Here is a 288,358-nt window from a genome sequence, read left to right as displayed (position 1 = left end):
TCTCTCCCCTGACAGTCACCCATCTATCTGCCTCCTGGACCCTAGAAGTACCTGCTCTTAAGGGGGTTAACAATTGGTGTACTGATAACTTTCAAGGTCCATTCATAATGCTCAAGAAAGCTTGCCTGAGTACTTTACAATAGCTGCAATTACATCCTGTACCTAGTTAAAGCTACTTTAACAAGTGACAATCCCATTTTATCCAATAAACTGCCTTTTGGGCAACTCTTTCAGTAGCCCAATTCTGGTAATCCCACTGATTTACAGTTTACTTGATTACTTTTACATCTCCACCAGTTATGTAGACTGTGCAGTGATGGTCTCTGAGGCTGGTAGAGCAATGCCTTTGATACGTTAGTAGCTATAAACTCTGTTTACAGGTCTGCTTAATCTTAATCCTATCACAAGAACACCAGTGAGCACCGACCTACCATGTTTGATTCCAGCATCATCTCAAGTGTGTTCATCAATTGATCAATGTACAGGTTTTTCTGGAAGGAACAAGAAATGTTGATGTTTAGAAAGGTTTGATGAAGACAACCAGAACTTAGCACGTGATTGTTCATTCTATTTGCAAGACCCACTGACAACGTGTGATGCAGCGTTCTTTACCTTGGCTGTCTGATGCCATGTTGGTTGATGCTCTTTTCACTCTTTAAATATTATGGGTTTAGACATTAGAAAAAAGGCTGTTCTCAGAGGTGGGTAAATTTTGTCTTTTTAGTGCATCAGTTAACACAGGCAGTTAGCAATCCAAGTAAATTAATGGAAACTGGGTTAAACTTTACTGGAATTTCATAGTATGAATGTTTTGCTAAAAGCTGATGTAAGACAGTAACATGAACTGTACAGTTTTCCAAGTGTCAAAGATATGAGTTTAGAATTTCCACTCCACTTTTTTAACCCCAACTTAATAACATAGAACAGTACAACACAGGAACAGGCACTTCAGCCCATGATGTTGTGCTAAACCAACTAAGCTAATAATGCCTAATTACACTAACCCCTTCACACAGTCCATCTCTCTCCATTCTCTGCACATTTATGTATTGGTATTGGTTTATTATTGTCACTTTGTCTGAGGTACAGTGAAAAACTTGTCTTGCAAACCGATCCTACAGGTCAATTCATTACATAGTGCAGTTACATTGAGTTAGTACAGAGTGCATAGATGTAGTAGAGGTAAAAACAATAACAGTACAGAGTAAAGTGTCACAGCTACAGAGAAAGTGCAGTGCAATAAGGTGCAAGGTCACAACAAGGTAGATCGTGAGGTCATAGTCCATTCATTGTATAAGGGAACCATTCAATAGTCTTATCACAGTGGGGTAGAAGCTGTCCTTAAGCCTGGTGGTACGTGCCCTCAGGCACCTGTATCTTCTACCCGATGGAAGAGGAGAGAAGAGAGAATGTCCTGGGTGGGAGGGGTATCCTATCTGCCTCCACTGCCACCCCTGGCAGCACATTCCAGGCACCCACCACTCTGTGTTTTTAAAAAGAAACTTGCCCCACACATCTCCTTTGAACCTACCCCCTCTCACCCTAAATACATGCCCTCTGGTGTTAGACATTTTGACTCTGGTAAAAGATACTGGTTGTCTATCTATGCTTCTCACAATCTGAGTTTGAAAATACCTCTCCTTATTGCACATGCCCTCAAATCCAGGCAACATCCTGGTAAACCTCTTCTGCACCCTCTCCAGAACCTCCACATCCTTCCTATAATGGGGCAACCAGAATTGAATCAGTACTCCAGATGCAGCCTAGCCAGTTTTGACTACCATTCAGACTGACAAATGTAATTTGTTGGCAAATAAAATGAAACATTGTACTGAGAAATATAGTGGTCACTTCTGTGAGTAAAACTAGGTGTGCCAAAATAGCCTCAAGGACCAATCTACTGTCAAGAAAGACTTTTATCTGTGAATTCTTGCATCACGTGAAATCACTTTGTGATTTGCAAGTACAGCCACACAGATCACACCGGTGGCTATGTTGTGTGTTGACAGTAGAATTAATGCAAGGCCTATACTGTGAAGTGAGAATTATCAATGATGTACCTTTACACCTGCTTTTTGGACCCCCCCCCCCCCCACCCCCCGCTGCAGCTGCGTCCTTATTCTGGCTGACTATATAGCAGAATCTTTGGAATGCACAAATCCCATATGTTTTCTGCATGGTCAGAGCCCTATGCAGCTGTGCTGAAATCAGCATTGATTCAACATCCAGTAATGCTGTGCCTCTCAAGGGCAGTAACTTTTGGAATTCTGCCATGGCATTTGTTTTTTTTTTGAAGGCTGTGCAGGTGGCAACACAAAATGTTCGTGACTGACACTGCAAGTCTCACCGCCATACAACATCCTGCAGGCATCTATGTCCACCTTTTGTCTCTGCTGGTATGTCAGGACAGACACATCAGGTGAGATGCCGTACTTGTAAAGAAGGAAGACCATCTTTAGCCTGACTGGTTTTCCTTCCACAGATGCTGCTGGACCTGCTGTGAATCTCCAGCATTTTCCTTTTTTTTTTAAATTCAGCTTTTCAACCAAGTAGAGGAGCCACAGAGTTTACAACACAGAAATGGGCCCTTTGGCCAACCTGTTGCTCATCTGCACTAATCCCATTTGCTCACATGGTTCAACCTTAAGCTGTCTAACAAAGGTAAATGTACATCCTGTACCAGCCTCTACGATAGAAGTTGCAGCAGTGAGAGACGTGACACTCGGGAGAAAATTTTCTTCTACCCTTTATGCAGGGGCTCTGTGCGCTCCTGCCATATGGAGTTGAGATTCGTAATACCATCCTAAATTCTCCTTTCCCACTTTGAGAGGTTATGGGTTAGAGATTCCCGGGAGTCATTAAGGATGTTACGTTTTTTTTAAAAAGGCTTTGAACACATCAAATTACATAGATATTAATAACATGGCTTAAGCAAATGGAAAAAAACTCTGGCAAATGAATTTTAGTGCAAAAAAATGTGGTGCACTTTGGATCTAAAAATGGAAAAATAATACTGTCCAAATGGTGAAAAGCGAGGAACAGAGGAGACTCAGACACACAACTCCATATGTGAACTATAAAAATGTCACAGACAGATAAACTAAATAGTCAAAAAGGTTAATGGAATGCTTATCTTTATATCTAGAGGACTACAGTGAAATGGGACCGAAGTTATGTTACAGCTATAAAAATCCCTGATTAAGGCACAGATGGAGTACTGAGTGCTGTTCTGGGCACTGCACCTTAGGAGGAGTATATTGATCAAAGGGAATGGAACAGATTTATCAGAATAATACCCAGCCTCCAATAGTCAAATTGCTAAGTGAGATCACAATAGCAATGATTGTGCTCCAAGGAACTGATGGTCAAAGATAGGGATTTAGTCAAAGTTTCCAAAATATTATGGTGAACTTGCAAGGCAAATAGAAACAGTATCCAGGCTAGGGCAAGGCTGCATTGTTTATAAATTAGAGCCAGGCCTTTCAGCAGCACAGTTCTGCCATCCTTTGCCAATAAGGATCCTATTTCAGCAAATACAGCTGCTACTAAGTCATTTGTCAATTAACAATTGTGATAGCTTTTTTGTTAAGCAAAGGTACTGAGAAATCTGGGGGAAAAGGTGGAAGTGGGTAGCATATCAGCCATGAATTCACTGAGTAGTTGAACAGGTTTAATGAATGCATCAGATGGAGCCTTGCCCTGCAGTCACTGTTTTGACATCACCTGAAGGAACTGCGCAGAGGGTGTTCTAACCAATGTTTAACCTGGGATTTACGTCCTCTGTCAAATCTACATGCTGCGTCAGGCTCTTCTCCTGTCATCAGCTACATGACTCTATCTGTCCAATCTATCGTGTTCAGGTGGCAATGGGCAAGACCTTTTTTGGGGCTTGGTGCCACTGTATTTATCAGCTCCAGTTCCAGGTACAAACAGATTACATCCTGGAGTGGGTGAAAATCTCTGCTATCCTGAACCTGGCAGAGGCAGACCAGACTGGCCTAAAATAGCCCTTTCCCCCTCAAATGTTTCACTTTCGCTTGCTCAGTTCAATCAACTTCAGTCCACAATCTATTCTCCCAACTCCACAACCCAATGACAGTCAGGATCAGCAAGTATTCTTGATGATGCTGGACTTGGTCTTACAGAACAGTACATCAACGGAAAGATTGAACTCATTTTACCACAGTTATGATGTGATCTCTGTCTTCAGATAACATTCTAGCTTGATCCAGCATATCCTATAAAATACGTTACCATCAGACTTCAGGTGAATTTTTTCAGAAACATTTCTGTCATCACATTGAACATCACCACTTGAGACTCTTTCAGGCACAGTGAAATGCTACTTACATGAAGAAACTTTGCCTTACTGAGCATGTCCTCAACAACATGCTCCTGCTGACATCTCTGCTCCTCCAGTTTCTCAATCTTAATTAAAACAAAAAATAAACATCGAGCATCTTTTAAGCATCACAATCCAAGTCAGTTTTAGTTGGCTAGGTTCTTAAAATCTAAAGAAAATTACAAACATGACACCAATTTCAGTTTTAATTGGGTGGGGGGGGGGGGGGGAGTGAAATCAACCTTTTCCCAGAGGTGCATTGCTCATTAAGGCATGTCAATGAGGGTGCATACCTCAGATTTTCTCAGCTCTATACCTGACTATCTGGCCAGGTAGGTGCCTTTCAGGAAGCCCTTAAGTGTTCCTGCCACTTACCACCACCCAACTCTTTCCCAATCTTGCATGTTACCCTCACCTCCTACTAAAACTATTTGAAAGGCTGTCACTGGGGTTGTATTACGTGTTGTCGATGAAGAGGTGGTGTTATAGAGAATGCAATGAAATTCACATGACAAAGAAACATCCCACCCCATTGTCAGAGACATTGAATTTTTTCACACCACACATTTCAGTTTCTTTTTAAACACAGTTGTGTGACACAAGGGGGGACACACTAGAGAGTGTGTGCATGCACAGGATGTACTGCTTGGGGAAGAGCATAGGTGCATAGACATCCTGCAGGGTACAATGAGATAATAAAAAGGCAATGTAAGGCCAACAGAGGGTAGAACATGGTTAAAACTGACTTACCTCTTGCTCATAGAAACCGAACTGGCCAAGGAGGCTCTCCTGTTGCTGTTGCTGTGATGAAATTGGAACACATTATGTACACACACTGAATCACACCAACAGCTCCCAGTGTACAAGCTGACTGGAAAATACATCACTGTTCCATTGCTGAGTCAGAATCCTGGAACACTATGCTTCTCAGCAAAGTGGGACTAACTTTACTACCTAGTCTGCAGTGTTTTAAGAAGGTGGCTCTGCAGCTTCTTGCCTGGAGCAAATAGAGTGGGCATTAAATGAGAGCGTTACCCGTGATACTTATGTTGTCCCATGATTGAACACACACAATTCGCATCATTATCATGCCACTCAGTCTATGATCAATAATACATATTTAGAAATTACAGATAAATGAACAATCTTTAATACAAACAAGATATTTATGGTTTGATGCATTTGGTTCATCTTGGAAGATGGTTTTCCTACATTCAACCTGTCCTTGCCATCACAGAGACCTAACTGACTGTCCTTGCTTAATGTGTCTATACTCACTGTGGGTTTTGTGCTTTACCACCCAAGGTTAGAAGGGTTATAGTCTACTTTCATTGCCTAGATGTAGTCTTTCCCTCACTCCCTCCACTGAATTGCCATTTGGAGAATGGGACCCTTTTGATTACTAATTCTGGAGCAGCAGGGGAATTTCTTGCACAGCCAATGTTATGATCAATGGGATATTCCACTATCAGACCTCACCTGCAGAGATACAATTACAATGAGGCATTCAGAGGATCACATATACTTCTGGTTTGATCGACCAAATGGCCTCCATCCACACTGCAAGATTATATAGGAATCAGACAATGAGGCTTTCAGTCAGGTCCCTCTTGTGATTCATGCTCAACTGTTCCAGTTCTATTGGAAGACAATGTCCCAGTACCAAATGTCCTTGCAGTGTGAACCTGATCCCATTTGCTCCAAATCTGTTGGCTGTTATACAATCCGTTTCCTCGGTGTAATATTTAATTCCTCCTCACAGTTTGTCTCATTGTCCAGAGCAACTTGGTTTCTGATCTAATTGCCCACATTGGGTTCTTACATTATTCCTTTTTTTTAGTACTGACCAGCTGGATGTTTCGTTTCTTCAGTTGCCAATATACGTCCTCCATGTTGCCCATTTCTTTCATCATCTCCTGGAGGACACAGACTTCACTGCATGCTTCGTGAAATCTGTAAAAATACGTCAGCTATTCTTTTTTCCCCAAAATTTAAGAGCATGAATTGAGGAACATAATCTGATAAAGACTGAATGGTTCTCCAGCTTTAGATGGTCATCAGTGCTGTCATTACGCATAATCTGGGCTGGTTTCCATTGTTACACTTTATTTACATCTGGGTTTGTTAAAGTAACAGAATATACAGCACAAGGGACATTCATCCCGAATGCCCCTTCACCCAAGTTTTTCAGTTTCAAAGGTGAAGGTGATATTTCTACTCTTCTCTATCAAAGTACATCATCTCACATTTTTCTATTAAAGCTCATTTGTCACTCAATGGCCCTGGCTGCAAATTTCCTAACTCCTCTTGTATTTCATTGCGTTCTTCTGTGGTGTTAACAAGAACTCCCAGGTCAGTGTCACCTGCAGATCCTGATTCTTTGTTCTTGAAACTAACTCATTAAATGTAACTTATTAATAACAGTGAGCTTCACATTTATTCTTATGACACCGTTTTCTATCTTACTCCAATCTGAATGATGACCCTTCAGATTGCTTTATGTTGTTTGGCCAATTTACTATCCATTCCAAATTCCAAATGCATTAACTTTGTTAGGAAGACTGTTGTGTGGTAATCTTATCAAATTACTTTTGAAAATCCAAGTATCTGCTAATGCTCATGTTAACCTTGTCACCTCATTAAAAAGATCAATTAAATTTGTTAAGCATGACTTAAACCTCTTGGATCCATCCTGCCAATTTATTATCTTTATGCATAACATAATGAGCTGCATTTGGCCCAAGAGATGTTTTGCCCAGTCAGTCACTGAGTGGTGATCTGCCATTACTGCGCCACTATTTGCTCTTTACTGGGACTGGCAACACAGTCTTCGATGCTCCCAGTCTGCAAGACCCAATGCAGCACAAGGCCTTGCTGTTGAAATCAGTAAGCCCTGTTACCAAAATGCTTTAACAGCTGGCTAAACGGTTTCCCCAGGCTTACCAGCTATCAAAGCTATAATAAGACATTTAATGTCTGTAAGTGACATTCACAAGCATTAAAAACTATTAAAAATTAATCATACTATTAAAATATTTAGGTGCAGTAATTGAATAGCACAGCATGTTTTTCAGCACTGTGTGATCTAATTTTGATTTTACTTGGAGTAGATTGTGCAAATGGTAATTTCTGGATCAAACTCTATCAGTTGTGAGATTGGACTGGGCAATTCAATGGTAGTTCCATTTAGTGTGCCTGAGCCTTACCTGGCATAAGGCACACATCTAATGACACAACTAGATGTGTGAACCCATTTCCACCCATAGCAACATGAATTGGCATTGAAAGCTCCACATTGCCACCACTGTGGAATGGACTTGGTCAAACTTAGAGCACAGCAGGCTAGTTTGCTGCTTTTTCTTACTACTTCCCATGAATGCAATCAGCTTTTGACTGCACTTGTACCTGAAAGTGTTTCTGTAATAACCTGCACATTTTTCACAAATGTCCTCTTTGTCTAATGTGCAGATTACTGCAGATCACAGGAAGAATTTCCTCATGGTGAATGCCATGTTTCCAGGCATGACTTTTTCCATCCTGATGGAGTTATCACTACCGGATATTTTGAGCACCCGATGCTTCCCAGTGGGATGGATCCTACAGGACAAGGGTTACCTTCTACTTCCCTTGCTAGTCTCATCAGTACAATCTGCAATGACGACAATGAGATCAGACACAATGCAGGCCACAGAAGTACCAGAATCATGATGGAAAACAACACTGGTCTTCTGAGCATGAAATCCCTTTGTTTGCATGGGTTCATGGGATGTCCTACAGCAAAACCAGGGATGTGGAAACTTCTTTACTTTCAACTACAAGCTGCATAATCTTGCTAATTGACACCAGAGACAAAGGAAGGAGGACCCAGTGCCTGAGAACATAGGGACACAAGAAAATTGGAGCAGCTGTAGGTCACCAGGCCCGTCAAGCCTGTCCCACCATTGGCACAGAAGAGGAGATGAAGCCAGTAAAGAATAGCCATGATCATATTGAATGGCTGATCTATTGCTGGCCTCTTCTGCGCCAATTTCCCATAACCCTCAATTCCTCAATCTTTCACTTACCTATCTCCATCTTAAATAAATCTAATGATCTGGCCTCCACTGCCCTTGTGGGGGGGGGGGGGGCAAAGAATTCCAAAGACTCACTACTCTCTGACAGAAGAAATTTCTATGTACATCGGTTTTATATGACCAGCCCCTTCGCAGTTCCCCACATTAAATTCCATTCAGGTCTAAACTGGCACAGGTTCGGTGAGTAGATGTCTCTGAAAAACTGCAATAAGTTGGATTCAGCCACTGAATTCTATAAGAAATCCACTGCTTAAGTACAGTCAGAATGACAGTGTCAAGGACACCTCAGGAAGTTTGGGACTTTCTGCATTCACATTACAGACCCTCAGAGCAGTTTTGCATTATCAACGGGGCCCATTCTAAATACTGATTTGTTATATTTTCATTTTCCAGATGATTTCTATCACTTAGTATAGATTCCAGTGCCTTTCCGATTATTGATGGCTGGTCAATTGTTCTTAGGTTTTGCTCTATCAATCCGTCATATATTTTCTTCTTTTTTACCCCAATGGTTTATTTTTCCTTTTACTTTAACCTCTAGTGAAATGTCTAATTCATGATTTTCATTAGTTAAAGTAGACTTGAAATAGAAATAGAAACATAGAAAACCTGCAGCACAATTCAGGCCCTTCGGCCCACAAAGCTGTGCCGAACATGTCCCTACCTTAGAAATTACTAGGCTTACCCACAGCCCTCTATTTTTCTCAGCTCCATGTAGCTATCTAACCGTCTCTTAAAAGACCCTATCTTATCCGCCTCCACCACCGTTGCCGGCAGCCCATTCCACGCACTCACCACTCGCTGAGTAAAAGACTTACCCCTGACATCTCCTCTATACCTACTCCCCAGCACCTTAGACCTATGTCCTCTTGTGGCAACCATTTCAGTCCTGGGAAAGTCTCTGACTATCCACACGATCAATGCCTCTCATCATCTTATACACCTTTATCAGGTCCCCCCCAGTCCTCCGTTGCTCCAAGGAGAAAAGGCTGAGTTCCCTCAACCTGAAATAATTATTCAATTCTCATGCCATTTTTCTACTGTTCCCTATGAGATTGCCTTGTTCGTCCAGTAGTGACACTATCCCTATTGTAATTTTCTTTTCATTATTTGTGTCCAAAGAACATATTATCACCATAGTTACTGACTTTGTTAATTTACCTGATAGGTTGTTTAAAATTCAGAGTTCTTCACAATCCTTTCTTCCTTCTCCTATATTAGCTAAGTATTACTTTGTTGTCTTTTCTTAGGTAGGTTTTATTTTTGTACCTTTAAATTCAGTGCTCCATGATCAGGTTGCTCGTTTCCCCTCACCCCCTCCCAAATTCTATTGACTACCCTTTTAAAATGTTACTACTGCTTTACTCCTTTTTTCCTCCCAGTTTATTTTCTTTAGCATGACCCTCATTTCCTCATAACTTGATCTTCCAAATTATTACCTTGGTCCTTAGAGACTAGTACCAGACATCATGAAGACACAAATGAAGTGGCAAAATTGACACATGGCAAATACAGATGAAGTCAGATATTTTGGTAGGAGGAATGAGACCATAAATATTAATTAAATGGTGGAATTTAACTGAGGTCCTGGAATACAGCTACATTACCCAAGTCAGCAGGTAAAGCTGAGAAGTCTGTTAATAAGGCATACAGGATCCTTTGCTTTCCAAATAGGTATTTAGAATATTAATGAAAGGAAATTATACAAAATCCTCATAAAACGCTGGTTCGACCAGCTGGGGCATGTGGACAATCTGGGCACCCACTTTAGAAAGGATGTCAGAAAGCAGATCTAAACCTTGGAGAGGGTGCAGAGAAGATTCACTGAAATCATACCAGCAATGAAAGATTTCCTCTATATGGAGGACTGAGAGAAAATGGGGACAGTTTCCTTCAAAATCATTAAGTGATAGAAATAATTGTTTCCTGGGGCAGAAGAATCAGTTCACGGGAAAACACAAAATTTAAGGTAACTGGAAAAGAACCAGGAGAAAATATTCAATTATGCAAAACATACCATTCATTTGGATTACACTACTTGAAAGGATGATGGAAGCAGGTTCAATAATAACTTCCCATGAATAAATTTTTAAGTCATTGGGAGGGGAGCATCCTCCTTCTAAGAGCCTGAGAAGCACAATGGGCTGAATGAATGCCCTCTTCTTGTGCTCTTATTGTGAATAATTCAGTCAGGCTGATGGATATCCATCAGAGAATAGAGAAATTAAAGAGTGAGGCAGAGGATTTTAAAATGCTATTGCATTCTAAGTGCATCCAGTAGCCAATAAATGGATGGTAATTCATCACAGCTCTTAGTTTTGGAATTTTTCTTGTGAGCTTTTCATATACACATTTCCTGAGTTATAAATAAATGGAACCCCAGACATCATCTTAGACACCCTGCTACAATAGGACAGTCACACATCTTACACCCTTTAAGCAAAAGTTACGGACAAAAAGCTCCAATCCAGCCGTCTGTTTGTATCCAGAAATCGAAAGGTGGATAGGGATACCACAGAGTATTAATAATGAAGTAAGTGATCTTGTTGCATCAGTCTGTTTTAACAATAAATTCAAGTACAGGAATCTAGTTACTTTTTGAAAAAGCAAAGCCACAAAAGAAGGAAATAAACCTGCATTTATATTGTGCCTTTCATAACCTCAACATATCCCAAAATATTTCAGAACCAATTATCTTACTTTGGTAGTGTAGTCACTGCTGTGATTTGGGAAAACGCAGTAGCCAAGTTACACACAATATCAAATAAATAAACAAATGGCAGGACTATCTGCTTTTGTGATGTTACTTGAGCATTAAGTAACAGTCAGAACGTCATGAGAACTCCCTGTCATTACTCAAAGTAGTGCCATCCACCCAAGCTGCAGAAAGAAGAGGAATTGAATATCTTTTCCAACAATTTACCTCTGTCAGTGTAGCATTTCCTCAGCACTGGAGTGAGTGAACAAACAAAATGGGTACTGCTTTTTTTTCTGGTCTGCACAGGATACACACGCTCTTTAAATATCTGTCATATGTGATAGAATGTTCCCTCCTGTATCATTACATCTGCTCCAGCTATTCTCCCAAGTCTGAATCAGACAACCGACTTACTCCAATGTCAGGCTCAATCCAGCTTTGATCCTCGCCTTTTCTGAAGATCACTCGTTTGCTACATGCATTTCCAAAGACACTTGATTATGCTTTGTTTTGCACATTTCTCCCCTTACCCTTTTTAGCATGGTTTGTGCCTCTTACTAGTTACAGTGTATTGTGTAGACGTGGAGTCAGCTTTTAACCAGGAATGGTTAGGAAGAGCTCTCCCTCCTTTACTGTTTCATGCTTGATTTTATTAATTGATGGTTTCTCCAGTGGGAGAATTTCACATCACCAACATTTTTCTTACTTACTTAAAGTCTGCACCAGAGTTCCTTCCAGATGCTTCAAACTTCCCAAGGTCATTATCTACTAGAAATGAAAAAAACGAGGATTATCTTCTAATTAAATTCAAGACAACTCTTCTTTAAGTTATTTGACTTCATGCAGGGATTTCTTCACACTTGGTTGGATAGACACTCCCTTCAGGTTCAACCCACAGTTAGCCCTCAATTCCACCCACCCCCCCCCCCACCCCACTCTAAGAGTTTTCAATAAATCTTAAAACAAATCCAAAACAACACCAATCAAAAAAACCTCATTTATTCTTGGGTATCTTTGATATTTAGAGATTGTTTCTGTAGGTTACCAAGTATTGAAAGACCCACTCATTTCTCAAGGTTCCTGGGAACTAATAATAAAAGTTAGAAAAGTATATCGATGCAAATTCTAACCAACAATTAATAGAACAAAAGAGAAACTGTTGAACAAAATACACCAGAAACTCACTGACATGAGCAAATCTATTTAAGGTCTCGATTATCGTTTCCAACCAGAAAACAGCTCCTTGATTCATGTAAGGATTTTGCAATGAACTCCTCCAGGCCATTCCCTTATGTTTGAGAATGGTTTCACTCCCCCCACTTCGTCACAGTGTCTCACTTAATCCATACTGTTCCTTATATTGCCAGCAGTACCTTTTACTGAATATCTGAACGAAGAGACAATCTTTAGCCAATTAAATATGAAAGGACTGAATGATTTAGTTGCACTGCCATTGTTCTTTCAGCTCTGGAATCTGAGTTCCTTTGCAGCCCAGACTAATGAAAGACTCCATTTTGGGGGCTGTAATAGTCTTGAGTGAAATCTATGTGAAACCTACAGGTGATCTCAGGCCAATTGGCAGTGGGAACAGATACAGCACAAGACCATGCATAATTTGGCACTAACAACAGTTTTTCCCCAGATTATAGCTGATATAACATTTTCTTGGATTTGTTTACAGGGCCGGTGATGAAATACAACATGGTAAATGGAAGAGGCACACAGCCCTCGGTTCCCGAGGTCGGAATTAAAAATTGATGGTTGAAGATAAAAATTTCAAACAACAGATTTAACGAAAAGGGAACAAAGATGTGGGAGGTTAGTTTCCACAGTTAGATGTTGCCCAGGAAGGTGATGCTGAAAACAATTCAGTCTCCCTACCAAAAGGGTCAACAATTTACTTTTTCTCTTGTTTTTGAGAACTTTCAGACTAAGCTAATTGGAATTTACTTTAACTGTTGCTTTCTTTGTTCATATACTTCCAACGAACTAAAGCAACTTTCTAATTCATATCATTAAGAACTTTTCTGGTTACCTTTGAAAAGATTGGAGAAGCACGTGTGAAAGAGACGCACATATCCAATCCCAATCTCAAGGGGGCACTATTGTTAAACTACTGGGCGACACTGTAATTATGCTTAGATAATGGAAAGTATAAGCACACTCAAATAAAAAAAATCCAATCATTCGTAAAAATTACCAGCACTGTTCTAAATGAATGTTTCTGAGGCAGACCTGAAACTTGCAAAACCAAGTGTAAAAGGAACGTGATTGCCTTTGCGACCTGCAATCCACTCTGCTGTATCTGATCAGGAATGCTGGACAAAATGGAAATGTTCCAACCCAGAAATAAAATTCATCTGATAAGGACAATAAATCCCCAAACATAATGTAAGATTCTCTTTAACTAGTAGCTGAGAAAGAATAAAATTTGAAATGCTTTAGATATTTATTTTTTCTGATAGACAAATGATCCATTTACCATCCAGGATTTGGAAAATAATTACACTCTAGGCAATAGCAGTCCTAACATAATCAAACTGCATGTGATTTTGATTAAACAGGTACAGTAAAATAGGACTTAGGCATGCAGCTTCAGAAAAGCCAATTTTAATTATAATGAAGCAAGAGTGATGTAAAAATGCTTGTGGGCTCAAGTACAAGAAAATATCAGTTGTGGACAAATGGAATTGTTTTAAGGACATGCAGAAGAATGAGTGCAAGTAGTCAGTGAGAAATAAATAAGGAGGAGGAAAGTTAATGTGACCCACCAGAGTAATTTCTGTAATAGAATACAGTGACTTTAATATCACAGCACAGACATCATCAGCACAAAGACTTTAAAACCAGTCAACCTGCAGCATTAACTATATCCTCTTTCCACAATTCCCTGAAAAATGTCACCAATTTTCTTTGCCCCAATTACTTATTTTGAAACCTATTCGTCAGTCTGTCTTGCTAAAATGGAATTGTCCACTGAAAATTGCATTCTGTTCACGTCAGTGAAGTGCAAGAAAAGCATTCCCAAAGAAAGTGATAATATAAAATGCATCTTTCAGTCTTGATAGGAGATGAAAAGGATGCTTACAGTGTAATAGAGCAGAGCAAGTAGAATGTAGACACCGAAGCAGTTGCAATGAGACAAACTTAGCACAATACTATTTGTTCAGAGTCTCTTCTCTTATGCAGTACTTTTGTTCCTTCTTCATTCAATAAAATACAGTATGTTAACGGCTAAGTAGAATGTATCGTTAGATTTAAAACAGTCATTTTACATTAACAGTAGCTTGTAGCGTTACCTTATCCAGCCCAGTCATCCAATCAGTGTCAAATTCAGTGGTGCCTACTGACATACTGTGATGATTCCTCAATGATGATCATTTCAATAATTAATTGGTGAAAGGGCAGACTCTGTCACCTTGGATATTTAGGAGAACTATTTCAACCATAATTGTAACAAAGTAGATGAGAAAAGCTCCTGTTACTTCCCTCCCTTCCTGATTTTTTTTACAATCAGGTCTGCTTCAGGGTGTATCCAGGAATTTAGATTCAAGTGTGTTTGAAAGGCCTTATTAAACATAAGAGCATATAGACATGCTTCTTTGAAATGGTTAGTGATTATCTGGGGGGGAGTGAAAAGGGATGTCTGTACCTGTGTTGTCCCCAGTATGCTCTCAGCTTCAAAGAATCTTTATGATCAATCTTTCCAGCCACCATACCAAAATTTAAATGAGTATTAGTTCTAGAAGCACTGCATTTAGCAGTGGGAAACCATACCATAGGAAGATAGTCAATTGTCAAAATCACCAACAGCACTGTAATGCAAGACCATTTCTGCTACACACACCACTACAATGCATGAAAGGCAATTACTGTGACCAAATATGTCTGCACTTATTAAAATACGAGATACTTCAACTTGTAAGGAACGAGTATTGCTGTTACTACACTCCAAGACTCTGATTGATCAAAGAAACAAAATGGAAGGTTACCTATAACCTTGATTTAAGAAAATACACAATGGAATATTTTATGAATAAGTGAGGGAATCACTATTCTATGTTGCAGTAATAGGAACTATGGAATGAGGTCACCATTTGCACCAGGGGACAAGTATAAAATTCTTATTTTCCATCTATCCCCTTATGCCTCGAGGGTTAAGGTTTTGCAAGAAGCAGACCCAGAACTAGATTGGTCTGAAGCATTAGTCTTGGAGATGAAGTATGTATAAAGATTCCTATGTTTGATAATATCCCTGTGACCCCTCCAGCTGTGGATATTTTGTACTCTTACCCTGTGTTTGTCTCTCATTGCTGATGGTACTGTCAGGCTGCAGTCTGATCGACATTTTCAACAAATATCTTCACACATTATCACAAGAAAGTTCTGGATTATAGATTTAAAAAGGGAGAATTAGTGAATGGGCAAATTGCATCTGCATTATTTACAATTATTACAGATACTTAAAATGCTTAAGATCATTTTCTCACATAACTAGTTCTCAGAATAATTTTACAAACATGCCACAATAGTTTGCAGTAAGTTCTAACAATAATAGCCTGCATTTGTATAGTACTTGTAATGTACAAGATGGGACTTTGCAGAGAAATAATCAATGGATATGGAGCCCATGGAAAAAGGTTAAGGAAGGTTTCTCAGGCTAGCACAAGCTGAGTTGGGAGAATTAAAACAGATCTAGAAATGCCCAGAGGCTAAGGGAGGCCGTTCCTAAGAACAGGATCTAAGGCAACTGGAAGCTGTTGATAGTGGTGGACTTGGAGGTGGAGGACTGAAGAGATGAGAAAAGAGGCATGGCTGGAAAAAGCTGCACAAATAACAGGATCACAAAATGAAAACAAGAACATTAAATTGGCTTCATTGGGACATTGGGGGCCAGTATAGCCTGGATTGTGGAACAAGCAGTTAACTGAATTGTGGACACACTTAAGTTACTGGCAGGTAAACCACAATGGGACAAGATAATCACTGAGTCTTTGAATGAAAAGTATGCAAAATTCTTTCAACAGTGGAGGGAAGTGCAAAGTATAAAAGGAAGATGGAAAATGTTGCAGAGGTAAAATTAAGCATTTGGCACAAGGAATGATTTTTAATATCAGGCTCAACTTTAGGTCAGATGTGGCATCAAGGTTTTATGAGCATAAGTGAATGGCTAGGGAGGGTGAAGAAAGTTGGTAGCAAAATTACACAATTTGTGGCCACAGGAAATGTTTTGGTCCTCCTGATGTTTAACTAAAGGGTGTGATGAAGACTCAGGGTACTGGACTAATGACCCAGAGATGCAAATTCAGATCCTGCTACAACAGCTGCGGAATTTAAATTCAGTTAATAACCTGGAATTAAAAAAATGTACGTTCTCAGTAATAAGGACGACAAGACTATCAGATTGTTGCAAGAACCCATCTGGTGACAAAAATCTGTTGTCCTTACCTGGTCTATCCGATATATGATATCAGACATGCAACAATGTGATTTACTCTTAAATCTTCCCTGAAAAGGCTGACCAAGTATTCAGTTCTATCAAACTGCGATGTTAAAGCAGGGAAAGAACAGAACAGGACAGATCACGCAGCATCAACCTGGGTACTAAATTTGGATGAGGCAAAGTCACACCAGCCTCAACCTCACAAACTGACGAAGGGTCTGCGACCTAAAATGTTAACTCTGTTTCTCTTTCACCAGATACCACCTGACTTGTTGAGTGTTTCCACTGTTTTCTGTTTTTATTCCTCCTCTCAAACGTAAGTGGAGAGGTGTGTAAATTGGGAGAGCAGTCCTACATACTGGTCAAGCAACAGCCTGACTCAGTCATCTTCACAGGATCGTAGAACATAGAACAGTACAGCACAGGAATGGGCCCTTCGACCCACCATAGCTGAGCTGACTGTGATGCCAGTCTAAACTAAGCCTATGGTCCGTATCCCTCCATCCCCTGCCTGTTCATATGTCTGTCTGAATGCCTCTTAAATGTCAGTATCGTATCTGCTTCTACCAATGGTGGCATGCTGGTGGCAATGGAGCAAGTGAGAAGGGATGTGTTTAAAAGAATGGCACTCACCTCTTCCCACAGCACTCCTGCCTATGTTTAAGACATGTTTTGGCAAGCAGATGAATGCGTCAAAAACAAAGGCTCAGAAGTTGCAATAGAATGAATCTACTCAGATCATGACGGTTTTAATCCTGGGTTGTGTGGTTTGGTTTATGCTCGATGCAAATATAATCTAGTAGGATGTTCCACCAGGAATCGATGGACGGAAGAGGACCAAGTGAGCAAACTTTGAAACTGCTTTTACAAGGGGCTGCAAACTTGGCAGGCAGCTTCAAGCAATGGTGTTTCCCCCATGGCCCAGTTAAAACTGAGGTTTGGTTTATTCCAATGGGTGAATGCAGTGTAGTAGACTACTACAGAAGGTGGTTGGGAGTTCCTCTGTGGTGAAGATCCCAGCAGAAACTGGACTTTCTACTCATCTAAAAAGATTCAAACAGTTAATAATACCCTGGCAAGTGCCCATACCTCCATTTCCCTTCTCCAACCTTCCCTGTGCAGCAAGATGTCATTTGATCGTACTGTTCAGTTGTTACATTGTGTGTCAGATGCAACTTAAATCTAGATATTTGAGATCAGATGTGGGTTTACAAACAGCACATTGAATACCTTGAGAAGAAAAATTACAGTCTGTCAAATGTAACTACAGAAATGACCAAAGTGCTGCTGGCAACTGCAGGTGCCTGTAATGAACCTGACAGACACAGGATGCCATTCACAGTAAAGCAGGGATATTCCAAGGTACCAAGACCCAGGCAAAACCTGGCTGCAGCAGACACCCTGTCAGCACATCCGGAAACTCTCCAGATTTGCTTCAGGGTCTTTGGTAATTTAAGGAAGTTATCAGGGCTCCCACGATCAGGGGATGAACTGAGTAAATGCAGGGGGAAAGGAACCCCCTCCTCAAAGGAGCCATCTGCCCATCAGGGATCCCTCATGACCTGACCATGTTGCACAAGCTCAAGTTCCATAAGCAGGTGGATTTTATCTTTAGAAAAGTGAACCTGGGTCAAGCGAAGATGTACAGATTGACAGAGGGCCATATGAAATGAGTGCCCCTTCAAGTAACTCGACCTGACGGTGCTGTTTCCTCGGGTAGTCAAGTAAATGTTCTGCCATGGGATGAAATTGTCTCAGTTCATCTTCTGCCACAGAAGGTCCGAGAAGGTGTCGCCTCTCTGAGCATTCAGCCATTTTAAAAGTAGCGGACCAGGTTTTTATTAACGATCGAGGCTAATGGCGCTCGATGTTACTTATGTGCACACAGTGGCGCTTGTTGAGATGCGGAGGTATGATTTAGTATTGCATGTGGCTATCATCACTGGATAATATGCTTTCTACATTATACATTTTATGCACACACATTTACAAAGGTGAATTTATTTAAAAGGTCTATAATTTATTCCATGTTATTGGCTGCAGTTAAAGCAGCATACCACAGAATGGAGACGTATAAAGCATCTTTCCAAATCCAGCATTTAATTTTTATCAGTACTATTAGCAGAACCATTTGTGATCTCAAAATTGCTAAATATAGATAAGGGAAAATTACTCACTTTAGCAAGTTGCAACAAAGAAATAACACCCAAATTCCCGAAAGTGCCTTATCACATCAAAGTGTCTCTACGGACAAAACTGCAATTATTGTTAAAGTGTTTTGACTGTGGTTATGTAAACAAATACAGGCGCTATGCACCAATCACATCCGACAACCAGGAGATCAGATGAGTAATTAGCTATTATTCATAGGCACGCTAGTGTAGCAGTTAGTATAATGCTATTACAGCGCCAGCGACCTGGGTTCAATTCCGCCGCTGTCTGTAAGGAGTTTGTACATCCTCCCCATGTCTGCATGGGTTTCTTCCAGGTGCTCCGGTTTCCTCCCACATTCCAAAGACGTACGGGTTAGGAGCTGTGGGCATGCTATGTTGGCGCCAGAAGAGTGGTGACTCTTGCGGGCTGCCCCCAGCACGTTCTCAGTAACGCAAAAAGATGCATTTCACTGTGTGTTTCGATGTACATATGACTAATAAATAAATATCTTATCTTATTAGTTAAGTTCAGGTCACCAGAAGAACATTCACCGAACATTCGTAGAGAAATGAACTCTAGTTTGGCAATCTACGTAAAGAATGGAACTGCCTCACTATCACACTGGAGTGTTAGACCAATTTGCCTGGTCAAATTCTGATGTAGTATTCAAATCTCAAAAAATGATGGCAAGACTCTACTTTGGAAGAAAGCTCACGCAATAATCTACAATAATTTAAATGTACAGCCATGCTAAAATAATAATCATCCAACATTCATTAGGATCTGCTACTTTGGAAAGAATGTGGCTTGGAGATGCTGTACTTAGGCCTCCCTGATCTGGGTTGTAACTTTGAAGTGAAGCATTGACTAAGTCCCTTTCCTCTGCCACTTTACAAGGTCTTGCATAGAACAAATTCATCAGACATTCAGAGGTCCTACAGATACAGTCCACCTGAGAGTTGGGGCATAGGACTTAATATCTTGAATGACCCTCTCATTTAAAATTATGAATTCACACAATCAATATATCAGCATCTCTGCATGTGCAGAATATAAAGGAAAGCATCCAATAGAATGTTCACACTGAACAAAAGTATTAGAAAAGAAATCAGAATCATACCATGGTAGGGATGTGCAGTATTGTGTATTCCTGCAATCAGTCATCCAGTCTTCCTAGATACTTGTACGTAGTTATGAAGTCGTGATGTGGGAAATTCTGATGTCACAATGTCACATTCTATTCCAGGATTACATCAAGACATTTTTAGGTACCAAGCACTGAAATATAAGTGGTTAGTGGACACATGGAGCACAACCAATTGCTCAGTCATGAACTTGGTATTCAAACCCTTGTATAATTTCATCCTTTGTGGATAATGATTCGTCTCTCTTTGCAGCACCACCTGCTTCTCCCATGGGTCACTGATTTTGGCCTCGAGCCCCTATGAAGTTAGTGACCCAGAGGAGAAACAGGTAGTGCTGTTTCTCCCCTGAAGTTGATTCTAATTGATCCTGCCAGGAGACCTATCTCTACCTGTGCACTTCACAAGATGGTCTGTTAACTGTACACAATTCCTGGATCAAAGATCTGTATAGGTGAAGACCACTTACAATAGACAACAAAACTATAGGCCAATCAATGCACACTGTACTTATTTATCAGCAGAAACTCTTTCTTTTGCCCTTCCGTGTTTACCAACTCTCTCCCCTCCACCCCACACGCACATACACATGTTCATCAATACCATTCCTTTCCACTGATTCCTGCAGTAACAGATTCTATATTCTCGCCACTCTCGGGATAAAGACGTTTTTGTTGAATTCACTTTTTAATTTTGTGGTAATTATACTTACAGCCTCTGGCTTTCCTTTGCCACACAAATGTAAACAGTCTCCCTGTATCTACTCTGTGAAATTTTCATACTTTTAAAGACCTGTCAGAAGTTTGATATCTTACCAATAAGATTTCTTTATCAGTCACATGTACATCGAAACACACAGTGACATGCATCTTTGCACAGAGTGTTCTAGGGGCAGCCCGCAAGTGTCGCCACGCTGCCAGCGCCAACATAGCATGCCCACAACTTCCTAACCCATACGTCTTTGGAATGTGGGAGGAAACCTACGCAGTCACAGGGAGAACGTACAAACTCCTTACAGATGGAGGCTGGAATTGAACCCGGGTCACTGGCGCTGTAATAGCATTACGCTAATCACTACACTACTGTGCCTGCCCCAAATTATGTTCTGGACCAGGATTGAACTGGGGACCATCGGCATATCAAGCGAACATGATAACTACTGTACTGCTGCACTACTGTATAACTGTAACATGTTTTTCTTAACTGCTATAACATTGATTCTACTGCAATGATCTTGATTCTAATAGGTACAGCAACTCTACCTTCCCTTTATTCCCCTGTATTTTTCCTGTGCAACATTTAATACCCAGTCCTGTTTGTTCTGTATGTCTCAGCAACCCCTGCTATAATTGGTTCCTCAAATATATAATGGCTTTCAGTTTTGCTATTTTGTTGCACCTTAGAGGCTTCATGTTTTGCACTTTCTAAGCCACCCTGGGAAATGCTCACACCAGGCAGTCAACAATACACCCATGTACTTATTTTGTTCTTTTTACTTACTCTCAGGTTATGGGTATTGCAAGTCATACTCCATCTTAACTATTTAAGAATATAGGGGCAGGAGAGGGCCGTTGGCACTTTGAACCTGCTCCACCATTAATCGATCATTTCCCTGCACATTCCCCCCATCCCTTGAATCGCTTAATATCCAGAAACCTACTGATATAGTTTTGAACAAACTCAGTGACTGACCCTGCAGAGGGTAAAGAATTTCAAAGTTTCATCAACCTGTTTTTACCTGTACTACCTCAATGCACTCTGTACTAACTCAATGTAACTGCACTGTGTAATGAATTGACCTGCACAAACGATATGCAAGATAAATTTTTCACTGTACCTCGGTACAAGTGACAATAATAAACCAATACCAATACCTCCAAGTCAAGAAGTTTCTCCTCACCTCAGTTCTGAATAGCCTACCCTTCATTCTGAGATTGGCCTCCTCCGTCGGGGTAACGTCCTTCCCGCATCTGGCCCGTCAAACTCTAAGAATTTTGTACGTTTCAACAAAATTGCCTCTTATTCTTCTGAACTCTAAAGGATACGGTCTTAGTTTACTCTTCTCTCCTAATGCAGCAAACCTGCCACTCCTGGAACCAGTCTAGTGAATCTTCACTGCACAGTGTGTCAAGTAAACCTTCTTAGTTAAGAAGACAACATAATACTGCAGCTGCGGTTTCACCGAAGCCCCATATAAATGCAGCAAGATATTAGTCCTGTACTCAATTCCTCTTGTAATAAGGACAAACATTCCACTAACTTGGCGCACCTGCATGTTGGCTTTCAGCGACGTGTGTACAAGGACATCTAAATCTCTTTGAACACCAACATAACCCAACATTTTTACATTTAAAAGAAATTCTGCTTTTCCGTTTTGTGCACCAATGTGGAGAACTTCACATTTTTCTACATTATATTCCACCAGCCATATTCATGCTCACTCACTGATGTGAAAATTTAATGACTCAAATCTGGTTGTTTAGACCTTTTCATACTGTTGGGGTTGTGCTTTTACCACACAGGTACAAATGAGGATCATGGATTTCTCACCTGTTTATTTTATTCAATGCAATATTCCATCCAGTGCCAGTAGGTAGTGTGGATAACCACCGCTAACTCCGAGTTGCACCCCACCTTGGCTTGGAAATACATTGCTGCTGCTTCATCAGTGGGTCTAAATCCTGGAAGTTCTCCCTCAGAGCATTGTGGGAGCACCTTCAGCAAAAGGAGTGCAACAGTTAAAGAAGCTGGCTCTCTGCCATCTTCTCAAAAACAATTAAACATGGCCCACAATGGAAAAACTAACTTAAAAAAAAGCTATATTAAATTCCATTTAATTACTTTTAGGAATAATTTGGATCACAGCTATCTAAACAGCCATCTCATTTTATGGCCCATCACGTACCTGCTGGCTCTCAGAGTAATCCCATTACCCCACTTATTTGCCAGTAACCTATTCTCTCCCATGCCCATTAACTCCTCTGGACTCTCCTACTACCGACACTAAGAGTAATTTACAATAGCCCATTAAGCTACCAATCAGCACATTTTTGGATGCGGGGGAAACCAGATCATGCAGGAGAAATCCACGTGCTCACAGGGACAATGTGCAAACTCCACACAGCAACGTAGGTCAGGATCAAGCCCAGGTTACTGGAGAATGAGGCAGCCACACTCCATCACTGTGCCACCCTTTTCAACCACTTTCATTTAGTGAAATTAATTAGACAAGCTGCTGAGCTCCAGTCAGTGACCGTATCCAAGCAAGAGGTTGGTACATTTTTGGATATTTATGTCAAGGGACCTGAGGTTAGTGTAGGGAAGTGAAAAAGCATTAATAAGGAAGGGGGAATTGATCATGAGAGTAAACTGATAAGTAACATGAAAACAAACAGCAAGAGCATCTGTGGATAAATAGAGCAAAGCTAAGGGAAGTGTTGGACCCTTAGGTAGTGAGAGTGTGGGATTAATAGGGGAAATTAGTGGGGAAGCAGGGAAACAGATAGACAAGTCTTCATGATGGAGGACAAACATCCAAAATTAACAGATGGGATCAAGGAACTTCTAACAATCCTCATCACGAGGGCGAAAGCATTAGAAAAACTAATGAGACGGAAGGCGGACAAGCCACCAGGATCTGATGGCCTACACCCAAGGGATTTAAAGAATAGTAGAGCCATTAGTTGGAGCTGAGTTCTGGGAGGGAGCCCATGCTTTGGAAAACTGCAAATGTATCTTCAAGAGAGGGAGACAAAGGGCAGGAAACTAATCATCCAACTTGCTTAACATCTGTTGCTGGCAAGGTGCTGGAATCTATAATCAAGGAAAAAAAATAGCTAGTCATTTAGATAAGCTTAATGCAATCAAACCAAGTTAACATGGTTCAATGAAGGGAAGTTACATTTGACAAACTTGTTAGAGTTCTTTGAGGATAAAACAAACAGAGTCAATAGATGGGAACCCGTAGATGTGGTGCATTTGGATTTCCAGAAGACATTCAATAAGATGCTACATGCAGGGCTAGTGCACAAGAGCTCACAGCATTGGGGAAATGTGTTAACATGGATTGAAGACTGGTTATCGTTCAGAAGACAGAGGGTAAGAATACATAGGTTCCAAGGTTCAGTTATTTGACCCCAATTATTTTAATCTATATTAATGACTAAGAGAGGGGTCAAAGTGCAGGGTATCCAAGTTTGTTGATGAGTTAAGAATAGGTGGGAGGCATGCTGTGATGAGGATATTTGGACTCTCCAACTGGATATCGACAGGTTGAATGAGTGGGCAAAAATTTGGCAAGTGGAGTTTAATGTGGGAAACTGTGAGGTTATGTACTTTGGGGGGAAAGAACCAAAAGGCAGACTTACAGATCCTCCCCAGGTTATGAACACCGACTTATGGACAGCCTGTATATGTGAATGAGCTTTTGGGAAATTGGCGGGATGGATTTGCCAGCAGCTGTGGGGCTGCAGGCATCTTCTGCTCGATGGGAACAGGACTCTTCCGTGTGTCTTCTCTCCTGAGGTTTAAAAATAAAGAAATATTGCTATAATTGTACAGGGTGTTGGCGAGACCACACATGGAGGACAGGGTACTATTTTGGTCCCTTTATTTAAAAGATATACCAACATTGGAGGCTGTCCAGAAGAGGTTCACTAGCCTCAATTCTGGGACAAACAGGTTGACTACCACAAACAGTTAAAAAAGTTAGACCTGTACTCTCTGGAGTTTAGAAGAATGAGAGGTGATCTAACTGAAACATATAAATATTTTAAGGGAGCATGACAAATAATGTTAAGATTTTATCATCACTGGGAGAGTCTTGAAGGAGAAGTCATAACTACAGTGGTCATTTAAAACTGAGGGACATAGGGATTTCTTCTCACGGAGGGTGGGAGTGAATCTTTACCCCAGGTGGTGTGGAAGCTAGATCACTGGAGGTATTTAACGAGGAGATAGATAATTTTAAAAGAACAGGGAATGGAGGGCTATGTTGAACTGGCACAAAAGAGGAGCCGAGGCCTGGGGCAGATCAGCCATGATCACATTGAACGGCAGAACAGTCTTGAGGTGCCAGATAACCCAATCTGCTCCAAGTTTCTTGTATGTATTCTTCTGTGAGGAAGATCAGGCATGATCTTATTGAATGGTAGAGCAGGCATGAGAGGCCAAATTGTCTTCTTCTGCTGTCATTTCTTATGTTCTAGACTGCAGGCCATCCTTGGATAATGAAAGGGTTCTGTTTTTACAGACGTTTCTAAGTTGATTTTGTCCACAAGTCAGAAAACACACGAAGATCACTTAATATGGTAACCATACCTCCAGTTTTGTAATAAATGGCATGAAAATCACAAAAGACTGATAAGAAAGAACAATTACCAGAAATTGGGGAGGGGGAGGGGGGTAGAGGGGGAGAGAGAGGGAGGGAGGGAGGGAGGGAGAGAGAGAGAAAACTATTTCTGTCATTTGTAGGAACAAATGTATGCATATACATACATAGGACTGTTGAATTTAATAATATATGGGAGCTCGTTCATATGTAGGGAGCTTATTGCTATGCGATCTGACAATGTTAAGAGATGGCAAATCAAGGTTTTCAAACTTTAGGTGTATGGGGTTCTTGAAGGCAACAATTGTACATGGATAATAGATAATGACAAATTTCAACAGCAGACTAACATGGAGTATTTCAATACACTGGTTCTATATAGTTCACGCACTGAATTGCGATCTTTTATTGCATTAATGTGATGAAACAGACAATCCCATGATTTGGAGTACTACACTTAACTAATGTAACAAGAGATCATGTATTATTGGAATATTATTTTGTATTGGTGTGCAGTATAAACTGTGCCCTAACATGAAGCATTCAAAAAGCATTGCAAGTTGTGCCCTAATTCAGAGTATTATATCTCTTCGTGTAGGTCTAGCAGATTGTATGCTAATTGAGGTTTTTGTAAATGAAACTGTATTAATTGATAAAAAAAAGAAATCTAGTTAAGCTGATTAATATTAATCCCGTCAGTCAACACCAATATGAATAGCTAGATCCCTGCTGTGCCAAGGCTGTCTGCTAACGTAAGACTCATTTTTTTAAGTGTAGCAGACATTGATCACAAGGTCCCATTTGCCCATCTGCTCTCAACATTGTACGTTGGCTTCAGCATTAACAAATTTCTTTTTCTATCTTTTTATTAGTTTTCAAATTAATACAGATTAATATATAACATCAATGTTTGCACATGTAATACAAAGAGATCAGGAGAACAATCATGGCATAGATCATAAAGAATAAAATATAAAAAAAATCTGTAGATCCCACAATCTTAGTAAATGAATATAATATAAAAGAAAGGAAAGAAAAAGATTTATTATGTATATAAGAGAAAAGAAAGAAAAAAAATCCCCAAATCAATAAGAAAAATTATAAACAATATAACAGACCAAACTAAACAGAAAAATTAAAAAATAAATAAAAACTGGACTGAAATTTCTCAGTAGAAACAGAGCAATATTATGTCGTCAACTCAGTTCCTCTAAATTGGAAAGTTATTGAAAGGGGATCTATATCATGTGAAAATATTGAATAAATGGACTCCAGATATCTTCAAATTTAAGCGAAGGATCAACAGTACCACTCCTAATTTTTTCCAAGTTTAAACACGATATAGTTTGAGAGAACCATTGAAAAGTAGTAGGGGGTATTGGATCCTTCAACAAATTTCAAACAAGCATCAAAACTATCATGTTCTCCACTATCACCGTGGGCACTGGACAGGCCCATGATCGTCAAGGTTAGCACTCATCATTTGGCTGCTTCTCATACTCTGCAGAAAGCTCAGGAGTGTAAAGCAAACCTTAAGGAACCTCAGAAATGTTGTGAGAAATGAGTGTCATGATTCCTTGAGGCCTATTGTACCAGGCTTCTCAGCAGAAAATGATGTGGGAGCCAAGGAATACTCTTCTTGTCAAATTCCAATGAAAAGTTTGACTCAATACATTAACTGATGTATAACCGATACATTATATTTCCACAGATACTGCCTGACCTGCTGAGAGTTTCCAGCATTATTTGTTTTTATTCCAGATTTCCAGCATCTGCAGTTTTATTGACTTTTGGACCAGAAGCAGCCTGGAAATCCTAGGCAGCATAAAAGGGGCTTCTTCCCGGAAATTACGAAGAGCAAAGAGCCCTAAATGGCTTACCACATTCCCATCAAAACTACCAAGTCACTTGCTCCTCTTTTTAAAAAAAAAGCAGTAACTGTAATCCATTTGATTAATATCAGTTTCCATGTTGCTGTATAGTGCCTTAAGTACTCCATTTATTTTGGGCAGAAATAAGTTTGCTTACTCAGTTTGTCATGTTAAATTTAACAGAAAAGACCAATTTCAACTTCTCAACAGTAATTCTATTTATTAGATTTTTTTGTGCTGAGTTATGATGTGTGTAGTACAGAGATCTGGTTGTAGGCTTGTCAGGCTGCATTGAGCTTGTTCACAGACCTGAATTTTCCTCAGCTGTTGTCTATTTTCTGCAGGTCGTTTGATTATTCATTATATAAGTGAATGTACAACAAGGCAGTGTGTATCTTCTAGGTTAGTTCTCTATCACAGATATTCAGTTCATGATTCAATAGTTTACTGTAACTGAACCTATATTACGACTGGGAATTTGCCAAAATAGGTATGGCATTGCAGCTGATATGATTTTTAATTTTATTAACATTGCGTTTTATGTGGATTTACACACGCACCAGGTCAATTGTTTTTGCATGAATGCACCTGCTATTAAGTGAAAGGGATCAAACTGAACAGAAATGGGCAGTGGAAAACCCTGCATAGACTGAAGAGTTTCTTTCTGTGCTTGATTCAATTAGTCTCATATCAGACTCAATTACATTTCAAGCTTCAGACACCTCTGTAACACTAAAATGGAATTAAACCTTTCTAAGAGGGAACCTCTACAACACAGGAAACGAAGCTTTACAAAGAATTGACTCTCTTATTGAGAAATTCATTTCAACCAAGATGCTTCACATGGAAATTGGAGAACAGAAATGGCTTGTTACCCAACCAGTTTCTGGTGTTTATCCTTCACAATAGCAGGGATCCCATTCTTAGGTGCCCACCATCAAAGGACTGAAACAGGGTAGCTACTTCCATTTCCTTTTTTCATAAAATTTGCCATTTTTGAGGGGTTGAGGCTTCAATTCCTGTACGAGAGACAAGGCGTGGTACACTTGGTCATAGTGAAGAATTTGGATTTTAAAAGATTTAAGAATGACTGGGGTAGATAAGTAATTCTGCATTTCCAGTAAAATAATGAATTGTAATAGAAAACTGTCTCAAGAGCATATTGGGCTGGATCTTTCTGGACTCGGAATTACGTGTGGTCCAGGTCTGGACGTTCCCAAGTGCACTATGTGTGAAGGGCCAATGTTGCTGAAAGTTTTCACCCAGGAATCGGGCAATAAGGTCTAAATGATAATCCTCAGGTGGTGTAGTCCTGAAGCCACACACCCTCTCCAATACTAGCCGTAAAGTTAACCTGCATAGGATTACATAGAAATGGGACAATTGGCCCAACCAATCTATGGCAGCATTTATGCTCCACTTGAGTTTTCTCTTGCTGTTCTTCATCTACGTCTTAAATGCATCTATACCATTTGCTACCCTGTGGTGGCAACACGTTAACAAAGTGCTTTATTAAACAAAATGTGAGGGACAAAAACCCAAAAAGAGCAAGACAGAGGGAGAGTCCCAGGATAGAGGGAGATAATAAGAGACAGGCAACCTAGATCTATCCTGTTCTATGCTAACATGATAACAACATATGCAATAGATGATAGTGCATTACAAGGTACAATTCTTAAAGGGGAATACATACAGTATTATATAAGCCACATATGTTTTGATGCCTGAATACCTCTAACAGAAGGCAATGCTGAGGATGCAGATTTGTCTTATGTAGAAACCACAGGGATTTGTTTCCTAAAATATCACAATAGTGAACATCACTTTATTTTATTTATATTTTTCTATTTTATACAGATAAGCAATACTTGATAGGTAAGACATTTCCTGTATCACAGCAGAGTTCAGAATGTATATGCACAATGGAGAAGATTTTGCAGATGGGTCTTCAAATATCTGTTGTCTAGCAGTGATTTTTAACTGTTCTGGTCTGTCATTCACATGTTGACTTCATTCTGATTTGTGTGGAGTAAGCTTCATTTACATGGTGTGGCCAAGTAAGTGAAATTATGCCATGACAAGCCTCAGTTTGTTTCAGTGGGTGGTTACACCATATTACATCTGCTGATTGATACCACTATGGCCTGAATGAAAACCCACACACTCTCGCAGAGGCGTGGATTACAATGAAACAACCATTCAGTTCAAAGCAGTGAATGTTGGACATGATGCAAGAGAAACTGTGTAGCTTAATTCTTAGTTTATTGTTTATTTTCTTTACAATTCCTGTATTATTTTAAATGCAGCTTCTTTTAAAAGATTTTCCAGTTTCAAAACTTAAGTGGAATGTAACTTCTGCTCATGGCAGGTCAATATTATCAATTGTTTACACCAAGAAATTAATTAACATATCCATGTACTGAAAAAAATGAAAATCTATCTGAATAAGACAATCCTGATTGAACTTTTCAAAAGGTACATTGATGGTCACTACAGTATTTGTATGTTATATAAAATACCATATGTTCTGAAATGTTTACAACACGCAAATTCGTTTCTCAAGGTCAAAACTCTACCTCATGGAGCTAATGGCTAAAGTATGCACCACTTCTAATACGAGTTAGTTTTGTTTATAACTTAGCTGCATTACAGGTAGATGCAAGACTGGTATGTATACCTATTTTTAAATAAAGAATTGCTGTGGATTAGATGAACTTCTTTGATGCATCCTTTGCTATTCAAAATTGTTTATTCCTTTCACAATCTGGGACAAATTGTTGTTATTGTTTGGACTGATTTCAATAACTTGATCTCGTGATTTGCTGTTCAAATAATTATCATTGAACAACTTGCTTAGTTTGTCATGGATAGATCTGTTATAGATATTAATCAGCTTCTGAAGCAATGCAAAACACAGTTATAATCTGGCCAATAATGAATTAATTCTTTCTCAAGGACACACTATCCTGCATTACTTTTTGGCAATGGTAGCAGATTGATTACATTATTTGACTATTAATCCAAAACTATGTCTTCATGGTAGCTGGCAAATTTAAATTAGCTAATTAATTGGACTTCTAAAGTAGAAAGACAATGTTTATAATAATGTCCATAAAACTACTGGATTATTGTAAAATTCTTTGTCATTGTTTTTTTTTGGGGAAGGAAATGAGTTGTCCTTACCTTGTCTGGCCTAAAATTTGCCTCTGTGGTTTTTGCTCTATTTCTCATGTCACATAAGTCCATCATTTTCTTTCCCAAGAGAGACTTATATAGCTAGAGTCAACAGTGGGTGCTTATTCTGCAGGCTAGTTTCTTTAGATTCTTTAACAGTGATACAGAATTCTGTTAGTAAAATTTAGTATTGGATAGATACAGGGCAACAGCTGGAAAATTCCACCCAAACCACAACACACGTCGTATTTAGTTACAGGTGAATGCTTTGTATTGGACTTCAGTTTGAGACCACTCCCTGGCCTGCAAGTGCTTAAGAGGATCGACATTTTTCAAGACCAAACCCCACCCTGCCCTCCCCACTTCCCAATCTTGTATAATGCACAAAGAACCTTCTTTGAAAGCCCTGACACAGATGGTATGAGGCTTCAAGTCGTGATGGTTTGGCTTAAAAATAGGACTGCCAAGTGGATCTAGTGCTTAAAAATAGATATGACATGTTGAGGAATCTGATCATCAAAATAATGCTTTGGATCAGATCACGCTCTGCAAGGGCATATCAAATGCATTGTTTGAAGCAAAACTCACCTTTAATCAAGCTTTCCTTAAGCTAATTGGTGACAGGTAGCAAGTGATATATGTCACTCTAGGTGCTGAGATGGAGAAGGGAAGATGCACCAAAGGGCATAGGTTAAGATAAGGGGCAGGAGACTTGGAGGGGATACTAGGAACATTTTTTTCCACCAAGAGCTTGGTTGAAATTTGGAACACATTGCCGGAGGAGATGGTGGAGGCAGTTACTCTCACATTTTGGGTCGAAACCCTGCATCAGAACTCTTGTGGGAGTTGGTGGGTTTACAGTAAATATCAGTGGATAGTTTGTCTCCTGAGATGGAGACAGAGAGAGCTAGAAAAGGGAGAGAAGTGTCAGATGCAGAGTCCTGATGCAGGGTTTCAACCCGAAACATCAACAATTCCTTTCCTCCCACAGATGCTGTTTGACCCACTGAGTTCTTCCAGCAGATTGTTTCTTGCTCAAGCCTAATTTAGTGGAAATGGGCCCCTGGTACAAAACTGCCTTTAATTTGACACATGACAATCAGAAAGAAAAATACATAAATGACACATATAGTAGATTGGATCTGTGGCTCCTTGTTGAACAGAAGCAGGAGAGATTTACTCTGCATCCAGGAGTGACTGTTGGTGTTAGTAATTTATATTTCTCAGCACCAACGTTCCTCACTTAAATTTCACACACCAAGGTCACAATTAACTGAAAAATTGGATTGGGACACTGATCCTGTGGTTGTGATCACAAGCTCTCTCATTTTCATTTATACTTCACCGTCAGTTTATCTTGTGATCATAACCACAGTCTCAGTAACACACAAATAGAAACAGAGAGCACTTCAGAAACAAAAACAAGCCCCCTCCCCCCAAGAAGTGCCAGTAGAGTCACTGGGGAGAAGGGTATAGTTCTTGGTCATAGATCCGATCAATAACATTTGATAGAAAAAGAAACCATTGTACCATGAGATATGGAACAGAAGTAGGACATTCAGCACCCTGCACATATAAAACCAGTCACTTAGATCATGGCTGGATGCAGCACCGGTGACTACCAATATTGGAAGCCAAGACAAGCTTCCTTACTTTAAAAGCAGGTTTTGCAGTGTCCAAATCACAGATCTTTATCAAGAGTACGCTAATTGAACAGCCATTTCCTCTTCCTCCTGCAACTTATTGCCTTCATTATGCACAATCTTAACAGCAAACACTAACCTTTGTCTCCACTATTGCTGGAGTCTGTATGCATAGGTCACACCTCCACTGCAGTGCATGGTGCTTCTCTATGTGTTGTTCAGGCAGCCTTCAATCATCTTCTGACTATGCCCAGACGAATGTACCTACAAGAATAATAAGACAGAAATTAAGTTCAGACAAAAAATTTTTCAAGACTACAAAACTGTTTCCACCACTGGCTAAATTCATTGTATGGTGTGATATTATGCCATGCAAAACAAGAATGCCTTTAGTCCACATTCAGCGCCAAGTTGAGACAAACTACATTATTTGATTGCTATAACATACACATAGAATTGATTGCTGTCAAACAAAGCAAAATAGTGCAGATGCTCAAAATCTGAAATAATGTAACAGGAAATGCTGAAATTACTCAGCAGGTCAGGCAGCATATTTAGAACATAGAACAGTACAGCACAATACAGGCCCTTTGGCCCACAACATTGTGCCAACCTTTAAGCCTCGCCTAAGACTATCTAACACCTTCCTCCCACATATCCCTCTATTTTAAATTCCTCCATATGCTTATCCAGCAACCTCTTGAATTTGACCAATGTACCTGCCTCCACCACCACCCCAGGCAGCGCATTCCATGCCCCAACCACTCTCTGGGTAAAAAACCTTCCTCTGATATCTCCCTTGAACTTCCCACCCATTACTTTAAAGCCATGCCCTCTTGTATTGAGCACTGGTGCCCTGGAAAAGAGGCGCTGGCTGTCCACTCTATCTATTCCTCTTAATATTTTGTACACCTCTGTCATGTCTCCTCTCATCCTCCTTCTCTCCAAAGAGTAAAGCCCTAGCTCCCTTAGTCTCTCCTCCTAATGTATACTCTCTAAACCAGGCAGTATCCTGGTAAATCTCCTCTGCACCCTTTCCAAAGCTTCCACATCCTTCCTGTAACGAGGCAACCAGAACTGGACACTGTACTCTAAATGTGGTCTAACCAGAGTTATATAGAGCTGCATCATTACCTCACGGCTCTTAAACTCGATCCCTCGACTTACGAAAGCTAATATCTCATAAGCTTTCTTAACTACCCTATCTACCTGTGAGGCAACTTTCAGGGATCTGTGGATATGGACCCCCAGATCCCTCTGCTCCTCCACACTACCCAGAATCCTGCCATTAACTTTGTACTCCGCCTTGGAGTTTGTCCTTCCAGAGTGTACCACCTCACATTTCTCCAGATTGAACTCCATCTGCCACTTCTCTGCCCAGCTCTGCATCCTATCAATGTCCCTCTGCAATCTTCGACAATCCTCTACACTATCCACAACACCACCAACCTTTGTGTCGTCTGCAAACTTGCCAACCCACCCTTTTAACCCCTCATCCAAGTCATTAATAAAAATCATGAAAAGCAGAGGTCCCAGAACCAATTCTTGTGGGACACCACTAGTCACAGCCCTCCAATCCGAATGCACTCCCTCCACCACAACCCTCTGCTTTCTGCAGGCAAGCCAATTCTGAATCCACACAGCCAAGCCTCCCTGGATCCCATGCCCTCTGACCTTCTGAAGAAGCCGACCATGTGGAACCTTGTCAAATGCCTTACTAAAATCCATGTAGACCACATCTTCTGCACTACCCTCATCAATCTGTCTGGTCACCTCCTCAAAGAACACTATCAGGCTTGTGAGACTTGATCTGCCCTTCACAAAGCCATGTTGGCTGTCCCTGATCAGACCATGATTCTCCAAATGCCCATAGATCCTATCTCTAAGAATCTTTTCCAACAGCTTTCCCACCACAGACATAAGGCTCACTGGTCTATAATTCCCTGGACTACCCCTACGAGCTTTTTTGAATAAGGGGACAACATTTGCCACCCTCCAATCCTCTGTTACCATTCCCGTGGACAACGAGGACTCAAAGATCCTAGCCAAAGGCTCAGCAATCTCCTCCCTCGCCTCGCGGAGCAGCCTGGGGAATATTCCGTCAGGCCCCAGGGACTTATCCGTCCTAATATTTTCTAACAGCTCCAACACATCCTCTCTCTTGATATCAACATGCTCTAGAACATTAACCTTACCAACACTCCTCAGCATCATCAAGGCCCCTCTCCTTGGTGAATACTGAAGAGGAGTATTCATTGAGGACCTCACCCACTTCCACAGCTTCCAGGCACATCTTCCCACCTTTATCCCTAATCGGTCCTACCTTTACTCCCGTCATCCTTCTGCTCTTCACATAAGTGAAAAACGCCTTGGGGTTTTCCTTAACCCTACTCGCCAAGGCCTTTTCATGTCCCCTTCTTGCTCTCCTCAGCCCCTTCTTAAGTTCCTTCCTTGCTATCCTATATTCCTCAAGAGACCTATATGATCCTTGTTGCCTGAACCTTATGTACTGTATGCTGCCTTCTTCCTCCTAACTAGATGTTCCACCTCTCTTGCCAACCATGGTTCCTTCACCCTGCCATTCTTTCTCTCCTCACCGGGACAAATTTATCCCTAACATCCTGCAAGAGATCCCTGAACAACGACCACATCTCCATAGTACATTTCCCTTCAAAAATGTCATCCCAATTCACACTCGCTAGTTCTCACCTTATAGCCTCATAATTTGCCCTTCCCCATTTAAATATCTTCCTGTCCTCTTTGCTCCTATCCTTGTCCATGACAATGCTAAAGGTAAGGGAGTGGTGGTCACTGTCCCCCAAATGCTCACCCACTGAGAGATCTGTCACCTGACCCGGTTCATTACCTAATACGAGATCTGATATGGCATTCCCTCTAGTCGGCCTGTCAACATACTGTGACAGGAATCCATCCTGGACACACTTAACAAACTCTGCCCCATCTAAACCTTTGGTACCAAGCAGGTGCCAATCAACATTTGGGAAGTTGAAGTCTCCCATGATAACAACCCTGTTATTTTTGCACCTTTCCAAAATCTGCCTCCCGATCTACTCCTCAGTATCCTTGCTGCTACCAGGGGGCCTATAGAATACTCCCAATTAGAGTAACTGCTCTTTTCTTGTTCCTAACTTCCACCCATACTGACTCTAGAGAGGATCCTGCTACATTATCCACTCTTTCTGCAGCTGTAATAGTATCCCTGACCAGTAACACTACCCCTCCTCCTCTACTCCCCCCCCTCCCTATCCCTTTTAAAACACTGAAATCCGGGAATATTCAGTATCCATTCCTGCCCTGGTGACAGCCAAGTCTCTGCAAGAGTCACAATTTGAAGAGAGGAACTAAAGTTTCAGATCAATAACCTTTTATACATATATAGTAGTAGATTAATTAGGGTTGGTTGGTATAAACAAGAATGCCCTTAGATTTGGAAGGTGAAAATTAGCAAAAGATTTTTTTCCCTGATCATTACGCAGTGATTTTTAGTGGAAAATAAATGCATGTGTATTAAATTTCCTGCTGATAGTTGGACATTTCAGTGAGATAATGCAAGATAACCCACAAATAGGCCAAAATGCCAGCAACAGTCAGCTAATAGAAAGTTGCAGAATGAGACTCAAACTTAAGCACAATGTCAATACAAACTGGATGTTTTTCAACTCGATTTTTCCTCAATTGCTCTGGAGAATTTTGTACCATCTGCTTGTTCTATCAGCCATGTTCTTTGGCATGTGCTTTCAGAGACTGGCAGTAAATGAAATTGTATTTATGTCGCTTGCCCAGCTGTGTTTCTGGCCAATGGTGACCTCAAGATGTAAATGCTAGGGGCTGTATAGAACCATTGTTCTTGAGAAAATAAATAACTCTGGATAGTTCTTCAACTTCATTTATCCCCAACAGAACCAAAAGATCTTAGAGCTACCCAAAGTTTATAGAACAAAATAGTCTTTCTGAATATTAATTTTACTAAGACTATTGAATCTACAATCTTGAATATTCCTATGGCAAAGGGCACAACAAAGCAACAAATAAATGATTAATGGAAAAATAACAGAAGGAAACTATTTTTTCTAGACATTACAACAATATATTTTTCTATCATTCTGTCTTGATGAAGCACTACTGCATAACCACTGAACTATCTTGTCATGAATCTTATATCTGAGGTGTTTTATATGGCTTAAGTACAACCTTGCTTTCACATTCAATGTCTTCACCAATAAAGTCAAGTGTATCATGTATCTTCTTAACCCCTTTACCTGCTTATTCTGCTATCATCAGGGATCTCTGAACTGCAGTCCAACATCTCTGTTTGTCTACATTTATTGCTACCTTTTGCTTTATGTTCCCTTGCCTTGTTTGCCTTCCCCAACAGAACTGTATAAGAGGAATTGCTTCAAACAGAAAGAACAGGAACAAATTTGTCAATAATGTTGTTAAATTAGACTGAAATGTAGGGGATACGATAAGGAGGTTTGCAAATGACACAAAAGTTGGCCAAGTGATGGCAGTGAGAAGGAGAAGGTTTAAATTTCAGAAAGAGACAGATGATCTGGTCAGATGGACAGCAAAGTGGCAAATGGAATACAAGTGACCATTGGGAAGGTGAACCAAGGCAAGGGTACGCGCAATAAATATATTGGGTCTATCGAATAGTGTGGAAGGACAAAGGGCCCTTGGAGTTTATGTCCACGGATCTTTAACAGACAGCATTCAGGTAGATCAAGGTGTTAAAAAGGCAGAAAGGCTGATCTCCTTTATTAGCTGAGGCACAGAATATAAGAGCAGGTATAGAATACTTATTTATCTACAGCTTGAGAATTGGGCACGTTTCTCAATTTGTCCGATTGAGAAAGTTGTGATTGCACTGGAAAGGATGCAGAGGAGATTTGAAGACATTGCCAGGATTGGAAAATTGCAGCTATGAGGAAGCAATGGATTAACTAGGGTTGTTTTCTTTGGAACAGAGAGAAGAGACTTAATTGAGGTGTATAAACAGAATATGATGTGTAGACAGAGTAAATAAGAAAGACCCATTTTGTTTAGCAGATAGGTCAAAACCAGAGACCTCAGTTTTAAATATTTGTCAGTAGGGGAGATGGGAAATAGAATTTCACTCATAGAGTGGCCTGAGAGGATGGGGTATGGACTAAAAATGGAAGGTGGGATTAAGCAATGCAACTTCTTTTCCTCCTAACATGGAGAATTTTCTATTATTCCATAAAAATGAAAAGGTATTTATTATTGCTTTCATAACAGGCAGTTTTTATAAATCAACAAGTTGAAAGTGCTAGTTATTTATTTCTACCTCTTTCCCCTCGATGTTCCCAGAATTAGTCAGACTGCCTACTTTAAAAATGACCTGTGGGTTCTAAGCATACACCCAAAACTTACGGCTAATGTTAAATAAAATGCACAAGGTTAGAGTCCAATATTCTGATAGGTTTTTACTTTTAAACACATGGCCTGGTAACTCAACACGCCACAGCACAGATCCAGGTGGTCAGCACCTTGCTGACCAACTGACCAGACCATTGTCTCTTTCTGAAATCTAAAGCACTTACGTACACCTTTTGAGTCTCCCAAAATCCCTGAAGCAACAATGCCAACAAATCCTCCAGACATCCCTAACCCCAATGATCTCTCCACCACTGAGGATATTTTCAAGAGGCAGTGCCCCAAGGCAGCAGCATCCTTCATTAAGGATCCTCATCACCTGGGACATGCCCTCTTCATGTTACTACCATTGGGGAGGAGGTACAAGTGCATGAAGACCCACACTCAACGTTTCAGGAACAGCTTCTCCTCCACCATCAGATTTCTGAATGGTCCATGAACACTACCTCATTATTCCTCTTTTGCACTATTTATTTATTTTTGTAACTTATAGTAATGAGTTGCACTGCACTGCTGCTGCAAAACACATTTCACGACATATATTAGTGATAATAAACCTGATTCTGATTTGCAGCCACCTCAACTGTGATCACCCAGTCTCCCTATTTGTTACCAGTTCTAACCAGTCCCAACAATCTGCTGACCTCCTGTAGCACCCCACACACCACCAATCTCCCAGATAATCTGGTAGTCCCACAGTGATGGAGACCGATGCACCTCCTCTCTAATCCACTTGGGTCTGCAGCCCAGTTGAGCTCAGTCTCACGAAAGAAGGACCAAGCAGCAGATTTATATCTCTGGTGGAGACCATTGCAGCAGAGGCCTTATGGCACAGGAATTTCTAGAGCCACATTTCTTTTGACCCAATATCTCAAGAACAGATTTTCTGTGAATTTTCAATGGCAAGTACAATAATGTAGAATTATAACAGGAGCAGTAAAAAAAATCGACCCTGGTGTTCTTTGATTGATCCAGACATATTTTAAACTCATTTTGTTAAACATTTTCATTCAGAGATGGTGTTGGAACTTGACTACTTTTTCCCCAGTGCTTCTTTACTGTTGACTTGCGAATACACTCTACAGGCCCTGAGACAACACAGGCCTATCCACTTGTTCATGAAGGATATGATGAAGCAAGCATCCTTTAGATAGCCAGGTCCAGATGACAGCACAGTAAACACAGTTCCTATCACTTCCTACCACTCTCACCCAAAAAGTCACATCGAAAATAATATAAATTCTGACAGAAGGTCAGACTCCCATTCAATTTGTTGTTACACGAGAAGAGTGCATGAGTAAATCTATTTTGAGCAACACAAGGCAGTTTGGGAATGAGATCAACTTAGATACCACATATTGCTGTTTGTGTCATGTTGCTCACACAAACCCATGCAATAAAGTTAATAAGTTATGTGTTCAGCAATTTACAAATGAACGACAATAACCCCAGTTTAATTTATGCAGGAACAAAAAGTGGTGAAAATTATTTGTATGCTGAGGTAATCTTTTTGTGAGCCCAAACTGAAACATTCTACTGAAGACTTGATGAAAGCTGTTAATTTACTTGCTGAAGAAATTGCAAAACTCGAAAGTGACATGTCGGGAAAATGGTGCTAGGCACTGATGTCTCCTTACATCAAGAAAACCATCACAATTTCCGGTAGGAAAGAAGCCATTTGTAGACAAAGTACTTGTGGCAGTGACTGAAGACAAAGGTTTTGGTCTTCCAATATTTAAATGGAAGAAACTTTGCTCAGTACTAGATATTGGACAGCTGATCTGACAGGGTAAATATGGAGGAATCAAGGGAGGTGGTGGTGGTGGTGAGGTAAAGCCAGGTGCCATGGTTACACATGTATGGATACTTTAGCTGATGTTGCTAAGAGACTGCACATAGATGAGAGGGCAGTTAAAAGCTGGGAAGGAAAAGATCCTGGGTGAATATCAAAGGCAACAGAAGAGAAGCTATTATTGATGATTCCACGTCTCAGACCGGATAAATAGATAAAATGGAACCAGGCAAGCTTGGCCACATTGGTTGGATGACCACCTAGCGGAACTGAGGAAGAAGATACCGCATTTGTGTCCATTGTAGTGTTTGACTGTTATGATTTGTCAACACTCCATTTCATTGTCACAAGCAATAACCAGATAACAGAAGGAGATAGATTTGGACCTTGGACTTTCCTTTGAACCAGCAGTGACATTGTATTCTGTATTGACACAGCAGTGTACAATGGCACCTTGTGGATTTTGTTTTTGGTCAGCAGATGGTGATGTTGCACTTGGTGAAAAAGTTCATCCCGCAAGCTTTAAATTATTTCCCATTAAAAAGGAGACTAAGTATTTAGAATTTATTGCTGTATGATTTAACAGACAGGAGCATGTGAACAATTCTGTAGCTCCAAGTTAATGTTCCTATTCATCCTGAACAGGTTCAAGTAGATCAACTTGCCAACAGTGATCAAAACTTTCTGCCAGTTCCCTAATTGTACTTTAATGGATCTGGATTAGGCTGTGGCAGTGAAGTACTCCTGATTCCTGCCTCTCAAGGACTGCCCTTCCCCAATTACTCGACAACCAACACCGCAGTGCAAAATGTATGAGGGAAATAGGCCTTCTGATTTATTTACCAGCATTTATAGCACATGCACAGAGGAAAACCTGCATTTCCATGGTGCTTTATTTATAAAGGAAACAACCTATGGGACTTCACAGAAGCCTCATCAGACAAAAAGTAGCAGTGAGCCAAAGGAGGAACAATTAGTCTGTTGGCTGTAGTTCAATGATAGAATTCACATCCAAGTTAGAACTCGTGTTCAAGTCCCACTAGAAAGAGATGCACACAAATATCTAGGCTGATACTCTGTGCAGGATTGCTAGACTGTAGGAGGTGGTGTCTTTCAAATGAGATATTAAACTGAGACACCATTTGCTCACTCAGGTGGAAGCAGAGGATCCCACGATGCAATTTTAAACAAGTGCAGGGAACTACCCCCACTGGTTATAATTTATCCCTCAATCAATATTTCAAAACAGGTTATCTGGCCTTCAGCTCATTGGTATTTGTGTGACCTATCCATGCAAATTGGCCATCAAATTTCCTCTATTTCAATGGTGACTACACCCTAAAATAGCTTTGGGATATTCTGAGAAGACGTTATATAAATTCAAGTCTTTCTTTATTAATAATGGTGGTCTTCAAAGGAGAGAAGCAGTAGAGACAGGGCCTTGATGGTGGTTATTAGAGCTTACTGCCCAGCTGGCTGAAGGCAAAGCAGGCAGCAGAGCTGGAGGAATTTATCGAGATAGAAAAGGTTGAAGGGATTGAACTCAAAGATGAGAATTTTAAAACTGATGCAGTGTCCAACCATTAGTCTCTTCAAATTAGCAAGCCAAGGATATTGTGTAAACTAGGCTTGGTATAGGTTAGGAAATGGTCAGAGTTATGGATGAACTGAACTGTGTTCTCAAAAATGTTAACTCTGTTTCTCTTTCCACAGATGCCATTTGACCTACTGAGTGTTTCCAGCATTTTCTGCTATGTAGCTTTGGATGATCTTCACAGTGAAGAGCCACATTTAAAAATGGTAAATTTTAGCCATCATATACTGTATCTTTTATCAAAGACTCCAATGCCAATTGCTGAAGTTTAGAGGAAGATGGGAAAGAAAAACTCAAATCTTGGAAACTGAGGGTCTGCCTAATCTACGAGCAGAACCTCATTATCATTCCTTAAATTCCAATTCCTGCCCAGGACTCAGAACCCAGCAGACAGACAACCAGGCTATTAAGTAGGAAAGCTAGTGGTCCTCAGTATAATTGAGGACCACTTCCAGTCAGCAGTGGGTGATGGTGGTGGGGTTTGCAGTCCAGCAATCTAAAAAGAGAATGCCAGTTAATCTTCATTGCAAGACAAAGCCATTATTGGCAGAAGACTTGTTTGTTAGTCAATGCACAGTTTGAATCAATTCCAAACCACTGTGGATTATATGACATATGCAGCCTGGTTAGAGTGGAACACAGACACATCACAAAACCCACCAACATAAAAATGGCAACAGATCAATATACAGCAATTAGGGTAGTGTTTAACTATTTTAAATTTTATCCACCCTCACCTGCCTAACATTGGGGTATTAATATTGAAGCAATTATTCAATTTACTAGTTTTCTATCCTTGTGTGATGCTGTCTGCAGTGATTACAAGCAAGCAGTAATGTCAACTTGTTTCACCAATCTCATGATGACCTGGAAGGAGGCCATTTGGCCCATCAGTTCATTAGCATTCAAAACATTTCCCTCTCCACAGGTACTGCCCAATGTATTTTCGTAAAATTGGGAAATGCTGGACATACTCAGAAGGTGAGGCTGCATCTGTGAAGGCAAAAACATAGTTAACATTTCAGGTTGAAGACCTTTCTTCAAAAGTGGAAAACTGAAAAGACGAGCATGTTTTCAGGTGCAAAGTGGGAGGGGTGGAGAGAACATAAGAAATGTCTGTGACAAGGTGGAGATCATGAAGATCTAGATGACATGGTTAGTGGATGGTGAAGGTTTATTAATCACAACGGATCAGTCTGAAGGAGGTGTTAATAGAGGGAGATGAATAAGGAGAGGGGGGGGGGAGGGGGAGAGGGGGGGAGGGGGGGGAGGGGGGGAGGGGGGGGAAGAGGGGGGGGAGAGAGATGAATGAGAGAGGGGGAAGGGGAGGGGGAGGGGGAGAGAATGAATGGAGTGCTGGAATTCCAGGATACAGAACACATTGTTTGCTGGGAATCTGAAACAAGACGGAATGTTGTAAGTACTCAGCAGATCAGGTAGCATCTGTGGAGAGAGAAGAGAGTTAATGTTACAGGTTGATGACCTTGCACCAGAACTGACTAGTTCTGACACGAGCAGGAAAGGCTGGATATTTGAAATTGCTGACGTCGACACCAAGTCCTGAGGGCTGCAGTTTGGCTAGGTGGAAGACGGGGTGCTCTGCTTTGAGCATGCATTGGTCTTCATTGGAACTGTGCAGGTCAGAGTGAGAGTGGAATGGAAAACTAGAATCAGGTTTATTATCACTGACTTACGTGTCATGAAATTGGTTGTTTTATGGCAGCAGTACAGTGCAAGACATAAAAATTACTATAAGTTACAAAACTAAATAAATAGTATGAAAGAGGGATAATGAGGTGGTGTTCATGGGTTCATGGACCATTCAGAAATCTGATGGCGGAGGGGAAGAAGCTGTTCCTAAAACGTTGAGTGTGGGTCTTTAGGCTCCTGTACCTCCTCCCTGATGGTAGTAACGTGAAGAGGGTATGTCCCAGATGGTAAGGGTCCTTAACGATGGATGCCACCTTCTTGAGGCACCGCCTCTTGAAGATGTCCTCGATGGTGGGGAGGCTTGTTCCCGTGATGGAGCTGGCTGAGTCTACAACCCTCTGCAGCCTCCTTCAATCCTGCGCATTGCATTGGAGCCTCCATACCAGGCAGTGATGCAACCAGTCAGAATGCTCTCCACTATATATCTGTAGAAATTTGCTAGAGCCTTTGGTGACATACTAAATCTCCTCAAACTCCTAATGAAGTAGAGCTGATGGCATGCCTTCTTCATGATTGCATCAGTGTATGGACTACAAGTTACAGTTAGAAATAGAAAAAGCATGTCAGAGGGACAACGTTAAGATAATTATGGGGGATTTTAACATGGTGGATTGGGAAAGCCAGCAAGGCAGTGGATCTCAGGAGAGTGAGTTTGTGGAATGTCTACGAGATGGCTTTTTGGAGCAACTTGTTGATGAGCCCACCAGGGGATCGGCTGTTTTGGATTGGGTACTATGTAAAGAACCGGAAGTGATTAGGGAACAAAAGGTAAAGGAACCATTAGGAATTAGCGATCATAATGTGATTGAGTTCAGTTTCAAATTTGAAAAGGAGAAGTTGATAGCAGGTGTATCAATATTTTAGTGAAACAAAGAAAATTACAGTGGCATGAGAGGGGAACTGGCCCAAATTGATTGGAAGATTAAGCTAGTTGGAGGGACGGCAGAGCAGAAATGGATAGAATTTTTACAAGAAATAAGGAAAATGCAGGATAGATATATTCCAAGAAAAAAGGTTTTGAAAAAAGGCACAAATGTGGATAACGAGAGAGGTTAAGGCTAAAATAAGAGCAAAAGGGAGGACAAACAAGGAAGCAAAAATTAGTGGGACATCAGAAGACTGGGAAACTTTGAAAAACCTACTGAAAGAAACTAAAAAGGTCATTAGGAAAGAAAAGATGAATTATGAAAGGAAGTTGGCAGATAACATTCAAAAGGATACTAAGAATTTTTTTAAATATATGAAGAGTAAAAGAGAGACACAGGTTGATATAGGACCAATCGAAAACAGTGTGGGAGAGATTATAATGGATGATAAAGAGATGGCAGAGGAACTGAGTATTTTGCATTGGTCTTCAGCAATATACCTGATAGTCAGGGGATAGAACTGAGTTCAGTCAAGATTACTAGAGAGAAGGTGCTAAGGAAGCTAAATGGACTAAGGACAGATAAGTCTCCTGGACCAGATGAGGTGCACCCCCAGGTTCTGAAGGAGGTAGTTTTAGAGATTGCGGAGGCATTGGTGATAATTTTCCAGGAATCAACAGACCCCAGCATGGTTCTGGAGGACTGGAGGATCGCAAATGTAATTCCGCTGTATAAGAAAGGTGGGAGGCAGCATAAAGGAAATTACAGACCTATTAGGTGGTGCGAAAGATATTAGAATCGATCCTCAAGGATGAGGTTATGGAATACCGAGAGGTGCAAGGCAAGATAGGTCCAAGCCAGCATGGTTTCGTGAAGGGAAGATCCTGCCTGACCAACCCATTGGAGTTTATTTGAGGAAATCTCAGGTAGGGTGGTTAAGGGAGAGGCTGTGGATGTTGTGTATTTAGACTTTCAAAAGGCCTTCAACAAGGTGCCGCACAAGAGACTGATTAATAAGATGAAAGCTCATGAAATTACAGGTGGGATATTAGAATGGGTGGAGCATTGGCTGGTAGGCAGAAAGCAAAGGGTGGGAATAAAAGGATCCTGTTATGGTTGGCTACTGGTTACTAGTGATGTTCCGTAGGGGTCGGTGTCGGGGCTGCTTCTTTTTACCCTGTACATTAACAATTTGGATGATGGAATAAATGGTGTTGTGGCTAAGTTTGCAGACGACACCAAGATAGGTGGAGGAGTAGGGAGTATTGAAGAAACAGGAAGGTTGCAGAGAGACTTAGATAGTTTAGGAGAATGGGCAAAGAAATGGCAGATGAGATTCAATGTTGAGAAACATGCCGTTGCACACTTTGGAAAAAGAAATAAACGGGCAATTATCTAGATGGGGAGAAAATTCAAAGCACAGAAGTACAAAGGAACTTGGGGGTACTCGTGCAGGATTGGCAGTAAAGAAAGCGAATGCTATGTTGGCATTCATTTCGAGAGGTATAGTGTATAAAAGCAGGGAAGTGTTGATGAGGCTCTGTGGAACACTGGTGAGGCCTCATTTGGAATACTGTGTGCAGTTTTGGGCCCCATATCTTAGGAAGGATGTACTGATGTTGGAGAGGGTTCAGAGGAGATTTACGAGGATGATTCCCGGAATGAAAGGGCTTACATGTGATGAGCGTTTGTTGGGTCTTGGACTGTACTCACTGAAGTACAGAAGAATGAGAGGGGACCTCATGGAAACATTTAAAATGTTGAAAGGACTGGACAGAGTAGATGTGGCTAAGCTGTTTCCCTTGGTGGGTGAGTCCAGGACTAGAGGGCACAATCTTAGAATTAGAGGGTACCGGTTTAAAACAGAAATGAGGAGAAATTTCTTTAGCCAGAGGGTAGTGAAATTATGGAATTCTTTGCCACATCCAGCTGTGGAGGCCCAATCATTGGGTGCATTTAAGGAGGAGATTGATAGATATCTAATTAGTCAAGGTATCAAGGGATATAGGGACAAGGCCGGAAATTGGGGCTAGATAGGAATAGTTTTAGTGTAGCTCATGGAGCAGACTCGATGGGCCGAATAGCCTAATTCTGCTCCTTTGTCTTGTGAAAATAGATCCTCTGAGACGTTGACGCCCAGGGACTTGAAGCTGCTCACCCTTTCCACCACTGACCCCTCAATGAGGGCTGGTATGTGTTCTCCCGACTTCCCCTTCCTGAAGTTCACAATCAATTCCTTGGTCTTGCTGGTATTGAGTGCGAGGTTGATGTTGCAACACCACTCATCTAAAGATGGCGCTGGAGAGGGGGTGACTTTTTGTATGCAGCTCCCAAGGGAATCATCAAAAATTAAGGCAGTGGGCAACTTGAAATTCAGGGTCACCCTTGTGACCTGAATGCAAGTGTCTGCAAAGGTGTCACCCAGCCTGCATTTGATTTCTCCAATGTACAGAAGACCACGTTGTGGCCATCGAATGCAGTACATCCAGTGCTCACATCGTTCTCACTTTTCCTGTCCTAATTAAAGGTGATTAGTCCTTTGGAAGATTGTGGCATTAGGCCCTCGTAAAATTAGAAATGGGAATTAAGGGGAAATCCATCCACTAGTTGAAGTTAAACCAAGCATAGAAGAAGTTAACTGTGGTTATTGAAGGTCAATCCACTCAGCCCCTGACATCATTGCAGGAGTTCAGGCACAATGGTCTTTAGTTTCTTCATCAATGATGTAGTCAATATGATAAGAACAAAAAGGGGAATGTTCACTAATGATTGCTGAGCATTCAGTTCCATTTGTGATTCCTCAGATAACGAAGCAGCTGATGCCTGCATACAGCAAGACATAGGGAACATTCATTCAAGGGAATGACCTGCTCCAAGGAGAGATTAATCACTTTTCCTTTACATTTATTCAACAGCAGTACCAGACCTTCAACATTCACATGGTCACCTTAACTGGGCTAGGCATATGAATACAGTGGCTTCAGAGCAGATCAGATGCTAGGCAGCCTGCAGCAAGTGGTTTATCTCTCGATACCTCAAAGCCCTTTCAGCAAGGTATAAGTCAAGAGTTTGATGCAATATTCCCCATTTGCCTGAATAAGTAAAGCTCCAACAGCACAGAAGGTCAACACCAAGCAAGACAAAGGAATCCATTTGATTGGAAGCCCATCTGCATTATGGTTATGGCTCATTTACTGCATGTGTCACCTCCACACCTACCTTCTTGGAGGACAATGCTGAGTCTAAATCCTGGGAGTATCTTCACTAGACAAACTGCAGTGATTCAAGAAGGTGACACACCAGCATCTTCTTGAAGGCGTTTAGGAATGCATCTAGTAAATGAATAATAAGAAAAAAATCAAAATAGTGATTTGACTTCCAAATAATACTTCATTGATTGTAAAATGGCTTGTGATATTCTGATGCAACAGAAGTTGATGCATAAAACCAAAACCTATTTAATAAATCTCCCTTTTATTGATGATGTGTGCCCTTCAAATTTTGTGACACACATTTATCTGCCCAGATCTTGAATATCACCTTTCACCAAGGAGCCTTCATATCTGTGGGGAAAGCCATAAGACTGAGAAATTATTGTGTTAATTCTTTACTCATACACTTGCATTTCCCACACCCCACAGAGTGTCATTCTTTAGCAATTCCAATTATACCAGGTTTGCCTTCCTCAGAATAAGCTGCAGAATCTTACAAATTTCTTTACATGGGAGAGGAGGGTTGAAATCACAGATCCTCCATAAATCAATTACGTGGTTTGACAGGGTAGATGATATTTTTGCTGGCTTGGGATTGCACTCTGAAAATATGAGGTCACTTATACAAGATGGAGGTGAGAAGAAATTTCTTCACCCAAAGAGTAACGAATCTTAAAGTCTTGGAATTCTTAATGAAATAGTGCTATAGAAGTTCAGTTACTGAGTATATGAGACATATGAATGTCAGATTGTTGAGATGCTAGATTTACCATAATTTCACCTTTGTCTGCAGTCTTTTGAATTTACAAGTTCACTCATGGTAAATTGGCTATGTTGTGTAATGACTTAATGAGCTGTTAGTATCTACTTACACTATTTCACCACAGACTTGTTCTCGTCAGTCATATCTGGGATGCCACCTGACGTTCCTCCATTTGCTCTGATCTCATCAGTCTGGTTTATTCACAAGGTGATACAAGACACCATTTACAAACCAAGGTCTCAGATTCATTGTCATACAACCTGTCCTGCTGCTTTCCATGCACCTGTCTATATACCTCTTTGAACACGTTCCACTCCCAAACCATAAAGATAGGTAGATACAAGAGACTGTAGATGTTGGAATCTGGAGCAACAAATGTTTGTTGCCTAAAGATAGGTATGTGTATCCAGCTGCTAAGTTTCCTTTTATTGGCTCCTTCAGGGAATTTGCATTCTCACATTTGAAACTATCAAACATCAAAATATTTGGGGAATCTTCCATTTATGGTTTCCGTTTTTGGGGTTATCAGCAAAAGGTTGTATCAGTGATCCATACAGAAGTTAGGACCTAAGAGGACTCAGGATTCAATTACCATTTTATTTGAAATGTCAGTGTTTGGAATGTGGATGTATCCAGGTTGCATTTGTTTCCCATTTAAAAATTGCATTTGTTTTGATGAGCTGATACCTCCCATACAGAGACATTTTATCGCTGCTATATAATTGGCTTATACCACTTCTGCTTTCCAAATGTAGTGATTAATGTTTACTTCAGCACCAAGGTCCCCAAGGAGGTCAACTTGTTTAAATGAAATGCAAATTGCTGGAGAATTAAGAGAACAACTCAGATATCTATCAGTACTACATACTGTCAACTGCACATGAAGATTGGTGAATCTATAAAATTGTGATGGTGTTGCAGCTTCCAGAAGAAACACTGACAAACTTGTTTTCACCACCTGAATAAACAGAAAAACCCTGCTCATGCTTCCCCGTTTCAAACCAACAAGTTCAATAGAATGTGTATTAGCCATTGATTTTGGTCAACCACCTTCCTTGTTTACCACCAGCCAGCATTGTTTCACTTGTAAGGGACTGGCTCACACGATGTGCCATCCAGAATCTGATTGCTCTGTCCACAAAAGAACAGGGGAAAGAACACGAACAGGCTATTCAGCCCTTGTGCCTGCTCCACCATTCAAAATTTCTTGGCTGATCTTTCACTTCTGTGCAGTTTCTTGCACTAACCCTGTATACAACAATTCCCTTAATATCCAAAAATCTCTTTGGCCTGAATATACTCAGTAACTGAGCCTCTATAGCACTATTTCAAAAAAATTCCAAGACTCTTCCAAAGATTCGTTACTCCCTGGGTGAAGAAATTTCTTCTCATCTCCATCTTGTATAAGTGACCTCATATCTTGAGAGTGCAATCCCAAGACATCTAAGCCAGCAAAAATATCTACCCTGTCAAACTATGTAAGAATTTTCCTTGTTTCAATGAGATCACCCCCTCATTCTTCTGAGCACCAGGGAACACAAGTCCAGTCAATTTAATCCCTCTTTGTAGGCAAACTTCCATGCCAATCACTAATCTGGTGACTTTTTATTACATTCCATCTATTGCAAGTACATCCTTCCTCAAGTAGGGAGATAAGACCTGTAGAGATATTACCAAAACCCTATATAATGACAATGAAAGTTTGGAGAGAAATGTGTCCATTGTGTTTACATTGTTTAAACTGACTTAATTGGAATACCAAATATCTTTCCACCCATAGTTTCCTGTTGTTCTCCCCATAGGAAACGCTTGTTTAGGGCACGTAGAGAATTTGTCTTGGTATTTAGCAAGGAGCTGCCGAGATACTCCGATTAGAAACAAATCTTTTCCTGGCCATGACCTGTGTCACTTATACGAGGAATTGAGATTATGATTCCCAGCACCATCATCCCTCCATCACTGGGTTTGGGTGAAACAAAAGTAAATTAAGCAGATATGATCCGTAATAATAGATTAAAGCATTTTGTGCACAGGACTGCACTTTGACCGATCAGAATGTAATTTCATGACACTATACAAAGTTTAATGATTGAAATAGATGCTGAAGATTTTAGATTGCCTGGTGTCATTTGCCTATAATTTGTCATTTTTGGTTTAATGCTGATGTCCCTTTCACACGGACATATATCTATTTCATCATGCAAATCAGCTCAGTCCATTGCACAAACCAGCCTCCCCTCTACACTTCCTGCTGCTCAGGAAAGCAGCTAACATAATCAAGGACCCCTCCTGTTCCAGTCATTCTCACTTCTCTCCCCTTCTGTTGGGAAGAAGATCACAAGACAAGGGAGCAGAAGTAGGCCATTCGGCCCATCGAGTCTACTCCAAAGAAAAGGGGGAAAAGAAAAAAGAAATGGGGGGGGGGCTGGGGGGAAGAAGGAGTCTGCTCCATGAGCAAAAAAAAACTAATCTAACCCCAATTTCTGGCCTTATCCTCATATCCCTTGATACCTTGACTAAGTGGATATCTATCTATCTCCTCCTTAAACGCCTCCAATGATCTGGCCTCCACTGCTGTACATGGCAAGGAATTCCATAAATTCACTACCCTCTGGCTAAAGAAATTTCTCCTCATTTCTGTTTTAAACCGGTACCCTCTAATTCTAAGATTGTGCCCTCGGGTCCTGGACTCACCCACCAAGGAAAACAGCTTGGCCACATCTACACTGTCCAGTCCTTTCAACATTTTAAATGTTTCTATGAGGTCCCCTCTCATTCTTCTGTACTCCAGTGAGTACAGTCCAAGACCCGACAAACGCTCATCACATGTAAGCCCTTTTACTCCAGGAATCATCCTCGTAAATCTCCTCTGAACCCTCTCCAACATCAGTACATCCTTCCAAAGACATGGGGCCCAAAACTGCACACAGTATTCCAAATGAGGCCTCATTAGTGCCTGTACAGCCTCATCAACACTTCCCTGCTCTTATACACTATACCTCTCGAAATGAATGCCAACATAGCATTCGCTTTCCTTACCATCGATCAGACCTGGTGGTTAACCTTTAGGGTATCCTGCACGAGTACCCCCAAGTCCCTTTGTACTTCTGTGCTTTGAATTTTCTCCCCTTCTAGATAATAATCGGCCCATTTATTTCTGTTTCCAAAGTGTACAGCTGCACATTTCTCAACATTAAATCTCATCTGCCATTTCCTTGCCCATTCTCCTAAACTATCTAGGTCTCTCTGCAACCTTCCTGTCTCCTCAATACTCTCTACTCCTTCACCTTTCTTGGCGTCATCTGCAAATTTAGCCACAAAACCATTTACTCCATCGTCCAAATCGTTAATGTACAGGGTAAAAAGAAGCAGCCCCGACACCGACCCCTGCAGAACACCACTAGTAACCGGTAGCCAACCATAACAGGATCCTTTTATTCCCACCCTTTGCTTTCTGCCAACCAGCCAATGCTCCACCCATTCTGTTATCCTACCTGTAATTCCATGACCTCTCAACTTATTAATCAGTCTCTTGTGTGGCACCTTGTCGAAGGCCTTCTGAAAGTCTAAATATACAACATCTACCACCTCTCCCTTATCCACCCTACCTGAGATTTCTTCAAAAAACTCCAATAAGTTGGTCAGGCAGGATCCTCCCTTCATGAAACCATGTTGGCTTGGACCTATCTTGTCTTGCGCCTCTAGGTATTCCATAACCTCATCCTTGAGGATTGATTCTAATAATTTTCCCACTACGGACATCAGACTAATAGGTCTGTAATTTCTTTTATGCTGCCTCCCACCTTTCTTATACAGCGGAACTACATTTGCGACCCTCCAGTCCTCTGGAACCATGCCGGAGTCTATCGATTCCTGGAAAATTATCACCAATGCCTCTGCTATCTCTAAAGCCACCTCCTTCAGAACCCGGGGATGCGCCTCATCTGGTCCGGGAGATTTATCAGTCTTTAGCTAACTGCTATGCTACCATGCCACCATATCTCGGTACATGTAACAATAATAAGCCAATAATAATTTCCAGGGACCAATCTATTACATTACATCAGGCACGGTAGTGTAGCCATTAGCGTAACACTATTACAGCACCAGCGACCCGGGTTCAAACCCAGCCACTGTCTGTGAGGAGTTTGTACGTTCTCCCCATGACTGCATGGGTTTCCTCCCACATTCCAAAGATGTACGGGTTAGGAAGTTGTGGGTATGCTCTGTTTATCACCAGAAGCATGGTGACACTTGCGGGCTGCCCCCAGAACACTCAATGCAAAGATGCATTTCATTGTGTGTTTTGATGTACATGTGACTAATAAAGATCTTATCTAATCTTACCAAAGTTGCCCATTTCCACAATGCTCAGTTTCTGCTTCTCAAGAGGAAAAGGTCTGATAATAGGTACTGGACTGCTCCATGAAGCTGACTCATAAAGTTTGATTTTGTTTAATGCTGTAGAAGGAATATTGTAATGTTATTGTACCACCCAGTTTATATTTTCTGCTATCCCTTGGTTTATAAAACTGGCAAGTCAGAGAGAAGAAACCCCAGGATAAAGTATTTAGCCACATCAATCTAACTTATTCCACATACATTGTCCAATCTGATTCCCACTAAAGTCAATGGAATGGAATTTCAGAAACTCTGTTCTACTGCCATGTGTGATATCACACATATAGCACTTGCAACTGAAAACACAATTCAGCATAGATGTTATAAATTAAGACAGGGGTGGGGGAGGGGGGTCAGGGAGAGAAGGGAATATTCTCAAGGTATTCATATACCAAGATGTTATTGGTTGTTTCACATTCAGGTTTAGAATTTAGACACCAGCTCAGCAGTGTTCTTCTCAGTGTGCATTTTAATGGGTGAGAAATAAGGAATGGGAATTTCAATTAATTTAGTGCTCTAGTGTTAAAAATGTTTGAGGACTTGAGTATCTGATTCTAAGGCCAAAAAATATTACCATTTCCACAAGTTCAATTCAAAATCCAGATATTAATCAAATATATCCATTGGTTTAAAAAGAAAAAAAATCAAAACTTCAGTGCCCTTTCCAAATATTATTTGATTTCAACTCAAGCCATAAATAGATGCCTCTGAAAAAGCAAAAGAAACTTTGTATGCTCTTGTTCTTAAAATAAGCTCCCTGCACAATCTGCTGACAGTTAGCTGCATATCCTGTTTACTACACACCCTACAGTGGAGAACACTGCTGGAACTAACATTGCAGGACCACAAAGATACAAATAAAAACAGCAAAATGGTAACAGTTTTCATTTGCCTTTCACTAAAAGGATCTTGATCACCAAAAATACACAGGTCCAGAAAGAAACGTTCAACTTCTGTACGGCCTGTTGTTTCCAAGGTATAATAATCCTCTCCAAAATGTTTGCTTCATATCGTTTGTGTAGTGTATTTTATTTGATGTTGTCTGATTGTGGTGACCTCCTTATCACCAAACTAACCACACTCATTCCAAATCTTTGGCGTAATGCTGTAGGATAGCTGAGCAAATTTTCACATGGATCATTCGCTTGCTCTTTCATAGCTACCCTTGGAGGGATTGAAAACTGCTGTTTGTGTCAGGCATCCAAGGCAGTAGCTGTTTTCACTATAGTTTCACCTATTTATGCTGGTAGGAGCCATCTGTCTCCACAAGGGCTCTGCAATTGCTGCCTTAAATTCTCTCACTTGATTGTACTCCCTTCAGTCAGTTTAAGAAATCTAACAATGTAGTAACAGGGTATTCTATTAATGTAGACATATTTCTTGGCTGCCAAACACTTCAGGGATTGCAGTGCTGGCAATACTTCTTCAACCATTTGCCAGGTTTCAGCTGCTAATTTTAGTGTTCCAGTACAAATCAGTGTTGTAACATTACTACCAGACAATGCAATTGTCACAGCCCACTTCTCCTCTCGGAAGCATAGAACAGTACAGCACGGGAACAGGCCCTTCCGTCCATGATGCTGTGCCGAACTAATTAAGCTAATGACCCCTAATTAAACTAATCCCTCGATTCTCTGCATATTCATGTGCTTATCCAAGAGCCTCTTAAATGCCTCTATCGTATCTGCCTTCACCACCACCTCTGACAGCACATTCCAGGCACACGCCACTATGTAAACTATTTGCCCTGCACATTTCCTCTGAAGTTTCCCCCTCTTACCTTAAATGCATGCCTTCCACTATTAGACACTGGTTTTTCAAATTAATTAATTATTTTTTGGGATCTGGGTGTGACAGCAAGGCCAGCATTTTTTGCCCAGCCCCAATTGCCCATGAGGTGGTTTAGAACTGCCTTCTTGAACAGCTCTCGTCCTTCTTGTGAAAGTATTCCAACAGTAATATGGGGCAGAGAGCTTCAGGATTTAAACACAGTGACAATCAAGGACCCAGCAATATACTTCCATTGCAAGATGGTGTGCAACTTGCAGGGAACATGCAGATGGTGACGTTTCCAGGAACTTGCTGCCCTCGTCTTTCTTGGTAGCAGAGAGGACAGGTTTGGGAATTGCTGTCAGTGTAGTCTAGACAAGTAACTGCGATGCATTTTGTAGCTGGTACACACTGCAGCCACTGTTCACCAGTGATGGGGGTAAATTAATGTTTATTCTGGTGTATGGAGTGCCAATTCCATTGCCTGCAGCAGCACTAGATATGTAGGAATGATCTCATGCATGTTGTTTCTGTTCCAAAGAGTTTGCAGCAAAAGTGCTATAGTAAAAATGTACCACCAATTCACTACAAGCAGCAACCAAGGCAGAACATTAGAGCTGTAAATGATACCCAGATGAAAAGCAGGTGTGAAAAATGAGACTGACTCCCACTTGAGGAAACTTGCTTTCATTAGAACCAAGTTGCTTGCTCCGTTGTGTATGCATGCTCATAATTTGACCACAGGTTTCAAGATTTGGCAGCTGCATGCAACATATCTGCTACACTCTAGGCACCATGTCTCTCTTCAAAACACCAAGCCTGTAAAATAACGCTTTACCTACTTCACCCCTTGATGTAATCATTGTAATGGTAACTGTATTCATTGTGTTCACGAGTGTGCTGTATTGTAACGGCAACTACTGTGTGTTCATATTTTGTACAAACTCCTGCAGCACAATTTCCTTTAAGTTGTCCACATCTTGCACTTACATTGTTAAAATGCACCACATAATGCACAAAGTTCATGACTTTGAAATCCCTCACCTTCCACAAATCTGTTTTTTCATGATAAGCATCACAACAGCAACTGCTCTTATCAAAATGTTGCAAAAAATATTTGCTCTTTCACAGCATCGTTTCAGTCAGAGAACTGCTTGACTGCTTCTAAACAGCACTGAACTAATCATTTTGTGCTAGACAATTTTTACATTGCATAATTTTCACAGCATTTCCCTGCCTTTAACACAACATAGTACCAGATGTTACTTTATTTTGTTCCTGAGATATCATTGACCTTTATCCAAATAATTCCAAATTTTGCTCAGTTTTAATACCCCACACCATGCTCACTGGCTTTCAGTGCTGGAACATGCTGGCTCTGAATTTTTATGCTAGTTTGTTCATATGTTGCAAATGCTTTGTGATTTCAGATGAAGAACATTTAAGTTTCGTATTTCATTTTTCCCTATTTTGACCCCATTTCCTGCTGTTCCATTACAGGTGATCTGCAAGTTACGTGGTGAGGTGGGTGTGTTCCTAGAAAATGGCCTGTATTGCAATTTTGCATTCCTTTATTTACTTTTCTTCCCCCATTCCATCATAAATTTCATAAGAGCAATTTTTAAAATTCCGTGTCCCAGATTTTTTTGGTGGTGATTTGTGAATTCCATAAGGGCAAATTTCCATTACCTGAACCACTGTATCACAGGTGTCACCTGTACCATTACATGCTGTGTTGCTTCTGGTCACACACAGATTATATAATTACCCATATTGTTACTCTGCACTATTTTTTGTCTCTTCTCTTTAAATTTCTGAACTTCCTCCCATCTGATTCCTCCTTCAAACTAATTTGTTTAAAATCCTGATCCATGGATAATGCTCGATTTACAAAAGGTTTAGTTTATGAATTTGTGCTCTAACACCATTGACTCTTTAGGATGTGTCCTCAATTCTCGTACTCTGACAAAAGGTGCAACAACTTCTGCCCACAAGCATTTAGTTTAGTACCTCCACCTATGCCATTTTAACTTTGTGGAGATTGCAGTGCTCCCTTTGTTATCATGGTTCATCACAATCTGAGCGTCTTTCACGATGTCTTCAAAACACCCTAGCAGTTCTGAGGATTACACCTCCAAGAAATGACAGCAAGTTATAACCATTTTTAGATTTACTTAATAGAACTGAAAAATGTTAATGCTTGGAAGACATCAAGCATTTGTTGAATCTTGCAGTTAGGCTCGTGCAAACAATCCTTAACCACGTACTCAAAAAAGAAGCTTGTTCCCAAAATGTTACCCCCAGGAGGTGCATTACATTATAAAACGCAGAGATGTTAAAATAGAGGGAATGATAAGCATGTGGTTGAAAGATCAGAATCAATAGCATGTGCCCAGGTTTGATGATGACCCAAGACTGACTTGGTACAGTAGTGTAGCAGTTAGCACAATGCTATTACAGTGCCAGCGACCCGGGTTCAATTCCTGCCACTGTCTGTAAGGAATTTGTACGTTCTCCCCGTGTCTGCGTGGGTTTCCTCTGGGTGCCCTGGTTTTCTCCCACATTCCAAAGACGTAGGGGTTAGGAAGTTGTGGGCATGCTACATTGGCGCCGGAAGATTGGCAACACTTGTGGGCTGTCCCCAGAATATTCCACGCAAAGATGAATTTCACTGTGTGTTTCGGCGTACATGTGACTAATAAAGATATTTCATCTTGAAAGAATGCAAGGGTAACAGAACTCCCTTAAATCCAGTCGTGGCTGGTGGAACTTTTGAAGAAACATGCAAACCTGCATAATATTCATCTTACAGAAGAGACAGCAAATGCAGATAACACGGCAGTGGAAAATGTTCCCAAAGGAACTAAAACAAATTATGGAGGAAGTTGGCTACGCTCCAAATCATGCTTTTAAACAAAGGCAAGTCAGATGTCACGAACCAGCAACAAAAGAAACACACTGAGCATGATTTAGTGTTAAAAACTGTTTTATTAATCACTACTTATGATAATATGTAAAATAAAAGTAAAAATGTTAGTATGTTAGAATTCAAGAATGTTAAACCTCGAACGTTAACCCCAAAACTAAACTCGTCGTGTGTGTGTGTGTGACAAAGTCCAAAACTCCCAGTTCCTGAATGGTTCTTAAAGTTCAGTTCCGCAAGCCATAAGGTGAAACATGAGCAAGGGCTTCTTTAACAACCACCGTTGTCTGAAGATAAGATGTAGATGTAGAAAAACATAGAGAGAGTACATACGAAATCCAAATGTTCCACGATGGAACCCAAACGACACTTCAGTGTTTACTCGGTAATGACTTCCTCACCCCGAAAGCATCCGAACCGTGGTCGTCCACACACAAATACCTGTTTCCTTCTACAGGTCAGCAACAAAGTGAACTCCACCGGATTACTTCCAACTTCCATACATGGATTTCAGTGGCAAACACAGTTATTGTTTCTCATCCATCGATAGAGAAAACAAGCAGGCTGGTGTCTCTCTCCCTTCTCTCTCTCTCTCCTTCTTCTTCTCCCTTCTTCAACAACGTCATTACGTCCTTTATCTTCTATTGACGTAAGCACGCCCCACACACACATACACACACACTCTCCATCTTAAAGGGACTTTCACTGAGTCCATAACACAGAGCTCTTTTGGAAGAGGGTGCTCTCACATATGTTCATCTTAAGGGATGAGCAAACTGCCTCATGCTTCAGGACAGTCAAAGATCACACTACTCTTTTCTCTGGAAGCAATGCTAAGAGTGATTGTAAGTTTAAACCTCTCTTAATCTACAGCTCAGAAAATCCCAGGGCTCTAAAGAGATATTCAAAGGTTAATGTTCCAAGTAGCGTGCTGAACTTAAAAAGAAGACAGCATAACAGAGCTGCTCTTAGAGTCAGTCATTCTGCATGGGAACAGGGCCTTTGGCTCACTGAGTCTGTGCTGATGATTGAGCACCCATTTACTTTATATTATTCTCCCTACAATGCCATCAACTCCACCTCTAGATTCTAGTACTCACCTACACACTAGGGTCAATTTACAGTGGTTAATTAACCTATCAACACACACACCTTTGAGATATGGGAGGAAATCAATGCCGTCATGGGATAGAGTACAAATTCCACATAGATAGCACCGGAGGTCAGGATTAAACCCTGGTTGTTGGAGCTACGAGACATCCGCTCTACTAGCTGCGGTACTCTGAGATTATGTCACATTGTTTCTCTGCCCATTCATCAAATGACATTGTGCAAGTAATAACTTGGACAATAGAGCTTTTATCATCGTTGACAATGCCTGTGGACATCCAATTAATGTTAAGGCCATGACTGAGAACATCTGGATACTGCTCATGTCCCGGGACATAATGACCATTTCATTATTAGAACCATCAACTCGGGTCAATCACCATCAAGCCTTATTAGCTGCATTATGGAGCACATCATTTAATAGTTGAACAGCAATGACAACCCACTGTTCTAGAAAATTTTGACAAGGTACAAAATCAAGACAGTCAGAAACTGCTCCAGTGCCTTTTGGGATTGCAGCTCTGTATTCTTCCAATGATTGTGACTGAAATGGATGAAGTTTGGAGAGAATTCTGCCAAGATTACATGCATGACTCCCATAAACTTACAAACCTGAAATATCACTGAGATATTGTCAATTTGGCAGATAAGTTTTGAAGTAGACCAGAATGACATGGAAGAGTTATTGGAATTTTGTGCAGAATACTTTACAGATGGGCATCAGTCAGACTTGAGCTAAAGAGGTCACATGAGAATTAATAAATCTACCAAAAGAACTCATTATGAGGAAGGTTTTGGAGGCACATCGAGAAAATGGTAGACATCTTCAAAAGATGAGTCTCAATATGGAACACAGCATTAAATGTGACCACATGTCCAGGTTTTCATTGACATCTACTTTAATTCTTGTATGTTAGCCACAAGAAGAACCCTCAACGTTGCAAACTCCCCCAAACTCAAATTCACCATCACCCAAACAACAGTAACAACTCTGCCTCTCAGCTTCCCCCACCACCACTTCAACATGCACTTACGTACAGAGACACGAATTAGGAACAAGAGTAAACCATTCAGCCTCTCTAGCCTGCTGTCACTTAAGATCACAATTGAATGGACCGCAACTTCAACTCCGCATGCACATAGTAGCCTTTCACCCTCTTGCTTCGAGTCATAGTCAGAGTCACACAGCACAGAAAACAGGCCCTTGAGCCCAAATGGTCCATGCTGACCAAGATGCCCAATCCAAGCTAGTCCTACTTGCCTTCTAAACCTTTCCTATCCATGGACCTGTCCAACTGCCTTTTAAAAGTTGTTATTTGACCTGCCTCAACCATTTCCTCTGGCAGCTCATTCCACATACATATCATCCTCTGTGCAAAAGAAGTTGCCCCTCAAGTTCCTTAGAAATCTTTTCCCTCTCATCTTAAACCTATGCACTCCAGCTCTTGATTTCCCAACCCTGGGACAAAGATAGAGTGCATTCACCCTATCCATGCCCCTCATGATTTTATACACCTCAAAAAAAATCACCTCTCAGTCTCCTGCACTCCAAGGAAATAAATCCTAGCCTGTCCAATCTCTCCCTGTATCTCAGTCCCTCGAGTCTTGGCAACATCCTTGTAAATCTTTTCTGCACTCTTTCCAGTTTAATAACATCTTTCCTTTTGCAGGGTGACCAGAACGGAACACAATACTCCAAGGGCAGCCTCACCACCATCTTGGAGAACCGTACCATAACCTCCCAACTTCTATACCCAAAGCCTTGCCTGATGAAGGCCAGCGTGCCAAAAGCCATCTTCACTATCTTGTCTACCTGTGACTCCACTTTCAGGGAACTATGTACCTGAACTCCAAGATCCTTCTGTTCTCCAACACTCCCCATGGCCCTACTGTTCACTGTGAAAGTTCCACCTTGATTTGACTTTCCAAAATGCAACACCTCGCATTTATTTGAATTAAACACCATTTGCCATTCCTCGGCCCACTTACTCAGCTGATCAAGATCCCCCTGCAATTTTTGATAACCTTTCTGACTGTCGACAATACCACCTATTTTTGTGTCATCTGCAAACATACTGATCCACATCGTTGATATTGATGACAAACAACAATAGGTCCAGCACTGACGCCTGAAGCACACACTAGTCACGGGCCTCCAGTCCAAGAAACAACCTTCCACTATCACTTCTGCTGCCTTCTATTAAGCCAATTGTGTATCCAATTAGCCAGAATCAAAAATCTGTTCAAAGATTCAAGGAAGGGAGTTCCAAAAACTTGTGATCTCAGGAAAAAAAACATTGTCAGATCTGTCTTAACTGGGCTAGCCCTTATTCTGAAACAATAGTTTCAGATTCTCCCACAAGAAAACACACCCTCTCCACATCCACCTTGTCAAAGCCATCTGGATCTTGAATGCTTCACTTGATGAGTACTCTGAAAGAGTATATTAAATTAAGATAATGAAAATATGCAGAAAATATCATATGAACAATTATATTTTATTATTTTAGATAATTGTGGTGATCTCAGTGTTTGTTATTACAACATTTCAGCTGCCTGTCATCACCACAAATCTTAATTTATATATTGAATTAGTTTAGGTTTCTATTTACTTATTAATTTATTTTAAAAATTAATTTATTAAGATGAAAGCCTTCAGCTACTTTTCAGTGTTTTATATGCTTAAATAAAAAATGTTTTGTTAGTGTTGAAAGAAAACAGGGTTTTATTCATCATATTTATCTTACAATTATGTGCGACTCCCTGGAACTAGAAGTAACAATGACAGTTTTTTGTTTGTTCCTGTAAGACTGCAGTTATTGTGAATGAAAAACAGAAGTGTTATGGTAAAGTCTTTACTTATATTAAAATGACAGCTGGCATGGTTAAATAGTCTGCTTGGCAATGGCTAAAAATCAAGTTGCTGCATTTAAGATCTGTGGATAGAGGAAAGGTATAATACCGGCTTTTAAATTCGTTGTCACTTAACCACAATAAAAACTTGGGAGTGGTTGCTGAACATTTTCTCCCAATACATCTTCAAGCACTGATTAGAAATCCAAGAGTGCTACTTACTATTACTATACTCTCCACTTGCCAATTCCAATTCATATTTTGTTTTAATTCAAGAGAAATGAGCATCATTGGCAAGTCCAATTTTTATTGTGCATCCTTGAAGCCTTTGCCCTGATATGGTGGGATTTGCACATTTACCCTTTTACTGCCTTTCTCATGTGCCATCTCGTGTTGCTTGATGTCAAAATTATTTGATATTATTCCAACTAAGCCTGTTTTTATTAAAAGGTGTTATAGAAACCAAATTGTTTTTGAGGCTAATTATTAATTTATGCTGTTTCAAGATTTCAATACATTTTACCTTCTTAAATGGAACCTGCTTGCCGAACAGCCATATCATTCGAGTTCCCAGCATCTTGACTAAGGGACATGGCAAATTTTAAGTGATCCTTGTGACAATGAGTGAAGCGAGTCCTTACTGCCAAACTGCTGAAGAAACTATGTATGAGATTTGTCTATCTGAACTGTGATTTAGAACTTATTTCATAAAACAGCCCATTGGAAAATCTTCTCTTAATTTTAAGAGAATCATAACTGGGATATTTGTAATTCCATGAAATAGTAATGTCATAGGGCTTTCAGTGCAATCTGTTCTTGTAGCATGGCAAAATGAAACATTTAGGGAAGACAAAAATCTTACTGATGTCTTCTCAGGTGGCAGCTCTTAGTATTGTCACAGCAGAAGTGATGAAATATGCACCTCTGGTTGCAATTCCTCATACAACAATCTCTTCAAACCACTGTGAGCAAACTAGACAATTGTCATATACAGGTAAAAATAAAAATATGATACAATAACCTTGCCCCTCCTCTAATTGAGAAGAAAGTGGGTCCTTCCCCAGGTCTTAGTCCTCCACCCCCACCCCGACCTCCAAACTAATAGTGAGTTGGTTTGTGTTATCTCAACCATGTGGAAACAAAGTCACATATACTCATCAAATCCTTTATAATCTCTTCAGTGTGGACTGCACAACCCACTGACGTTGTGCAGTATTAACAGCACAGGAAAAGGGCAGAAAGCTCAACTGATCCATAGTAGTTGGAACCTCCTAGCAGCTCTCTTAATAGATCATTCACATCAATACACCTTTCAATTCCTTTCTCCCATTCATTTATCAGAATCAGGTTTATTATCACTGATGTGTGTCGTGAAATTTGTCGTTTTGTGGCAGCAGTACAGTACAAGACATAAAAGACATTGTAGCGACTCACTGTCCAAGCAAGCAAACCGGCTCGGCGGTCAGGTCGCACGTTGTCGGAGCAACGAGGCCCAAGATGGTGCTGGGCCTTTGTCTTCCCCGAGCGACGGGGAGAACCCACGCATGGGAAAAGTTTCATGACGTAGCGCACACGTCATTTCTATTTTCGGTGGGCGGGAACCGTTCCTCTTAAAAGGCCCTCACAAGGCGGAAAAATAAATCAGTTTTGTTCTGCAACTCATCGACTAGTGTCTTACTTTCGCATTGCAGTAGCAGCCGCTACAATATTACAATTACTACAAGTTATCTGACTTTCCCCCAAGCACATCTATAATAGGTAGGTCCTGCAGTAACACTTAGTAGAAGTTTATCCCAAATTCTCTTTTGGAATTTGTTGGTGACCATTTTGCACTTATAATTCCTTGTTCTGATTTCACCCACAAGTGAAAATTAACTAATATTTGCCCATCAAACCCTTCCGTAATCTTGACATTCTCAATCAGGTCAACCCACAAGTTTTTCTTTGCAAACCAGAAAACCTGCCACATCCATTTTATTCTTTCCTGCTCAGTACGTCACCCACCATCATAATATTATATTAAATCTTATATATTATATGCAAATATACACGTAGTTTTTCTGTGCTTTTTATAATACAAAGAGAGAACTATTATACTTCAAGTATAGTCTGGACAAGGTTCTATGTTAGAGAGGTACTGAAGCATATTACTTTTGGAGTAGATTGAAATTTTGTTATTCATATTCATTTGCTATGCAATAATGGGAATCACTGGACTATTAATTACCAAACATAAACTTTATTTACTGACTCACTATATTATAGGAGTGAAGACCTGCCTGCCAGAACTAGCTATACCTCTGGCCAAGCTACTCCATTACTGTTACCACACTGTCATCTACTTGGAAGTAGAAACGTGTCCAGGTATGCCTGTGTACAAAAAGCTGCACAGATCTAATCCAGCTAATAATTCCCCAATCAGACTGCTTTCAATCTTCAGCAAAGTGATGGAAGGTGTCATCGACATTGCAATCAAGCGGCACCTATTCACCAATAATCTGCTCAGCAGTGCCCACTCTGAATTTTACCAGGACCACTTTGCTTCAGACCTCCTTACAGCCTTGGTCCGAACATGGGCTGAAGAGCTGAATTCCAGAGCAAGGCAACAGTGACTGCCCTCAACGTTAAGGAAGCATTTGATCAAAAGTGACATCAAAATAACCTGATAAAAATGTAGTTCATGGGCAATGAGGGGAAAATATTCCTATGTCAGAGTCATATTTCAGCACAAAGGTTGTTGTTGCTGGTCAATCATCCAAACCCCAGGATATCACTGCAGGATTCCTCAAGGCAGTGTTTAAGGAGCTGAAAATGGTTGGGCCTCTATAACCTTGTAGCAAGGGAGCCTTTAGTTTATAAATTCAGCTAAGCACACAAGAACGTACCTTATTTTGAACTGTATGTGAACTTTGTTAGTCATGCAAGTGGGAACCATTTTGATGTAGTAATAAAATTGTTGGCTGCTCAAGGAACTTTGGCTCAGAGTTGATGGGCTACATTGTCAGCTTCAGGCACTGACAATTAGGGAGGGGAAGAGTTACCTCGGCACCCGTGTTCTAGGAGGCATTCACATTCCTTAGAATAAATTACCTCAAATGTGGTCAATGCCAGGGACAGAAGGGTGTGATTGCAAAAGAGGCAGATGGAGGGATCCAGACAATAGGAGCCTCAGCCTTTAACACTTGCCTGACAGGTACGAAGATCTTGCTTCCTGTTGGGAGGAGAGTAGGGACTGCAGGGAGGATGTGCAAAATGTCCACAGCACCATGGCAGAAGGGGCTAATCAAGGCAGGAGGGTGGGGGAGAGGGAAAGAAAAATGTAATAGTCACTGGGGATAGCATAGTTAGGGGCACACACATGGTTCTCTGCAGCAAAGAGTTATGAAGGCTGTGTTGCCTGCACAGTCCAGGGTAGAGGGCATCTCTTCTGGCTTGCAGAAAAACTTCAAGTGAAAGGGGAAGATCCAATTCTCGTGGTCCATGTAGACACTAGCAATATTTGTTGGATTAAGGTGGTTTTGTTCAGGGACTACGAGCCAAGGGCAAAATTGAAAAACAGAACCACAAAAGGTGATAATTTTAGGTTTATTATCTGAACCACATACAAATTGGCAGAAGGTAAAATAAGATTAGAGAAGTAAATGAGGGCCTCAATGATTTGTATGGGTAAAATAAGTTCCGATTCATGAGAAGACGACACCAGCGTTGAGGGTAGGTGGAGCAGTCTGGGTCGGGCTTTATTTGAATTGGGCTGGGTGTCCTGGTGAATCACACAACCAGGGTTAAAGATAGGACTTTAAATTAATTACAGGGAGGGGCAGGAGGGTAAAAAAGTGACAATAACTTTATTAAATAGAAAACTGTAACGAGAGAGAAGAGGCACAGGATAGCTAAAGGGTGAATGAAAATTAATGTGCAGCAGGAATGGTCATTGCGAGAGAGGTACGCATCTCATAATTCTAAACTCATGTTGACACTGATGGGCATGACCCTGAGCAACACTGTAAAAGCACAGAGCCTGCAATCCTGATTGAAGAATTAAAAGGGGTATACCAACTAGGGTCTTGAGATGGTTTGGTATTGCAAGCCTTCAACCAACACATAAGAGAGACCCTAATCTTGGGACTCAATGCAAGTTGCTAGCTTGATCTGCTCAACCAATGACAGTAACAGGTAATATTGAGAGATGTTGTAGGTGCTTGTTTGTCTGCAGTATTATTGTCGACATCAGTTTTCAGTATTTCAATATCATTATTTATACCAACAGGGGTCTCAGAACTGATCACACCACTGGTCATAAACCTCCAGTCAGGGTAACTCCCCTCCACTACTACCTGTGTCTTCTATAGCCAAGCCAATTTTGAATCCTGTTTACCAAGTCTCCATGGATCCCATTAATCTTCTGGATCAGCCTTCCATCAGGGACCTTGACAAATGCTTTACTCAAGTCCATGTAGACAGCATTCAGTGCCCTACCCTCAGTCATCTCCTCAAAAAATCTCAAGTTAGACATGACCTCCCCACACAAAGTCATGCTGACTATCCTCAATAAGTCCATGCTTTTCCAGATGTGTGTAAATCCTATCCCTAAGAATCTTCTATCCACAGCTACCTAAAAAGTTATGGATTTGTGATCACTGTTCCCAAAATACTCTCTCACTGAAACTCCAATCACCTGGCCAGGCTTGTTTCCAATGCCAAAGTCCAGTATGGCCCTTTTCCTGGTTGGACCACCAGCATGCTGTTTCAAGAAACCCTCCTGGATGACCTAACAGATTCTGTCCCAGCTCTTCCAGTCAACATGGGGAATTAAAGTCACCCACCAACAACTCTGTTGCTTTCACAGCTTTTCATGATCTGCCTACATATCTGTTGTTCAATCTCCTGTGGGCTATTGGGAGGCCAATAGTATACCCCCATCACAGGCATCGCACCTTTCTTATTCCTGAGATCTACCCATATTGCCTCACTGGATGAGCCCTCCAGTATGTTCTTCTAAGTGCAGCTGTGGCATTCTCCCTGATCAGTAGTGTAACTCCCCCACCTCTTTTAACACCCTCTATTGTGTCAGAAGCCCCTAAAGCTCATTTTCAATTAGCCAATATCAGTAGACTATGCATTTCACCATCTTGCCAAATTCTACTTTTAACTTGGGTGGGGCTGAAGCTGTTGCTGGCAATGTGCAGGATATGTGAAGTAACCAACCATTCATTAGTGGGCAGCATTGGGCTGGATCGTGCTGATGCCAGCTGCATCTTGTCATTACTGCCTGCACCAGCCCCACACATACATTGTTCCAGCTACGTGGCTCCCAATGTACTGCTGACATCACTCCCACTGCCCTTCTGTAAGGTGCAATAGATCACAGGCTCATGGCCTCAGAAGATTTTTGATCAAATTTTTATTAACACAGACACATGGAAACAAAACAAAAATAAAAATCACACAGGATTTCTATTAATTAAAAACAAATGTGCTGTTAAATAAGGAGAAATGAACAAAAATTACCTAAACTTATCTCTGAAATGAAAGTCAGCAATCAGTCAGATGAATGCAGCATAGCTAGATGTGGTAGCTATGGCAAACTTAAAACTGAGGATAGGACAGCACTGTGGCACTTCAGGCAGTGCAGCAGTCCCACAGCTCCAGAGATCAGGTTCTACTCTGACCTCTGCTGCTACCTGTGTAGACTTTGCATGTTCCCCCTGTGGCCGTGTGGGTTTCCCCAACATCCCAAAGATGAGCTGGTTATTAAGATAAATTTAAATTATCCCAACTTTTATACTCAATGCCCCAACCAATTAAGGCAAGCATGCCATACGTCTTCTTTACCACCCTCTCTACTTGTGTTGCCACTTTCAGGGAGCTATGGACTTGCACCCCAAGATCCTTCTGTAAACCAGTGCGCCCAAGGGTCCTGCCATTTACTGTATACCTTCCTACTGCATTTGACCTCTTCTGAAGGTCAGCAATTGTTCTTTAGTACCCAAGCCAACAGAACATATTTTATGCCAGCCTTACAAATTTCTCTGATTGTATCGTCCAAGAACAAAATAAGACATCAGGGATAAAACCTTGCATTGATTCAGAGTACATCTCAACAGGTCTCAATTCATGCATGCTTTGAAAGGGATAATAACACACTTGTGCGAATCCCCACAGCATCCAGTGACCCTGTGATGTCAGAACATCCTTCAAGAGGGTGAACTCTCGCAAGGCGTCAGCCCCGACGGTGTACCTGGCCAGGTACTGAAAACCTGTGTCAACCAACTGGCTGGAGTGTTCAAGGACATCTTCAACCTCTCATTGCTGCAGTCTGAGGTTCCTACCTGCTTCAAAAGGGCAGCAATCATACCAGTGCCCAAGGGCAAGGTGAGCTGCCTCAATGACTAATCACCTGATAGCACTCACATCTACCATAATGAAGTTCTTTGAGAGGTTGTTTATGGCCAGAATTAATTCCTGCCTGAGCGAGGAACTGGGCCCACTGCAATTCGCCTACCGCTGCAGCAGGTCTACAGCAGATGCAATCTCACTGGCTCTCCACTCTTCTTTGGAGCACCTAGACAACAGCAAAATATCAGGCTGCTATTTATAGATTACAGCTTGGCATTCAACACCATCACCCCCTCAGTATTAATCATCAAGCTTCAAAATCTGAGTGTCTGTACCTCCCTCTGCAACTGGATCCTCGACTTCCTTATCGGGACACCAGTCAGTGTGGATTGGTAACAACATCTCCTCCTCACTAAGGATCAACACAGGTGCACCTCAAGGATGCATACTTAGTCCACTGCTCTACTCTCCTTACACTCATAACTGTGTGACTAAGCATAGCTCAAATGCCACCTATAAATTCACAGACAACACCACTGTTGGCAAAATCTCAGATGGTGACGAGGAGATGCACAGGAGTGAGATAGGTCGGCTGGTTGAGTGGTGTCGCAACAACAACCTTGCACTTAAGGTCAGCAAGACCAAGGAATTGATTGTGCACTTCAGGAAGGGGAAGTCAGGAGAACACACACCAGTCCTCATTGAGAGGTCAGCAACAGAATGGGTGAGCAGTTTCAGGTTCCTGGGCATCAACATCTCAGAGGATCTATCCTTGGCCCAACACACCGATGCACTCATGAAGGTGGCATGCCAGCGGCCCTACTTCGTAAGGAGTTTGAGGAAATTTGGTATGTCACCAAAGACTCTTGAAAATTTCTGAAGATGTACAGTGGAGAGCATCCTGACTGGTTGCATCACCACCTGGTATGTCTGCAGCCTCTTGTGCTCCAATGCACAGGATCACAAGAGGCTGCAGAGGGTTGTAGACTCAGCCAGCTCCATCACAGGCACAACCTTACCCACCATCGAGGACATCTTTAAGAGACGGTGCCTCAAGAAGGCGGCATCCATCACTAAGGACCCTTACCATTCGCGACATACCCTCCTCTCATTACTATCGTCAGCGGGAAGGTACAGAAGCCTGAAGACCAACACTCCACAATTTAGCACCAACTTCTTCCCTTCCGCCAGCAGATTTCTGAACGATCCATGAACACCATTTCGTTATTCCTTTTTTTTACTGCACTATTTATTTTGTAATTTAGAGTAATTTTTAGGTCTTTGCACAGTACTGCTGCCGCATAACAACAAATTTCATGTCATACAAGTCAATGATAATAAACCTGATTCTGATCCACCAGTTGAAGCATTTGGTAACAAAGCTGTAACTAAGGTGTGCATGCATCTTTCTTTTTATTTTCCTTCTCCTGCAGACAAATTCTTTTCATAAATTAATGAGGAAAACTCAGGTCTAAATACCAAGTTTGAATACTAGGGCATCATTTTTGAAAGCACAAAATGTTTGATTAATGGCTAAAATGTAAATGTCACCATCAGAAATAGGGCAGTTTCCTTAAATAGTTTAATATTTGTACACCGTGTTACAAATAAATTGAGGTGGAAAAACAGCCTTTCGTGGAAATGCAGGTTAAATTAGATGGACAAGGTTAATAAATTTAGTTTGGCTTTTGAAAAACTGCAGTCATTTCAAATATACCAGGAGCTTTACCACCAAGCCTCTTCAATTACCAGTTGCCATGAGGAAGAATAGTAATGGAAACCACATGTGGATACAAATTACAGACTAGTTCAAGAACTGAGTAACTTCTTATTATCACCCCAACTCCACCCATATTGTGGTCATTCCATCATATCACATGGAAACATCATGTCCTGGAGCTCCATTTAATGTCCCTTCTCTCAAAAGAGAGACTCGATAGAAGCATCAACTGTATTATTGCAATAACGGCTATTGCTTTTTTAGGCACATTGATGAATGCACAGCTCTTGCAAACTTTTAATTGCCAATGCAGAGATACAAAAGAGTAACCAAACATGCTAGTGTACGATTTCCCTTTAATCCCAATGACCAGCAATTAAAATATTATAAGCATTGCTTCAATTTTACAGAAGTTTGATCTGACTCTATCAGCAAATGTATTTGCTTGTGGGTACCATAGTCCAGGAAAGATGCTGGCTCTGGAGCAATTTCACCAGATTGATGCCAAGACTTAAGAACATAGAACAGTACAGTACAATACAGGCCCTTTGGCCCACCGTGTTGTACCGACCTTTAAACCTCACCTAAGACTATCTAACCCCTTCCTCCCACATATCCCTCCAACTTAAATTCCTCCATATGCTTATCTAGTAGTCTCTTGAATTTGACCAATGTACCTACCTCCACCACCACCCCAGGCAGCGCATTCCATGCCCCAACCACTCTCTGGGTAAAAAACCTCCCTCTGATATCTCCCTTGAACTTCCCACTCATTACTTTAAAGCCATGCCCTTTCGTATTGAGCATTGGTGCCCTGGGAAAGAGACGCTGGCTGTCCACTCTATCTATTCCTCTTAATATTTTGTACACCTCTGTCATGTCTCCTCTCATCCTCCTTCTCTCCAGAGTAAAGCCCTAGCTCCTTTAGTCTCTCCTCATAATTCATACTCTCTAAACCATGCAGCATCCTGGTAAATCTCCTCTGCACCCTTTCCAAAGCTTCCACATCCTTCCTATAATGAGGCGACCAGAACTGGACACCGTACTCTAAGTGTGGTCTAACCAGAGTTTTATAGAAGTTGTTAAATTATGAGGCTAGGCTACTTAAATTGAAAAAGATACAGAAATGCTGGAAATACTCAGCAAGTCATGCTGCACCTGTGGAACAAGAAATGGAGTTAACATTTCAGGTCACAGACACTTCGTCAGAATAGGGTAGCAGATGAAAGGAGCCTATTAAGCTGCAGGGAGGGTGGGAGAGGGGGATGTCTCTGATTGGGTAAAACTGGGATGACCATAGGGATAAGTTGTAAACAAGGTTATCCAGTCAATGAATGAATGGGAGAAGTTAGAGACTGAGAACGTGAACAAAAGAAAGTAGAGTTGTGAAATGTAGAGCAGGAAGACATGCTCAGCAGGCCAGGATGAGCATGACTTCCACTCCCAGGAGGAAAAAGAGAATAAAAAGTAGGGGTGGGGAAGAAAAACCCAAAACAAGCAGAGCCAATATCACAGATAGATGACTGATTCCGACAGAGAAATCAAGTTACCTGACGTTGTAGAATTCAACACCGGGACCAGAAAGAAAGTATCTCAAGTGTACAAGGATGTGGCTTGGCCATTATAGGAGTCTGCTATTGAGGGACACTTGTTATGAAATAATACAAAAATATAATACCGATGCTGGAAAGGTCACCAACATGACATCTTAATTCAGTTTTTTTCTCCACAGATGAAAACAGAAAATGCTGAAAGCACTCAGATCAGGCAACATATGTGGAAAGAGAAACTGAGTTAAAGTTTTAGGTCAAAGACCCTTTATCAACGTTCCAAAGTGCCTTTAACCCAAAACATGAACTCTTGTATCCTTTTTCCCCTACATTTATTGCCTGACCTGAGTACACTAGCATTTTCTGTTTTTATTTCCAGATTTCCAGCATCTGCCACTTTTTGATTTTCATTTTCTCTCCACAGATGCAGAAAGCAGTCAGATTAGGTTGCATCTTTTATCGAGCCCTTCTGCACCCAATGTGCAATTTGCTTCAGTATCAAGCCTCAGGAGGATGAAACGTAAGATAAAACAGTTTACCTAGACCTGTTCGGCTACAGCCTAAAAGCGTACATTTTAAAAACTAACTGAATTTCTCGAGATTCAATTTTGCAGAGTATCGTGAATGTCAACTTGTAAAATCCCAAAGTATTGCTAAGTAGGACAGTTCTGAAACTATTAGTTTAAGCAAGAAAGGGACACAACAAATTTAAATTAAGCCACAGATCATATAGCATCCGGGTATAGGACTTTTTAAAAGAGCATGCAAGGACTGTGGAATGGAAAGGGAACATGCAAGGGATCCAAGTCATTTCTAATGTGTGCACATCAGAATCAAATTTAAGATGATTTAGGATGGTGGAAGAAGAGAATGGATGACCAACTGGATCACTATGTACAGTAAAACTCTGCTCATCCACTGTCCAATTATTCAGCACCTGACTCATTAAGTGCTGGTTCTCACACTATTTTAGCACACTGGGGGCCCCGGATCCCACACTCTGTGTCCCTTGGAGTTCACCTGGTTCTGTTTCTCCTTGCTCCCTTGAAACTCAATAGAACCCCAGTTCCCATGCTTCCTTTCTCTTAGTGTTCCATTTTTTGTCCCTATAAACCAATTGTTTGCTGGAAAATACATTATACTACTTTGTAACAGCTAAAGGAAAGTAAATTTAAAGTGTGATGGAGTGTTAATTGGAAGAACATCCAAAAGGCCAGAAAATATGCTATTCTAGCACTAAGGTCCTCAAAAAAAAGAACGGGTCTAGATAAACTGTTTTATCTTAAGTTTCAGCCTCCCGAGGCTTGATATTGAAGCAAATTGCACATTGGGTGCAGAATGGCTCAATAAAAGATGCAGCCTAATCTGAATGCTTTCCACATCTGTGGAGAAAAAATGAAAATCAAAATTCTTCTTGTACATGGTTGAAATTTTAACAGAAGTCTCCCAATAAATGGAAGTTTTCATGGTTTAGCAGTTTTGCAAAACAATTTGCTGAAAATGTTATATCCAGAGAGCAAGGAAAATAAATCATAAAGCTCACACTAAAAATGACAATGGGATATTACTTCAAATGTCACAAAAATGCACATGTGTGAGCTCGATGTAGAGAATAAAAGTGGAAAAATAAAATTGGAAAAAAAAGAGGAAACTGGGTGTAATTGTGCTTAATGGATTCAAACTAGTGACACACTTACCTAATGAGTGAGGGTGAAATAATTTGTAAAGCAAACACGTCCCAAGGGCAGGTGCTTTGAAGCAATCAATTCAATCTGCACTAAAATCCTATCTATATCACAAAATTTATACCACCCCTGCTCCCAACAACTCTAGTAATAGGGCAGCTAGATTGCTGCACAAAGTAGAAGGATAAGGAAGAAGATCAATTTCTCGACACAAAAGCTAGTTCTCAAGCAGCATAACTAAAGAGCAAACAAGTGGTAACTCAAGACAAAAAAATTAGGAACTTGATAGTATCACAAAAGTGGAGTCACAGAGTAATGGAATAAGAGTTATACAACCAAAGCAGGCCCTTTAGCTGAACTCGTCAATGCCGATCAAGGAGTCTTCCTGAGCTAGTCCCATATGCCTGTATTTGGCTTATATCCTTCTAAACCTTTCCTATGCATGTACCCGCACCTAGCACTTTGTTCCAAATACCCACCACCCTGTGTGTGGAAAAACTTGTCTCTTGGGTCCCTTTTAAATCTTTCCCCTCACACCTAAAACCTATCCCCTCAGGTTTTAAGCTCCCCTACCTTGGGAAAAAAAACTGCAACAATCCATCTTAGCTATGTCCCTCATGATTTTATAAACTTCTGTGAGCTTAACCTCCAAGGTTGGAGATGCAGGCCAAGCTGAGAAGCACCCTCGAAGAAGAGAGAAGCCACAAAAGCATTAGCAAATTGAAACAATGGAGAAGACAGTCCAGGGCCAGAGGGAAATTTTGAGTGACCTGAACAATTTGTCAAGAATAAAAAGGGACAAGTGGAATTAAGCCAAGAGATGTAGGCTCATGTAGCAGAATTTAATTAGAAAATCTCAACCATCAATTTCATTACCTCTGAATTGTAAACATTAAAAATAGCATAAAGCTCACTCAACGAATTTAGTACTTTCAACCAGCACATTTAATAAATCATTGGGTATTTTAATTAAGTTCATTCTGAAGCTTGTTCAAATATTAAACAGTTAGTATTAAAATTTTTATCTGCATGTATCTTGTCTTGTGATAGTCACATTACCAAGTTTCATTTTAAACATGAATTTGTGAAACCTATTAAAAACACTTGAATTACCTTTATGGATACAATTATCCATGTACATCATAAGGTCTGAAGAAAAACCCAAGGTTTACTTCTTTCCACATCACGTAAGACAAATGGTATGATAGCCTTTATTGCACAAGGATTGAACAAAACAGGAGAGATATATGGAGTCATGTATACAGGTCCAGCCTCCATACTCAAGGAAGGATTGGAATTGGTTTATTATTGTCACATGCACCAAGGTACAGTGAAAAACCCGTCTTGCATACCGTTCATACAGATCAATTCATTACACAGTGTATTGAGGTAGTACAAGGTAAAACAATACAGAATGCAGAATAAAGTGTCACAGCTACAGAGAAAGTGCAGTGCAGGTAGACAATAAGGGGCAAGGTCATAATGAGGTAGATTATGAGGTCAAGACTCCATCTTATCGTACTAGGGAACTGTTCAATAGTCTTATAACAGCAGGATAGAAGCTGGTACATGCTTTCAGGCTTTTGTATCTTCTAACCGATGGCAGATGGGAGAAGAGAGAAAGTCCAGGGTGGGTGGGGTCTTTAATTATGCTGGCTGCTTAATCGAGGCAGCGAGAAATGTAGACAGAGTCCATGGAGGGGAGACTGGTTTCTGTGATGGACTGAGCTGTGTCCACAACTCTCTGCAGTTTCTTGCAGTCCCAGGCAAAGCAGTTGTCATACCAAGCCATGATGCATCCAGATAGGATGCTTTTTATCATACATCAATAAAAATTGGTGAGTGTCAAAGGGGACATTTCTTTAGCCTCCTGAAGAAATAGAGGCACTGGTGAGCTTCCTTGGCCGTGGCATCTACATGGTTGGACCAGGACAGGCTATTGGTGATGTTCACTCCTAGGAAGTTGAAGCTGTCAACCTCAGCACCGTCGATGTAGAAAGGAGCATGTGCACTGCCCTCCTTCCTGAAGTCAATGACCAGTTCTTTTGTTTTGCTGACATTGAGGGGAGGTTGTTGTCATGACACCATGTAACCAAGCTCCCTATCTCTTTCCAAGGATACACTTGTGATAGTATGGAGGATATAAGCCATTTGACAATCCTAAATACAGCTAGCAGCCACCATGCACTAGTACATTAAGTGCTTGTAGTATCCAGCAACAATTTCAACCAATGATCTTAAGTTCCAACCTGAAAATGGGCCTCCAAGTCCAAAGGTTTATGTCACTTATATTTTAATGATTTACCAAAATACAGTGAAAAGCTTTTGTTTTGTGTGCCATCCAGGCAAGTCATGCTATACATACCTCAGGGTTGTAAAAAGAAAACATAATATTGTGTTGTGGTTTCAGAGAAAGTGCAGTGCAGGTACACAAATAAAGTACAAGGCACACAACAAGGTAGATTGGGAGATCAAGAGTTCAGAGCATCAGCTACATTTCTTACTTGTATCTGCATCCCAACCCATTGATTGACATCAATAAGTGCTCTGGTAACTTAACATTTAGTGGACTTCCATTCATTGATGCAGGTGTATAAAGTAGCAGTTTTCCTGCGTTCATAAAAGGAAAGGCTTTGATTTCTCTGGCACTTCTCATGTCACTTTCATGATGCCCCAAAATACCTTACAGCCAAATAAATACCGTTGTGAGTTACTAAGAAATCTAAATCAGACTATTGGAATGAGACAAAAAAGATAGCTTACGCATTCTAAACAAAAACAAGGGCGAGAAGAAAAATATGCAGGAGACAGCAAGAAAATTATAACCACAAACAGAATGTGGTCACTGTGAACCTTTATATTCTATACACAATACCCTAATCTTGGCACAGAATAGATTCTTAAATAGAATCGTCTGTGCATATATTTCTTTAATTTGAATCAGAAGGCAAGTCAGCTTAAAAGAACCTTAAGTAGTCCAACAATACACTTTGAATATAAAATACATTTTCTATTCTAACAAATTTAATGAGCAAATACACCCTCGGCTTAATTCACAAATCTGTGATGTTAATTGGTAGCAAAACAGTGCCCACACTATTTAAAAATGACTACAGGCTCAAGAAGGATAAAATATTAAGTAAGCATTCTTTCCTTTTGTCTCTATTTCATAAATCCTTTTTTTGGGAAATGCTGTGCATGCATACAAGGACAGGATTTGCTTAGACACAATGACATCCACAGGCAAATAACTGATCAGCATTCATCGCCTCACAAGAACACAAGAAAATAGGAACAAGAACAGGCCACCTGATACTTCGAACCTGCCCTGCCAATCAATATGATCATGGCTGATCTGTCCCGGCCTCAATTCCTCTTCTGTGCTAGATCTACATAGACTTCAATTCCATCCATCTTTTAGAAATTTATCTATCTTCCTTTTAAACACTCCAGTGAATTGGCCTTCACAACATCTGGGATAGAGAATTCAAAGAGATTCATCACCCTCTGCAAGAAAAATTTCTATGCACCTCAGTTTGAAGTAACTGCCCCCTTATCTTGCAACTATATACCCTTGTCCAAGACTCTCCCACAAGCAGAAATATCTCAACATCATGCACCCTTAAGAGTTTAGGTTTCTCCACCCCTCATTCTTGGAAACTCCGAGGATAAAGATTTAAGAAATTTGAGCCATTTGTAATAGGACAAACCCCTTATCCCAATAATTAGCCTAGTGATTCTTTTCTGGACTGCCTCCATGTATAAAAATTTAAATAAGAGATCAGAATTTCACACGGAACTGCAGTTGAATATGATGGTTTAATATTTCAAACATTGCTTTTTAAGACTCATTGTAAGGCACCAGATCATTCTGCCCTGCCAGTAGGTAGGAAGAATGATCTCACAAAGATCTTTTGCAACTTTGCTTGCACCTGCTACAGTCAGGTGCTGGTCCAATGGCATTTCTGAGCCACTCACTTGTAGTCTGCTCTTTTTAGGAATATCATCAAACTGGCTGAATAACCAAACACATTAAAGAATCTGAACAGACAGGAAGTAATTTTGAGTAACTTTAATATTCAACAAAATTTAGAACAAAATTTTGGAACATCTTAGCTTGAATCTACTCTTAAAAAGAATTGTGTGCAACTGTAATGTGGCAGATTAAATACCAACAAATCCATACAGAATAATACCTTTGCTTTATACAGTGCCTTAAAGCAAAACTGCAAGATATTAGTTTACAAAGAATCATGCAGGAAAACATGCATTAGATTTTACAAATAAATTTTCATATGATTGGTACTATTTCTGCCCATTCCATTTTAGGTCTCACATTGGAACACATGATTCCCTATGAGATGACCAGCAACCCCCTGCAAGAAGATTATCAAGTGACTCAGTTCCACCTCCTCATGCCTTAAATTACTAGCCAAAAAAGCAGAGATACAGATTGCTCATCCATCCCTAATCAAAGTCCAATTCCTTAAAGATTGTTTGAAATTGAACAGATTGCTGAAAGCCTCAAATGCAGTGGAATATAGCTCTTCATCCACTCTACTGTTGCTTTTTTAATTTCAGTCAATTTCAATTAATTGAGGACAGGTGTATATTTATAGGAGCACTGGTTTAGTAAGTTATACAGCCCATCTGGCTACACTTGTACGTGCTCTCTGTATTAATATAACAGATTTAAAAGCTGCTCTACTGAGAGAATACGTAGTTGATTTAAATTAAGACAGTAGATACAGATTCAGGTTTTACTTACTGTCAATTAATAACTTTTTTCAAATAGTTTCCTTCCTTTAACCATGGTACAACAACTGAAATTTTGTGCAATTTTTGCTGCCTTTGTATATTTGACAAAATTGCCAGCTCGTACAAAAAATTCAATTCTGCAGTCATGGCAGCAGGTAGACAAAAGACCATGATTAAACATCTGCCATTTTTTGATCAGCACAAACAAATGGGTTGTTATATATTTGAAGAGTTAACATCTCTTCACTGAATATATTTATTCTGTATTTACTGGTACCAGACAGCACAAAGCTCCCTGTAGTTCTACACCAGTGTACAAAATTCCATTTCCCAAACCTACCACCTGTGTGACCTGAGTGAAACAGTTTGTGGACTGACAAAGTAAAGGGTTAATCTAAACTGCATGACAAATTAAAAAGTGTGTGGGGAGGAAAGATTATACCGACACTAGTTTGAAATTTCAGCTACATTGACACCTTTTGCTAATTCTTTTCCTTTTATTCTTTCATTTTAATCCTGCATTCAGATAGCTCCTTATTTCTCGCCACTGGTTTATGATCTACCCATACAACCTGTCCTTCTTGCATGCTCTCAATACCTTTTGTTTTCAGTCTAAATTTTGTCCATTAAAAAAGGGCAGGGTAGCAAAGGTTGTGTGTAGAAGTGGAGAGAGGAAGCTTGATAGCTCAAATTACTTTTAATTCATCCTTTATTTCCAGACTCCATTTAATACAGCTTCTGTACAGTTAACCAGTGCTGTGTTTGACCACTCACATGAGAGGGAGAGCGTCCGGGCAAACCAATGTATCTCAATGTCCTTGGCAGGCTACAAACCAGTGTATATTGTGTTAAAAGTGCTCTGGGGAAGCATGCATTGTAAACTAACATGTCTTAATAAAAGCTTTAAAACAGATGTATTCCTATCATCATAAAACAGTTGGAGGCCGAAAAGACAATATAATTATGGTTGTAGAGTGATAAATTAAAATTAGAAGGGTTCTAATTTACTGTATTTTATTGGTGATATGCTTAGAATGTGAAAATCAAAAGGAAACCTGTTCTATTATTAATATGTTTTACTGAAGGAACATTTACAATGTCATGATCAAAAGGGAAAAACTGAAATGAAAGCAGAGTGATATTCTGCTTAGTTTACGCAAGAATTACACATGCCCCTGATCCTTGGAGGTGCAAGTGCAGGAGAAGTGTGAGTGCAGTATCATGCACACATACATTGTTATTTCGGGTAACAAGAAAAATCAGAAGAATGCAGCTCTCAGAATTTCATTTTCTCTCTCTGGCACACATCCGTCCTCAATAGAACCCGCATGTTATTTGTGAAGTCTCTGGGAAATTTGCTTAGAATCTCAAGTTATAACCAATCAGGCCCTGGTGCTTGATCTTCCTTCAGCGTAACTTAATTTATCGTTTCCTTTTATCTGTTATAACATTACCCTTCTCATTCAGGGTTCAACTATTCTAAAAGGAAGGCTCCCTTTAATAGTGACCATGCATATACTCCTTAAATACCAGCACAAACAAATGGGTCCTTATCTCTATACTGAATTATGGCATACTGAAGTTACAAGTTTCCTGTACATTTGTAAAACATGTTTCGTTACTGTAAACATGTACCTAACATCCCACTATTATTTTAGTCATCTTGCTATCATTCTATAGTTCTGGAGACTAACAATCAGATGTGCCCAATATTTCTTTCCACTTCATGACAGCTAGCTCACTCCTAATCTAAATACTTGCCCTCATTTAACTTATCTTACTAGTTGAATAAAACAAAATATTGTAGTCACGACATGCCACAGACATGCTGCTTTTATATTAAATGTTTTGTATCTAAAACCTCTGTCCTGGACCCTTCTTCACCACTGAAACATAAACTACTCTACTACACTTGTTCTACAGTCAATGAAATCAACTGTCATGTGCCACCTCAACAGATTTCCCTGGAATGATACATATGGCCATATTTCATTCCCAGTCTTACGCTAACTTATATGTGTAGTAATGGCCGAAGTTGTATTATTCCACAAGATGTACATAATTGGATCCATTTGTTATCCAGAAATATTAATCAAAGAGCATCATTCATAATCACATTAAAGGACTGCCTAGGTTAAATTTTCAGAAAAGGGCATTGCTATTCTTGTTTATAAGGAAAATGGATTGCTAGATTAAGGACATAAGAATTTTTTCAAAATTAACTCATCTTCAGAATTGCTCCCCAATTCTGCAGTCTGCCCAGTCCACAACGAAATGCGCACAAATATTTAAAGCCCCTATTCAGGGCAGGCACAAGTTATGATGACAACAATTCTAGCCTCTATTCCTATTATTTTATAAGAGTTGGTACCATTTTTCATTTTGCTGTTGACAATGTTTCTGCACTCTGCTCAATAAATGTTTCAATTCAAATGTTCCTGCTTTGAATTGTTTCTCACGCTTGCTGTCTACCAGTTAGAATAAGGGAAAATTAACGAAGCATAGATTTTAAAAGGTGCTGTGCTATATACAGACACTTCATAGGAGTAGTTCGGAGGAGAATTACAGTTCTTTCACTTGCCATATCATTGCAACAGCATCAAGACAGACAAATCCACAAACTAATATAGGGAGGACTGGCATTCCTACTTAGACCATATGGGAATTCCCATGGCTTATTAACACATGAATCAGTCACACACAATGTGCATTAGAGATTGCAACAAATAGAGCTGTTTGTGAATAATGAACACGCTTTTATAAAGAAAAGCAAAAAAACTGCACATGCTCATCAATATACCTTTGCAGTTATAACACTAGAACACTAGCACGTAACAACATGAAAATTGCCCAGGCACATACTGACCTTAAACAGAAGGACAAATTTAATACAGCTAATAACATGACCATCAATCCATTCTCAATCATAAGCAAAATAATAGAAGGTAAAATGTTGTTAACTGTGCTATCAAGAAGCACTCATCAAAAAAAAATCAAACAGTCCATGCATGCAACAAGACCCAGACAAGATTCAGGCAAGTAACATTTATACAAGTCTTAGACTATGACCAGCTCTAACAAGAGAGAATCTCAGCCCCTACCCTCAACATTCAATGGCTTCACCATTGCCAAAGCTCCCACCATGAACATCCTAGACTGGATCAGCATTGACCAGTAACTTAATTGGACAAGCAAATCCCATAGCTACAAGTGTATATCGTCGTTGTCGTGGCTATCCCTCGAAATCGAGGATGATGGTCTTCGTTCCGTTGATCAGAAGTAGCCCACAGAGCGAAGATGCCTGTGCGTGTATTTGTTTAATGTGTACTTGATGTTGCACACAGATGTATAAACAAATGAGGTTGTTACACTGAAGTGATATGTAGTTGTTATACTCATCTCCCGACTCCTCAAAGCCTTATCACCACCCACAATGAAATACTCTCCGCTTGCCTGGGTAGGTCCAGCTCCAATAGAATTCAAGTCCATCCCGTACAAAGCGTGCCACTTGATTGATATGCTAAACATTCACATCCTTCATCATCAGTGCACAGGGCTGCAGTGTGCACGATATGCAAAACAACAGCACCTTCCAAACATTCAACCTCTAATACAAGAAGTTTGAGGACAGCAGATGCATGGGAACACCAGCACTTAAAGATTCTCCTTCAAATCATACATCATCCTGACTTAGAAATATTACTGTTTCGTCATTATCACTGGATTTAAATCTTTGAATTCACTACCCAACTGGATTGCAAGAATACTGTCACCAAAAAGACTTGCGTGGTTTAAAAATGTGCTCGCCACCATATTCCCAAGGGCAATTTGGGATGTCAGCAATGCACATGGGGCATAATAAAGTTCAGCACCTTGTTTCTGATAAGTGTTGGCAAGGCAGAGCACGGGGATTCCTTCTGTGCTTGACTTTTAGCAAAATGTAAAGATATTTATAAATAATGAGTTTATCACTTTATGAATGTATCAGGAACAATGCTTACACTCTGCTTAGTTATTTAGATTGGAATCTAATGCCACAAAACTTGATGGCTAATGATTGCTTGATGTCAAAAAACATGGCTCTGATATCAACAGCTTAATTAAGTAAAATTAAACTAAACATGTTCAAAACAAACCAAAACAAGAAAAATCCATACAACTTAATGAAGCTTATTTTTATGGTTCCTTAGCCATCCCATCACAATATGCAACTGTATCTTGATGAATATTGATATTTTTGGCTCTTTACTGCACTTCATCACCAGTGGAAATGAATAAACTGCACTGATGTACCATCTCTAAGTCCCTAATCACTTCAGCAGGTAAAATAAAAAACAACTAATGTCAAGACAGAGGGGGAAATATTACCAGGTGGAGTATAGAGATGGGTTCAAAAGCAAACTTTTAAGAAGATTAAAAGGGAGAGGAAAGTAAAGTTGGTATTAGTTTAGAAAAATGTTAGTCAAGAAAATAAAATCCCAGCATTTTCCTGATGATTGCATTAAGTTCTATTTGTGGGTCTGGGTGAATCCACTCAATGTCAGATGCAACACTCTAACCCACAAGTCTGAAGGTTGCAGGTCAGGTGCAGATATTTAAGCACCGACTCTCAGTAGGCATGTCAATGCAGAACTAACAGAGTGCTATTGTATGATCAGACATGTTGTACCATTACTGAAATCAGAGCTATTCTTTCAGGTGGACACAGAAGATTCCACAGCCCTATTCTTCCAGATGCCCTTGCCAATATTAATCTTTCAACCCAGTCCCCTTCAAACCACAATCCAAACATTATAACCATGGTGCCTTTCAATGTATTGCTCTTATTTGACCTGCAAGAGTGTACCACCTCGCAAACTGCTCACTTACTTATCCTCTCAGCTATCATCTGCCCCATATGTGGGTCTTCAGTTCTCACATTGACCTTATTAGTCACCTATAAAGGCAGAGTGGAAGCAAGTCATCCTCGATCCTAAGAGCCTGCCTCAGGAGGTCTCATTTGAACTGTATAGTTCACAAGCTGGAAGGCTTGGCCCTTAAACAAGTTTTCCATTGGTCTTTAACACTTAATGGCAAATAGGATTATTTGTGAGTTCTGCATATATGATCCATTCTACATTAATGATATCTTGTTCACACTGCACCAGAATGGATTTTTTTTTGTTGCTGCAGCACAGATGGTTGATCAAACATTCAGAGGCCTAATACAAGAAAGGCCAAAAATCAGAGTTTAATAAGTGACTGCCAATTCTCGATTGGGCAGCTATGGAGAGAGAAAAAAAGTTAAGTGGGTTATTTATAATACTAATTTGAACTAGAATGTTTTCACTCAAATTCTCTATTTTGTAATACAAACTCCAAAAGCAAAGCATAGTTAAAATATAAATGCCCATCACTCTCAACAATTAATAACATTGAGAATTTGGCTTTTCTTCGTAAATTAATACCTTAAATTTCTCATTTTCCCTCACATCAGCCCCTTTAAAATAAAATTAATCTTATGGCACTATAATGAAGTTGCAGGATCATGCAATTTGAAATGTTCTAACAAAGTAAGTTTGAAAACTTAATATAATCAACCACCTGCATCCATTTAGTATCTTTAACATAGCAAACTATCCTGAAGTATTTCATGTGATCATCAAATGATATTTGATACCAACCTACTTAAGGGTGACCAAAATCTTGGCTATAGTTATGTCTAAAAAGAGAGATTTAGGAAGGGAATTTCAAATCTTAGGGCATAGGCAGCAAAGGCATAGCTATCAACAATGGACTGATGAAAAATACATTATTATTTGCGTTTATTGTCATGGGTATACATACCCAGGGTATAAATGCCATGAAAAAAATCACTATTTGTAGTTATTAAAATTATTACAAAATGCCAATAAGGAACTTCACTCCCTTAAAGCCCAGAGCAGAAGAGGCTTTTAAATGGAAAGCCCACAAAACATATTTCATTGTAGGTTTTACTTAATTTAAAAAACACTAAAGCACAATGAAGCTGAAACAAATCTAGATGGATACAAACAAGTGAAATAAGGTGTTGGTAACTATTATTAAAATAAAACATGCAAGAAATAAGTGCATTTCGATAGCCAAGAATAACTTTAAACAATGAAATAAAAAATTGATTAGTCCATAAGACAGAAATTGTGAAGGAAGGTACTCAAATGGTCCTAAGACTGACAGTCTACAATGTGGTTAATCAACTGAATTAACGTACATGAGCACGGAATATCTGAAAACCAAGAGCTTGGGGAGAAGGAAATTGTATTATGGACAGTTCTGATAGAAGTTAATTGCCAGTTTCCAGAAACATACTGGATAAATACAAATGCTGTCTCTAATGCATCCCTTTGCTAATTGATGAGTACATCTTATTTGAAATATCTATCCTGTCTCAAATGTAATGATGCGCAACTCTGCACCAGGCAAACACAATTCCTCCAAGTAGCTTAAACTGTTAGGTGGCTTAGTAATAGCAATTTCAAACTCAAACTGTTGTTGGATCAAATCTTAATCTATAATGCTAAGCATACAAGCCAGATTGACATTTCAAAATAGCATAGCGAGGAGCATCTTTTTGGATGAGACATTAAAGTCCCATCTGCTTGTTTTAAAGAAGAACAGAGAAGGGGATTCTCCTGGTGTTCTTGCCAACATTTCCCTTGCCAAAATGAAAAAAAAATTCAAGCCATCTGCTCATTAATTTATCTGATGTTTGTGGGACATTGCTATAAATCACACTTGAAAGTACTTGGTGTTTGGAGACAGGAAATATAAATACAAGACTTTCTGTTTTTGTTTGATTCCCACACCCCACATATTCCGCCCCCCAACCCCATTCTATTGGATTCTGCTCCTCAGAACAAAAAACATAGAAAAGGCCCTTCATACCACCATGTCTGTGCTTACATAATATGAAATTAAAGTAATTCCATCTGCCTGCACGTGGTCCATACCCCTCAATTCCCTGTAGGTTCATGTGTCTGTCTTAATGCCTAAATAAGCCATCCTTGATTCCAAGAGATAACCTGAAGAAGAGGAGAAAAGAAGGGCTCATTAGATTTTTGAAAAGTATGATTCAAACATGACATGCCAAGAAATTCATTACTTTACTTTTTGAGAGAATATTACAATACTGCCAAACTGCATTCCCATGCCTTTTTAGGACTTTTGAGAAGGTTGAAATCTTAGTTTGTGATATATTAATGTACCCAAGTAAATATTTCCAAAAATAAAGAGCAGATTGGATCCTGATGATTCTTCTGAACTTCAAGCAGCTGCCAACAGTTAGCTCTGAAGCAATTACAGCAAGATCTCAGTCCTAAAAAGGTACAGTCCCCATGTAGCCCAAACGAATTAATATACATTACAGTTGGTATACTGGGAGAGAGGGGGTGCAGAGGAAAGAGAAGCAGCTCTGAGGACTACTAACCAAAAGGCAGTGTTCTTTTTTCAGGAGGGAGGTGCTATGTTAGGGAGTGGGAGGTGGATGGGGGAGGTGGCAGAGACCCATTAGAACTGTCATTTGTTGTGGGCGGCAAGAGATTTCTCACATTTTGACCTTGTGGAATGAGATATCGAGGGGAAAATATTATGAGCGCACTGGATAACCAAGTTCCACAATACTCACATCATTCATACTATCACAGACACACACATATACTCCTACTTACATACAAAGGTCAAACTAAAGGATGCTGTACAATGATATTAGGTAATGTTTTAGATCCTTATTTTAGGACAAGGTCACAAACAACATTGGGAAGCCATCAGGATGGGGGGGGGGGGCAAGGGTAGTGGTGGGAAGGGTGATCCTTTCCCTCACCACCTCCAAAGGTTTGGAGAATGTTCTCTTCTACATTGGCAGAGGAATTATTCCAGGTCAAACAAGTCAGGAGAGAGGCAACTACAAAAATCTGTCCAGTATGAATGTCTAATATGTCTAGAACTCTTCAAACCATTCTCTTGATTTCTCAGATAAATATACAAAAAACCGTGTGCTTGCTGGTCCAATCTTTCAAATGGGCACTGGTACAGACCAGTTAAGAGATCAAAAAAATGAGGTGCACATCTTTTAAAAAAAAGATCACCACCAAGCATAGCCTTAACCATGAGTACAGGGAGAGGAGGAGGATGAATCACAGTGGATCACTGCATTATTGGGCTCCTCACCACTTAGCACCATCTGACACAATGGAGGAAGAAAATAGATTAGGGAGTATGTGGCATAGAGAAACAAACTTAGCACTAGGGTGTTGAAGGAAGTTTGGACAATCTGGTATGGGGCACGTCAAGGGGAAGAGTCCACACATCAATACTGCTCCAGAGGACTTGGATGAGGGTTATGATCGGAAGGCTTCTGAGAAAAAGGCTGGTGTTAATGCATATTAGATTGTTGGTACATTTGCAGGCACAAGGTGGTGAGAAATATGGAGGAGTCCATTTTCTACCTTCCACAGTAGGCAGCCCAGAGACAGAGGAGTCCATCGCTTTCTTTCTGGAAGTGCCACATAGAGTCTAGCATCAATTCCATCACACAGAAGTTACAGGATTAGGTGGCAACTCCAATAGAGAAACAGGCAGAGATCATAAGCAGCATTTGTGCCATGATGCAGTCTCACAATGATCTGCTTCAATCTCTGCCATTTGGGACGAGGTTGTGAGTTTTCATGAATAATGCCTGGTCTGAAGATGTGGTCCTCATTGAGCAGAGAGATGCTATCCAATGACCACTTTGCTGCTTTGAGAGAACACCCATGAGGAGGTGGTAACCAATAGGGTAAATGAGGGGTAGGGCAGTGGATGTTGCCTTTATAGACTTTAGCAAGCCTTTGACAAGGTCCCTCATAGCAGGCTGGTCTGGAAGGTTAGACTGCATGGGATCCATGGGAAGATAGATAGCTGACTGGATTCATAATTGGCTCAGTGGTTGGAAGCAGAGGGTGATGGTTGAGGGCTGTTTCTCGGACTGGAGGCTTCTGTCTAGTGCTGTGCATAGGGGTCAGTGTTGGGACCTTTGTTGTTTGTAATTTATATAAACAATTTGGATGAGAATGTGTAGAATGTTATGAAAAATTACAGCATGGTCTTGATTAGCTAAGTATGTGGCTGAGGATTGGCAAATGGCTTTCAATCCAGATAAACGTGAGGTATTGCATTTTGGGAGATCAGATGAGGGTAGGACTTCTACAGTGAATGGTAGGACCCTGGGGAGTGTTATGGAACTGAGGGACCTAGGAGTGCAAGTGCATAGTTCACTGAAAGCGGCATCACAGATAGACAAGGTGGTGAAGAAGACGTTTGGCACGCTGGCCTTCATCAGTCAGGGCATTAAGAAAAGGAGTTGGGAAGTTATGTTGCAGTTATACAAGAAGTTGGTGAGGCCACACTTGGAGTATTGTGTATAGTTTTTAATCACACTGTTATAGGAAAGATGTTATTAAACTAGAAAGAGTGCAGAAAAGATTTACCAGGATGTTGCCTGGACTTGGGGGCTGGAGTTACAAGGAGAGGTTGCATAGACTAGGACTTTATTCCCTGGAACGTAGGAGATTGAGGGGTGACCTGACAGAGGTATACAAGATTATGCAGGGCATCGACAGGATGAAAGCACATAGTCTTTTCCCCAGGGAGGGGTGCTGAAAACAAGAGGACATAGGTTTAAGATCACAGGCAGCTTCTTCACACAAAGGGTGGTGTGTATTTGAAATCAGCTGCCAGAAATGGTGGTTGAGGTGGGCACATTAGCAACATTTAAAAGCCATCTAGATAAGTACATGGATAGGAGAAGTTTAGAAGGCTATGGGTCAAATGTGGACAGATGGGACAAGCTTGCTGGGCAACAGTCTGCATAGACAAGTTGGGCTTTTCTCCATGGTGTATGACTTTATGTGCAGATTACTGTTCTCAAAGGACAGTGATGCTAACTGGGAACTGAAAGCACAGTGCTGTTCAGAATTTACAGAGAGCTGACTTCATGGATACATCTGAAGAGAGTAGGGAACATATCACTGTGAACTCCCACCTCTATCCCTGTGCATCGGCCACAGGTATAAAAGTGGAAACAATAGGAGGCCAGTCTGAGTCACAGCAGATTGCGTCACCATTATCTGCCCTGCCTCTGGGAGGTCAACCTGACATTGCAGTTCCCCCCACTGCCCTTCACCAGGTCAGAAGTTACACTCCCACCTGCATCTCAGGCTTCATGTTCAGGTTTGCTCCACAACCAGCTATCCCCATGAATTTCACGTGGTGGAAAAGGAGTCTGGAGCCAGTTCATCAAAGGCAAGAGTTTATCATGCATGTTCTATCTGAGCAACTGCAGATCCTCCAAATAAAAAGTAGTCTACCTGGGGCCTTGTTGCAACCAAATAGGGAAAAGGGCACGGCCTCACTGAGCAAGGCCAGCAAAGCCCACATTCAAAATGTTCCCCAAGGGATATTACGAAGGTGCTAATCTGGATAGTTGGTGTTAATATAGTATGCTTCATTTCATCATTTAAAGATTTATTAAAATCACTTTGATCAAACCATTTATTTCAATTTCTCTCCCTACTCAGGAAATGATGATCCATCAATTAATAATTCAAAATCATGCTAGGCTTCATGCTGCCGCTTCACAGTGGATGACACCGCAAAGCCACATGGATAATTATTCAGCAGAAAAGATACATACATAAGAGGAAATGACAACATCTGTTATGAAATGAAAATGAAAATAAAGTCAGATGATGGAAATCTGAAGTAAAAACAGAAAATTCAGGAAACACTCAGCAGGTCGGGCAGCATACATGCAAACAGAAACAGTTAACATTTCAAGTTAAATACCCTCTGTCAGAACATATATTATATTCATCCCATCTTGAATGAACCACTGTCACATTTCAACAGCTGTTATCTCAATTGTTTTGAGTAATTCACTTTCCCAAAGGATCCTCGGTGAGGAAGTAGAACCATTTGTTTTGTGTTAAGAAAGTAACAATTGACAAGACTAAAGTAAAATCGAGATCTTTATGAGACCACTACTTTTTGCACTTGCTTATTGTTGATTGACCAAGTGCCTCAATGGTAGTAGCTATTGAAGTTTGTTGGTTAAGTGTTCCTTTAAATGCCATTCCAATGGAATCCACTTGGAATGAAGACCTGCTTTTTCTGTGAGAGTCAATCAATGGACATTTGCCAGAAATGAGCAATCCAATTTACACTGGCAAAAATCAAAGGGGTTGCAGAATGTATACATCATTAAGTGTGCTTTTGACATGGAAAAAATATCAGATGCAGCAGCATGGATCCTGGATAGAAGCTCCCACTTCAGTTTCATAATAGACATTTAACAACATGGAAATGGTAACAGTCAATGTACTCTGGGTTTAAAATTAAATTTTTCATTACATAGTGCTGGGAAAAAAGCATTTAAAAATCTAATTTCTAGACAATTGCCTATTAAATTAGTTTCTCTTTTAATAAACTTTTAGTATTACTTAGCTACATACTCTACTCCATCAGGTGTTGCAATAAGATGGCAGTTACAACAGTGCACTGACATTTGTAACAAGGCTGTGGATGATCAGAGGTTACAAGTTTCTCTCACCGAAAAGAATGCTATCTAAAGTATTTATGAAGAATCTGTACGGCACACATGTAGATTATTCAGTCCAATTAGCCTGTTCTGGTGAGTATTGGAATTAGTTTATTATCATCACATGTACTGAGATACCGTGAAAGGCTCATGTTTTCATGCCATCCAGACAGATCATTCCATGCACAAGTACGTTGAGGTTGTAAAAGGGGAAACAGAATGCAGAATATAGTTATACAGAGGAAGTGCAGTGCAGGTAGATAAATAAAGTGCAGGGGTCACGACAAGGTAGATTGGGAGATCGTCTTTTAGCATATGAGAGGACTGTTCAAGAGTGTGATAACAGCTGGATGGAAGCTGTCCATGAGCCTGTTCCATATAAATAGGTTACATACAAGTATCCTTTATTTCAATCATCTCATTTCAGCTTATTTTTAAAGTCCCTTCCACTCACATTTTTTTGTCTGGCTTTCTTCTGGAAGCATTTGAGCTACTTCCCTCTACCACCACCTACTGTAATGAGTTCTACAACACACAAAGACATTTATCCTAATTTCCCTACTTGATTGAATACCTTGCATTTATGGCACATAGATCTGGGTCTTTGTACAAAAGGAAACATCCTTCCTTCATCTACCTTATCCAACACATTCATAATTATAAAGACTGCTGTGAAGTCTCCTCCAAGCCCCAATCTTTCCATTCTTTCCAACTGCTGTAATCTCAGTTCTGGTACCATTTTGGGGAAAAAAAATGTTGCACTTCTTCTGAACTTTTGTCCTTTTTAGATAATCGAGATTGGAACTGTGTTCTTACTACAGTTTGACCAGGATCCTTTTCCAGTTTTAACATTACTTCATTTGCACCTTGATACAAATATGTATTTTATAAGCATCTTACACTGTTGTGGACATGTAATACAGTTGTAACTATTTAATCACCTGTATCCCTATGCTCTTCTCCCCCATTCAATTTTTCATTTTCTAAAAACTGTAGTTGATAATTTTGTTTCTCCCATCAAAACACTTCACAATTACCCAGATTAAAATTCACTACTTTACTTACAAATTGGGCAGATTTCTCATATAGTTTATGTTAATGCAACATAATATTCTTCCATCGTTTTAGTTAAAACCACCAGTTTACTGACAATTACACTCTTTGGATAGAACTACTCCGAAAACCAAAGTCAACTATGTACGAGTTGTCATTGCAGCTAAGGTGAGCACACAATTCATTTCATGTCGAGGATTGATAAGTTTAAAATTGTGTTTTTGGAAGCACAGGAAATACAAAGATGAAGTCACTAAAGTTTAAATTCATTCTTTTAGAATACCACCTCGAACATAGAACATTACAGCACAGTACAGGCCCTTCAGCCCATGATGTTGTGCCGACATTTTATCCTGCCCTGAGATCTATCTAACCCTTCCCTCCCACATAGCCATATGAATGATAGAAAAATGGAGGGCTATCTAACTGTCTCCTAAATGTCCCTAATGTGGTTAGGGACGTTGAAGTTCGTTTGATATACTTAATCAGCAGTTTATATTGCTGAATTGACAAATCACACCAATTTTGGCACTTAAAATTTCATACAATGCTTCAGGATATTTCACGCGTCCCTCATAAACATAAAATAACAAGGTCTAGTTACTGATTTGTTAATCTTCAGTATGATAAGTATATTATACACCCTGTACAAGTTCACTGAGCAATGCCAAGTAGGATCATTGGGTAGATCTTAACATTTCAAAGCCTCCAAATGCTCCCTTGTACATCTCTCAGTTTGTCAATTGTTCCTTGGACAAGTCAATCCTTGCTGGAAGAAACAATTAAAAGACCTCCTCAGCTGCAACTGTGCCCATGGCATGAGCACGTTAGACTCATTGCTGCTGTCTGCCACAGGGAAAGTCATTGTCAGAATCTCCTCAACCAGCTCCTCCCAGTGGACAATGAGCTGAATCATAGTGTGGAATCTGCCCATCTAGAGGCACAGGGAACATGATTTTCATTGTGCAACAGCTCCAAGAAAATCAGGGAGCAGCACCAGTCACTATATGGTCTTCTTCGACCTCACTAAAGCCTTTGACTCCATGAATCAGGAAGGACTGTGGAACACCCAAATTCAGCTGTCTACAGAAATTCATCTATGATACTAACCAATATCTATAATAGAACAAATCTCATTGAAGATCAGTGTCTAATAAGGTTGTATCAATCTTTCTTGCTGCAACATTCCACCTCACTGCCAATAAACTTCCCATGGGAGTGCAGCAAATCTTCAGAATTAATGGGAAGCTGTTCAACTTATGGTGGCAACATTCCAGAACGGAGGTAACCTGAACCTCAGTAGTCAAGCAGCAGTACACACAGTACACTTATGTTTGTACCAGCTCAGAGGCCAAGCTCCAAGACTTCATTGGCTCCTTCACTGAAACACACAAGAGAATGAGCCTTGCACTCAAAACTTACAAGACCAATGTCCTCCACCATTCTTCCCCTGATGTACCACACTGTCCTCCAATAATAAAGGTTTACAACGAGACCATGGAATATATGGAACACTTCACAAAGTTCAGGAGCCATCTCTTGTGAAGGTTGAGCAACAAACAAGATGCTGGAGAAACTCAGTGGGTCAGGCATCATCTGTGGAGGGAAATGAACAGTCAATGTTTTGGGTCAAGACCCTTCAACTGGACTGTCCAGATTCCAGCATCTGCAGTCTCTTTTGTCTCTCGTGAAGGCAGACATTGACGATAAAATTCACCACTGCCTTCAATGTGCCAGGACAGCTTTTGGTCAATTGAGGAAAAGGGTATTTGAACATCAAAATCTTAAACCTGGCACAAAACTTGTAGACTATTTGGCAGCACTCCTAAATGCCTCTGAGACCTGGACTACCTACAGTAGGCATTTCAATGCAGCACATGATCCTTCAAATTTACTGGAAGGATAAGTGAATCAACATCAGCATCCTCTACCAGACAACCCCCCCGCATTAAAACCCTTGTTACTCTCAGTTTGCTAGTCTGGGTTTGCATGTTGGAACACCAGACTCCTGAAATGGACACTCTATTCTGAGCTGTTGTGGGAGGAAATTACCAGGAGGACAGAGAAGATTCAAGTGCTTAAAGCTTCCTTGAAAATAAGTAATATTTCCAAAGACTCCTGAAAATCTCTGGCCCTTGGCCACTCAAAATGAAGATGACTTTGGGATGGTTTGAAGAACTTCAAGGCCATACATCAGGAACACTGAGAAAACCTGCACAAGGACTGCCAGCTTTAAACAGTTTGAACTTAGCCAAAGGCAGAGGACGAGTATTGTATGAAAATATCTCTCAACTACGATGGTTGATGGCATCTTCAGTTCAGTACCTTGTTCCACTTATTCTGTATCCACTCTGACCAAGCTAAACTTCCAGTTCCATTCTCCATTAAGAAGATGTCAAACTCTCACATCACCTAACACAGTTCTTGCCTCAACCCAGCCATGCTTTTAATACTTTTACACATGACAAATCCAATGCTATCTTAGTCAGATGCTCAGCTTCTAAGCTCCTTAAACTGGAGCTGAACCAGAACACCACAGCCCATGTCCTGACCAGCACCACCAAAATCTTAGTAGTCACGTTCACAGTGTATGGATTATCTATTTATTAACTCTTCAGGGTATCCAGCTAACCAGTCACACCTCAGTCTGCAATGTTTCTCTTTCCACTGATACTGTCTCTCCTGCTGAGGATTTCCAGCATTTTGTTGTCACTTCAGATTTTCGGCATCTGTAGTTTGTTGTTTTGTGATATCCATTGTGGATGCATCTATTCATGATGGCAATGGTAGAAGTGGCCATCTCACAGTCCTCATGAAGCCAAAGTTCCACCTTTACACTGAAAACAACCATTGTGTGGTCCTAATATGACACTACATGGAAAAGGTGAACAAACCTGGAAGCTCAAAACTGAACTTCCATGAGCTATCCACAACAGAATATCATCACAATATTTTATCTAATGGCCAACACATCCCCCATTTCACCAAGGCGAAGACCAACTCTAGCTCAATAAATGTTGTAGAAATGTTTGCAAGCATCAATAGGTAGTATACCTAAAAAAATGAGGTTTTCAGCCCCATGAAACAACAACATGGGATTTTATGCATGCTAAATAAAAGCATCATGCAATAGACATAGCTGTGATCCAACAAAATAGATTGGATCAAAACTCTTCAATGCAGTCATGAATGCTCATGAATAATTAAACAGTTAAAACAAGGAGTTGACCAAAAAACATCCCCCATCCTGAACAAGGGCAGAGCCAGCTTGAGTACCAAAGAAAAGCAAGGATATGTGGCTGTCTTCAGCAAGATGATATATCTTAGCCTCCTCTTGAACAAGAATCAATACAGCACAGAAAGTTGGCCTTATTCTGTGACAAGTCATTATAGAGCAATGGAGTTCATCCCATTCCTCCACTCCTCTCATGAAATCCTACAAATTATTTCCCCTCAAGTACGTGTCCAACTCCATTTTTGAAAACCTCAATTTGCTCAGAGAATCCTTATGCCATTCCATTCATTCCTCACGTTGTCAAGAGAAATAGCTGCCAGCACTTCATATGGCAAAAGCAATGGAACCAAGCAAAATCCCAACAATAGTGCTGAACATCTGTGTCGCAGAATGAGTCTGTCTTCGAACCTAGCTGTTCTGGTACAACTACAACACTAGCGTCAATGTGACAACATGGAAATCTGCCCCAGTATGTCCTGTCTCCAAAAAGCTATTTATCTGATATCCCATTATTTGACTGTCAATCATCAACAGAGGTAGAAGAATATCATCAAAAGTGTTGTCAAGTAGGATGTATTAGTAAGCTACTAACCGGCACTAGGTTTTGGGTTCTACTAGGACCCAGAAATTAATGCAGCCATGGTCAAAATATGGGCAAAACAATTCAAAAGGTGAGATGATTCAAAAAAAAAAGACCACTTCAGTTAAGTGCTACCTTGACAGGGACATCAAGTAGTCTTACTGAATGGAAATCAAGAGAAAACACTCCATTAACGGGAGTCATGGTAAGACAGTTTAGGTTGGAGATTCTCCCACTTCCCCTCACCGCACCCACCCTTGGAGATCATGGCTTAAGTCCATCAGGACAGTGGCCTAGGCTTCATCAATTACTTTCCGTTCATGAATGTCAAAAGTGGGAACATTTGCTCATGTCTGCATAATGTTAATTCATTTTGCAAATCCTCAGATGAAGAAACGATCTGTGCCTGCATGAAACATGACCTGAGCAACACTTGGGCATGAACTGAAAAATGGCAAATAACATTAGCATCATATGTGCTAGGTAGTGACCTTCTTCCATAAGAGCCCAACCACTTGCCCCTAATTTTTCCAATAGCATTGTCAACACTTGGCCCTCAATCAAAACATTCAGCGACGTGTGTGGTGATCATCATTGACCAGAAACTGAACAGGATTAAGCCCTTAAATCCTGTAATTTCAAAAGCAGCTCAGACACTCGATATCCTGCAGCAAGGTGTTTTATCTCCTGATACCCCAAGCCTTTCCTCCATCTACAAGGCACCAGTAGAATATAATGCTCTCCATTTAGCTGGCCGAGTGCAGCACCAACAACACTTAAGGAGCTTGATGCCATTCAAGATACAGCAGCTTGCCTGACTGTATACCAGTCTTCAATTCTAAGCATTCATTTCACCCACCACCACATAATTTTGTACTGCAGTAACTTGCCAAAGCTATCCTGACAACATCTTCCAGACCAACAACCTCTTACAACAAGACACACAAGGATCATCTCTGCAGGGTTCTGCACCATCTCTGCACCAGCCTGGCCTGAAAATATAATGCTGTTTTCTCATCATTGCTCAGTCAAACTTTCTGAACATCTGACCCAAAGCATTGCCAGAGCATCATCAGCAGAATGATACTTAAGATAATGAGAGGGATAGATAGAGTAGAGAGCCGGTATCATTTTCCCAGGGTCGAAATGTCTAATACTAGAGGGCACACATTTAAGGTGTGAGGGGGCAAGTTCAAAGGAGATGTGTAGGGCAAGTTTTTATTTTAAAAGCACAGAGAGTGGTGGGTGCCTGGAATGTGCTACCAGAGGTGATAGTGGAGGCAAATAGCAAAGAGGTGTTTAGGAGGCTCCTGGATGGACACACGAGTGTGCAGAGAATGGAGGGATATGGACTTTGTGTGGGCAGAAGGGATTATTTTAATTAGTTTGGCACAACATCATGGGCCAAAGGGCCTGCTCCTATGCTGTACTGTTCTATGTTCAGACAGGCAAATCCAGTTCAAGTAGGTGATTCATCATGTTAAGGACAATTAGGAATGGACAACAAATGCTGCCTCTGCCAGTGATGTCCATATCCCATCAATGAATAAATGAAAAAAGGATTGGAAACAACCAAAAGTGAATAAACTATCTGAAACAAAGAATGAACTTGGAAATCTCTGTAGCCCTGAATTTTCTTAAATATCCTGAGCCCAATAGGCTAATGGATTGTTAGTTTTTAAAATATAATTAAAAGGATTGAACCATAAAGGGAAGCAGTTTGGCAACACCTCTAAAAAGCCTTGGTTAAATAATCTGATGCCACTTCTAACATAAATTCACTGCACTTTTAAAAACATTGCATCACAAACACATGAAAAACTTCATCTGGCCTCAGCAGAATAAGAAAACTACTCTCTGTCAAAATGCAAGTACCAGCTTCGATAGACAGCTTCTATGACAAGAAAACCAGACACAGTACACAGAAAGTCTTCCTGAGCTACTGCTCTGAATCTAAGCAATGATCCAACATCAGCTCAATGTGTTCCTGGGAAAACATAAGGTCAGTGGTTGCAGCAATGTGCACTTGGAGTTTCAAGTCAGTTTAAGAAAAGTTAGTTCAAACAGGCATTTTGAGTGGAGAATGTTCAAACCCAGAGAGTTGAGGAGGAAGAAGAGGGAGAACATTGCAAGAACAAGGTTAGACTATTGAACCCTGCTCCACCTTCCCCAATCCACACCCCAAGCAGTTTCACCTGTGAGATTATGGTTTATCTGCAAATTATTTTAACTCCAGTCACCTGCCTTGGCTCTAACTTGTTCAAATCCCTTAGGTACCAAAGATACATCTCAAATTAAAGTTATTAATTTAAGTAGACCCTATTGCTTTTTGTGAATGTTCTACATATCCATGACCCTTTGCACGAGAAATGTTTTCCACTTCTTCCCTCTGGTGTGTCTGATTTTAACTTGTCCTCTTCTTCTAATCTTTCCATAAGTGGGAAATGATTCTATTTACCCTTTTAAGAATTGACATCAAATCACCTCTATTTAAAGCAAAGTACAGAGAATATAGACTAGCAGCCGTGGAAGAGAATCAGATTCATTGCTTCAGATGGATGGACCGAATTTCTGGTATTTTCTCTTATTTGTGCTATTTTGCTTTTACCCTGGTTTATGCAATCCATCCTTATTTTGAACATCAGGAGCCCAAGTAACAGTCTGCACCACTCCAGATGTGGTACATTCAAGGCTTTGTATTGGTGTAACAAACTTGCCTTCCTTTATATTCTACTCCTTAACACTAACATTTCAATTTTGATGACCAAACTACTATTTTTTTTTGCATTCTATATAGATGCATTCCCAATTCTCTTTGGACCTCCACCATTTCTAGCTTTTCACCATTTAAATGTACCAATCTATCAATTTTTTGATGCATAAAAATCCATCTGCCGCAGTCTTACTCACACTAACTCAATATCCCTTGTAACTTTATGGTCCCATCTGCACTATTTACTGTCCTATCAAACTTCATCTGAAAAATTGGATACATGGCTCACTATTGAGTTATATTAATAAATATGCCAAGTGGTTCTGGACCCAGCACAGATCTTTGTGGGACATCATGTTGCTTCTTTCCAATTTTCATACACATCCATTTGCCCTATTCTGTGTTCTACTTCTCAGCCAGTCTCCTGACCAAATGAATAATTTGCTTTCAGTTCCAAAAGCTTTACATTTTAACCAAGATTCTTACGTGGAACTTTGTTGCATTTTTCTTGGATGCTCACATAAACCATACAGTAATTGTCACTTTCCTTATTTCCTTGATATTTAACAAGAACAAGATCAAACATGATCTTTATATATAAATATCATTTTTCTCCGCTAAGCTCAAATGACTAGTTTTCCTCAATTACAGTTCCAAGAATTTCCCAGATGTCTGATTAAAAGTTTTATATAGATTCCCTTTAATCTTTCTTAAATAATGGAGTTAGATTTGCATAATTCAGGGTTAATACTTGAATCAGACCACTACAAGATAATGGCTAAAGCACCTGCAACTTCCTTTAAACCACTAAAGTGGAAACAATTAGATCCTAGGAATTTATCTACCGTTGGTGCAATTTTTTTGTTAATAATACCATTTTCTTGTTATGGTAAACCTATGGCTCTCCAAAGTTTCTTTGATGCAATAACTTTCAGTGTTTCAATTCAAGAACACGGAATCACAGAACATTTGTGGCATAAGAGAATATTTGCCTTACCGCATCAGTACTGGATGAAAAACAGTTACCTTACTTAATACCACCTTCCAGTACTCGGTCCGTAGTTCTTCAGGCTAAGCCTCTAAGTGCATATCCAAGTACTTTTGAAATTCATGTTTTCTACCTCTACTATCCTCAGGCACTCTGTTCCAGACACCCCCACCCACAACTATTGGGTGAAAAATATTTTACTCATCTCCCTCCTAATTCTTCTGCCAATTACTTTAAATCAATGCTTAAGGTTTTTGATTTCTCTGATGAGGAAAATGAGTCTCTCTCATTTAATCTGCCTGGAATCCTCATACATCTTAAGTTAGTCTCCTCTCATGCTCTTCTATCCCAAAGGAAACCACCCCAGCCTATTCAATCTTCCCTTTTGGCCACAATTTTCCAGCTCTGGCAACATTCTTTCTAAATCTCCTCTGCACCTTCTATAATGAGCAGCTTTCCAGATATATGCCACGATGATCAGAACTGTACACAGTACTCAAGCAGTGACCTAACAATTCTAACATAACCAGCTTGCTCTTATGTCCTATGCCTCAGCTAATAAAGGAGAGCCATGCATATGTATTTTATACCACCTCAAATCAACAGATCATGCTACCTATAGGGATAAGTAGACATACAGTCAAGGTTCCTCTGTCCCTCCACACCTCAGTGCCCTCTCATTAATTTCGGAGTCATTGGGTAATATAGCACGGAAACAGGTCCTTCGGCCCAACTGGTCCATGCCGACCAAGATTGCCATCTAAATTAGTCCCATTTGCCTGTGTTTGATCCATATACTGTACCTCTAAACCTTTCCTATCCATGTACACGTCCAAGTACTCTCTAAATGTTGTTAATATATGTATCTGCCCCAACCACCTCCCCGGGAAGGGAATACAATTTTGCCCTTACATAATTGCACTTCCTCTAATGCAAAACCTCACACTTTGCTGTACTCAATTACATTTGCCAATTTACTGCACAACTGCCCATCTGCACGTTGATATCCTGCTGCAGTCTTAAAGCTTTTCTTCCCAGCATCAACCATACAACCAATTTTTGTATCATCTCCAAATTTTTTTTTAAACCATGCCCCCTCCTACCACCAATCCAATTTTGAATGCAAACTGCCACTTTTCCTTGGGTTCCATGGGCTTTCACTCTTTTGACTAACCTGCCAAGTGGAATCATGTCACAAGCCTTGCTAAATTCTGTGCAGACAACATCAAATACATTGCCCTCACTTATTCTCCTTGCTTTACCTTCAAAAAAATTCAATTCTGATTAAACATGACCTTCCCTTAAAGCTATTCTAACTAGCCTCATGCCTTTCTAAGAAACGATCCCAATAATTTACCCACCAAAGTTAAACTTATCAAAATTACCTAGTTTACCCCTTCATCCTTTGTTTTAATAAAAGAAACACAACTTTAGCAAACATTTAACCACTGGCACCACTACTGCAGCCAGAGAGGATTGGAAAATAATGGTCTGAGATACAATTCTACCAGGTTTGGCAATTTCAAGGATGCTACACCCTTCAATATGTCCTCACATACCATGTTTAATAAAAGAGGAAGTGAGAGAGTAACAAGTAGCATCTCTTCTTCACAGCCCAAATAATTTACTACATTGTGATAGCACACAACAAAGCATTCATTGAATGGAGTTGTCAAAAAATGCATTTCGTGATTAAAATAAACATTAGGAATTGGTATTATTGTGATCAAAATAAAAATATTTGGTAATTGGTTTATTATTGTCACATGTATCAAGATACAGTGTAAAGCTTTGTTTTGTGTGCCATCCAGACTTAAGTACATCGAGGTTGTACAAAAGGAAAAGCAATAACAGAATGTAGAATATATTAATTCATTATGAGAAGCATTTTGACCTGTTTTATTCATTTGAGCCATTATTTTCCTTGAAACATCAGGCAGATTATGCTCTTCCTTAGTAGTGAAGTCTGGAACAAAGTAATTATTCTGTTCTTTTCTCATTTTTATTTTCAATATCATCCCATCTGATTTTAAAGGGCCCACATTACCTTTCAATCCCATAGCACTTTTAATATATTTGTAAAACCCATGCTAGTTTTAATCTATAATCTTTGTTTTGCAGCTCTTAATAGATTTTTATTTGGTGTGGTTGTTCAACTCCTTCCCAGTCCCTAGGTTTACACTATTCTTTTCACTCGGTACCATTTCACTCGGAAAGTGAATTTTTTTCTTTTTGGAAATATACATTGGCTCAAATGTGATGCTAAATATTTTATCAACACCTCCCATTATTCTTGTAAAGTTCTAGCAGAAAGTACCTTAAGACCAGTCTGGTCTCATTCATCTCTGTCTCACGTCATTAAAGTCAGGTTTACCACAATCTGGAATCTTTGCAACTCAATCAATTCCCCACTTTTCAAACCCAGCATCGAATACAATCACATTATGGTCACTTTAGTTTAATAGTCAGACAATGAGGGAACATTTATCCAAGTTTGCCTCATCTGCTCACAACTAAGTTGAGTATAGCTTACCCTCCTGTATCAAGATAAATTAGTTGGTAAATTTTAGATCACAGAAGGGTGAAAATATGAATTTACAGAAATATGTATGACATTTGAAATGAAGAAAGATTGTACAATCCAAAAGCAAAATACAACAGATCCTGGAAGTCTGTAATTAATCAAGAAGTGCAGGGAATATTCATCAGGTCAAACAGCATCTGTGGAGAGTGAAATTGTGTTGTGGTTCAGGCTAATGATCTTTCAACAGAACTGGAAAAACTTACAACATAATAAGTCTTAAACACTAAATGGGAGAAGGGTGGGTCAGGCAGGAGAGATTGAGAGCACAAAAGCAAAGGTCTTGACAGAATTGAGGGCAGAAGGGAGGACATAGTAAGGTGAAAGAAGATGGTAACAATTAGTGAAAAAAAGAGTATGTCTAGAAATTAACATTTGGAACAGCATAAACTTATCCAATTGTTGTTCAGTTGTAAGCCAGGTTTTACACTTATGCTGTGACAAGTTGTTTCAGTGCAAAAATTAGAGGATCTACAAGTGCTCTACCACATAACCAAGGACTCATTCAAAACCTACTAAAAAAAAATACACTGCATCTTGATCCAAAATGTCAACCATCCATCCTCCTCTGCTGCCTGACCTGCTGAGTTCTTCCAGCAGTTTGTTTTTTGCTGCAGCTAGTTTCTGAATTTTTTTTAAAAGAACAGCAATTTTACTGTATATGAAGGACAAACTCAGCAATTAACAGAGTATTGTGTGAGAACACACATATCTAATGGCGAGAGGACACCAGAATGCACATGTTCTATACTGTTGTAGAACAATAAAACATTCTTAACAAGATATAACAATTTTGAGTGTTCTCCCAAGATCTGCATGGTTTTTAATTATCTTTACTGTGCATTAACAGCACTCAGCGAGGTTGGTTAGATTTTTACAGAATAAAGAAAATGCTGGCAGCAAAGCAACACATTTCACGTCATATAAGTCAGTGATAATAAATCTGATTCTGAATAAAGGCAGCCTATGCTGAAAGATATTGGAGCTGTTAATGAAACAGCAGTGCAGTGCTAGCAAATTACCAAAGCTTTTTGAAATGCTCACAGAAAAGATAAAAGGTTGCTTTAACAAAAGTAAACAAAAACAAGAGATTGGCCAGCAATTTGCATAATGTCAAGCCATGTGAATTAGCTGCATCCAGCTACATCAAATTAAAAGCTCTGCTTCTCCTACAAGCAATGATATGAGTTAATAGTCCAATTTCAGAGGTTTCCAAATCCATCACATATCTCACTTTAGTCCCTCCTCAGTGAGATCAAGACCATTTCAAAGCTTTCCTAGCAGTAATAAAGAAAACAAATTAAAATAATGCTGATGGCATTGAAAAATTAAGGGAAAGCTGGACAATGTACCAAATATTATTTTTTAAATTGGTGCATCCTTCTCTCTAAACTTATTGATGAGGTAATGCTGCCAAGAGCTGGCTACTGGTTTAACAAGGATGCTTGACTTTCCACACTAGTACAAACACATCTTAAATGTTTATTTTGGGTTGGGCAAGTGCATCATCATTGACTCTTGAATGCATTTCAGAATGAACATGGCTGTAAATCTTCACTTTGCTCCTTCATGGGAGTCAGTTGGGCACATCAGCATTCATTCTTAATGAATTACTAGACTCTCCAACAAGGTGAATGAGCAGCATCTCTTTAGATTGCTTCTTTTCTATGGTGAGTTTTGAGAAACAATCAAGTCCAGTCCAATGCTTTTTAGGAGGTCAAGTTTTCCTTAATGACATCACCACCAAAATTTGTGTGGAGGACTAATTTATCTCCTGCAGCCCTTATGGATGAGGCGATCTGGGCTGTTTTTCAACGTGAACAATCTCTGTGTTGCAGTGAATGATATTGCCAATGTCAAAAACCATTGAATTGGTGTAGATTTCAGGGTTGTGAATTCAGCTAGCCACCCAACATTTGGAATTAGTGCTAATAGAAAGATGCATATACCCACCCAGGCATACCAACACCAATTGACAATAGTGGACAGAGTCAAGTAGTTTCATGGTTACCATTATTGAGTCAAGCACAAGATCCTCGTACCTATTGAATTTGTTTTAAAATTTTACAAATTGCGCCATATTTAAATCTCTAGAGATACCATTGTGTGATTCGAACTCGCATATCCAGATCAATGTTTCAAAACTCTGGCTGCAAGCCCAGTAATTTTTGCCACAAGTGTACCACACTTTAACAGTAATAAAATCATTGTGTTGACGTAACAAGGTACAACAACGGGCTATTCAGTGTGATACCGCTGCACTGATCCCATTAACATGAACAATACAGATAAAATTATGACTTATTATTAATAGACAGGAATTTACATCATTTAAGAGAGCCATGTTAGCAGTTTCCAAAAAGAAGTCGGGTTTTAACCTCTCTTTCTACCGCAAAGTGAAAGAATCACTTAATAAAATGAAGTCTGTATACAGGGCCGTGCATTGTTAATGGAAAGTCGTTCATTATCAACAAGACAACTATAAATGAGATACCACAACTGACACCAAATCAGGTGACAAAAGCAAAGCCAAGTCCCAAATGTAAACATCATAAACGTGACATCAGCAAAAAGTTACTGAAGAGCAGTCACAGTACAAGCAGTGACATTTCCACACTCAAAATAAAATGCCAAAGTTTCTCATATCTCAGTGGAAAGGCTCAAAAGGTCATTGCACCCCATTAGGAAAGCCACAGGAGCAGCATTTTGCTGTTCCTCTGCAGGTCTGATATCCCCAGGCATTCTCTGCGTGGCCACGATTAAGGAAGAGCTGTTGATTATAACAACTCTCATTGACATGTTTCTAATAATATGGAAATATGCACTGTGTAATGAATTGATCTGTACGAACGGTGTGCAAGACAAGTTTTTCACTGTACCTCAGTACAAGTGACAGTAATAAACCAATATCAATAAAAACAAGACTCTAGGTCTTGTGGTAAAACTTCTGCACCTGAGTTACATATAATATAAAAAAGCACAGCACAGGAACAGGCCCTTTCACCCACCACATCTGCACTGACTGTGATGCCAAATTAAACTAATCCAGTCTGCCTGCACATTGTCTGTACCCCTCTAAGTTGGTGCTGCTTTGGCCTAATGGGTCTATGTTTGGCCCTCTAATAGAGCAACTAATAAGAAGCCTCTCTGACCCACTGCATTCACAGAGCATTGAGAAAATAAACACTTTTCTGTACATTGTTTTTTTTTTAAACAGATTCCATATCATTGCTATAAGCAGCCCTTGCATGTCACCATTCTAATATCCAAGCAACTGCAACAAAATGAACAGGTTGACCAAAGTGCTATTTCCATTGTAATATAATCTAGGATACAAGGTTATCTTATCAATTCCTGGTAGGCAGAAAAACAAAATTAGACTATAGTAAAAGCCATAAATTGTTAAACATAAAACAGGCAAAAGAACAACAAACATTTTCCAGTAATTATACCTGTACTAATCTTACATGAGCAAAAAGTAAACTGCTGTAAGAACTCAGTGGAGTTCTTTGGAGGCAAAGGGATGGTTGATGTTTCGGAGCAAGATCGTGCATCAGGATTATGTAGAGGGTAAATAGCCAGTTACAGAGGCTCCCCATTTATTGATGACTTGACTTAGGAAAATCTAACTTTATGTAAATTCTCCCATACATTTTAAAACATTTTTCAAGATGGTATTTATAATTATAAAATGTTTCCTGGTGTTTATTAATGACTGGATGCAGTATATATTCCATTAGTTTAATTATGGGCAGGATTAGGGTGAAAATTTGGTGAAATTGAAAAATTATAGCAAGAATGTGGTGAGCATACGATATGGGTAGCCATAGAAAACAGATATTTCTGACACAAGGAGAATCAGCCTATAGACAGTTCTCAGGAAAGAAACCCTTACATAACCTGGGGACTGCTTGTATATAGAATAAGGGGTGAGACAAAGCACGGTAAGTGATAAGTGGAACCACATATAGGGGGAGGGGGTGGATGATCGGCGGATGGCCCCAGGTGGGAAATGGGGAGGGGGAGTGTTTAGTCACAGGCCAGTAAATGATAGGTGGAAACGGATGGTGGGGGGGGGGGGGGGTGTGCAAAGAATAGGCAGATGGCACTTGGTAGAGAATGGTGAGGAGAAGCTGATAGGTGGAGCCAGAAAAGAGAGCAATGATGGGCAGATGGAACCATTTGGGGAGAGGGAAGTCATAGGCAAGGTGAACCAATGGAGAAGAAGCTCAGGTGGATAGGTACATGGGGAATGGGCAGATCAAACCGGGTGGGGAAGGGTAACAAGACTTAATAACAAGGGGGGTGGGGGGGATGGAAAAGGTGAACAAAGTTTGAGGGAACCTGGGTGGACTGGTGGGAGTGGGAAAGGAACACAGGGGATTGGATTACCTGAAACTGGCAAATTCAATGTTCATAACATTGGGTTGTAGTCTATCCAAGTAGAATACGAGCTGTTGTTCTTCTAGTTTGGATTTGGTCTCACTGTGGTAGTGGAGAAAGCCAAGGACAGACAGGTTGTTGTGGGAACGGGAAGTTGGAGTTGAAATGACATGCAACTGGAAACTCAAATGGCTGTTGCGGACAGAGTGCAGATGCTCTGCAAAGTGGTCACCTAGTTTACGCTCTGTCTTACTGATGCCACATCGCAAGCATCAAATGCAATACACCAGGTTGAAGGAGGTACACAGTGAATTTCTGCCTCACCTGGAAGGGCTATTTAGGAGCCTGGATGGTGGTGAGGGAAGAGGTGAAGTGACAAGTGTTACACCTCCAAAGGTTGCAAGGGAAAGAGTCAGGGGACAGGGAGGGTTGGGTTGGAAGGGATGAGTGAGTTATGAAGAAAGCAGAAAAGAGGGTGGGGTGGGGAAGAGGTGACCAGGTGGTGGGATCCTGTTAGAGCTGGCAGAAATGGCGAAGGATGATATAATGAATGCGGAAGCTCACCTTTCCTATCCCCTCCCCCACCTGGCTTCACCATTGTTCCCTTATCTGATTCCACTCATCACCTACCAGCTTTTTTCTCAACACTCCTCTCCCACCTGGCTCCATCTGCCCATCATCCTCCCCTCGTCTAGTTCCACCTATCACCTACCGGCCTCTGTGTTACCCCTCCCTCTCACTTCTATATACTGGTCATCTTTCCTCAGCCCCGAGTCCTGATGTGGGGTCTTGGCCCAAAAGGTTAACCATCCCTTGCTTCCAGCAGTTTATATTTGCTCTACATTCCAGCACCTGCAGTCTCATGTCTCTAATCTCACTTAAAATGTTGGAACTAATATACAATGGTAGCATAAACATTCAAAACAAATTGCCAGATAGAGTAATTCTGAAGCAAGATTTTATACCTAAAACACCTAATGCTCTTTTACAACTGACTGTGGACAGCCAACAGGTTCAGCCAAATGTATTTTGGCGATCAAAAGCACCAGGCTGTAGAAAATATCACATGGTCTATAAAGAATCATGGACCTCATTCATCCTAGCTGTGACTCATACCTTCACATCTGATACAATTGATAATCAAACCCATTATTTTAAATGGGTTCTCAGAATAGCAATGATAGAAACTTCGAAGTAAATGGTTTGATTCTCACTCCCACACTTAAAACCAATCAGACTGCTGCAGGAAAATAAAACAAATGAGAACAAATTTGTCAGAAATGTCTATCAAACACCTTGTGCTATGTTTGAAGTAAATCTTCACCTGCAACAATAAAACCAAACCCAAAGAACAATCCATTGGATTGGATGCCTGTTTTACTCCTTTTTCAGCATTTAAATCAGCAGTGAGCAAAGTCAGGGATATAAAAAGGCACCCAGTCCAAAATTCTTTTGAGAAACTTGAGTCTATGCATTGCAAGAGCACAGAAACTTGACATCAAAAGGCAGAAAGAGCACACCATCTTACAAACGACCCACCTGCCCATCTCCTCTGACACCCTTTGCCCCTATGTGGTAGGATCTGTTGTTCCCACATCACGTTGGTCTCATCAATCATTTCAAAAGCTTTTGACCTTCAGTGGAAGTCATCCTTAATCCTAAGGAATCAAGAAAGAGGTATTTACAACTAACATAAAATTCTGGCTATAGAATAAAATCAGATAGAATTATGTTACAGTTTTGGTGGCATTGAGTGTAATCTGTATACTATACGAGTTTCTTTGAAATAACACACAGATTGGCCTACATTTTGTAGTCTGTGGTGAAATTGCCACAAGAACTTAGTGATCACTGTGCATTGTCTTCCCTTTTCTGATCTTAGATGGTGTCAGTTCTAAGGATTCCTGGCATGCAGTAGCAGCAATGCCATCAAGTTGGTTGAGCAACTAATCATACCCAAGAATTACAATTGATAAGCCAGAGAAAGTAGAGTAAAAACTAGGCTTTTAAGTTTTTAAAAAAATAAACACAGCATGAAATAAAGATGGGAAAAGACATAAAATGGAGGTAAAATTTCAAATACAATTAAAAACCTTACAATTGAAGAGAGTGCGAGTGGTCAGAGAAATTGCGAAGCAATATTATAGCTTCATTCCTTAAAAACATAGGTAAACCTATTGCAATAAAGCATATCATTTCATGATATTTTACAGTGAGAATCGGTTCATAGCTCAATTCCATGTCAGTTTACTCACTTCTAAAGATTGCAATGGAGACAATTACAAACATCACACTGTGGTGGAACAGAGAACCATCGGCAGAAACCATAAGATTTCAGCACTTAACAACAGACGTGCAAAATCTGATGACATTTCTAGAATAATATTGTAATGACGACAAAAAGCAGACAGTTACACTGTCATTACAACTGTAAATTCCAGAATAATAGCTTTATTGATCTGAGTGCAATATTTGGGAGATATTACATATTGCCAAAAGGCCCTTGCAGAGATATTTGCTTCATCGTTAGCCACTGGTGAAGTTCCAGAAAGCTGGAAGGTGGCTAACGTTGTTCAAGAAGGGTAGCAAAGACAAGCCAGAAAACTACAGGCCAGTCCAGCCTGACATCAGTAGCGGGAAAGTTACTGGAGGGAATTCTGAGGGACAGGACCCACCAACATTTGGATAGACAATGTCTGATTGGGAGGCTTTGTGCATGGAAAGTCACGCTTGGTGAATCTTTTAGAGTTTTTTTTGAAGAGGTAACCAAAAGGGTAAATGAGGGTAGGGCAGTGGACGTTGTCTATTTGGACTTTAGCAAGGCCTTCAACAAGGTCCCACATGGCAGGCTGCTCTGGAAGGTTAGGTCCCATGAAATCCAGGGAAAGCTAGTTGGGTGGATTCAAAATTGGCTCGGAGGGAGGAAGCAGAGGGTGGTGATTGAAGGTTGTTTCTTGGAATGGAAGCCGGTCACGAGTGGTATGCCGCAGGGGTAGGTGTTGGGACCCTTGTTATTTGTTATTTATGATGCAAATGCACAAAATAGTGAAGAAGGTTATCAAAGATTATAGGGGGATCTTGATCAGTTAGGGAAGTGGGCCAAGAAGTGGCAAATGGATTTCAATACAATTAAGTGTGAAGTGATGCATTTTGGAAAGTCTAACCAGCGTAGGACTTGTACTATGAATGGCAGGGCACTAGGGACTGTAATGGAACTGAGGAACTAAGGAGTACAAGTGCATAATTCATTGAAAGCAGCGTCACAGGTAGACAGGGTGGTGAAAACAGCGTTAAGCACACTGGCCTTCATCAGTCAGGGCGTTGAGTATATGAGATGGGATATTACATTACAGTTGTGCAAGTCATTGGTGAGGCCGCAGTTAGAGTACTGTGCATAGTTTTGGTCACTCAATTATAAGAAAGACGCAGTTAAACTGGAATGAGTGCTGATAAGATTTACCAGGATGTTGACAGGACTAGAGGACCTTAGTTCGAGGGAGAGATAGGCCAGGCTAGGTCTTTATTCCTTGGAACATAGGAGAATGAGGGGCAACCTTATAGGAGTGTTTAACATTATGAGAGGCATAGATAAAGTGGATGGTAACAGTCTTCTCCCAAGGGTTGGGGAGTCCAAAACTAGGGGGCATAAGTTTAGGGGGAGGGGAAAGATTTTAAAGGGACCCAAGGGACAACTTTTTCCACACAGAGGGTGGTGAGTGCATGGAACAAGCAGCCAGAGGAAGTGGTTGAAGGAAGTACAATAGTATTAATTTAGAAGCTCTTGGAGAGGTACATGGAGGGGCAGGGCATGGAGGGATATGGGCTGAATTCAGGAAACTAGGACTAGTTGGGTGGGCACCATGGTTGGCATGAACTGCTTGGGCTGAAGGGCCTGTATCCGTGCTATATTGCTCTATGACTCCAACTACAACAAAAATAAAATTAATTGTAATGACTATTACCACATAAGAACAACTCCAGATTGGATTCAAAAGGTTTTGTAAATTAAATTTAACATAATTCTGTTTTGATTTGCCAAATTCTGCTCATCGCTTCCTCATACAAGTCTCCCACTCAAATGAGAAATACTAATTTCTTCTCATGAAGCCAGCACAGGAAATTCTGTATTTTTTTTTGTTTTTTATCTCCACAGGTATTTACAGTCCTCTTGATATTAATTCTTTTATAGAAAGCTGATTACAGAAATAAAATGCTTTGTAGTTGTCATACAAATTGTCATAATATAAAGCAGTTGTATCAAAATGTGATTTATTAAGGAAATAAATTTAATTTTTGATCAAACTCCCAATCTGATTTTCTATATAATCCACAGTTTTTTTAAACTCACTGAAGAGAGTACAAACCATTTCATTATCTCATGTAATTAACATGAAAATACCACTGTACAGAATTCTCGAAAGGCAATTCCAATTGAAGTCTCATTGTGGTTCACTGCTACAGCCATAAATGGTAGTGGGGTAAAGGAAAGAGTAAATTACAAAGTACTCAATGTACAGCCAAATGATTGGAAATTCTCAGTAAACTACTATTCTGGTCTCGATGAGTATTATTCCATATTTTCTTTCCTTATGTACTTTCTCATTCTTCCCCCAATACTTTCCAGACCTATAAACTCCACCTTAACCCCACTGCAGATCAGCACAATAGTATCTTCTCCACTGTATTTATCTGACTCAGCACAACAAAGGGCAATTAATTCCATCTTCACACATTTCAATGACTGAAGGTAAACTCTTTACATGAGTAAAAATAATCAAAAAAAATGCAGACAGCTGGCAACATCATTCATTAATCCCTCTTCCAGCACTCAAGTGCAGATGTATCGATTGTTGAAGACAAGCCAGATGTACCCTGGATGAATAAAAGACAGGGGAAATATGAATGCAACAGCATAATAGAAGAGTAAGGCCATTCAGCCCCTCATGCCTGCTGCGCCATTCAATAAAATCATGGTCGATCTTTTACCTCAGTGCCATTTTCCTGCATTAGCCCCAGTATCTCTCATTTCTCTTATGATCAAAAGCTCCATTAATTTGTCATGAAAATGATGAACTTCCACAACCCTACTGGGTAGAGAACTCCAAAGATTCACCAGCCTTTAAGTGAATAAGTCTCTTCTCATCTCTGTTCTGAATAGGCAAAGCCTTTAAGATAGTTACCCCTAGTTTTAGGCAACCGAATCAGGGAAACATTGTCCCTGCACCTACCTTGTAAGAATTTTGTCTGTTTCAATGAGATTAACTTCCATTTTACCAAACTCAGCAGAGTATAGGCCAGTCTGTTTAATCTCTTTTCATACAACAGACCCAACATCCCACAAAGTAATCCGGTAAACCTTCATTGTACTCTCCCTATTGCAGGTATATCCCTTCTAAGGTTCAGAGACTAGATCAGTATATAATATGCCTGGTGCACTGTCAGTGAGGCCCTATTTTCACATGTTTTTACTCCTATACTCAAATACTCTTGCAATAAAGATCACATCATTTGTATTCCTAATTGTTTGCTAGATCTACACAATAACTTCTGGAAATTTGTGCAGAGATCACCCAGGATATGCTGAATACCAACACTTATAGTCTCTCACCATTTGTAAAATATTTTGCTTTTCTGTTTTTTTTAACAATATGCATGATTTCACATTTCTCACACATTAGATTCCATCCGTCATATCCTTGTCCATTCACTTAGCCCTCTGAAGCCTCTCTCACATCCATCCTCCACCCACATTGGCACCCACTTTTGTATCATCAGCTCATCAAACTCTCATCCAAATTATTGATTAAAAATAGTAAACAGCTGAGGCAGGCACTGATCACGGGAGGACCTCATTACCCACAGCCTCCCAACCCAAAAATTACATGCTTACTTCTACCTTTTCTATCCATTAACCAAACCTCAACCCAAAGTAATATCACTCCTAATTTCAGCACGTTGACTTAAAGGTTCTGAGAAAAAGATAAAATGCGGGTTATTAATTAATTGGATTGTTGAGTTATGAATACCTCCCCCAGCAAGACTATTGGTTTATTAGTCAGGGAATTTTCCAGAAGCTCTTCCAGGCCCGATCCAGTTTATTTACTCCTTTTGCATTTAACAAGGATAGACAAATCATTTACACGGTTGCGTTATAGCTGAAAGTAATAGGGTTATCCCATAATAGTAAAACAAAATTCCCTTTCTTGGTAATAACGGGAGTGGTTAGTTACCTCCTATCCCTTACAAGAGCTGCTATCCAACTCGTAATGGTGGTTAATTCTCTTTTGTTTGACCACCCCATTCTGGCTACCGATTGTCCTCGCCATTGCCAACATGCAGCCAGCTGCCCCTGTTAACTCCTGCACTCAGCCAGGCGGTGGGCTTCAGCTGGAGCGTCGCCTGTGCCACTGGATATCTGGCAGACTCCAAGGCCGCCTCACCTCTGCCCGGTTGCAGCCACCTGTTGCTCCTGGCGACGCAAGGGACCGATCGGCAGCACCCGCCGCTCTTCCCCAGCCACGCGGGCGCAGCACCATGACAACCGCAGCTTCCGGTAGCAGCCACGTTCCCGCGGATGGCTCGTGCATCCGAGCCACACCCACCACCTGGTGGTCAACGCCGCGCATGCGCCAGGCCAGCCGCCGTTCGGGGCGGCCATGTGACCAGGGTAATCCTCTCACTTCCTCGGAAACTGACCCGACTTTATGGCATGTTCATAAACCTTAACCGTTCCACACAGAAGGGGGCATTATCGCCACGTCGCAGTGAACGCTATGGTGCGTGAAGAGTCCATCGTAAAGCGCCTACTTTTACCACAATGTCTCTGGTTTCGGCGCAGGCGCGTTGGCGCGGTGGGATCCCGCGTCGCGGTTGAGTGTGATGACGTCATGACGCGGAGCTGTTCAGCAGCTGGGTGGTGCTGCAAGTGGGCAGGGAGAGAGGGGGAGCAATCAATGCACAGACCGGGAGTCGGAGCCGCACCACAGCTACGGGGATTCACTCCAAGAGGTTGCATTCAGCCACATCATGGGCTGGCAGCATTCCGTTAAGGAAACTAAACCATAGACTTATTGTATGCGGTCACAGGAGTTGGCTGTACACTGGTTGCACAGTAATTAAACTCGAGACGGGGTCAACCATAATATACCAAACACTAACTGCATTTAGCCCACAAGAAATGCAACCAGGAACAGGCTGAACTTAACACAGATAATATACCAGCGTTGGTTCGACCTCAGAAATTACTGGCTGGGGCAGCAGTTTCAATCCCGCCAATTATACAATGGGCCGGTAGTGGAGGAAATATTTGGAGCTGGCTGCTTCAGCCATAAAAAGTACGACTTGGATTGACTCTGGGCTGGATCAAATAAATCTGTAGCAGAATTGATTTCGATGCACAACCGTAATCTGTCTGCCTCCTGCCAGACGTATAATTATACTAGCAACTGGGTTCCTTCTACATTCAGACGATTTATAACACGGTAGCCAGACCGGAGACTTGGGTTCTTCACAAGGTACTGTATCTTTCTTTAAACTAACAGAAATCTCTTTTCTAACTTGCGGATCGTCTTTAACGGTAATCGTTTTCGACAAATATACTCGTGTTCTCAGTATAATGTCGCCTAGACTTCTATTATCCGTAAAGACGAGTGAACTTACACTTGTAACGCTTTTCTCTGTATTTACTAGAAAGCTTTATTTTAATTTTTCACACGTGCAGGTTGAGAATTACGATATTAAGAATAGAGTGTAATTAAATCACATTTTCCTAAATCGTGTTAACGGTGTATACTGAAAAAGTCCATCTTTAAATGTATAATTTTGATTTATAAATGCAAATCTATTTTCTTCTAGCAACCTGGCAGATTTCTGTCGGTTGTATTTCCCTGGTGCCTGAACGCACTAGCATAAAGGAATAATCAGTATACATTGGGTTTTCCCGTTTATTGTGTTGGGATGTGGCAAATGAAATGTTTGGGTTACGCGATGAGCCCGGGGCTATTCTGTATTTCTTTTGAGCGGAAGGCTAAAATATGTGTTGTATAATATCTAGTGCACAATGTCCAATACAATGATCGAGGTACGTGGCCATTGGGGTGTGTCTGTTGTTCCCCTGAGATCTTGTTCGAACTGCCTTTGTACATTTTCTGTACTGTAGGAATGGCTGATTTTCATAATTTTTCGGATCCTTTTATATTATGTATTCCTGCAAGATTTTGTGTCTATCAGAGCGGCTGTGGAATTTATATTCCCTCTCTCCACTCGCAACCTTTTGGTCCCCTACTTTGCATTCAGGGCGTTGCCAAAGCGTTAGTTTTCTACTGTGTGAGTTGGCAAACTCGAGAGTCCTAGAACTGATTTTTGTAATTTTTTTCTGGATAGCATTTGTTTTCTACTTTCTCTCTCTGTCTTTTCCTTTTCTTCCACCCCGGCGCTCATTCTATATCTCCTTCACTCTCTGATCCTCCCTCTTTCTTTGTTCTGTACTCACTTTTGATGTGCCATCCTACACATGCCTGCTTTTCTATTTTGACACAGAACGGGTCTTGACGATCAGTATCGCTACCATTTCTGTCAAAGTAAAACATTCCCGGGAAAATGTCTTTATTTCTTAGCGCCTGTTCATTTCATCTTCATTACCCGCCCAGAAAAATCTGGAATCCTTTGAGAGGTTGTTGTAGTATCATTGTTTAACTTCTTGTAATGGATGTGATGGCATGGTTTGATTGGCCATTGAGATCCAGAAGCCACCCCATGACTCCCATTCGGGAATCTCGCCGCGGCCACACTCTTTTTCTTTTAAAATTATCTTGCTTGTTTGCTTCCGCTTCTACCCCGACAAGTGTTTCAACCCGTTCTGTGTCAATAATCAGCCGTAACGGACTCGCACTCGCCCCCTCAAATTGCCATTGGTTTTGATTTTGCCCGTGACCATGTGTTGGATGGAAAGAAAATGAACGCCATCGTGGTTGACCTGAGAAATCTCCTTGGACTTGGAGCCCATTACAACTTGGACTCTTGTGGGAAGCTGCTTCTAGTTTACATTTGCTTTCTCGCCCTTTGTTCCTTTCGCTAAGCGCTGGTTTGCCGCTTTCTGGTCACACTCTCGGGCGGCGGTGATACCGCTAGGAGGCAGGAGCAGGTGGCTTTCTGGTCGATTTGAGAGGGTGAAGAATGCATCCTCCGAAGTCCGTCTATCTTGCGTGTGTTTTACCTTCATCCCGCGTCAACTTATTATAGCTGGGTCTCTGCACCCCCACCCCAGTCTGCACCCGCCCCTCTGCGGGAGAATTAGCCTGTCAAGGAATTTCAGTAAGTTACAGTAATTCTCTGAAATCGTCGCGCTTACCAGCACCGAACGCTGTATCCTAAGATACAGTACATCCATTGTCCGAAGAACTTCTGCCTCCCAGAACAGTGAAAGGGAAATCCTTCCCTGTCCTTTGTGGGTGGCTGAGGTATTATTGTATTGTCATTTGAGGAAGTTCAGTGTGCGGTTACACCAAAAATGTTTGACAAAGATGTATCTGGAGAAAAAAAAATAACCTACTAATTAAACTCGACGTGATGGGGGTTCGCGGCGAAACATCGAAGTGGATAATAAATTATCTAGAGTATGGAAAACAATTAACGTTCAGGGGGACACATCAGGGTGGCGAGAAGGGGAAGAATTACCCCAAGGACTGGTGTTGGGATCCTATTTAACATTAATTGCTTGGATTCGGAAATTCTATAACATTTGGTCAGGTTTACTGATAATAAATTATGAGAGCACTTGAATCTGAAGAGAGCACTCCTGAATCGCAAAATATGAATGTGAGTGAAACTATGAGAGATCCAGTTTAGTACGGGGGAAGATATTGAAACGCATATCAGGATGAAAACAACGGGGATTATGAGCATTTTTAAAATTTGAACAGTGATCCAGGGGATCTAAATGAGCAAAGAGATCTGGAAGCCTTAGAAAGTTTAACTTCTAATCTGTCCAACAGCTTCTGGAGGAGCAGTCAAAGTTGAATGACTTTGAATTTGAATACAGGATGGAAAGAAACACACTTAAAGTGTACAGTGCCCTGGTTAGTGCACACCTGGTACTATATGATAAACAGCAAAGACATTCGGGTCCTGAAGGCCATAAAGAAAAAAGCTGTAAGGCTGATTGTTGGCATAAAATAACTGAAGAGTGATAACCATAATAAAGGAAGGTGAATTCTGATTTTTCCACCTTGAAATGAGGTGACATAATTGACATTCATAAGGTTGCATCGGTATAGCTAGGGCTAGAATTTTTCAGCTTTCATCATTGGTTCAGTTTTGGATTTTTTTTAGTTATTAGTGTTTAGCAAAATTAATTAATTTTGGTTATTAAAGCATTTCTGTAAAATAATGTCTCTCTTTTTGGTGACTTCCAGTCTCTATAACCACAATGTATTGTGAACTCCACTGAACAACGTTGCTGCAGAGGGGGAAATTACAAATTTCCACATTGCCCATTTCAGTATTCCTCCAATTTTCATTTTTTGTCATCTAAGAACATAGACAGATGAAGATAATGTGAACAAATGAGGTCTTCCTCGTACTTATTTCATGTATGGTAGAAAAAAAGGAAGGTGTTAGTCATCAAAGGAGCCTGCGTGTCCTTTTACGTGAATCACTGAGAGTCAATATTGCAGGTTCAGCAAGCAATTAGAAAGGTAAATGTATATTTTGCCAGAGAATTTGAATACGACTAGAGATGTCTTGCTCTAATTACAAAGGATGCTGGTGAGACTGCACCAGTAATATTGTGTACATGTCTGGCCTCTGGAATTTGGGGATTTGGAAAGTGGTACTGAAGTAAAGGATTGGCCCTGATCTTATTGAGTGGGAGAGAAGGCATGAGAAACACCTGATTCAATTTCTTATGTTTTTATAGGTTATAGGGAAGGATGAGCTATGGTCATACAGTATGTTATACCACAAAGTTGGTTACACTTTGTGAGTGAGTACAAACCCCATTTAAGGATGGGAGCAGACAATCTGGATAATGCTGGTGCAGTATTAATTGACTAGAAGCATTGTCAGACAAGCTATGGCAGGACTGAGATATTTATAAAAAAAATCTCCTGGTTCAGTTCAACATTGAAGATTCTTTAGTAGTATTTGAAAATTGTGATTATATTGCATGTCAGTTGGTTCCCTGAGCAATTTTGTTAAGTGTAAATTAAACATTAAATTGTTAAGGCCTGGCAAAACTAGCTATTTAAATGATGCACCAATTTTTAGCAGGTATTCTCATCTATTAAGCTTAATGAGCAAGAAGATGGCAGATGGAGTATAATGAGGAGAACTGTGAGGTTCTGTCAGCAAAATACTGTAGATGCTGGAAATATTCAGCAGGTCATGCTATGGAGAGAAAAACAGAATTGACATTTCAGGTCAAATACCTTTTATCAGAATTCGGAAAAGTTAGAGGTTTTAAAAAAAAGTATTTTAAGTTCCAGAGAAAGAGGAGTGGAGTATAACAAAAGGGCAATAAGGAAAAATGAGAACAAAGGGGAAGCTGAGATTTGTTGACAAAGTTGACGGTGGAACTAACTGAAAGATGGTGGTGAAGGCCAGTGAAAAACAAAAGTCAAGACAGTGAAAGATGTGTCTGGGGGAAGGTATAAATAGGAGGAGAGGAATGAAATCTGAAATTACCACAAGAGGATAGAAAAGAAGGCCGGAATGGCTGATTGTCTGAAATTGTTGAATTCAGTGTTGAGTCTGTAAGGCTGTAATGGTGCCTGGTTAGAAGTTGCTGCTTAAATTTACATTGAGCTCCACTGGAACAGAGTAAGCAACAAAGTACAAAACGGGAATGGGATGGATGATTAAACTGGCAGGGCAACTGAAAGCCTGGTGTTACCTTTGCTCATTGAATGGGGTTGTTCTACAGCCAGTCACCAATCTCTATTTGTCTCCCCCGATGTACAGGAAATGTGAGATTATTTATTTTGGTGGGAAAATAGAAAGCAGAATATTTTTGTGCATTTAGTTTACAGCTGCATACTTGGGGAGCCTCTGGAAACCAGCACAACCATATAGGAATCAAAGCCCAACGATGAACATAATTCTTGGACACTCTCCTTCCCTTGTAACAGCATCAACATTTTGCGTCAGCAAAGGAACTATCATCAACGTCAGGCCTACTTGTAGGATCTTGCTGTTGAAAATGCTGTTGTATTTACTGGACAGGCAAGATTTTTCACCATGGAGTATATTCTTCCATCTGATGGTTTTTTTGTATATTTCTGGGGCACTTGATTATTCAAAATATAAAGTCATTATTTTTCTAAATGAAATTATTGCATAGTATCTTAAAAATGTTCTGAGATGTCAATCAGTAAAATTTGGTGAATTTTGATCAATTTTACAACACTAGATGGGAAATGTGCAGGGAAAAGGATTTGTTCCAGCAGATTGGTTTCCAGTGATGCACAGACCTGCCATCATGATATATTTTTTTAAAAAGCTCCAAAAATGAAAGAATATCAGTGTCTGACTCTACATCTAAAACTTCAGTCCTGATGCAGGGTCTCAACTGAAAACAGTGACAATATCCTTCCCCTTCCCCCCCCCCCCCCCGCTGCCCCCCCCCCACAGATGCTGCTTAACTCACTGAATTCCTCCAGCAGTTTGTTTTGGTTGCTCCAACTTCTGAAACCATCTCTCCACTCACCTCTGCCTCGTGTAATATCACAAGCTTTTTGCAATTCATGGTAGCGGGAAAATGTACTAATTATATTTTTGGGACCTATTTTGCAGCTACATACAAAGTAGAGAACTGAGCACTGTGCCATGTAAGATTTGTTTAAAGAAAATTCAAAATCTATCACAGACATATGAGTCAGACATATGGATCAGTAAACATGATCAAGTTACAGGTGAGGTGTGAACCAAACTACTGCCAGGAATGCTAAAAGACATGGAGACCACTTGTCAAGTTGTTTTTAAAGTTTGACTTTGCTGTTTCCTATCTGATAAATTTTGAGGTCTAATATTTTCTACCAGATAACATATCCTGAGCATAAGAACAAAGCATAAAAACCTAAGAAATGCAGGCAGCAATAAGCCATGTGGTCTTTTATTCAGTAAGCTTGTGGCTGAAGTTAACTTGTCCACTTTCCCTCCAAATCACTATTTTGCTTGATTTCCCAGAGTTCAAAAAATCTGTGACTCTCTCACATGAATATTCTCCTACAGCCTGCCTCCACGGCATTCTAAGTTAGAGAATGCCAAAGAGTGAAGAATGTTCACCTAATTTCAATCCTAATGTTCGTTGCCCGCTATTCTGAGGCAGTTGGTTCTCGATCCTGTCAAGCCCGTGCAGTCCTAGGCCCTGGAGAATGTAGGTCCTTCCAACTCAGTCTCCCCTCTTAGGACAACCACTTATCTTATTCCACTGAACACTTAGTGAACCTTTGTTGCCACCGTCTCTGTGGTCAGTACGTATTAGTTATAGAAGGCAAATATCCAGATGTGACCTCATCAAAGGTTTGATACTGAAACAAAACTGCATTGTTCTTGCACTGAAACCTCCCGGGACATAATGCTGACTTAGCATTTATCTTCCTAACTGCTTGCTGCTACCTACATGCTATCTTTTTTGTGACTTGTATACATGGATAACTAAATACCTCTGAGTACCAATGTTTAATCCTTTTTTGCCACTTATTTAAAAAAAAATTCAATTCTTTTCCCATTATTCCCCCTCATCTTACTCAATCTGCTATCTTCCTGTCCACATACTTAACCTGTTGATATCCCCTTGCATATTCTTTCTCTCTCTTCCCTGCTTATTATACTACCTGATTGTTGTATCATGAGCAAGCATGAATATGTCACACCTCAAACCCTTCATCTAAGTCATTACTATTAACTGGAATAGGTGGAGACCCAGCGGTGGTGATAATGGCAACTCGACGACCAGCTCCCTGCTAACCTCAAAAATAAAATCATTTTTCCCTATTGTTTCCTGGTCCTTGAACTAATCTTCCAGTTATACTCATATATCACCACCAACACCATTGGTCCTCTTTAAGTGTAACAAGCTTTCATGTAGCAACTTTACTGAAAGCTTTTGGAAAAACACATGGAATATATCCACTAATTCCTTCCCTTATCTACTGTCTTTGTTACATTGTTTAAAAATACACTTGCATTTATAAAACACAGTCTCTCTTGATAACATCACATTGATGTTGCATGTAATGCTTTCTTTTTTAAAAAAAAATTCTATTACCAGTTTCTTGATGGATTCTAGCATTTTTCTCTGGAACTAACGTCAGGCAAAATGGTCTTTCAGTTCCTATTTTCACATTAATAGTGGTGTTACATTTGCTACCTTTTAATCTGCTGGGACTGTTCCAGACTCTAGGGAATTTTGAAAGATCATCACTGATAGATCCATTATCTCTGCAGCCACCTCTTTTACAACCCTGGGATGTAGGACATCAAGTCTGGGGATTTGTCAGCTTTTAATCACCTTAATTTCTCCTGTGCCTTTGTTAATATTAATTATTTTAAGTTGCTCACTCTCATTAGACCTTTGGTTCCCTCTATTTCAGGTATGTAGAAACTGATGCAAAATATTTGTTTACTGTCTCATCTCATTCTCTAATCCTGTATTTCCCTTCACTCCAAATATGATTTTTCCCTTAAAAGATGTAATGTTTTTAATTGTCTGCCTTTATGTATATCTTTTGATTGGGTAAAATATTTTGGAATCTTGGAAGCAGGTCAGGTATTGTACAACTTAATATTTTACAACACCTCCATAACACTTGTGTAGTATGTTACTGTGGAGTTATCATGTTAGATCATCGCGGAACCTGGTCTGTTATTTTTGTGTGAGGAACTGTTTATCATTAATGACTATTTTATAATTGCAGTTGAGCATAACAACTTCCAAGGCAAAGCACCCTTTGTTCCATAACACTAAAGGATTTTTACTTACTTTTTCCATCACCCTTAAAGTGAACATTTTAAATTGTTGACCTCTCATCATTACTGACATCCCAATCTGAGGAAATAGAAGTTATCAGAACACTCCATAATATTGATATAAAAAAATGTTTAAATTTCCTCTCAGGATTTACTACTTCAGGAGAAAGAAACTGTCATAATGATAACTTCTCCCTATCTGATATGATACCAGAAGTTACATTATATGTTCCCCATACACTTTCTAAATGGGGTGCCCAAAACTCGCCCACAGTACTCTAATTGTAAGTGTAACTATTGCCCTTGTATAATTTTATCACGTTTCTTTTATTTTTTACTTAAATTCTAGGTACCTTTTGTGAATGTATGTGTCCATCCACATGTCTTAAACAGTGTTATCCCCTGACCTTTATTCACACTTTTCCACATTCAAAGGCAACTTCTTTCTATCTAATCATAACACTAGGCATACTTTTCTCCTCCGCAATACTCTTACTGCACTTCTGTGTCCATGGTTTTTGTGTCATCCACAAATCTCATTCATAATCTCTTGATGTCCACGTACAAATATTTGCAGATTCACAGCAAAAACAGACTGGGGCTGACACCTAGAGTGCAACATCTCCAACAATCCCTCAACGCTGAGCAGTAGACATAAATTGCTAACATCTTGCTTCTCATCATGTAATCCAATTCTCTCAATATGTTAATATATTTCATCCCTGTAATTTTTTTAACAAATATCTTATGAAAATTTACTATATCTACCTGCAATCCACTTTATTTTGCTGGTCATTTTTTCAACATAAACTCCTTTTAATTTTAAAAACACAATTAACAAGTCCTTGCTGTTATCCAAGGGTTAAGCCCAGCATTTCTAAATGCCCAATTTCCTTTTCTCATAGACATTTAACTGATTGTGTGTACTTACCCAATATAACCTTCTACCTCGTCTTGAAAAGAAGTGTTACATTGATTGCTCTTCATTCCCCAGGCCCACCTTTGCAGCTGATGGTATTTATAGTCCCTTATAACTTCAACTGGACCTGCACACTAGACTGGGTGTTGCTCAATTATATAATGGACATAGTTGATTTTAATGATATATGTTAACTGTGGTACCAAAGCATGAAAAATATTTGTCAAAGAGATGTGGGATTAGGAAACTCGGGATATACTGAGAGAGATACTGTTCAGAGTCCACACGAAACAAGGGTACCTGATAGAAGTTCACAGGATCTGGAGCACTGAGATTGATTGAAAGGTGTAATGCTTCACATGGAGAAATGCAGAGAGGCATGGTACAGAATCCAGGGGTGATTGGTACAGATTGTGAGAGTATTTACTAAAATCAGCTGAAGTATGTATTGTGGTTTCCAAATGACAGATTTTCTTTGATTAAATTCTCAATTTGCTGTATTGCAGCTCAAATTTCTCGTTTAATATAGAATTCATTGTGATCCTCACAGTATTTGCCCCCTTGTTATCATCCACAATATCAAGAGGTTAGAATTTTTTCCATATCCTGAACTTGCCTACAAGCTAATACAAATCAGGGCTAATAAATCTTTCTTCCAAATGTCAGAGTGGAACTGAGGGTGGAGAACACTTAAGCCACTTATGTAGAAACAGTATTCTTTCAATAAACATATGTACATTACACTTGCACTAATGAGCTATAATGAGAACTATGGTGGGCTTGAAACTTGTCAGCACAGCAGGTGAAGTATTCAGAGAAATCACTGGGGCTTCCAGTAGTGAACCACAAGAACTAAGGCAGATGGAAAAATACTGACCAAATGTTCATGAACATGGGAGAGCAGAAAAAATTGTTACAAACTGGGCTGGCAGCCACAAGGTCCCATGAGTTGGCTATTTTCTAACTTCCTCAGCTCTGCTACTTCTGCCAGCTGGACAGTGGCTTTTTTTTTTAGGAATGGTGAACTGTTGGTCTACTACAATATTTCAATGGAGACCAGTGGTGAGAGTGAGAAACCCACTTGTGTTCCCCCTGGGTTGTGATAAATTTCTTTACCAGGTTGCCTTTATTTACAGCATTTTATTTAATTTGTCCACCTCTGGTTGTTAGTTGCAAAGATGTTGGAGATGTGAAGAGAATGTTGTTGAGAGGTTGGTTTTGGGAGGTCCTTTGAATAGGTCCAGTCAGCGTTGGGAACTTTAGGGTGAATTACTGCTGACCATGGTGATGGGAACAATTGGAAGTGATGACTAAGGATATACAAGAGATTCGGTGGCACAATTTTAAAGTGGCCTCAGATTCTTTAGGTTTGGCCATGGTCTCCAATGACTGTTTTGGTACTTCTAGAGCAAATAAAACCATGCTAACATTAGTACAGAGCTTGTGGAACCAGAGGAACAAGTCTATGCCATTCAGCTGCTCGTACCCGTATCATTCAATTTGATCATGGCTGATTTGCATTCTAACTCCATCCACCCATATACTTTCATACTCGTATCACTCTCTGAATGAAGAAAGATTTCCAAAATTCTCCCCTAGTTTAAATTTTAAGGTTGTATCTTCATGTGCTAGGATCTCCAACAGGAGCAAATATTGTGTCTCCTCTACATTCCTTTCATAATCCTTTAAACCTTAATCAAATCATACCTTAACTTCTATATTCTGGGAAATCCAAGCCTGGTTTATATAATTTCTCCATAATCTAATCAGTGGATAACATTCTGGTGAATCTGTGCTGCATTCCTTCCAAGTGCAGTGCAGAAACTCCATATCTTTCCAAGTGCAGTGCCCAGAATGAAGAACAATACTTCACAGATAAAGCTGTAAGAAAACATCATTCCCCTTGGATCCTAATCCACACATCAGAATGATTAAATTTTCATAATCCCTTTTTATTATTTTTATATTTAATTCATTTTAGCAATCTCTGTACTTGAATCTCTGAACCTCAATAGATTCTCACTTTTCTCAACTTTCTTCCATTTAAAAATAAATGAAGATGTGACATTATTTGGTCCAAAATGCGTGACCTGCATTGAAATCCAGCCACTTTGATTTTGCACAATTTAATCCACTAAATCTACTGATATCTACTTTTGTGCTTTGTGCTATAATACCTAATATGACACCAATCATTATGACAGCATACTTGGAAAAAGACATCATTACAGTATTTCTAAGTTATTAGTAATGGTGGCCTAAATTTTGTCTGCAATGATAGCAAACCTTTTGCATTGATCATTATTGTTCCATGAAGCAAACATAAGAAATAGGAGCAAGAGTAGGCCATTTGGCCCTTTTGAACCTGTTCCACCATTCATCAAGATCATTCTACCTCGGTGCCAGTTTCCTGCAGCATCCACATACCCCTGGATTACCTTAAGATCCAGAAATCTAATGAACTCAATGACTGAGGCTCTATAGCTCTTTGGAGTAGCTTTGGGATTCTTGTGTATGTGTTATTCAGTGCAGAAATCCTGAAATCATTGCTAGTGATTCACTGCTCCCTCACAAGCTATGCTGTTTGTTACCTTCTGTATCATAACCAATGGAAATCAGTGCAATTGAAGCTACTTACAAATTAGCGATGGAAGATGCTGTCAGGAGTACCATCAAATAGCATTCACTCACCAACAACCTGCTCACTGATTCATTCCACATGTTATCAGTACATGGCTGAGACCACTGGATGCAGTAATGGCTATGGGACCAAAAAAACATTTTGGTTGCAGTCATAGTGTCATACAACACAGATAAGGACCTTTTGGCCCACCATATCCATGCCCATCTTCACTAATCCTATTTGCCTGCATTGGGGTTGTATCCTTCTAGGCCTTCCCTATTCAAATGCCTAAGTGTAGTGATTGTATGTGATTCCAACACCTCCTCTGGAAGTGTGTTCCAAATAGCAACCACTCTGTGTGTGTGTGTGTGTGTGTGTGTGTGTGTGTGTGTGTGTGTGTGTGTGTGTGTATAAAAAAAAACTTTCCCCTCACATCACCTTCAAAATTCCTTCCTCTGACCTTGAACCTATGCCCTTTTGTTTATGAAATTACTACAATGCGAGAAAGATTGTAGCTATCCACCCTGTCTCTGCCTCTCATAATTTTATATACCTCTATCAGATGACCTCTCAACGTTCTTCACTCCAGGGGAAAACAAGCTGGCCCATTCAGTCTCTCCCCATAGCTAAAGTTCTCCAATCCGAGTAACATCCTGGTGAATCTCCTTTCCACTCTCTTTAGTGTAATCGCATAGTATTGAAGATTTGCACTCCAGAATTGTCCACACTTCTAGGTAAGCTGTTCCAGTATAGTTAATACACTGGCATTTATTCATCAATATGGAAACTTACCCATGTGAATCCTGTCCACCAAAAGGACAATCCAATCCAGCTGATTACCATCCAATCAGTCAAGAGCAAAGTGATGGAAGTTATTGTCAAAGGTAACATAAGGGAACACTTACCAATAACTGCTCACAGTGTGGGTTCTGCCAGGAGCATAGCTCCTGAACTCATCACAGCATGGGACCAAGCGTGGACCAAAAAGTTGAATTCCAGAGGTGAGGTGATTGACAATCGGGCAAGATTTTACTGAGAATGGCAGTAAGGAGAACTGGTAAAAGTGAAGCCTTCAGGCATCTTCAGGGAAACACTTGGATATCACAAATGGCTGGAGTCATCAATTGCAGATGGTTTTGATTGTTGGAAGTCAATCATCCCACACTCAGCATCTCACTGCAGTAGTTCCTCAGGGCAGTGTCTTAGACCCAACAATCTTCAACTGCTTGATCAATGACCTTCCCTCCATCATAAGGTCAGAAGTGGGTATGGGCACTGATGATTACATAATGTTCCATGTGCAACTCCTTGACAAAATGCAAGACCTAGACAACACACAGGCATGGGCTGATAAGTGGCAAGAAACATTTGCGTCACACATATGCCAAGCAATGACCATCCCAAGCAAGAGGGAGTCCAAGTAGCTACCATTGATATTCAATGGCATTACCATTGCCAAGACCCACCCCCACCCCCATCATCAATATCCTTATAATCACCATTAAATAGAAATTCAACTGGACCAGCCACTTAAGTACAAGAGCAGGTCAGAGGCTAGGTGTCCTGTGGTGAGTGATTACCTTTCCGACAGCTCAAAGCATTTTCACCATTCACAAGGCACAAGTTAGGAGTGTAGTGGAATATTTTCTACCTGATTTGATGAATGTAGCTCCAACAACTCTCAAGAAGCTCAGCTCCAACCAGAACAAAGCAGTCTACTTGATTCCTAACCCATCCACTACTGTAAACATGAATCCCCATCCATAACATACACCTTGGTTATTTGACATGGGTGCTCTAGTGGCACCTCCCAAACGTACAAACTCTACTACTGAGGGCAGCAGGTACACGGGAAAGCCACCACCTGCATGTTTCCAAGCCACACACCGTCCTGACTTGGAAATATATTGCTGTCCTTCATCATCACTGGGTGTGGTTCTGGAACCCTCTATCTAAGAGCATTGTGGGAGAAAGATTATAGCAGTTCAAGAAGCTGCATCACCACCACATCAAAGGGTAATTATTGATGGGCAATAAGTGCTGGTTTTGCCAGCCATGCCCATTTCCATAAAATGAATTTTAAAATTATAATACGACAAAATACTCAGAAAATCCTGCACTTGCATTGGGCTCAAGTGAGCTTTTAATAACTTAACCTTAGCAAATTATTTCATTCTAAAAATAATTTCACATGTGTTTTGTAATTCTCTCACACAAATATTTTAAAATTAACTTTTTTATGGATATCAATGGTTTCAACTTCTATCTTAATCATGTACTGTTCCAAACCTTATTTAATATTGCATTTATTAAATTAAATATTATGCCTTTTGCTTTCTGTTATGTGAGAATTCTTTAATTTAATTGGTTTCCCAACCACCTTGGTGACTTGTACCTGCTGGATGCCAGCGATCCTCTAGAATCGTGACTTGATAGCAACCGGCTTCCCCGAAGGGGAAGTTCTTGCCACAGATTGCTGGATCTTTGCAGGAACTTCCTTTTGAGGTAGGCAGTGAGCATTGTTACTTCGCTACTGACTACAAATTAAGTGAATAATTGAGGCCTTGGCACAAATCCTTCAGGCACATCACCAGTGATTTCCTTCCGATTCAGCAGCAATTGCCCTTTATCTTCTATGACCTAACCATTCTCTTAATTAGGTCACTAGTTTGTATTCAGTTGAGGAAAATCAAAAAAAAACTTCAGCTGCTGGAAATATAAAATAAAAACAGAAGATGCTGGAAATGCTCAGCAGGTCAGGCTGCATCTGTAGGAAGAGAAATAGAGTTAGTGTTTAGGTTTGACACCCTTTGTCAGAACTGGGAAGGGCACCCTAAAAGCTTGTTAAGCTGCGCTACCCTCCCTGCAGCTTCATGGGCTTCTTATCTCTCCTTTCCAGTTTTGACGAAGAGTCTTTGACCTGAAATGTGAACTCTGTTTCTTTTCCCACACATGGGGCAACACATGCAACACCAGCCTGGGAGGCTTCCAAGTGAAGTGAAGTACTTTCCTACATCCTTGGGCTCTTCCCCACCAGACCACCCCTCTCCAACTCCATATCTCCTGATAGTTCATCAACCCACCCCTTTTTTTGCTATTAATCCTTACTTCACATCACCCACTCCCCGAAAAATTGGGTATACTGTTTGAATTTTTGCAACATATCCATTTTTTAAACAATAAAATGTATTTATTTCCAGTATCTTCTAGCTGATGTTGCTTTCTTTTGATTTCCCTCATATGATATTCTTTGATTCCAAAAGACAATATAAGGTCAGTGATGCTAGTTCTTTAGTTAAGAATGACACACAGACAGGAGTGAGAAAGACTCCTCAGTGGTTACTGCTGCGACAAAGGGTTGTTGGTATGATAATGATCGCTATGATTTGCACACAATTTTTTAAAAATAATGTGGAAATATTCCACCCCTGATTCCAGGGCTCTATCACTAAGAATGCTCCCTGATGATAGGGAACAAGATTAGAGTGACTGGCTTCCAGTGTTTCTGTATGAGTGTATGATTTCTGAACCTTGAGAATGCCTGGAAGTTCTATCCATATGCTATAGTACAACCTTGGCTGTGCTTGCAATTTAGCTGAAGCTGCAGTTTATAATCTTTTCAGCCGTTGTCTCTATGCTGAAAACCATGTTCACGCTACGGTAAGTGTTTATGCCAAATGTCGATCGCGTACCCTGAACCTGCTCTTTATAAAGAGGCAAGATTAAGATCTTTCTCTTACATTTGTTTTAGCACTGAACATTCACAGAGGAAGGAATTCTGGGATAGGTTGATTTGGTAAATCACCTTAATGACATAATAACAGATAATTAATCCATGAATGAAACAGATTTTGGGAAATCCAAGATAGATTGAAAAGAAATGCTGGTGGAGTGAAGAGGCAAATATCACACTACTGAAGTGAAGATCAAAGGGAATGGATGTTGCCCACATCAGCTGGTTAAAGTGTTGTCGTGACCTCCGCTTCTGTTTGTGCGCTTTTCCATGTGACTGTGGGTTTCCCCAGGTGCTCTGGCTTCCTTCCACATCATAAAGGCATGCGGTTTGGTTAGTGGCAGAATCTGAGTGCTGTTGATGGTTATGTGGGGAAAATAAAATGGGATTAGTGTAAACTGGTGATTGATAGTCGGTGTGAACCTGGCAGGCCAAGGGGTCTGTTTCCCTGCTGTGTGACTCTGTGACTCCTTTGCCTAGCTACTTGTTTCAGTCCTTTTCCCATCAGCACCTGCTATTGAACCAGACTGTTCCCAGCCTTGATGTCATATTTAATCCTGAGATCACCAACATTATGTCATCAATAAAACTCTTCTGTCTCTGCTGCTGAAACCCTCATCCATTCCTTTGTTATCTTTAAACCGAACCCCCGGCTTACTTCTACGATCCTACCCTCTGTAAACTTGGCATCATTCAGAACTTCTACAAATTTCTACAGATGTACAGTGGAGAGCATTCTGGCTGGTTGCATCACACCCTGGTATGGAGACTCCAATATGCAGGATTGAAAGAGGCTGCAGAGGGTTGTCGACTCAGCCAGCTCCATCAAGGGCACAACTCTCCCCACCATCGAGGACATCTTCAAGAGGCGGTGCCTCAAGAAGTCGGCCTTCTCTTCTCATTACTACCATCAGGGAAGAGGTTCAGGAGCCTGAAGACCCACACTCAATGTTTTAGGAACGGCTTCTTCACCTCCGCCATCAGATTTCTGAACGGTCAATCTATGACCATTGAACACTCCCTTGTTATTCCTCTTTTATTTATTGGTAACTTATAGTAATTTTTATGTCTTGCACTGTACTGCTGCCGCAAAACAACAATTTTCACAACATATGTCAGTGATAATAAACCTGATTCTGATTCTCCTGCATGTGTCCTAACTCTCATCAAATTCCATTGTCCATCATTACTTTGTTCACTAACCTACAATGGCTATTAGTTAAGTGATGCCTTTAATTTATAATTCGGGCCTTTGTTTCCAAATCCTTCAATGGCCTGACCCCTCCCTTTCTTTAATTTTCTGCAATCCGGGAACCTTTTCTGCTCATCCAGTTCTCTCTCCAACCTTTCCAGTCATTCTGCCTTGTCTTCCTCTTATTAAGGTGCTTCAACCTACCTCCTTGATAAGACTTTTGATCATTTTCCCTTAAACTTGCTTTTGTGGCTTTGTGTCACATTTGCTTGAAGGTATTCCTGTGACACTAAGCGCACTGTACAAGTACAAGCTTTTTTATATTTTAAAATCCAATTGTCAAGATGCCATGTGTCAATGGATTGGACTTGGCTTCAGTGCCATCCACAATCCAATTGCTTGCTGACGTTCTCTGGCTTTGCCCACATGTAAAAATGGCAACTTCATTGAATAGCAAAGACCTTGTATTACAAAAAAAAAGCATGAGTCAGTGACTTCAGGAAAAGACGAATCAATATTTAATTATCACACTTGCAAAATTGTTAGATTACTGGCAATCTTGTCAGACATTTTCTGCAATTTTTAATTTAATTTTTCTTTTTTTTTTGCTGAATTTCATTATGTTGTTCAAAGTGAGAGATATTGGTGCCAGTTAATTAAAAACAGACGCCCAACCTTCAACAATGAAGTACAACATGGCTGAGGATTGGACTTGCCCCCTCTACTGCCTTTCTATTGCCCCTCCTTGACTTTCCACTGACTGTCCACTGCCTCTCCTTGACCCTCCACTGCTTCCACAAAACAGGAAAACAATCTGACAGTTCCCATCTCAATCTGCAAAGGACTGGAGACTCCGGATGGATTAAATTTGACTCTGCATGCAAAAACAGTACAAGAATTTCATCCACTTCAATTCAAGCCCTTGGCTACTCACAAGGAATACTGTGCTTATCCATCAGTGCAACTTTGCAAGTATTTGAATAACCAAAAGGATTCTATATCAAAATGTAATTATTTTAACCTTCTGTCCAGAATTTCCTTATGTTTAAAAAAAAAAGGGTTTTACAGCTGTATCAAGGCAAACAACAATGGTCTAGCATCTATTCACAATTTTAGTCTAGTCCTTGTTAATTAACAGGAATCTGCATCCAAGAGGGTGGTAGGTTCCCCAGTGTAAACTACCCTTTCCTCTCCCCTGTCTTTGAATTCCTTTCTCTAATACTCTTGATTTTCCTGGATCTCTCTCCATTGTTCTTTATCATTCATAGGTTCAAAAAGTCATACAGCACAGAAGCAGGCCATTTCATGTCTATGTTGACCATCAAATAACCATGTATACCAACCCCATTTATCGCCACTTAGCCTTCAGCCTTCCATATGTAGGCAATTCAAGTCCTTGTCCAAGTGCTTTTTAAAATGTTGTCAGAGTACCTGACTCCACCACCGCCTCAGATAATGTGTTCCAGATTACAACCATCATCTGGATGAAAAAAATTCTTCCTCAGATCCCCTATAAACTGCTTTCTTACCCCTTACCCTAAACCCATGCCCTCAAGGTTTAGACACCTCTGCTGTAGAGAAAAGTTTCCTACTATTTATCCTATCTGTGCCCTCATAATTTTGTATACCTCCATCAGGTCCCCCCTCAGCTTCATACACCTTTAAGAAAAAAAAATCCAGCCTATTCTCCTCATAACTGAAACTGAAGTATTTCATCCCAGGCAACATCCTTTTGAATTTCTGCTGCACCCTCTCCAGTGCAATCTCACCCTTCCTGTAATGTGGCTACCGGAATTGCACACAGTACTCCAACTATGGGGTTTAACCAATATGTTACAAGGTTGTATGTACCATAATCTCCCTGCTCTTATATTCAAGGTCCTGTCTAATGAAGGTACATGTCCTGTGTGCCACTTTATCTACCTGTTCTGCCACTTTCAGGAATCCATGGATTTGTACACCAACATCCCTCTGCTCCTCAATACTCCCAAGGGCCTTACAAGTCATGGTGTATGCCCTAGTCTTACAAGTCCCCCTCTTTTCACCCCCCCTCTTCCCCCCCCCCCCCCCCCCCCAGTGCATCACCTCACACTTCCTTCCTTTTTCTCAAGGACCTTCCTTTCAAACTCATGATCACTGTCTCTCTATCTCCCACCCAATTTCACTTTTTTTTTTGTTGATTTCCTTTTCTCTTCCAGCCAGCATGTGTCTCTCTAGATTTGCCCACCTCCAATCTGCTGTGTGCAATTTTCCAGTCTTTAGTTCATCAATGATCTTTCCTCCAACACAAGATCAAGGGATGGCCACAGGGGTGAAAGTAGGCCAGGACGAACTGGCACAGCATACTGGTAAGAAAGTTGCCAACGCAACATTTGCAATGTGTCCACAGCAGGAAGAAATATAAGTTAATTTCACTCCTGATCAACAAGGTGCTCAGCAGCAACTCACCAAAGCTTCACCAACAGACCTCCCAAATCCACAACTCCTTCCTATCAGGAGAAGGCCAACAGGTTTAGAGTTTCCACCATCCTCTCCAAGCCACACACCTTCCTAACTGGGAAATGTATCACCATTCCTTAATCTTTGCTTGGCAAAGTCCTGGAACACCATAAATAACCTTTTGTGGAAGTGCCACCGCCATTCAGATTGTAACTGTTCAAGAAGCCAGACCACCACCAGTTCCTCTAGGGTATATAGAGGTATATAGGCCTTGCAAGTGATATCTGTATCAGATGAATGAACAAAAGAAGATAAAATGCCATTTGCAGTATTCCATGTGTTTATACCTCTCGGAAATCAATCCAACCATTTAGTTGCTCTCTGACTTTCAGCGATTAGGTATCACATTGACTAGAGAACCAACTTCTCAAATGTCAAAGCTTTTATTTCCACAAATAAACAGTATTTGCTGATTTTGTTTTCACTTTCCAAACACTGATGTTTTTTGCTGGGCTGACGGTTCAATTCATGGAAGCTCTAAATTATATAGCACACAGTTTCAGACGTGGCCCATTAGGCAGGATGTGCCTGCTAACAAAATGTCAATAACATGTGCCTCTAAGGGCAGCACTTTAATTGTATCTGCATAGGTTTCTCTTTTATCAGTTTAGGGAAAGCTACAATCATTCAACAGAACATAAATGGTTGATGCTAAAGAAGGACACTCATGCACAGGGTGCAAAGAAGGAGTCCCCAATTCAAAATACATTATCCCCCATATAAACATTGGAAAGTGCATCAGATGGACAAAATTTAAAAAGGTAACTGATGGTTGGCTCCACTGGGGATACCTATTTGTTTATGTACAGTGTTCATGTTTGTTGATGTGTTCATTTTAGTGCATAAAATATCTTTGTATATCTGTTAGCCCCTATATGATGATGTGAATATACTTATGATTTTTGTTTAAATAGCTGCACCCTAAATAAATGTCTGTCTGTACGTATATGACTGAAACTTGCACCAAATGACAACTTTGCACCAATTGGAAAGTAGCATATTTGTTGGTTTATATATCTATGCATGTGTATTAGATGTGTTTAATGTTTGTAGAACATATGTTTTGTAACTACTTGTCCTTGATATTGAAATGGATCATTTTCTTTGGCCCATAAGGTTAACCCTGAACATTTTGAGGATTTCATACTGCTCGGCAAGACAGGAGCCAGGTGTAGAAATTCAATCATTATTAAATAGGAGTGCTAAACCTCACTGCACAGTTAACCCAGGCCTATTCAGCTGGCATACTGTATTCTCTTGCAATCCCAGTGAAAATCTGTATATGCATTTGAAGCATACTGTTACATCTTGTTTTTTTAAATATGTGCTTCCCAATGATTAGTAATGTAAGCTTGCCAAGCAGAGTATGGTGGTATGTGCTAATTGATGTCAGAACCCCGACTCTTAATACATGTGCGGCCATGAAGCTGCAACTACCACATTAGTAGTAGTGACATCCACAACCCATTAACAACTTGCAACCTTACATTGATATCCTTCAAACCCCTTTCTTTGTCTTCAGCTGCATGGCAATAAGGGTGCAGCTAGAGGGAATTCATACTGTCTACAAATATCTCTCAAATTTTGCTCTGATGGTTGCCAGAGGCAGAGAAAGTGGTCCTCTGTTCAAAATCCAAGAAATCCCAGAAGTTCTTTTGAGAAGAACTGATTGTTTTGTTTGAATTGAGCATCACCTTGAAAATCTTTGAAAGAGCCATTCAAAGTCCCAAGCTAAGAAAAGATATTTGAAGCTTCCAGGCAACAAAGTAGGTTAAATCTGGCTCCCACAATGATGAGAAACTTAACAGAAGAAACATTGCATAATATAATTTACAAAAGATCAGCATTATGCTTAGAATTGGGATATTCTTGCTGTTTTTCCACTTAAGTCAGGTGGAAGGACTTCTACTTGTGGATATGTTATAGGAAAGTTGCTTACGCTTATTTGTCATTTGTTAAATAAATTCATTTCAAATTAAAACATGGCATAAATATCATAGAATCAAACAGTACAGAAGGAAGCCATTCAGTCCCATGTGACCAAGCCAACACTTGAAGAGTTATACAATTGGTCCCTTTGCTCTGCTCTTTCCCTATAGCCTTTCAATTTTATTCCATTCACATATTTACCCAATGCCTATTTGAAAGTTATTATCATACTGCTTCCACCATCCTTTCAGGCAATGCATTCTAGACCATCGCAGCTCCCTGCTTATTTGGCAGTACCTTGGACCTATCTCCTCTGTATCAATGGAAGCAGATTCTTCCTATTAGCTCTTATTAAAACCCCTCATAACCTAGAAGGCATAACCTTGTGACCCATTGATTGCTCATTTAAGACACCATGAGGCCATAGAGTAAGTCCAAGAGTTAAAAATAGACTGAGCTTTCTATTTCATTTTCCCAGCCTTGGTACCAAGAATTCACCAAATCTCTGGATAGAAACTATTAAATGTGTAGAGATGTTAAGCCTGCCCAAGAGTCCAAGCTGAAGCAAAAAGAACCACAAGAGATTTCTCAAATAGGTTACAGTGACATAAGTGGTGCGAGGCCACATCTGGAATATTCTGTGTGGTCTTGGTCACCACAGTCTAGAAAGGATGTGATTGCTCTGGGGAAGGTGCTGAGGAGACTCACCGGGATGGTTGCCTGGGATGGAGTTAAGAAGACTGAGGGGGACCTGATAGAGGTGCACAAAACTAAAAGCAGGATGGACACTAGTAAACTTCTACAGTTGCAGTGCTGTCTCTAACCAGAGAGCATAGGTTAAGGTAAGCAATAAGAGATTTAAAGAGGATGTAAGGAAGAATTTATTCACCCGGGGGTGGTTGGCATTCAGAACGCACTGCCTGAGAGGGTGCTGGAAGTAGAGATCTTCACAACATTTAAGAAGTATCTAGATGAGAATTTGAATTGCCAAGTGCTGGTCAATGGGATTAGTATAGGTGGTAAACATGGGCATGGTGGGCCAAAGGGCCTGTTTCTGTGCTGATTGACTCTATAAGTGATCCAAGTGAATATTTTCGTATGTAGACCTGGTCATTGATTGATTAACTGAGTATGTTACAAGGATCAAACCTGAATAATATACTTCAGCATCACAGCAGGATTTATTCACTGATCCAACAGGAGTGCTTGCAGGTGGGCTGTAAGAAAAGCTACCTATACTTTATCCCAATAAATTGCCCATAGCTTCAACCTGGAACAGTGTGCTTTGTTGTAGCATAAGATGGTTACATTTCCTATATCAGCCATCCACGTAGCCTCTGAGTCACACAAGCAACTAATTGATAACTACAGTGTATTATAGACTGCTTTGTGTAATGATTACATGTTAACTCTGCTGAATTGAGATAGTCCAAACCAGTTTCTCACAGTTGGCAGAAAGAAATTTTAATTGCATCAATTTGAAGTGGGGTTGAACCCAAATTTCAGGATAACAGTGGCAAAAAAAGGCAGGAAAGCTCTGGGTGAGAAATGTAGCTCATGATTTACATTTTTATGATGCATCCATGGTGTTGCATCTACTTTTCTTCATACCTCTTGATAATATAAATGCATAAACATTTGTTTCTAATTCTGGCATCTGCAATTTTTTTTTAGTTGTATCAAGTGGTAAATTGCAGAATAGTTGGTGTCAATCATTATTACTGCCTTGAATGAACCTTCCTGGCATTGGTGTTTGTAGTATCTGAAGACACGTTATTGTTGTTTTTCAGTTGGTGATAACCCAGCAGCTGCTTTGAATGTGAATGGGGAAAAGTAGTAAAAATAATGGCTGAATTTATATAATGTCTTTTATGTTGAAGAGTTTCATAGTGCTTTTGTCATGAACTACAGTTTAAGTGCAGTGATTGTTGTTGTGTAGGTTGTATACCAGTAGAACAGTTTATCTGAAGTGGTCTGTAAAATAAAAAGTCATATCGTGAATAAGGTGTCATATCAGCTAGAACTGAAAGCCGCAACAAGCGCTTTTAAATTAAGACAACCAGTCAGGTTTACAGCTCCTATTCATCCTAATTGGTTCATTAAAATGAAATCAGATAAATATTTAAATAAGTCTTATTTTGGTCAGTTAAGCACTTTCATATTTTTTGCAGTTACCATTAAGTGTAACTGAAATGCACCCGTAGTTTAATGGTACCCTGCCTTTGTTTGCCACTCTGTGACTTCCCTTATTAATTATTACCAGAGAGAGGGAGGGAAAGGAGGAAGGGAGGCAAGAGAATGCGTATAAGATAAGGAGTTTTATTGAGAGTCTCCTTGTCAACATTTAGTATCTTGTGGAGGCAGAAGAGATCCCTTTTAAAACATCGAGATAAACCGCCCAAGACCCAGATCCTTCAATCATTGGACATCATTCTTATTGTGGATGATTGTTACACTGTCCTCTTGCCTTTGGGATTTGACTTCTAATTCTCCCTAAGACCTTGCAATCAAATAATGTTGTTACTTCTCCATTTTTTTTTTCTCCCAAGGATAAGTGGTAAAATGATTGGAGCACTCTCAGTGAGCTCTCACCATTAAATAGCTTGTAACTTTGGCAATCTCAGCAAACCAATAGGCAACTGGTCTGAGAAATGGAAATACCTAATAGTGAGACTTTGTCTTTTCATTGAAGCTATCATTGGTTTCATGATTTAATCTCTCCTGCCTTCTATTTCTATCCCTTTCTACATTCCTTCCCTCCCCACTTTCTGCTTGTAGAGGATGGACAGTGCATGCAACAACATATTTCCAGTTTGAATGAAGGGGATGGAAAGGTGGTGCATGTACTACTGAAGGAATAGGGTGGATAGGTGTGCATGTACTGCTGGCATGCACCCTGGTACTCGAGCAATGGAAGTGGTAGGTGGTAGTGGTAGGGCAGAGTATAGTTAAGGTATAGAATAAGTTCACTGCAGTTAGGACCAGGTGTTAGGGTTAAGGGCATCTCTTTGGGGTTGAAGAAGAAGTTGGGGTGATATTCCACTTGCGAACCCACAAAATGGGTAGAATTTGGAGTGATATTCTCCTAAGATTTTGAACGGTTAGAGTTAAAATTAAATGGTATAATCTCTGGATTGTAACCTGAGTCACACACAAATTGATAAGAATTTAAACAGAATGGAGGGTTGAATGTGTAGCTCAAAGATTGGTGTTGGAGAATGGGGTTTCACTTCATAGAACAATGGCATATTACTGCAGAAAGTGACAGCTAATCTGTTGCAATGAGCTCCACTGAAACTGGCCTATGACCAATGTCCTGGCTAATTGGACAGCCAGGGCTGTAGCCATGATTTTAAATTAAAAAGATGGGAACAGGAAGGGTTCCAGTGAGGGGAAAACTGTCAATTTAAATGGAAATGTCAAGGCCACAGAGCAAAGTAGCAGTTTGGGTAATGATGAGGAGAGTGTGAGAGGAAGAGTTGCAATGTTTTACACCAGTGTTCCATCAATAAACATTGTCAATTCAAAGAAAAGTGATTAAAAAGAAAATGAGAGGCACCTTATCTGAATTATTGAATCATTTGAAAGAAAATAGACAAGCTAAGGGCAAAGATAGAGAAATGTCATAGAACAAAATAAGGAACCAGTTATTTAGACTTTGGCACAGGGTTAATTTGTAACCTCAAGGGAAAGATCCTCTAGGGAAGAGCAATCACAATTTGATAGAATATTCAGTTTGAGGGTGGCATAGTTGAGTCTTGAACTTAAAGTCAATTGCATACCTATGGGTTGGGGGAGGTGGTGAATTGCCTAAGGTAGATTAGAATTCCCCATTTAAGAAATTAGATAATTGGGTTTCCTGGTAGATGAACAATGGCAAGTATTTTTTTTTAATTAATAAAGCTTGAGCAAACATTCAGTTAAATAATAACAACTCCACAAGAAATGTAATCCATCTGTGGCTACATAAAATTAAAATGGTTGCCAAAGAAAGAGATTTATAATATGGGCAAGAAGAGTAGCCTGAGGACAGGGAGATTAGGAAACAGTTGTCATAGAATCATACTGCACAGAAATAGGCCCTTCAGCCCACCATGTCTATGCTGATCGTCAAGTATCTATCTATACTAATCCAATTTACTAGACTTGGGCTATAGCGTTGCATCTCTTGACACTTCGGATGCTCTTCCAGATGTTTTTTAAATGTTGTTAGAGAACCTGCCTTCACTTACCCCTTTATGTATTCTAGTTTCCAAGTACCTTCTGAGTGGGGTGGGGGGGGGGGGAATATTCTTCTGATTCCTTCTAAACTTCCACACCTTTAAAAGTTTTCCCTCTGGTCTCAGACACATCTGCCATGGGGAAAAGTTTCTTACTATCTACCCTACCCATGCCATTTTGTACACCTCTATCAGGTACCCCCCACAAGCTTCTCTGCTCCAAGAACCAAACCCAGCCTACCTAGTCTCTTCTTATAATATGACCAAAAATTGATAAATCTGGTGGAGATAAAATAAATTAATAAGAAATACAGGGAGAAGAAAGAGCTTTTGCAACTATGAAGGATAGATTAGCAAAAATAAATGTAGGGCCCGGGGGGGGTGGGGGGTAAAGCAGGAGCAATTTTAATGGGAAATAAAGAAATAATTGAGCTGTTAAACAAATATTTTGCATCTTTAGAACATAATACACCTTGAATACAGCAGAAGTAGAAGGAATCAAGAGTCCAAAGACAGTGAGGTACTTAAAGTAATTAATAGCACCAAAAAGAGTACTGAAAACAAAATTAAGAGGACAAAAACTCAACAAATCCACTAACCTGATGTTCCACATCTAAGGGTTCTAAACAAGATGGCTGCCGAGAACTTAGATGCATTCTGATGACCTTCTAAAGTTTCCTAGATTCCTTAGGTACCAGCAGCCTGGAAGACAGCGAATATTTAATTAAGGAGAGAGAAAACTGGGAACAATAGACCACTTTACCTATTCTCAGTTGTCAGCTAAATGCTAGAGTGTAATGAAGGAAGTGGTAACGGGATGTTTAGAAAATCATAATATGAGCAGGCGAAGTCCAGTGGTTTGAAAGAAAAATAATTTCTGACAAATGTAATAGTGTTATATAAGAATGTTACTATCAAGGCAGAATGGATGGAATCAGTGAACATAATGTATCTGGATTTTCAAAAGGCATTTATTTTTTTTCTACATAAAAGATTATTTCATAAAATGTAAAAGGTTAAGTGAGTGGGAAGAAGGTGGCAGATGGAGTATAATGTGGGCAACATAAGGTTATTAAATTTGGTAAGAACAGAGATACAGAACATTTTTTGCTCTGTCAGTTTTTCAGTGTAATCTTAGTGTGTTGAGTTCATCATGGACAGAAGGTAAACATCCATGACAGCACACAACAAAGAAGCAAGTGAAGAATTGGGCTACAAAAGTAGGGAAGCTTTGCTGAGATTGGGCAGCATCTTGGAATATTGATTTTCTTTTTTGGTCTCCATATCTAGGGAAGGATATATTATCCTGGAATTAGAGTAATGGAGCACCCTAGATTGATACCTGGAAAAAGGAGATTATCCTCAAAGAGCAAGATGTGCCTGTACACACTGAAATTTGAAATAAATATGGGTGATCTCAGTAAGATGTTCAAGATTCTTAAAGTGATTGAGAGGATAAATGCTGAGGAGCTGTTTCCTCAGACTGGTGGGTTTAGAACTGTGGGTGTATCAGGATAAGAGCTCTGCCATTTAGAAATGAAATGAGGGCCAATTTCGCTTTGCAGAGGTGTTGTGGATGCATAGTTATTGTGCATTCAAGGCTGGAATCAGTAGATTTTTGAACACTAAAGGAAATGGGGAAATAGGCATGGAGCAGGAAAGTGGACTTGAGATGCAGTAATTCCTGTGGTAACATGCCTCAATGACTACCGACCAGTGGCTCTGACATCCACCATCATGAAGTGCTTTGAGGGGTTGGTCATGGCACGCATCAACTCCAGCCTACCAGATAATCTTGACCCACTGCAATTCACCTATTGCCGAAACAGGTCTATGACAGATGCCATCTCCCTGACACTACACTCAGCTCTGGAGCATCTGGACAGTAAAGACACCTATGTTAGACTATTGTTTATTGACTATAGCTCTGCCTTCAATATTATAATGCCAGGCAAACTTGTCAACAAACTCCGAGACCTAGGACTCAACACCTCCCTCTGTAACTGGATCCTTGACTTTCTAACCAACAGACTGCAATCAGTGAGGATAGGCAGCAATATCTCCGGCACGATTATTCTCAACACTGGTGCCCCACAAGGCTGCGTCCTCAGCCCTCTACACGACTCCCTGTGTACTCATGACTGTGTGACCAGATTCTGCTCTAACTCCATCTACAAGTTTGCAGATGATACCACCGTTGTAGGCCGTATCTCAAACGGCGATGAGTTGGAGTACAGGAAGAAGATAGGAAGCTTAGTGGAATGGTGTCATGACAACAACCTTTCCCTCAATGTCAACAAAATGAAAGAGCTGGTCATTGACTTCAGGTAAGGGGGAGGTGTACATGCACCTGTCTACATCAACAGTGCTGAGGTCAAGAGGGTTGAGAGCTTTAAGTTCCTAGGAGTGAACATCACCTACAGCCTGTCCTGGTTAAATCATGTGGATACCACAGCCAAGAAAGCTCACCAGTGCCTCTACTTCTTCAGGAAGCTAAAGAAATTCAGTTTGTCCCCTTTGGCTCTCAACAACTTCTATTGATGCACGACAGAAAGCATCCTATCTGGATGTATCACGGCTTGGTACATTAACTGCTCTGCCCAAGACCGCAAGACACTGTAGAGAGTTGTGGACACAGCCCAGCGCATCACAGACACCAGCCTCCCCTCCTTGGGCTCTGTCTTTACCTCTCGCTGTCTTGGTGAAGCAGCCAGCATAATCAAAGACCCCACCCACCCGGGTCATTCTCTCTTCTCTCCTCTTCCATCAGGTAGAAGATACAGGAGCCTGAGGGCACGTACCACCAGACTTAAGGACAGCTTCTACCCCACTGTGATAAGACTATTGAACAGTTCCCTTATACGATAAGATGGACTCTGACCTCACGATCTACCTTGTTGTGACCTTGCACCTTATTGCACTGCACTTTCTCTTTAGCTGTGACACTTTACTCTGTACTGTTATTGTTTTTACCTGTACTACATCAATGCACTCTGTACTAACTCAATGTAACTGCACTGTGTAATGAATTGACCTGTACGATTGGTATGAAAGACAAGATTTTCACTGTACCTCAGTACAAGTGAAAATCATAAACCAATACCAATAATCTACCAATCATGAGGACATATTGTCTAATCCACATGTCTGATGTTATTTTGAAACAACACAAAAATTGATGTAACCGTTCACATTTATTCCTGAATACTCAAGCAGGAAATCTGTTTTATAAATTGCGTATTTATGGAAAGCTATTTCAAATTGACTTAAAACTTGGAATGTAAATTGGGTGTCAAGGCCCAAGCTGACTCTCCCTTAAAGCAAAGAAACTGCTTCTTTCAAAAAACTTATTTCATCTCAGTTCCAGCATTGGGTCATGTCCTGGTGCCTGATTTTCATTTCATTCATGTGATACTTTGGTGCTGATACAAAGCCAAATGCAGCAATTCTGACAGAATGCAATCTGAACATCACACAAAGAAATCTGGACTCCAAAGCCACACACATCATTGAAGATGTCACAGGCTCATGTGGCCCTGGAAATTGTGAACAGTGTAATTGTATAGCAATGTATGAGAGTTGTTACCAGGCAACAACCTTTCAGATTATACAATGTGAAATTTACAGCAGAGGAAATAATTTCTGATCCTAATGGATTGAAATCTGATTAATAACTGGGTTACATGAAACAGCAGCTGAAAGCTTGAACAAAGTTTCAGCACTTCCCAGACATTGAGTATCATAGCAGAAGGTTTAGAATATTGCACAATGGCAGTTAACCATTTATATGAACAGCTCGATTTGCTGTTCTTTATTGTGTTGTTGATGCATTTGTCTAATCAGTTCAGTGTCTGAGACGATGTACCTAACAGGAATACATTGAATACAGTGACAATGGTGCTGACACTGCAAAATCACACATGGTATCACAAAGGTGTGGTGCTCAATAGGTGACCGTAAGTGCATGTGTAAATGTGTAAAATGCATGTCAACATTCCTATATAAATCATTAATTGTTCCCAACAAGAATCAGAAAGTCCTACAGCTTTTGAACAAGAGCATTGTTTGTCCTCTGGAGTAGATATAGAAGGCCTCTGTTCAAAGATCAGGGTTCTCTCCAGTGTTTGACCAATATTTATCCCCCTATATAACTGAGGCAGACCCTCTATCCTGGCATCATTGCTGTTGCTGGGACTTGGCTTTCTGCAAGGGTAGGCAGCTCTGTTTCTGCCATAAATGTTGCTATAAGTAGGCGCTGGCATCTTCCATTTTGTGCATCCCACCCTGGCTGCAGAGAGACAGCAGGATCTTTGGCTGATTTTCCAGCTGTCGTTCTGGGAGATGTGTCTTATGGGCCTCTGGTAGTTAAACCTGGTGCAAACAATAGTGTCCCATTCACATGAATGGGAGATATTGGCTACCAGGAGAAAGGTCTTTAAGTTTTGTTATTTATTTATTGGTATTGGTTTATTATTGTCACTTGTATGGAGGTACAGTGAAAAACTTGTCTTACAAACTGATCGTACAGGTCAATTCATTATACAGTGCAGTTACATTGAGTTAGTACAAAGTGCATTGATGCAGTACAGGTAAAAACAGTAACAGTACAAAGTAAAGTGTCACAGCTACAGAGAAAGTGCAGTGCAATAAGGTGCAAGGTCACAACAAAGTAGATCATGAGGTCATGGTCCATCTCATTGTATAAAGGAACCGTTCAATAGTCTTATCACAGTGGGGTAGAAGCTGTCCTTAAGTCTGGTGGTACGTGCCCTCAGGCACCTGTATCTTCTACCCGATGGAAGAGGAGAGAAGGGAGAATGTCCCAGGTGGGTGGGGTCTTTGATTATGCTGGCTGCTTCACCAAGACAGCGAGAGGTAAAGATAGAGTCCAAGGAGGGGAGGCTGGTGTCCATGATGCACTGGCTGTGTCCACAACTCTGCAGTTTCTTGCAGTCCTGGGCAGAGCAGTTGCTGTACCAAGCTGTGATACACCCAGATAGGATGCTTTCTATGGTGCATCGGTAAAAGAAGGTGACAGTCAAAGAGGACAAACCAAATTTCTTTAACTTCCTGAGGAAGTAGAGGCACTGGTGAGCTTTCTTGGCTGTGGCATCTACGTGATTTGACCAGGACAGGCTGTTGGTGATGTTCACTCCCAGGAACTTGAAGCTCTCAACCCTCTCGACCTCAGCACCGTTGACGTAGACAGGTGCATGTACACTGCCCCCTTTCCTGAAGTCAATGACCAGCTCTTTTGTTTTTTTGACATTGAGGGAAAGGTTGTTGTCATGACACCATTCCACTAAGCCCTCTATCTCCTTCCTGCTCTCCGACTCATCGCTGTTTGAGATACGGCCTACAACGGTGGTATCATCTGCAAACTTGTAGGTTTATGTTGGTTTCGAAGATTTTAATTGATTTTTAAAGCATGTGTTTGCTTGTCTGCTTTTTAATATAATGAAAAAAACTTAAATTTTTAACAATTTTTTTTTTATGTTTGACAGTTGATTGTTAATGTTGAAGGTGTTGACAAGCTTTCAGTGGCCCTGATCACACCAACAACTTTGGATCATGCACATCCACTCCAGAGAGCAAACAATCCTCTTGTTCAAAAGCTGTAGAACTTTCTGATTCTTGTTGGGAATGATTAATGATTTATTTAGGAATGTTGACATGCATTTTACACATTTACACATACATTTATGGTCACCTGTTGAGTGGTACCATGTGTGATTTTGCCGTGTCAGCACCATTGTCACTGTATTCAATATATTCCTGTTAGGTACATCATCTCAGACACTGAACTGATCGTACATCAGCAACATAATAAAGAACAGCAAATCCTGATGGCCTCTGACAACTTGTTTCAGAAGACATTGCCACTATTTCTAAATGATTAAAAATAATTTGAAGAAATAATAACCTGATTTGAAAATACATTCAACCTCGGCATATTAATTGAGAAAGTTACCATTAACTAAAATAATGTAAACAGATTGTACAGATTAACTTTTTAATAAAGATCTGCCTCCCCATTCAAGAGGATGAGGTTGTGCTTTACACCAACAACTATGACTGGCATAAAACTAAGGAGCCAGTCATGAAATGGGGAGGTTTGGTGTGATTAGGAACTTCCCTGGGCTCTGCTCCGAGGACAAAGATGGAGCAGGAGGTCAGATAGATTTCCAGCACCTTCCACAATTCTGCGTTGCTGTGTGCTGGAGCAGAAGTCCATGAAGTGCTGACACACTAACTACAGCAAACTGGTGTTTCTCCGTGGAAACACTGACTGGCACCAGTGGGTTTGGACAATTATAGATAATATTCCCCAGAGCAGAAACTATAATACATGCCAATGTGAGTCAGGAAGGTACTCTGCTTGAATTCAGATAATGTTCTAAAACATATTACTATAAATTGGTATTTTCTATATACATCTAGAGGTGTTGCATAAAAAGAAATACAGGAAAGGCAATTATTAATCTAGAGTATGGACTTTCTATGTCGCTGCATTACCATCTGATTGACCTCAATTATTTATAATTACCTTTTTGAAGCAGTAGCATCTATCTTTCTGTCTAGCAATATAGTTATCTCCCTCTCTATTCTTTATTGATCTACCTTTCTCTCTATTTCTCTCATTCGGTCTTTCTATCTTTCTTTATTTCTCCATCTCCCTCTGTTTCTTTGACAATTGAGCTGTAATGCCAGTTAATTTAGAAGTATGGAAAGAAGTTGTACCTTTCCATTCTTTCTGAGCTTGGCAGGTGCAATGTGCAATCACTCCCTGAGGAATTACAATTCTTTGAACTAATTCACAGAAATCAAACCATCAGAACCACCTATGGATGACTTTTATTAGTTAGGTGCTATAAATGTGTGTCCATGTCAACAGTGACTTGGTTGAAACACCCTCGTCCCTTGAGCTTGTGGGATTAGGTCTCACTCCAGAGGCGTGAGTACGAAATCACGGTTGCTACTTATTTCATTACTGAGGCAGTGCTACGCTGTTGGAGGGCGAGATTTGGATGTAACTTTAAACCAATGCCCGGTTTTGCTGGTAAAAGATTCTATGAGAATATTTCAAAGAAGATTAGGAGTGATTTTTCCAGTTTGTAGTCAACATTTATTCCTCAGCTTGCATCACTGAAGCAAATCATCTGGCCATTTACCACACTGCTGTGTGTGGGAGCACAACTGATATTCTCCCTCCAGGTGCCTTTTAATATAAAAGTGCTTGTTTCCTCTCATGAGAGAACATCACTTCTGTGGCTTCTCCTGTTTTTCTTTTCTCGTGACGTTTAAATGTATGCCACAGAAGATGGGTCAAAAGGTCACTTACAGAAAGGGGAGGAGAAATCTGGAAGTCTATCCCGAAAAGCTGGTGTTCCTTTGGAAGTTTCAAAAATGAGGTTGATTAATTGTTTGTTGTTCAAGATCTGAATGGTTATGGAAAAAGAGTTCAAATCAACCACAATCTAGTTGTCAGAATGGATCTGAGGGGCAAGGGCACACTATTGATTCAGAGGGAACGTAGGAGTGGGGTGTGAGGATAATGAGCTGGCGTGTGTGCATCCATGTGTGCATGCTGTTGTGTTGCATATATGTGTATACATGTGACCATCTGTGAATGTGTGTTTACATGTGAGTGTATGTGTATATACATGTGAGCGGTCTATGTGCATGAATATATAGATATGTGCATGTATATATTAAGTCCACAGGAGAGCCTGGTCTCCAGTCATCTTGGATTTGGGGAATGCAGCCACTCAGGATCATTTCCCTGGTAGCAACCTGGTAAGTCAATAGCTTATTGCAAAATTAGGCCATTTGATCAGACTTGATCAGGACTGGATCATGTGTGTGCTGCAGAAAAGTACTCACACTGCTGTGGGGCAATGGCCATGTAATTTTTTGTGGTAACTGGCTTGTAATTTACATATTCCACATTGTGAGGGACCCCATGTGATGCACCTCCAGTTTACTTTTTTCTGGTTTATTGGTCAGGAGCTTTTGGTTCACTGCTAGCAGCACTTGGGTCTTAATTAAGAGTATCAAAGGGTCATGTCAGGTGACCTGGGCTATCCACTGACAACACGGCACCTACCACGAATGCCCAATCCATGCACCTGGGGAACATGCACACCTTTAAAGGCACAGGGTCAATCAGAATGTGATTGAGCTACCGCTGGGAAAGACCAGGTTGCCAGCAGCAGGAGAGTAGGTGGGGGGAGAGCTGAGGTGGTGGGGTGTTGAAGAAAGAGCTTAGGGGATGTGTGTGGAGAGGGAGAAGGATTTGGAGAGGAGAAGGAGGAAAGGGTCTGAGGTGGTGACAGGCGGGGGGGAGAGAGCATTAGGGAAGAGGTATGAAGGTTAGGAATGAGTTGGTATGTGTGTTTTGTGTGTGGGTATATGCATGTCTGCACGTGTGTAGGTGTGTGCATGTGTGGGTGGTATATGTATGGGTGGATGTGGATTCACCCATACATATACCACTTAGTTTTCTCCTGATGTAAATCACTTATGCCTTATTATCATCATTTAACTTAGGGGACTAGACATCCAAATCCTAGACATCCAAATCGATCCTTTGCTCTACATCCTTGACTTTTCTCTTCAAAATTAAATTCACTCATATTGGAACCCTGTTTCCCCTGACACCCCCTCCTCCATATCAGTTTAGAGTCTTATCTACTTTCCTGATTATTCAATTTGTCACTTCACTGGTCCCAGGCCCATTTTAGTGGATTCTGTCCCATGGAAGAGCTGCTCCTTTCCCTCTAATGGATGCCAGTCCCCTAAAATTTGAAACTCTTTCTCCTACCCCAGTCCTTAAGGCACATGTTTAACTTATTTGCTTCTGTGACAATTTTTGGTTTGGTTAACTATTAGTCTGGAGATTAACACCATTGAAGTTCTGCTTTCTGATGATCTCTGGCTTCTCAAACCTCCCAGCAAAACCTCATTCTGTTTATGCTGTTGGTTGCGATGCATGCAAAATTAGATCTTCCCCACCCCAAGTTCTGCAGCTTGCTTTATCATGGAATTGCAGTACAAGGGGCATCTGACTCATTACTTCAACATCGGGGATAGATGAAGATTGCAACATAATGTAGACAGCCTACGTCAGTGGTAAATGTGGATATGTGTGAAAATGAGTATGCTGGGAGCAGTACCTACAAAAAAGAAAAATTACCTCCTCAGTAGTAAAATTCTTGACAGAACAGAATATCAAATCCAGAATTTAGAACTTTGAAAGATCGCCTTTTGGATAGAAAACGGTGTTAAAAATGTCAGACATAATTTTGGTATTATGTAGGGCCATTGAGTATAAAAGCAAGGAACTGATTAATTTGCCTAAACAGGTTACCATATCATGTGGCTCTGGACACCCCAATACAGGAAGGATATTGGAGCAGTGGAAAATCTCAAGCAAAGGTTCACTGAAACTACATTAAGAATGAGAGCTAACAGCTTAAGAAAAACGCATTGATTCACCAGAGCTTTTTCCCCATCAGAACGGAGAAGGTTAAAGATTTTTAAAAGGTAAAAATCATTTGCTAAAAGATTATTTCCACTGTTGGTGAGTTGATAACAATAAACATTGAGTCAGGATCTTCCCGTGAAGGATGAAAGACATTTTGGAAGAAACAGTTCACAAAATGGATTGTTGTATTGTGGACTGCATTACTGTGTTGCTATGGGAGTGCAAAACCATGAAAAGGATACTCGCTTAAAAGGGAAGAATATAAGAAGTATGATTAGGAAGAGGCAGTGAAATAGGTTTAGAGTATTTGGAGCTGTCCCTGACATGGGAATTAAGGGTCAAATAGCATTTTCTTGTGAAGTTTGAGGAAAAAGTAAGCAAAATATTCTACCTGTACATAAAAAAAAGGATTAGGCCACAGACCCCACAAACTAATTGCTCTAGTTAAGAAGGCTGAGCCAGTGCCTCATCCACTTTATGCACGATGCCTATATCCTCTGATTGCCTGACTGTCCAAAAATCTGTTGATCTCACCCTTGACTGCCCTCAGTGATTAATCATCCACAGCCCTCTGCAGAAGAGAATTCCAAAGATTTGCAACCACCTGTTTAAAGAGATTGCTCCTAATCTCAACTCTAAATGGACAATCGCTTATCCTGAGACTAATCCCCTTAGTTCTATTCATTCCACCTTGAGAAAACAACCTCTTGGCACCTACCCTGTCAATTCCTCTTTAACTCCTGTATGTCTCAATGAGATTACCTCAGTTTCTTCTACTCCAGGAGTATAAACCAATTGTACTTGGGCTTCTTCACATTATTGCATGAATCGATCTGCACTGCACCTACTCCAAGGCAAATACATTCTTCCCTAGGTACACAGATCAAAACTGTACACGGTACTTCAAATGAGGTCTCAAAGTCTTGTGCAATCTCAACAAGACTTTACATTTGTATTCAACACACTTCCAACAAAGGCCAACATACTGTTTGCCTTCCAAATTACTTGTTTTACCTGTATGTTAATTTTCACCTTGTCATTAGCCAGCACACAAAAGATCTCTCCTCTGCACTGACATTTACCATCAAAAACATATTTTGTTTCTCTATTCTTCCTACCAAAGCACATGATCTCCACGTGACCACCCTCTTGCCCACTCAAGTTGCCCATAACTCTTTGTCTCCCTTCTGGCTCACTTTCTCTCCTAGCTTCGTGTCATCAGCAAACTCGGATATGTTACACCAGTCATTAATATAAATTGTGACTGATCCCTGTGGCACACCACTGGTAACAGTCTGTCAAGATGAGAAGACTTGTCCCTCGTGCAGTATATGAGCTTTTTCTGAATTGCTGGTTGATTATCTGGTTGAATAAGCAGCACTGTCAGCCATGTACCATTACAGAAATGTTACACAAGTTTCCAGTAAACTGTATAATTGATGGTGTGAATGGATAGTGTTATTCAAACACATGGGATAGCACTTTAGTGGTGTGTAGATAATGCAATCGTTTGCCGTAAGCATGGTGTCAGCAGACAGCTTGTTCAGAATTCCAGCCTGGCCAACTGCTGGGAAGGATGATATATTATCTTCAGGGGAAGAAGAATTTCTTTTAAAAGAACTGTTTGTCACTATTTTGGAGCTTTTTTTGTGCCTGAGGGCCTCTTAATTTCACAGCTCTTGTTAAGATAGACAAAGGCTACCGTTCTTAGTAAGTGAAAATTTAAAAAAAAGTACATATGTTGGAAATCTGAAATAAAAACAGAAATTCTGGAAACACTCTGCAGGTCAGGCAGCATCTGTAGAAAGAGAAACAGGGTTAATGGTTCAGGTCACAGACCCTTCATCAGATCTGGGAAAGAGAGGAAACAAATTGGTTTCAAGTTGCACCAAAGGTGGGGGAGGGGTGGAGAGGATAAAGGGGATGTCTATGATAGGGTTAGGCAGGGATTCCCATGGTGATAGGTTGCAGAAGTCATCTGACCTATGGGTTAACGGGAGCAGTTAGAGAGAGGAAAAAAACTGGAAAAGTAAACTGAGATGGGGGCAGTTAGAGATTGAAAAGGCGCGAGTAGTGTAGTGGTTAGCGTAGCGCTATTACAGCGCCAGTGCAATTCCGGCCACTGTCTGTAAGGAGTCTGTACGTTCTCCCCATGTATCTGCGTGGGTTTCCTCCAGGCGCTCCGATTTCCTCCCACATTCCAAAGACATATGGGTTAGGAAGTTGTGGGCATGCTATGTTGGCGCCGGAAGCGTGGCGACACTTGCGGGCTGCCCCCAGAACACTATACACAAAAAGATGCATTTCACTCTGTGTTTTCATGTACATGTGACTAATAAAGATATCTTATGAGATGCATGGCTGTAGGACGTGCCCAGCAGGTGAGGCTGTGCTAATGGAGAGAAGAAAACTGAGCAGGTGGATGACTTGTGCCAGACGTTTCTGAGGTCTTCAATTCTGAGTACCAGTCTTTCATCCTGATACAGGCTCACAACCCAAAATGTCGCAATCCCTTTGCCTCAACCGATGCTGCTGGACCCACTGAGCGCCTCCGGTAATTTGTTTTTTTGCCCCAGATTCCAGCATTTGCAGTCTCTTGTATCATCAGCCTTTCATCCATCCTCATTGTTAGTAGAACTCCAAGCTGTATAGGATACTTCTGTAGATGTTGAAAGTGACAAGTTTCCACAGCAATGAATCTACTGTAATCAACAGCAGTTATAAATGATTGATCACCAGCGAGATCTGCAAATTCAACACAAATGTTAACCCATGGCCCATTGACTAACTGACGTTTGTATCGGTTCTTGCAGGTTTGCATTGTGACTGCTTGACATGGTGGACACTTGTTGATTTTATTTTCAACCAGCCAATCCATCCCTGGGGATTGCACCTTTTCCCTTAACAGCTGCTCAGTCCCAGTTCAAGCACGCTTTGGACCATTGGTGGTTTCGGTTCTCAATAATTTTTATGATGTCTTGCATCCAGTAAATCCAGACTCATCTGGGAGGCACCTTGGTCGGCATGGATGAGTTCGGCCGAAGGGCCTGTTTTCATGCTGTATCACTATGATTTTATGACTCCAAGTGGTAGACAGGAGTTGTTATATGGAGTATTGGCAGTTTGCTTATCCATTTAAAATAACTAGACAAGTTACAGTAGTTTGGGAGTAGCTGGAGAAGAAACAAAGGAAGGTGATGGAGGAAGGTAGTTTGACAACATACAAGAAGCATCTGGATGAGCACTTGAATTGCCAAGGCATAGTAACTGCTGGTAAATGGGCTTAGTAAAGAGAATTGATGGTCAGCATGGACGCTTTGGGCCAAAAGGCCTGTTTCTGTGCTGTCTGACTCTGTGACTCTATGAATCATGGCAGATTTACTGACTCAGCACTTGGGTAATCCCATGAAGGTTACTTGTGCATCAGGCCTATGATCCAGCATCCATTTCTCATTACATTCTGACTCCCAGCGTGAGCTTGCTTCAACCCTGACTGGTTTCATATGTACCTGATGTAACCTCTTGTAGAATTTTCAATATCATAGTATACTATTTCAGACCACTTGTCAACCTTTATTTTTCATCTGTCAGTCCATGACTTTGCTCCTTAAGGACCCAGCTTGAGCCTGAATCTATACTTCATGAAGGTTGTAGAGGTTTAAACAACAGAAGTGTTGGGAGCTTTGATGTGGCATTTACAAACCATCAAAGCCTCCAATTATAAAATCCGGAAGACACAGCTATAAATTCCAAAGTTTGGTTGTGATTTTTGATTCATATTCATCAATATGTGTTTCTCTTGGCAGCAAAAACAATCATTTTCTGTTGGTGAAGCATTTCTTCCTCCAGCAAGGTATCTGATAACTGGGTAAACTATTGCTGTGCTGGTCATTTCATCAAAATAAGGTGTGAGGCTTATTGCAAAATTAAGCTAACCGTCTCACCCACGTTCTTGTTGATCTGCAAGTACTTGTAGTTTATAGATTGATTCAGGATAATTAGAGATGAGCAATAAATGTGGTATTGGTTGTTTAGCCCTCTTTATGAAGATGTAATCATTTTGAAAAGGAGCATTTCTGTAGTCATGAATTTAGGACAGATCTACTCCCTGAGATCTGCTCATCCTGATTGAAGGCTCCTCATAGATTCATGCAGTTGGAAAAACTGGCAATATCATTGCAAAATAATGAAAAGCTCATTTAAAATTGGTATTGCGATGAATTTCATTGTTAGGTCATTTGTATAATTTGGCACTAAGAATGTCAGAATACAGTTGCCGTAACAGGAAAGATGCATGCAAGGAGGCTGCTCTCCATGAGGCCCAACTTCTGGCCCTTGACTCAAATTCACTTCTTCAGTCATGCTACATCGTACATGCACTCCAACTCTGCCAAACTTGGGTAATGGATCTGTCATTTTCCATACACATTGGGAATATTGCCAGTAGTATCTCCAGTGGTGTATGACTTTAAAAAAACATAATGTGGTAGGACACAAAGACCCAGGGATGTGAAAGTGTCACTCAGCTGTTCCCATTAGACTTGCTTGTGTCACTTTAATAACATGCTGATGGAAAGCTTTTACTAAATCACCTTTAACTTAAAAATGTGAATTATTGAAGTAAGTGCTGCTGTATTTCCTGTTGATAATACATATTACAGCCACAGTGCATTGGTGAGTATTGACTCTAGTAGCAAGCCCTACAGACGTGAGCTACTCTGCACTGTTGAGCGTAAGCTTCTGGAGCGCTGTGGTGGCACAAAGCAAATGGGGATAGAGTGGTGGTGCCCATGCTGGTCAAGTGGAGATGGTTAGGTGGTTCATTGCTGGTGAGGGATACTTTTGAAACTTGAACGCTACCCACCACCATCAACCTCAACTTGGAAGTTTTCCAGATCATACTGTTCTGACTGGGGTAGATGGCTTCATTCTCAGGTGAGTCCTGAGTGGGGCTGTCATTATCAGTGAATAGGACTACCCCACCCCCACCTTCTTCTGAAAGGAAAATCAAAATTTCTGTAAATGCTGGAAATCCTAAAATAAAAACAAAAGATGCTGGAAATACTCCACAGGTTGTACTTCATCTGTGGGAAGAGAAGAGAAAATTTTGACCCGAAATATTAGCTCTTTTTCTCTTCCCGCAAGCCTGGCCTGCTGAGTATTTCCAGCCTTTTTTGTTCTCGTCCATTTGAAGGAAACTCATCAATGATACTGCTTCATGAAACTCCTGCTGTGATGAACAGCCTTTAACTTTGACTACTTTTCTATATTTCTGCATGACGTGTGACTCGTCCCTGCGGACTTTATTCCCTTCACTGCTGTGCCCTACTTTGTGCCATGCTCATTTGGAACACTAGAGCATAGAAAATAGAAGCAGGAGTAGGCCATTCAGCCCTTTGAGCCTCCTCCTACTCCACTATTCATTATATTCGTATTTGATCTGTCTCAATACATACTCCTGTCCCCAAAACTCTCACTGCCCTTTTGTATCTTGAAATTTATTTCTCTCCTTAAATATATTCAGCGCACTAAGTGCCACCATGAAAAATATTCATTTATTTCTACTCTGTCAATGACTTTTCAGTCCATGCCAATACATCACCTGCAATACCATGCATTTTGATTTTACACGCTAACCTTTTATGTGAGACTTTATCATAGGCTTTTTGAAAATCCAAGTAAGCTACATCCAGTGGTTTTCCCTTATCTATTCTTCCAGTTACCTCCTCAAAAAAAAAGCAGTTAGTTTGTCAAACACGCATTCCCTTTCAGAAATGCATGTCAACTTTGCCAAATTCCATTGATATTTTCCAAGTGTCCTGTTGTTTCATCCTTTATATTAGCCTCCAGTATTTTCCCCAATACTGGTGTTAGGCTAACTCGTTGGTGGTTTCCTGTTTTCTCGCTCCCTTTTGAAAATAGTGGTGCTACATTTGCCACCCTCCATTCTGTAGGAACTTTTCCATAATCTATAGAATTTTGGAAATTGATTACCTAACACACCCATATTTCCACAGCCATCTCCTTTAGTATTCACGGATGCAAATTATCAGGCCCTGAGAATTTCAGGTTTTGGTGCCATTAAAGCAGTAAGGTGGCAGCTGCTGTTCCTATATTAGACCAGTGAATACAGTTCAAAAAGAACTTCATAGGCTGAAAGAGGCGTGAAGGTTGCTGTATAAACACTTCCTTGTCACAACCCAGACATGCTTCCAGAAACATTCAGGTTTTGATGGCTACATTTATGTTTCTGCGATCTGATCTGTGCTGTGAATGAGTAATCTGACCTCTTTCTGTATATGCCATTCTCAAGCACTATTTTCTTACTAATACAAATTTCCTGCTTTTCCTCACGCACGTTAGATTTGTGGTTCCCTAACTTTTCTGGAAGGTTACTCGTGTCCTCTTCAGCGACAACAGAATCAAGTATTTGTTTAATTTCTCTGCCATTTCCCTATTCCCTATTATTAATTTCCCTGTTCTTGACTGTAGGGGACCCACACTTCACTGATTTTAAATAAAACCAGAAAATGCTGGAAATACTCAGTAGGTCAGGCGGATCTGTGAGAAGAGAAATAGAATTAATGTTTCAGGTCGAAGACCCTTCGTTAACTCTATTTCTCTTCCCACAGATGAATCTGACCTCCTGAGTGTTTCCAGCATTTTGTATTTTTATTTTGGATTTCCAGCAATGCAGTTTTTTATTTTCACTACACTATTTTGTTTTCTTTTTATCTAGAAGCTTTTAAATTCACTTTCATGGCCCCTGCAATTAGGATTGACAAAGAGTCTTCATTAATTCTGTTTCTCGCCCCACAAATGCTGCATGACTTGCTGAGTACTTCCAGCATTTTCTGTTTTCATTTCAGTTTTCCAGTATCTGCAGTTTATTTTTGATTTTCATCTGTGAATGAATGATGCTTGGAAATGCTAATGACTTGTTCATAATGTACTGAAGATTAGATGGACTCTAGTGAAGCACTGAGAGGCTGTGTTAGATTAAATTCTGATTCTGTTGATGGGATGTGCCTGAGGAATTTTCCATTTTGTTAGGTAGAAGTGTCATGATCTGTAGGGAGGATGATATTCAGGTCTTTGATGATGCAACTGATGTTTATCAGAACCTATAACTGTCACTGTGAACAGTATACGCTACTGATTTGTAATGTCACATGAAGCAATTTCCTAGCTCACATTAAAGAGCAGATGTTACTATTCCCCATGACTGGAAGTCCCTCTTTTCCCCATGCTCTTGTTCCAAACAACCACCACCATTCACCAACCCCTCTCACATGCTCAGATCAGCCTCCAGGAAAAAGAGTGACCAAGCACTAAAACCTCTGCTGTTACTGTTCTGCTCCTGGTCACTGAGACACATGAAAACTACGTAGTACCCTTTCTCCTTGTGAAGCCTTTTACTCACTGTGACAGCCCTCTACTGGAAGTTCTCTTTCTGTTTATCCAGAGAATGGTTAGAATGTGGAATGTGCTACCAAAGGGAGCACTGAGGTGGGAAAAAGAGATTTATACATGAATAAAATGGCGTGTTGATAGGGTTAGATGAGAAAAGGTGGAAAGAGACTTTTGCCAACCATTAACCCAACTACCTACTGATTGCAACAGCTGGAGGAACTCAGCAGGTTAGACAACTTCTATAGAAGGAAATGGACGGTTGACATTTTTGGGTCAAGACCTTTCATCTGGTATGGATCCTATTTACTGATTGGGCTGCTTTGTGTTGTAAATTCAATGTAATTTCTTGGAACACAAGAGCAGAGCAGGGAGAGTTACAGACATACCTTTGAATCCCAGTAACTTTATAATATTTAAATTATTATTGTTTCTGATTGGCGTCAGATGACATTCATCTTCATTACTTGTGGCTTAGTTGGTTCTGGGTTCAGTTTGCAACTGAGCACAATAATCTAGGCTGACCCTGCACTGCAGTACTAAGGGAGTGGTGCAATGGCAGACTGAGACCCTCAGAATCAGATTTATTATCACTGACTTACATGACGTGAAATTTGTTGTTTTGCAGCAGCAGTACAGTGCAAAGGCATAAAATTACTATAAATTACAAAAATAAATAAATAGTACAAAAAAGGAATAACAAGGTGGTGTTCATGGAGCATTCAGAAATCTGATTGCAGAGGGGAAGAAGCTGTTCCTGAATCATTGAGTGAGAGTCTTCAGGCTCCTGTACCACTTCTCGATGATCGTAATGAGAAGAGGGCATGTCCCAGGTGGTGAAGGTCCTTAGTGATTGATGCCACCGCCTTGAGGCACTGCCTCTTGAAGATGTCCTTGATGGTGGGAGGGTTGTGCCTGGCTGAGTCTTTCACCCTCTGCAGCCTCTTGTGATCATGTGCATTAGAGCCTCCCTACCAGGTGGTGATGCAACCAGTCAGAATGCTCTCTTCCATACATCTATAGAAATTTGTAAGAGTCTTTGGTGACATACCGAATCTCCTCAAACTCTTAACGAAGTAGAGCCGCTGGCGTGCCTTCTTTGTGATTGCATCAATGTGTTGGGCCCAGGATAGATCCTCCACACTGTTGACACCCAGGCACTTGAAGCTGCTCACCCTTTCCACCACTGACCCCTCAATGAGGACTGGTGTGTGTTCTCCTGACTTCCTCTTCCTGAAGTCCACAATCAATTCCTTGGTCTTGCTGACATTGAGTGTGAGGTTGTTGTTGTGACACCACTCAACCAGCCGATCTATCTCATTCCTGTATGCCTCCTCTTTCAGGTGGATGTGAATGATCCCACTGTTACGAAGAATAGCAGGGGAGATGGTTATCCCTATTGCCCTAGCCAGTATTTATCACCCTGTCACCATTTCTAAACCAGATGGCTTCCATTACCACATTGTAATTGGTGATCCTTTAATGTCAGAGGGCAGTGCTGTGTGTAAAGTGGTTATTGCCTTTCCTGTATTAGAATAGTGAATACAGATCAAAAAGACTTCATTGGCTGTAAAACGTCTTTGGATGTTCTGAAAGGAATGTGAAAAGTGCTGTATAAGTATCTACTAGTGGCAAAGTGGAACCTACTTACAAAAATGTTTAATAAGGGAAAGAATAAGCTGCAGATGTTCAGGTTTTGATGGCTGCATTTACGTTTCTGCGATCTGATCTGCGCTGGGAATGAGTAATCTGACCTCTCTTGAATGTGCACAGTTGGCATTAAGGTTTTGTGGGTGTGCACAGTTTTTATCTTCCATCACCACAGTTCTGTCTTCACTTGGCTTCCTTGGGGTATATGTCAGATCACTGGAGGTTATTGCAACAAATACTGCACCTTCTCAACTGTTCATCGCATTTTGCTTCCTTTCTATTATAATTGACAAAGTGTGACGAGCTCATTTACCATAATAAACTCCACAGGATGATGTGAGTTGTGTTCAACATTCACTCTGCTGAGACTGTGAAGCAAGCAAGTAATTTACTTCATATGGGGTGGCATATTACAACAGCTATCACATGCTGTATTCATTTAAATGATGTGTTTTGATTCTGAGTAATTAGGTTGCTGTTGTCATTGAAGGATTTTAATAACAGGTGTGATGACAAATCGGAACAGCTTTGTCTTGTGCTTTGGTAACTGTTTATCAGTGTTGCTTGAGATTTCAGAGTTCTCCCAACTTGGTCCCAAGCGCACGGTATTTTTGAGAGAAGTTCAGCTGGAAGCCCATTACTCAGTTAGTGCTGTGCAAGAACAACCAGGCAGCTTCTCCCAGCAGCAGTGGTGGGTGCCAGTGTTACTGCTTGTCCACTGAGGAATTGCACACAAGCTTCATAGGCAGCAGACTTGAGTCCTTCCAGGACCTTGAAATTGCTTTAACACAGAAGCAAAAGCACCATATTATGACACAAGATTGAGGAGCAAGAACACCATGTAAGATGTGTGCCTCAGGAGTTACTGTGCCAGTCACAGAGAAGATGATCAGTCCTCAGAGCCACCGTTACCATGTGTCCGGGGTCAAGAGGCGCCCATGATGAACTTACAGAGAGCAGTAGCCAGTAGTGTTAAAAGCAGAGCTGGAAGGGAATGTAGTGTTAGAAAGTTTCCTTCGGGGCATGTTTGAAATATTGTACTGCTTTATTAGACTGCATTCTCCAAGAACCTTGGTCTAGATATTATGAGCCAATGTCATAAGAACATAAGAAATAGAAGCAGGAGTAAGGCCATCTGGTGCCTCATTCCTGCTCTGCAATTCAATAAGATCATGGCTGATCTTTTATCTCGGTGTCATGTTCCTGCACCAACCCAAAATCCCTTGATTCACTTAATATCCAAAAAATCTATCAAGCTGTCTTGAATGTACTGAGAGACTGAGCTTCCACAGCCTTCTTAGATTCACTGTCCTCTCGGTGAAGAAATTTCTCCTCATTCCTGTGATTAATGGCTATTCTCTTATTTTGAAACTATGATCCTTGGTCATAGACATCAACCCTGCATTTACCCCAACAAGTTCCTTTGAAATTTTATATATTTCGATGAGATGACAACAGTCTTCTAAACTCTGGAGAATGTCTTGTCATTTGACAATTTCCCTCCACCCCCTTTCCCATGCCAGGAATCAATCTGGAGAAGACTTTCTTCATTTCCTTTATGGCAAGTATATCCTTGGGTAGGGAGAACAGAACTGTACACAGTGTTCCAGGTGTGGTCTTGGCCTTGTATAATTGGAGCAAGGTGTCTCTCGGATGGAAATCCTCTTGCAAAAAAGAAGGCTAAATGACTATTTACCTTGCTAATTGTTTGCTATATTTGTGTGTTACTTCTAGTAATATGTGCACACGGACACCTGGGTCCCTCTGAATAGCAGCATCTTCCAGTCCCTCACAACTTAAAAGATACTCAGCCTCTCCATTTTTTCTACCAAAGTGGATGACCTCACACTCTTCCACATTACATTCCATCTGCCATGTCCTTGCCCATTCACTTAACTTGTCAATAGCCCTCTGAAGCTTCTCTGTATCCTCTTCACAGTCCACAAGGCCACCTAGCTTTGTATCATCAGCAAACAAATATATTACACTTGTTCTTTTTCATACAAATCATTGTAAACAGCTGAAGCCTCTGTACCGATCCCAATACCACCCCACTAGTCACAACTGTACAGTCAGAAAATGACCAGCATGGCTTTGAATGATGACATGTTTGGACCCTGTTCTTATCAACTGAGTCCAAGTGGATGCTGAGATCAAAAACAGAAACTGTGGCATAGTGAGTGATTGTGTATTACTATTTACTGAAAGTATGCTAATATTACTGACAGGTCAGTACTTTTAATGGACATTCCTAATCCTTCTCCAGAAGGAGGTAGTGAGCCACCTTTTTGAACCAAAAAGGTGTTTGCAGTGGAGGTGCTCCAAGTGTATGTTTACACTGACACTTGATGCATTGCTTCAGCAATCCTATGGTGGTCTCCCTTGTATTCCACATGGCTGCACAGCCCTCAATTAAGAGCACTGTGGTCTTGCTCATGCAGCTGTGCCTAGAATGGAGAGAAAGTTGTAAAGGGAATAACCCTGGACCTCCAGCATCTCCCACTGCAAGTTTGCCGAGTACACAAATGCCACTGACTATCTTGCATCCACCATTGGAACATATCAAGCAGTGTCACAACCAAATTGTACACCCAGTGACTGAAATGTAGTGTGAACAGAATCATTATGGCAAGTTTGGGAGAACTGATGTCCAACCAATATTGCATAAGAATTATCATCACCACTCGCCCATTCTGTGGTGTGGCAGAGCTATCTTCTCATGCTGGGGCAGAGGGCTGTGAATTTAACTCTTGCCCACAATCGTAATTGCTTCTTAATAATTTACTCAACAGGTAGTTGCTAGGGGCCCACCGTCCTTAATTTTGTGCAGCTCCCTGCCCGCACCACTTGAGACTCTGCAGACTTTCCCTGTGCCAACCAGTTTGCTGAATAGCTCAAGTTGCCCTAAAAATGTGCACTGGTGGGTCATGCTCAAAGCTGTAAACAAACCAGCCTTACCTGGCCAGCGAGTGTTTACTGCTGGGTCATAGAGATGCACAGAGAATGTAATGGAAAGTGACAATGCCTGCATGTGTCTGGCTGCTCGCAATGAAATGTGTGAATTATTTATGTAAACTCGACTCAATATTGGGCCTTAATTTGTGTTTTTTTTCCCCCTGTGGGGATTACACTGTCGCTTGGACTCATTCTGTCTGATGGGTCCCATTACATAATCATGAATCCATTTCTACTGAGAACAGTTCAGTCACAAAAAAAGAAGCATTGCCTTGAGAGAAAGGGATTTGGAGTCCTGAAAGAACACTGATGACCTCCCGAACCTTTTAACCACTGATGTTTCCCGAGGGCTAAGTGATGTTATTTAATGTTTTCCTCTTCGGATTTGGCTCAAGCACACCCTCGAAGCCTTCCAGCCATATCTCAGTTTACAAATGTTGTATGGCTGAAGCTGCTTTCACACAAAGACATGATATAAATTACAAATATTCTGCAGAACCTTCATCAAAATCCTCTCTGTTTGGTGGTAAGATGCTTGAAATATGCAGGAGAGTAGGGAAAGGGATTTAATAATATTGTTTGCATCAACTTTCAGGCTATAAAATCTAATACACTCAGCCACTGGTAAAGTAGCAAATAAACTCGCAGGCAGTTAAGGGCGGAACAGTGATGCAGCTGGTGGAGCTGCTGTCTCACAGCTCCAATGGTCTGGTTCAATCCTGAACTCTGGGGCTGTCTGTGTGGAGGCTGCACATTCTCACTGTGACCACGTGGGGTTCCTCCTGGTGCTTTCGTTTCTTCCCACCTCCCAGAAACATGGGCTGTAAATTGCCCCGAGTGCGTAGGGGAGTGGTAGAATTTGGAGGGGAGTTGATGGGAATGTGGGGAGAATAAAATGGATAACATAAATGGGTGTTCAATGGTCGGTATGGACTTGGTGGCCAAATGGCCTGTTTCTGTGCTGTGTGACTCTAAACCGAGGATGATAGTTATGGAGCTTGGGGGATCTGACACTTTGACAGATATACTCCAAGCACTGCACTCTGTGGAGAAACTATTCTCACTGCCAATCCAAGGTCACAGCACAGGATTGCAGTGAGTTTCACATTAGCCAGTAGAGCTCCCTCAGCGAATCTCATCCAATACTTACTGAGAGTTCGCTCTCCACTCTAGCTGCCCAGGCCACAGCTTGTCTCAGTGGGATGTATCCATTGTTGCTCCACATCCTTTGGCCAGGTCCTCCTGACATGTGAAAAGAGAAAGGCACCAGGAGCTGGGATCAAGTAAAAGGTGCAAGCCATTTGCAGCTTGTAAATCAGGAAAGTATTATGGAATGAGAGTAAAGTGAGATTGAGGAGAAGGAGGAGGATTAACTACAAGTCATACCCATCTCCAGTAACTCCACTAGTTACAGATATGGTAACAACCACATTCTCCTCCATGTTCTCAAGCCAATGGAATGGTCTGTCCTCTGCTGGTTTCTTGCTGCTGCCTCTTTTGTGCTATTTTCTTCTGCAGAGAAGAGGAGTAGTGGATGATCATGAACTTGGGTCTTTCATTCCTGGGCTTCAAGTGCCATCTCCTCCCACTGCCACTTCATTATGGCTGTGCATGATTCCTAGGTCCCTGTGCATTGAGGACCTCCCTCCATCTCCTCCACCCAGCACTTCAGAGCAGTGTCAGATTATCAGGGTCCTCACTCTCATTTGCACCTTATCATGGCTTTCACCAAGCCTCCCCACACCTTTTGCAATGGCTCTCACAATTACTAGCCCATTCACAAAATTGGACCTGTGGATCTTCTCTAAAACAAGAAACAGCACATTTGGATTTGAATGGATGCTATAATTGTGGTAATGATTATGTGCAGCTGCACTAGGTCAAAATCACCAGTTAATTGCAAGTCAGAGTCCCAGTGTAGTTTTAAGGATTATCCAATTTCTCCCCTCCCCACTACTTTTCCTGCATCAACTTCAGATCACCAATCCTCGGCACTAACATTTATAAATGGCTTCTTTCATGCCAATTGTTTACACTCAATAATATATATGCCCCTATCTGAGTTCTAAAGAGCAGAGTACTGCAGGTACTGGAAATAAATCTGATACAAAACACTAGGTACAGTCAGCGTCCATGAGGGAAATACATTAATGATTTCTCAGGAATAAACCCACCCTCAAAATTGTTCCAGGATTTCACCAGGTTACAATAATAGGTGACACAGCTGTCAATATGTTTTGGTAACATACAACATGCAGAGAGGTAAAGAGTGTAAGCACACAAAGAGTGTGTGTCCCAATGCAACTTGTGTGTGCGCTGCAATGTGCATTATATTACTGTATGTAGACAATGTTATGCTGTACACGAGTGTAATAATACCAGAGAATTTGAGACACTGCAAAAATCATTCTGCCCTTTGGATATTGCTGTGCCCCAACTATTCTTCAGGACCCTTCCCACTCATTGATTGTCCTATGAAACATCATTGCAGTTTGGACAAAATTACCCACTCCAACAGGAAAAAATAATTAATGTAGGTATTGAAACAAAATTTAAAGTGGATGATTAGCCACCTCTTTTCTGCTGTTTCCCAATGGTGGTGAGTGAAAGATATGTAATAGAATTAAATTCAATGTTTTTCTTCTCCTTCTGAATATGATATTACATTTTAATCATCTGCCAATACTTCTATGAACCACGTAGGTGGCTGTAAACTTTTCAACTGCAACAGGCATCAGAGCGAAACTGGATCCTGTTCTCACCTCAGATGCACACACATGTACTGTATATTCCAAGGGGGTTATTGGAGAATGGTAACTAACAGGTAGCGCCCAGTCTTGGCAAGGTCATTTGTAGCTTTTCTACTACTTTATGGCTGAGGTCAAATACTTCACTAGGGGTAGAATGTGGGAGCTTTTGCCAATACTATCTTCACCATACTGAGCCATTAGGGACCATTTTGTCTCTTAAATTTCTTTTTGTTGTCTGAACTACACTTTATGCTAAATATTGAAGAATAATCCTCATCTCAATTTGTACCTATTACTTTTCACTGATCTCTGATTCCATTGTTTGGGTATTAGAACAGAACAATACAGCACAGGAAAAGGCCCTTCAGCCCACCATGCCTGTACCAGCCATGATGCCAATTGATTGATTATAAAGCTCAAATTATTGAATGTAAAATGAAAGGAAAATTTGTAAGATAAGATATCTTTAGTCACATGTACATCGAAACACACAGTGAAATGCATCTTTTTGCATAGCGTTCTGCAGGTAGCCCGCAAGTGTCGCCACACTTCCAGCACCAACACAGCATGCCCACAACTTCCTAACCTCTACGTCTTTAGAACGTGGGAGGAAACCAGAGAACCCGGAGGAAACCCACGCAGACACGGGGAGAACGTACAAACTCATTACAGACAGTGGCCAGAATTGAAACTGCTAACCACTACACTACCATGCCTGCCCCTATATAACATATAACAGTTTGAAATATAACAGATTGGTTCTCGAGTGTTCAAGAGTTAATATTGGCAATAACTCCATGTTTGTTTCTGCAGAGTGAGACTGGAGCTGGCAAAGTGACCATTTAAATGGCAGCTCACAGTAAAGGCACGTTCCCTTTTGTAGCTGTGACCACATGTCAAAGGTCAGATAGCTTCCACCATCAGACTGTTGTTCTCCTTGTAATGACAGGGATCTCTCCCTTTTTTGTAAAGAAGGTAGTGAGCTAATTCCCAGTTTATAAAACTAGGGATTTGAGCAGTTAATCTGTGCTGTTGGGAACTAATACCAATTTCTAGGCTTTGCAGGAATTGAACTCATTAATAGATAATGTAGACAGCTAATTCTTGTTTGCAGAGATTGTTGGGAGCCAGTCTTGAGACTGTCCAAATCCAGTTTGTTTTTAAATACTGTAGAGATCGAATCCCGAAGCATGGATGTTGTGGAGATCTAATCCCAGTTTAAAAGAGAGCTAACATTTACTTAGCATGTTTCTTGGCCCTTTTCAGACACTTTTGAAGTGTTGCAACTGTTGTGATTTGGAAACATGGCAGAAAATTTGCAAACAGTAAGGTCCTGCAAACAGTAAGGTCCTACAAACAGCAATGTGACCATGACTTGTTCATCTCTTTTAAAAGTCATAATGTTACGGGTCAGGTTGCTATTTGGTGAATGTCCCTTTAAGGCACCTGGACAGTAGAGTAGTAGTGTGTGTGTGGTGTCATCACGACAGCAAGATTACAACATGCTGACGGTTTTGCTCAGTGAGTCGGAGGAGGAGAGAGAGAGAGAGACACTGACTGCTGGTCTCTGCAACCATGGGTGAAGAACAATAGCTGTGTCTGTCACATACAATCCATGTATGGATTTTTGGAGCAAACAAGTGGAGTCCACTTTCTCGTTAACCTGTAGTGGGAAACAGGTATTTGTGTGGGTGGCCACGTATCGAATGCCTTCGGGGTGGCAGACACTTCGGAACAAAGCAATGGAGATCATCAGTGATTGAGGTGTCATATGGGTTCCATCGTGGAACATACGGATTTCGTAATTTCTCTCTACCTTCTCTCTATGTTTTGTCTTCAGTCAATGGTGGTTTTGCAAAAACCTTTGCTCACGTTTCACCTGATGACTTGCTGAACTGAACTTTGAGAATTATTCCTAGACTTGGGGTTTGGGGATTTGCCACACACGCACTTTGAGTTTAGTTTTGGGGTTAGTGTTTGATATCTAACATTTTTATTTTTCTTATCATTACAAGTAGTTATTAACAAAATAGTTTTTAACACTTGCACATGACTTGGTGTGTTTCTATTGTTGCTGGTACATAACAATAACGTAAAAAAAAAGTGTAAGGAGTAGGATTAGGCTATTTGTTCACTTCAGACCACTCTGCTATTCAAGATCATAGCTGATCTTCTACCTCAACAGCATTTTCCCACCTTGTCCCAATATCCTTTGATTCCTCCAATATCTAGAAATATATTGATCTCAGTATTGAATGGACTCTGAGTCACCACAGCTCTCTAGGGCAAAAAATTTACAAAGATTTACCACCTTCTGCGTGGAAAAAATGTCTCCTAATTTCAGTTCTAAATGGTCAACCATTATCTGAGTCTGTGATCCCTTGTTCTAGACTCCTTAGCTAAGGGAAACATCCTCCTGTATCTATCCTGTTGAACATCCTAGGAATTTTGCATGTGTCAATAAGGCTGCCTCTTATTCTTATAAATTTTAGAGAATGGAGGCTTATTCCTCTTAATCTCTCCTCGTGTGACAGACTTGCCATCCCAGGAACCATTCTAGTGAATCCTCACAGCATTGCCTCTGCAGCAAATGTATCCCTTTTTAGGTAAGGTGGCCAAAATGTCTCACCATGACTCAAAAATAATTGGAAGAAGACATCTGTGTGCCGTCCTGATCACCACACTATAGGAAGGACATGTTTGCACTGGTGTAGGTGTCGAGATTCAGTGGGGTGTTGCTTGGGATGGAATGTTTTAGTTATGAGAGGAAACTTAATAGGCTGGGTTGTTTTCCTTGGACTGGGGGATGCTGAGGGGGACATGATAGAAGTATACAAAATTATGAGGGTCATTGATAGGGTAGGTAGGAGGAAGCTTTTTCCCATAGCAGCCACATCTGAAACTAGAGGGCATATCTTTAAGGTGAGAGTTTAAGAGGGTATTGGAGAATGCCCAGGATCCAGACTGTGTTGTCTTAAGGGGTGGTGAAGTGGTGTCTTACAACATTTGTGAATATCTAGGCAAGCAGTTGAATTGCCAAGGTATAGAGGTGTACAGACCAAGATCTGGTAAAAGGGATTAGTGTAGACAGATTCTTGATGGGTTGAAGGGCCTGTTTCTGTGCTGTATGACTCCATGTTTACTCTTGTATGTAAATCCTCTTGTATTATTGGCCAACATGCCACTTGATGTTGATTGAGGATAAGTATTGGTCAGCACACCATATGATCCTTTCTGACCATCTGAGACAGTAAGTGGACCTTGGTTCAAAGTCTCACCCCAATGATGACAACTTCCATACTCAGTCAATGCAGCAGTGAGGTGCCAGCCTGCATCATGAACAGCAAGTCGGGAGACTTGCAACCACAACCTTTTTATTCAGAAGCATTTGTGCTACTTGGTAAGTCGCACCTGACATCACTGTGTGGATATTTTGGGATCTAATCCCAATTTCTAGATATGGGTAGGAGCTAATCCCAGATTTGTAAATACTGTGGAGAGGGCATCCACATTGCCATCTCTATATCTTAGCTTCAAGCCATTGGACCATTCCAGAGAGAAACATCTACTTTTAGAATCTGTCACAATGAAGTTTTTGAAAGAAGCACCTCTAGAGATGTCACATGCCTTACGATAGACTGCGGTGCGGGGAATCATTGATGACTGCCCGCTGGTGGCTATTGGACTCACCCACGCTCCTGCAGACTCTAGTAGCTGTTGCCATTGACCTTGGTCCGATAGCAGTCTTCTTTCCAAATTTGATTAAATGAAGCCCAAAATCCCAAGCACTGTAGCTGAGTAAGAAATTTAGCTACTCCTCTGGGAAGCTGGTTCCTGCTCTTACCTTCCATCATCAATGACTCTCCTCATCCATGGATCATGGGTCAATTACTTCTACCTCCTCATGACTTTTCTCTCTCTATCTCTAATGTACATGTAAATGTGGGAGTTCAGGTGAAAGATAATAAAATCACATGTAGTTATATGAAGTGCAAGCTACCTCGTGAACATTGGGTATAGGGCTAACCTGCTCTTCCAAGCTTACAGAGGCAGACAAGGAACTTATGTCATTATGCTATCTCCAAGAGGCACACTTTAAACTGTAGTGTTGTGGTATATTGTATTATGGTTGGATGTATCCTTGAAGACCATGGACTGAATCAAGAAACAAGATGTGAAAAATTTGAGTGGCACAGTGGTGCACCTGGTAGAGCTGCTGCCTTACAGTTCCAGTAACCCGGGTTCAATCCTGGCCTCCACTTCTGTCTGTGTGGAATTTGCACATTCTCCCTGTGATTGCGTGGGATTCCTCTGGATGCTCCTGTTTCCTCCCACATCCCAAAAATGTGCAGGTTGGTAAATGAATTGGCCATTGAAAATTATCCCCGGCATGTAGGATGGGTGGTCGAATCTTGGGGAGCAAGTCAGTGGGAATGTGGGGAGAATAGGTTACAGAGAAAATTACTGTGGAGTGGCATTGCTTTATGAGCTGGGCATTGACTCGATGGGACAAAATGACCTCCTCCTGTGTCATAAGGAAACATGGAACTACTTACCACAGGATCCCTGTTCCTCCTATCCTGTCGTGGTCAGTTGGATACAATGCAGTGTTCCAAAAGAGGGTGAGAGTCTTATGGATCCACCTCAGGGCTGTGTCCTTCAGTTACATGCCATCCAGCAAGTCTGTTGAGTTCTTGCATGTTTGCAACATCTGGCTCACCCTGGATGAATAAACAGGTCACCTGACACCAGTTTGCAGGGTAAAGCCCCTTTATAGTTGCACTCTGTCACAATAGACTTGCTGATCATGTTTATATGCTGATGCAAGTTGGCAATGCTTGATGACCGTGCTTCTGTTTAAGCAGTAAACAAGCCACTTGGTGATGTGACAGCTACATGGCACTGAAAGCTCTTCGATAGCTTTAGTTTGGCAACTGTTTACAGATCTCATCCTGATTTGAACTGTGGATTGAGCGAATACTGTTAATTCTGTCAGCTACCAATGACTACACCAGCTGATTTTGTGCAGAGCCCACATAGAAGACAATCTCCCATTTCCACACTTCCTGCATGAGCAGCTCCAGCACTGAAGTAAGGGTCTTCTGTGCTAAATGAATTATCTTCTGACTCCTCAATCCTTTCCACTATCTGCAACACACAAGGACTAGGATGGAACACTCTACACTTGCCTGGCTAAGTGGACCTTCAACAATATTCATCAAGCTCAAAACCAACCTGAATAAAGCAACCTGCGCAATTGGCACCCCATCCAACTTAATCATTCACTTCTGCCACTATGTTTATGCTATTTATAAGATGCACTGTAGACTTGCAGCAAGTCCACAGTCTCTACCATCTAGAAAGAAAAAGAAAGAATGGGAATAACCACAGTTGCAAGTTCCCCTCCGAGTTTCACACCATCCTGATATGGGAATTTTTTGCCCATTCCTCATCATCAGCGGATCAGAATTTTAAATGACCAATGTAACAGCACAATAGAAATACCTAAACCAAACCTGAGGCTTCTTGTGGTTCAAGAAGGTTCAACATTGCCTTCTCATGGAGAGACAAGAGACTGCTGATGTTGGAATCTGGAGCAAAAGATAGCTGGAAGAACTCAGAAGGTCAAGCAGCATCCGTGGAGGCAAAGGGATGGTCGACATCTCGTGTCGAGACCCTGAACCACTTTCTCGAGGGCTATTAAGGATAAGTAATAATTTCCAGCAGCACCCACCTCCCAGCAGATTGTTTCAGGTGTAATTACATGCCACTGAATGTGGTACCATAGAGTTTCACTACTGAACTGATAATGCAGAAGCCTTGAGGTAAAATTTGAATCATTTCAAGGCAACAGGAATTTAAGTTCAGTTGTTAAAAAAAAAGTCGGGAATGAAAATATCAATAAAGATGATTGTGAAACTATTAAAACCTGTTCCAGTTCTGTAATGCCTTTCAGTGAAGGGAATTTTCCATCCTGATGTGTAACTCCAGACCAATGGCAACGTGGTCAACAGCCTTCTAAAGTGGATCTGAGAAGTAAGTTTTCCAAAGAGTATGGTGGTTTTCTGGAACAAGCTGCCAGAGGAGGTAGTAGAGGCAGGTACAAATACAGGGTTTCAAGGGCATTGGAACAGGTACTTGGATAGGAAGGGCATAAAGGCATACTGGCCTAATGCAGACAAACTGCATTAATGTAGATGGGCATCACAGTTGGCATGGAGGAGATGGGCCAAAGGGCCTGATTCTGTGCTGTACGATTCTATGAAAATGCTCAAACAAGCTATTCAGTTCATGGGCAATTGGGGATGGACATCAAATGCTGACCTTGCCAGTAACACCCCACTATAGAACAAAATAAAGGGAGCAGGCATACCAGATTATATTTAATCCTGTTTAAATTCATGGTATTTCTTCTAACATCTTCTAAAGAATGAGTGAACTAATGGCATGGCATTAACACTGGTTCCCTTCTGCATCCTCGAGTCATTGACCGCTGAATGTGAGCTTCACCGCAACAACCAAGATGTGCTGTGGTAACAATTCTGCAGTTAAGATTGCCTACACGTATTATATGCCTTTCTGTGCAGAAGTCAGACCATTTTTGTAGATGCCACTCATCTCTTAATGTGCTTTATATTACACCATGATGAACTTTTCATTGAGGTGTGTGCAAACAAAGTGATCTGAAGACACAAAAGCTTTGTTTATTTTTCCACTCAGTGACCTGACTTTTTTGTGTCATTGCTGATTTTTCTTTGATTGGGCAGCATTGCATCATGTAACATTAGGTGGAACTTCCTATGATTTGTGTATCCCTTTAAGGCTACATAATCAAATTGATGCAAGTAGCCACATTTTGAGGCCAATTACAGACTCGTGCTGTTAGACACATCCAGCAATTGATTGCAAACTAATTATTGGTGTCCTCATCCCAAGGTCAGTTAAAAGTTAGTGACTGGTGCACTTTTTGTAGCTTTTTAGTGTGATTTAAAAATGTGACCTTTCCTGCCAAGACCTTTATCTCACTCAGGGGCTTGGCCAAAATATTGCTTATTTTAGGTGATGAATTATTTTCTACAAGAGCATTGTATCTTATAACTCAAAACCTAATGCCTTGTTGATAAGTTCTCATTGTTTTTGATCTGGCTTGTCCCTTTAAAGCAAGAAAGTTCAATTGATGGGACACTGAGGTTATTCTTAAAGAATTCTGGTCAGCCATTTTTCCATCTCTAGTGAAATAAGTGGGAAAGGATAATTCCTGCTCATAACATCCTCTTTAGATGACCAGACATTTCTTAGTTGTAAACATTCTTAGAATTTACCTAAGAAAATATTAACTCATTTCAATAAAATTCTAATTGTCAAATGCTTTGCACTTGGATTGTTTTGCACAAGAATTCTCATATTTAATATTTCCTCATGTCGCCGAAGCCCATTTAGCTCATTAAATCTCTGCTGGCTCTCGGTTCAATCCCATAAGTACCTTGCCTTGCACCACTTGTTTCCCTGTAACCCATTCTCTCCCTCAGATGCCCATGAAATCCACTCTGATTCTCCTATCCCCCACTTACACTAGAGACAATTTAAAGTAACTAATTGACCTACCAACCAGCACATTTTTTGGATGTGGGAGGAAACTCAAGTCCCTGGGGGAAACCCATGAGGTCACAGGGAGAATGTGCAAACTCTACACAGTCAACCCTGGAGGTTAGGATTGAACTTGGGTCGCTGGAACTGCGAGGCAACAGCTGTACTAACTGCACCACTCTGCAGCAAATCCTCACTGCAACTTTTTTTTCTTATGAACAGCAAGTAATTAATGTTTTGTTGACTCACTTAAAGTAGATGGTATGTTATGTCTTTCACTCTTGCTATCCCTCTGACACAGCCCTATAGTAAAACAAAACCATCTGTTAAACACTTTACCTGATTAAAGATTTAGCAATTTGTCAACCACCTTTCCTTCAAACTTGCAGGGACAAAGCAATAGAATAGATGCTTTCTACTTATCAAATGTTGAAAAGATTTTCTAGATTGGATTGGATTGAGAACTACAGCAAAATTCTCTTCAGCTAGCAGAATTGTTGATCAGAGGTCAAGATCAAGTTCAAGCCCAGGCATCTAAGAGGCTGAAGTCATGGATGCAATCAAAGACACGAAATACACCCTTATGATTAAGTTTGATCATGTTATTGCAAAATAAATTGTTTTTTTTTGTTATGTTAGAAACCTTTCTATCAGACTTTAATTTGATCAAAGAGAAGAAAATAGCAAAAGATACAAGTTTTTTAAAAAACATTTCAAAGATTTAATTGGCTTGCCTTTCTCTTTTTAAGAAATCATCGTATGATGAATTCACCGATTAGAAATTTGAATAATTAATAGATTTGCATATCTGATTATTAAATAGAAGATACTGAAATCTGAGTGAACTTCAATAAATTTAATCATTATACCATGCATGTTTCTAACACAGAAGGAGGCCATTCAGTCCACTGCTTCTGCTGCCATCTTGAAAGTATATTTATGCTTGGTCCTATGCTAGCTTTTTATCTGTAATCCTGTAACTTTTTAATTTCCAAATAGCTGTCCAGATCTGTATTTCTACTTAAAATTTATTTATGGAGTCTCCTTCCAGCGTATTTTCAGGTAGAATGACCAGATCCCAATGAATCTGGGGGAAAAAAATTCTCCTACTCTCCCTTCCAGAATTTTAGATCATTTTATTAAATCTCTGACAGGTGATTATTGACCCAGTCATTTCAGAGAGTAACTATACTCTGTCAAAATTCTTTGCTATCTTCCAAAACCTCTATTGGATAAACTCTTAATCTAATCTCTTCTACCTCTTCATTGACTCTGTTCCCAGGATAACATTCCTGATGTTTCTAAACTTTCCTAAGAATTAAAAGCCCTGGTTACTTATTGGTAACCACCTTCTTTCTAAGTCATTTATATCTCTCCTGATGTTTAGTGTGGAAAATTATACAGAATACTCCAACAAAAGCCCAACCAGAGATTTATAAAGTCCTATCATGACAACTTGTATAGCTTGCTTACATATAAAATAAGAGTTTTTAATCAACATCATCTTGTCCTGCCACATTCAAATATTTGTTCAATACATAGTGCCCAGCATATAAATGAGCTGGATTCAACTTCCCACTTACTGTCACTCAGAGAAACTATCTTTGATTCTTGTCCAATACACAACAAGTGCTGGAGGAACTCAGCAGGTCAGGCAGCATCCATGGAGGGAAATAAACTGTCGACGTTTCAGCCTGACCTGCTGAGTTCTTCCAGCACTTTTTGTGTATTGCTCCAGATTCCAGTATCTGCAGAATCTTTTGTGTCTCTGTCTTTGATTCTTGTCCTCCTTATTTACTATTGCGCAACATATTATAGACATCTTCCAGTTTCTTAGAATGTTTCAATGCTTTCTGCTATTCAACTCCTGACTCTGCATGTACTGCCCCACAGCCCAAAGCTCTTACATAGCTCCTTCTTGAAGATCTTCTGAAAGTGCCTGTATAATATACCCGATACATTGCCCAAATGCTTTTTTTTGCGCTGCAGTTCACTTCAAGAAGTAACAAGGATAGAACTACCAATAAAATATTATTTGTTGGAGCCCATCAACATTCAATTAATAGCAGTGGTTTGTACGAAAATGTATCAAAAGTCATACCACATAATATGTAGAGTTCTTAAAGGTACATTTACATTCATATGTACACTCTACCATTCTTTCCATTAGTTCTTCAATGAATTTAATAAAATTGAGAAGCACAGCCTTTTTAGAAAACCATGCTGACTTTTTTTCTTTACTCTGGTCCTTTCTAGATGTTTGGATGCCTGATCCTTTGGCACTTTGTCACCTAGCATTAAGTTAACTGCTCTGTCTAGATTATTTTTTTCCCTTTTTAAAGATGAGAATTGCAATATCTGTCTTTCAGTTCTGTTCCTGTTCCTTTTGACGTTTTTCTATGAATACTAGTGCCTTTGCCATTTCTTCACTGGTTTCCTTGAGTTGCTGTGGGTGTAATCTGTCAGTCCAGGGTCTAGTCCTCAGGACTGGATGGTTTACTCATTATCTCCTTTCTTTTTATCTTAACTGTTACAGCGTTGCTCTTGACTTCCTGAGCTGTTAATGTTCCTCATTGTTGGCTGCTTAAGTTAAAACTGAGGTAAAGCATATTACAGTAAACTCACTCAGGAGTCTGATGGTGCAGGACTGGCAGATTTTCCAAACAGTTGGATATTGTTCCCAATTAATACTCCAGCACATTGTTCATTCATGTTTTTTCATAAGATGTTACACAATAATATAATAAATTTTTGGCAAAATCAGTAAGTTTAAAGGAAGCAGGGTGAACAGAACCAGCTAAGTATAAAGGGAATGTGGGAAGTGGGGTCCTGGTATGCTAATGGGAAATGGGGTTCCCGGTGTTTTGAAGGGAAGTGCAGGAACTGCGGTACTGGTGTAATAATGGGAGCATGGAAACTGGGCACCTGCTCTGTTGATGGGAATGGGGCCCCAGTGTATTAAAGGGAGCATGGGAATCAGGGCCCTGTAATGTTAGAGGGAACATGGGAACGGCTTCATGACAGGTATTGCAGTGACTCACCACCACCTTCCCAAGTACGATTAGGGATCAACCATAAGAGCTGGCCTTGCCATTCTGTGGAGTAAATTTAGAAAAAACTCTTTCTGGCTTATTTGTTTTTGTATTTTAGTGCAATATTTTTCTCCTGGAGTAAATATTGCATACTGTTCTGAATCTTTGTTGATATACAGAAACAAAAAGCTTATGTTGCCTTCCATAGATTTGGGTGTCTGTGGCATTGTTTATACAAGAACATGTTCATTTAATAAGGCATGCGGTAATTCGAATCTGTGCTCATGGAAACAGGCCTATTAATACGTCTTGTGCTTAACTCAAATTGCACACATGTCAACTGTTTTTCTATTGACTTGGCTTCATGGGCTTAAACTTATTCACTGAATTCATCCCTCCTGTAAAATGCCACCCTTGCATTTTGCCAAAAGTCTTCTATGATTTTGAACCTTGCTGAACCAGCACTGTTCACCACAATATCCTCTGATGTGCCTTATAAAGTAAAATATGTATCAAACTGCTTCTCCAGGACCATGCCAAAGGAAGAAATATTAGGGGGGATAACCCAAAGTTTAGCCTGATCATTGGGTTTTAAGGAGGGTCTTAGACAATGAAAGGATGTAGTGAGGTAGAGGGAATCTGAGGACTCCTTGTAATTCTGAGGCTGTAGAGGCAGCTCATTATGGGGCCAAATAGGCTCCAAACAGTTTGATTCAGCCTGAGTTATGAACTGAGAATGAGGTGGAACCAGTGATGAGAATGGAGTTTGTAAAAAAAAGCATGGTTCAAATTTTCCAATCTACCTTAACCAACTCATTGTCAAGTTTCAGTACTTCCTTTAAATTTCATTTTTGCATCAGGAGTTGAGAATGTTTTGCTTAAATGATGTATTCTGAAGTGAAGTTGCTTAGGAATTCTTCCTTTGCATCAGTCACTTGGGATTAGCAGAGATGCACCTTGATGGTTGCCAAGGGCATTGTGGGCCGAAGAGCCTGTTTCTATGTTGTAGAGCATTATGGCTCTATTTGAAGAAGCTCCCAAGTTAGATTGTATTTCGCTTCAGAAATTCAGTTTCACTAAAGTCAGTGTGATATAGAACAAGTGAAGTGATACCTATAGACTTTTGCCTGGGATTGGAAGATGCTCAGAAAGCTCCAGATGAACTGAGGCATTGTAGTGGCAAGTAAAGATGGCTGGATACATTGCAAAGATGACTTACTCTGATCCTTGTACATCTGTGCAACTGGATACAAATTTAACCCTCAGTCAGCCGTATGCCCTCATCTTGCTCAGTATCTTGACTGATCTTCCCACATACTGACTGACACTCCCTCCCTCCATCCCGACTAAGATCCCAAAGTAAATTGGATGAGATGAGCTATGTCATCTCGGTGTTACAGTTGCAATTTATCAGATTAATGATTGAAGAGTGTCAGCAAAGAGCAGCAAGGGAAATGGTGGTGGTTGCTACTGGAGTGAACAAGAAGATAAGATGACTCATTTACTGTTCATCAATGTTCTGCTCCCTCCTGTGACCTTTACCAACTGAGCTCAGGCAGAGCAGCCACACAAGCATGCTGTGTGGAGTGACAGAGTCACAGAGAGTTGCAGCATGGAAATGGACCCTTCGGCCCATCGAGTCTGTACTGACCATCAACCACCCATTTACTCTAATCCTACATTTATTGCACTTTTTGCTGTCTCCAATTTCTCAATCAACTCCCCCCAGATTCTACCACTCACCTACACACTATGGGCAATTTACAGTGTCCAATTAACCTACCAACCCGATTTGGGATGTCAGCAGAAACCAAAACAGCCAGGGGATACCCACACGGTTATACGGAGAGCATGCAAACTCCACACAGACAGCACCCGAGGTCTGGATTGAACCCAGGTCTCTGGTGCTGTGAGACATTGCCTCGGGGTCTCTGCTAACAGCGTCACTTTGTCATTTACCTAATCAAGCTGTGTGGAGCAAACTCCAACTCAGCCGCTCCAAGAAAGCTGATCAGCAATGTGATATTCACCAGACACGAGTCAAAAAATTTAGAGCAATAACTGAGGCAAAAGCTAAACAAAGGATAAGACACATTGGCCAGGAAGTATTGGTGTAATGTGCATGAAATGTTCATCATACTTGAGCTTTAGAAATATCAGTGGTGTTATTAATGGCGAGGAGAGAGTCAGGACTGAAGAATGCTTAAAATTTCAAGGTCTGAATCTTGATTCAAACTTGCCTCACAAGCAGCCAGCTGTAGTTTAAATATGTGGCCCCAGGCCAGAGTCGGTGAAGTTGATCAGCCATCCAGGAGAAGCTATGTTACTTCAGGCTGTTATTGAGGCTGCACACCTCGGGGTGCAGCAGCCCTTTGGTTTTACTGCCGACAGGCTCTGCTTCTCTGGGCTTAGGAAACCCAGGGGCTGAAAGGAGTCCGCAGCATGGAACCATCCTCAGCAGATAGGTGTTGGGCATGTGAACAACGTGGCCTGCACAATGGAATCAGCTGAGTGTAACCAGGGCCTCAGTGCTGGGGTTGTTGGCCTGGGAGAGGATGCTGATGTTGGCTACAGTGAATTTGGAGGATTTTGTGGCAACAGTGCTGGCATCATCATTCCTCTGCCTGGAGGTACAAGGTAGTCTAGGTCTCAGAAAGGCAGGCATCACAGCCACCTGGTAGATCATGAATTGAAGTCTTGATCTTCAAAAACCCTTTTCCTTAATCAACTATAGATTACACTGGTGCATGAACGGCAATGGTGAATTTCATTGTTAATGTTTGCCTTCTCCAAGAGTGGATCTGAGATATAGAAAGAGGTCCAAATTTTCCAGGAACTCTCCGTGGACCTTGTTGGAGGACAGTGTTGTACAGAGGGGGCAGCTTGGCAGATAATGGGGTGATCGTGCCATACGAAGTATAGGATCAGGTTGACTACCTTGCAAAGATGAAGTAAAATCCCATTGTTATTATTAAATTAAATTTCAGGATAATTCTTGCTGCTTTAGTTATTGAATTACCAAACTGTATATTACTCTGTGAGTGAGAGACTTTTAGATCTTATGTACAAAGATATCTACTTCACCAATTGGTAGAATATAGTCGACACAAAAATTAAACTGCATGGCTAAAAGTGGGTATATTTTTATCTCCACGGAAGATGGCAGGCAGCCCCTTGGTTTAATGTCCCATCCGAGAGGTAGCACTTCTAACAGCCTGGTGTTCCTCAGTACTGCACAGAGGTGTTGGACAAAATTACGTGATTTAGAGTGATGCTTAAAGCCACAACCTCTCTCAGAGAGGTGAGAGTGCAACCATCAAGGCGTGGCAAGGCAAGGTTGACACCCAACATCAGAACACATTTAGATCTCCAAGAAGACTTAATTCAAGATGTACTGGCTTTCTGTATTCTGGGCCCAACCACCTTCAGCTGCTTCTTCAATAACTTTATCTCCATAGTGAAGTTCAACATGAGAATTTCTGACAATTACATAGTTCAGTTCCACTTGTACCTCCTCAGTTAACGAACATGACCTGCAGAATACCTAGACGTGGCATTAATGAACTAACATATTCAGCCCCAACTACTAGGGAACAGCCATCTCCAACCAGGGAGAATCTAACCACCTCTCCTTTACAGTCAACAACATTACATTGATCTAATAATATTGAAAAAAAGAAAGATATATTTTCCAAATCATGCTGCTGTGTGACTTGGAGGAGAACCTGGAGGTTATCTGTTTCCATGTGCATCTTGACTTGTCCTTCATTAGCGAAATGGAAAAGCAGAACGTTGCAGGCAGGAAACCCTTGGGATTACCATTGTTGAATCCCAATACCAACATCCTGAGGTCACTTATTGACCAAAAACACAACCATAGTCAGCCCTGCATTGAGGATACAAGAGTAGGTGAGATACTGTGACCACGACTCACCTCCTGACTCTCCAAAACTTGCTACTATCTACAAAGCACAAGTCAGGAGTGTGACACAGAATCCTTGTTATTGCCTGAATCAGTGGAGCTCTCATACCATTCACAACACTTGGAACCATTTAGAGCAAAGTACCATGTGTTGCCCTGCTATTCCATGAACTCATGGGGACTGTGGTGTCCACCATCAGAGTGGTGTAGGAGTGCTAATTCCAAAGCACTTCCAAGCCCACAAAGAGCAAGGGCAAGATGCACATGGAAACGCATCATCTCCAGTTCTCCTTCAAGACACACACCAACTTGATTTGGAAACATATTTTTGGTTTCTGCTTTTAACTGCACCCCAGGGACTGCAGGAGTTTAAGGTAGTAGCTCACTACCAGCATGCTAGGGGAAGGCAGGGATGAGCAGTGAATTCTGCCCTTGCTGGTCACACCCACTTCCCTGAATGAATAATTTAATGAAATATTTAAGTGCAGCATTACATGCAGATTAATTCACTGTACATACTTTAGAAAACCCTTATTTCAGAGTAAGATTTATACCTCCAGAACAGGTTCATTCATCCCAGAATATCCCCATATGTTCCTGCATACATGCACAACTCAAGAACAAAGGATTGCCAACTGATTTCAGAATATCCACTGTTTTTGTGATGATATTGTTGCGAAAGGTAACTAGGTGCAGGAAACCAAGTGGATGCATTGACTACAGAGCTGGATAAAGAATCACAGATAAACTTGGGAGCAGGTTGCCAGCCAAACCTTTTAGCTGGGGAATTGTGTATGGTACCTGGAGACTTCATAAGCAAAATGGACAAGCAGAGCTTTCATAGTAGGGAATCCATAAGGTCACTGAAAAGTCAGTTTTGCAACTCTTAATATGCATGGAGAATAAGATCAGAGGGTTTGCAAATGGTATTCACCGGATTACTGATGAGTGAGATAGGTTAATGTTTCCCTGATTAAATGGCTTCCTAGAAGAGGAAGAGGACGACTGGAGGGTAACTAATGCTGTGCCTTTATTTAAGAAGGGCAGTAGGGATAAACCAGGGATCTATAAGCCAGTGAGCCTTGCATCAGTGGTGAGAAAATTATTAGAAGAGATTCTGAGACAGAATTTATTTGTATCTGAAAAGACAAGGACTGATTAGGGATAGTTACATGGCTTAGTGAGTGTGAAATTGCGTCTCATGAATTTGATTGAGTTGTTTGAAGAGGTGACCAAGAGGATTGAAATGGACAGGGCAGTAGACATTGTCTGTGTAGACTTTAGCAGATAACCACCCTCTCATAAGTAGTGCTGTCAGGTGTTCGGCAAGTGAACATCATGACCTGCACAATGGAACCGGCTGAGTGTAATCAGGGCCTCATTTAAGAGGCATCTTGACAGGTACTTGAATGAGCAAGGCATAGAGGGATATAGAATTAATGCAGAATAGAATTAAGAGATAAATGGGATTAGTATAAATAAGCATGATGGTTGGCATAGACATGGTCAGCTGAAGTGCCTGCTTCTATGCTGTACAACTCTATGACTTGAGCGTTCACTTGGATTTGTCCCAACCAAATCAGTCTCTGCAAGACAAAGGGATACAAACCAAGAACAAAATATACACCTTGCGCATTGGTTAACGTATTTATGTCCGGTCCAGGCAATTGGTTTCTCCCTGTGAGACCTCATTCTCATTGTGTCTAACAATGGAAGGTTATTACATTTCCAGCCTCTGTTAGGTATTAAGCAAAGGATGATATATGAAACTTGGCTGATATTGCTTAAAAAGGTCTTATTAAAGCTGTAAATTGAGCGCAGTTTGAACACAGCATCGACCTCTGTTCTGCAGGCTCTCTGACGTCAACATTTCCCAAAACGTATGCTGCTCCTATAAATGCGCTGAATTTGATTATTGAAAGGGCTATTAAACCTTTAATCTGTGCATCAAACTTTGAAATACTAGCTGATCGTGTATTAGTCCATAATGAATGGTCACTAACTGAGCTGGGTGACACGCTGAGCCAGTGCTATTTCTGGCAACAAAAACAGACACATTAGTGAGAGCAGAACTAAGCAAGCCTGCAGGACGTTCATTAACCCTGCCCTCAAGCAGCCACAGCTATGAATCCATTCTTTCGGAAGCTATCCCAACAATCCATTAGTGCAAGGGTGCACTTGGAGTAGGTTCTCCATCTGCAAGCATCTCCATTTCCCAAATCCAGCCCTGGCTTGAGTCAAAGAACCTCTCGCTTTGTAGCCAGAAGGACAACTGTGAACATTTTCCAGAGTGTGGCCACACAATATAAAGATATATTAACCTCTTATTTTCATCACTAAGTTATTTCTCTCTTTCTTAGGTTTGATGAAGGTCCCTGATTTCAAATGTTAGAAGTTTCCCTTTTCCACAGATGCTGCCTGGCCTGCTTAGTTTTTCCGACATTTTCCATTTTCTGTTTTTAGATCATGTTGGCTCAGTTTTTCTTATGCTACTCATGCAAGTCCAGCCTGACAGGTATGGCCCACTACCTTACCTTTAACAACACATTACACAGAAGCTTAATGTGCTGGTAACTGCCACCATCAAACAATTTTGATTCATCTTTTCAGACATACCTGCTGTTCTATACATCCCTTGCCCTCCTTCTCTCCTACTGAAAGCGAACTTGCATCTCCTGCTTTCCCAGTTCTGACGAAGGGTCACAGACCTGAAACATTGACTATTTCTCTTCCCACAGATGCTGCCTGGCCTGCTTGATTTTACATGCATTTTTCATTTTTTGTTTCTGTATCATGTTGGCTCAGATTTTTTTTTAATCCCACATGCATAGATCTAACCCGCCTAAGACTATCTAACCCCTTCCTCCCACATATCCCTCTATTTTAAATTCCTCCATATGCTTATCTAGCAATCTCTTGAATTTGACCAATGTACCTGCCTCCACCACTGCCCCAGGCAGCGCATTCCATGCCCAAACCACTCTCTGGGTAAAAAAACACCCTCTGATATGTCCCTTGAACTTCCCACCCATTACTTTAAAGCCATGCCCTCTTGTATTGAGCATTGGTGCCCTGGGAACGAGGTGCTGGCTGTCCACTCTATCTATTCCTCTCAATGTTTCACATACCTCTATCATGTCTCGTCTCATCCTTCTTCTCTCCAAAGAATAAAGCCCTAGCTCCCTTAGTCTCTCCTCATAATGCATACTCTCTAAACCAGGCAGCATCCTGGTAAATCTCCTCTGCACCCTTTCCAATGCTTCCACATCCTTCCTATAATGAGGCAACCAGAACTGGACATAGTATTCTAAGTGTGGTCTAACCAGTGTTTTGTAGAGCTGCATCATTACCTCACGGCTCTTAACCTTGATCCCACGACCTATAAGTGCTAACATCCCATAAGCTTTCAGGGATCTGTGGATATGAACCCCCAGATCCCTCTGCTCCTCCACACTACCCAGAATCCTGCCATTAACTTTGAACTCCACCTTGGAGTTTGTCCTTCCAAAGTGTACCATCTCATACTTCTCCGGATTGAACTCCATCTGCCACTTCTCAGTCCAGCTCTGCATCCTATCAATGTCCTCCTGCAATCTTCGACTGTCCTCCACACTATCCACAACATCACTGACCTTTGTGTCAGCTGCAAATTTGCCAACCCACCCTTCTACCCCCTCATCCAAGTGATTAATAAAAATCACGAAAAGTAGAGGTCCCAGAACCGATCCTTGTGGGTCACCACTAGTCACAGCCCTCCAATCTGAATGCACTCCCTCCACCACAACCCTCTGCTTTCTACAGGCAAGCCAATTCAGAATCCACACAGCCAAGCCTCCCTGGATCCCATGCCCTCTGACCTTCTGAAGAAGCCTACCATGTGGAACCTTGTTAAATGCCTTACTAAAATCCATGTAGACCACATCTACTGCACTACCCTCATCAATCTGTCTGGTCACCTCCTCAAAGAAAACTATCAGGCTTGTGAGACATGATCTGCCCTTCACAAAGTCATGCCGGCTGTCCCTGATCAGACCATGATTCTCTAAATGCCCACAGATCCTATGTCTCAGAATCTTTTCCAACAGCCTGCCCACCACAGACGTAAGGCTCACTGGGCTGTAATTCCCTGGACTATCCCTACTTCCTTTTTTGAATAAGGGGACAACATTTGCCACCCTCCAATCCTCCGGTACCATTCCTGTGGACAACGAGGACTCAAAGATCCTAGCCAATGGTTCAGCAATCTCCTCCCTCGCCTCGCAGAGCAGCCTAGGGAATATTCTGTCAGGCCCGGGGTCATGCTGATAACTGTCCCCATTAAACTATTTCGACTCATCCTTTCACAAACCCTCCCTTTGTTTTACAGATTCCTCCCCATCTTCTTTCCAGCTGAAAACTATCTTTCTCTTTCCCAGTTTGATAAACTGTTAGCAGTTTCTCTCTCTGCAGATACTGCTTGACTTGCTGTGTTTTTCCAGCATTTCCTGTTTTTGTTTCAGATTTCCAGCATCTGCAGATTTTTTTATATTTTCATTTACTCTTGATTTTCATTTCCATTCATAAAAATTCACTGGAATATATTTAGGTATTTAAGGCAACTGCACATTGTTGCATTGAATGTCATACATGAGGCAGTGAGATACAAAACAACTTTCAGTAATGAATAAGATGGGCTTGGGACATAGTTTGAGTTTTACTAATGAAATAGCATATCTTGACCCACTCAAAGGTCCCATGCTGCTCTTTATTTGCACACCAGACAGACTTAATATGGGAGTCTAATATTTCAGATATGTATAAACATCTTTTAATCATTTAATCCGAATGAATCTTTTAAGATACTTCTGGATAGGTACATGGAGCTGAGAAAAATAGAGGGTTACGGGTAAGCCTAGTAATTTCTAAGGTAGGGACATGTTCGGCATGGCACTGTGGGCTGAAGGGCCTGAATTGTGCTGTGGGTTTTCTATGTTTCTAAGTGTTTAACGAATGTTTCAGGTTGTTAGATCTGGCCAAGATGTGTGTTGCCACACAATGGTACAATGCCTTGTAAATTATACAATTATGTAGGACGGCCGTTAGCCAGAATTTGATCGGGTGCTTGATTTGCAGAAACCACCATTCAGTCCTCAGGGTGACCTGAGCTTCCAATGCCCCATCGAAGTGACCTCTCTTATTCCATCTCCTTCATTACTCCAGTAATGCCACCGTAAACTCAAAGAACAGCCCCTCATCTTTCATTTAGGCACATTACACCCCCCAGGACTTTATACTGAGATTAACTATTTCAGGTAAACAGAGTTTGCCTTTGTAGCACTTTGTTCCTGCTGCTGGTTTTTAAAGTCACTGTTACCTTGACAACTTTAGTCTACACTCTATCAGAGGCGTTCCTTCTGTTCTCTCCACCTCTCCCTCATTCTGCAACTTAAAACATGCTTCTCTTCTCACTTTTCCAGTTCTGATGAAAGGTCTTTGACCTGAAACTTCACCTCTGTTTCTCTTCCCACAGATGCTGCCTGACCTGCTGAGTGTTCCCAGCATTCTCAGTTTCTGAGCTAGAATTTGATAATTTCTAAATTAATAAAAATCCTGATATGTGTTATGTTATTATAAAAAATGTATACTTTAAATATTGGTGGTATATAAATCATTGGATTATTTATTCTATTGGCTGTACATGTTTGTGTGAATGACAGCATGCGATTGAGTGCCAATATAGAGAAGTGGCCGGGGCATCTGTTAATGACGTGCACGGGAGTCATTGCTAGTGGGTCCTGTAGGAATCAGTGTTGAGAATATTGCTCTTCACTTTCTTCATCAACAATCCGAATGAATTTGAGGGCACTGCCACAAGTCTTGCTGTGAGACAGAGAGTTGTGAAGGTGTCAGGAACCTGCAATGGGGAATGTACCCATATTTGACAGGATAATTATCAGGTACACAGGATAGAGCTAAATCAACTTTATGTGGGACTATGCAGGGATGTGGCTTATGGCTCTTGAGGAAGGTGGAGCTCATTTTACTGTGTAAGGATCTATGGAAATTCATGATGAGAGCTTCAAGGTTCCAGCAATAACATACAATGTGGTAGGATGTGTAATCATGCAATCACATACAAATCAGAACATCTATACTGACCCTGCATAAGACCTTGGTTAAGCATTTGGAATCATTACTTGTTTCTCTTCTGGTCCCACCTTCATGATGCTGGACAAGGTTCAGATAAGGGTCTTTCAGTCATGTATTTAGAAGTTCTCAGTTATAGCAGCAAGATTAAAAAGCTGGAATGGATAAAAATCCTGACGTGTTATGTTATAAAAATTGTATAAAGATTGACAGTATGTAAATCATTGGCTTCTTTATTCTGTTGGCTGTACATATTTGACTTGACTGCAGATGCTAGAATCTGGAGCAACAAACAATCTGCTGGAGGAACTCAGCGGATCGAGCAGCATCTATTTGGGGGGGGGGGGCGCGTGGAAGGAATTGTCGATGTTTCGTGTTGAAACCCTGCATTGTGACTGAGAGTGGAGAGGTGAGTTGGTCAGTTTAAAGAGGGGAGGGGGAAGGGGAAAGGGAAAGGTGAGTCAGGAGTTGGAAGTGTTTGGTGGATCCCTCCTCAATCCACCAATCACCTCGGACTCCTGTCTCACCACTCCCCTTCCTTTCTCTATACTGGCCATCTCGCCTCTCCACTCTCGGTCCTGATTCAGGGTTTTGACCTGAAACGTTGACTATTTCTTTTCCCCATGGATGCTGTGTGACCCACTGAGTTCCTCCAGCAGACTGTTTGAAGCTAAAAGAGCTGACTACCTCTCATCTAATGCACAAGACAGTGTCACATTCCCTCATTAATGCACTTGGTTAAGTGCTGGAACTTCTGGAGTGTGGCTTTAATCATGGCTTCCTGACTCAGATGTGCGACTGTTACTAGTGCAAAATGACTGACACTAGAACTGGGCATACCGGTGAGCCAGAGCACATCGTGCAGCCTGAGCCAAGCTCTCTCTGCTTCTGATATTAATCTGAGGGGTCCCTCATTGCTCCTATGAACCCCTGAGAGCCCTTGTTTCCCTGATTATCTCGTTCTGTGCTGGCACATTATCTATTTCAGTGAGTTTCACTTGGTTGCTGAGAGAAACCAAATAAATACTTAAACAAACATTGCCATGGCAACTGAATAAGGAAGGTGGTTGTGTGGAATTGAGAGTGTTAATGTAGCTGCTAGCAGCATCCTCAGTGACTGCTCATTTCTGATTTTCATTATGGGCACAAGGGCCAAGAGCCTTTGGGTGCCTTCTGTCTTTCTACGTGACATGCTTTAGGGATTGATTGTCAGTGGGTAAACTGAATCACATGTGTACCATCATAAGCTCCTTTGGAACAGCCATGTAAGACTGTTGTGCAGTCTTAATCATAGGTTCTCCCTTAGTACTCAGTCATTTAACACAACAGCCCCGAGTCCATTGTCACATGCAATCCAGAAGCTGAACTCGATTTAACACTATTTTGAAGCTGAATCAAATTTTTAGGCTGGAATTTCAGGTCTGGTACTCCATCAATGATATGTAAGCTCTGTAGGTGACAATTCCTTTGTTATTGAGTCCACCCATTTATATTGGAGGCAGATGCTTAATTGTTTTGACCAGGACCCTTCTCAATAGCCTCCACCCCGCCCCCCACCCCCCCCCCCCCCCACCGCCCCAATCACAACACCTTAATATTTGCTCTCATCATACACACAATACACAGCACACAGATCTGATAATTTCTCATCAGAATCAGGTCTATTATCAGTGACGTATGTTGTGAAATTTGTTGTTTTGCGACAGCAGTATAGTGCAAGACATGAAAATTGCTAGAAGTTACAAATATAAATAGCGCAAAAGAGAAATAACGAGGTAGTGTTCACGGACCATTCAGAAATCTCATGCACACAGTCGCACTTTCACGAGCACATTCAACAGCATGCATCCACACAAGCACACTTGAAAACATTTGTATGCGGACAGTCATTTACATGTCCCATAGTTATCTCAGTGCACTCAGACAAATGCATATTCGCTTGTGCACTCTATGTTACAGTTGCTCACATGCACACTCAGCCCCAGAGCGCGCGCGCGTGCTCACAGACTTGATCAATACACTGCCTACTCACACTTCTCACTCAAACAAATGAAGACACAGATTTGCATAATTTTACCCTCACTTACTTTTACATACACTCTAGTTGAAACAATTCCACTTGTCTCGCATTAAATACCTAGTGCTCTTTGGTACAACTCACATATTTCACTATGACACCTTAAACACACGTCATTGCACGTAAGACATAGGAACAGAATTAGGCCATTTGGCCCTTCGAGTCTGCTCCACCATTCAATCATGGCTGATTTATTTTTCTTTCTCAACCCCATTCTCCTGCCTTCTCCCCGTAACCTTTGACACCCTTACTAATCAAGAACCTATCAACCACAGCTTTAAATATACTCAATGACTTGGCCTCCACAGCCGTCTGTGGCAATGAATTCCACTGATTCACCACCCTCTGGCTAAAGAAATTCCTCCTCATCTCTGTTCTAAAGGGATGTCCTTCTTTTCTGAGGCTGTGCCCTCTGGTCCTGGACTCTCCCACTACTGGAAACATCCTCTCCACATCCACTCTATCCAGGCCTTTCAGTATTCGGTAGGTTTCAATGAGATTCCCCTCATCCTTCTAAACTCCAGCGAGTACAGGCCCAGAGCCATCAAACACTCCTCATATGTTAACCCTTTCATTCTCAGGATCATATTTATAAACCTCCTCTGGACCCTCTCCAATGCCTGCATATCCGTCCTTAGATATGGGGCCCAAAATAAGGGCAAGTACAGAAAATATTTTGGAATGAGTACTGGAAGAGGCAAGATCTGCATAGACTGCAGACCAGGTGCTGGGAGGTGTGTTCTTTTGACAGGCATGGACACACCGGGCCAACTGACTTCTCTTTGCAACAAATGGATTAAATTTGTGCCGTACGGCAGTGATGTCGGACCGAATTTGTCCCAAGGGGGCAAGATGGGGAAGGAGGGCCTCAATGGGAATGAAGGGCCTGATGTGTCCAAGGACAATCCGCTGACCGGATGTTGTGTATTTCTCATTTTTTTCAGTTGAGACTTGGATGATTGAGAAATCATCCATTCGTTGCAAAGAGAAGTCAGTTGGCCTGGTGTGTCCATGCCTGTCAAAAGAACACACCTCCCAGCACTTGGTCTGCAGTTTATGCAGATCTTGCCTCTTCCAGTACACATTCCAGTTATGTTTAAATGCTCTTACTACCCTTTCACGTGTTGAGTTCCAGACTTCCCTCACCACCCTACCAACTCCTGTGTGAAAACAAAATCCTCATCTAATTCTTTAATTACTTTAAATCTATATTCCCTGGGTTTTGACTCTTCTTAGGTCTTTCTTATTTATTCTCTCTAGCTGCCTCAAAATTTTATACATCACAATTAATTCTCTTACTAGTCTCCTGTATTCCAAGGAAAACAACTCTTGTTTATCTTTTTCTCATCGTTATAATTTTCCACTCCCAATAACATAGAGTAACTCAAGACTGTTGAATAGGTACATGGAGCTGAGAAAAATAGAGGGCTATGGGTAAGCCTTGTAATTTCTTGGGTAGGGACACGTTCGGCACAGCTTTGTGCGCTGAAGGGCCTGAATTGTGCTGTTGGTTTTCTATGTTTCTAAAACTGCTCACAATACTCCAAATGTGCTCCGACCAATGCCTTATAAAGCCTCAACATAACATCCTTGCTTTTACACACTAGTCTTCTCGAAATGAATGCTAACATTGCATTTGCCTTCCTTACTACTGACTCAACCTGCAAGTTAACCTTTAGGGAATCCTGCATTAGGACTCTCAAGTCCCTTTGTACCTCTGATTTCTGAATTTGCTCCCCGTTTAGAAAATAGTCTACACTTTTATTCCTTCTACCAAGGTGCATGACTGTACACTTCCCTGCACTGTATTCCATCTCTACCAAGGTGCATGACTGTACACTTCCCTGCACTGTATTCCATCTGCCACTTCTTTGCCCTTTCTCCCAACCTGTCCAAGTCTTTCTACAGACTCCCTGCTTCCTCAACACTACCTGCCCCTCCACCTATCTTTGTATTATCTGCAAACTTGGCCACAAAGCCATCAATTCCATCAACCAGATCATTAACATATAATGTGAAAAGTAGCGAACCCAGCACTGACCCCTGAGAAACACCACTAGTTACTGGCAGCCAACCAGAAAAGGCCCCCTTTTTATTCCCACTCTTTGCCTTCCGCCAGTCAGCCAACCTTCAATCCATGCTTGTACTTTCCCTGTAATACCTGGGCTCCCATCTTGTTTAGCAGCCTCATGTGCAGCACCTTGTCAAAGGCCTTCTGAAAATCCAAGTAAACAACATCCACTGACTCTTCTTTGTCTATCCTGCCTGTTATTTCTTCAGAGAATTCCAATAGATTTGTCAGGCAAGATCTCCCCTAAAAGAAACCATGCTGACTTCGGTCTATTTTATCATGAGTTTCCAAGTACCCCGAAACCTCATCCTTAATAATGGACTCTAACATCTTACCAATCACTGTAGTCAGGCTAACTGGACTATAATTTCCTGTCTTTTGCTTCCCTCCCTTCTTAAAGAGTGGAGTGACATTCACGATTTTCCAGTCCCCGAACTATTCCTGACTCTAGTGATTCTTGAAATATCACAACTAATGCCTCCATGATCTGTATTCATGTATTCATTCTCATTCTGTTACTTACAAGGAGACTATTATTCAACCTCTCTAAACAACTCATTCTTGTTCTTATCTCACAAATACACACAATCACTTGCTCGTGTACTCAGAGACTTGTAGACACCCTCAGACAAATGCTTGTGTTTACTTGCACACACTGATGTAAACTCACATGAGAACACCAATGAACATACATGTGAATTGGCACACTCAAGAAACACCATGTGCATAATCGCTCACAGACACAAGTGCATGTATGCACTCATGCAGCGGATAATTCATACAATCACACAAGTAGACACACACAAATACAAAGATACACATATGCAAACAGAAACACACAATCATTCAAAGAAGTGCACTCACAATCTTACAATTACCCACATATACAGAACATTTGCATTGTGATTAAATATATGCTGGTCTTGCGCCACCCCCTATAAAATATTCTGTAACATTCTCCACTCATTCTGCTTAGATAAAAAGCATTGCCAGCATTATAATAGAGACCAGATCATTTGCAGGGGTTTATAGAACACTCTGATTACCTGAGTAACTGATATTCATAAACTGATGTTCATAACTGAACCAGAAAACTTACAAGAAATGAAATTTGTAAGAGTGCCTACTGAAGTATTGAGTTTAACATGATATGGGACAATCTGGGACAATATACCAATAGTGTAGAGTGACTTTGCTAACTAAATTATAAAATTCAAAGGCTAAATTCAAAGAGCAGTGAGAAGAATTGAAACAGACAGACAGGAGGAGGATGTTTTGCACCATTTTAAGAGAAAACAAATGAAGCTCTTTTAAAAGATAGCACTATGATTGTAGGGCAAATATGTACCCAAGGTCAGTAAACATGTAATTCAAACAAGATTCAATTTGAATTACCAAAGAAATTAAAAATGAAAGAAGTAGGAAAAATTGCTCCTCTCTCCGTGGGATTTTTTATAGAAGTGTGAATTCAGGAGTATATTTGAAACTAGTTCAAAAGATGAACTTTGCAAGATTGAGAAAAATCAAAGGCAGTAGTGTCCAATAAATGTTCATTATGTCTCATGATGGCAAGAGAACAGTCAGGAAGGAGGTGAGAACATTAGAGAATCCAAAAGTGCTTAAAAATGTGGATGAGAATAAGACAGTAACTTTTCTGGACAGTAATTTCCTCAAGTATTCACAAAGAGAAAAGCCAGCTGCCAGCCTCCAGAATCCCATTGCATATTAAGAACATCATTATCAAGGAGAAGGTTTAGTCAGACTGTGATCCCCAGGGTTTGATAGCATTTGTCCTGGAGTGCTGGGATACCAGCAAGGCATTGACAATCAACACAAGAGATTCAGTGGACTCTGGGAAGCCACCAGTAGATTGGAAAAAAAGCAAATAAGCGTCTATCTTTAAAACATGAGAATAAACAGACTTGGATAATGAGTGGCCCATTAGTCTTACTTCCGAGAAATTGATTACCAGGAGTGACTTATGGATTTTTTTGTATAGCAATTAGCCAGTGCTCCACGGCTCCTAGCTCCACATTATGCTTGAAGACTGCTGATGGCAACTGAAAATCAACCCCCCTCACCCCCTTAACTAGTCAATTGCCACCCTCCTCCCTTGCATCACCCCGGTTGTCTGGAAGCTGGGTGATTTTGGTGATCTGCTGGGGCTGCAGCCCAGTGACTCAGGTGTTAAGGTTGGTGGATCAGTTTGTCGTGAGCATCCTCCAGGCACCAGTGTGTCCTTTCCCAGTTTGTACTCGGTCAGATTTCAAGGCCATGTAGCTCTCGAGACGAGAGATGCTGGATTCTGGAGCAAACACACACAAAGTGTCAACTCAGGCCTCGTATCTCAGCATCAGCCTTCCAATGGAATCATACAGCACAGAAACAGGCCCTTTAAACTGTTTGAGTCCATGCAACCATCTGTCAGCATGTATTTCTGTGTCTGCTTTCCCCAGGGTACCATGGTATTAGTCTGCTTCTCAGTGTCTCCACATTGTAGTGTACCAGCACTGCTCATGTGTGTCCTGGTGTCTGCACTCTCTTGTGTAACAACACTGCCAATGCCTATCTCAGTGCCAGCTCCCTCGTGTGTCAGGTACTTTTGGCATGTGTCCTTAATGTCTGCAACATCCTTAAGTGTGATCACTGCCACTGTGTGTCTCAATATCGTATGGAGCAGGACCACTGGTCTGTTTCTCCATGCCTGCACACTCTAGGTTAGGAAGTTGTGGGCATGCTATGTTGGCACCAGAAGTGTGGTGACACTTGCGGGCTGCCCCCAGAACACTACGCAAAAGATGTATTTCACTGTGTGTTTCGATATACATGTGACTAATAAAGAAATCTTATCTTAGTGTACTAACACTGTCTGATCATGGGTCAGTCTGCAGTCTACAGTCAGTGTGTATCTCAGTGTCTGTACTCTCCAGTGAAACAGTAATGTCTCTGCACTAGAGAGAGCTGGCACTGAGATACACTGTGCCAGTGTCTTGATGTCTGCATTCTCCAGTGTACCAGTGATCTGTATCCTATAAAATACTTCATAAGGGAGTGCCTGGAGATTTAACTTCCTTGAGCGGATAGAATAAAACTAAATAATTATTGTCACCTGTAGCTAGTGTTTCCTTTCTTTGGTAAGGAGACTAAAACTGTACACAATGTACTCTGTTGCTTGGTCAAAATCCTGGAACTCTCTCCCTAACAGCATTGTGGGTATACCCACTCATCAAGGGCTGCAGCAATTCAAGAAGGCAGATCACCAACCACCTCAAGAGCAACTAGAGATGGTCAACTAAATGCTGGCTCAGCCCATGAAGCCCACAATCCTTGTATAAAAGAGATATATAAAAAAAATGCAGTGCAGTCTCACCAAGGCCCTATGTAAATGCAAAACACTCCCTCATTCCTGCAACCAAACCCCCTCATAATAAAGGCTAACAAGCCATTTTCTCTCCTAATCACCTGCATGTGGGCCATGTGACCTGAGAACATGTCTCATTGAAAATGAATTGTGTGGATAGTCAGAGGCTTTTTCCCAGGGCTGAAATGGTTGCCACAAGAGGACACAGGTTTAAGGTGCTGGGGAGTAGGTACAGAGGAGATGGCGGGTAAGTTTTTTACTCAGAGAGTGGTGAGTGCATGGAATGGGCTGCTGGCAACGGTGGTGGAGGCGGATACGATAGGGTCTTTTAAGATACTTTTGGATAGGTATATGGAGCTTAGAAAAATAGAGGGCTATGGGTAAGCCTAGTAATTTCTAAGGTAGGGACATGTTCGGCACAACTTTGTGGGCTGAAGGGCCTGTATTGTGCTGTAGGTTTTCTGTTTCTATGAATGCTGCCCAATCTCTCACCACTTAACAAATACTCTGCTTTTCTGTATGTTCACTAAAATGGATTACCTCACATTTTCCACATTATATTCCATCTGCCATGGAATTTTTCTCACACACTCACTCACTTGTCCATACCCACTGAATCAACATCCTGACATCCTCCTCCCTACTCACAATCCTGCCTTGTTTCGTATCATCAGCAAACTTGGCATTTGGTCCTTTAGCCAAATTGTTAATATAGGTTGTGAATTGATAGGGCCCATGCACTGATCCCCGCAGTACCCGGCTAGTCACAGCTTCCCAAGCTGCAAACAGTACATTTATTTCCACTTGCTTTCTGTCCAGTAACCAGTTCTCTGGAATCATACAGCAGGGACACAGGCCCTGGCCCACCAAGTCCACATCAACCATCAAGTATCCATTTACACTAACCCCACACTAATTACACTTTGTTCTCCCCACATTCCAATCAACATCCCCCCTCCCCCCTGAAATTCTACCATTCACCTACACACTTGGGGCAAATTAGTGGCCAGTTAACTTACCAACCCTCACATCTTCGGGATGTTGGAGGAAACCGGAGGAAACACATGTGGTCCCAGGGAGAACACAAATAGCACTGGAGATCAGGATTAAACTCGGGTTGCTGGAGCTGTGATGCAGCTGTGCCACTGTTGCCTTAATGTTAGTACGTTACCTCCAATTTCATGTGCTCTAACCTTGTTGACCAATCTTTCTGTGTAGGACTTTGTCAATCACCTTCTGAAAATCCAAACACACTACATCCACTGGTTTGCCCTTACCTATTCTACCAGCCACATCCTCCTTAAAGAACTCCAACAGATTATTCAAATATGATTTTCCTTTCGTAAATCCATGTCGATGCCATTCAATCTTGTTGTTCTTTCCAAGGTAACACACACACAAAATTCTGGAGGAACTTAGCAGGTCAGGCAGCATCCATGGAGGGAAATAAACATTCAACGTTTCGGGTCGAGACCCTTCATCAGTACTGCTCCAGATCCCAGCATTTGCAGAATCTCTTGTCTCTCCATTCTTTCCAAGGGGTTCTGATATTATACCCTTCATTATCTGATCATTATTCAGCAATCCCTGCCAGATAGTGTGCAGAAATGCAGTTGAGCCAGCAATTAGGCTTTGCTGTGATGCCCACGACATTGGAATAGCTTGTTGGCATGTACTGTTGAGATTCACCCAAAGGAGCAAGGTGGAAAAAAGAACTGGAATAATCTAGGATGGCATTAATAATGTAATGGGGATGGTTGATAGTTGGCAAAGGTGGGTTGAAGGGCCTGTTACCATGCAGTATCTCTCTACAACTCCACAACTCTTATGAAATTTGGCTGCAGCTAGAACCATATTGCATGAAGAAAGGTGGATTAATGAGTCATTAATGGATGGTGAAGGAACATAAATCATTTCCTTTCAATTTAGGCAGGGCTCCATGCACTCGGGTTTGATTGTAAAGTTGGGGCATTACCTCATAGTTGACTGTCGCTGATGATCAGTAATTGGTTTCTCAGAAGGTGCCCGTTTCATCTGCCCACATGCTGCCACTCAGCTGCCACTTCCCTGCCGCAGGGTTTGCAGTGGTGATTGAGAAGTTGTGGCAACACTGAGCTGAGGTTTGCAGGGGGCGAGGGGGAAGGGTGCACAGAAGCCCAGCCCTGTGTGGGCTGTGCAGTAACTCTACCACGTCTGTGTCAGATAAAGCAGGAAATGAAAAATGTGTGCATCCGTTATCAAAACAGACTCCTGTTCTCCGTGGCTGTACTATTTCAAAAGCAGGCGCCATTATAAATACTTCAACCCTCTGGCAAATTCATCAGGCACTTGTGCTGCCTTAAGTCAGGTGCTCCTCAATCTGTGTGCAGCTTGGTAAATTTAAGCGATCAGTGAAGAGAGATAATCAACCACTTCCAGCGTCACTACAGGAGGACTCGCTGTTCTCGCACAGTAAGTGAAGAATATTAGCATTTAGTGAAACTCACATAAGATCCAGTTGATCTATTCAAATTTCGGTTATTAGATCACGTTTTCTTTTGGTTACAGGGTCTGAGAGATGCCCATTTAGACCTCTGGCAAATAAGTGGATCCCACAGACACTGCAGAGATTAAACTGTATGCAGTGTGAGGCAAGGCTCTGCTTGGCATCATTTCTAGAGTCAGTAAGTGTTGAGATAGAGGGGCAATAGATGGAGTGCAGCAGGGAGGCTGACCTGGTTGAGATGGGCTGATCATGCAGGTTGGTTGTTCAGTGCAGGGTCTTGCCTGTTGCAGTGTAAGGAGCTGGACTGGGCATCTGCTGATCCAGGTCAGCTGAGGATTTTCATTCCTTGCCAGACTTCTAAAAGTTATACAATCCATTTCAGATGGAGCCACACATACTGGCTTTGTGGCAGCACACTCAACTTTAATCCAGAATGTCACCAGCTCAATCCTCATCCCAGCAACCTCTACTTCCACTGCCGTAGGAAGTCCTGATTTTCAGATTCACCCAGAGCCACTTCTGCCCTCTTGGGTAGAGGCAAAGATTCCAACAGCATTATGTGAAGGAGAACAGATGAGTCATCCTTTATCCTCCGTCCAGAATTTATTCTGCATTACAAATAATCTGATCGTTTATTTCATTGCTCTTTGTGAGATCTTGCTGTGCAGAAATCAGCTGCTCCATTTGGTGCAGTTCAACAGTGATTATACCTCAACAGTACTTGGCTGTAAAGCTCTTGAGAACATCCTGAGGTTGGGAAAGAGAATCCTTACACTTCCCCTTCTGCACTGCTGTCATGACACAGATTTCCCAGCTTCTTTTCTATCACAGGAGCAAGTGAAATACAGCAATTAAGTGTTCTAGTTCTTTGTTGAAATTAAAGTGCCTGGATTGTGTCATAAAGTACAGTAAGGGTCACTCCTGGTCCCACCAATAGATGGAAGGAAACTGCCTTTCCCAATTGATCCACTATTGGACACTCACACAACATGTGGCAGCTTCAGTCAGCGGGTACAACATCAGAGTAAATTACAAGCCAGAAGTTGTTGGAAAATGCTGCTTTTAATATCCTACTGATGGAATCAGTTCCCTCTTAAAAAGATTGGTGTGGATCTTTCAAAACTCAATAAACTTTGCACTAACAGAGAAACAATAGAAATGGCTGAAACTAGAATGGTTGCACATGCATGTGTCCTAGAGCCTTACTGCATGGAAACTAACCCTTTGGACAATCAACTCTGCAGGAATCATCAAGCACCCATTGACACTAATCCCACATTAATCCCATTTTATTCTCCCCACATCATCATGGACAGATTATATCAATCACTTGCGCACTCGGGGGCAATTTACAATGGCCAATTAACCTACCAACTTGCATCTCTTTGGAATGTGGTAGGAAACCCACAGTCACGGAGAGCACGCAAACGCCACACAGACAGCACCCGAGGTCAGGAATGAACCCAGGTCACTGGAGCTGTGAGGCAACAACTCTACTGGCTGCACCACCCTGCCGCCCTATGGGCATGAATTTCTCGAAGGTGGTCCCTTCCCACAGCTAATGCTATAGTAGAGGCTTCAAACTATATTTCTACCATTGAGAAAATCCCAGCCATGGTGAATTGTTAACATGCAATGGCCTGGTCTGCAGATAATGGAACCAGCACTTGTACAGCTGCTGATCATAAAGTAACATCCCAAAGAACTTCACTTACACTGATTTGCTTCTGAAGCAGTCACTTTAAGTCCAACATTAATTTGACTGATAGAAGCAAAGGAATGACCGGAAGATCTGGATTTGGAATAGGTGTCACCAGCCTGAAGAAGAGAGAGTCGCAGAGTGGCATTAGGTGAAGGCACCTGCCAGTACTGTAAATGGCTACAGTCCTGAGCCATAATGAGCACATTTGTTCACCCCACATGCAGGTCCTGCCAGTCCAGGTCACTAAAGGCCAACATGCAAGTGCAGCAGGTGATTAGGTGTGCAGATGGTATATTAGGGTGTGATTGCTATCATCCCAGTGGGACTGGCTCACTGCAGTAAGTGAAGCATGTAAATGAAAAACAGTAAATGAAACCTATGGAAGTGGATGGCCTGTTCCCCTCCTATGTTCCTTCCTCCTTGTATTATACTTAACCAGATCTGCAATTGCTTAATAATTGCTGCAGTGCTGAGAAATCAGGAACCTTGTACATGATCCTTGGGATTACTAATAGTGGCATTGAATTCAGAAGCAAGGACATCTGGAAAATCTTCCATAACATTCATAGTTCAACCAAAAAAAAAATTTTTGTAGTTAGTTGATATGCAGGTTCCAAAAGCATGTAGCCCTCAAGTGCATTCACTTTTCCAGTTTCTGATCAATCCTTGTCATTATATTTTTGGAAGGATATTAGAACTATAGTCAAGGTACTGAGGAGCTTTCCAGGAGTGGCACCAGGGAAGAAGGAATTCATTTCCATAGAGAGGAGAATCTGGGATTTTTCTCCTCAAAAAAGGATAAAAGATTTGGCGAAACCATGAGGGAGTTGGGGAAGTCAAAACATGGATAGTTTTTAAGACGGTTATTTGAGAGTGGGATAACCAACAGAAACAGCAATTAGGTTTAATCTTGAATAATCATGAGCATCTGAATCATATAAATTGCCCTTAAATATTAAAGCTTGCTTCTAAGCCCTATAAATAGTTAGGTGCATTGTGCAGCCACAAACATAGCCTCCAGCAGCTTTCCTGCAGTCTGTCTAAAGGTCAGAGCCAGCTTGAACCCATTTGCCACAGAGTGTCAAACCCACAGAATCAAGTTAAAAATAACTTGAACTACGCCTGCCAGGGTTACTGGGGCGATCAGCTTCCTTCTCTCCACTCACTCTCTCTCTCTCTCTCTCTCTCTCACTCTCTCATCACCAAGTCCCCAGGGTAATCAGTTTCCCTGCTGTGAACTCCTGCTCTCGCCATGCCAGCATTACTGGGGTGGGTATCCTGGGGTCTTATTGATTCTCCATCACACTCCCACTCTGACCTCCCTGTTTTCAGCCTCCCATACTATTCCAACAAAGCTCAATGTAAGCTTGAGAAACAGCACCTCACCTTCCGATTAGGAACTTTACAGCCTTCCAGATTCAACACTGAAGTGTACGGTTTCATAATCGTTAATGGAGTACTTCAGGATAGCCTGAAGAGGTTGGCAGCCAATCATACACATTCAAAGTGTAAATCATAGGTAATACAGTGGCAAGTTTGTGCATGGCAAGTTCCCCACAGATGGCAATGTTATAATGACCAGTAAATTTGCTTTTGAAGTTGGTTGATGCATAAATGTTGTCCACAACTCTGTAGAGAACTTCCCTGCTTTTTGTGGAATAGTGTCTTTTATGTACAACTGACAGGAAATAAGGGTCTCAGTTCATCTGAAAGATGACGTCTTTAACTCAACCGATATGTCAGGCTGATTACATAGATAATCATTGAGAGATCAAAGTCAAAGTTGAGTTTATTGGCACAGGTGCAATGAAAATCTTAGTTATAGCAGCATCACAGGCACATAGCATCATATAAGCAGCATTCACAAGCAAAACATAAATCATGCACAATTTTTACAAAAAAACACAATTAGAACAAAAATAAAGTCCATTTAGCAGTGAAACAGGCCCTTCGGCCCACCAAATCCATGTCAACCATCAACCACTCACTTGCATTAATCCCATTTTATTCTCCCCACATCTTTATCATTTCCCCCAGATTCTACCATCCACCTCATTAGCAGGAACAATTAACCTACCAACCTGCACATCTTTGGGATGTGGGAGGAAACCAGAGCACCCAGAAGAAACCCATACAATCACAGGGAGAACATGCAAACTCCACACAGACAGCACCCAAGGTCAGGATTGAACCTCTGTGCCACTGCTCCATGTCGCACTTATGCTGAAGTAGCTGGAATGAAAGCCATGGTGTCCAGCCTCAGAAGGCAAGAATGTTACCTACCGAGCTGCAGCTGATGCTTTGTGAAACCAGCTTCACAATTTTCCACCATACTCCTGGGGATTCTGCACAGTTGGAGTTTCTGCTTTGCTGATAAATGCCTTCTGTCCTTCAGGGGACCCAAGTTTAGTCATTCCTGAGCATGGAAAAGGGCACTGCTGGAATGTTACCAACTGAGACCATGGCCTTGAAATCCCTTGGCAGAACTCCAAAACAGTACCGTGCAGTTGAAACCTGGTCTAACCCAAGCACAGCAATTTTTCACATGTTTCTTGGAGTCCGAGCACTTGTTGGTAATCTGACTTCAGGTTTTTCAATGTGATTATTGTTTGTCCTGATACCTATTTCTCTGGAGTAAAATTTCCCAAGATGATATCATCAGTAGTACAATAAGCAAATTCTAGCTGCAGTGAAATTTTCAGCCTTACTGGTCTAAAGATAAAAGAAATTGCTTGTTCATGAATCCCAATTCCCCTGAAACTGTACCAACATTGAACTTCATGCTTTGCCCTCACTGAGACCTGTGATCTCAATACTGCCTGTTACATGTCCTTGATTGTTTTGCTTATGGAGATTAGCATCATGTCACTCTCTGCTTCCCAGCCTCGGGAAAATTCCAGGCCTCTGCTACTGATCTCTGCCACATTACAAGCACATGCTACACACTGCCACATTAGTGAGGTCTCTCAAACTCTGTACTAAAGGAGAAGAGACCTCAGTCCACAGGAGCAGGCAGAGTAGGTATAAGCAGAAGGTGTTCACTGACTGAGCTCATGTCCCAGAGAAAGCCTTCTGCCGGGAGTGCCTGGCCATAGTTCTCAGTGGTCTCTGTGGCTCTCAGGTACAAGGAATATGCCTCCTGCAGGCACTGTTGCTTGCTGACCTGTCCAAATCCTTCTGACTCCCTGGGAACACTATCCAACCTCCCTCTATACCCTCCAACATTGCAATATCCATTCATTCAGTAACCACTTTGCTCCCCCCTATAACCAGGAGAGAATTGTTGGTATTGTCTGTGGGTCTGACACTGGTTGCAAAGACTGCATCTGTTGTGCCAAATGCAGACAGCTGCAAGAGCTTACTATATATATTGAAAGGTAATACTGACAAAGATGATTTCAGCTCACAGTTACACAGAGGAACCTAACAACATCAGTTCCATGAACATTGCAATTCATCTTTACGATCTTTGAGTGGTTGAAAGAGCCTCTGGGAGTCCGGGGCCATAGACGTAACAGGTCTTTCTTTAGAACAAACAGACACGTATGGGAGACCAGGTGAAGGAATCTCCTAAAATTCAGATACATCAGATTTTTATACTATTTCAGTAAAAGTACAAGATCAGATGATCAAATGCAATTTCATTGATTACAATGGGTTCTTTCAACTCAATTTTGGTTTTGAACAAATCGTTTCATGGCGCACATCTTAAGTGATAAGACGAACATTGAATATTCAGATACTTTTTTTTGAGACATGGTAGTTCACATCGATATTCTAAAATCTTCTGAGTACGAGACCCAGACATCCAAAACATCCTTCTTTTACCGCAGTACTGTGAGGGCTGGCTCTTTGGATACACAAACATCCCAAGTATTGATTAACAAAACAAATGTGACTATGACCATGCTTGATGTTCTAGGTGGCAAAATAACTAGTCTAAAACCTTTCATGATCTCATTCCAGGGTTGGAGATACAGGGCCCCCTTTCTTGACTGTTCCCCACATCGATGTCACAACAGTACAAAATATCATAGCTCACTTCTGATACCTGGACCTTTAGATATTCTTTCCCAGTATCATTAGATGTCACACTTCCCCTTGTTGTAGTCATGGCTGGAGTTTGGATGTAATCCATTTAACCCATCCCTGTTATCTTGGTGTCTGTACATTTGACTGATGTATACAAGAATTTGTTATGGTCTTGTCACATTTAAGAGATACCTTAATGCATGTATCCATTGACAGATCAAGTAGGGCAGAGAAGGGTTAATTGACAGCCTAAGAAAGAAAAGAAGATGCCTTCTGGTATTTAGTTGAAGGCTGTTGTGGCTTCCAGCTATGACCTGGTAACTGGCTCGCTTCATAGACAATGGTGTTTGTTCATACAGCTGTCCTTGTAATTTCAAAACTGATTACTGGTTGTAAGTTACTTTTGGAAGTGGCTTGAAGGTTGATTCATGTGTGTATTAATTGTCACTATACTGTATACCCTTTGAACATGGCTCGCTTACTCCCTAAAAATGAGACTTTGAAGAACAGCTTTAGGATGAACCCCAATGCTATCTTAACATTATTAAAAGCTATAAAGCAGTTTTTTGCTCTTGAAGATCACAGAAAACAGTCCAGCATTGCTTTATCTTACTTCTCCAGTAAGTACCTCTCTCTCTATTGGGGCATTGCAGGAGCCCAGTTCTCAATAATCAATGTAATTAGTTGGATTATTAATCATTATTGACCCAGAGTAGCCAGCACTTGCCTGAGGAACTGAGGAAAACTAGTAGTAATGTTCCAGGGCAGTTGCATCTGGAGTCAGCAGTCGTGCCTGAGAGCAGGATGTCGATGGCCCGGAAGGAGGATGCAGCCTGTTTCTGGCAGTTGGTTGAAGGTTGTCAAAGGTGAAGTAGGATTGGCGGAGAAGTCCCTTCTCTAACAGATTTCTGTCTGTTAAAGGTTGCAGTCAGAGGTTGTGTACTGGAAGTGAAATGCTGCATATTGGAGGATGTGACACGTAATATGTGTACCGGTGTGAAAATGTGAATGGTACCTGTTTGTGTTCGGTGTGTTTCTGTGTACGTTATTGTACCTGCACACAGCATGTTGTGACACTACATTGTGCTGTACCTTTGTGTAGTGTGTGTGTGTGTGTGTTTATGTATATGAGCTTTGTGCCAGTGGGAAAGTGCCATTCATTCTGTGTGTGCGTCCTAACTATCATTCTTTGGATTCAGGAATTGTTCCTTTAGGTTGCAAGTGTCATCATAATACGTGTAATATTGGTTGTGAACAGTAATTGTCGCTTTAAGGTTGTCATCCCTTTAAGGATCGTGTCAGATGACGAGCTGCTCTCTAGATTGCTACAGTGTTTATAAAAGACTTGGAATCAGTCTACCAAGAGCTTTTGAATAAGCTGCACAGGCTATGTTGGAGCTCCTTCTGTCTCATATGTGTTCGTCTGCAATGGAGTTTGTTAGAAATTAATAAGCCGCAGTGCACATCGACTTTACACTGGCAACAAGGATGGAGTGGTGAAGAAGCAAAAGTGAAAAAGTTACTGGGGCAGCTGGTAGAGCCTCACAGCAACTGAGGTTCAATCCTGATCACCCGTGCTGTCTGTGTGAAGTTTGTACAATTTCCCTGCGATCGAGTGGGTTACTCCCAGGTGCTCTGGATTCTTACAACAACCCAAGACATGCGGGTTGGTAGGTTAATTGACCACTGTAAAAACTCTCCCTAGTGTGTAGGTGAGTGATAGAATTGGGGAGGGGGGAGTTGATGGGAATGGGGAGAGAATAAAATGGGATTAGTTATGGATTTGTGTAAAATGGATCCTTGATGGTCAGTAAGGGCTCAGTGGACTGGAAGCCTTTTTCCATGCTGTATGACTCCAGGACATTAAGTGACCACATGGCTCCAATGGTAGGGTCTGCCTGGGAAGAACATGATTGATCACAGGAAGTTTGATGTGCAGACTGGAGTAGAATGGGTTTTAAAACAAAAGGCAACTGCTAAATTTGTTGTGAATAAAAGTGAAAGTTGAGAAACTGTTGAAGTGGAAGGTGGTACAAAATGACAGTCCAGTCCAAAACACCATCAATAATTTCAACAGAATGGGGAGTCTATCCATTTGTACCATGAATGGATGGAGATGTTTCTCAGGGAGAATAACATTGTTGAAGAAGAGGGCAAGGGCAGAAATGCTCGGAGTAAGACTGTGTGTAATCACAAGAAGGTAAACTTGTTGGTAGCAACCGAGTCAGATACTTATGGGATGTTGGCCAACCGAGCTGTCAACTATTGTGGGACGGTTGATGTCCCATTTAACAAAAGCCATTTCATTCGAGCACCATCGAGATTATGGAGGATTATACATTTGAAGCTCCAAATCAGAGGTCAGAGGAGATGATTAACGATTACACGGTCATTTTAAAAAATCTTGTTGCAGCATTGGAACTTCAGCACGTTCTTGGACCGTGTACTATGAGATATTGTGTGTGGACTAACATGAGCACACCAAGTTACCTTTCATGCTAGATCCAATGTTTGAATGGACAGGCAAGATAGCTACGTCAATGGAAATGGTCTCTAAACATGCATGGAGTGTAATATAAGCACAATATCCTGAGCAAGAGCGTCCACATTGGTTCTGAGTCACTTGAGCACAAGTGGCATGAAGAGCAGGTCTGGTGGGAAATCCTGTTACCAATGAAGCAGGAATCATTCAGCCTAAGTGTGTCAGATCAGAACAAAATGTTTTAATTGCAGAAACACGGAGTCTCTGTGTGCAGGGATAAACAAGGTGTAGTAAGCCAAAGGAGTGGCTGTCAAACAGTGTCCGAAGGATGGGAAACACTTACAATAGGAAAATACAGAAAGGAAGTTACTGTAACATTGAGGAAGGTGAGTAATGTGAGGAGTGTGCTTTAAGTAGCATTGGTGGTGATAAACAAAATGGAGCAATTTCAAAATTAAAGATTAATAATCAGGATATCAATATGAAAATGGACATAGCTACAGACTGCTCCATCAGCGGAAGGGAGAGGTATGGCAAGATGTTACCATTACCAAGAAGTACATTAAAGCTGAGCATATCTTCTGGTGAGATTCTGAGAACATAGTCCTCTGTAATGGGCAAAAGGTGAGGTTGCTGAAAAGCCAGTCACTTTTGGTCTGACACAGGCAAAGATTTAGAAGACTCAGCCAACAGATAGATGTACATCATGATATGATTGCAGAACACACCCTTTTAATCCAGCACCACAGGTGTGGAAGTGTCCTGTAAGACCATTCCACTGGGTCCATTGTGAAAAGTGTGTGGACAACTTGTTAGAATGTATCCCCAGCCATTTGACATGGCTGCCAGTGAAGGACGTAGGCCCGTGCAACACCATGAAATACACAATAGAAGAAATGAGATCAATGTTCACCACACCTGGTCTTCCAGTAGAAAGAGTGTCAGATAATGCTGCACAGTTTGAACTGTTTACGAAGAGAACTGGAATGAATCACTGTTTCACTTCTTAGCAGCCAGCTTCATATGGGGAAGTGGAAGGTTATGTTTGCACAGTGAAGGAGGCCTTGGACAGTCAATTACACATCACCTTGAAACATCGATTTGCAGCATTTCTTTCAGCCTTAGAACAATGCCACTCTCTGAAACTGGATACGCTCTGGTGTAAACTCTGACATCCGAGAGAGTTTGGATGCGGATGAGCCTCGTTCAGCCCAGGTTGGAATGAATAGTGGAGGTGAGACAATGAAAGGAGGGTAAACATCATGACAAAGGCCACAGGGAAAAGGAGTTTGCATGTTGATACCTCCAGCAGGTTGGAAATAAGAAAATAAGATATTAGGAAATGGTGGAGCGTACCATGTTAGGGATTATCTTGTGAGAAATTCCACAGTAATTACTTGCAGCTCATGCACAATGTCTGAGAAAATAGCGAAGTAGATTACGTGAGGTGGAAGTTGTGCCTGAAGGAAATCCCACAACTTTTGAAGAAGACCCAACCCAATACTTCTGATCCGCTAAAAGGAGACCACGGGACTGAGTCGAGGGATGGATGACACTGCAACAGGATCTGGTGAAGCTGCAAGCTTAATAAGACTCCCCTACCAACGTGAGGGCTGCAGAGAGTGTGAAAGCTTGGTTAAGTCTGTAACATTGTTAAGAAGTTAAACCTGTTTATGTTTCCTATTTTGCAAAAAGAGGGGTGTAGTGTGATATATGTGATATGAACAGAAAATGCTGAAAAAAAAACAGGTCAACAAGTAACTAAAGAGCGTGTTAGTCATAGGCGTAATATCAGTTGTGAACAGCAATTGTTGCTTTAAGGCTGTAAACCTGCAAGGTTTCTGCAATGTGACCATCTGCTCTCTGGGTTGCAACAATGCTCTTAGAAAGTTTTGGAACCAGCCTGTGAAGAGTCCTTGACAAACTACACATAATTTGTTTGAGTTCCACATGCCTTGCTTATATCAGCCTGTACACTCTGAAATAGACATTGTTAGAAGCAAAATCTCACTGAGTACACGTCCTTTACAAAGACAGAAGAAAAACATGAAATTATAGACCCATTAATCTCCGATCTTTACATAAGAACTTATCAATATAAAGTGACTGAACACCTTGAGATTTTTAATTGATCAGAGAGTTAGCATGGATCAGTGGAGGGTAGATCAAGAATGATGAAATTGACTGAATTTTTTGATAACTAGTAGTAGACTAGGGAATATCTCTGGATGTTATTGACCTCCAGAAAACATTTGATAAAGATCCTTGTAAGAGACTGCAGGCTGAGATAGAAGTTCATGGAAATGAAGACAAATTATTGACCTGGTTAGAAAATTGGTGGGAATCGCGCATCAGAGGACAGGGCAGATGGTCAGGTATGTTAATTAGCAGAAGGTGACTAATGGAGTGCCACAAGGATTGGTGTAGATTATGCGATGGCTATTCTGCTGACCCAATGGAAGTACTATGTTGTTTGGATCCTCTATATCCAAATACCACAGGGGGCACCTGGTTAGGACCAACTGATTTAGAAGCCACAATGAACAGAAATCTAAGTTTATATTCTGCAGACAGTAAAGGATAATGCCCCTGTTACCACAGTGAATAGTTAATTCAGTTTTGAGGGAAATGTATAGCACCTGTTACATGGAAGGACTGACTCAGGCACAGATCTGAATAGATCAATGAAGCAAATGGGCAAACCGTACAAATAGATTTCAATAGTCAGGTCAACCACTTTATGAAGTACTCTCCATTATAGAGAGTACTTCATAAATGGTAAAAAGCTGGAAATGGTGGAGACGAAAGAGACTTGGGGTAGGGGCGGGAGGGTGGTGTGGAAGGAAGGTAGTTGCTTGACAGAACGTAAAAATATCTTCAAAAGATACACATGATAACCAAAGGGGGTAATGACTAGTTACATTTATTGCACCATACCTAGAGTAATGAGAGAAGTTCAGGGCACTGCATTTTAGGAAGGTTGTATTGGTCTTTGAGGTGTTGCAGTGTTGACTTCAGCAAAGCGATACCTGGGCTATGAGGCTGAAATTTCAAAGAGAGATTGCACAAACCAGGATTATGATCAGTAGGAAAACTAAGGAGTGACTCGAATGAAATCAAGATTTTAAGGGAAGCTGACAATGTAGATAGAAATTTCTAAGAAGTTCCTGATAGAAGTTTATAAGATTATGAGACTCGTGAGATTATGAGTAGACAGCTGGTATCTTTATCCCAGAGTCGAAATGTCTAATACTAGAGGGCATGCATTTAAGGTGAGAGGGAGCAAGTTCAAAGGAGATGTGCTGGGCAAGTTTTTTTTAAGTAGAGAGTGGTGGGTGCCTGGAATGCGCTGCCAGGTGTGGTGATGGAGGCAAATACGATAGAGGCATTTAAGAGGCTCTTAGATAGGCCCATGAATGTGAAGAGAGTGGAGGGATATGGACATTGTGTAGGCAGAAGGGATTAGTTTAGTTTAGCATTTAATTACTAGTTTAATTAGTTTGGCACAACTTTTTGGGTCAAAGGGCCTGTTCCTGTGCTGTACTGTTCTATGTAGATGGATAGAAACTACCTCTGCTGGTTGGGGAGTCAAGGGTCTAGGGTTGTCTAGAGTGAGGATAAGAAACATGTCGACATACAAAAGCACTCCCCACAAACTGAAATTGGTTCTAGCTGTTAATTTTAAACCTTAGATGTTTGTTATGCAAAGTTACCAAAGGATGAGGGGAAATGGTAGAGAATGTGAAGTCACAGATCAGCATGATTTCAATAACTGGTGGAGCAGGCTACAGAGAGTAAACCCATTCTTTATTCCTGCTTCGTCTGTGTATAGTGTGCTTTGTGTGTGTGAGATACAACATGCAGTAACTGTACAAAGTGTCTGTGTGCATTTGTATACAATGGATGGTGTCAACACAAAGCAAAGTATCCGTGCAGTTTCTACACAAAGGGAAGTGTCTGTGTGCTGTGTTTGTGTGAAGTTTGCTGTGTCTGTGTGCAGTGTGATGTGTTGTTTTGTGTCGAGCAGTTCCTTGCTGCTTTCTGTGTGTGGTTTCCTTTATTATTTCTGTGGTCTGTGTTTCAGTGTGTGCAGGGTCCACCTCTTCAGCAAACTACAGGAGCCAGCTACATCTGCAAAGGCACACTCTGAACCCCTGAGTGTACAACTTTCTGTCACCCAGTATGACTCTGGTGCAAAATAGAAGTGTTTAGAACTGAACCAGAAGTAACAGGTAATTGGCACCATCTGGTCCAATCTTTATTCCTTCAGCTAGATAACTTGTATTTCTCACAGCATAGAAGAAGGCCATTCAGCCCATCAAATCTATGCCAGCTCCTAAAGAATTCCCATCAGTCTCATTCTCATTTGATACTTGTATACAAGATAAACCCTTCGACCTCAATAAATGAGAAGATATCAGATAGGATAATAATGCATTAAAATTGACCCCCTGATTGTTTGAGATTCTTTGGCCAGTGTGGTATTAAAACACTTGAGACAAGGAAAGTTCCTAATTTGGGATGAGTGAGCTAGTTATATTCAGGTTGAAGCTGCATGAATTGACTTGCATGACATGGGATAGGAGGGGATGGTGGAGGAGTCAGCCTGCATTCATGTCCTGACCAGTGTCCAATGAGTGAGTGGAAAAAGGTCAAAGGAGGACAGGACCTGTGGGAGTGCGATGTCTAATCTCAGGCAAACACCTAATACTGTCAGTCTAATGCAGAATTGTAATCCCAGTAAAACTTCCCATCAGGAGAGCAAACTGGAGAGGTGCATCCTTGTGAAATATTTTAATGTGAATGCTTTCATTGGTGACTGCACGTTTCACATCATTGCAATCTGAAGAGTGGAGGAGCAGTTCTCAATGACTGTCATGTCTGCCAGTCTAAAATATGAAGATACGCATCTGAAGTATTAACAACATACATCCATACTTACAATGCACATAAACCTGGTCTGCTGTGCCTGGTTAAAGTGTGTCCATGTAAAGTGTGCTGCGTCGGGTGAAGCTGTGCAAAGTGTGCCCGTGTGTATTGTGTGAAGTGTCTGCTCATTGTGAGGGCACAGAAAAAGTGATTTGTTATGTCTGGTGAAGGAGGAGACAGTGGGCTGGAAGGATCCAAGGAGGCTGCAGAATCGAAGGCCATACTTGAGTTAGTGTAATTGCTGCATGAATCATCAGAGTGAGCATTGGACCTGGTGAATATTCAAAGTCCAGCTGGTGCTAATATCTTCAGTCAGTTCTCACTGAAGCTTCCATCATTGTTCTTGCCATCCGAGAGTTAGAAGGTTGGCAAGTGGAAGTGCGAATTTCCCTTGTTCTCCCTCTGACCAAGTGAATTCACCCCCCCACCCCCGGCTGCTCCAGTTTCCTCCCATATCCTAAAGATGTGTTTAATGGCCACTGTAACTTGCCCCCCAGTGTAGGTGGGTGGAAGATTGGGTTAGAGGGAAATAGGTGGGGGGATGGGATTGATGGAATAGTTCTGAGAGCTGCCATCGGCTCAGTTGAACTGAGTGACTTCCTTTTATGTAATAAGAAAAATATGAGAAAAAATGTGCTGTACCAAGTGTGTTCTGGGCCCTAGAGGACAATCCAGCATCTGGCTTGTTTCCTGCCAATCAGCATTGCTGTGACCACCATGGCAGATAATTTTACAGGACCTGGATCCTGCTGGCAGTCGATGATTTAAAGCCCATCCCTTACTGCCCCTCAGTGCCTGACTGAGCCATTCCAGAGGGCAGTAAAGAGGCAAGTAGATTGCTGTAAGTCTGAAGTTACATCGAGGCCAAACCAGTTCAGGACAGCAAATTTCCTTCCCTAAAGGACACTAGTGAATTAGTTTTGTTTTAATTAGTGAGTAAGTGAGCTAGTTACATCTAATAGTTTTATGTTCACCAGTACCAATACCAGTTTTCCAATTCCAGATTTATTTAGTTGATTGAATTCAAATTCCACAACACTCACAGAACTCAAGTCACTGACGCATTAGTCCAGAACTCTGAATGGCCACTGCAGTAATTTATGCTATTATACAAGATGTATAGCATTATCTCCCACACTGAATACCATCACTTAAATCTTGGTTGACCTGCTCATTGATTGCTGTCATATTGGATGGGAAAGCCCAAAACTGGCTGACTCCCATGCCCAGTTTTTCTTACTCCAGTCTTTGATCCACTGGAAATTGTGAGGATAGAGAGTCATAACTCTTGTCTTTTAGGACAGACTAACTTGATGACAATGTTTTGATAACAACTACTCCACAGCACTGACACTAAAGGAAAGGCCAGTTTAGATAAGAAATGGACAGTCAACGTTTTAAGTTGAGACCCTTCATCTGAGTTGACCCAAAATGTCAACTGTCTATTTCCCTTCATAGATGCTGTCTGATCTGCTGGGTTCCTCCAGCGCTTTGTGTGTTGCTCCAGGTTCCAGTATCTGCAGTCTCTTGAGCCTCCAGTTTGAATAAGGTTGTCTTTGTTTGCTGGTGTTCTACGATAGTATCAAACCTACGGGAGGTGAGAACAGCTGGCAGTTTAGCATTGGTGACCAAATTCAAATTTTTCCTCCTTGCACTTTTAGAGTCATAGAAGTATATAACACAGAAGCAGGCTACAGTGCCTTTCACTACCTCTAGATGTCTTGAGCACCTTACAGCCAATGAAATAGTTTTCAAGTGCAGAACTGTTGAAATGTAAGAAGCGTGGCACCCAATTTATGCACAGCAAGCTCCTGCTAACTGCAACTTGATAATGACCACAGAGTCATTTTTAGTTATGCTGGTAACGAGTTAAATATTGGTCTAGACTACTCTGTTAATGAGTTGGGCTACTCCTACTTTAAATATGGCTTTAAACAAGAAGTAACTTGTCTTGAATATTCACAAGGTTCTTTAGAAACCAGATTGAATCCCTTGCTCAGCATCTGCCTGTAATACTCCTCATGTTTCCACTAATCTTCAGAACCACTCAATTACATTCTGTATTTCCCTGCTTGGTCAGAATCACCTAATGGACTGACCAGATCTTATTCTGCAACTCAGTCTGCGTGTCTGTATGACATGCACATTCATTACAATAGAAATATGTAAATTAATTGAATTAGGAATATGTACACCAATTGAATTAGGAATCCATGCAGCCATTGAAACTGAGGTTATAGATTTTGTTAAGGGTGGGTATTAAGGATTGCAGAGCCAAAGCATTGCAGATGGTGTTGAAACACAATGGGTTCGTATATAGGCTTGAGGGGCCAAATGGTCTACTCTTGAACCTATTCCTTTTTTTTTCATTTTAAACATTAGTCCCTACATCAGCCTGAGCTGTGTGCAGTGACTGTAATGAATCTGTATGTTAGTGCACTGTTTATTCTGGGATATGTGACATCCTGTGTATGACTCAATTAGGTTCTGCAATCATTAACGTTACAGCACTACTGAGTGTCTCAGTTGCCAGGTTTTATTTGTGTCCTCACTGGAGTTGCTTTATGCCTGACCAGACAATATGGAATGAGAAACCTCCGTGATGAATTAGTTACCTCTGGCTGCCCAGAGGGTGGGCCACAGGCAGAACCCCTTTCCCTACATACCTTGCCCATCACTGGACATGATTCATTTATCAAAAATAACCTACTGAATTAGAAAGGAGCTTATTCCTCGCTGAGCTGTTATCCTGTAGTAATTGAGGCAGATGATGCTGCTGGCATCGTGACCAGGCTCAGAAACAACTGCGCAGGCCCCTCTTGCCATCTGTTTGCATCTGTCACCTTCAACCAGCACGAACAACTCTTTGGGTCTTGCACATGGCACAAGGAGAATGCATTGCTATAATTAATTCTAGTAACTCCTGCAGTGATGGGAATCAGGTCAGTGTGGAACATGCTTGGAAGCTCGATCTTTTCACTCACTCACTCAGGCAATTTGGGTTATGAACCCTGCAGGATTGTCCTGGGATACTCTGGGAATTAAAGATTGAATTCCAGGGAAAAGCAAGAGTGGTAAAGAAATAATACGGACATTTGAAAAGAGTGTTTTCATTTTGGTTGAACACTTATTTATTAGTTACAAAGAGATGGAGAATGGAAAGAGTGGCTGTTTGAGAGTCAAATATCCTCCAGTGAAGCAGTGTTGGGTCTGATTTGTCTTGGGGTGGAACAGTAAACATTGATGCTGGACATCATCGAGTCATAGAGAGACACAGCATAGAAACTGGCCCTCCAGCCCACCGAGTCCACAACCAGCCAACGAGCACCCATTTTCACAGTAATCCTACACTAATCCCATTTTATTCTCCCCATATTCCCATCATTTCCCCCTAGATTCTACCATTCTTCAACAGACTAGGTGCAACTTAAGGTAGCTGATTAAGCTACCAACCTGCAAAGTTTTGGGATGTGCAAAGAAACCAGAGCACCTGGAGGAAACCCACAAGGTCACAGGGAGAACGTGGAGTTAGAGGCATCATTACTGGGATCACTCCCAATGTATCTAGTAGGGTGGAGATCCATTAGTGGGATTAGTTCCGGTGTATCCAGTAATGCGAGTCCAGGCTGCAATGCGAGTGATGCCCAGTTACCAAGGCTAAACACTGTTGGATACTCTTGGAACAATTCATGGTAACATGGAGGATCTACTGGGAATAAAGCCCAGTAACAGAAACACATCACTGCCAAATAAACCAGGAGTAAATCCTAGTGATAGAGACTCCACACTGCTGGCTACACTGTGTGAAATCTCTATTCCTGGAATCACTCCCAGTGCATCTGACAGTGTGGAGTCCCTGTTACTGGGATCATTCCCAGTGCACCTGACAGTATGGGATTCCTATTACTGGGGTTACTCCCAGTGTAAGTACTGAATGCATTTTACTGGGAAGGTTTGCTAATGAATGTGTTTTTGAATTGTGTTGGTGATGATACTCACATCAGTCATTGGGATAGCACAGTGATACCAGTCAGCGTTCATCAGTATTGAGGCGCCATCCTATTGGTCACAGAAAGCTTACAGAACCCACAACAGACTGGATCATTCTGCTGATTTTCTAAGGGTACGGAAATTCTACCCTACATGAGCTCTGCCCGGCACCCACACCACATACCTGGTATTCTTGTGTTCAAAACATGCAAGGAGTCTTGCCTTTAAACGATGCAATTTGCAGGTCTTCTGTGGGATTACGCACATTAACCATGCATCTTGTCAGGAGTTGGCTGGAAGCACAAGTTTACCTGCACGACATCCTGCCATGGCTGGAGCATGTATTGTGTCAGCTCTTAGTTAAAACCGGCTTTGGCAGTGGAACGCGCCAGGTAACCTGATGGACATAAGAACAGGCATTGTCCTGCTCTGGTCACTGGTTGCCATGGCAGCAGAGGCACCTGGGGAGGGGTTCAGAGCAGTCAGGATAAGCCTGTCCCATACATATCAGTCCTTCCAGAAAGGCCTTCAGCAGGCCCCAGACTCCTCGTCCAGGCCTATGCCTTTTCCTCATTGCATTTTTACCTTCCAATGCTACAATGGTGATGCCAATTGATATGCATGCCTGGTGTATTTTGTTTGCAGGCAAACCATGCACAGTAAGGCATGTGATTCAAGGTTGCATTATGTGCTATACATGCTAGGAAATTCCAGTAGTGTTTCACTGCAAATTTTACACCTCAGTTCAATCAGGTGGCATTTAAAATAGCTTACACAGCACCATTGAACTTCTCAGTCACGGTGTTGAATCAATAGTTTTCTTTCAGGTCATATACATTGATGAGCTAAACAAGCTTGGTGCACAGCTGCTGGTAGCCGCAGTAGCTGATTATCCTTGATCTGGGAAGGGAAGAAAAGGTAGGCAAGGTCTGTGACTGGGGCCCATTCTATCCAATGGTAAATAAGTGAAGGAAGGAAAGGCCACCCCAGTGGGAACAGACTGTCCTAGATTTTTCACAGGCACCCTGTGCAGAACCCCACCCTCATCCCATTTATCCCTCACTTTCCATATCACATTTGCACTTGGCTACTCTGCAGGAACAGCCACCAGCCCCAGTGATCGAAAGGGATAGATTGTACACTGTCCCTTTTGGCAGAATGGTTCCAAAGTGGACCGACTGTGTGGAAAAGAAAAAAAAAACCTTGTGCAATTGAAAATGGTATTAAAGCAGAGGGAAATGATTTGAGACTGGTGTTTGGGTAGCTTAGCTCGAGATTTTCATACTCACCCACTGTTTCTTTGGCAATAAACTTGAAATATGTCGCCACGAGCCTTCCCATTACATTGGTTAGAAAAATTACATTCACTCTTCACCCATGGAAGAACCTGCTTTTCCTAACACTGAAGTCTCAGAAACACTATTCAAAGGGCCATTCACTGTCAACATGCAGTCCTTGCACCCCGCTGCACAGTGCTCTGCAGGCTGACAGTTTTCTCTATACACTGAAGACTGAGCCTTCCTCACATCATCTGACATCTTGCAACAACCACAACGGACTTACAAAGGACACGTGTCAACCTATCACTGCTCTTCCTTTGTTGTGGCATGGACCCACAACAAACGCCTCACAGGACTCACATCACAGGAGGCAGACAAGGGCTCAGCAACTGGCAGCTCGCCCATCCTCCCCTCACGCCATCCTCCCCTCACTCACCCAGCACCTAACCTATCCAGCACTTCACCCACCCTCAATTCACCCCTCTCACCTCATCCACCCTCACCTCATCCACCCTCACTTCATCCACTCTCCCCCATCTACCCTCCATCTCATCCATTCAGCAATTTTACCTCACCCATGCTCTAATCTAGACTTCTCAGAGAAGGCTTCACTCCACTGAGACCTGTGACCTCATGGAACCTTGCATAGTAGCCTGCATCTGTGCCTGGACTCATCTCACAGTCAAGGTCACCCTCCCTCTCAGCTTCCTACCCTCAGGATCAGTCCAAGCCACAGCTGCTTACCAACATCATGTGGCACAGGTTGCTGCTCTCCATCTCTTTAGGGAGGTCAGCACCGGACTTCACCCACTCCTCTTTCAGCCCACAGAAGTGGGCAGGTCGCTGGTGGGAATTTGCTGTCCCTGCAGGCTTCCCCAGATCTGGGTGCTCATAGATCCTTCCAGAGACGTCTGCCAGGAGCACCAGCCTATGGCCTGGAGGGTGTCCATCACCCCAAACAGAGGATATCCCCGTGTGTGTGTGTGTGTGTGTGTGTGTGTGTGTGTGTGTGTGTGTGTGTGTGTGTGTGTGTGTGTGTGTGTGTGTGTGTGTGTGTGCAGCTGTGTAAAATTCAACCAAAGCTTTGCAGTGTTGTCCACTGTTTCTGGAACAGAGTGGGGTTACACAAGAGAACCCACCAAAGCTTGTTCTGTAACTGGCTCTATTGAACATTGTGGTCTTTTTAGACCTTATTAAAATAGTGTTAAGGAGACAAGTAAATACATTCTAAAGATGAGAAAATGAATTTTTTGTCCTTTGTCTTCATACAAGACCATCACTTGGTACTGTTATGTCTGCCTTTGACCTTTCAAACCTCCCATTTCCAGCCTAAACAAAGCAGCATCATTGTGGCACAGCTGGTAGAGCTGCTACCTCATAGCTGCAGAGAACCAGGCTCAATCTTGACCTCTGGTCCTGGCTGTGTGGAGTTTACACATTCTCCTTGTGTCTGTGTGGTTTCCTCTGGCTGCTCCGGTTCCCTCCCACATCCCAAAGTTGTGCAGGTTGGTTAGTTAATTGGCCACTATAAATTATCTTTTGCATGTAGGTGAATGGTAGAAGCTGGGGATTGCCAAGAATGTGGAGATATCAAAAATGGGATGAGTGTAGAATTAGTGCACGTGGGTGTTTGATGGTCAGCGTAATGGGTCGAAGGACCTGTTTTCCCCGCTGTATAACAATGACTCTAAAACCTTGTATTTTTGTAGCACCTTTCACTGTTTCAAGGTTTCTCCTGGATCTTTACAGCCAATGAAATACTTTGTGAAGTGTAGTGACCACTCCAAGGCTACAAATAACAATGAGATAATGTTGATTGACATATAAATATTGACCAGAACTCCAAGGGGAAAACTCCCATATTCTTCTTCAAAATATTGCCATGGAAACTTTTGTATCGACCTTAGAGAGCAGACAAGGCCTTGATTTAATATGTCTTCCTAATCATGGTACTTTTGGCAATATATCAGTCTTTCAGTAATACACTGGGGTGGGAGACTAGATTTTGTGCAATTTATGGGATTTAAACAGTGACCTTCAGATTTACAGACAACATCGCTACCAAATGTCACTGCCTCTTGCCCCAAATGAGATCAGCAGTCCCAGCATCAGACCTGGAACCTTCCTTTTCATTGTGGTTCGGGGGTTTCCTGTCCCAGTGAGTTGATGCAACAGGGACGTTCTGCTGCTTCTTAAATCCACGTTGACCAATGGAGGTGGACAATGTCTAAGGCGCAAGCTTCAGCGGCATACAATTCTATCTGTACAAATTACCAATCACTGAGTCTCTGGATTGTCTGTTAGTACCACTATGAAGAGGCTGATCAAAGACATCCTGGTTTTATAACCCAGGAAATAATTGTCAAGTAACCTGTTGCACTTTTTAATTGCACAATGTTCTAGATTGTCATGGTTATGCAGCGTTGGTGGATGTGAATTCAATCCAAACGTTAAAGTCACAGAGTCATTCAGCATGGAACAGATCATTCAGCCCATCAAGGCCTTGCCAGCCATCAAGCACCCATTTACCCTCCCCAAATTCCCGTCCCCCCAGATTCTGCCTCTCACTAAACACAAGGAACAGTTTTCAGTGGCCAATTACCAGCCCACATGTTCTTGGGATGTGGGAGGAAACTGAGCAGTCACAGGGAGAACATGCAAACTCCACACAGACAGCACCCGAGGTCAGGGTTGAACCCAGGCCTCTGGAGCTGTGAGGCAGCGACTCTACTAGCTGTGCCACTGTGCCAGTCTTCTGCACTGTCGCAGCAACTGCCTTTGAGCAGCGCATGCAGGTTTGAAGACAGCAATCGGCAACAACAAGGCAGCTTAGTACGATAAGATGGACTCTTGACCTCACAATCTACCTTGTTGTGACCTTGCACCTTATTGTCCACCTGCACTGCACTTTCTCTGTAGCTGTGATACTTTACTCTGCATTCTGTATTGTTTTACCTTGTACTATCTCAATGCACTGTGTCATGAATTGATCTGTATGAATGGTATGCAAGACAAGTTTTTCATTGTTCCTCGGTACAAGTGACAATAATAAACCAATTTCAATTACCAAGGCATAGAAACATATAGGCCAAATGGGAATAGTACAGGGGCTCTCCAAGTTGCGAATGACCTGACTTGCGGAAATCTGACTTTACACAAATTTTCCCATAAATTTTTAAAGCATTTTTCAAGCTAGTAATAACAAAATTTTTCATTCATGGCTGGATACAGTATATATTCCATTCCGTTAATTATGGGCAGTGTTAGGATGATTATTCAATGAAATGAAAGAATTATAACAAGTGTTTGGAGTGATATGATATGCGTACCTATAGAAAACAGATGTTTCTGACTAATAGACAGTTCTAACAGAATGAAACCCTTACTTTTTCCCAGGGTGAAAATGGCTAACACGAGGGGGCATAATTTTAAGGGGATTGGAGGACTGTAGTGGTTAGCGTAACGCTATTACAGCACCAGCGACCCGGGTTCAATTCCAGCCACTGTCTGTAAGGAGTTTGTATGTTCTCCCCATGTCTGCATGGGTTTCCTCCAGGTGCTCCGGTTTCCTCCCACATTCCAAAGACGTACGGGTTAGGAAGTTGTGGACATGCTATGTTGGCGCTGGAAGTGTGGCGACACTTGCGGGCTGTCCCCCCAGAAGACTCTACGCAAAAGATGCAATTTCACTGTGTGTTTCAATGTACATGTGACTAATAAAGAAATCTTAACTTATAAGGGGGATGTCAGAGGTAAGTTTTTTACACAGAGAGTGGTGGGTACATGGAACGCACTGCTGGCAGAGGTTGTGCGGGCAGATACATTAGGGTCATTTAAGATACTCTTAGGTAGCCACATGAATGATAGAAAAATGGAGGGCTATGTGGGACGGAAGGGTTAGATAAGTATTAGAGCAGGATAAAATGTTGGCGCAACATCGTGGGCCAAAGGGCCTGGACTGTGCTGTAATGTTCTATGTGCATAACTTGGGGACTGCCTGCAGATAGGTGCTCGATGGTCAGAGGACATGGTGGGCCATAGGGCCTGTTTCTGTGCTGTATGACTCCATGCCTCTGAGTGAGGATTCTCCTGCACAATTGTATCATGTGAGCAGGTGATACTAGTTTCAAAGTCCACTGACCGACTGTGTGACACTCAGAAACCCAGACTGTTCACTGCCATTCTGTGGAAAGTTGTTGTGCTTGCCAACAAGTGAGTAGATGTTGGTGAGATTTGTCACTGGTTGACAGGCCTTCCTCATCAGCTTTAAATTTCTGTTCCAAAGGCTGGGCATACAGTACTGTGGAGGTCATAAGGTGTACAAGGTGGCTGGATAAGATGACAAGCTTGAAGGTCAGTGTGCATGGCAGGGCTATGTTTGGGCAGGCAACAAGAGGGCTTACACATGCACTAGTGTGGTCACTGTGAACAGGGATTAGTGTACAGGGGACAGAGAAGGGGTGCGGGGTGTGGGAATGGGTGCGTGCAGACTGGGGAGAATCGGAGGGCATCTGGAGAGAGGCAGAGGGAGAAGGGTCAAGCAAAAAGTCCAAACAAAAACTGCAGATGCAGGCAATATAACGGCAGAAAGTGCTGTGAATACTCATCAGGTTAGGCAACATCTGCAGAGAAAAACAAAGTTGACCTTTTACATCAATGACGCTTCGTCTGTGGTGGGACAGATCAGCCTCACAGAACGAAGGAGACAGGCCAGGTTGGTAGGTTCAGTGGCTGCTGTTAATTCTCCTAATGTGTGGATGAGTGGTAGAATCGGGGACAAGCTGATGAGAATGTTGAGAAAATAAATTGAGATTAGCGTAAATGGGTGCTTGATGGTTGGCATGGACATTGGGCTGTAGGGCCTGTTTCCATACTGTATGACTCTTCAACACTAAATTTCTTCTGCAACCCCTCTAAGAGCTCCACATCCTTTCTCAAGTGTGGTCCCCAGAAACAGATACAATACTCAGATGTTGCTGACCAGTGTTCTGTAAAGGTTCATCACGACTTCCATGCTCTATGACACTAAGGTCCAAAATCATGTACACCTTTTAACCATTTTCTCTATCTGCTCTGCCATTTCCAATAAACTATGCACATACACCCTGACCTCTCTATTCCTGTTCTACTTTTGGAATTGTGCCTTCTAGTTCATTACCTCTGCTATTCTATTTATGAAAATTTCATCTGCCACATGTCTGCCCTTTCCACCAGCCCGTCTGCATCCTCTTGAAGTCTATTACTATCCTCCTTACACTAGACTGCTAAATCTTCTACCATCTGCAAGTTTGTAAATTGTGTCCTCTGCACCCAGGTCCAAGTTATTAATATAGATTAAGAAAAGCAGTGGTCCAAGCACCATTCCCATATTTCCTCCAATCGAAGAAACAGCCGTTCACTTCTACACTCCATTACCTGTCATTTACTCAATTTTATATCCCTGCTGCTACAGTTTTTTGTTTTTCATGGGCTTCAGTTTTGATTAAGGCTAATTTCGTCAATTATTTTTGAAAGTCTATATAGACCATATGTACCACATTTCCTTCATCAATTCCCTCTATTACCTTTTTAAAAAATCTCTACCAGCCTAGTTAAACACTATTTTCCTTTAACAAATCAATGCTGGCTTTTGCTAACCAATCCATATGTGTCCAAGTGAATGAAAATTCTGGCTCTGATTATCATTTCAGCTAATTCTATTCCCCATTAGCATTTCTAAGCACTGAGAGAGTGTTGCACCAAATGGACCCATGTATGTTTTCTTGGGTGGACATGTAAGATCCCATAATATTAATTTAAAAGAAAATCAGGAGGATTATCCTGGGAGTCGCAAGCAACATTTATTCCTCAATCAGCATTACTGGTTAGAACCATGTTGTTTGTGCACATTGACTTTGTGTTTCTTACATTCTTACAAAGACCACATATCAAAAGAATTTAATTGGCTAAATTCATGCAGGCCTGAAGGGTCTGTCTCTGTTCCATATGCCTCTTTGATCCAATAGATTGATTTGGGATGTCCTGAGTTTGTATATGTTGCTACATAAATGCAAGCATTTTCTTTTTATATGAGATGTCAGAGTCATTTACTTAACTAAATTACACCGGTTGGTGATGTGTTTGACAGGAGCACCTCTAAAGGTGATAATTTAAAATATCTGCAAATGTTGGAAATCTGAAACAAAAACAGAAAATGCTGGAAAAACTCAGCAGGCCAGGCAGTATTTGTGGAGAGTGAAACGGGTCACATGTCAAGTCTGGGACCCTTCATCACAACTGGGAAAGAGAGGAACAGGTTAGTCTGGGTAGCAGAGAAGGTGGGGGTGGAGGAAATGGGTGGAACAAAGGGAACTTAACAAAGTGACTCTAACGATTCCTGATTAAGACAGTTGGTGAGGATTTTCACAGCAATGGAAACGTGCATCAAATGGAACTGGCTAATAATCAGGCATCAAGACTTTGATTTCCACAGTTCATCTGCTGTGGAAGCACACTGCAGCACTTAATCAACAGATTCAATCAGCCCAACGACCGCCTGAAAGAAAGACCTTTTTCTTTGGATTTTTAAAATGCAGTTAAGTTGGGCATTTTATTACTAATGTAATTGGATTGGCACAACATTATGGTCTGAAAGGCCTGTTCCTGTGCTGTTCTATGTTCTATGTTCTGTTAACGGTTTTTAATAATCATGTCTTTCAGGCACATTGTAACACAGCGAATACAACTACCTTTTTGTTGCAAACCATGTGATGCAATTGTTTGCAATGTCATGTGTTCTGCAGTTTATTGATTAAGCAGAGAATGAATTTGGTACCAAATTGGTGGTGCTGTTGAGACAGCCCACTGGGTAACTATTGTAGAGAATGGACTCTGGTGCAATAGAGGTTGCTGTCAGGACATGATTTGCACTTGGACTCCTACCCAGGGAGTCTGGTCCTCCAGGGCAGTGGTTACTTGACACAGTGCCCCTTACCGGGAAGTGTATGAATGTGCTGCTGAGTGTCTCTCAACTTGGTGAGCAGAAAATTGATATTAACAAAGGAGCTTTTAAAAAAACTTAGAGCAAAACAAATGCTACTCAGAGAGTTAATATTCAAATTGTTCAAATGATTTGAGTTGTTGAAAAGACCAATTATTGCAAAGAATTTTCTGTGGTGCATCTCTAGAAATTTTACCTTTTGTGTGAAACATTTATTTATCCAGTAATTGAGATCTTTCTCTTGCACCCCAATATTATCTGATTTTTGGGTTCAGACACCAATCCTTGACTTGGAATCAATGACCAGCAGTAGTTAAAGTAAGTCCAAATCTAAATCTGCAAATCACAAAGCGGGAAGAAATGGTGTCAGTGCAGGATATCTGAAACATAAAATAGTAATTGCTCTCATTTCAAAATGTCTTCATTGACTGTAATGCTCATTGGGACATCCCAAGCTCAAGAATAACACTGTAAACTGCAATTCCCTCAAATTTCCATCATCCCCTCACATGAGTAGGTCTTGAGGTTCAGGCTGGCCATGGATATCAGATGGTGGGGGAAGGAGGTCAAAGAGATGAGAGGGTTGGGAAGGGAGGGCCAAAGGAAGAATGGGAGGAAGGTCAAGAAGACTGGAGGATCAGGGAGGGCAATTAAGATTGGGCCAGCTTCATGCCACATCCCAACTGGTTGGTGGTTAATTGGCCACTTTAAATTACCCCTCAGATGTGGCTGCCAGAGGAGGTGTTGGAATCAAGGAGAATTACAATGTTTAAGAGGCATTTAGACAGAGACTTAAATAGGCAAGGCACAGAAGGATGTGATCCTAATGTGGGCAAATGGGCTTAGTGCAGATGAGCAAAATTATTAGCGTGGCCCTAGTGGGTCAAAGGGCCCGTCTCTGTGTTGTACAGCTCTTATGATTCCAGTGTAAGTGGGGTGTCAGGAGAATCAGGGGGAGTTAATGTGCATGTGAGAGCGAATAGGTTTCAGAGAAATAAGTGGAGGAATGGGATTGCTCTGTGAGCTGGCATAGATTCAGTGGGTTGAATGGGCTCCTTCTGTATCGTAAGGAAATATGAAACATCCATGGTCCACTTCTGTGGGTCTCTAAATAAAGCTGAAAGGTGGTTGAGGATAAAGTGAAAGGAATGATTCATTTCATGTAAAGTATTTTAAAGACCTTCATAAGATATGCAATTAAGACCTATAGAAATGCATATTTCTTTACCATTAGCATCCAAATTCCGACAGATAAGGTTCCTTTCTGCCAGCCACACATACAGGGTGGGCTAGCCCACCATCTTCAAATCTGACATTAATCCTAATCCTCCTGTCGTACTCTCCCCACCACCATAGATCTCTCACAGCTCATGGAAGACAGCCCAGAGTTGATGGAGAGCAATGGGTCTTGGATAGTATCTTGGGCAGGGGAGGAACAATGGGGACTGGGGCATGTGAATGGGTAACTCAGGTTCAGGCTGGCATTAGGGATCAGAGGGTTGTGGGGGAGCCATGGAGATTAGAATGTCAGGAAAGGGGTTGAGGGGTGGGGCAAGGAGATCAGAGGACCAGACAGGGAGGCCAAGGGAGTCTGAGAGTTGTGAACAGGAGTCATGGATCGGCAAGATTGGGGAGGGGAGCACTGATGATCAGAGAGCTGGAGAGGAAGGCTATGCAGATTGGTGGAAAGGGTCTGGGACAGCCAGCATCATGGTTGAATTGGTGGTGTAGATTATGAGAGCATAACATAAATAGAGCTTTCAGCTCTGTGAGTCTGCTCTGCCATCCAATAAGATCATGGCTGATTGTCCACCTTAGGTACCATTTTCCTGCTCAATCCCCATACCCCTTGATTCCTTTGATATCTATCAATCAGTTTGAATGAACTCAGTAACTGACCATCAACAGCCCTCTGGGGTAAAGAATTCCAAGAACTCACCACCCTCTGATGGAAGAGGTTTCTCCTCATTTCAATCCTCAATGACCTGTCCTTTATTTTGAGACTTTGACTCAGCCCCTCTCCCCCAGCTCTAGACATCTCAACTAGGGGAAACATCAACCTCGCCACAACCCTGCCAAGCCCACTCCGAACTTAGCATGTTTCAATGAGTTTGCTTCTCATCCTCCCAATCTCTAAAGAAAAGAGGGCTAATCTACTCAATCGCTCCTCATACGGCAGACTTGCCATCCCTGGGACTAGTCTGGTGAATCTTCACTGCACTCCCTCATTAGCAAGTTTACAGATAAAGAGAGCAAAATTGTACACAATATTTCAGGAGTAGTCTCACAAAGGCCTTACATAATTGTAGTAAAACATCTTTGGTCTTGTACTCGAATCTTACAATAAAGGCCAACATAACATTTGCCTTCCTAGTTGCCTGCCACACCTGTATGCTAACTTTCAATGACTTAAGTACAAGGACGTTCAGGTTTCTTTGAACATCAACATTTACCAGTCTCTTGCCACTTAAGAAATACTCTGTATTTATGCTTTTTTTAACCAAAGTGGATAACTTCACATTTTTCCACATTGTACTCCATCTTAGCTTGTCGCTAAGCCTTGAAGCCTCTTTGCGTGCTCATCAGTACCCACATTCCACTTAGTTTTGTGCTGTCAGCACGCATGGAAACGTCGCATTTGGTCCCTTCAGCCAAATTATTGATCTAGATTGTGAATAATTGGGGCCCAAGCACCGATCCTTGTGGTACTGCACTTGTCACATCCTGCCAGCCAGAGAATGACCTGTTTGTTCCTACTCTTTGTTGTCGATCTGTGAGCCAACTCTTAATCCATGCTGGTATATTATCCCCAATTCCAAAACAAAAACAAACTGCTGGAGGAACTCAGCAGGTTGGGCAGCATCTGTGGAGACAAAAGGATGGTCGATATTTTGGGTTGTGACATTGCATCATACAGATACTGCTCAACCCACTGAGTTTCTCCAGCAGTTTGCTTTTTTTTCCTCCAGATTCCAGCACCTGCAGTCTCTTGTGTCTCCATTGTGCCCCTAATTCCATATGATCTAACCTTGTCTACCAATCTCCTTACTGAAAGCCATCTGAAAATCCAGTTATACCACATCCACTGCCCCCCACCCAAACTGTCAACCACCCCACCCCCATTTCCTACCCTACTAGATGCATGCTCAAAGCACTCAAGTAGGTTAAACATGATTTTCCTTTCATAAATCCTCAATGATTTTGCTCAGCCATGTTATTATTTTCTAAGTATCATGATATCACATTCTTTATTATAGAGTCCTGGATTAGCATAACTGGTTGGTAGCTCTCTGCTTTCACACTCTACCATTGTAACCAGTGGGGTCACACTTACTACCCACCAATCTGTAGGAACAATTCTAGAATCTATAGGATTTTGCAAGATGATAACCAGAGTAATCACTCCCTCCAAAACCACCTTTTTCAAAACTCTGCGATATATATTATCAGAGAATGTGAGTAATGATGAGATTTATCAGTTTTCAGGTTCATTAACTTCTCTAATAGTATCTTATTGCTAATATTTATTTCCTCATTTGCACTGCACTCTTGGTTCTCCAGTATCCCTGGGAAGTCTTTTTCTGTCTTCTTCTGTGAAGATTCAAAGTATTTCCACACTGTTTAGCCCTCTATTTAATCCTTATTCCCCTTTATAAAGTCAGAAGGGGGCTAGCTAGTATTTTTCATACCCAGAGAAACTCCAACAACCTGTTTTTATATTTCTTGCTAGTTTATTGTCTTTTTTTTCCTTATAAATTTCATGGTCGTCCTTTGATGAATTCTGAAAACAATCCTTGGGCTTTAATATTATCTTTGGAATAGTTTCATTAAATTTAAAACTATCTTTAGTTTCTCTGGAATCCATGGGTGGATCACTCTGTGACTCAAGAAAAGGCATATTTTCTGCAAATCATGCATTATTTCTTTAATCATTAGCCGTTGCCTGACTCTCATTCATCCCTTATGATGTGATTTCCCAATCTACCCCAGCCAACCCACACCTCATAGCTTCACTGGGAATCAGGGCCACCTGCATCAGGACAGAGGGAATATGGGGAGGGGGTAGGTGTCTGCAACAGTGGGCAAGAGGCTGTAAGTTGAGGAGGATTGTGCATCACTGGGTTGGGTTGCAGGTAGGAGGCAGTGTTGAGGAAGCAGGCAGGGAGATGGGGTTGGGGAGGATTCCCATCTTGTGCAATCCTGGGTGCATGAATCACACCCAGATTGCACGAGTGGCTGCTGATCAGAAGTGTAACCATTGATCTGGATTGAGGTGGTCTGTCTGAGAAACGGTCGCAAACACAACTCCGTCCAAATTAAATCAGTTTTCTTGTGCCCGGCACTAAGAAAACGAATGCTATGCGATTAAATCTCGAGGCACGGGACATTCAATCAATCACCTACATAGAGCAGTCACCAGTTTTGATTGTCAGGGCTAAAACCCAATCAATTCTGCCTTGGCTGGGACTAGTGGTGACTAGATGCAGACTTTTATTTATTTCTCATCCTGTTTTTGACCTATTGGGAATTTATTTCCTTCCTAATTAGGTTTGTTTTTGTAATCACTGAAGCAAAGTGCTTGTTAAGTACCCTATCAATTTCTAATTATGCTCTACCAACTCATTCATCCTCCTATCTCTCAAGGTCCCAACTGATATTTACCAGTTCCATTTCCTTACTGATCTATTCCTTGAATGCTTTATGGTGCTTTTTAATACTTTGGCCTTTTTGCTTACCTTGGTTTGTGCTCCCATTTGTTTACTTTGAATGAATTTTAAAAGCCCTAGTCACTGTCATCTTCAGTCCTTTCTTGCTTTATTATGTGACTTTGAGAGGAATCTGGATATAGGTACTTTGGGGCTCTGTTTCTAGATCCTCCTCCATTTGCAGCACTCAAACCTTTGTTTTACTATATTATTGGTTCCCAGTTGGACTGAGGTCTCTCCCTAACCTTAATGCTAACATCCTAGGGTTCAGTAAGGCATCTGAGACCCATAGTCTGCTCTTTAAAAGATATAAATTATTACTTAATGTAGGTTAATGGGAAAAAAGATCAAAGGGGACATGTGTGAGAGAGACTGTTGTAAGGGTACAAGGAAATGCAGAATGGGGAATAGGATTGATGGGATTGCTCCCCTGGGTGCCAGCATAGATCTGGCAGGCTGAAATGGCTTTCTGCTGTGTTCTTATAAGATTAGATAAGTTCCTAATCAGTTTACACTGTGCTCTCTGCACACATAACTGGTCCTATCAGTACTTATCAATGCCTGCTGTTCAGAGACCACTTCTACAGTTACAGAGCTGCCCTTTGTGAAGAATGCAGGAAGCCCACTGTGAAATTCACTGTTTGAATAAGTGTCACTATTTCAATGAGAAGATCTCAGTGTGAGCTTCACTGAGTGAGAACGTCTGACTGAGTTTTACTGAGTGAGAATGTCTCGCAATGAGTTAGAGTGAGAATGTCTCGCCGTGAGTTACGGAGTGAGAATGTCTCACTTTATGTTCCAGTGAAGAGGTCCCTGACCTTCAGTATGTGAGATTCCTCACTCTGCTTCAGTAACATTGAATCACATCACAGCATCTCCAACATTGTATTATTCCTTCCAGGAGATTAAACCGGCAGATCTCTTTACCCCCCCCCCCCCCCCCACCTCAGAACTCTCCTCCTCCAACAGTCCATAGCCTTTTAAAACCTCAGGCTTGACATCTTTTAATCCATTTTCAGAAGAAACAAGAGCTGGATTTGGCCACAGACTGCTCCATCTCCCAATAAAATCATGACTGATCTTTGAGCTCAGCTAAACCTTCCTGCCTGATTCCCATTTCCATTAATTCCCCACCAGTTCAAAACCCTACTAATTTCAACAGTGTTCTGAGCAGAGAATTGCGAAGTTCTGGTTTCTCCAATCTTCTTGTCACCTTCTTTAGCTTTGTTGTGCTCTACTGTGGCCCTGACCTAGTGTTTACATCAGTGTGCAGAATATTTATGTATTGAAGGAGTCTTTCTGGAATGTAATGGGGGGTAGATAGTGTACTAATCAATTACTGATGATATTTCTTTGGCTAATGAGGATTTGTTGTGAAGGGTGCTTTTCAAATGCAAGGTTTTTTTTGCCCTCTCCTATCTATCAATATCTGGCCTGATAGAGAAAAATATCTGAATAGATATCAGAAGCACTATAAATGATTAGTTAACGTATCAAACGTGATTGGGGAGAGAAGAACAGAAGTGCTATTAGTGAAAACATTTTCGGTGTTCTGGTTGGGTCAAACTAATGATAATCTTCACCTTGTCTGAGGAAACCTGGACATGTGCACACAGGTTCCTGCAAATGTAATCTGTGGGAGATGACTCGGGTTACTGTAGTGGGCCACACCAATGTCGTTACAGCAACACCAGGAGCATCTCACTCCTGATGGTCAGGATCATTCCTGCAACTGAGAGAGAATGTTTTCTCCAACAATCCCAGTTTCTGCTTCATCCAGTTTTTGGTGTTGTTCACAAGGAGCATTGGCAGGGGGTGATGACTTCCCATGCCTTCCTGAAGTGGAAGCTGCAATAGTGCCCAAGGAGTGTTCACAGTTGGCAGTGCTGGTCAAATCTACTGACTGCCTATCCCACAGTGATAAGACTATTGAACGGTTCCCTTATATGATGAGATGGACTCTTGACCTCACAATCTACCTTGTTATGACCTTGCACCTTATTGTCTACCTGCAATGCACTTCCCTGTAGCTGTGACACTTTGTATTTTATTATTGTTTTTACCCTGTACTACCTCAATGCACTGTGTAATGAATTGATCTGTACGAACAGTATGCATGACAAGTTTTTCACTGTACCTCAGTACAAGTGACAATAATAAACCAATACCAATACCAGGAAACAAACTGGAACTGGTTGTGGTCACATTTCAGCCCATTCACTTCAATTTCATAACACTTAAAAACAGTACATTATTAGATTTAATTTCTCCACCAGTGTTTCTTATTCTCTCTTGATTTCTCCCCTGCAACTTCTGCTCTTTATAAGCACACAGCAGATCCCTTTGACCATATGATAAGTAAGCACAAGCCTTGTCTTTCTTTAACACAGTCACAATATTTTTGTTCATTCAAGGATTGTGGTCTTCACAGGCTGAGCCAGCATTTAATTGTCCACCTCTAGTTGCCTTTGAGAAGGTGGTGGTGAGCTGCCTTCTTGAACCGCTGCAGTCCTTGAGGTGTGGGTACACCCACAATGCCATTGGGGAGGGAGTTCCAGGATTTTGACCCAGCAACGGTGAAAGAGCGGTGATATATTTCCAACTCAGGGTGGTGCATGGCTTTAGAGGGCAACTTCCAGGTGGTGCTGCTGCATTTGTCCTTCTAGTTGGGAAATTGAGGGAACACAGTGAAATAAATGCCTCAACACAGTTTCTCGTTTCCGGACCTGCACACCCCGCTTTCCATCAGCCTCAGTCTTGAATTCCTCACTGTCAAAGCCATTCTTCCTCCAGACCTGTGCCCCTTGTTTTGAGCCATAGGGTGGGGACATCATCAAATCCTAAACTGGGATTACACAGCATGAGATCACAGCAATGTAACCAGGTCACCAAAAGTGGACATCCCAGTGTATATCAAGCAATAGTGAGGGAAGATCTTTAGCAGGCTTAGCTGTAACAGTTGCGTTAAAACATCACTAATGCAGAACAAATGTGCAGATAATTACTGTGAAATTGTAATTTGTGTTCCTACAAACAGCTAACTTTAAAACAAAAACTGAGAATGAAAGAAAAATCCAAGGGCAAATAGGTTGAAAGACTAGATAGAGACAAAGGAAAAGCCAAAGCTGGCCAGCACACTGCCGTGGAGTCTGTGCACTGATGAGCAGAATGCACAGGATGAGCACACAGCCGCACACAGTGAACGTCAGTTGTACCATTTAAGGGATGCTTTATATGTGTCCGTTGAATGGATTTAGTCAATCACTGTGGACAAAATTTACAAACTGGGTCTCCTGCAGGTACAGTGTTTGCCTAGCAACTAAATACCTCATCTGGCCACTGTTCTAGGAGGCATGGTCACATTTTTGTTCACATCATTTCCACCTGTACCCAAACTTACCCCCATTCCCAGATAATATACTTTCCCCCTCCTATCACTGTGCTTCACCAGTGATACCCAGCTCCTGGGAAAAAAAGTATTCCACCACTGTGTATTCTCAATCCCAAATACTTTAATTTGCCAGAAGCACGAATCGGTATGATTTTAAATTATACAATCGTTCCTCTAAACAGTCAGCAATCTACTATTTCCCACATCAGATTTTGGGCCATGCTTTTGGCAGCTAACAAGCCATTTAAGGACACCCCATGGCATTCTGGCAGATGTGCTGCACAGTGTGGAGGCACAGCCTTTTGCACAAAACATGAAACCAAGTCCAGCCCTATCAGGTGGATGAAAAAATCCCAAGGCAATGGGGAAGTTCTCCCTGCTGCCCTGGGTAATATTTACAACACCACTATCATTTATCTGGCCTTTATTTCATTACTATTTGTGGGATCCTGCTTTGCACACTTTGGCTGCCACATTTCCCCACATTGCAACAGTGACTGCATTTCAGTGACTCTGAAACCACCTTTGGATATTGTGTGACTGTGATGGGTGTTGTGGAATTATAAGCCTCTCCTTTCTTTCTCCCATTTGATTTGTATTCAATGTAAGTGCACACAACTGCCTGATCTGGCAACTGAGGTTGGGGTGAAAGAGCTGCTGAGATGCAGCTTCTAATGTTTTGAGTTACCAGCTTACCCTCTGTGGCTGCCACATCGCAGTGTGGGACTTACCTGTGTTTATGCTGCTCTTCTGGTTTGAAGAAGGCTGGAAAATGGGGACTCACAGCGTCTGTCTGGAAATCCCTTTCCCCTTGCCAAAGAGACAGAGAGCTATGTGTGCATGTGGTGAAAAGATATATGTTTGTCAAAGCATTTCAACTAACCCCGGATGGGTTGAAAAAGAGTCCCAAGAAGTCGAGCCAAATAGTATAGCATTTCAGTGATGTATTTACACTGTAAAATTTCAATTAGATTTAACATTCTCAACCTTCTTTGCAATCACCGCACTCTACCTCTGTAACCTGCTCTGTCTCTATCCCCCTTGGAGTTTTCTGCACAGCTCCAATACTAACTTTCCCTTCAGCGCTGAAGGTCATTACTCCACAGTTCACAATTGTACCCTCAACCTCTGCGAATTCAGAACTCCAGTTCATTCCCTAAACCTCTCCGCGTCTCTTTCTCTCTCCTCTTTCAGCACCTTCCTTCGAACCCACCTCTTCAACTGCACCATTGAACCTCTGTCCTAAATCCCCTTAATGAGGATCAGCATCAAAATTTAAAAATCAAAAGAAAAAGGAACAGGTGCTGGAAATCTGAAATAAAAACAGAAAATGCTGGAAACACTCAGCGGGTCAGGCAGCATCTGTGGAGAGAGAGAAACAGTTACTGTTTCAGGTCAGAGACCCTTAATCAGATGACACTCCTGTGAATTGACATTTTAGTATGGTAAAGATATGCTTTAAATTCACATTGTGTCTGGGAGTGGTTCCACCCCATGATACTGGTAGCTTTGCTTGGGGCAACTTAATCCCTCCTCTGTATGTAGATAGTACATAGGGAGTGACATCCATCTGCATCTATGCAGCCCAAACTCCATGCTTTGTGACCACGAGTCGTGACAATCCAAGTCCCCAGAGCATCGATTGCAATTTAATCTTTTTAAGGATTAACAATATTGAATCCTTTCCTTTTATTTAAAAAAAATCACTGCCTGACTGTTCCTGAAGAGAGTGTCTGATTTCAGTGACGCTGCAAACCCAGCTGTGAGATTATGATTTAGGGGATAATCCGGGCATCAGAGATATTATCTGCTGAGCTGCACTTGCTGACAGCTCGCCGTGGTATGTTGTGTGATGGAGAATCCTTTCAGAAAAAACAAAGGCTGCCAACACTCGAAAGCTGAAGAAACAATTGTGCGGAGTGTGTTTCTTTAAACCCATCAGAAAAATAATTCCACCAATTAGCAACTAAAACATCTGACTTATTCCTTCCAAAACTACCAAACATAATCCCCAATTATTGAGCAATTAATTAAAATAAAGTAGATTTGGCAGCATTTTCCCAGTGATTACATTAACAGTGTAACATCCCAACATCCAGTTAACTGTTTAAAGCCTTGAGTCCCACAGTGGTGCAGTAGGTAGAGACACTGCCTCACAGTACCAGAGACCCAGGTTCAATGGGTGCTGTCTATGTGGAGTTTGCATGTTCTCCCTGTGACGGTGTGAGTTTCCTTTGGGTACTCCAGTTTCCTTCCACTTCCCAAATATTTAATCTGCCACTATAAATTGTCCCTTCTGTGTGGGTGAGAGCAGTAGAATCTGGAGGAAGTTGCCGAGAGTATGTGGAGAATAAAATGGGTTCAACATAAATGAGTGTTTGATGGTTGGCACAGACTCATTGAACCAAAGAGCTTGTTTCTGTGCTGCATCTCTATGTGACAGCCTCTTTTGCAGAAAAGCTCCTGTGAATTGAACTCTAGAATGATTTAAAGCAATTTCAGTCTTTAGCCTTCTCTATTGATTCAGAATGACAGCTTGCTCCTGTAAAGCTGGAGAGGTTCCAGAGGTTGTACTATGATTATAATGAAATACTGACCTGCTGCACAAATGTGGTGTTCCTATTACCCACAGCAGCAGGACCTCCATAGTCCAATGGAGTATTATGTTTGGGTATTTTGTGTTGTGGGAGCTCTCTGAGACCTGGATTACAGTTACTTGAATACATCTCACTGTGATATTCTTTAAGAACCTTGGAACAGACCTGCAATATTTGGTTGTTAGAATAACTCACCATGATCAGTTAGGGAAGTGAGCCAAGGAATGGCAAATGGACTTCAATACAGATAAGTGTGAGGTGATGCATTTTGGAAAGTCAAGCCAGCATGGAACTTATACTATTAATGGTAGGGCACTAGGGAGTGTAATGGAACAGAGGGACCTCGGAGTACAGATGCATAGCTCATTGAAAGCAGCGTAGCCAGGGTGGTGAAAAAGATGTTTAAGCATGCTTCCCTTCATCAGGGCACTGAGTATAGCAGTTGGGACACTATGTTGCAGTTGTATAAGTCATTGGTGAGGCCACATTTGGAGTACTGTATACAGTGTTTGTCGCCATTTTATAGAAAAGACATCTTTAAACTGGAAAGAGTGCAGATAAGCTTTATGAGGATGTTGCCAGGACTAGAAGGCCTGAGTTTTAGGGAGAGGTTAGCCAGGTTAGGTCTTCATTCACTGGAACATAGGAGAATGAGGGACAACCTTACAGAAGTGTTTAAAACAGTCTTTTCCCCAGTGTAAGGGAGTCCAAAACTACATAGGTTTAGGGTGAGAGGGGAAAGATTTAAAAGGGACCTGAGGAGCTACTTTTTCATGCAGAGGGTGGTGAGTGTATGGAATGGGCTGCCAGATGAAGTGGTTGAGGTAGGTACAATAGTATTGTTTAAGAAGCACTTGGATGGTACATGAAGGGGTGGGGCTTGACGGGATATGGGCAGAACGCAGGAAATTGGGACTAGCTGGGTGGGCCCCATGGTCAGCATGGACATGTTGGGCCGATGGGCCTGTATCCGCACTGTATTGCTCAATGACTCTATGACCAATAGATGTAAATGAACATGGATCCAACCCTTCAACCGAATCAGTTACCCACCCCACTCCACCTGCCAAACCCAACAACAGTTAAGTGAACTAGATGTGAATGTAGATTCAGTGTTGACCTTACTGGGTTTGCTAAAGGTGAAAACCTCATCTCCAATGCATTCTTGCATAGTTTGCTTCTGAAAGTTCCCTGTGTCATCGATGCACTGATCTTGCTCACTTTTTGATATGTTGGAGGCTACTCATCCCTGGCCAGCAGTAGCAGCAAAGAGTAATGGATTGGGGATGATATGATTGGCAAGATGTCAATGGCTTGTTTAGAATGACACAAGGCGTACATTTCTTGTTGCCTATTCCCAGCACGTACCAGGTAAGCACATCGGGAATCTATGAACTCCCAACATTGAGTGTGTTACCTTTTAAAGTATGGATAGTCTGGGAGTGTGATAGGATGCACCAGGAGGGGATCTTGCAGGTTTGTAGCCTCGTTATATTTGCTTCTTAGTTCTGTGAAGACTGCACTATGGTTTCAGTTGTCAATATTCCAGGAAATAGGAATGATGCAACAGGATAGAGGCTAGGCTGGCCTTTAAGTAACCCTAATTATTATTTTTTCATAGTTTCCCCTCTTCTTCAGAGCTTGAGAGAGTGTGTGTGTGTGAGAGAGGGAGAGAAAGAGAGAGAGAGAGAGACAGAGTATTGCCTTCAGGCAACAGCTTTTATTCAGACAGCATTTATAGCTTTTCACACAAATCTCAGCAGAGTTTGACTGGTGACCAACAGCTTCATCAAAGTGGATCAAAAGAAACTTAAAGAAGAAAAGTTAGAGAGTCCAAGAGGGTTAGGGAGGAAACTGTGGAGCTTGAGGCTGGCAGCTGAAGGCATGGCCGCTAATGGCATCCCCAAGAGCCAGATTTGGGAGGATATAGAGTTCAAGGAGAGTTGTAAAGCTGGAGAGGTAGGGAGAGATGAGGCAAAAAGGGCAAAGAAACAAGGATAGAAACACAGAAATATAGAAAACTGGTAGTGGGAGTATGCCATTCAGCACTTGGAGCCTGCTCCACTATCCATTATGATCATGACTGATCCTGTATCTCTATACTACGTTCCCACTCTTTCCCCACACCTTTTGTGTCTAGAATTGTTTTCCTCTTCTTCTTAAATATATTTAGTGACTTGGCCTCCATCACCTTCTGTGATAGAGAGTTCCACAGGTTCAACACCCTCTGAGTGAAGGAATTTTTTCTCATCCCCATCCTAAATGGCTTACCCCCTATCCTGAGACTGTGACCCTGGTTCTAAAACTCCCTGGCCAGGAGAAATATCTGTCTTGCAAGGCCTGTTAGAATATTATACTTTTCAATGAGATCCCTGCTCATTCTTTTTAACTCCAGTGTACGCAGGCCAGTAGATCCAATCTCTTCTCATATGACAATCCCACCATCCTATGAATCGGACTGGTGAACCTTTGTTACACCCCCATTCTGGCAAGTATATCCTTTCTTAGGTAAAGTGAACAATATTGTGTGATCTCACCAAGGCCCTTCAAAATTGAACTAAGCCATCTTTGCTCCTTTATTCAAAACCTCTTGCAATGAAGGCCAGCACGCCATACCTTGCTACACTTGCATGTTTGCTTTCAGTGACTGGTTCATAGATTCCTTTGTACATTAATGTTTCTTAATCTTTCATCATTTATATAATAGTCAGAAATTATAACTTTCTGGTTTCCTACCAAAGTGGATAACTTCACATTGATCCACGTTATGATAAGAATATAAATCAGACTTTTAAAAGGGTAGACTACCTTTGAAGGTGACTAGACAGATTGCTATTTCCAGCCCACTGCTGCAGCCAGACCCTGTGTGCACTTCTGTGGTTGTCTAAAGTCAGAATGATCAGCCACAGAGCAACATTAATAACTCGAAACCCAGAGGAAATAAATGTGACTGAAGAAAGTTTTAATATTCATGCAGGGTTTATAAATGTTGTAGCAATGAACCTGGCTGGAGAACAATTAATGAAACAGTTCCTAACTGTGTGACTGACAAAGCACAGCCTTCATCACACGGAATGAGAGCCTGCACTTAGGCAATCTCAACAAGGGCTCATTCTTCACTCGGTACTTCTGTGCCCCGTTCCCGTCGGCTCTGTATTAATGGAGGTAAGTCTGTACATTAAAGCTGCTGTAGGGAGTGAATTGCCATTTCACCAGCAAAGAGCCACATTATTCTGGCAGACTCAGCAAATGTCTAACAAATGGGCTAAAGCTTCATCTGTTTCCCCACTCCTCTTCCCCTGCCCCATCTGGGCATCCGGCTACTGTTTTTTGACTCCCAGCATTTGGCTTAGTAGAGGGTACATTTTGAATGACAACATCCGCTTGAGTGGTGAGAGGCCCATTGACATGCCACCATGTTGTCATTGAAGGTGGATTAACTAAAGGGTGAGCCTCTGTGTGTGATTTACTATCCTAATGGGGAGTGGAAGAAAGGGTTAATTGTGTCAGCTACTGAAATAGGTAGTGAAGAGAAGGGCCCTTTTTTGTTTCAAAGAGCCAAAGAAAATCTGCTGGATAGGAGAAGGCTATTTGGCCCATCGTGTCTGTGCTGGCTGAAGAAGAGCTCCACAACCTGACTACACTTCAAGCATTAGGTCTGTATCCCTGCAGGTTGTGGCCCTTCAAGAATACAAGTAAGTATTTTTTAAAAATCCGTTGAGGGTTCCTGCCTCTACCACTCTTTCAGGCAGCGAGTCCTATACCCTTACCACCCTCAGGGTAAATAAAAATTTCCTCGTCTCCCCCTGATCCTTCTACCAATTATTTTAAGTCCATGTCCTCTGCTCAGAACCTTCCTAATTATTTTATCCAGACCCCCCCATAATCTTCATGTTCCCTGCGAACCATGAGAGGCACGGGATTACAAGAATGGGAAGGTCTCCAAAACTGAGAAATTGAGTAAGCCAACATCAGAGGAGCCTGTGATCAACAGTAATGAAGGAATGATATTTATAGAATCACAGAGTTGTACAGCACAGAAACAGGCCCTTTGGCCCATTATGTCCATGCTGACATCTTTGCCCATCTACACCAATCCCATTTGCCCATATTAGGTCTGTCTCCATCCATGCCTTGCCTAAGCAAGTCCCTGTCTAAATGCCTTTTAAATGTATGGATTGTATCTGGTTCCACCACCTCCTCTGGTAGATCATTCCAGTTATCAACCACTCTTTGTGTAAAATAAAAACTGTCCTCTCAAATCGCCTTAAGATTTCCTTCCTCTCACCTTAAACCTATATCCTCTTGTTTGTGAACCTGTGAAGATTCTGACTATCTACCCTATTTATGCCTCTTATAATTTCTATATACCTCAATCAGATCACCCCTCTGCCTCCTTAGCTCCAGGAAAAACAAGACCAGCCTATCCAATCTCTCCCCTTTTCCAAGTTATAGGAAGGAAAGAATGTGTCGGTGGCTTGGACTGTGATTTTCTCTTGTGAATGTGTAACAGATAACATGAGGAGAGATCATTAGGTGCTTCCTTGCTGAACACATGCCCTCTGGAAACTCGAGACTTGCCTCGGTTAATTGAATAGCCATTCTTTGCAGAACAGTGGAGATGGCTCTCGGAAAGAGAGCACATCACTCCTTTCATCGAACAGATGTAATCCTCAAAGAAATCCAAATGGTTGTCAATATTTTATTCACGGAAACAAACACCTTTCCCCCCCCTCTTCAGGAACTCCTCCCGATTCTGCCTTCTGAAAACAATAAGCACGGCTTAAACGAGCTTGGAATGCTGAGCTGGTCTCTGGGTACGGGACTGGAAATGCCTCCTGCCACACACAGAACTAGTCAGCAGAGATGGGCCAGCCACTTCACAACAGGACAGTGGCTGAGCACTGGCTGAAGGGCATGGAGTAATGAGGAGCTCACTGAGCGTTCAGGATGCCAGTCAGTGAAACTGTACATTGAGTATCTGACAGTAATTGTAAGGAGCAAGAGCTGATTAGTGGTTGATAGAGGCTTGTGACACATCTATGAATAATCTAATGGCAAAAGTAAGCACCCTATGTAGTAATGCTGTCTATCAGTGCAATAACAATGTATAATGTTGCTGTACTGTGCAATGCATTAATAATATAGTAGTGCAGTTTTACCACACAACTGCTAATGATATAATAATAGTATATTACAATGATACAGTGTTGGCGTATTGCAACAGGATACACCAATGATATTGGATTGAATTGAAGTACAATATTGATGCAGTAATGCTACGTTGTGGTGCAATACACCAAAGGTACATATTATAATGGTATGGATGTGTTACTATGGTTTCTTTGATAAGCCAGCCCATGGCAACAATGAAAAGAAGTGGTGACAAGATGTAGCCCTGTAAACCAATAATGTAGCAGTGATGTTTTATAACAATGGATACCAAGGAAATGATAGAGCTATATTATGCTTAAAGTATATTAAGCCTGAAATACACTTTAGGATATAATAGCTGTTACAATGCAGCACAGTAGGGACATTTTACAATATGGATGGCACAGTTAGTAGAGCTGCTGCCTTACAGCTCCAGAGACCCAGGTTCAGTCCTAACCCCTGGTGGTATCTGTATAGAGTTTACTTATCCTCGCTATGTTCACGTGGGCTTTCCTCCCACATCCCAAAGATTGTGCAGGTTAGTAGGTTAATTGACCACTGTAAATTGCCCCTAAGGGAGTGGCAGAAACTGGGGGAGGAATGTGGGGAGAATAAAATGGGATTAGTGTAAAAGGACATTTGAGGGTCAGCACCAATTTGGCAGGCAATAGACCTGCTCCCATATTGTGATTCTCTAAACAATGAACCAGCCAATGGAAATACTCTACCTGCAAGAGCAGGCCATAAGCTGGGTGTTTTGCAGTAAATGCTTCACTTCCCGGCATCCTAAAGCATTCAATTCATTTCCAAGGCACATGTCCATATAGAGATAGAATATTCCCCACTTGTCTGGATGAGCAGCTCCAACACTCACAAAGCTCAAGGCCATTCAGCCCTCATCCACTCCCTGAAACATTCAGTCCCCCTACCAAACCATTTACAGAACATACCGTGGCCACTCCTTAAGCTTTCTTCGGCAGGATCTCCCAAATCCGTGACCACCTGGCAGGACACGGGGAGCAGGTGAGTGACTACACCACCACCTGCAAGTTCACCAAATCTCAATGGACATAGATCACCATGCCTACACCTTCACAAGGCCAAAGCCCTGGAACTCTCTACCCAACAGCACTGTGGGAAGAGCTTCAGTAGAAGGACTGTGGCAGTTCAAGGTGCCATTATATCACCCAGAAGGGATGAGCTTTGACCACAGGAGAGAATATGATCCCATTGTGCCAGATTAAGGTGATGGAAGCTTGTAACGTGATATGGTAAAATTTCATTATGGCACACCTGTGTTTATCACAGTGTGACATTCGCATAATTCTGCTGCATTACACTGCTGAATATAATACTACATTACAATGTAGCACACCAGTGGTGTAACACTGCAACACACCATTGATATGGCCCTGTTATTGATATTGGTATTGGTATTGGTTTATTATTGTCACTTGTACTGAGGTACAGTGAAAAGCTTGTCTTACAAACCGATTGTACAGGTCAATTCATTACACAGTGCAGTTACATTGGGTTAGTACAGAGTGCATTGATGTAGTACAGGTAAAAGCAATAACAGTAAAGTGTCACAGCTACAGAGAAAGTGCAGTGCAATAAGGTGCAAGGTCACAACAAGGTAGATCATGAGGTCATAGTCCATCTCATTGAATAAGGGAACCATTCAATAGTCTTATCACAGTGGGTTAGAAGCTGTCCTTAAGTCTGGTGGTATGTGCCCTCAGGCTCCTGTATCTTCTACCCGATGGTAGTGGAGAGAAGAGAGACTGTCCCGGATGGGTGGGGTCTTTGATTATGCTGGCTGCTTCCCCAAGACAACGAGAGGTAAAGACAAGAGTCCAAGGAGGGGAGGCTGGTGTCCGTGATGCGCTGGGCTGTGTCCACAACTCTCTGCAGTTTCTTGCGCTCCTGGGCAGAGCAGTTGCCATACCAAACCATGATACATCCAGATAGGATGCTTTCTACGGTGCATCAGTAAAAGTTGGTGAGAGTCAAAGAGGACATACCAAACTTCTTTAGCCTCCTGAGGAAGTAAAGGCACTGGTGAGCTTTCTTGGCCGTAGCATCCACGTGATTTGACCAGGACAGGCAGTTGGTGATGTTCACATCTAGGAACTTGAAGCTCTCGACCCTCTTGACCTCAGCACCATTGATGTAGACAGGTGCATGTACACCGCCCCCTTTCCTGAAGTCAATGACCAGCTCTTTTGTTTTGTTGACATTGAGGGAAAGGTTGTGGTCATGACACCATTCCACTAAGCCCTCTATCTCCTTCCTGTACTCCGACTCATCGCTGTTTGAGATATGGCCTACAACGGTGGTATCATCTGCAAACTTGTATATGGAGTTAGAGCACTGGCAGAGTAATTGAGTTGTTCCAGATGGATGACATTCTCCGCTCCCTGGTGATTATTGGGGTGTGTGAGGCTCCTACTTCTGACAATTGTTGATACAGGACTTTAGCGTTGCAGCCAGCTGTTTATGTATGCTCTCATGTCTCAGGCAGTTGTTGACTGTGAGCCTCTTGTATCTCAGGTGTTTGTCGGTAGCAAACCTCTTGTGTCTTAGATGGCTATTAATTGTGAGCCTTTTGTGTCTGAGGTGGTTAGTGTCACTGGACAGCTCATGTCTTGGGTGGTTGCTGATAGTAAGTTGCTTGTGTCTCAGCTGGTTATTAATACTGGGCCTCATGTTTCATGTAGTGTTGATTTAGAATATCTTATGCCTCATTGATAGGTAACTTGTGTCTCATTGATAGGGAACATCTTATGCCTCCAAAGCAACAATAAAACAAACTTTTTGTGTCTTAGAGTTGTTGCCAGTGAACTCCTCGTGTGCCAGAAGGTTGTTGATAGTGAATTGCTTGAGTCTCAGTGGGTTGTGAACAACAAACCCCTTCTGCCTCTGAATTGTTGATAGAGAACCTCTTTTTGAACCTCTTGTGATTCGGACAGTGGTTGATTGTAAATCTTTCATGCCTTAGGCGGTTAGTGATGTTCATGTGTTGGACTGTTATTGATTGTGAACCTCTAATACTTCATCTGATTCTTCATGGTGAACCTCCCAAGTCTCAGAAGGTTGCTTCTCATGTCTGAGAGGGTTGTTGATAGTCAATCTCATGTCTCAGAAGCTTGGGGAAAGGGCTGCACAAATGCAGCTCAGTTTAAGTCTGAGTTCTGGGACAGCAGCCCTGCAAACCACCAGTGCAACTGTTGTGCACATGCACAGAGGTCATTGTTAGCATTGCACTTAACAGAGTGAAAAAAATAACTGAGTCCATTGTATGCACCCAGGACATTGCACGGCCATGTCTGTGCTCCTGATGATAAATTTCCTTTCTGTTTTTCCTGCAGGTGCTTTCCTGCTGCCCTTCTGAGGAACAAGATTCAAAGCTAAAATATTTCCCATGGACTTTGGATGGATCTGCAGAGACCAGACCCGGATGGAACCCGTGTGTGCCGATTTCTGAGTCGCAGTTCATTAAACACTGCCACTTCTCCTTCATCATTTACCCTTGAAAAGAAAATGGTGAAGTCATCTCCTAGATGATTAACCCCAGGATCAACTGAGACTCCCATTGACTTCCCGAACAAAGTGATGGCTCGGGCATGATGTAGGAGCTCATAGACTGCAGCCATCATTCAGTTGCCATGGTTTTGTACACGTCTGCTTTTCCAAATTCCTTCCTACAGACCCTTCACTCCCTGTCCTGGGGGCTCATATTTCCCTGCTACTGGTTTACTGACCGACTGTTGGTGTCCTTCCTGCCCACCACCTATGAGAAGCATCAAAGGGGAGATGATCCGTGCTACCTGAGGGCACTCTGCCTCACCATCGTCATTCCCATCTGCCTGGCGTTGCTGCTTGCCTCCCTGCCATTCGCACTGGTTGGTTTTGTGATCTGGGCCCCTCTCCAGTCCGCCCGCAGACCCTACGTTTACTCAAAGTTTGAGGAGGGCTCTGAGGCAAGTGGGGGCACAGGGCCTGGCAACTGGAAGGCAGTGGGCGGCAAGAGCTTCTGCTTCGCCACGGCCAATGTCTGCCTCCTGCCCGATTCCTTGGCCCGTTTCAACAACCTCTCCAACACCCAGCTGAGGTCCTGCGAGGTGGGCAAGAGAATCCGCAACGGTGCCAGCCGGCCCCAGATTAAGATCTACATCGACTCCCCGACCAACACATCCATAAGTGCTGCAAGCTGGAGCAGCCTGGCCTGTCCTCACCCCAGCGAGAACAGCCGGCCAAACAGTGCGGGCATCAAGCGGACTTCCTCCATGGATTACAAAGGAGACAACTTCATTGGGAACTGCAGCGAGGATGGCAAGGACTCCAAGCTGGGCTGGGAGCAGAGCGATGGAGACAGCAAGTCCTGCATCGTCCGCATCTGCAGCGAGGAGGCAGCTTCCTTGCCTGGTAAGGAGGCGGACGCCTGCAGTGTGCAGGTGACCATAACCGAGCCAGTGGAACAGCAGGGAGAGGCTGAGGCCGAGGACCAAAATGACCAGACCCCAAACCACCGGCAGAGAGAAGGCGACAGGAGCAGCTTGGACAGCAACACTGCTTCCAGGGAATCCCTGATCAAGTTCAGGATCACTGACGGGACCGCGGACGGTGGCGCCACCCCCAACAACAAGTTCGTCCACAAGGCCTCCGTCATGAAGAAGTCTTCCCTGAAGAAGAAGAGGCACCAGGGTGCGACGTTTGACCACGAGCTCTCGGCTTTCTTCCCCGCCAACCTGGACTTTCTCTGCCTGCAGGAGGTCTTCGACAAGCGAGCAGCGGAGAGGTTGAAAGCTCAGCTGAACCCCTACTTCCAGTACATGTTGTACGACGTGGGGAGCTACGCCTGGCAAGGCTGCTGCAGCTTCAAGTTTTTAAACAGCGGCCTCTTCTTTGCAAGCCGTTACCCGATTTTAGACGTTGAATTTCAGTGCTATCCCAATGGGAAAGGAGGTGACTCGTTGGCAGCCAAGGGAGCCCTGTTTGTAAAGGTAGGCATCCCGCTCTGAAAACATCCACTGTTACACGGGAAGATGAAAGGAGGCACAATGAACAAAGGGGTATTGACGGGAGACAGAAACTGAGACTGCCCTCAGGGGTAGTGGGAGGGGGGCTGACAGTGAAGGTGAGACTGAGTGACGCCACACTTGGGAGGGAGGGACTAACTTAATCTTCACTCCAGAGGGGAGAGTGTGACTCCACTTGGGAGGGATATATTGAGTGACAGGACATTCAGGGGGGCTGCTGAATGAGATGACATAAGCCATAGGTTTAGGGTGAACGGTGAAATATTTAAGGGGAATCTGGGGGGGGGGGGAAAACTACTTCACTCAGAGGGCGGTGTGAGTGTGGAACGAGCTGCCAGCGGAAGTGGTGGACATGGGTTCAATTGTGCCATTTAAGAGAAGTTTGGATAGGTACATGAATGAGAGAGGTATGGAGGGCTATGGTCCCGGTGCAGGTAGATGGGACTAGGCAGAAAACCAGGCCGGCATGGACTAGATGAACTGAGTGAGCACACTCTGGAAGGACTAATTGAATGAGACAACTCTCAGGAGGGGAGATTGAGTGAGACCACACTTGGAGGGAAAAACTGAGTCTATGCTGGGAGGGGGAAACTAAGTGACAGCACACTCGGGAAGGAGTGATTATGTGACACTACCCTTGGGAGAGATGGATTGAGGGAATCACACTCAGGCTGGACTGAGTGAGCGAGATTATACTCGAGAAAGTGAGTGACTCTATCCTCTGGAGGGAGAGACCAAGTGATACAATATTCAAGAGGCAATAGGTGAGTGAGGCTACACCCAGGAGGAAGAAACTGAGTGTGTGCTAAGGGGGGATTGACTTCACAGCACTATATGCAGGAGTAGAGACTGAATGGGACTACCTCGAGAGGGAGGGACTGAGTGATCCAGCATTCAAAAGGGAATGAGTGAGTGAGACTCGACTCAGGATTGTGTAACTGACACATCAGGAGGGAGGAACTGAGTGAGACTGCACTGTGATGGCTCAATGTTTGCTGGGTATCGCCATGGAAATACATGAATGAGTTGGACAAGCTATTGTACATGCAAGAGTTGAATAATGGGTGGCACGGTAGTGTAGCGGTTAGCGTGACGCTATTACAGCGCCAGCGATCGGGGTTCGATTCCCGTCGCTGTCTGTAAGGAGCTTGTAGGTTCTCCCGTGTCTGCGTGGGTTTCCTCCGGGTGCTCTGGTTTCTTCCCACATTCCAAAGATGTACAGGTAGGTTAATATGGGTTTAAAATGGGCGGCGCGGACTCGCTGGGCCAGAAGGGCCTGTTACCACGCTGTAAATAAAATTTAAATATTAAATTTTAAATACCCCAGGGCTTGATGAGTGCAGTGGGGCTCCGTGTCAGCAGTCACTGACAGCTTTGGTGCTGAAAGTGTGAGGTAGCACTCCGATCTGCTCAGTGCTTCAGATCATACACCCCCGAGTAGTTGGAGCAATGTCAGTGCACTTAACCAGTTTGCTTTTGACACATTTCTCATCCTTGGCACTTGGCAACACATCCAGTAATGGCCCTTCAAAATGGCATGTACTTGTCTTGCATCATTATTATCTATTTCAGTTCAGCTACTTTGACTGAGAACAAGTTGGGAAGCAAAAGAGAGGGGTGCCTCAAAAAATATTGAAAAGATCAGTGAAGTATGTTTAAAAATATATTTGTGAAAAGAAAGTTCCAAAATATCAGATGGGACTCCCAGTGAAAGAATATGATGAATTGCACACTGATACAAAGTCAGAGCAGGTACAGGCCTCTCAGTCCCTCAAGCCTTGCCCCCCCCTCCCCCCACCACCATTTCATAAGATTGTAACTAATCTGTTGTAACCTCAGCTATTTCATCCTCTTGCTCTTCTTCCTTATTTTCTTACAATATGGAAGGCCTTTCAGCCCATTGAGCCTATGCCAGCTCCCAGAGCAATCCATTAGTCCATTTCCTATTTATTTCCTTGTAGTCTACTCTCTTCCACATGCCCATCATATCAAGTACCTATCCACCTATGCATTAAGAATATTCAAAGACTCTGCTTCCACTGCCTTTTGAGGAAGAGAGTTCCAAAGACTCACTGAGAAAAAAATATTTCACTTCATCTGTGTGAAATAAGATTTTATTTTAATTTTAAACAGTCACCCCTGGTTCTGGATGTGCTCCTGAAAAGAAACATCCTCACGTCCACCCTGTTAAGAACCCTGAGGATCTTGTACAGAACAATACAGCAAAGGTATAGGCCCTTTGGCGCGCAATGTCTGTGCCAACCACGATGCCAGTTTAAACATTGCTGTCGTATCTGTTTCCACAGTTTCCTCTGGCAGCACGTTCAAGGCATCCACCAGTCTCTGGGCAAAAAACTTGCCTTGTAAATCTCCTTTAAACTTTTCCCCTCCCACCTTAAGCCTATGCCCTCTGGTATTTGACATTTCCACCCTCGGAAACAGACTCTGACTCTCTACCCTGACTATGCTTCTCGTAATTTTATATATTTCTATCAGGTCGCCCACCCAGGGACTTCCAATCAAGTTCCCTGTCCCCAACCTCCACCTTTGCCCTGGGAATGGTGCTGTTATATGTGAGTTGCACAAAGTCCACAGTTTCTGTTGCCAGTAGAAATTGGCAGGACAGTAAGCAGGAACTCTGCATCGGTGTTTATAAGAGGCAAGCGATAAAATAAATGCTGAATTGGTTGCGTGAGATGAGAAATAATAAAATTATTGAGTTAAGCTGAAAGGCTGATGTGCAGGGACTGACGGGATAGATCCAGGGATCCTGAGGGATAAGTGAATAAATAATAGAAGGCTATAGAAGTGAGATTGCAGGAATCTATTGAGAATGCATTTTGCTGACAAGTTGCCGATGTAATATCCACTTCCAAGCGTAGCTAACCCAAGTAATTAGAGGCGGCTTTGTTTAACGGATAGATCAGGGTATTGTTTGGAATACTTAATTAAAGGTGAAACTACTGAGATAAAGAAAATAATTTGGATTAGCCAACATGGATTTTGGAATGGAGGATGTCACTGAATAACTCTGAGATCTTTCAGAGGAGGGGACAGGCTGCTTCTGAGAAATTGAGATGTGCTCAAAGCCCAGGTCTCCTGTTTCTGAGGTGCTAGTTCACAGGGTACCCAGGATGTGCAGAGTGACACCCAAGGGTGTGTAGCACCCACCATTTGACACTATGTTGGTAATTTTCAATCGCAGATCCGTGGTTCACATCATCAGCTGGCTTCTCACGGCTCTGGCATGAGATGTTGGCACTTGCCCGGCCCTCACCTGGGCACCCAAACCCACCCCGTTGTAGTGAGCCACCCCACAACCAGCCACAGATCCCACCCCAATCACTCACACCTCCTAGGCCAGTGACTCCTTCTGCAACCACTGACCCTCACTCCTTGTGTGCCCACCATCAAACCTTCCCCCCCGCCCCCACCCTCAGCCAACTACTGATGGTACCTCACCCAACCCCAGTCACATCCCCTGACTACCAAACCTAGCCCCTACAATCCCCAACATCCCACCTTCTTCCAGATATATCTTGCAATCATTAGGCCCAGTAACTTCTCCCCCATGTCCCTGGGCTTCTCTGCCCACCAGCCTCCCCCAACCCCTGGCCTCCCTCCTGCCTGTTTCCGACTCTGGCCCCGGCCACTTACTGCGGATGTATTTTGTGTGGTCCACACTGCACTGAGGTTAGTGATGTCAGGTGCCTTGGGCTGTGTATGCTATTTGCAGACCTGGAGTGTTTGTTGGTCCTCAGAGGGTCCAGTTCATTCCTAAAAAAAAGATTATGTAGAAGTGGAATTTCGGAAAACATTTAATGAAGAACCACACAAAGGACTGAAACAGTGGCAGTCCCCCAGGATCGAGGATAACATATCTCTGCTCCGGTTTTGCGGGTAGTGAGGAGGCGATTGAGGCTAATGTGGGAACTGCAGACTCTCCCACATATGGGGTCGGAGGTGACTGACTGGGATAGTGTGTGAGAGGGTCCACTCCTTCTGTCACTTATCCAGGGCCACAAATGCGTGGCCTTGAGGTTCCCAGCACCATCCAGATTGCACCTTCTCCATCTTGAGCAATCATGGGCCAGATCATCCCAGGAATCAGTGGGATATTGTATTTCAAGGAAGCTTTGAGAACATCCTTGAATCTTTTTCCTCTGTCCCCCGGTAATCTCTTCCCATTACAGGGCTTGGAATAGAGCGTCTGTTTCAAAAGTCTAGTCTGGGGCAAGCGAACAATGTGGCCTGCCCAACGTAACTGAATGAGTATAAATAGGGCCTCAAAACTGGGGATGTTGGCCTGGGACAGGCCTCTGACATTGGTCTGCTCATCCTTCCAGTGAAATCAGAGGATTTTGCAGAGACCAGTGTTGGTTAAGGGATATGCAATTTAGTTGTAAGGACTGTAATCCATCCCTTTTAAAGACCACAGTTGTCCTCAGAAAAGTCCATACCATGCAGTACTTCCCACTGCCTTTATTCATTTATACCACTGAACTGTAGTGGTCTGAGTACATTGTAAAAACCCAGTTTGCACCTTGCACGTAACTTACTGTTGAAACATGTAAGGTCTCCAGCTGGTGACCTCAAATCCCTCTCTAACATGGGGTGAGCAGAGCACCTGTGTGCACTGAGCAGGAACTGACGCAGGTCATTTTCAATCCAGGTGGTATCCAAAATGGGCCTTGCTGTGCTTTATTGCAACAGATTTGGGGTGAACGGAGATAAGTTAATGGATGAAGATGAAACCTTAGCGATAGCATTTGGGCAGCACAGTGGTGCAGCTGGTAGTGTCGCTGCCTCACAGTTCCAGTGACCAATGTTCAGTCCTGACCTCGGATGCTGCCCGTGTTTACACTTTCTCCCTGTTTACACTTTCTCCACCAGGCACCCCGGTTTCCTCCCACCTCCCAAAGATATGTGGCTTGGCCACTGTAAGTTGTTCCTACTGTGTGGGTGAGGGGTAGAATCTGGGGGGAGCTGATGGGAATGTGGGGAGAATAAAATGGGATTAGTATAATGAGTGCTTGATGGTTGGCATGGACTTGGTGGGCCGAAGGGTCTGTTTCCATGCTGCATTCCGCTGTAACTCTAGAATGATTTAATACAGTTCCAGTCTTTAGCCTTCTCTATTGCTTCAGAATAACAGCTGACTCCTAAAATAACCCCAAGTTTTTAAAATTTAGCACTACAAAATGGGGGGAGTTGATGGCAATGTGGGGAGAATAAAATGGAATTAGTCTAGGATTAGTGTAAATGAATGCTTGATGGTTAGTGCAGACTTGGTGGGCTGTATGTCTCTGTGACTCTTCCACTGCTTGACCACAGAAAGAGCAGGAACTCTTGCAAAGTCCTACCCTGTACTCTCATAGAGTCATACATCACAAAAACCAGACCCTTCAGCCCAACATGCCGATGCTGACCAATAAGTACAAGTATTTGAGAGGATCTCAGGACTTCTGAAGGATTGTTTTTCCAAGGTAGAAGAGTGTGGGTACCATGCACACAATAGAGTGGGCTTAATAATTGGGAAATGGAAAGAAACGTTTCAGGTTATGAAAGATTGGGACAAAGGACAGAAACAACTTCTTTGCAGTGGTTGAGATGTGTGGAAGGAGAGACGTAGACATAAGTTCAATGCATGAAATTTAGGTCAGAGCTTCCTTGCACAGTTTTCATGTCTGTGATGAGGAATTCTGTAATTGATATGGAGGTCCTATGTGGCATCATCAGGATTTCCCACAGTGCTTTACAGCCAATCCTGTGCTCTCCAATTACTGTTACATTAGAAACGATTATAGATCAGTAAGAGGAGTAAGAGGACAGACAAGATGAGCCTTCAGCTTGGGATTGATGGCTGAGAATGGGGTTGAATAGAGGTAGCCCATTTTATGAAGACGGAAAATAATTGACAACCACTCAGTAGTTTTTGACCTCAATGTGAGGAGCTCTGCAGCTCCTTTGACCCAAGGCCTCATATCCAAGCATGGGCTCCTTTTGTTGCATTGTTCTCAAAGAGCTGTACACATTTCCCTGTGAAGTCTTTCACTCTGTTTATTCCTGGCCAGTAGAGTGATTCGAAAGTTCTCCTTTCGAATGGTTCTATCGCAGATGTAACAAATGTAAGTACTCTCATATTTTTCTTCCTGTAGCTCCTGGTACCAACACTCCTCTACTTCTGAGAAACAATCCGTCAGAAATCCTGAGCTCCTCTCAAATATTTAGTGGTCAGCATGGACATGTCAGGCTGAAGGGTCTGTTTTTTGTGCTGTATGACTCTACGAGAGCAGTTCCTGCTCTTCCTGTGGTCACCACTTGCACCAACTGCATGCAATTCTTGTACCACTGTATCAAGTGACATACCTTGTTGCAGCTGCATTACCAATGGCCTTGCTGTAGACAGATCCCACACTGTAGTCACTGATCCAGCTTGGTGTCTCATTAAGCTGTGGTCCTAACCACCGAATCCCCCACAGGCCCAATCCCAGTGCAGTCTGGGGTCAGACAAAGGCTGTGTCATCACTCTCATGTTTTCTCAATTTTTCTCACTGACATACCACACACCACCTCCAAAAAAGAGTAAAACTAATCTACAGGACAAAAGAGAAACTGCTCAGCTTCTGTTGCCTCTGCACCCGAATCAAGGTCACTCCTATCTCTGTGCTGGAGCATATCAAGGTTAAGAAAGAGGTAGTGTTGGACCTTCTAAAAAAAAATTAGGATAGATAAGTCCCCGGGGCTGGATGGGATATACCCCAGGTTACTATGGGAAGCAAGAGAAGAGATTGCTGGGGCGTTGACGATCTTCGTGTCCTCCCTGGCTAAGCAGTGGTACCAGAGGATTGGAGGATGGCAAATGTTGTTCTGTTGTTCAAGAAAAGTAATAGGGATAATCCTGGGAACTATAGTTACCTTCTCTCTGTTTTCAATCAGCTCCTTGTAGTTACACCTTCTCCAGACAGATCAGCTATAATTAACAAGCCTTTCCCACCCTCTCTCAGCCAGCACCATCACCTCTTGTGTCATTCAGTCTCTTTTGGTCTCCATCCTATCACTGATGTTCTCTACCCCCTTTCCCTTCTCTGCAACTTAAATTCAATTTCTAGTTTTTCCTCATTCTAATGAAAGATCATCAACCTGAAATATTAACTATCTTCCTCCTTTCACAGACCCTGCCTGAGCTGCTGAGTTTTTCTGGTGTTTTCTGTTTCTGTGATGGAAAGAAACCAGGTCTGGTGTTTCTGGTGAATTGGCCACATGTCCACTTTGCTTTATCAATATCTCTCGGCCCTCTGTTCTCGAGGGTGAATCCAAAAACCTGTCTCTTTCATACCTCACCATTCACCCTCTTTCCCAGTGCTTGCCAGAGCAGCAGTTCCTGCTTCTGAAGCTAAGTGTGTATATCCATGGCATTTATTTTTTATTCATCAAGACAGCTGCATATGAATGAGTTTCCATGTTCTTTCATCTATGTGTAGACAACTAATTCATGCATTAACCAATGCTCCTCTGCCTGTCCCTTTGCCAGTTAACTATGTGAGCCAAGCCCAAGTTGAGAGTGTTGGTATGTGTTTGTGTGTGTGCAAGCATACGTGTGTGCTTTTGTTTGTGTGTATGTGAGTGTAGGTATGAGTGTGTGTGTATGCATGTTTGTGTATGTTTTAATGTGCATGTGTATATTTTTGCATGTGTCTGCACACTTGCACGTATTTTTGTTTGCGTGTGCACCTATTTCTGTCTGTACGTGTGCATCTGTGTGTGCATGAGTGTGTGTATGCATGCATGCATAGACTGTTTACAAGACCCAATCTGGAAACCTATTCCGCTCTTTGGCCCCCATACTTACACTGGAACATCTCTCTCATGGTCAAGCACTTCACAGCCATAGAATGAAGGCTTCTTGCACCAGTTCCCCAGGGCAAGGGGAATAGCTGTGTTTCCAACTCTTCCTTTGCTTTGAGGCCAGTTATAGTGTTAACTAGCTGCAGCTTTCAGCAAATCTCCACCTAGCTTTGCTCTCACCAGTGTCGGTCCTGTAAACTCGCAGCAGGTGTGTTATTAAGTTTATGTTGAGGAGCTGAATGACTCACAGCTTCCATTTTAACTCACTGGAGATTTCATTTAATATCTGTGGGCTGTGTGTCTGTTGCCTCTGATTCAGCAGGCGATAATGTAGATAGAAATCACCCGAGGGTGACAGTGAGAACGACGGTGGAGGTGAGGAGTGAGCAGGCTGTTTATTACTGCACTGATCTGACGAAGGAGGGCTCCTCCTGCCGTGCTCTGCTGACAGAGTGCAGCTGGGCCAGCCCAGTCCCGTCACCACCTGTGGCAAAGGCCCTGCAACCTCAACAGCAAAGTACTGTCGGTGCTTGAAACCTGACAGAGGCAGAGGTAGTGTTTCAGGGCAGTGTCCTCTCGTTGGCAAGTACAAAAACAGGGGAATTGGGCAGGGGAGGAACAGACAACACAATTACCTGAAGCTGGGGCAGGGTTTTAACTTTAAGGAAATTTAGAGCTATAGGGATCAGTGGGGTCAAAGCCAAGATCAAATCAATCAACCACCAGCTTGTTAAATGGTGGAACAGGCTGGAGGGCTGTACTCCTGTTGCAATTGTGTGTGTGTGTGTGTGTGTGTGTGTGTGTGTTGGCATATGGTGTGTAAATGCAGTGAGTGTATGTTTGTGAGTGGTGTGTGCAGTTTGTGTGGTGTAATGTATGTGTGTGCTTGCAGATTGTGTGAGGTGTGTGTTTGTGTGTAGTATGTGCATTTGTGTATGTTTGTGTGTAGTGTGTATGTGTGTGTATGGATGTGTGCACATCTGTATCTTAGTGTACAGTGTGTGTGTGTGTTTGTGCACAATGTGTTTGTGTGTATGTATCTGCATGCAATGTGTATGTGTGCATGTGTATCTGTGTGCAATGTGTGGGTGTTTGGTGTGTGTACGTTTGTATATTTGTGCAGCGTTGATGTTTGTGAATGGCCTTGCAGTGTTGTGTGTGTGTCCACTGTAGGTGTGTGCGTATGTTGTGTGTTTGTGCATGTCAGTGTTTGTATGTGTGTGTTTGTGCATGTGGTGTGTGTGTGTTGCTGTTTGTGCATGTGTGTGGGCGGTGTGTGTGTGCACAGTGTGTGTGTTTGTGCATGTTGGCATTTGTGTGTGTGTTTGTGTATGGATGAGTGTGTTCAAGCCTCTGGAGTGGGCAGGGTTGATCTCACAGTCTACTGACATGGAGGTGAGTGTTCCAGCCAGCTCACACCTTCGTTCAGTTTTTCTTTGCATCTCCTTCTCCAGCAAACTGCCATCAGGTTAAAATGCTGTCAGCTTCTTTTATTGCCTTAGAGGCAGTGAAGTTAAAGACGTTTTCCAGCTCCTGTGTCAGCACACCACACCACTGACTAGGTTTGTTAGCCATTGAGTCTGGACTTGGCTGGGGCCAAAAATACACCCTTTCCTAGCACAATAAGAACACAGGAACAGGAGTAGGCCACTCGGCCCTTCAAGCCTGCCCCACCATTCGTATGATTATGGCTGATCTGATCCAGCCATCCTCTCCTCCTCTGTGCTAGTTCCCCAGGTCCTTTGAAAATTCATCTGCTTCCTCTTTAAGACCTCCCCCAGTGATCCAGCCTCCACAACTCTCCAGGGTAGAGAACTCCAGAAATTCACCGCCCTCTGCAAGAGGAAGTCCCTATGCACCTCAGTTTAAAACGGCTGCTCCCTAATCTTGAAACTAGTAAATGGCAACCTCTTCATCTTGGGCCCTCTTACCAGTGTGGGTGAGTTCTTGTATGAAAGTGGATAAATGACGTCCAGAAAGAGAACGTTCTGTTCTGTGGGGTCTCCGTTACCAGATGTGTCAGCTTTAAGATTATGACCACTGGTAACCTGACCTCTGCACGGATGAACGATTTACTGAATAATCATATCTACATGAGTACTCTAAGCTGCTTTGCTGACTGCTATAAATAATGCAAGAGAAGGCCCTTTCCCTCCTGGCCTTTGGGTGCAGAATCTGGTGAGTAAATGTCAGGAAACAGAACAGCGATGTGTAAACAATAATTTTTCCAGCTGTTACCCATTCAGCTGGAATTCCCAATAATTCCATGTGTCGATGGTTTACCTTCAATGGATTAAGTCGCTTTCTCAAAGCAGTATCAGGCTGCAGACACTATTGTTTCAGCCAGCACGGTTCTGTCTGGTTACCAAACCCACGCTTTGTCTCGTGATTACCACAGGAGGTTTCGGGGTTGGTAGTTTATTGCTGAAACAAGAATTTAGCTTGAAGATTGGCTCTTGATCTGACTTTAATCTAACCAAACCGGTGAGAAAGAGAAGAGTGTCCTTTTTACACCTTGCCCGGGCATCTTTCAGTTGGGAAAGTTGAGTTAAAATCGGTGTGCCTTAGTTAAACGTTCATTTTTCGGGATGCGGTGTTGTTGGCAAGGCCAGCGTTCGTTGCGCATCCGCAGATGCCCTTCAGATGCCTTCTTCAACCATTGCAGCAATGGTCTGTTTCAGAGCACTGTCAAGAGTTGATTCTTTCACACACCAAAAGCTTCCAGTGCAATTAGCTAGAGCCTGAGCACCCATTTTGTTCTGTTGCCACTCTTCTGCTTGAGGACTGTTGTGCACAATCTCACTCTGTCCCTGTACTTTTTATCCAATTACCCCTGTTTGGCACAATGCAGTGTTTTCTATGGACTAACCCTTGTGTGAGGCCAAAGTTGCTGTGAGCTTCGAGATGCACCTAACAAGTACTTCCTGGCTGATTCAAAGACTTTTCTTTCTTGTGCTAATCTTCCACCACCTTTTACTTGTTGATCATCTTTTCTCTTTGTCAATTTGTACATGTTGCTAACTTCAACCCTGAGCAAGGCAGTGTAAGATAAGATATCTCTATTAGTCACATGTACATCGAAACACACAGTGAAATGCATCTTTTGCGTAGAGTGTTCTGGGGGCAGCCCGCAAGTGTCACTACACTTCCGGCGCCAACATAGCATGCCCACAACTTCCTAACCCGTACGTTTTTGGAATGTGGGAGGAAACCAGAGCACCCAGAGGAAACCCATGCAGACATGGGGAGAACGTACAAACTCCTTACAGACAGTGGCCGAAATTGAACCTGGGTCGCTGGTACTGTAAAGCGTTACGCTAACTGCTACACTACTGTGCCTGCCCAGTGTACATAGAGAAGCACACCAACACACAGAGAGCTGCTACAACACTTGCAACAGGTTTATTCAACCACTCAGTAACATTGGGCATTTGGGCTTATGCCATACATCGTACACTTACATACACGTACTTACCCAGAAATTGGTTAGAATGTGGAACTTGGCACACCACAGCAGTGCATCCAGTGGAGCTGCAGTCTCACAGCTCCAGCATCCTGGCTTTGATCCTGACCTCTGGTGCTGTCTGTGTGGAGTTTGCACCCTGTGGATTTCCTCTGGATGCTCTGGCTTCCTCCCACATCCTAAAGACATGCAGGTTGGTAGGTTAATTGGCCACTGTAAATTGCTCCTTAGTGCATAAGTGAGTGGTAGGCTCTGGGGGGAGTCGACAATAATGTGGAGAGATTAAAATGTAGCATTCGTGTAAGTGGATGCTTGACAGTCAGCATGAAATCAGAGGGGTGAAGGACCCTGTTTCCATGCTCATAAAGTCACACAGAAACAGGCCCTTCGGCCCACCATATCCATGCCAACCATCAAGTACCCATCTATACTAATCCCATTTACCAGCACTTGGTCCATGGCCAACTATGCCTTGGCAATTCAAGCACTTGTCTGGATACTTTTTAAATGTTGTTGGAGTACCTCTCTCCACCACCTTCTCTGGCAGTGTGTTCCTGATTCCAAACAGGTGAAAAAATTCCTCCCCTCAAACCCTCTCACTCCTCACCTTAGACTTATGCCCTCTGGTTTTAGGGGAAGGTTTCACATCATCCGCCCTAACTATGCCCCACTTAATTCTGCACACCTCTGTCAGCCTCCTCCTGTGTGATTCCATGATAAGAAAGTAATTGTTTAGATGCTTTCATAATAAGTTCGATAAACTGAAGGGTGAAAAGGCAAGAATTTCACACTGACAGGAAAAGAAAAAGAAAATCAGATGGTCTGTCCATGGTGTAAAAGGGAGAAGAGTAAGTGGAGAAAACATGAGAAATAGTGAAATCAAGGGCGAGGAGGAAGGAAAGTGGGAAGAAAATGCAGAATGGATGTGAAAGTGAGGACAAATGAGAGAATAAGCAAAAAATGAGGGACCACATAAATGAGGGTGCGAATGAATGTCAAACACGGCAGTGATTCAGAATTTTAAAATGTCAGACTTGCTGCAGGTTCAGGGATGTTTTTGGGTTTTGTAAATTTTCAGCTCATAATTGCCATGTGAGTGATAAAAATTATCCATTTCAGCACAATTCACAGCGTACAAAGTAAGAGACGGCATACTTTCAGGATGAGTGTGCCTTTCAGACAAAAATAATGGTTGTCGGAGCCTGCTTCAGTGAGTGCTGCGTGTTACTGGCACTTGCCTTGAGGAACTGCTGAAAGCTTTATAAATGAGGGAACAAAGGTAGTGGAAACAGATTTTCCCACCGTTTACAATTCCAATCTCAGTCTAAATTGTAGAATCTATCTTCTCTAATTAGCCACCTTTTCCTGGAATTTAAAGAATCTTACCATCATTGTCAATTGATATGTTGCCTTCCCTTAGCAATCTTGGGACTGCAGTGGAGCTAACAGAATTATTGCTTCCTTTTGAACACTGTCATCCCTCAGCCTAATGAGCCCCAAAGAATATACCTGCTTGGCACTGGCGATTCATCAAGCACTGAACGAATGCAGGGAGAGAGCCACAATTAGAACAGGACCCTCTTCACCGAGACAGTGCCGAATAATGAATCTTGAACTAATTGAAGCAGAGCCTTTGCTTGCTCCCTATTTCCTACCCATGTTTAATAGCCAAATATGACCCAGTGTACAAGTACCATCAGGCACCAGAGAAAGCAAGCACAGGTCAAACCTCAAAGCCACAACCCTCAAAAGAATCAAAGTTTCAGTGGAACTGGCCACCAGCTCAGCACTGAGTGCTCGTCATGGGCTGATTCAGTAGAAGCTCCAGCAGTGGCATCTAAATGTGTTAGAAAGTAATCTGAAGATGAAGTAGTCTAACAAGAAGCCCAGCTGCGGGAGCGGTGGAGCCAGTGTTCTGCTCAGCTCTTCCAGCAAGCCGACTCTCCCACAAAGTGGCCCATCTACGTTATCACTGAGAGAAGGATCCGTCAGCATAGTTACTTGAAGATAGTGTGATGTTAAGCAGATTTGATCCCACTGCCAATATACTGTATATAGTACTTAAAACCAGTGGAGCTCCCATTCCATTGATGAAAATCAAAAGTCTACAGATGCTGGAAGAACAGAAAATACTGGAAACTCTCAGGTCAGGCAGCATCTGTGGAAAGAGAAGCAGTCAACATTTCAGGTCTGAGACCCTTCCCCTCTATCATCATGCATAGAGCCCTCTCATCTATGTCCCACCATTCTTTTCTCAGCCCCTTTCCTCCTGGACTGAGCAAGGACAGAGTTCTCCCGGTCCTTACCTTCCTTACCATCAGCCTCCACATTCAATGGATCATCCTTTGCAACCTCCCCCAACTACAACAAGATTCATCCACCAGACACGTATTGCCCTCTCCCCTTTCAGCATTTTGAGGGGACAGTTCCCTTCAAGACTCCCTGATCTGTTTTTCCATCCCCACCTACCACTCCCCTTGTTATGGCACTTGTTACAGCAAGCAATGCAACACTTCTCCTTTCACCTCTTCCTTCCCACTATCCAGGGACCCAAACAGTCTTCCCAGGTGAAGCAGTGATTTGCTTGCACCTATCTAGTGTATTGCCTTCAGTGTTCACAATGTGGTCCTCCTACAATGGAGAAACCAAATGCAGAATGGGAGATCGCTTTGCAGAGCACTGCAGTTCAATATGCAGGAGTGATCCTGAGGTTCCAGTTTCCTGCCACGCTAACTCACCATCCCACTCCCACTCTGCCCTATTGGTCTGTGTCCTCCTGCACTGTCACAACAAGGCCCAATGTAAGCTTGAGGAACAACAACCCATCTCCCGTCTCGGCACTTGGAACCTCTGGACTCGATATCAAATTCTCCACCTTTAGGTAATTCACTCAGTTTTCTGTCTGTGTCAGAATTGGCCATTTCTGCCTGTCATTTTGGTTCACTTTTTCTTTCAGTGTACGGTATGCCCTGCTGGGTATGTCCCACAGCCTTGCTCATAGCAGCTCATTGCACAAAGAAACATGATCTCCTCCTACTACCACTGCTCCATTAACACACTTGGTCTCACCCTGTCAGAGGTATTCCCTTAATTCTCCCCATTCCCCCCCACCGCCCCCGCACCTTCTCTGTTATTGAAAACAAACTTGTCTTCTCTCTTTTGCTGTCCTGAGGAAGGATGTGGGATCTGAAACATTAACTGCTTCTCTCTCCACAGATACTGCCTGACCGGCCTCCACTGTCTCCAGCATTACCTGTTTTCACTCCCATGCAGATGGTCGGAATGAGTTGTGGAAGTGTTATCTCACGATAGAGAGATTTTATCTCTCACACAATTTTATCACCACACAGTGGCGCAGCAGGTAGAGCTGCTGCCTCTCAGCTCCAGCGACTCCGGTTTAGTCCTGACCTTGGGTGCTGTCTGTGCGCTGCCTATGACTGCGTGGCTTTCCTCCATTGCTCCGGTTTCCTCCCACATCTGAAGGTGTGCGCTTTGGTAGACTAATTGGTTGTTGTAACGCACACAAAATGCTGGAGGAACTCAGCAGGTCAGGCAGCATCTATGGAGGGAAATGAACAGTTGACATTTCGGGCCGAGACCCTTCATCAGGACCATGTTGTTCATTTCCCTCCATAGATGCTGCCTGACCTGCTGAGTTCCTCCAGCATTTTGTGTGCATTGTTCCAGATTTAAAGCATCTGCAGTCTCTCTTGTGTCTCCTAATTGAATTGTTGTAAACTACCCCTGCTGTGTAGGCTTGTGTAGAATCTAGGGGGCATTGATGGGAATGTAGGGAGAGTAAAATGAGATTATTATAAATGTGTGGATGATAGCTGGTACGAACTCAGTGGACCGAAAGGCCTGTTTTCCTGCCGTCTGATTCTCTGACTCTCTAGTCCTGTTCTGCTGTAACAATTGGTAGATATCTTTATTAGTCACACGTACATTGAAACACACAGTGAAATGCATCTTTGCATAGAGTGTTCTGGGGGCAGCCCACAAGTGCCGCCATGCTTCCGGCGCTAACATAGCATGCCCACAACTTCCTAACCCATACGTCTTTGGAATGTGGGAGGAGACCGGAGCACCCAGAGGAAACCCACGCAGACACGGGGACAACGTACAAACTCCTTACAGACAGCGGCCGGAATTGAACCCGGGTCGGTGGTGCTGTAATAGTGTTATGCTAACCACCACACTACCGTGCCTGCCTGGTAGGTTAGGATTTTTACCAATGATCAGATATTGCAACAGTTTATTCCATATAAACTATAAATGAGTGACATTAATTGGTATTGTTTAGTCCTGTATTATTTATTTGATTTTTTTTTTAAATTCTAATTTTAAAGACCACGGTGGGCAGGAAGATTTGTGAGCAGCAGACAAAGAGCATGTAGGGTTTACTGGGGATGGGGATGGAGTTGTGAGCTTCTACTGGACGTTGGGGACCAGTTCAGGGTATACTCTAATTCCCGACAATCCCACAAGGGGAAACATCCTCTCACCATCCACGCTGTCAATCCCCCTCAGAATCTTATACACTTCAATAAGATCACCTCATTCTGGTCAAGGAATAAATGGATTGGTAGGAGAGTAAATGTGGCGTTTGGTTAGTTGGGCTATTACTAGGATCGATGGGGAACAATAATTAGGTTGGGGTTCTGGAAAGAGACAGGGAACCAGTGTCAAGGTCCTGTTATAACAGATTCTGCCAGCACTGGGAAGGTTGCTGAGAATGGAACTCTGAATGATTTGATCCTGACCTCCGGTTCTGTCTGTGTGGAGCTTGCACGTTCTCCCTGTGACTGTGTGAGTTTCCACCAGGTGCTCCAGTTTCCTTCCACATCCCAGAGGTGTGCTGGTTGGTAGATTAATTGGCCTTTGTAAATTCTGCCTAGTGTAGTTGGGTGGTAGGGGATTTGGTGGGGAGGGGGTTAATGGTCATGTGTGGGGAGGGGGATTGATGTGCTTACACTGGGAGCTAATATAGATTCCATGGTCAAAATAGCCCCCTTTTATGACATAAAGAAATACAATATAACCCCTTATTCAGAAACTGTGCCTCTAATTCTAGACAATCCCACAAGAGGAAACATCCTCTCATCATCCACCCTGTCTGTCCCCTCAGCATCTTGCACATTTCAATAAGATCACCTCATTCTTCTGAACTCCACTGTTTGGGCCCAAACTGCTCAACGTCTCTTCAGACGTCAACCCCTTCACCCCAGGAACCTTCTCTACACTGCCTCCAGTGCCACATCCTTCCTTCAATACAGAGACTACAACTGTACACAGTCCTCCAGGTGCAGACTCACCTTGTAAAATACATCAAAACCTCCTGAACTTCCTTACCCTTTTCAGTAAAGGCCAACATTCCATTAGGTTTCCGAATTACTTGCTGCACCTCATGCCAACCCTTTGTGTTTCATATCTCGAGACCCCTACATTTTGTAGTCTCACTGCTTTGAAATAATAATTTGCTTTTTCATTCTTCCTTCCAAAGTGGATAACATCACATTTTCCCACATTATACACCTTCTGCCAACTTATTGCCCACTCATCTAACCTATCCATATCCCTTTACAGACCCTTTGTATCCTCCACACATTTTGCTAACCCATCTATGGTATCAGAAATTTGGCTCAGTCCCTTCATCTGAGTCATTAAATCAGATTATAAATAGTTGAGGCCGCAGCACTGATCCCTGCTAGTTACTGATTGCAAATCTGAAAAGGAACCATTTATCCTAACTCTCTATTAGCCACTCACGTATCCATGCCAATATATTATCCCCAACACTGCTGGATTTTATCTTGTATGTGGCACCTTGTTGAATGCATTCTGGAATATACTTCATCATCTGGTTCCCCTTTATCCACTCAGCAGGCAATTTAAATGATGACAGTAAATTGCTGTACTCAGCAAAAGTAATTTCAGTACTGATAAAAGTCAGAAAAGTTTGTAGACAGATGAGAGAAACTGGGATTGTTGTGATGATTGCAGTGAAAGTGGACAAAAGATTTAATAGATATGTTCAAAATCATGAGGGGTTTGGGGGGTTTTGTTGAAGTAAATAAGAATCTGTTTCTAATGGCAGGTATCAGATTCAATAACCTTGACAAAAGGATGAACAACATCTTGCAGAGAGACAGACAGAGGCAGGGGCATAGAAGTTTAGAGGGGGAATTATAGAGCTTCGGGCTTAGTCAGCTGAAGGCACAGGAGCTAGCGTCAGAGTGATTAGTATCAGGATTGTGCAAACAACTAGAATTGGATTAGTACAGAGATCTCAGGGTGTTGCAAGGCTGGAGAAAGTTATCGAGATTGGAAGGGTTGAGGGAATGGAGGAATCCGGATAAGAAACTTAAAGGCATTCTTGGACCCAGGGCCCACGTAGAGAACAGAGGTGATGGGTAAACAGCATTGGGTGTGAGTTAGTATTTGTGCAGCTGAGTTCTGGATGAGCAGACCATGCCCTGGCACTGGCATTGCAATTCCAGGGCTGTGGGTTCAAGTCCTACTCAGCATACCAACCAGGCTGCCACATTCAGAGCTCCTTCCCTCTGACGGATTGGGTGTAAATATTCTGCCGAGCATTCTTCCTCAGCTAACTTTCATGTTCATATTTTCATAAGATATAGAAGGAGGCCCTTCAGCCTATTGGGTCTGTGCCTTCTCTCAGAGCAATCCCATTCTCCCAATTAACTCACTGTAATTTATGCTCTCTTATGTGGCATCCCTGATTCCCCTCCCACCCACATACACTAGCCAATTTTACAATGGCCGATCAGTCTGCTAACCCATATGTCTTTGGGACGTGGGAGAGAACTCCAACACCCAAAGGAAACCCACATGGTCACAAGGAGATCGTGCAAACTCCACGCAGACAGCACTTGAGGTCAGAATCAAACCCAGGTTCCTGGAGCTGTGAGGCAGCAGCTCTGCTTGCTGTGCCATTGTGCCTCAGGCTAACCTGAAACAGAACTGGCCTTTCTCTCAACTGATTCTGCCTGACCTAGTGAGGTCTTCCAGCATCTGCTTGTATATTTTAAAGCAGCTATCTCATTGCTGTTTGTGTGAGCTGTGTGCAAAATCACTGCAATCCATCCTGTGAAGAGCTTTTGGATGTGGTAAGACACTATATAAATGCAAATTGTGTTTAGCTGTTTATTCAGCAGGATAGGCATTGACCATCATATAATAGTTTGGAGTTAGTTTATTTAAAAAAGAGCAGCTAATTTTGCATTCCCACTAAATATTGTCAAGTGGTGAAATGCTTCAAAGCCTTTGGTAGTCAGCGCTAAATGTTGAAATTATAATTTTTCTTTATCTGAGTGGCAACTCATCAGATTCAAAAAACACAATATTCCAGCTCAGGATTCCAGTCCCTAGCAACTAATTCCATTTTCTCATTAAGGAGCAATTGAATGCGTCATCTCCATCACTGAGTGTAATGAGCTGCTCGCAAACACAAACCAAATGTCAGATTGATTCTTGCCAGATGAGGCTCTGCTGTGACCTTTTCTTTTTCACTTCAGAGAACGCTGCCAATCAGAGATCAATTGTGGTCCATTATGAAAGTGCAAGTGGGGATTGTGGTGTTGGTAAGAGAGGGGTGAGCTGGGGGGAGGTGTCATCCTGGAATCTCCCTGTTATTCTGCTACTGTATGATGTGTCAGTCCGTACAAGGCCTCAGACAGAGAACTCTAAACCAGAGAAAGGGAACTTGCCTAATCTTACCACATGGAGATATGATCTTCAGCTACGTAGATGCTTGGGTTTTCATGCAGTTGTGACTGTGTGCCTACACGCAGTCTTAGGTGGATAAATAAGTAGAAACCTATCGCCACAGTAGAGATAATATCAGGGGGCATAGATTTACGATGTCAGCATGGACATGGTGGGCCAAAGGGCCTGTTTCTGTGTGCTATGACTCTATGCTTATGTGGTGCTTCCATGCCGGCTCTTGTAGCACTTTTGTCCAACCTTGATGGTATCACAACGGGAAATGTAACAGTTCAAGGTGTCACACAGTGGCAGGAATAAAAATGGTGAACGGAGAAATGAGAAATTAGCTGTTGGATTAAAAACAGAAAATGCTGGAAATACTCGGCAGGTCAGGTTTCTCTCTCCACAGATGCTGCCTGACCCACTGAGTGTTTCCAGCATTTTCTGTTTTATTTCAGATTTCCAGCATCTGCTGTTGTTTTGATTTACATTTACCTTTTGGATGTCTAACAGACTGAAAATGGACATAAATGGTCTCCATAATCTCATTTAGCCTCCTGAACCTTAGCCCCTGCTTTCAACCCTGACTTTAATCTTTCTCTGTAAAAGCCAAAATCCCACTTCCTATGGACTCGGTGGGCTGAAGGGTCTGTTTCCGTGCTGTATCTCTCTGTAACAGTCTCCTTTGAAGAAAATGTACCATGAATTAAACTCTAGAATGATTTAATACAGTTCCAGTCTTTAGCCTTCTCTATTGATTCAGAATAACAGCTGACTCCTAAAATTACCATTGCTTTTTAAAATTTAGTTCTACAGCCCTGGGGGTAGGGGGGGTGGGGGGTGGCGGTGGTGGCGTTGATGAGTGGTCCAGCTGGTAGAGCTCCTGCCTCACAATTCCAGTGACCAACGATCAATCCTGCCCTCCAGTGCTGCCTGTGTGGAGCTTGCATGCTCTCCCTGTCACCATGTGGACCTCCTTCAGGTGCTCTGCTTTCATCCCAGATCCCAAGGACGTGTGGGTTGGTAGATTAATCAGCTGATGTAAATCGTCCCCTTGTGTGTAGGTAAGTGGTAGAATCGGGGAGGAGTTGATGGGAATGGCGGGGGGGAAGCATAAAATGGGATTAAGTTAAGTGGGTGCTCAGTGGTTGCCACAAGCTGAGGGGGCACTGTATCACCCTATGAGAAGTGCTGTGCTTTGGGACATTAACTCAATGCTGATAAAACTATAGCACAATGAAACAATAAGTTGCATATTGAAGGTTGGTATGTTTTACTCTAACAGAAAGTGATGCATAGAGAATCACCAGATAACATTTTGCCAAGGATTCTCCTGATTCCACAAAATATCTTTGCAGCTTTCTGCTGAAAAACCATTCAAATTATATTAAACGGGTTTTTCTGCTACATTTCTGATTACGTAGACCATAGAACAAAGAACAGTACAGCACAGGCACAGGTCCTTTGGCCCACAATGTCTGTGCTGAACATGATACCAAATTAAACCAAATCTCTTCTGCCTGCACGTGATCCACATCCCTCCATGTGCCTATCTAAAAGCCTCCTAAACACCCCTATCACATCTGCTTCCATCACTACCCCCTGGCAGCCCATTCCAGGCACCCACCACTCGCTGTGTAAAAATACTTGCCCCGCACACCCCCTCTTGACTCCCCCTCTCCCTTTAAATGCACGTCCTCTAGTATTTGATTGTAATTTTCTTTTTACAGATTTACAAACTACAACATATTCATACACTAAAAATCAATTTAAAATTTTGAAAATAACTTGCATAAATAATTAGAAAATAAACTAGTTGCCTTTGTCCATCATTTGTTTGAACGAGGCCGCTGTCCTGTGCTAGGTTTGACCACGATTCCACTGGGGCAGCAGAGGGGCAGCTGCAGCTTAGGGAGTGAACCAGGACTTTACAGGATGCCCACGCAGATCTCAGTGTAAGTGCTAGTGTTGGGGCAGAAGACCTGGCCCACACCGAAATAAATATATATACTGGAGTTTCACATCAGGGGCCAGGTAATTCAATTGAGAATAACTGGTGGCCAATCACGATCAGAACTTTCAAGTGACGCACAATGTTGAGAAGTTACTGGGACGAAAACAGTGGCATCTATCAGTGTACAGTGCACATTTGATGTTGCTGCAGCCATATTGAAGCACAGATGTATGCTGGACCTTAACCAGGAAGGGTCCTATCAGGAGGAAGGGCTGCTCAAGAGTTCCTTAGGGGACTGACTCTACCTGAACTGCTACCTGGGAGTTCACCAAGTAAGAGATCGATGGATTCTTGTTCAACCCTCCAGTGGACCAGATGAACTTGCATTTTGCAGGTAGTGTCTTCTATGAGGGGGGGGAGTGAGGGGGAGGGGAGCCCACGTCCCCTCTTATCATTGCCCCAGTGTCCATCTACACTGCTTTGAAGCCCACCTGTGTGTGGGAGGAGTGGGGTGCCTGCCTCCATGGCCAGCCCACCATGGCTGGTGGAAGCTGGTTCATGCCCTTCACCCGTGGCTGCTGCTTCCGGTGAGGATCTCCACCCTACGAGCTCCTGCCATGCCAAGAGATTGCCTGGGTACGCCTGTGCTTCTCACACAACTCTTGCCGTTGTGTCCAAGACAAAAAAACGTAGCTTCACCACCTGAGCAGGCCCAAAGGAAACTAGTGCAGGTTTTGTGTACAGTGTCATTTTAACCTGTGTCACTGAATGAAGTGCCTTCTAGCCCAGCGTATTGTGCTGTATTTTATAATATATGTAACTCCATTATTTTTGGTATTCGTTGAGCTATAGAGAGAAACAGCACAGGAACAGGTCCTTCAGCCCACCAAGTCTATGCCAACCATCAGCAACCCATTTTCTCCAGTCCTACGTTAATCCTATTTTTTATTGTCCTCCTCATTGTCATCAACTTTCCCCAGATTCCACCACTCAACCACACGTTAGGGGCAATTTACAGCAGCCAATTAACCCACACTTCTTTGGGATGAAGAAACCAGAGCACCCGGGGGAAATCCTTGGTCACAGGAAGAACATGCAAAGTCCACACTGACAGCACCGGAGGTTGGAATTAAACCTGGTTCTCTGGAGCTGTGAGGCAGATTTGGTACATTGGTATTGGTTTATTATTGTCACCTTGTCCGAGGTACAGTGAAAAACTTGTCTTGCATACTGATCGTACAGGTCAATTCATTACACAGTGCAGTTACATTGAGTTAGTACAGAGTGCATTGATGTAGCACAGGTAAAAACAATAACAGTACAGAGTAAAGTGTCACAGCTACAGAAGATGCACAAGTATTTACATATACATTCCTGCAGGATTGCAGGATTACTTTCACTCAGGATTGCATGTACAACAATGCTCTAATTAGCTCTGGATTTGGTTGAGCAAGAAGGGGTGGCCAGGACACCAGATCAAGTGCCTGACTTTTGAATGGCTCGTGCAGGGTTAATGAGGTCCACATGAACCACTGGAATAGACAGAGTAGATACTTGGCTAATTACCTTAACTGAAGATGTCACCTCCAACAGTGTGGTGTTCTCTTGGTAAGCACAGTGCACATCAGCCTGGGTTTATATTTTTATTTCTGCATTCACAATATGTGGTCAGTGTTTATTGCTCTTGGTGGTGAGTTACCTCCTTGAAGTGCTCTGGTCCTCGAGGTGAAGGGACTCCCACAGTGTTGTTGGATGTGGAGCTTTGAGATTCGGACCCCTGAGGGTACAGGAATGTCACAAGTGGTTTATAGGGAGAACTTCAAGCTGCGGCTGTTCCCATGCTCCCACTATTGTACTAACCGACAGAGGCACAAGCACAGTTAAGGCACCCGAGTCATTGAGAGAGGCGCCTTTGCTGCTTGTTTATGCGACTTATAAAACTGATTAACTGAGAAAACCAGCAAGAGGGCATTATACTGGTTTAATGAGGACTGAATATAAATTGTGATACTCAGCAGTTTCTCAATGAAAAACAAATCAGGAGCTAATCGCCTCGGATGTAAATGAGCTGTCTCTGCCCACATCTAGTAAATTAATTTATTGCACAAGATGCCACAAACTGCAGAATGGAAGCCGAGGGTTCATTGTGAATTGGGAGTGTATCCTCCGGCAGGGGGCTGCAATGGCAGCAACCAGTCACGTGGCAGGCGTGATCTTTTTCACGGAACAGAAGTAAATTCAGAATTAAAACAAGATCTGTTGATTCTATTCCTTAAGGGTTAATTGGATCCTTAAACCAGCTAACATTTCCTGGATTTGTTACCAAATTACTGTGGAGCAACAAAGGAGATTACTCAGAGTGCAGTACAGGCTTCCTAGGACTCCTGCTGATAATAACACCACAAAGAATGAGGAAATTGAGTTTTTACAGGTCTTTCAAAGAGCCACCTCAGTCCCACACCCCTGCTCTTCCCCTTATACCCCTGTAATGTTCTCCTTCTCAGGTATCTACCCTTTTATTTTCAACTGCTTCCACCACATCTTCAGACAGTGAATGCGCATTGATCTGGAGAAGATAATTTCTCCTGAGGTTCCCCCGCCCTACCCCTGAACTTGCAGATCCTGTCCATACCTCCGGTCCCCTCAGGCCCTTGCCCACCCATCTATGACTGAGCTGTGCACTGATACTGGCCTTATTGAAGTGATAAGTAAACCATCCTTCTCATACTCCAATACAGCCTTTAGCACACTTGGCCACACTACCCTCTTTCATAGCGCCTCTACCTCTCAGTTCAGCAAGCCTGCCTCTGCCTTGTCCATCCCTGACTATCCAGTCATAGTCAGAGAATTTCCTGTTCCTACTTGTTCAGCATTACCTCTGGAGTTCCTGAAAGGACTTGACTCCCTTGGACTTCCTTTTTTCTCATCTACACTTGGAAGATCCTAAATGCCAGAAAGGCAGCCTCACCAATCTGCCCTGCCCTCCCGTGGAATGTTGCAACTTCAAGAGGCCATTCCCAACAGAAGCACAACAGCCTTCCGACTCCCAGGCCACAGCTGCTGGCGAACCCTCCTCGGAAGCACCAACACCAAGGAGTTAAGGAAAAGTCTTCATTGTTCCTGTCAACCCTGAGATACAAATGGAACTGAGTTCAGATCTGGGTTGGTTGTTGCTGATCTTCATACTCTCCTCCCCCACTCCAGCTCAGCCATGTGGTCTTCTGCTGCTCATGAGGGTGTGAGCACAGGATCAATGAATGACCGTTTCCTGTTGCTGTGAACCTTCTGGACACCAATGATGCCCGCTGCTTTTTGATTGATAGCATGTGCTATAAGGAGAGGTTGGACAAACTTGTGTTGTTTTCTCCAGAGTGGCGGAGGCTGAGGGGAGACCTGATAGAAGTTTATAAAATTTTGAGAGGCATAGATAGAGTAGATAGCTGGTATCTTTTTCCCAGGGTTGAAATTTCTAACACTAGAGGGCATAAATTTAAGGTGAGGGTTGGGGGGAGGGAGTTGAAATGAGATGTGCTGGGCAAGTTTTTTTTACACAGAGAGTGGTGGGTGCCTGAAATGCGCTGCCAGGGGTGGTGGTGGAGGCAGATACAATAGAGGTGTTTAAGAGGCTCTTAGACAGGCACATGAATGTGCAGAGAGTGGAGGGATATGGACATTGTGTAGACAGAAGGGATTAGTTTGGTGAGGCGTTTAGTTAGTTCAGCACAACATTGTGGGCCGAAGGGCCTGTTCCTGTGCTGTACTGTTCTATGTTCTATGATTGATGAATAGCATTCGGGGAGCTGGTAGCAAACACACAAAGCATTGTGAGTGCAGCTCATGGCAACCTGCAACTGGGCAAAAACCTAGAGCTCACTGATCCTGCCTGTCCATTAGGAGGGAGAAGGAAGGGATTACTTCTGGTAGGGATTTGGAGCAAGGATGGGCCGGGCAGATCCAATCACCTGCTCACTTAAGTCTATCTCCCTACTTGCAGCTCAACCCCCTCCCTCCCCCCACTGACTCCTCCCCAGCCCCAGAGCCTGGGTTGTAGGAACACCTGTCGGAAGTGCTGTGAATAAGCATTACTTCTGGCGTAGAGAGTCTCAATGACCTTCCTGACAAACTGAGAGATGTTGCTGGTATCACCTGCTGCAGCCTGGGAGGAATCTGTTGCATAAAAAGTAAAAGGCCCTAGGGAGTCACAGAAAATGCTACCCACCCCCTGCCAAAAGGCACGAGTTCCCCTGCTCTGGGCAGCAAGGGTTTGTGAGAGAAGGTGACTCGGGCATTTCCCATCAGGCAGAGTTCCTCCCCTGAGTGCCTGCTGTGGGGCAAGGACACCTCTTCCCCCTTCCCTACGCTGCCTCTGTCTCCTGCCATCTTGCTGCTCCCACTCAAGCCTCACTCAGAGGATGGTGAATGTTCTACCTCACAAGGTGGTGGGGGCCAAGGGCGTGGGAATGTGGTGTTGGGATCAGCCGCGGAGGAATCGAATGGTGGAGCAGGCTCGAAGGGACAACTTGCATATTTCCCTTCCTGTTTTCTACGAGTCTATGTTTCAGCTTCACAGGCAGCCCTGCCAGACCACCCGTGAATGCTGTGAAACGGTTTTAAAAGCAGCCAAAGGATGCTGATCCAATTTGGCAGGTGATATGCTGCCTTGCTTGGGTTGAGCTTGACGCCTGCCATTGTGAATGTTCAGGTGCCTGGGCAGTGACTGTAACATGGGCACAAGCCCAGATATGTCCAGGTCTCAATCTTCAGTCAGAGGCAAGGGTCCCACCATCATGGAGCTCCCTGGTAACTTGATAAAACAAGTTGCAAAGGATTAAATCACTAGTTGCAAACTGATTAATCCTTACCCTGCTAAACAAACCATCGGGTAAATGTAAACATGATTAAACCTTACCTTGCTGAATAATGAGAACTTTGTACAGTTACATAGTAACGAGCCATCAATAAATAACAAGTTCCCCTTTATTTGATTAGTGAGGTAGAGGTGCATCATTCCGACTGGTAAGAGATGATCACAGTCTCCTGGGTTACCATTTCCCACTACTGACAAGAAGGGGGAAAATACTTAGGGGATTGGGTGACAGGAGGGGTTCATATTTCTGCATTCCTGAAGTGTGAAGGAGAGGAGATAACATAAAGGTCTTGTGCAATGTTCAATCTGTACTAAATTCAGAATAATGTCAATTGTTGAGTGTTGGTTCCTGGTGATCGGAGGCTGTTCTGTCATCCACACTCCAGCACGTTACTGAGGGAAGTGTATTAGCAACAATCGCTGGCTGTCACGGTGCTAAGCATTACTTCACTTTCCCTCTCTGAATATTGAGAATGCGTGTCATTTTTGCCTTTTGTATCTGAATAGTCCAATTTCCGTCTGTGGAAGCAAACCATGAGCTGCTGTAGCTCAGGATGAAATGTTTATGCTCTTGATTCTACTTCCCAGTTGATTGTCTCCACCACCACCCCCCCCACCCCCCCCCCCCCGGGTTCTCCCTCTCCCTTCACAGCAGTTCTGACATCCCAGGCTCTGGGGCTGGGGAGGAGGGAGGGAGGGGATTGAGCTGCAAGTAGGGAGACTTAAGTGAGCAGGTGATTGGATCCGCCCGGCCCATCCTTGCTCCAAATCCCTACCAGTTTCAGCAGAAGGCTCCATTAAATGTCTGTGTGAGACAATGGAGGGGTTGTGCACTCCAGAGTCACCCACTCCACCGGAAAAGTTCTTGTTCCACTGTAATTTATGGATGCAAGCATTGCTTTCCAGGTTGTAGGGCCTGTTCCTGTGCTGTAGTGTCCTGTTCAATTCTGGGAGAGCCTCCTCCTCTCACCCAGCACCCTCACTCCAGACTGAGGAAAGTCTCGGCCTCGACAACCTTTCCACGGGGGGTGGGAAGGTATGAAAAAGTTTGGTCTGTCACGTTTCTTTTGGAAGGTGTCAACTTGACTCCAGCAGCTGTCAGCACTCAGTCGTCTCTTGACCAGATGAGGTGCTGTGGTGGGCAGTGAGGAACTGTCAGCGAGATGATGATGGAGACACTTCTTTCTAACCCTACTTTCACTTGCTCCCATCAAGGTGCACGTTGGAACCACATCTCAGGACCAAAGAATTGTGGGATACATTTCCTGCACTCACTTGCAAGCTCTCACAGGTAAGCTTCACTGATTCAACCCTCCCCTCACACGCTGCACTCACACCATATGTGGTATTGGTTGTAAAAGGGTCATTCCTGCTTTAGGCTCGTGATCTCTTTGTCAAGTGTCAAGTCAACGTTGAGTTTATTGTCATATGCACAAGTACGTGTATACACAGGTGCAATGAAAAGCTTGCAGCAGCATCACAAGCGCATAGCATCATAAAAGCAGCATTCACAAGAAAAATATAAATTATACACAATTTTTACAAGAAAGAACACAATTAGAAGTGATCAAAGTGGTCATAGTGTCACTATATTGAGGTAGTGATTAGGGTTGTGCAGGTTGGTTCAAGAACCGAATGGTTGAAGGGAAGTAACTGTTCTTGAAGCTGGTGGTGGCTCTCTGCAATGTCATTTGTAAAAGCTTCCAGCACCAATCAGGATGATGCCCTTTTAAAACTCCCATACAAAGGAGCCAGAGCACGGAAAATAAAATTTCTATGCTGCAAATTTTTTATGATGACTTTCCATCACAGCTGAAGGAATTGCAGGAACCACTCAAAGACACCCTTCTGAGGCAGGTCCATCAACACACCCTGACTGTGTGGGACAAGTCTGATATAGCTATCATACAGAATATCCAACCTTTTCTCCTGCAGAAGATGTTAGTTGCTTACAGATCCAAGGGTGTGCTAAGTTTGGTTATTCCTGGAGCACTTCAAAAGTGAATCTGAAGTGAGCTTTATGCCCAGCATCTAGATCTGGCAGTGGGAGGAGGGTTTACTGGGTTTGGACAAGTTCAAGATGTTGAAGGCATGGTTAATGTGCCGAGATTGTTGGGCCCAACCTCTGAGGATCAAATTCAGAAGGGGGAATTTGGACAAGAGTCCAAATAGACCATTCCCAGATGGGACCAGACACATCCCTCATTAGTAGAGAGCCACTCCAAGTGTGGGAAGTGCGACCAACAGCATCCTGCCCCTCCACTAGTACCATTGATGAACTGATGAGTTGCCAGAAGAACAAGTGTCAGGTGACGGGTTTCAGCCAATTTGGCAACTTGATATGCAACACAGCATAAAGTCCAGCCCCAGTGCAAATGGAAAAGCAGGACAGTCGGTTCAGGGTGTGGAGGAGGCTGATGGACAATGTCAGGCAGCACAGAACTGCAAGCTCCTGTTTGATGAACATGATAAGAGACCACTCCATCACTGGGTATATCCCAGCTGAGATGCTGATAAATCACTGGCCCTGACAGGATTAAGCCAAACTCAGAGAGGAGATTTGAGGAGGGGAAGTGGAGACAAAGGTTTCCAGCCAAGCACAAAAGAGAAGTGGTGTCCAGTGGGTGACAAGGTGCAAGACCTCCTGGCCAGTCACGGACATCCAAAGAGATCTGGGAGAAGTCAGAGGAGCACAGAGCCAAGAATTACTTAGTGTGGGTTGATGGAAAATTCAAGAAGGTTCACGGAGATCATTTGCTTTTTGCACACAACTCAAGATGAGAGAATTGGTGACAAATTAGGTCAGGCATCGCATGAAGTGCTGGAGGAAGGTGCAGCAGTGGAACAGGAGGAAGCTGTAGGTGAAGCAGAAGCTGAAAGCCGGTCAGCGATCACAGCGAGTCCTCCTCAGCAGCACCAGACATTTGACAGGACACGGAGTGTGCTACATGCAGGAGATGACATTTGATGATAATTTTCTTTCTCTGTCTATTATCAGAATTGATCATTTTTGCTATAAGTCATCCATCTGTGAAATTGGCTCAGTTTTTTATTCCTCCCTCCTCATCAGCACACCCTGACCTACTATTTGCAACAGATCACACTTGTCACCCTCCACCTGCCCCACTAACCCCTTCCCTACAGCAACCCTGGCCTCATCCTTTCAGAGACACTGCCTTTGTCCTGTCCACCTCCCCCCCCCCCCCCCCCCACTTCCCTCCTCCACCTTGTCTGCAACTTAAAGCTAATGTTTTCCTCTCACAGAGGGTGGTGAATCTCTGGAATTCTCTGTTCTTGGAAGGTTGTAGAGGCTGGATCATTGGGATTACTTAAAGAGGAGGTGGATACATTTTTGGAAGTTCAGGGAATTGAGAGAATTGGCACAGAAGAGGAGATGAGGCCTGGGGCAGATCTGCCATGACCATATTGAATGGCGGGGCAAGCTTGAGGAGCCAAGTGGCCTACTCCTCCTATTTTCTTGTGTTCTCTCTTTCCTCTTTGATCTGAAATGTTAACTCTCTTTCTCTCTCCACAGATGCTGCCTGACCTGCTGATTGTTTCCAGCACTTTCTGTTTTTATTTCAGATAATTTTTCCCACGTGGCATTGCTGAAAGAGCCATTTAAGGTTTCAATCTATAACTTCAGCTCGGCTGATTTGACCAGATGCCCTTTGATCAGATGCCAGGTTCACCTGGGACATCAGCTGTTTGCTTTTTAGCAAATGTGCAGATCAGTCCGGTCTGCACTTGGTCACTTTAATCTTCCAGGTTTTAATGGCCTGTTTCCAGTTTATATAATTGGAAGGATGCCAGTTTTCCCTCACAACTCTCTCCTCCTTCCTACACAAGGAAATTCAAAGGCGAGCACTGACTGTAGGTCAGGAAATATTTAAACATGGCAAGGCCAAAATGCCAGTGTTGGAAGGTGAGTGTTAAACTTCAGCTGGGTGCTCCCAGTTATATTAGTTCATAAAAATAGCAGTGCATATCCCAGATATTGTGTGGCTCCTTGTTCCTGCTACAATGGACACTGTACTTAATTAAGTCTTGTTCACATCTGCTTCTCACTCAGGCGATGCTGCCATTCGCTGTGAACAGATGGACCACCTGCTGAACTGGCTGGCCGAGTTCCGAAAATCTACCTCTTCACCCAGCACAGAGGAGCTGCTGGCGTTCGACGTCCTGTGCGGGGATCTCAACTTTGATAACTGCTCCTCGGGTGAGTCCCCTCCTTGGCTTGTGATGTTGTTCCAACAGCTGCAGCTTGCTGGTGGTGCAACTAATGCAGCGGTGGTCTGAAGCAGGGCTCAAGCTTAACATGGTCAGTACTCAAGGCCTCTCGGCTGCCTCCACTGCCACTACTTAGGCGGTCCCTTGGGATCGAGGATGACTTGCCTACATTCCAGTTTTGTAAGTTCTGATGACGCTGATGTGGGAACCACAGACTCTTCCACAGATGAGGCAGGGGGTGCCTAACAGGGCAGGTGGGTTTGGGAGATGGTAGACTCCTTCTGCCACTTACACAGGACTTCCTGGTGCTCCTGATGCATGGACTTGAAGTTCTCAATACCATCCTTTTCCACTGGTCAGGAGTCAGTATGAGGAGACTTCGAGCACATCCTTGGATCTTTTCCTCTGTCAGTCAGACCCGAGGACACCCAAACCTCAGCAGTTGAGCTGCAGTATCCAGACTCTGTTTGCCCCCATTAAACTGACATTTCCATTCAGGGCATCCATTCTCTTCATCTTCCGAGCCACTCATCTTCCCAAACTTCTTCCTAGGAGTCACTTCTTCATCACTCTTCAACACCCTGAAAATTTCACTCCACCATTCGGGTTGGTTAGCACAGATCCAACCTGCAACTTAAAACTAATGTTTTCTCCTCGTCGAGGGTGGTGACCCTTGTCTTCGGGGCAGCCCCATGGCTCAGCTGTTGCCTCACAAGTGTCAGAGACCTTGGTTCAATCCTGACCTCTGGTCCTGTCTGTGCAGAGTTCACATGTTGTCCCTGTGACCACGCGCGTTTCCTCCGGGCGCTCTGGTTTCCTCCCACATCCCAACGGGTGCATTTGGTAGGTTAATTCAACACTGTAAATTGCCCCTGGTGTGGATGTGGGTGGTAGAATCTGCGGAGAGTTGAAGAGAGTGTGGTGAGAATAAAAACTGGGATTAATGTAGGATTAGTGTAAATGGGAGGTTGATGGTCAGTGCGGACCTGATGGGCTGAAGGGCCTGTTTCTGTATTTCTCTATGACTGTGACAATGACTGAGCAGCATCACTGATCCTCTCCAGCTCTGCGCATTACTGACTCTTCATGGTCAATTTATCTTCTAAATATCCACAAGCCTCACTAATATGGAGAAAAGAGAGGGGGAACTTGATTTGCTCTAGGAGTGAAATTTTATTTAAAAAACTGCAGACACTGTAAATCTTAAACAAAATCAGAAAATACTGGAAACACTCGGCAGGTCAGGCAGCATCTGTGGAAGGAGAAACAGTCAACATTTTCAAGTCTGTGCCCCTTCATCAGATACAGAAGGTGTGAGGCTGGAGGGAGAGGGCTGAGTGGATTGGGAATTCTGGAGATGGGAGAAGGGGTCTGCAGTCTGGGGTGAGGACCACTGTCCTCTCCAAAGAAATCTGATGAAGGGTCACAGACAGGAAACGTTGGCTGTTTCTCTTGATTTTAACAGTGCCTTTCACAATGTCAGGATATGTCAGCAGTATTTTCCAGCAAATTAAATGGCATTTTTTTTTGAGTGAGTGCCGTCTCGCTCACAGCCAGAACCCACAAAGAGTAATGAAATAAATCATCTGTTTTAGTGTTGCTTGAGAAATAAATATTGGCCTGACATTGGGTGAGCTTGCCTGTTCTGCCAATAGACAAGGGTTTCCTTGCACTGAGAGCACAGAAGAGTCCTGATTTATTGACTCACCTGAGAGCTGGCACCTCCCAGGGTAGCAGAGTGCTGGAGCTGGGCTTGAACCCGTGACCCACTGAGGCAGGAGTACTGTAACTCGCACAGAGTTCCGGCTGATGCTCTTGGTTCCCCAGACTGGGTGGACAGCTGCTCAGCTGCAGCTCCTCCAGCTGAGTCATTTGCCCCTGTCTGTGACATAGCCAGATTGCAAACTGCAATGGATTTAAATCCAAGGATGTGGCAGCACAGTGACGCAGCTGGCAGAGCCGCTGCCTTGTAGTATCAGAGACCCAGGTTCAATCCTGACTTCAGGTACTGTCCCTGTGAAGTTTGCACGTTCTCCCTGTGACCACGAGGGTTTCCTCCAGGTGCTCCTGTTTCCCATCCCAAAAAAATGTGCAGATTGGTAGGTTAATGGGCCACTGTACATTGCCCCTGGTGTGTAGGTGACAAGCAGAATTTGGGGGGGGGAGTTGTAGAGACTATGGGGAGAGTTTTAAAAAAAGTGATTCATGCAGTATTGGTGTAAAATGGGTGGTTGTTGGTGGCATGAATTTGATGGGCCAAAGGGCCTGTTTCCATGCTGTGATCCTGTGATTCTATGTTCAAGTGAAGGATTACAGTAGCGTGTATCTGAATGTTTACCCAGAATCAGGAGAACGGCAGTGCAGTCTGTATTTCCATTTCTGATGCCATTTGGTGCTCTCTCTTTGCTGATCTGGTTCTTTCTCCTAAAGCCCATGTCTATTTACCGGGCAGGGTATCAGCAGCAGGTGAGAGTTTTAAAATGTTTCACTCTTCATCAGCGGTGATGTATTTCCCAAAGTACCTCTGATGATATCACCAGGTAATCCCTCAATCCCTCCTTGTGAACAGTCTCATTCTCTCTCTCACACACACACACACACACACACACACACACACACACACACACACACACACACACACACACAGCTTGTCACCAGGCTCTCACCTCACTCTGCATTCAGTAACCAATTGCTCCATCAACAGACCACTAACCATTGACCCCATTGATGGATCACCACCTGGTGATCCCAACAGCAGATCACTGGCCCAGTCACCCCACCAACGGATCACTAACCAGAGAGCCCACCAACAGATCACTAACATATTACTCCATTAATAGATCACTAACCCAGTGACCCCACCAGCGGACCACTGACCCAGTGACCCCACCAGCAGATCACTAATGGATCACTGACCCAGTGACCCCACCAGCGGACCACTGACCCAGTGACCCCACCAGCAGATCACTAATGGATCACTGACCCAGTGACCCCACCAGCGGACCACTGACCCAGTGACCCCCCTCCCCATCAATCACTACCCAGGCCTGATGCCGGTTGAGCATCGTGTTACCGGCGGGTTCATTCACCGCCCGGATCCCTGATGCTGCGACCTCCTACCCGAACCAGCCCCTGATGGCCCTGTGATCCCACACTGTGGTCTCGCTCCCTCGCTGGCTGCCCCGCTGCTCCAGTCGTACCCCCGCCCTGTGGGCACGGCAGCGGCGGTGTGCCGGGGCGGCCGTGGGTCCCGGAGTGCCGGCTGGGTCCGGGGTAGTGAAGCTGCCGGAGCTCCGCTCACAGGCAGCCGCTGAACCTGCTGCTCTCCGCCGCCTGATCTTTGCTGCTCTCTGGCGGAGCCTTTCAGTAACTGCTACCGTGCACCGCTCGCACCATCCCACCGAGGGGTCCCCATGGGTGAACATTGAGTGGTGGAGAGAACCCTAACATGCCCTGAACCCGCTACTCCCGCGGAGTCACCGAATCTGAGAGCACTGAAACAGGCCCTTCGGCCCCCCGAGTCCCTGCCGACGCTCAAGCACGAATCCACACTGAAGAAACAAAGGAGCGTCGGCCTCCCCCACTCCCTGGAGAAGTCCAAGCGCAAACTGGAGGAACGGCGCCTCATTTTCCGTCTTGGAACCTTGCAGCCTGATGGCATGAACACTGAATTCTCCCACTTTAGGTAACCCACCATGCTGCTTCTCTTCCCTTTCCTAGACTTTTCCCCCCTCTCTCTTACCTTTTACCCATTCCCCAGTGTATCTGCTCTCCCCTCCTCCCTCACACCTGCCTATCACTATCTCTTAGTGCATCTACCTTGTGCCCACCCCGCCTCCCCTCCTTTGTCCATCTATCACTGCTCTGCTTTTCCCTCCTAGATATTGGGCTTCCCCTTTTCCTATCTTCAGCCCTGAAGAAGGGTCCCGACCCGAAACATTGACCGCCTGCTTTTCTCCACGGATGCTGCCTGGCCTGCTGAGTTCCTCCAGCATCATCGTGTTTTTCAACCAATCCACACTAATCCCATTTCATTCTCCCCACATTCCCCCCAGATTCTACCACTCACCTCCACACTAGGGGCGGTCAATTAACTAATATCAATTAACCTAGATTAACCTTGACCAACTGTTCAGTTCCGGTGGCCTCATTATAGGAAGGATATGGAAGCTTTAGAGAGGGCGCAGAGGAGATTTACCAGGATGCTGCCTGGATTGGAGAGCATGTTTTATGAGGATAGGTTGAGTAAGTTAGGACTTTTCTCTTTGGAGAGGAGGAGGAGGATGAGAGGTTACTTAATAGAGGTGTACAAGATGATAAGAGGCATAGATCAAGTGGACAGTCAAAGACTTCTTCCCAGAGCAAAAATGGCTAACACAAGGAGACATAATTTTAAGGTGATTGGAGGAAGGTATAAGGGGGATGTCAGGGGTACGTTTTTTTACACAGAGAGTGGTGGGTGCATGGAACGCACTGCCGGCAGAGGTCGTGGGGGCCAGATACATTAGGGACATTTAAGAGACTCTTAGACACATGAATGATAGAGAAATGGAGGGCTATGTGGGAGGGCAGGGTGAGATAGATATTAGAGCAGGATAAAACGTCGGCACATTGTTCTATGTTTCAAGCCGGACATTTTGGGATGTGGGAGGAAACTGGAGTACCCGAGGAAACCCATGCAAGTCAAAGGGAGAACGTGCAAACTCCAGCCAGACAGCACTCGAGGTCAGGATTGAACCTGGGTCTGTGGAGCTTGGGGCAGCAGCTCCAGCAGCTGTGCCACTGAGCCCCTTACGGTCAGGGTGAAGAGCAGCAAAGAGCATTGATGGCAACAGGGTGTGTGGAGTGGGAATGGGACCAAGACTGGTCCAGGGTTGGGATGAGGAATAGGGAAGGATGAGGACACGAGATTCCGCAGATGCCGGAATCTAGAGCAACACACATGAAATGCTGGAGCAACTCAGCAGGTCAGGAAGCATCTTTGAAGGGAAATAAAACAGTTGACATTTCGGGTCAAGACCCTTCATCAGGAAGACGGCAGAAGGCAGAATATGAAGATCGGGAGAGGGGGAGTAGCACAAGCTGAAGAAGGGTCCTGACCTGAAACGCTGACCGCCTGCTTTTCTCCACGGGTGCTGCCTGGCCTGCTGAGTTCCTCCAGCATCATCGTTTTCTCTAACTTCCTGTAACCCCCTCCGCTCTTCCCCTGCCCTTACTCCCCCCACCCCGTCTTCCCTCATTCCTGGCCCCCCTCACCCCTTCTCTTTCCCCTCCCCTGCCCTCATTACCTGCCCATCTATTCCCCACCTCCTTCCCCTTTATTCCAGGGTCCACTGCCCTCCTACCAGATTCCTTCTTCAGCCCTTTGCCTCTTCTAGCTATCACCTCTCAGCTTCTTTCATCACTCCCTTTTATCTCCCCTCCCCCACCCACCTACCTTCCCCCTCTCACCTGGACTCACCTCTCACCTGCCAGCCTCTGCTCCTCCCCCTCCCCCTACCTCTTATTCTGGTGTGTGCCCCCTTCCTTTCGAGTCCTGATGAAGGGTTTCAACCCGAAACGTCGACTGTTCATTTCCCTCCATGGATGTTGCCTGGCCTGCTGACTTCATCCAGCATTTTGTGTGTTGCTGGGGAAGTATGGAGGTGGGATAAATAGAAGAGGGATTAGGATTGGTAAATGGGATCAGGATACAAATGGGGCCAGGATGTGCAGGAAGGGATGGGATTAGGATAAGGGGGTTTGGAATTAAGAGAAGTGAGATCAGTCTTGGGAAAGGGCTGGGGGAAAGGATGATCGCATTTGGTAGGTGTGTACCAGGGAATTTAGAATTTGCCAGTTTTGTAGATAAAATATACAGTACTTTTCTTTCTTGTACAAAGTGGATAATGTGATCCAGCCACCTACCCCCACAGGCACTTGGCAACCTCCTGAAAGGTGGACAGATGACCAAAGGCTGTGTGGATGATGGTCATTGATGTCTGCCTCCACTGAATAGTGGCTCCTGAGACATGAGAAGTGGTCCATGTTTTCCAAGTTCTCATTGTGAACATGTATTGTTGTGGGGGTGCTTGTGGTACAGTGGGGCAGGTCGAACAGCCTTTATTGTTGAGTGTGAGGCCCATCCTCTTGCATGCTTCAGTGAAGAAGCTGATAATGGTGTGGAGCTCTGCCCCGGAATGTGTGGTTCCACAAGTGTCTGCATACTGCAGCTCTACTGAGCTTGGAGTGATCTTGGTTCTCCAGCACAGGTAGGACAGGCTGAACAGTTTCCCACTGCTTCTGCAGGTTAGCTCTACTTTAGTCCGAAGCTTGTTGGAGGCGAGGGAGGTATCAGGGTGTCGACACAATGTTGCTTGACACCAGCCTTCACTGAGACTGCATCTGCTGTGGACCCACTGATGAAGGTCACAGCTTGCATGCTGTCACTTGGCAGGTGTAGGATGGAGACAAATTTCAGATTTGAGAAGGATACTCTTTAGCCCTCACCCTCCCTCCACTTTGGTGAGGGCACAAGGCCCTGTATATTGATTGGGGTTGACGCGTGCTGCAGATCACGTCCACTGTGCTTCTCTGTGGTTGCAATTCACAATTCAGCCTCTGGGAGGAGATGGCTGGGAAGACCCTGGCAATGAGTTTCCCTGTGTCAGACAACAGGGAGTCCCCTCTGTAGTCACAACAATAGTATTATCTCCTTTCTTGAAATTAGTCTCTGAGAACCCTCAGCATATGTTCCTTTGGCCAGACGTGGGAGATGCAGAGAGATGAGGCTGTGAATTTGTGACTGAACTTCCTCTCTGCCAAGTTTTAGAACTTAAGTGTAGATACCATCTTCTCCTGAGGCCTTGCTGCTTCTCATCTGACCTGTGGCCTTTTAGACTTCCTGTTGGCCAGGGGTGGGGATGATGCTGGACTGGATAGACTGCTGTGGATGGAGTCAAGAGCATCTGGGTCTAGGACAGTGTCTGGTTGAGGAGTTCTTTGTGGTGTTTCTTCCAGTGGCCACTAATTGTCTCTCTGTTCTTGATGACTGCCTCTGTTTTTGGTTCCCATTGAGGTGACCCTTGAATGTTTGAGCCTCAGTCTTAACAGCGCCAAAGAATCTGCACACAGAACAGCTTGAGATGGAGTAATTCCATACGAAAACAGCCCTCCGCCCCCCAGGTCTCCGCCAACCATCAATCACCCATTTACACTAATCCTACAGTGATCCTTTATTGTTATTTTCTCCATATTCCCATCAACTCTCCTCCCTCCAGATTCTACCACTCACCTACACAATCTACAACGGTCAATTGACCTAGCGACCGGCACGTCTTTGGGGTGTGGGAGGAAACCCACGCAGTTGCATGGAGAACGTGCAAACTCCAAATAGATGGCACCAGAGGTCAGGATTGAACCTGGGATTCTGGAGCTGTGAGGCAGTGGCTCTACTAGCTGCGCCACTGAGCTGCCCTATGGTGCCTGTGTATGTTGTGGATATCTTGCACTCCTTCCACCCACTATCTGTTGTTCAAGTCCTGAGTTTTCAATTGGACCTCAGTCTCCAGGTTCCTGTCGAGCTGTTAGCTTCCCCCCCCCCCGAGGCTGATGAAGTTTCCAGTCCTAGAATGCCATTGCATTTGCTGTTAATCAGCTCCTGGATCTCCTGGTCACCCTTTCCCTAATTACTAGCCAACGAAGCCGTCGCAATGTGTCAGTCAGTGGTTGTGACTAGTGTGGATCTTGACATGGGAGCACAGGTTTGTAAACATGAAGGATTTTCTACAAGCACTTGTTCAGCAAGACAGCACCCCTTTCAGCAGTTGGCAGCACACGGCATTGACCCCCCGACTTGTTTCATCTCTCAGAGGACAAGCTGGAACAGCAGCATTCTCTCTTCACCCAGTACAAGGATCCCTGCCGCCTGAGCCCCGGAGAGGAACAGCCCTGGGTCATCGGTGAGTCCATCTCCCACAGGTACAGCGAGAGCTACCTGTCTCTGCAGTGCAAGGGTGAGGCGCAGGCAATTCACGGTCAGGGAAGGGGACAAGGGACTCCCAGTGCAGTACACTTATGGGCTGCGGGGCAGGATGAAGGTGAATGGCTTAGGGCTCACAGTGAGGTGAGGGGAACATGAGGGTATCAGTGGGGTTGGACAGAAGGGCACCTTTCTTACGGTGGGCGTGCAGGAAGACAAGGTTCTGAGCACAAGCCGGGGCTGTGGGGAGCGAGCAGGTGACCATTCTCAGCAGTAGGGCTGTCAGTGGTGGTCCCCGGTCTTGCTCTGAAGGTGGAGGTTGGTCAGAGTGGAGGGGATGGTAAAGGGACAGGTAGGGACAATGGTGGGCAAGGTTAGGGTGGTCATTTAGCAAGAAATGTGGGCACGCTCTCAGTTCATTTATTGTCATCACCACTGACCCTGATAGATGTGCACTGGGGTGAACCATTTAAGACTGTCCGAACCTGGGTGGATTCCCTCAGCTCAGACACACTCACTCAGTGACCGAGCCAAGTCTGTGTATGAAGCATAGGAAATGAGCCATAAGTAAGATGTGATTTGAAGTATGGAATTCACAACTGATGGAACAGTCTTGGGTTCCACGTAACAGAAAGGATAAAGAAGCGTGGGATAATTGTGGGTCATTGAGGAGCAAATGGGTAGAATTGAGTCGATCAGGCTAAACATGGGGCTGTGTCTGTGTTCCAAGATGTTGCCCCAACATCACTGGGGCCCTGGTCTTATTAAAGCTGGAACATGTCTTTTGCCCCTTTTTCCAGAATCCTTGTTTCACTCACTTGGGTCAAGGATTTCAGAGAGGCTGTTTGTGTTCATTCTGAAGGGCTTTTCTCTGTTGGGAAGTGTTTGATACGTGACACGTATTTGTGCGACAGGTACGTTGATGGATCCGGAGGGACTCTATGATGAAGACACCATCACACCAGATAATCTGCAGAAGTAAGTGTCCTCTCCCTGGGTTTGGTGAACTCCTGATCTGGGAAGGGTGGCTGTGTTTCAGAGAATTCTTCCTTTTCACCATTAATGCTTGTTAGACACAGTGGCAAAGTCAGTTGATAGTTGTTAACTAATTCTGCTGCAGTCAGTTAGTAGAGATCACTGCATTAAGTGCTATACTGGTCATACCGAGTAATCACATTATCCACTGTGGACATGCAGTGACCACTGTATCTACTCCTGTACTGGGTGAATGGTGTCCACCGTATCCCACTCCTGTACTGGACATAGTGACCATTGTATTATCCCCTCTACTAGCCACAGAAGGACCACTCTAATTGTTCAGTAAATTGGCCCTTGTACTGTATCATGCCCTCCGCTGACCAACTGAGTGACCACTTTTCCAGCTCCTGTACTGGCCACTTGGAGTGACCTCTGGACTGGCTGCAGTGATGGGCACAGTGACCAGTGTATCAGCTTGTATTTTGACCAGTGACCATTCTGTCAGGTCCTGTACTAGCCACAGTGTAGGTTACTGTATTGAACATTGATAGTAACAACTTGAGTTCATATCGCACCTCTTCATATCACACCTAGGGATGCAAATAGTCCCTAGATGTGTTTCAGGGGTAATGACAAGGGATTAGAAACGGGGAAATTACATGTGGAAAAGGAGTTAAAGACAAGACATCTTTATCAGTCACATGTACATCAACACACACAGTGAGATGCATCTTTTGTGTAGAGTGTTCTGGGGGGACAGCCCGCAAGTGCCTCCACGCTTCCGGTGCCAACATAGTACGCCCACAACTTCCTAACCCGTGCGTCTTTGGAATGTGGGAGGAAACCGGAGCACCCAGAGGAAACCCACACAGACATGGGGAGAACGTACAAACTTCTTACAGACAGCGGCCAGAATTGAACCCGGGTCTCTGGCGCTGTAATAACATTACACTAACTGCTACACTACCGTACCTGCCCTTAGGAATAGTAAAGGGAAAAAAATAACTGGTGGGGTTGTCTATAGGTCACCACATAATAACATTACAGTGGCACAGGCAATAAACCAAGAAATAGATGTAGCAGAGGATGCGGAGAGTCTACAGAGAGATATAGATAGGTTAAGTGAGTGGGCAAGGGTCTGGCAGATGGAGCACAATGTTGGTAAATGTGAGATCATCCACTTTGGAAGGAAAAATAGAAGATCAGATTATTATTTAAATAGTGAAAGATTGCAGCATGCTGTTGTGCAGAGGGACTCAGGAGTGCTTGTGCATGAATCGCAAAAAGTTGGTTTATTGCAACTGTACAGGGTACTGGTGAGGCCACACCTGGAGTACTGCGTGCAGTTCTGGTCTCCTTACTTGAGGAAAGATATATTGGCTTTGGAGGCGGTGCAGAGGAGGTTCACCAGGTTGATTCTGGAGACGAGGGGTTTAGCCTATGAGGAGAGATTGAGTCGCCTGGGACTATACTCACTGGAATTCAGAAGAATGAGAGGGGATCTGAAAGAAACATATAAAATTATGAAAGGGACAGGATAAGATAGAGGCAGGAAGGTTGTTTCCACTGGTAGGTGAGACAAGAACCAGGGGACATAGCCTCAAGATTCAGGGAATAGATTTAGGACAGAGATGAGGAGAAACTGCTTTTCCCAGAGAGAGGAATGGGATTCTGGAGGTAGGAGGTACAGCCCGTTTTGAAGTTGGTCTTGGTTAGACTGGAGTGAGGGTGGTGAATGTAGGAAGATACAGTGGTATGCAGAAGTTTGGGCACCCCGGTCAAAATTTCTGTTACTTGCTAAGCAAGTAAAAGATGAGCTGATTTCCAAAAGGCATAAAGTTAAACATGACACATTTCTTTAATATTTTAAGCAAGATCACTTTTTTATTTCCATCTTTTACAGTTTCAAAATAACAAAAAAGAAAAACGGCCCGATGCAAAAGTTTGGGCATCCTGCATGTTCAGTACTTAGTAACACCCCCTTTGGCAAGTATCACAGCTTGTAAACGCTTTCTGTAGCCAGCTAAGTCTTTCAATTCTTGTTTGGGGGATTTTCACCCATTCTTCCATGCAAAAGGCTTCTAGTTCTGAGAGATTCTTGGGCTGTCTTGCATGCACTGCTCTTTTGAGGTCTATCCACAGATTTTCGATGATGTTTAGGTCGGGGGACTGTGAGGGCCATGGCAAAACCTTCAGCTTGTGCCTCTTGAGGTAGTCCATTGTGGATTTTGAGGTGCATTTAGGATAGTTATCCTGTTGTAGAAGCCATCGTCTTTTCATCTTCAGCTTTTTTACAGACGGTGTGCTGTTTGCTTCCAGAATTTGCTGGTATTTAATTGAATTCATTCTTCTCTCTACCAGTGAAATATTCCCCGTGCCACTGGCTGCAACACAAGCCCAAAGCATGATCGATCCACCCCCGTGCTTAACAGTTGGAGAGGTGTTCTTTTCATGAAATTCTGCACCCTTTTTTCTCCAAACTTTCCTGCATCCTCACCACAAAATTCAGCATCAGAAGTTTGCAAATGAACATCTAAACAAGCCTGATGCATATTGGAAACAAGTCCTGTGGACTGATGAAATTAAAAAAGAACACCTCTCCAATTGTTACGCACGGGGGTGGATCGATCATGCTTTGGGCTTGTGTTGCAGCCAGTGGCATGGGGAACATTTCACTGGTAGAGGGAAGAATTAATTCAATTAAATACCAGCAAATTCTGGAAGCAAACAGCACACCGTCTGTAAAAAAGCTTAAGATAAAAAGACGACGGCTTCTACAGCAGGATAACTATCCTAAACGCACCTCAAAATCCACAATGAACTACCTCAAGAGGCACAAGCTGAAGGTTTTACCATGGCCCTCACAGTCCCCCAACCTAAGCATCATCGAAAATCTGTGGATAGACCTCAAAAGAGTAGCGCATGCAAGACAGCCCAAGAATCTCACAGAACTAGAAGCCTTTTACAAGGAAGAATGGCTGAAAATCCCCCAAACAAGAATTGAAAGACTCTTAGCTGGCTACAGAAAGTGTTTACAAGCTGTGATACTTGCCAAAGGGGGTGTTAATAAGTACTGACCATGCAGGGTGCCCAAACTTTTGCTTCAGGCCCTTTTCCTTTTTTGTTATTTTGAAACTGTAAAAGATGGAAATAAAAAAGTAATCTTGCTTAAAATATTAAAGAAATGTGTCATCTTTAACTCTAGGCCTTTTGGAAATCAGCTCATCTTTTACTCGCTTAGCTATTTCACAGTAACAGAAATTTTGACCAGGGGTGCCCAAACTTTTGCATGCCACTGTATATAATAAACTTGGGAAAGATGTGGTTTCTGACCTGGTAATGGAGGGAGCATTAGAAGTTTTATCTTGGGGGCACAGAGGGAAGCAGCAGATGGACAGTATGAAGAAGTCCATGAGCTTCTCATACGTTGCACCAAGTGGGGAGAAGACAGGGTAGAGACTGTACGACAGTGTTTTGCTGGGATGGTGAGCAGTTCAGGCAGATTTGTGTGAGACCTGGTAGTGTGGGTTGGTAGGTTAATTGTCACTAAGTTGCCCGAATGTGTAGGTGAGTGGGAGAATCTGGGGAAAATTAAATGGGATTAGTGAAGGTTCAGTGTAAATGGGTGGGCTGAAGGATCTCTTTCCATTCTGTACGACTCTTTGACAACTCAATGCTGTATGATCCCGACTCTGTGACTCAATGACAACTCCGTGACTCGATGACTGATGATTACGATTCTTGTCACTCTATGACTCTGCAACTATATGACAACTCTACGACTATCACTCCATGATGACTGACTCTGAGTGGTGCAAGTGGTTCTGGCAGCTTTGGAAGCAATTAAGCTTGTCAGCTGCCATATCCATTCCAGACTGCATGGTTAGGAGAGGAGGTCCCTACTGGGAGAGCAACACTGTGGAAGAGCGTAATAGATCAAATGGGAACTAGGGTATCAACGGTGGAGGCACAGGTTTGGTTGAACTGATCAGTAGGGACAGTAATGTTCTAGCAAATGGGAGGTGAGACAGCCGATCATGTGAAAGTGCAGATGTAAACGGAGACTGTTTGTACCAGGAGGGAGGAGGGGGACTGAAATGGGTCACGTCACCAGGAAATGATCAAAGATAACCATACCGCTGGCTGAGATAAATGCAAGGCCATAAAAGATGGTAAGGCCAGGCTGGGGGCTTATTTGAAGGAAGAGGTTCAGGAATTAGGTGAAGGAAATCCGTGAAAACCAGATGTCACTGTGCAGAGGCATCACTGAACTTGCCACTTGATTCTAACAATTCAAACCCAACTCACAGAGCCATACAATAAAGAAGCAGGCGCTTCAGCCCAACACATCTTGCAGAGTGGGCTGTCACCAGGGCAGGAATGGATACTGAATATTCCTGGATTTCAGTGTTTTAAAAGGGATGGGGGGGGGGGGGGGAGTAGAGGAGGAGGGGTGGCGTTACTGGTCAGGGATACTATTACAACTGCAGAAAGGGTGGATAATATAGAAGGATCCTCTCTAGAGTCAGTATGGGTGGAAGTTAGGAACAAGAAAGGAGCAGTTACTCTACTGGGAGTATTCCATAGGCCCCCAGGTAGCAGCAAGGATACTGAGGAGCAGATCGGGAGGCAGAATTTGGAAAGGTGCAAGAATAACAGGGTTGTTATAATGGGAGACTTCAACTTCCCAAATATTGACTGGCACCTGCTTAGTACCAAGGGTTTAGACGGGGCAGAGTTTGTAAAGTATGTTCAGGATGGATTCCTGTCACAGTATGTTGACAGGCTGACTAGAGGGAATGCCATATCAGATCTCGTATTAGGTAATGAACCGGGTCAGGTGATAGATCTCTCAGTGGGTGAGCATTTGGGGGACAGTGACCACCGCTCCCTAACCTTTAGCATTGTCATGGACAAGGATAGGAGTAGAGAGGACAGGAAGATATTTAAAAGGGGAAAGGCAAATTATGAGGCTATAAGGCTAGAACTAGTGAGTGTGAATTGGGATGACATTTTTGAAGGGAAATGTACTATGGAGATGTGGTCATTGTTCAGGGATCTCTTCTAGGATGTTAGGGATAAATTTGTCCCGGTGAGGCAGAGAAAGAATGGCAGGGTGAAGGAACCATGGTTGACAAGAGAGGTGGAACAACTATTTAGGAAGAAGGCGGCTGCATATATAAGGTTTAGGAAGCAAGGATCAGATAGGTCACGGGCCATATAGGGTAGCAAGGAAGGAACTTAAGAAGGGGCTGAGGAAAGCAAGAAGGGGACATGAAAAGGGCTTGGCAGGTAGGGTTAAGGAAAATCCCAAGGCATTTTTTCACTTGTGTGAAGAGCAGAAGCATGACGAGAGTAAAGGTAGGACTGATTAGGGATAAAGGTGGGAAGATGTGCCTGGAAGCTGTGTAAGTGAGTGAGGTTCTCAATGAATACTTCTCTTCAGTACTCACCAAAGAGAGGGGCCTAGATGATGCAGAGGACAGTGTTGGTAAGGTTAATGTTCTGGAGCATATAGATATCAAGAGAGAGGATGTGTTGGAGCTGTTAGAAAATATTAGGACAGATAAGTCCCCGGGGCCTGACAGAATATTCCCCAGGCTGCTCCACAAGGCGAGGGAGGAGATTGCTGAACCGTTGGCTAGGACCTTTGAGTCCTTGCTGTCCACGGAATTGGGACCAGAGGATTGGAGGGTGGCATACGTTGTCCCCTTATTCAAAAAAGGAAGTAGGGATAGTCCAGGGAATTATAGACCAGTGAGCCTTACGTCTGTGGTGGGCAAGCTGTTGGAAAAGAGTCTTAGAGATGGGATCTATGGGCATTTAGAGAATCATGGTCTGATCAGGGACAGCCAGCATGGCTTTGTGAAGGGCAGATTATGTCTCAAGCCTGATAGGATTCTTTGATGAGGTGACCAGGCAGATTGATGAGGGTAGTGCAGTAGATGTGGTCTACATGGATTTTAGTAAGGCATTTGACACGGTTCCACATGGTAGGCTTCTTCAGAAGGTCAGAGGACATGGGATCCAGGGAGGCTTGGCCATGTGGATTCAGAATTGGCTTGCCTGTAGAAAGTTGTGGTGGAGGGAGTGCATTCAGATTGGAGGGCTGTGACTAGTGGTGTCCCACAGGGATCGGTTCTGGGACCTCTGCTTTTCGTGATATTTATTAATGACTTGGATGAGGGGGTGGAAGGGTGGGTTAGTAAGTTTGCAGACCACAAAAAGGTTGATGGTGTCGTGGATAGTGCGGAGGGCTGTCGAAGCTTACAGAGGGACATTGATAGGATGCAGAGCTGGGCTGAGAGGTGGCAGATGGAGTTCAGTCCGGAGAAGTGTGAGGTGGTACACTTTGGAAGGACAAACTCCAAGGTGGAGTACAAAGTTAATGGCAGGATTCTGGGTAGTGTGGAGGAGCAGAGGGATCTGGGGGTTCATATCCACAGATCCCTGAAAGTTGCCTCACAGGTGGATAGGGTAGTTAAGAAAGCTTATGGGACGTTTGCATTCATAAGTAGTGGGATCGAGTTTAAGAGCCGCGAGGTAGTGATGCAGCTCTACAAAACTCTGGTTAGACCACACTTGGAGTACTGTGTCCAGTTCTGGTCGCCTTATTATAGGAAGGATGTGGAAGCTTTGGAAAGGGTGCAGAGGAGATTTACCAGGATGCTGCCTGATTTAGAGAGTATGCATTATGAGGAGAGACTAAGGGAGCTAGGGCTTTACTCTTTGGAGAGGAGGATGAGAGGAGACATGATAGAGGTGTACAAAATATTAAGGGGAATAGATAGAGTAGACAGCCAGCGCCTCTTTCCCAGGGCACCAATGCTCAATACAAGAGGGCATGGGCTTTAAAGTAATGAGTGGGAAGTTCAAGGGAGATATCAGAGGAAGGTTTTTTACCCAGAGAGTGGTTGGGGCATGGAATGCGCTGCCTGGGGTGGTGGTGGAGGCAGGTACATTGGTCAAATTCAAGAGATTGCTAAATAAGCATATGGAGGAATTTAAAATAGGGGGATATGTGGGAGGAAAGGTTTAGATAGTTTTTAGGCGAGGTTTGAAGGTCGGCACAACATTGTGGGCCGAAGGGCCTGTATTGTGCTGTACTTTCCACAATTCTCACCATTCATACTTATCCCACACTCCAGCACTTGATCTGTAGTCTTCTTTGCCTGGATCGTTTGTACGTGTTGTGAGAATCTGTCTCCAGCACCCCCTCGGGCAGTGTGTTCCAGATTCCAACCATTCTCCAGGTGAAAAAAGTTTTCCTCAGATTCTCACTAAACCTCTTAGCCCTCACCCTAAACCTAGTTTTAAATATCTCTGCTATAGAGAAAGGTTTCCTACCATCTATTCTATCTATGCCCTTCATAATCTTGTGCACCTCTATCAGGTCTCCCCTCAGCCTCCTCTGCTCCAAAGAAATTATAATCTCCTTTCTAATACTGTGCCAAAGGGTCTATTGAATTCTGCCAGGTTTCGCTATAGGATGGTGTTGCGACCTTGAGGATTAAGTGAGGAAAATGTGGTCAGGAGGGAAAAGGCAGGTGTGAGTAGAGAGAGATACAAGGAAATGACTGAGACAATGGGAGCAGCAGAGTCAAAGTGTCAGCAGTTGTATTGATCACACTGACAGCAAGTCCTGTGTCAGTTCCTGTACTGGCCAGTGTGACCATTTCTTATTCCTGACAGAGACCACGTTAATGGTTACTCTGAGGACAATGTTGGGCAGCGCTGTATCTGTTTCTGTAACGGCCACATTGTGGGCACTACCACTGCACTAGCTCCAGCAGCCACCATGGCATCAGTTTCCGTATTGATCAAAGTGAGCAGACACAGCGTTAGTTCTGTCCTGGAGACTCGAGAGACTGTGGATGCTGGAATCTGGAGCAAAAAACAAACTGCGGAAGGGGTCCTGATGCAGGCTCTCGACTTGAAATGTCAACCATTCTTGTCCACAGATGCTGCCTGACCCACTGAGTTCCTCCAGCAGTTTGTACTTGCCAAGTCCATCACTGTACTTGGCAACGTTAGTGAAGACCAGTTCCTGAACACACTCACTGACTGTTCTCAGTTCCAACAGGAACCAGAGAACCTCACCTCTCTGACCAATATCTAGAGACACCATTACTCAATTACCCACCCTCTATGTTGCAGAAGCAGTAAGATAAACACCAGTTAGACCAGACCAACTGTAATCCACAAACAGGTTTGTGATTTCTCTTACAGTGTGTAAGAAACTCACAGGTGTTAACATTGCCATCTGGTCTGTACATACAGATTAGCTAGAGTTATGCTGGGAGTTAACATCCTGACACCCAAACTTAACATCATACAAAACAGGTATCTTTCTGTTACAAATGGACAAAAATATAATGGCAGTTTGCCAATTCTCTCATTATTGTACTGAATACCAATACTGACCACATGAACATTAATACCCAACAGTTACACTGATGGCCACTTTGTGTTAATTCCTGTGCTGACTTCACTGACAAGTCACCCTATCAGTCTCCGCACTGACCACACCAGTAACGGACTGCTGTAACAACTATGTTGGGTCTGGCTGTTGGACAGGACTCCAGGAGTCTTCAGTGGAGGTTGGAGCCTTGACTCAACAGCAGATGGTATTTAGCTGTGAATACTGAATGTTCAGGCCCCATGTCAGTAGGTAATGAGTTCTAAGCAGCGTTACTTTGGGAGCCGAGACATTGGATGGCACCTTCACCTTTCACCTCTTCACAGGGTGCTGGAGAGCGAAGAAGGTCGCAGGGAGTACCTGGTCTTCTCCCACTGCAAGAACCAGCCATCCTCTCAGAAGGGGAGGAAGGTGCCACTGAAAGGCTGTGGGCGGAGGATCGACTACGCTCTGTACTCCGAGGAAGGCCTAAACCCCGACTGGAAAGTGGTACGGGTCACCCTTCAACTGATGGAAGGCGCCACATGTAATGTCTGATAGGAGATGCAACGAATGTGATCATGTCATGGCAAAATAGAACACACCATGGGCTGTGTGAGAATGAGACCAATTGGATGGCTCTACATAAGAGCCAGCAGCAGTACAATGGGCCAAATGGCTTCTATCTGTACTATGTCTCTGTGATGATGCAGAGTGAAAGCGGTGGGGTGGCTACTAGAATCTCTGTGATGTAAAGGGGATGAGAGGCACAGGGAGAGGGGACCGATCCAACAATGGGAAACACTTCCCACAGCCTAAATGTGGGGGAGCTGATGGAGGGAGTAACAAGGATCCTAAAGGAAGCCAAAACAGAGGGTGGGCCGCAGTCATTAACTAGTCAATGGTTAGTCACTGGGAGATTACACACTTACAACGTTCAGCAAGGTAAGATATTCGATGAGAATATTAAACAATTGCACAATAGATCTCTCCTCATTATTTTAAGGATGCTTAGGTGATCTGTTATAAATGCTATACTATCAGGCAGGCTTCCATTATTGGCCCAATGTCTGGTTTTTGAGTTATCAGTCGAATTAGACCCCTCCCTGCTCTTATCCTTTCCCCTCCCACTTCAAGTATTTATCCAATTTCCTTTTAAAAATTACCATCAGATCTTTTTTCCAATCTTTTCAGGTGGTGCCTACCAGATCACCATAATTTGCTGCATAAAATCGTATCTCCTCACCTTATTACTCTGCATATTCACCAGTCCAACTGTTGTTCAGTAATTTACTTGCTTAAAACTCCAAAACAAGCTCTGATGTTGTGATGCTCCACTTCTGGACAGTACTGAAGTAATTTGTGTAAAGGCTTCCTACCAACTTATCGAACCATCAGGACCAGTCTAGATACAAACCCCATGAATCCAGCAGAGCGAGAGTTCTGCACTAATGTAAATTGAAGTAAGGATGAGAGTCAACATTGTTAATGAGGCATCCAGCAGATGTACCAGGTGCCAAGAAGAGAGAAACAGGTAAACCTACTGTGTAACACTGATTGATCAATGCCTCACCAACATCTGTTGTCTGCTTTTGTGCAGGAGGTGGAGGAGTTCAGCTTTGTCACCCAGCTGGCTGGCCTGACTGATCACCTGGCAGTGGCCATGCGCCTCTCAGTGTCGATCAGAGAGGAAGACCCTTGACTTCCAGAGGGAGAAGATGATACTGTGTGGGAATGAGGGGGCTCATTTTCAGGTTCACCGATGAGGAAGACATCCAAGCTGACTAGGCCTGAGGCCTCCCACTTGATTTGTCTACAGAAACGATTTAGAAGGTGGTGCTGAGGTCAATGATCAACGTTGGTTATTTCCATGCTCTATGGCAGAAAGCAGAGGCCTTGTTGTGGACTCCCAGAAGAGTGGAAAGTTAAGCTGACATGGATATTTCACACTGCCTTGGACTGGTGCCACTCTTGAGGTGTTCCCTCTCTTTTTTGAACTGCCTAGCACAACTTTAGATTTTGACAAGTCCGTGAATGAGTGTTTGATGTGATTTTTTTTTTGCAGAACCCTTTGTATAACTTTTAATGAATCTGACGATACTTTTTTGCCTTTCAATGAGCATTGCAGTGACATCTTCGGCATTAGTGCGTGTCCTGTTCCCGACATTGTGTTAGTGCATGTCCCATCGCCGAAGGGGGGTGTGTGTGTGTGTGTGTGTGTGTGCGCGTGCGTGTGTATGAGTTGCAGCTCAGAGGAAAGGACCTAACCAGATTGTTAGTCCTGCCTGGGACACATGGACTGTGGCAGACATTTATTTGCAGTCATCCTTCAGTTTTTGTTAAGGGGGACTTTGAACGACACTGATCACCTGTCATCAGTGGCAGGTATCGCCCACCCTTGTGTATCAGACAGCGAGCATTGCCAACCCTCCCTGAGGGCTACTTCTGATGGGGAACGTTGCGGCTGTGAGCACTGCAGACCCTGCCAGAAGGCTGCAAGTGGCTCTCCCAAAGTGGGAGAGTCACGGACAAGGGGACAGAGCTGCAAAATAAGGGGCCGGTCATTTAAAACTGAGGTGTGCAGAAATTTCTTCTCTCAGAGGTAGTGAATCTCTGGAATTCTCTGCCCTGGGGGGTGGCGGAGGCCAGATCGTTAAATATATTTAAGGTGGGGATGGATAAATATTTGAAAGATCAAGAAATTGAGCCTCGTGGGGATCTAGCACAGAAGAGGCCAGCATAGATCAGCGATGATCATAATGAGTGGTGGGGCAGGCTTGAGGGGCCTGGCGTCCTACTCCTGCTTCCTATGTTCTTGCGACTTTGTTAGGAGACTATTTCAGTCAATGGCGCCTACCACACAAAGTGTAGGAGAGAGGACGAGCACTGCTGATCCTGTCTGGGGAAGGGTTGGTTGACTCAAGTATGTCGGAGCACAAGTGGACACCCATTCACTAAAACTGCTTCCCTTGGACCCACGTTAAGTTCTTCCCCTCGTTCCTCCCTGCAGCCCAGAGCCGCAATGGAACAGAAACTATCCAGGGCCATCCTCCCTGTAATTGTCTCTCTCCTTCTCCTGAGGCCAATAGCAAGGTTCTGTGGACTTGCATTGAGTAACAGGCCATCCACAAACCAGGTAACCAATGAGTGGAAGGGGAGAGGCTGGAACTGTGACCAGTGCCCACAAACACTAACAAATACAAATGGGATTTGCACTAATGCAGGTCAGCGGTAGGGAGAGAGATGATGAAGAAACACAATTTTAACTAGAGTAACTGTACACCAAAAATCTGCAGAGTTGCAGAGAACAACAGAAAATGCTGGCAATCCTCAGCAGGTCAGGCAGCACCGGAGATGGGAGAAACCGAATTAAACTGTTAATTTGAGTTGCTGAGTATCCCCAGCACCTTCTGTTTTTATATTTAACTAAAAGGGATCTGAAACGATACATCACGGCAGGACAGAACCCTGGTCCCAATCCCTGTGGATGGGTAGGGGCAGACTGCAGCTCAGTTACAACTTCCTGCTGAGTTGTGAATCAGCCAGCTTCTGTGAATCCATCCTACACCTGAGGGTGAAAGATTAGGTGAAATTTGTACCAGCCAATCAGCAATGCGGGTTTCACTACCATGAATCTATCCACACTGCAGGCATTTTCCTGCCATCTAGCAGCCACCAGAATATACAGACACTCTTCTGCAGAAGGCTATGGTTTGCCCTGAACCTTTGCACCTATCCCCTATAAATGATGATCCAACCCATCTTTGTCGTCAGGCTAGGTAAAGTAAGGACCTCTTGCTGAAGAGCCTTAAACTACAAGCCAAGTTCCCCTTTCCCTTTCAGCCCTAGATTACAGAGAATCCCAAGAGTTTGAACATTTCCCCTATGCAGCCTCATTTGATCCACCTCCTCAGTGTTCCCATCTCTGGGACTATTCCAGGAGCTCTTGCAGTGGTGTCAGTCTATTTGGGAAGGTACCAAGCCTCTGATTGGTATCTACAGCCCCTGTTGCCAGCAACAGCTTGGAGCTGAGACCAGCTCCATGAACTGGAACATACTTTGCTGTTAAGAACTGGAAGCTGGCCATCTACAAGTAGCCCTGTGCGACAGGGATGCACTGGATAAATACGGCTCTGGTAAATGTCACTCTCGGATCCCTCAGCACCTGGCCCAGCAGGCAGTCTTCTCAAGAACAGCTTG

The 288,358-nt window shown here is 42.4% G+C and overlaps 1 protein-coding gene across 1 annotated transcript; it reads left to right on the top strand.

Moving 5' to 3' along the window:
- Nucleotides 1-110,844: 110,844 nt before the first annotated feature.
- smpd3 (sphingomyelin phosphodiesterase 3) lies at nt 110,845-287,513 on the top strand. The gene is made up of 8 exons (XM_052028472.1): nt 110,845-110,967; nt 235,062-236,696; nt 263,808-263,883; nt 266,665-266,811; nt 274,673-274,762; nt 275,697-275,760; nt 284,506-284,668; nt 285,759-287,513. Exons 2-8 carry the CDS (start codon nt 235,359-235,361, stop codon nt 285,858-285,860), a joined length of 1,980 nt encoding a protein of 659 aa, XP_051884432.1. The 5' UTR covers nt 110,845-110,967; nt 235,062-235,358; the 3' UTR covers nt 285,861-287,513.
- Nucleotides 287,514-288,358: the final 845 nt, after the last annotated feature.

The sequence above is a fragment of the Pristis pectinata genome, chromosome 13 (assembly GCF_009764475.1).
Source record: "Pristis pectinata isolate sPriPec2 chromosome 13, sPriPec2.1.pri, whole genome shotgun sequence".
NCBI lineage: Eukaryota > Metazoa > Chordata > Chondrichthyes > Rhinopristiformes > Pristidae > Pristis > Pristis pectinata.
The sequence above is the reverse complement of the archived record's forward strand: the minus strand, read 5'-3'. Positions and strand labels throughout refer to the sequence as shown.

Coding starts and splice junctions, on each gene's coding strand:
- smpd3 (XM_052028472.1), top strand. CDS start 235,359: ATGGTTTTGTACACGTCTGCTTTTCCAAATTCCTTCCTACAGACCCTT. Junction 263,884..266,664: donor TCACTTGCAAGCTCTCACAG/GTAAGCTTCACT, acceptor CTTCTCACTCAG/GCGATGCTGCCATTCGCTGT. Junction 284,669..285,758: donor TAAACCCCGACTGGAAAGTG/GTACGGGTCACC, acceptor GCTTTTGTGCAG/GAGGTGGAGGAGTTCAGCTT.